This window comes from Theobroma cacao, chromosome 4 (genome assembly GCF_053813885.1).
Source record: "Theobroma cacao isolate CCN51 chromosome 4, ASM5381388v1, whole genome shotgun sequence".
Taxonomy (NCBI): Eukaryota; Viridiplantae; Streptophyta; class Magnoliopsida; order Malvales; family Malvaceae; genus Theobroma; species Theobroma cacao.
The window spans coordinates 33,746,735-33,972,427 of record NC_142642.1 but is presented as its reverse complement, the minus strand read 5'-3'; the positions used below and the strand labels follow the sequence as shown (position 1 = coordinate 33,972,427).

General features: G+C 33.6%; 23 protein-coding genes, 1 long non-coding RNA gene, 2 other non-coding genes and 2 pseudogenes across 46 annotated transcripts; 16 read left to right on the top strand and 12 right to left on the bottom strand.

The window, feature by feature from the left end:
- Positions 1 to 11,834: 11,834 nt before the first annotated feature.
- On the bottom strand, positions 11,835 to 13,242 carry LOC18602510 (uncharacterized). The gene is made up of 2 exons (XR_016025743.1): positions 12,521 to 13,242; positions 11,835 to 12,067 (listed from the first exon to the last, which is right to left on the bottom strand). It is a non-coding gene; the product is annotated as an uncharacterized LOC18602510 (long non-coding RNA).
- A 3,954-nt stretch (positions 13,243 to 17,196) lies between these two features.
- Positions 17,197 to 22,843, top strand: LOC18602509 (transcription factor bHLH128-like). Its single transcript, XM_018119728.2, has 6 exons — positions 17,197 to 17,626; positions 19,649 to 19,971; positions 20,243 to 20,374; positions 21,313 to 21,378; positions 21,560 to 21,628; positions 22,403 to 22,843. Exons 1-6 carry the CDS (start codon positions 17,293 to 17,295, stop codon positions 22,454 to 22,456), a joined length of 978 nt encoding a protein of 325 aa, XP_017975217.1. The 5' UTR covers positions 17,197 to 17,292; the 3' UTR covers positions 22,457 to 22,843.
- A 901-nt stretch (positions 22,844 to 23,744) lies between these two features.
- On the top strand, positions 23,745 to 28,607 carry ARA4 (P-loop containing nucleoside triphosphate hydrolases superfamily protein). Its single transcript, XM_018119729.2, has 2 exons — positions 23,745 to 24,213; positions 27,992 to 28,607. Exons 1-2 carry the CDS (start codon positions 23,880 to 23,882, stop codon positions 28,309 to 28,311), a joined length of 654 nt encoding a protein of 217 aa, XP_017975218.1. The 5' UTR covers positions 23,745 to 23,879; the 3' UTR covers positions 28,312 to 28,607.
- Positions 28,608 to 29,747: 1,140 nt separating this feature from the next.
- Positions 29,748 to 32,491, bottom strand: LOC18602507 (RmlC-like cupins superfamily protein). The gene is made up of 7 exons (XM_018120437.2): positions 32,086 to 32,491; positions 31,921 to 31,970; positions 31,776 to 31,814; positions 31,641 to 31,669; positions 31,460 to 31,522; positions 31,252 to 31,355; positions 29,748 to 30,632 (listed from the first exon to the last, which is right to left on the bottom strand). Exons 1-7 carry the CDS (start codon positions 32,310 to 32,312, stop codon positions 30,149 to 30,151), a joined length of 996 nt encoding a protein of 331 aa, XP_017975926.1. The 5' UTR covers positions 32,313 to 32,491; the 3' UTR covers positions 29,748 to 30,148.
- Positions 32,492 to 35,075: 2,584 nt separating this feature from the next.
- On the bottom strand, positions 35,076 to 40,595 carry LOC18602506 (U3 containing 90S pre-ribosomal complex subunit). Its single transcript, XM_007033929.3, has 6 exons — positions 40,223 to 40,595; positions 39,960 to 40,155; positions 39,514 to 39,586; positions 38,096 to 38,145; positions 35,599 to 35,712; positions 35,076 to 35,361 (listed from the first exon to the last, which is right to left on the bottom strand). Exons 1-6 carry the CDS (start codon positions 40,560 to 40,562, stop codon positions 35,226 to 35,228), a joined length of 909 nt encoding a protein of 302 aa, XP_007033991.3. The 5' UTR covers positions 40,563 to 40,595; the 3' UTR covers positions 35,076 to 35,225.
- A 4,028-nt stretch (positions 40,596 to 44,623) lies between these two features.
- On the top strand, positions 44,624 to 53,274 carry LOC18602505 (prolyl 4-hydroxylase 1). The gene is made up of 12 exons (XM_007033927.3): positions 44,624 to 44,880; positions 45,362 to 45,409; positions 45,532 to 45,597; positions 45,755 to 45,807; positions 46,729 to 46,794; positions 47,787 to 47,861; positions 48,756 to 48,830; positions 49,969 to 50,039; positions 50,133 to 50,184; positions 50,297 to 50,386; positions 52,506 to 52,598; positions 52,746 to 53,274. Exons 1-12 carry the CDS (start codon positions 44,817 to 44,819, stop codon positions 52,851 to 52,853), a joined length of 861 nt encoding a protein of 286 aa, XP_007033989.2. The 5' UTR covers positions 44,624 to 44,816; the 3' UTR covers positions 52,854 to 53,274.
- A 1,007-nt stretch (positions 53,275 to 54,281) lies between these two features.
- LOC18602504 (Eukaryotic aspartyl protease family protein) lies at positions 54,282 to 63,512 on the top strand. Of its 4 annotated transcripts, none has more exons than XM_018119848.2 (10): positions 54,282 to 54,699; positions 54,835 to 54,964; positions 55,379 to 55,626; positions 56,907 to 57,134; positions 58,276 to 58,429; positions 58,527 to 58,600; positions 59,187 to 59,274; positions 59,923 to 59,998; positions 61,508 to 61,579; positions 63,278 to 63,512. In XM_018119848.2, the coding sequence occupies exons 1-10, from the start codon at positions 54,461 to 54,463 to the stop codon at positions 63,424 to 63,426; spliced, it is 1,458 nt and encodes a 485-aa protein (XP_017975337.1). In that variant the 5' UTR covers positions 54,282 to 54,460; the 3' UTR covers positions 63,427 to 63,512. The 4 variants fall into 4 exon arrangements, with proteins under 4 accessions (XP_017975337.1, XP_088661641.1, XP_088661642.1 ...); XM_007033925.3 differs by having other exon boundaries at positions 54,284 to 54,699; positions 58,276 to 58,438; XM_088805515.1 differs by lacking the exons at positions 61,508 to 61,579; positions 63,278 to 63,512 and adding an exon at positions 59,420 to 59,466 and having other exon boundaries at positions 58,276 to 58,438.
- Positions 63,513 to 64,857: 1,345 nt separating this feature from the next.
- On the top strand, positions 64,858 to 68,215 carry LOC148763330 (putative disease resistance protein RGA3; annotated as a pseudogene). The gene is made up of 4 exons (XR_016025941.1): positions 64,858 to 66,429; positions 66,476 to 66,479; positions 66,559 to 67,028; positions 67,742 to 68,215. The product of XR_016025941.1 is annotated as a putative disease resistance protein RGA3 (transcript).
- Positions 68,216 to 70,065: 1,850 nt separating this feature from the next.
- ATX2 (trithorax-like protein 2) lies at positions 70,066 to 84,132 on the top strand. Of its 2 annotated transcripts, XM_018120025.2 has the most exons (25): positions 70,067 to 70,838; positions 71,318 to 71,369; positions 71,454 to 71,528; positions 71,669 to 71,888; positions 72,401 to 72,524; positions 72,634 to 72,738; positions 73,336 to 73,541; positions 73,954 to 74,046; positions 74,175 to 74,269; positions 75,684 to 75,848; positions 76,558 to 76,701; positions 77,512 to 77,559; positions 77,799 to 77,916; positions 77,992 to 78,057; positions 78,135 to 78,196; positions 78,402 to 78,458; positions 79,821 to 79,889; positions 80,034 to 80,232; positions 80,943 to 81,227; positions 81,752 to 81,813; positions 81,889 to 81,966; positions 82,088 to 82,183; positions 82,849 to 82,952; positions 83,024 to 83,170; positions 83,717 to 84,132. In XM_018120025.2, exons 1-24 carry the CDS (start codon positions 70,297 to 70,299, stop codon positions 83,163 to 83,165), a joined length of 3,207 nt encoding a protein of 1,068 aa, XP_017975514.2. In that variant the 5' UTR covers positions 70,067 to 70,296; the 3' UTR covers positions 83,166 to 83,170; positions 83,717 to 84,132. The 2 variants fall into 2 exon arrangements, with proteins under 2 accessions (XP_017975515.1, XP_017975514.2); XM_018120026.2 differs by lacking the exon at positions 75,684 to 75,848 and having other exon boundaries at positions 70,066 to 70,838.
- A 2,046-nt stretch (positions 84,133 to 86,178) lies between these two features.
- On the top strand, positions 86,179 to 96,678 carry LOC18602502 (importin beta-like SAD2). Of its 2 annotated transcripts, XM_007033920.3 has the most exons (22): positions 86,180 to 86,458; positions 86,550 to 86,685; positions 86,793 to 86,880; positions 87,009 to 87,158; positions 87,475 to 87,637; positions 88,222 to 88,406; positions 88,499 to 88,672; positions 89,312 to 89,457; positions 89,537 to 89,660; positions 89,780 to 89,960; positions 90,222 to 90,381; positions 90,587 to 90,628; positions 90,853 to 90,971; positions 91,056 to 91,254; positions 92,130 to 92,261; positions 92,976 to 93,079; positions 93,245 to 93,424; positions 93,929 to 94,068; positions 94,201 to 94,340; positions 94,501 to 94,661; positions 95,502 to 95,628; positions 95,749 to 96,678. In XM_007033920.3, exons 1-22 carry the CDS (start codon positions 86,369 to 86,371, stop codon positions 95,910 to 95,912), a joined length of 3,105 nt encoding a protein of 1,034 aa, XP_007033982.2. In that variant the 5' UTR covers positions 86,180 to 86,368; the 3' UTR covers positions 95,913 to 96,678. The 2 variants fall into 2 exon arrangements, with proteins under 2 accessions (XP_017975230.1, XP_007033982.2); XM_018119741.2 differs by lacking the exons at positions 94,501 to 94,661; positions 95,502 to 95,628; positions 95,749 to 96,678 and having other exon boundaries at positions 86,179 to 86,458; positions 94,179 to 94,339.
- A 499-nt stretch (positions 96,679 to 97,177) lies between these two features.
- Positions 97,178 to 98,894, top strand: LOC18602501 (UDP-glycosyltransferase 92A1-like). Its single transcript, XM_007033919.3, has 2 exons — positions 97,178 to 97,558; positions 97,661 to 98,894. The coding sequence occupies exons 1-2, from the start codon at positions 97,285 to 97,287 to the stop codon at positions 98,776 to 98,778; spliced, it is 1,392 nt and encodes a 463-aa protein (XP_007033981.3). The 5' UTR covers positions 97,178 to 97,284; the 3' UTR covers positions 98,779 to 98,894.
- A 783-nt stretch (positions 98,895 to 99,677) lies between these two features.
- SPPL3 (SIGNAL PEPTIDE PEPTIDASE-LIKE 3) lies at positions 99,678 to 111,799 on the bottom strand. 2 transcript variants are annotated; one of them, XM_088805531.1, is made up of 14 exons: positions 111,390 to 111,799; positions 110,112 to 110,270; positions 109,677 to 109,788; positions 109,424 to 109,540; positions 107,176 to 107,333; positions 105,806 to 105,979; positions 105,284 to 105,318; positions 105,024 to 105,180; positions 104,297 to 104,350; positions 104,129 to 104,221; positions 103,018 to 103,160; positions 101,212 to 101,282; positions 100,240 to 100,323; positions 99,678 to 100,105 (listed from the first exon to the last, which is right to left on the bottom strand). In XM_088805531.1, the coding sequence occupies exons 1-14, from the start codon at positions 111,540 to 111,542 to the stop codon at positions 100,005 to 100,007; spliced, it is 1,611 nt and encodes a 536-aa protein (XP_088661657.1). In that variant the 5' UTR covers positions 111,543 to 111,799; the 3' UTR covers positions 99,678 to 100,004. The 2 variants fall into 2 exon arrangements, with proteins under 2 accessions (XP_088661657.1, XP_007033978.2); XM_007033916.3 differs by having other exon boundaries at positions 105,806 to 105,982; positions 111,390 to 111,797.
- A 2,384-nt stretch (positions 111,800 to 114,183) lies between these two features.
- LOC18602498 (ARM repeat superfamily protein) lies at positions 114,184 to 133,646 on the bottom strand. Of its 5 annotated transcripts, none has more exons than XM_018119688.2 (21): positions 133,500 to 133,646; positions 133,258 to 133,336; positions 132,814 to 132,981; positions 132,138 to 132,212; positions 131,489 to 131,604; positions 130,496 to 130,610; positions 130,070 to 130,198; positions 124,308 to 124,355; positions 123,786 to 123,940; positions 123,492 to 123,688; positions 123,109 to 123,401; positions 122,821 to 122,970; positions 122,372 to 122,737; positions 122,138 to 122,287; positions 121,257 to 121,332; positions 120,081 to 120,208; positions 119,760 to 119,957; positions 118,918 to 119,058; positions 118,714 to 118,842; positions 115,462 to 115,662; positions 114,184 to 114,710 (listed from the first exon to the last, which is right to left on the bottom strand). In XM_018119688.2, exons 3-21 carry the CDS (start codon positions 132,946 to 132,948, stop codon positions 114,555 to 114,557), a joined length of 2,958 nt encoding a protein of 985 aa, XP_017975177.1. In that variant the 5' UTR covers positions 132,949 to 132,981; positions 133,258 to 133,336; positions 133,500 to 133,646; the 3' UTR covers positions 114,184 to 114,554. The 5 variants fall into 5 exon arrangements, with proteins under 5 accessions (XP_017975177.1, XP_017975181.1, XP_017975178.1 ...); XM_018119692.2 differs by having other exon boundaries at positions 122,138 to 122,284; XM_018119689.2 differs by having other exon boundaries at positions 133,263 to 133,336.
- Positions 133,647 to 137,033: 3,387 nt separating this feature from the next.
- Positions 137,034 to 139,384, bottom strand: LOC18602497 (uncharacterized). Its single transcript, XM_007033908.3, has one exon. It carries the CDS (start codon positions 139,382 to 139,384, stop codon positions 137,279 to 137,281), a length of 2,106 nt encoding a protein of 701 aa, XP_007033970.3. The 3' UTR covers positions 137,034 to 137,278.
- A 960-nt stretch (positions 139,385 to 140,344) lies between these two features.
- LOC18602496 (Ribosomal L18p/L5e family protein) lies at positions 140,345 to 141,053 on the bottom strand. Its single transcript, XM_007033907.3, has one exon. The coding sequence runs from the start codon at positions 140,955 to 140,957 to the stop codon at positions 140,565 to 140,567; it is 393 nt and encodes a 130-aa protein (XP_007033969.2). The 5' UTR covers positions 140,958 to 141,053; the 3' UTR covers positions 140,345 to 140,564.
- Positions 141,054 to 141,504: 451 nt separating this feature from the next.
- Positions 141,505 to 147,038, top strand: LOC18602495 (glycosyltransferase family protein). 2 transcript variants are annotated; one of them, XM_007033905.3, is made up of 12 exons: positions 141,505 to 141,734; positions 141,863 to 141,939; positions 142,643 to 142,718; positions 142,808 to 142,880; positions 142,978 to 143,029; positions 143,252 to 143,313; positions 143,595 to 143,658; positions 144,185 to 144,242; positions 144,346 to 144,432; positions 145,651 to 145,744; positions 146,051 to 146,155; positions 146,611 to 147,038. In XM_007033905.3, the coding sequence occupies exons 1-11, from the start codon at positions 141,646 to 141,648 to the stop codon at positions 146,141 to 146,143; spliced, it is 825 nt and encodes a 274-aa protein (XP_007033967.2). In that variant the 5' UTR covers positions 141,505 to 141,645; the 3' UTR covers positions 146,144 to 146,155; positions 146,611 to 147,038. The 2 variants fall into 2 exon arrangements, with proteins under 2 accessions (XP_007033967.2, XP_007033966.1); XM_007033904.3 differs by having other exon boundaries at positions 141,507 to 141,734; positions 146,634 to 147,038.
- Positions 147,039 to 148,431: 1,393 nt separating this feature from the next.
- On the bottom strand, positions 148,432 to 149,446 carry GUN4 (protein GENOMES UNCOUPLED 4). Its single transcript, XM_007033903.3, has one exon. It carries the CDS (start codon positions 149,328 to 149,330, stop codon positions 148,560 to 148,562), a length of 771 nt encoding a protein of 256 aa, XP_007033965.3. The 5' UTR covers positions 149,331 to 149,446; the 3' UTR covers positions 148,432 to 148,559.
- A 4,087-nt stretch (positions 149,447 to 153,533) lies between these two features.
- Positions 153,534 to 155,018, bottom strand: LOC18602493 (RNA-binding (RRM/RBD/RNP motifs) family protein). 2 transcript variants are annotated; one of them, XM_007033901.3, is made up of 3 exons: positions 154,900 to 155,018; positions 153,926 to 154,395; positions 153,534 to 153,828 (listed from the first exon to the last, which is right to left on the bottom strand). In XM_007033901.3, exons 2-3 carry the CDS (start codon positions 154,370 to 154,372, stop codon positions 153,655 to 153,657), a joined length of 621 nt encoding a protein of 206 aa, XP_007033963.3. In that variant the 5' UTR covers positions 154,373 to 154,395; positions 154,900 to 155,018; the 3' UTR covers positions 153,534 to 153,654. The 2 variants fall into 2 exon arrangements, with proteins under 2 accessions (XP_007033963.3, XP_007033964.3); XM_007033902.3 differs by having other exon boundaries at positions 153,926 to 154,400; positions 154,900 to 154,999.
- A 4,053-nt stretch (positions 155,019 to 159,071) lies between these two features.
- GCN2 (protein kinase family protein) lies at positions 159,072 to 178,768 on the top strand. Its single transcript, XM_018119960.2, has 30 exons — positions 159,072 to 159,220; positions 160,016 to 160,084; positions 160,174 to 160,233; positions 160,325 to 160,430; positions 160,712 to 160,816; positions 162,363 to 162,788; positions 164,265 to 164,390; positions 164,493 to 164,579; positions 164,705 to 164,791; positions 164,891 to 165,002; positions 165,635 to 165,752; positions 166,581 to 166,635; positions 166,890 to 167,056; positions 168,779 to 168,963; positions 169,673 to 169,821; positions 170,049 to 170,298; positions 171,426 to 171,708; positions 171,789 to 171,882; positions 173,044 to 173,124; positions 173,256 to 173,312; positions 174,035 to 174,166; positions 174,247 to 174,330; positions 175,968 to 176,076; positions 176,150 to 176,286; positions 177,021 to 177,128; positions 177,591 to 177,676; positions 177,771 to 177,873; positions 177,975 to 178,097; positions 178,206 to 178,338; positions 178,474 to 178,768. The coding sequence occupies exons 1-29, from the start codon at positions 159,072 to 159,074 to the stop codon at positions 178,314 to 178,316; spliced, it is 3,759 nt and encodes a 1,252-aa protein (XP_017975449.1). The 3' UTR covers positions 178,317 to 178,338; positions 178,474 to 178,768.
- Positions 178,769 to 179,921: 1,153 nt separating this feature from the next.
- Positions 179,922 to 183,734, bottom strand: CR4 (crinkly4). Of its 3 annotated transcripts, none has more exons than XM_088805931.1 (2): positions 183,327 to 183,733; positions 179,922 to 182,890 (listed from the first exon to the last, which is right to left on the bottom strand). In XM_088805931.1, the coding sequence occupies exon 2, from the start codon at positions 182,871 to 182,873 to the stop codon at positions 180,243 to 180,245; it is 2,631 nt and encodes an 876-aa protein (XP_088662057.1). In that variant the 5' UTR covers positions 182,874 to 182,890; positions 183,327 to 183,733; the 3' UTR covers positions 179,922 to 180,242. The 3 variants fall into 3 exon arrangements, with proteins under 3 accessions (XP_088662057.1, XP_088662058.1, XP_017975770.1); XM_088805932.1 differs by having other exon boundaries at positions 179,922 to 182,884; XM_018120281.2 differs by having other exon boundaries at positions 179,922 to 183,734.
- A 5,298-nt stretch (positions 183,735 to 189,032) lies between these two features.
- On the bottom strand, positions 189,033 to 197,044 carry LOC18602490 (uncharacterized). 4 transcript variants are annotated; one of them, XM_018120127.2, is made up of 9 exons: positions 196,604 to 197,044; positions 196,055 to 196,209; positions 194,269 to 194,398; positions 194,032 to 194,144; positions 192,476 to 193,594; positions 190,852 to 190,889; positions 190,574 to 190,769; positions 189,551 to 189,640; positions 189,033 to 189,399 (listed from the first exon to the last, which is right to left on the bottom strand). In XM_018120127.2, exons 2-8 carry the CDS (start codon positions 196,187 to 196,189, stop codon positions 189,638 to 189,640), a joined length of 1,734 nt encoding a protein of 577 aa, XP_017975616.1. In that variant the 5' UTR covers positions 196,190 to 196,209; positions 196,604 to 197,044; the 3' UTR covers positions 189,033 to 189,399; positions 189,551 to 189,637. The 4 variants fall into 4 exon arrangements, with proteins under 4 accessions (XP_017975616.1, XP_017975614.1, XP_017975615.1 ...); XM_018120125.2 differs by having other exon boundaries at positions 196,822 to 197,043; XM_018120126.2 differs by lacking the exon at positions 196,604 to 197,044 and adding an exon at positions 196,402 to 196,556.
- A 1,659-nt stretch (positions 197,045 to 198,703) lies between these two features.
- Positions 198,704 to 201,244, top strand: LOC18602489 (FT-interacting protein 3-like). The gene has a single exon (XM_018118850.2). The coding sequence runs from the start codon at positions 198,708 to 198,710 to the stop codon at positions 201,012 to 201,014; it is 2,307 nt and encodes a 768-aa protein (XP_017974339.1). The 5' UTR covers positions 198,704 to 198,707; the 3' UTR covers positions 201,015 to 201,244.
- A 928-nt stretch (positions 201,245 to 202,172) lies between these two features.
- On the top strand, positions 202,173 to 202,244 carry TRNAP-UGG (transfer RNA proline (anticodon UGG)). The gene has a single exon. It is a non-coding gene; the product is annotated as a tRNA-Pro (tRNA).
- Positions 202,245 to 203,760: 1,516 nt separating this feature from the next.
- Positions 203,761 to 203,832, top strand: TRNAP-UGG (transfer RNA proline (anticodon UGG)). Its single transcript has one exon. It is a non-coding gene; the product is annotated as a tRNA-Pro (tRNA).
- A 4,565-nt stretch (positions 203,833 to 208,397) lies between these two features.
- LOC18602486 (calmodulin-like protein 3 pseudogene) lies at positions 208,398 to 209,627 on the top strand (annotated as a pseudogene).
- Positions 209,628 to 210,639: 1,012 nt separating this feature from the next.
- Positions 210,640 to 216,199, bottom strand: LOC18602485 (protein FAR1-RELATED SEQUENCE 1-like). 2 transcript variants are annotated; one of them, XM_007033887.3, is made up of 3 exons: positions 216,018 to 216,199; positions 214,539 to 215,095; positions 210,640 to 211,096 (listed from the first exon to the last, which is right to left on the bottom strand). In XM_007033887.3, the coding sequence occupies exons 2-3, from the start codon at positions 215,088 to 215,090 to the stop codon at positions 210,911 to 210,913; spliced, it is 738 nt and encodes a 245-aa protein (XP_007033949.1). In that variant the 5' UTR covers positions 215,091 to 215,095; positions 216,018 to 216,199; the 3' UTR covers positions 210,640 to 210,910. The 2 variants fall into 2 exon arrangements, with proteins under 2 accessions (XP_007033949.1, XP_017974711.1); XM_018119222.2 differs by having other exon boundaries at positions 214,539 to 215,103; positions 216,018 to 216,198.
- A 643-nt stretch (positions 216,200 to 216,842) lies between these two features.
- Positions 216,843 to 220,236, top strand: LOC18602484 (Mitochondrial transcription termination factor family protein). Of its 2 annotated transcripts, none has more exons than XM_007033882.3 (3): positions 216,843 to 218,345; positions 218,447 to 218,589; positions 219,792 to 220,236. In XM_007033882.3, exon 1 carries the CDS (start codon positions 216,884 to 216,886, stop codon positions 218,201 to 218,203), a length of 1,320 nt encoding a protein of 439 aa, XP_007033944.2. In that variant the 5' UTR covers positions 216,843 to 216,883; the 3' UTR covers positions 218,204 to 218,345; positions 218,447 to 218,589; positions 219,792 to 220,236. The 2 variants fall into 2 exon arrangements, with proteins under 2 accessions (XP_007033944.2, XP_007033945.2); XM_007033883.3 differs by having other exon boundaries at positions 218,430 to 218,589.
- A 1,156-nt stretch (positions 220,237 to 221,392) lies between these two features.
- On the top strand, positions 221,393 to 225,349 carry LOC18602483 (protein FAR1-RELATED SEQUENCE 5-like). Its single transcript, XM_007033881.3, has 3 exons — positions 221,393 to 221,527; positions 222,294 to 222,724; positions 224,705 to 225,349. Coding segments are annotated over exons 1-3 (636 nt in total). The 5' UTR covers positions 221,393 to 221,526; the 3' UTR covers positions 224,909 to 225,349.
- The last annotated feature ends 344 nt before the right edge of the window (positions 225,350 to 225,693 follow it).

The window sequence follows — 225,693 nt, the reverse complement described above, 5'->3', positions numbered from 1 at the left end:
ACTATTCAAGACTGTTCTTTTCCTAAGTTGTGTGTGTATATATATATATATATATATATATATATATATATATATGGCATCATGATCGTGATTGTGTCTTGACTCTTGAGGAATATTATGATAGGCATTGACATAATTGGGACGACCAAAACGGATTCTCTTGCTCTCCTCCTATTACCTTTTTTTTTTCTTTTTTTTTTTGTGAAAAGTAATTCATATATAATTGGTCAAAGGAGGGAATGCTTTATTGAGTCCCACATTTATGCAACCCAACACAGCATTCAACCTCCCAAAAGCTGTACAATTAGGCCCCTCAAACAAGAAGGTAATCAGCCAACAGAAAGAACCCCTGTTCGAGCCATCCCAATACAAAAAAGAAGTACCCTCCTCTTACCTTTTTCGTGGAAAGGTAAACGAAAAAGAAGATGATAATTATGAAAGAAGAACAATTAAGATTTAAATAAAAAAAATGCTTCTAAACTTAATTAAATCAATCATATCAATCAATTGAGCTTTTATAAATTATTTACACCCAATTAAGTTGGATGGAAACATTGGTGTCATTAACTCCCTTTGGCAACTAGTTGGATGGAAATATTCCACATGGCATTGATGAATATTCTAATTCAAAATAAAGAATTTTTATATTCGTCTATTTTTTAATATAATTAATATAAAATTTTAAAATTATAATCAAATAAAATTCTTAAATAAATAAATAATATATAAGTCAGCTAACATGTGTCTCTGACATGGCTGACACATGTTAGACATGTGTTGTCAACTGACACTTAACACCAAATTTAACAAAAATGTAGACAAAAGAAGTGTTTCCATATAATGTTAAAAGCCAGGATTTTGATCCTATAAAATTCTCTTATTGAGTTTTTCTTTGTACCACCTTGCATATCAATTACAGTATATATGCAAGTAATTAACTAAGTGTCAAGTATCCATAAAGAAAAAAAAATCAAATGATACAGATTGATTCGTTACTCATTTTGATCACATCTCTATATATGAAATCCCTCGAATTCTTAAACACACACAAGGGGATAAAGAGATTGCTCCTTCGCAACAGTATTGGTGTGTGTGTTTATCCATAATGCCGGTGGGAAAAATTTTATTTTCTTTCTGTCAATTGCTTGGTAAAAGTTCGAAAGGGAAGAAAATAAAAATTACATTACTTTACAATTTATACCTTTTGTAATAGTGATGTAAGGGTAAAAAAATGATAAACAAAAGGAGATATTGACACCTTTGCTATTGAGCCTCACTCCATCCTCACCAGTGCCATCGTGATAATTGCGTTACAATTACGTGATAATTGATGATACTTCTTTTGTGTTGCACCATATTCTTTATATTACTTAATTATAATTTTAAAATGATTCGACACTCACCATAGTAAAACATATTCAAAATTAGCAAATAAGTTTAATATTTTTTTCATTTGTCTCTGGCCGTCGTGGCTGGACAATTTTAACACTTAAGATCATACACCCACACATTTTAACGTTATTCTCATTTTTTTCATTGTTGAAAACTAAAAGAACCAACGTGATCTAAACAGGTCAAGTACACGTCGGACCAAATATTTGGGAGAAAATGTGAGCATGAGGTGAATAAATACCTAAATAATCCTTCCCGTATCTCATAAACGCGTACAGCTCCAATTCTGCATGCAAATGAGAACCGACCAAATGAAACACGTGAAAATTGATTCCATCTTTACACATCTCACTGTCTCACAGTAGCCATTTTGCTGCTTTGCTATCCGTAAAGCCTTGGATTTGTTGACAACAAGAATAATAATAATTCTCAAAAGAAAGTCATATAGTTGAATAAGAAGTTTGTGGCTAAAAAACACAGTAATTATAATAATAAAATATATGGGTTTGTGGGCAGCATTGCAAGTTTACCAAATGTCGTGTCAAGTCACAGTGTTTCCGTAGCAAGAAAAAAACAAAGTGGGAGCTTGGCGTGTATTGAGTGCTTAAATTTTAACGTCAAACTGTTGCAATTGTTTGTTTGACTACGACACAGCGACGTTGAGCCACTTCCTGCCTTTTTGGAAATATATTCCGTTGGGAAATGTCAATTTACTAATCGTATAAACTGTTCACTAAATCGTATTATCTAATTTTCATGTTAAGTGATATTGACTGATATATTAATATATTAATATATTATAATAAATAATGATTGGATTTGTTTATATGATAAATAATATTATCATGTGATATTTTTTATACTTATAATAAATGATGATTGAACATTTTTATATGATATAATAACATGAGGTATTTTAAAAAATAGTCTTTAAACATAAAGATGTTTTTAAAAATGGTTTTTTTTATAATTTTAATTATTTTTAATCAAGTTAGATAAAATTACTCTTAATGAAGTTACACGCTATGATGTTACACGTTAGTGACAAGTTATGGTTAGCATGTTACACGACATGTACAAAAACTTATAACACGCCATGTACAAAAACCTGTGACAAGTCATCGTTAGCGTGTTACACGTCATGTACAAAAACCTGTGACACGTTATGTACAAAAACTTATGACAAGTCATGGTTAGCGTGTTACACGTCATGTACAAAAACTTGTGACAAGCCATGGTTAGCGTGTTACACGCCTTATACAAAAACCTATGACAAGTCATGATTAGCGTGTTACACGTTATGTACAAAAATATATAACAAGTCATGATTAGATTGTTACACGACATATTGAAAAAAATATTGTTGTTACATGCTATGTACAAAAACCTGTAACACGTCATGTACAAAAACCTGTGACAAGTCATGGTTAGCGTGTTACACGTCATGTACAAAAACCTGTGACACGCCATGTACAAAAACTTATGACAAGTCATGGTTATCGTGTTACACGTCATGTACAAAAACCTGTGACAAGCCATAGTTAGCGTGTTACACACTTTATACAAAAACCTATGACAAGCCATGGTTAGTGTGTTACACGTTATGTACAAAAATATACAACAAGCCATTGTTAGATTGTTACACGTCATATTGAAAAAAATACTGTTGTTACATGCTATATACAAAAACATGTTACACGCCATGATTAAAAAAAGTTATTACACACCGTGTTGAAAAAAAAATATTATTGTTACAATGCATGTTGAAAAAATATTGTTGTTACACGATATATTCAAAAACATTTTGTAACACTTTAATGCCTAAAATGTTGTTACTTACGAACCAAAATTTCAAATCCTATCAACTTTTTTCTTTTTTTTTATTTTTTTGACAATTTGACACAAATTAAAGTGTTTCTAACATGTTTTCATAAATCAAAATACAAATATTTTTTATCTAAAACACCTACTTTGACTAAAAAAAAAAAATCTTTGAAAACCTAAATTTTAAAATTTTAAAATTTTGAGTTTATTGGTATTTAGGTCCCGAATTAATTCAATTAAAAGTTATTTCATACATTTGTGAATATTTTTACTGTTTTAGTTTTATCCAAAATATCTAAAAATCGAATTTTCTAAACAGTCACCCACCCAAGCATGTCTAAATCATTACTTGGTGTCTTGAAAGTGTAAGAAAAAAAAATCTGAAAATGCAGGAGAGAGAAATCGGAAGCATAGCAAACAAATGCTGAACAGAGAAATCGATAAAATTTGAAAGACTAGGATGGTGAGAGAGAAATCCAAAGCACAAATGGAGAGAAATGAGGAGAAATTGTGATTAATGGTTTAATTTATTTGAAATAGTTTAAAGGGTATTTTCATCAAATCATGATTAATTATGGTTAAAAATAATTAAATTTATTTTGGTGGTTACTTTTAAAATATCTTTATCAAGAAAGATTATTTCTCACAGTTTTCTCTAATTAATAACATTATTGTATGATATTTTTCATATTTCATACAAACGCTACGTAACGTGACACTGACTAACATATTAACATATTATAATAGATAATGATATGACACGTTTATATGAGATAATAACATTATCACGTGATATTTTTCATATTTTACACAAATACTATGTAAACACTATGTTAACATGACGTGATCATAAAATGATAATTGATATTTGATTTAATGATAATTATTCAACTTTGAGACCATGTAAATGTTATATTAGCGTGACATAATCATAATATGATAAGTAATATTTGATTTAATGATAATTAGTCAACCTTGACACGATATAAATGCTATATTAGCGTAACGAGATCATAAAATGATAAATAATATTTTATTTAATAATAATTAGTCAACCCTGACATTATATAAACGTTATGTTACCCTGACGTAATCATAAAATGATAAATGATATTTTATTTAATAATAATTAATCAACCTTGAATTATAAGAGTTTATTTTTTTTATGTATTTAGGAAAAAAAAATTTGAACCCTACTCTTTTTGAAAAAGAGATCATATACCAACTAATGAATTAAATGCTCGAATATTATTTGACTCAAAATAAAAGTATAAAAACTTAATTTAAACGCAATAGAAGAATAAGAATTTATTTGAATATTTTTAAATTGTTGAAAAACTTTTTTTAATTATCATACTTTAAATTTTACATATTTTAACTAAAAAAATTTAAATATTCGATTATTCTTGATGATGTGTTGAACTGTTATTTATGGGCGTTGAACTACTTCACCCACCCATGGAGCTTGTAAAATGTGACTTCATTGACAATTTTCAGAGGTTTGTATATAAATAATTCATAGATATTAGTTTCAATGATATAATGTGATTAGTGTAAATATAGAGAGTAAACACAAAAATTCAATATTCACTAATTGCGATAGAAGAATACGAGGGGAATTTATATATGACGCTATAGAGGGGGCTATCTGAGTCATTTTCTCCATTTCTTTTTTCTTCTTCTTCTGGAACTACCAAATCAAGAAATCGGCCATTGACGGATGAAATATTTTCCAATGCCTATGACTTTCTAATTAATATAATTAAATCTAGTGTTCCCTAGCTATAATCTCATGACTAATTTTTTATAGTATCAAATTTTGGCGTCTGGCTCCGTTTCAGATTACTTCATTGATTTAACACAGCGATTGTATTGATTTTGCTTGAGTTGACCTTGGCAATTTGAAAGACACAAATGTGGTGGGAAACTGTAGAGATTTTTCCCATGATTTCACGACAGGAATTTCGATGACACTGTTCGTGTGGCGGCTAGCTGCTACTGAAACCAACTGGAAACAATTATATAGTCAGAAGATTAAAAATCAATACAATATGCTTTGATCATGGCCCTCCCTGTTAAGATTCCGACCATGAACATGATTATTTTCATACTAATGACTAATTAAACAAATGGATTTTGAAACTTTCAAAGCCGATATGTGGGGAACTTGTGTTAGACTTTGTACTGGGAAGTGGATGCTTCTGTTGAGTAAAATTCCTATCATTTTCAATGTGACTCCTTGTGATTCTGTTTCGGATTTCCTTTTAGAGTTTCAATCAAACGCAGACAAAAGTGGGGCTCTAAATGTTCATACAAATATAATATTGAGTTTGAATTTGTTGACTCGATTATATTAATCATTAAGTTTTTCATTTTCAAAATGCACGCATTTCGATAACTCAGAATGTAAAATTTTTTATTTAAAAGTTTCGGGGTTTAGATTTTGAAGACAAAAAAGCGGACTTTTGAAGATGGAAAAAGGCTACTTTCTTACATGATATCATATGCGTAGAAAAGAGATAATATGTACCAAATAAACCATTAGCTTTTATATATGTTCAAGTTCAATATTCTATGGGTGTTTCCTTTTGTTTCAATCTTATGTCGGGTTGGGTTTATTTGTTTATTGATTTCTTCTTCTTCTTGTTCTTGGATGTACTAATTAACTAAAGGTTTATTTATTAAACTAATCTATTTTACTTGTAATTTGTTTTTTTTTTTCTTACACATGACTACAATCCTTAGAATAAAAGAAAAATTAAGAAGAAAGCAAGGCTAGCAAGGTCTAGAATATTGCATGGTGGGGGGGTTTCGCAGCCATAAACTTTAGAATGGTTTCAGTGAGTTAATTAAGCATTTGCTTTGTGATTATTGTAATATATCCCCCATCTGGATTTCAGTTAAGAGGGCCACCTTTGCCTGATAAAGCCTAAGCAAAGAAAGGTGGGTCAAACAGGAAGCTTTTCACCGAATTAACTTTAAGGCAACTTTTGTCTTCAATATTAATGACCTTCGAAGGAAATACCTAGTCCCCTAGGGCTTGGTACTAGGCCAAGAAACACATGGTGCCTCCAATTTCTTAATCTTGTGCTAATTAAAATTATTTACCACATGATCAATTGTAACTTTTCTTCGTATTCACTGTGTAGTGTGTTAAAAATTAATTAGTTTTCTAAACACTCCATCTTCCGCAGCTAATTAAGACCAATAATTCGCCTTAAAAAATGACTGACACAATGCACCAAGGTAAGGCATTATGACAAATGATCATTGCTTTACAGGTTCAATGGCTTTGCGGCAAATGCTCAACCCAACTTGTTAATTATGTGTCCCTATAGTCAATCATTCTCTGTAAATTATTAGCTTGATGCATTGTGGTGCGGATTAATTTGAATTTGATTTCTGAACTGGCGTATGATTTGGGTTACAATCCTCAACAATTCTAGATACTAAAGCGCATTTCCTATCTTAGGGAGATAATCAATACTTAAATTCTATGAGTTTTGATTTTTTTTTTCTTTTTTATGGTAGATGAAACTTGGATAATTGAGTTGTTCAACTCCAAATTTTTTTTTTTTAATTTTATGGTATATGTCATATTTCTAAAACTCATACATTCAAGATTAACATCAATGATGGAGCCATGGTGATTAAGGTTAGAACACATGAGTTCAAATTATAGAAAACAGTTGTATCAATACTACTGTTTTTAAAGTTTTATTCATCTATGCTAGTGATAGTATGAAAAAGGGTTACAAATAATAAACTTCGAGAATACAATGAATCGGTGATTGATTGCGTTTTACATTGATGGAACCAATCTATTGAGCATCCACTTATATATGGTAAGATTACCAAAATTCTATAGAATTTTTTTACAGCAAAATAGTATAGAGAAAATCTAAAAAATATTGAGAAAGTAAAGAGAGGTTGTTGTTTATTGTCTTTATGTGTTTTTTAGAATCAATAGAGAGTTTATTTAAAGACATACATGTTTACAAATTGTCTATTTGTACAAACATCTACGTTGATAGTTAAAAAATTTAAAATAAGTATAATTTATTTTTTAATTAACTACAATTACTTGTGCAAATTGTTAAGTGCCTTTGTAATATGTTACTTATATATTATTAATTTAATTAAATTTCAAATTTAATCAAGGCTTAGAAAGCCTAATCATGGTCCAATTTGCACTTTAGAACTTATTCTCCTTTTTATTTAAAAAAAAACTTTTTTTTCTTTATTTCTCTCAATGTTAGACTGTGTCTTACATTATTATTGCTAAAAATGTTCACAAATCTTTTGCAATTTTCAAAATAATCTAAATTTTCAATCATTGCTTATGTAAAAGACTTCCAAGAATTTTTCACTAATTTCATATATGCTGGTTTCATTGAACCCATGATTACAAATTTTGAAAGATTATCTTTGAAAAAAAGAAGTGAAAGATTTTCAATCCCTAGTTAACATCATTCAAGTCTACAAAAATGGGATTATGGTCTGATAAAAGATCTTGATAGTTTACTCTACAAGATAGAATGAAACAACTTCAGAAAATTTCTCTACCAACAAAATTCTGTCCAACTCACTCATAAAAAGGTCTTCACAATTGATTTTGTTCAGTTGATTACTTTATCTATTTATTTATTTTTTATTAAATGTACTGTCTCAAATATATTAAAATTTATTGGATTGTGATTATAAATTCTTGCTTATAACTATAATTTCATTAAATAAAAAGTTTTGACTTAAAGTGGAATCTCAGAGAGAAGATAAATGAGTTAGAGATGTATAGTTTGAATTTCTCTCTCAAAGGTTAAACTTAATTTTCTCTGCATTGTTAAACTTGTAAAAGAAAGAAAGAAAGAAAGAAAGATTATGTTTGAATTCAACCTATGTTTTCTTTTTATGTCGTTAAATCTATTTTTACATATTAAGAGCCTAAGGTTGCACTCTTGGAAATGAACCAAGTTAGGCTATTGTCGTAACGTGCGGGTCCGGGAACCCGTCCGCCAAACGCGGGCAAAAATTAAATATGTGTGGGTGTGGGAGTCGCCACCAATCTTTTTTATCTAGGTGTGATTGGTCACCTATTAACCCGATTCTTAATCGACGAAGTCCTAAATTAATTTTAGGTCCGTCGAAAGAACGAGAACTGGTCCACGTTTTTTTTAGAGAAGAGTTCGGGAGTGCGGTTACGCACGGAGAAGGGTTAGCACATCCGTGACGCCCGTTCTACGAACGGTACCATTTAATCTTAAGTTATCTTAATATAGTCTTTTCTTAGTTTAATCCATATTTTATTAATTATATTTTTATTGAATTGCCAGACTGAGTTTTTCGTTTGATTTTACGTATGCACATGATGCAAGCGTAAAATGATGTTATGACTTGTTTATTTTAAATGATGGAGTCGGTAATCTTTTATTGGAAAATTATTCAAAGACCATCTCAACGCTTTGGTGAAGTCTCGAAATTCTCCTCACCTAGAGATATCCCCGGAAGAACTCGTCTCTACAAGCTCATCGGGGAAATCCCATCATCGAGATTCCCGCGCCATTTGCAAAATAAGAGTAGCATGCAATGACAGTATAAAATGATGGTATCTACATGCACGCGTTTATTGATTATTTAAAAATTTTGATTATTTGTTATTTTTTATTTATTTATTTATATATATACTTTATTTTTTGGTTTTCTATTTAAATCCATGTTTGTTGTTGGTCAATTTTTTTTACTTGATTACAAAGCTTATCTAATAATTAATTAATTTTTAAACGATTGGATTAACTTTATTTATTAATATTTATTTAAATTAACAAAAATTTCCTACATATATTGTTTTCTAACAATGACTATTTGACTTAATGGGTTTTGAAATCTAGAGTTTAGATTTATCCCGACGCTTCGGTGAAAATCCGTCTCGAAATTCACACCCGAAAAACATCCACCCGAAAGAGGCAACTCTTTGCCCCTTTTGGTGGTAATACTCAAATATTTGTTCCGATTATCTTTTATTTATTATTATTTATTTATTTTTCACTTATTATTATTATTTATTTTATTATTATTTTTTGTCTTTCATTATTTTTTATTTTTCTTTTTCTAAAAAAAAAATATTATAATATATACATATATATATATATATATACATTTGCATCATGCATTATTATTATTATTATTATTATTACTTTATTTTTTGCAAACCTCCAAATATATTTATAATATTAATATTTTTTATTATTATTTACATATTTTTATTAAAGATAAGCAAACAATTAAGATAAGCTAGGTAAGCCCAAAGCAATAAGCCCACATTCACAAGCAATGGGTAAGGCCTCACCTTGCTTGGGCTAGAAAGATGGCCCAAGTTGTGTGGGCTGCACGGAGGTCTCCCTGGCCCGCTTCCTTGGTCCGTTTGGCCCTCTCCTAAACGCACCGTTTTGGGGCTTTGGGGACTCCCTCAAACGACGTCGTTTTGGCGTCGACCTTTTGAATTCTTCCCTCTGCCGAAACGACGCCGTTTTAGGCCCTCAACTCGGGTATATAAATCCCGTTTTCGTCCTTTTCTCTCATTTTCAGCCTTTTAGTTTCTCTCTCTAGCCGCACCCTCTCCCTTCTCTCTAAAAAGTTTTCTTTCTTCTTTTCGCCGGCGCCGGCGTCTTCCCTTCTCTTCCCGTCTACTTCTCTCTCTCTTCTCTCTCTCCCGGCGGATCTCTTCGCCTTCTGTCGGCCGATCCCTCTCTTTCGTCAGCCTCTCTCTCTCTTCTCAGATCTCACCCCTTCTTCTTTTTGTTTTTTCTTTTGTTTCTTTCTTTTGTTTTTCTTTTTTGTGGCTAACTGCTGGTAGATCTGTTTTTGGTCCCCCCTTTCTTTTTGCAGGTTGCAGGGTCTTTAAAGAGCCGGGTTGTCCAAAAATTTGGACAACCCGACGAGGGGGTTTTGGCACCCCCTGGAGTTGGTGGCCAGAACCCCCATCACGCGTAGTGGGTGGGAGATGGGATGTACGCCCAGCCATCCCCATTTTTTATTATTATTATTTTTTTATTTATTTTATTTAATTTATTTAATTTAATTAAAATTTTTATTTAGGTGTCTACAGCTATTACTATTACACACGGTAAAATCAAACTCCAAAACCATGATAATTTTTTAAGTTGAAGATTGAAAGCGTTAGAGAGATTGTTCCTTGATTCATGAACCCGTAATATGGCCTTAGGGCTAGGTGGGAGACTAGTTTCTGTCCACCTAAACCATATCAGCTGCCTTACTTTTTCATTATTTTGGGCCCACAATGAATCCCACAAGTCATTTGTCAGTGATCCACCTCAACAATTGGGCTTATTGTGATCTTATTAAGGGTTAAACTTCTTAATACATTAACAGCACGTTTGGTTCGCGAAATAGATAGGAATAGAATAGAATAGTTATTACGTGGGAATAGAATGAGGTGAGAATAAAATAAAATAAGTATTATGTAATTTGGTATGATGAATGAAATAGAATAGGAATAATTATTATGACTTATTACAGTGTTTGATTGGTAACAATAACTTTAGAATAAGAAAGGAATAGAAAATAAAAAAACAAAAATACCCTTTATTATATATAATTATTTTTTTTATTTTTTAAATATTAATAATTTATAATTAATTAAAATATTAATAATTTAAATATCAATATTTTAATATAATTTAATTAATAATATTTTATGTATAATTTAATATTACTTTGATTAAAATATTAATAATTTTTATTTATACTCATTAAAAATTAAATATATTAATAATTTAATAAATAAAACATTAATAATTTAAAATATTAATATTTAATATTTTAATCATATTAATATTAATAATGTTTGAATTATATATAAAATATTAATATTTTAAATTTTACAAATAATTTATTCTTTTTTATTCTATTTTTGACTTTTTTTTTTCATGAGCCGATCGTCGGAAAGGCAACCGATATAACAAAACGCCGATCTGGCGCACCATCTGGCCGGATCTAGCCACTATGGTGCCAGATCGACGCTTCCCCACGGCTGGATCTGGCCGTGAAGTGCCAGATCCAACCGTGGAATCTGGTCGGGAAGCAGCAGATCCGGTGCTTCCCGCGACGAGATCTGGCCGTTGAGTGCCAGATCTGGCTGGATCTCGATTCAATATTGTCGGAAAGGACTAGATCGACGTTTTTCGATCATATTCGGTTGCTGCCGCCGTCGTCGCCGGTGTTGAGTTCCAGTTAGAGAGAGAATGAGAGAGGGAGAAGAGAGAGAAAGAAAAGGGAAAATGAGAGAAAAAAAATATTTATAGGTATAGGGTTGTAATATTTTTAAGTTATAAGGGTTATTTTGGTCATTATATATTTGAAAGCTATTCCATGAGCCATGGAATAGCTATTACTGGGAAGGAGAAAGGGAATAGCTATTACTGACTTTTAACCTATTTGACAGAATTTTTATTCCTGCGAAATTACTATTCAGTATTTCAATTTGGTACCAAACGAAAGAATAGGGAAATGACCGGGAATAGAGGGGCAATAGCATAGCTATTCCCGTACCAAACGTGCCATAAAAGAAAAAAAAATTAGAGTGAAAGAAAAGACCCTTCTCCTTTCAATTTCAAAGGCCTTGTTGGATTTAGCTTTGGTCCTGCTTTCTGGAGCTAACCAGCAAGCTTCTGCTTTTCTTTTTTCTGTAGGCAAAAAGGAAATGGATTATATAAACAGAACAAAAGCAAAAGCGGAAGAGAAGTAAGGCAGAGAGTTGCCCATCCTAGCCAGAGCATCAGCACTTCACTTGCTGCTCCTCTCCTTGGGACATTAGGAGCAGTGAACTACCTGGAATCTGGCAAACGACAACTTGGGTCAGCGCTCACCAGTCACTACTAAGGACCTCGAATGTCACTTAACAGGGATATATATTCAAGTCTTTTGCATTGACTCCAAACCATTCATACGATCTTCGCAAGGAAGCAAAGTGAAAGCCATTCGCAAAGTGAAAAGCCACTCCAGAAAAAAAAAAAAAAGTCTTTAGCTCCAATAATAATCCAAAAATGTGAAGCTACATAAAAAAATCTAGCACCACTAACACCTACTCTATCTAATCTAATTGCTTTACAATCACCGATGATCACCACCCATTAAAACTAAATTTGAAAGAATTAAATACAAAATAAATCAATTCCAGATTCAATTCAGAAAAAAAACTATATATTTTTCAGATCAATTATTGCAGAAGAAAGAAACATGATGAATTCATAAAGAATATATTAAATGAGAATTATTGAATTAAAATTACCTGATTTAATGGAATATTAAAGAGAGAAAATGACTTTTTTTTTGAGAGAGAGAGGTGGGTGAGATATGAACATGATAAATTTCGAGGCATTTACACTGTTTTAAGAGCGAAAGAGACCTTGCACCCTGAAATGAAGGACGGTGGCTAGGTTTTTTTTAGAAAGGATGGAAATTGGCAGCAGAAAGAAAAGGGAAGAGGGAGCCGCTGCCGTCGGAAAGGCCTAGGCTGACTAAGGCGACGGAGCCGGGGACCGAGGAAGGGAGAAAGGGTTTTAAAACAGATTTTGGGTTCCGGATCGGTTAGAGGGTTCCCAATGAAAACTGGCTTTTAGGGTTTCGGCTAAACCAATTTTGGACCGGTTTTAAGGTTTCGGCTAAGCTAAACCCTAAAATTTTGAACCTGTTCAAGGTTTCAGCTAAACCGGTTCTGGTTGTCTTTGACCGGTTTTAGGAAAAGAATTTTGGCAAAAGAAAAGAGGAGGGAACAAAACCACCACCAACGGCAAAACTAGCGCTACCGGCAACGGCAGCACACGAAAACAACAATGAAAGTGAAAAGAGAAAAAGAAAAGAATAAAGGGAGGAAGCAACAAAGAACCACCGACATCGAGAACAGTACTAGCGCCGGCGGTGAAGAGTCAGGAATGAGAGAGACGAGGCTACAGTGAGGGAAATGAAGGAGAGAAAATGAGGTTAGGGTTGGCGGCATTTGTGAGGGTAACAAGGGGGAAAAACTTAACCAAACGACATCGTTTTCAGTTAAGAAAATAGAAAAGGAAAAAGGGCAGGAGATGGGAGTAGGCTGTTGATGGACTTGGTTGGGCCAATTTCCTTTTTATTTAGTCACATAAGTTGATTCAAGTTCAAAACTCAAAATTCAATTAAAAAAAGTGTTTTTTATTTGTGAAATATAATGCTTTTTTGTTTAATTTTTTGTTATTTTTTAATTAAAATAAAATATATTGATTAATGGGTGAGGTAAATATAAGATAAAAGAATAAAAAATAATTGTTTGGAAATTTGTTAGCGATAGAAATTTCATGGAAATTTGTAATGATAAATTTGTCAAAAAAATCCTAAAATGATAAAGAATTGGGAGAACTCTAAAAAAGTATTTTTATATAAAGGTTAATTTTTCAAACAATCCTACTGATAAAAATAGTACCCAAAAAATTTATACCAAATGTAAAATTTTAAATTCAAGTTGCATTGATCATGTGAGTTTGATTTAATTTTATATTAATTAATATGGTTTTTTTTACTAATTATATTGTCCGTAAAAAAAAGGTTAGGTATCTTTAAAAAAAAAAGGTTAGGTATATGATTTGAACCCTCTCTGTAACTCTGTCATACATATATGGAAAAAAATAAATTAATTAAATATCTTTTTATTTCCCTAATACAAAAAAAAAAAAAAGACTGAAAAACTGGTTTGATAGCTCCCACTGGACTGAGTTAAGGCCAGGGTTTTCATTGGTGGAGAACTCTTTGGATGGCAGTGGACGCTTTGAAAGAAAGAAACCCACCGTTCATAACAGGAAAGTACCAAATTTCGTGTGAAGTATTGATTGGGTTAAAAGTTGAGAAAAATAATTGGCTTCTTTTTCGCATAAATGGCACATGCACTTGAATTTGATTGGTCTGTGACGTAGCCACCTTCGTTTTTCCAAACACATACAATATATTATTTATGGTAACAAATAATATGGCTCTATATGGTTTTGTCGTGAGTAAGGCACGGCCTAATCTGTCACTTGTCAGCCACGGCCAACAGCAAAAAGTAGTAGTCCACTTGCTATTAATAAAATGGATATGTGTACGTGTTGATCAAACAAATAACAATGCTAGGTTAACTGAACTTTCCTCAACAAGGTTGGTGAGGTTCAAATTCAATGTATGACCCAAATATGGTCCCATCTTTTTTTTGCTTGACTTCTTGGTTCGGAAACAAAGTTTTTCCTTTAATAATTCTATATATAGTGTAGCATTCAAATATTTGAGTTATCAGATGATATATGATTTTTTTTATTTAAAAAATATTATTTGAATTTTTTTTAATTTTAAAAAATAATATTTATGGTACAAGAAAAAAATATTTTGTTTGTTCTTATAATTGTGTATATTTTTTTATACTTATGAAGTAAAAATAAATAAAGGAAAGACTATTTTTTTTTCACAAATTAATGAAATAAAATTCAATTTAAAGTTTTTTATATTTTTTTTAATAAAAAAGTTTGTGTTTTAATTAGACTTGCAATTTTAATTGTCCAACGAAAAAATAGCTCAAAAACAAAAGAGTTTTGCAATGAAATATAAAGAAAAAGAATTTCTTGATTTCTCAAACGACTTAATTGAAATAATAAAAAAGGGCTTGTAAAATGTTGCCAATTTCACTCTGAATTATGAACTTACCTACAAATGGAATGAGATGGTTATTGTAATTTTGCAATGAAATTAATATGTCGATGATTTTTTTTTTACTCACGGTTTGAGTATTGGTGGATATTGTAGCTGAGTTGGTAAAAGAAATTGATGATTTTTAAACAAATTTAATGAAAGGATTTGCAAAGGTTTTTTTCCATTATTAATTCATGAATTTGGAGTGGAAGCACCATTTGATTATTTTTAAGAGAAAGTTAGTTAAAAAAAGTGAGTGTAACAGGATTATATTTTTTTAATAATAATTATAATTTCATTTCAAAACATACATAATATTCACGATGAAATACAAAAAAATAAAAAAAATTGTCGATTTGATTCCTCGATTTTTGTTCAAAATTTTGTATTTAATTATTTAAGTTACATATAGTCCAAAGTTTTATATTTAATTATTTAAATTACAAGTCCGTTGAGAGAAAATCATTGTACAAAATAAATTAAAAAAAATCTCTTACCTAATGACGAAAAGTTCAAGTCAAGATTTGGATTAAGGTAGTAGGGCATCAAATTTAACTATAGACATAGAAATTCCCAAAGTAGATCAACCTTACAAATTGATCTTTAATTATTCATAGATAAACAATAGAGACAACTTAATGAATTGAATCACGAAGCAAATCGTATCAATAATAGAGATTTGTGTAAAGTTTTGTTTCCATGACACGAGTTATTATCACATTTTCATTAACTTACTTGGAAGCACCCTTCTTGTTTCATCTAACACGTTGGTACTATCACATCAACTCTTAAAATGAAATAAAATAGATTCATTTTATTATATATTAAAAAATTGATACAAAATCATATTTATGTCAAAATTAGACAAATCGAAAATAAGTTTACTAATATCTCAAAATTAGATATTGTTTGAATACTTTACAAAACAAAACAGAATAAGAAAAATCACTTAACACCATGATCAAATTTAAATTACACTCGAACTAATAGCACCAAAGTTAGATTAAAGCAATTCAAAATAAAAAATAAAAAGTCATCAACATCAACTACCGCATCACACCCGAACATTTGGTTTATTAGTTGGCACATGATCTTCAAATTTAAAGAGCATAGTTCCAATGTCCTTTCCTTTAATTATATAAAAAAAAAACCATTAACTATCACACCAAATAAATACCAACAACATCGGTAGGATATCCAATATAACATAATTGTAAAAAAAAAAAGGCTTATTAAAGTAAAATTAATCATTTTTAAATAATTTTATGATTACATTTTTCTTTGATTGGTTCTTGTGAAATGTAAATTTCCTTGTGCCTTCTGTATGTTTTTCAATTTCCTCCATGTTCTTTCCTTTTTATCAAATACAATGTTAATGAACATATATCGACCATAGATTTAGTAATATTGACTGTTACTTTTAACTTGAAAGTTTAAATATACCAATTTAAGTGAACACTAAAATGACAGAAATAAAAGAAAGTTTTGTGTCATACTATGTTAAATGTTAATTTATCAATAAATAATATGACAAGAAAAAGAAACAAAAGAAGCACGTGACTGATTATGTTACCTAAGTTTGAAATCATGCTAAATTAATCCGATTATAATACAATTCCCACATCTGAAATTATTAAATTAATTAACTATACATATACTTGCAATTAATAGAATTATAATATAAATTAAGTGCTATAGTGCAATTAGTAATAAAAAAAGCATACACAGTAAATAATAGGTTGAATCTCGTGAACTAATATATTCTTTTAGTTTAATTCTCTTTATTTATATTTTTTAGGAATGTAGCATAAGTATGTTCATTTTATTTTTTAAATATTTAAAATTATTTTTCATGATTTTCTTATATATTTGGACATTAAAATTTGTGGAACATCAAATTTATAAAAATATAAACATTTAATACTAAATACATTAAAATCATTTTTTTAAAAATTTTTCGAAAGTCAAATAAAAAAATAATTTTAAAATTTAACTGATTCAATATATTAATGAACGAAAAAGAAAAAGAAAGAAACCAAAAGTTAGGTAAATCTGCTGGTGAGTGAATTAAAAATTAAAATAAAGAGTATGAGGAAAACACGTGAACATTGCCAACTCAGATAAAAAAACAAGGCAAAAAAAATATAATAATAAAAATCATTAATTGAAGTTTGAGTGGTGACGTAACAAAAATCACCCATGCGTGATGGAAGCAAAACCTCATAAGACATTTCCCCATCAAGGCATTCCTCCTTTCCTTACTCCCTGCGAGCTTTTGAACAAGCCTTTCAATTTTTTTTTCTCTTTTCAGCTTATTTTTTTCCTATCCTTTCTTTCTTTTTCCTCTCCTCTTTTCTTCCTTTCTGAGCTAGAGCCATGTATCCATCATCTTCATCGTCTTCGTCTCAAAAACCCATGGGCCACACCGGGCTAACCCGCTACGGCTCAGCTCCGGGTTCCCTTCTAACCACCACCGTCGATGCCGTCATCGGAGCTGATCCTAACCATGTCGGCCACTACTTCACAGCTGACTCATCGTCTTTAACATCAGAGTCAACTTGCAAAGTCAGCTCATCCAACGATCCACAGGAGCCCAAAGCTGCTGCTGCTGCTCCTCCTCATGGATCTTACCCTGGAACAAATTCTTCCTCTTTGCTCAGACAACGTAGCTCTCCTGCTGGTTTCCTTAGTCACGTCACAACCGAAAACGGTAATGCTTTTTTTTTTTTCTCTTTTTCTTAACGTTAGAGTTACCGTTTTGTCCTTATTCAATTTTATTTGTCATTATCCACTAAGGGGTAATTTCGCCTTTTAAACTTTCTTCCCTTGGATTGGTGGCTTTCATCTTTGCCTGAATAACTCACCGGCATTGGCTGTTTATGGTGTTGTAGTACTAAGATAGGCGTTGACCGAAATTTTCCATGGACAAAAATGTCACACTCTATTCAATTTAATTACAAAAATAACCCTATACTGCATAATCCGGTAGGATGATGACCCGGGGAAATTCTATGTAGCTTCCACTATAGGCTGATAATGAATCTCATCTGTAAATAATAGATTGGTTTAATTGATTTTGGTGTCTTCTATTATATCTGACTTATTTACTCTTCAATTTTGTTTTGTAGTTATTTTCAATTTTCAGGTGTTAATAGTAGTAGTTTTATTTGGTTGAGTATTTAATTTTCGTGTCTTGTTTTATATGTATTATTATATGTATATGTCATAAATAATGAAATAATATGTTATAGAATTTAAAGTCTTTGACCTTTTTTTTTTCTTGTTTTGTTTTTTTGGCAATACTATATTTTTTTATGTAGAAGAATGACATTTAAATGTTAAAGTGCCATATTTTACTATCTATTTTTAATTGATGATTAAATATTTTAGTGCTTGATTGAAGAAAAGTTGGGTTATTTCCAGTCTTTTTTTTTTTTTTATTAAACTAGTCTCTCAAGTCTCAAAGTACCTGTTAATTATATTGCATAATTATAAATGTCCTACTTGTTCTTAGAATTACCCTTTAGAAATCTACTTTTATTCTCATAAAATGTGGACTTTATGTTGGCACATCTTTAGATTGTATGGAAAAAGCTAAATGTGGCAAAAGACAATGACATTTGAAGTGAAAAAGTGCATCTTAATATGGGGTTCTGTAGTTACCCCTTTTTATTAATTTAAAAAAATCATGATTTGTATCATTTTAGTAACGAAATTTATGATTTTAAAAGAATAAAAATATATATGTTTGGTGCTACTTAAAAGAATACAAAGGGTAGATACCGAAAGAGAAAAAAAAATAATAAAAGAATAAAATTAATGGTAGACAAAGTTATAGATAGCTAATCCACGCAACCCACCACGTATTTTGCTGGCAGATGAGGTCTTACAGGGTATCTGTCACGTGCCTCACATGACCCCACCGATTTCTAAGGAACCCAACATTATGCTATTATTTTACTTTATCAATATTGATATAGATGTATAAAAGTTTATATGCTTTATGGGGTGAACATTTAATATAATGTGCAAGTTGGACAAGTTGGAATAAAGTAAGATGGATGAGCTCTTTTGTCCAATCTAACACAAAACCAGTGGTATAAGAGGGACCTGAGGGTTGCCTTGTTCATACTTTTTAACTCTTATATTTTGGAAAAATTTTAACATTTTAATTTCACAAACATGTTTATATATATTCATTAACTACAATTAAGAAAATTAATAAGTTACGGGTAATTACTTACATGAACATAGGTCACTTATGAAAACATGCTTCTGGAGTTTAAAGATTTAGCTGCCTGTGTATATTTTAATGATCTTATGTTTTAATGCATGTCTTACCGTAGATTACTATGTGGAATCACTAGATATGGTAAACATGTGGAATGACTGGGTAGAACCAGTACCAAAAAATAATAATATTGTATCTTATAACAATTGAAATTGCATTCATTTCATTTGAGGATTAAATTTACAACAAAAATTTGTTTATGCATTATCATATTTAAATGTTACAGTTTGCTAGAGTCTAGATTCTAAACAAATACAAGTTATGGGAATTAAATGAATTCCCAAAAAAATTATACATTTCATCTTTCCAAAAACTACCTAAATTACTTTTCTTAGTGAATGACCAAGTTGAGTTGGTCTAACACAAACACGGTTGAATATTACATTACCTAATTTTGCAATGCATTTGATTCATTATAAAATGTGTTTTGATTCATTGCAGGTTTTTCTGTTACAAGGGGCACCAGAAATTATAGCTCTCAAGGTGGTGCTAATGGTGGCCATAGAGTGTCAAGGTTGAAGTCTCAATTGAGCTTCACTAGACAAGATTCTCTTTCTCAGATCTCTGAAGTAAGTGAGAATCTTGTTGATGGTGTTAGCACTAGCAGTAACCACCAAAATGCTGCACATTCATTTGCTGCTGCTGGCTTTGGAATGGATTCATGGGATAATACCAATTCCATTGTGTTTTCTGCCCCACCAAGCAAGAGGGCTAAAAATATTGATGGTGATATTTATAACTGTCTAAATGCCTTGGAAACTCAGGTACATAGATTGCTCTCCCCTTCTTAAATGATATTGGAATCAAGGAAGAATAACTTATGGTACTTGTTCCTATATCTTATATGAAAATGAATTTTTTGGAGTTCATTATTTCTCATCCTCATGCTCTATGTGGTTGTTTGTCAAGTAAGAGTAAAATTTTGAGGCCATTGATTAGTTTGTCATCACCATGATGCATAACGATGTGCTTTACTGTAATGTCCTTAACTTCACACTATTGGCCTTACATACTTCCATTCAATCTTTATTTCAGTTTAGCCTGCCCCAAACAACACTTGAAATGGCCACGGTGGAAAAGCTGCTACATATTCCTGAAGATTCTGTGCCCTGCAAAATCCGAGCCAAGCGTGGCTGTGCCACTCACCCTCGAAGCATTGCTGAAAGAGTAAGTAAAAATTCAAGAGATAGAATTACTAGTTATAGATTGCTATTACTGCTTAGAATTCAAATTGCCTATTCATAGAAAAATCTGCAGATGTTACTGAAGATTCATAAGACCAACCTTTAGTCTTTTCAAGTGACCAGTTCTATCAAACTTTACATTCTGCCTCAGAAAGTTCAACTTCTTTCTTATATACCTTGCACATGTAGAACATTTGTAAGGGCTATTAACAATAGTTAGTATGACACTAAAGTTATATTGCTGTTTGCCATGCTCTTGTTGCATCCATAAATCTCATTGTTAATTCGTCTTTAGCATTGCTTCTCAAAATGAAACTTTTGACATTGTTAGGCATGATTCTATATGGAAGAACCACAATTAGATATTAATTGCCCCTCCTTTTTTTTTTCTCTTTTCTTGCCTTCTGGCTTGGAATTTTATGTGATGTGCACATGAAAAGTATTATTGTGGTCTTGAGGATTGATGGCAGCAATGTCAAAGTTGGAAGTAAAATGATATCCAAGAAAGAAAGAAAGCAAGCAATGCATCCACTGGACTGGAGCATTAAAGCCCTCATACCTGCACAAGCAGGTAATTTCTGCTCCTTTGTGGAGTAGGTCATAGGTGCCCGAGCATAAGACAGCAGCTAATGAGTGCAAGAATATGATCTGCGCTTCTAGTTATTTATTCTATAGGTACAAAGGACAGCTTGTGTAATAGAACATCTCATTGTGCCCTTGGATCATTGAAATGATGGTTTGATTAATTGATAATTCTTACTGCCACTTGCTCATATTTTTGTCTTGAAGAAGGTACATGCATAATACTCTATAAACTTACAGTTGGTTATTAAGATACATGAGCATATGATATACATGTTTTATTCCCCTAAAGAATGGTCAATCATACCGAGCATCATTAAACTTGTTATATACGTACAGGAGAGAAGAACTAGAATAAGTGGGAAGCTGAAGAAATTACAAGAGCTTGTTCCTAACATGGATAAGGTAATCACATTTTCAATACTGGACCTCAGGTCTTGAGTCTATATTTAGGTTGCTCCAAATCATTCAATACCTTAACAAGGATTCTGGACTTTCGTTATCCAAATTATTGTAAAAGGAATCCATTTACAATGTATATTGTTGTTTTCAATGAGTATAATGTATCTTTAAAATCTTCTTGCAGCAAACGAGCTACGCAGACATGCTGGACTTGGCTGTGGAGCATATTAAAGGCCTTCAAAATGAAGTTCAGGTTCGTAAATTTGTCATGCTGAGTTACAAACAGATTATATTATTTGTTTCTATGAAGACGCTCAAATTGGATTGCTATGATTCTGAACATGATAGGTGCTTGTACGATAGGCCACAATATGAAATCTATCTGATGACTGTGTGTGTGTGTGTGTGTACCCATGCATGCATGTGCACAATGTTATAGGACTGAAGTGTAATCCTGATGCATATAGCGCATCATAGAGTACATTTAATTGATTAACTTTCTTACTGTTATTCTGTATTGTATTTAAAGTAAATAAATTCTGTGAATTGGAATTCAGGTTTTCCTTGGAGACGCTCAAACATTAGGCATGTTCCATTACCAAGCACTTTCATCAGGCCCTCCTATAAGGATCATGATTCTTTTGCTATCATTAACATATTTACCTACAAGCTGGAGTATAGAAATTAAATTTACAATGGGGAATATTAATCACTTAACTACTTTAGAATTAGGGTGATCCAGACCAGAGAGCCTAACGTAGTCGACTTGGACAAGTGCCCTTTATGTAGTATAAGAGAGAGCTCTGATCTTATTCATTGTCACAAGCGACTTGGTCTGGCTCTGATCTTATTTATGGACTCGTCTTCTGTTTATATCATTGTGTAAAAAATGTTAAACATGAATACCCTTTTGTATCTTTCTGATAATCTTTTAAATTTGTTATAAATGGCTTAGAAGTCCAGCATTTTGGCAACCCTTCCTTTCTTGTAGTCTTTTTGGTTGATTTATCTACTTCCTCTCTTGCAGAAACTTCACAAAGAACTCGAAACTTGTACATGCGGATGCAAACAAGGCTCATGATATCCCCTAATCAGGCGTAATGAGCCAGCACTGGTCTGATTTCCAAATTTTGTTCAACGTGGGTGCTTAGTGGAGCCAAGACTAATTTTGTTGTCGTAGTTTGACATAATAATGCAAAGCAGAGGTATAGAACTCGAAACTGTATATAATGGAGTGACATTGTTCCCTAGTTACGAAGAGGTTGAGTTGGAAAAGGACAAAAGGGAATTGTTAAATGCAGAAGGTAGTTTCAGTTTCCCTTTTCTGGTAGATTCACTGTCTCTCCTGTAACATATGTGTCGGCTTTTGTATCTTAGATGGGCATGAAGAAGTCAGTTGATGTTTCGTGTATTTATTCATGCTATAACTTTATACAATGTCAATGTTATATGATTGATTTTTTTGTTCCTTTTGGGGTAGGAAATTGTTGATTATTGATATGTAACTATTGTTTCCAAATTGCTTCTTCTCTGTGATTTTTAACATAGTGATTTCTACAGTGGTCCACTTGTAGCTAGAGGTGGGTAGAATAGAATCTTCCATTCTCAAATCACTCATGCCAACTATAAAAAAAGCTTCAGTCTCTGACATTTGTCCATGATCCAACCTGGGGAGGTCTCATGAAATTGAAGAACTCTCCCGACTCCTGATCAGTCCCCACTAGAATTGGACCCGGCGAGTCTTGCCAATTCGTTTCTTGTTACTAAAATGAGAGCTTCTCATCAGCTGGTCCCCCTTCAAATACCCCTCTCTTCCTCTCAGTAGATAAACCACTCTGAATTTGATCATAATTCATGGTCTCAAAACGAAAGTAACAGTGAGAGCAGGACAAATAGATTTGGCTGGAAATCTAGTTGCTGCTTTACTCCATGTGTTAAATCATATACTAGTAGAAAAGCATTCCTTGACCCATGTCCAAAGTAACCAGCAAACGTATAAACCCATGCAAACTCATTAAAATTACTCTCAACGGTTATAGTCAAACATCACTGTTAACATCGTAATGATTATGCTTCTCCTTTTTCTCCTTATCCTTATTAAAAAATTTTCAAAAAGAATTTGCAAATAAACAATTAGTATTATTTTATAGATAGGTTGAGAGTTTTTAATTTTATAAAATTATTTATATGTTCATTTAGTAATTAGATCAATTTGTTAATTTATTAATTTTAATATAAGGCAATAGATGTAGGATAATTTTCTTATATAAAGTAATGAAGTCATGTGTAAGTAACAATAGTTATAGTTAGTAATTAATAATAAAAATAATTAAATAACGGATCCCATAAAAATCAATGATGAACCCACTTCATGCGCAGTATGTCTTTGCCAGCTTAGCTTCGGACAGAACTCCCCCCACATCCCATTCCCCTGTCTCTCTCGTCCTTTTTGCCCTTTCTGTCTTAACGCCAGAATCCCACCGCAAAAACCCAAAGCCAAAGCCATGTCAGACGACGAAGGAGGAGGAGAAGAGTACCTTTTTAAGATAGTTATAATTGGAGACTCGGCAGTTGGCAAATCCAACCTCCTTTCACGCTATGCTCGAAATGAATTCAACCCAAATTCCAAAGCCACCATAGGGGTTGAGTTTCAGACCCAAAGCATGGAGATCGATGGCAAAGAAGTTAAAGCTCAGATTTGGGACACGGCTGGTCAAGAAAGGTTTCGTGCTGTCACTTCTGCTTATTACAGAGGCGCTGTTGGTGCTCTTATTGTTTATGATATCAGTAGGAGAACGACCTTCGACAGTGTCGGTCGGTGGCTTGATGAACTCAAGAGTAAGTTTGGTTTAACTTGTTTGCTGGTTTTATAACTGCCCTTTTTTTGGTTTTGATTTTCCTTTCCGGGTTTTTGATGTTGGGTAGATTGAGTGACTTCATATGGATTTTTAAGATGTTTTATGGTTTTGCTGTGGGATTGGAGGATTTGGTGGTTTTTAGTTGTTGGTTTGATGAGAACTGGGGATACCTTTTCGGTAATATTGACAGTTCACCTTGACTGGATTTTATTTTTTTTTGGGTGGTTGGATTGGATTTTAACATTTGCTGTTGGTAGATTTGGCACTAAAAGGACTGCTATAAGAAGATCCATGAAAATTTTGAGATTGGTTGTTTGGTCGGTAATTTTTACTTTCTTTCTTTGCCTTTTTAGGATTCTATCTTGATTTGTTCATTTGGTTGGTTATTGTGGGTTGGATTATTAGATCTGATATTGTAATGATTGTAGTTTAAGGCTTAAGCTAGAAGAAAGCTGAAAAACAGCAATAACATTTGTTCCCTAGAAGAAAGTTGTAAACTAATAGTTACCTAGGGATTGGCTTGCTGATGCTTTTTACTTTCAACCTCCTAGAGTGGATTTTATCTGTTAATGTAGCACTTTTTCATACTGAATAATTGTTTACTTGCGTGTGGCAACTTCTTACCTTGTGATGCATATTGCTAGATAGTGCTCCTTTTCAGGTGGAACTATTATGTGTGAATTTCCAATTTATGTAAATCTGTAGATATCAAGATCTTATTTGTGGAACAAATTATAATCGGGAATTTAGTTGTTCAGCTTGTTTTACGGTTTATTGTTCTAGAAAGCAGATACAGTGTGAATCCTTGGTGATATTCAATTTCTCCTTTTCCCACCCTTGTTTTGTGGTGATGTTCACTCTTTTGTTTTGTAGACATCATTCACGTGAACCAACTCTGTCAAAATTAGAGTTTGTCCTGAGATTTTTAGGATAATTGGGGCACATCCTGGCTGAGATCAACAGAGAATACTAATAAATAACACAAGCGGCCAGTATTCTCTGTAGTGTACTGGAATCTGCTTACATTCACAAAGGAAGAATTAATTACTATAATTTATATTAAAAAAAATCCTAAGGGCACAATAACACTATAAATGATAGTTAAATACTCAATCCCCAAAACCACTCTTTATTTGTTGTTGTTCCCTGAAATCTGAAGCTGTGTGACAATCCCTATGCTTCTCAGTGTCTTCTGCATTCTTCTTTCAATTTGTTAACCCTGTAATAACTTCATTAGCACCCATATATCATCTTGTATCAGCCTCACAAAACCTGAATCAATACAATCTTGAAGCCATGTGGGTGGTTGTACTGCCAACCAAGTCAATTATACCTATTACTTTCGCCAAAAAATCCTTGGGAAGAATTGTCCCTTAACTGTGAATGCACTTGGAGTCTTACCAGTGTTTTCCATTGAAATTTTTTTTCTTTTATTTCCATCATGAGAATAGATTATGAGAAGAGTTTCAATTCCTTTATAGTAATAAGAATTTTAAGGCATTTAATATCATTTTCTCTTAAACCAAGATTTGCACCTACTACCTTTAGGTCTTTCATCGTATCATAATATTTCAAATTCTCATCCAGATCCAAAATTCATTGGTAAACCATTGGATCAACTAAGAATTATACCACTTGCAACCAAAATCTCATTGCAGTTCATTTTCATAAGTATTCTATATCTTATGGGCATAACCTACATTAAGCAAACTTCCTAACTGAAAATTTCTAGCTCTGATACCTTTCCTTGGGCAGATAAGAATTGAACAACATTTTGACCCAAAACTTAATCTCTTAGGTCATAGACAAATCTATTTACACAAGATCTATTATATTTAGTTTTGATGCACAAGAACATTCAGATATGAACCCTTAAAACTGTTCTAATTATGGCTCATACTTTTCTGTTGTTCGGCTTGTATTTATGCATCTCTTCTGAGTAAGAAATAGGTAAGTATGGAATCATTTGCAGGATAATGCTTTGTATGCATAGTTGATTTTTAGTTGGCATCTAGAGCTTGTTCCAGCTAGTGGAGGCATGTAACCAATAGAGAGTGTCATTTAGCTGGTAATAGGATTGCAAAGATGTGTTTAGAAAAAAAAAAAAAAAAAAAACCCACAAGAATGGAAATCTTTTCATTGTGCGAGATGTTGGAAGGCGAAAAACATGTATAGTTTCAGGGCTCAAGTTTTTAAGTGCACTAGCAGATTTTTATATTTCATATTCTTGTAATCCTTCATAACTGTGGTAGATTTATCTCTCATTCATGGATGTGGGCTAATTTTGTTCAATCCTATTAAACAGTAGTCTCTATTGTCTGTGATTTTGTTATTTGACTGGACCTTAGTATCGGACACTTTTTCTAACCTTGACAAGGATGGTAAGAGCTGAGGGCTTGGCCTTTATGGTTTGGTGTAGTATCAATTTTGTTGATGCAAAATCTCTGATGTATCAAGAGCCTGACATATGGGTGGTATGGAGGTGAGTGGCTCTTGGATAGTTTAGTGAAATGAGAACACTCCGTTTTGTTGGACTTGTTAAAATCTCAAATTTAGCCTAGTCTATTAGGGTTAAATAGTTAGCTTTGGCAAAGAAGTAAATGACTTATATATATAAGGAATGATGGATCTATGGCCTAACAACTTAAGCTTTTGGGTCAAAATGAGCTGTCATTCCACATCAAGCGTTGGTATTTTCACTTCAAGGGTATCTCACCAACAATAATCATTAAGGGCTCTTTAGGTTCAAGTAGTAGGGTTGGGTTTTTAGTTATACCTATAAACTATATGAGAATGAAAATGCATCAAAAAATTCTACAAACTTCTATTCTAACCATATAAAAGTATTAAATTACCTTGTTATCATTAAATGTGAACATTTTATTCCCTTGATGTTATGGAATGTGTCTTCTAAAGTTCAATAGAAATAAACTCTTAACACAGTGTGTGGCAACACAATTGATAAGCTAGATTGGGTAAATTTTTATTTTTTTGTACGTACTTGATTTTGAAGAGGAAAAAGGACAGTAATTAACCAAAGAATGAAGAAAGTAGCTAGGGAGAGCAGACAAGGAAGACCAAGGAATGGAAGAAGGACTTTGAAGGAAGCATTGGGTTAGAGATTGTAAGAAGCAAAAGAAGAGAAAGATGAAGAACCTATTGTCATATTATGAGGTTTATCTGTCAGACACTTTGTGTCTGTTTCAGTGTTCAATGCTTGTATGTGTTTTCAATTCATAGCATTCCAGTAATTGCCCCAGCGAATGGTAAAGATTGACTTTGTCAAGTTTTCCATATAGTGTTAATACACACAATCGCCCCCCAATGCAGACAAGATTGATGAGAAGGAATAGTCATAGAGAATATATATATTTAAAATGCAAATTCTTACATTTAGAAGTCGGCAGATGACTTGGAGAAAAATTCCCTTTCTAATGGTTGAGGCTGGCTACAAGAGTATCAGGAGAAAACTCCAAGATTCTCGAAGCTAGCCAATTTATTACATATCAATTAGGTCTCTTTTATCAGAGACCTTGGTACTCAAATGATCCTAAAGTCCAAAGGAAATTTACTGTTGGGCCACAGGTGCCCTTGATATTCTTCCTCCTTTTTTTTGTTTCCACCTCAAGTATTTCCAAGATTCAACATGACACTTATTTACTTGCCCAAAACATTTCTTTGATTTTATCTTTTCTTCTTAGCTTATCTATTTGCTTCTGAAGATGTCAAGGCTTGTGCTTACTTAAAAGTTTATGCAGCTCATTCTGATACAACAGTAGCAAGGATGTTGGTTGGCAACAAATGCGACTTGGAAACTATCAGGGATGTGAGTGTTGAAGAAGGCAAAAGCCTCGCTGAAGCGGAAGGGTTGTTCTTCATGGAGACATCTGCTTTAGATTCAACAAATGTTAAGAAGGCTTTCGAGATTGTTATAAGAGAGATTTACAACAATGTCAGCAGGAAGGTCCTGAACTCAGATACTTACAAAGCTGAGTTAACTGTCAATCGGGTAACCCTTACTAAAAGTGAAACTGATGGATCAAAGCAAACCCAAAATTTTTCTTGCTGTTCAAGGTGATCTCCTACATTCAAAAAGTGTACAAGTTGAGGTCTTCCCCCGGTTTGTTAATTCCCTTTGGTTGATTGATTTGTTTGTTTGCTTGTTTTCTCAATGGATATGTCTTCAGGGATTCTTTTTTACCGAATAATCATTATTATATAGTTAAATTATTTTCTTCTGGTTAAAGAAAATACGAGCTGGGATTTTTTTGTTTCTGGATACAGCTGTACCTGCAGAGAATGATGCAGGCAGCAATCTTTATTTCACATTGGATTATTGACTTTGAATTTGATATCTAGCTATCAGATTCCTTATTTTCTCATAGCCATCAATAGCATCTAGTTTAACTAGGGTCTTGGCGGTTGAGTCTTGCAAATATATATTCCTTTGATAACTTGTTTCGGGAGGTTCTTGAGTTATTTCTGTGCCTGATTGAGGAGACATGCCTGCTTTAAAGAGGGACTATCAATTGCTAAACAACCTCAAGTGATGCCTCATCCCTTGTCATTGTCGGAACTGGAAAAAAGACAAAGGGACAAGAGAAGAATGAAAACTCTCCATGAATGTGATTCTTGGGTAGCTGAACTGTTATTATCTATTAAATGGGTGGATAATGATTCATTTAAGGCTATTGGTATAGCATTATGGTCCAAACTTTAAGAGCTTTTTTGTTAAAAGAAATTATCAGTTAAGATCTTTATCTAAAAGTTAAAACCCCTGGCGGATTGATAGATTCTCAATACAGTGGCTATGTTGGCTCCCTAACATGCAGGATTTTAGCAGTGATTGAGTGTATCTTATAAGGGGGCACTTTGCTGTGGTAATATTGCTTTTGCCTTCAAAAATTTGGCCTAAAGTCTTGCAACCTTTAAATAATATAGATTCCATAATTCACATTTTTGAGCTGACCAAAACTGTAACATTGAATTGGCAGTGTGACTTCAACCCATGGTCATGGAAACCACCACTAGCCTGGCGGTTGGGTAAATTTAAGGCAGTTTAGATGATGCTTGTAGTTAATGCCCTAGTTGCACCCGGGCCCATAGTTAAACCAATAAAGTGGGACTTGGTTACCAACCAAGGTTGCAACCATGCCCACAACAAATCAATAAAGTTTAAAACAAGTTCTTTTTTATCTTTATAGGAGTAAAGGCAATTCAAACCCAATTTTTTAAAGTACTCCAATGCTACCATTAAATTGTTAAACAGGACAAAACACAGCTACCATTAAACAAGGCACTTGTCACTCCAGCCCCTAACCCTTGCATTTTAATTTAATTAAAGTCATGACCAAAATCAATCCCTCTCTCCCTTCCTTCGGCTACTAAGTGGATCTTGGAATTGGGTTGTAGGTGGAGGGTCAATTGTGGGTGCAGTAGATATGATTAAGAAACCCAATTCAAAAAATAAAAAAGGGTAATCCCTACCACAGTTTCCACCACCATACACACAGGTTAAAAAAAGAAGCCATAAGAAATAAACCAAAAGGGTCAGAAAAATAATACATATAAAACAAAATTCTTAAATTAAATCTCCCAACAGAAAAAAGGTTATGAAAAAAAGAGAAAAACTTAACCAAGATAAGCTGACCCCATCAAATCATCATGATGACTTAAGTGATAAACTATACATACTCTCCTCCAGCTGCACTTTGAACTTCTAGATGCTTTTTGTTCCAATGAGTCGGAAATCTTTCCTTTTCAGCTCCTATCTAACTGCTCTCTTGCGGATGGAGATAGTGAGTGATGGAGATAGAGAAATGATGGTGCCCTTTTATTTTTAACTTTCTTCCCCCCTCTAGCTTTTACAATTTCTTTAATGCTGTCATTGTTGGTAAAGCCCTTTTCAACCCCAATCAATGAGATCTCCAGTGCTTAGCCATTTCAAAACCATTTTTGCTATAGTGATAGTCTTCAATAGTTTGATCAATCTCAGCCTGTGTGTTCATCACAAAAGGCCCATACTGAACCACTGGCTCATTGAGTGGCTGCCCAGCAATGAGCACAAATCTCAATGGCTTTGAGGACTTGTTCCACACACTCACACCATCTCCAGGACCCAAAACAAGTACATGGTTAGCTGATATGGGTGTTTTGTTTTGGTAGCCAAAGACTCCTTCACCTTCAAGTATGTATGCAAAGGCATTCCATGATTCTGGGACGTGTTGATGAACTTGAGCTCTTGGCCTCAAACTAAAATCTAGGTACATTGTTGGGGTTCTGGTGTATACTGGAGATCGAACTCCCATTGATTCCCCAGCTATAACTCTGACTTCTGCCCCATCTTGCTCTGCACTTGGAATGTCCTCACTCAAAAGCTCCTGATACCTCGGTTCAATCCTGCATCAGGATTTTGGACAAGTATTTGTCATCTTTCTTGGATATGTCAAATGCAATCAAATTAGATTAACTTGTTGTGAACTAGTATTAGAAATAGTCTGGGTTTGCTAAACGGGAAATATTCTAGAAGATCTCATGAATTTACATGATTATGACAGACAGATACAGGTTAACAACAGTGCAGTCTTTCAAAAACTTTTCTGTTTTCAACAAAAAAACAAAAAAAAAAAAAAAAGAACTCATCCTTCTTATCTCTTGTTTTTAGCCCCATATATTATTTTAATATCCATTGCTCCACAAACTACGTGGATAAAATACAATTATTAGTATTATTATATTATAGCAATTAATACAATATCTTACTGGTGAAAAAAAGGATAACTTTGTAATGAGTCAAAGCCTATATGAATGGAAGACAAAACAAAATACTAATACAGATTAATTAGCTAAAAATAGTTGACATAAATCTAAAAGGTTATTCATATGAAGTATGACCAAAAGTTTTCAAAGTCAACGAGTAATTTGTTGCTTGAAATATGGTGAATTGCTCACAGGGTGGCTCCCAGAATTCAGAATTGAGTATGAAAAGAAACAGAAGAGTAAACTAAAAGTTTCTTACATTTTGTCTTGAGAAGACAGATTGATCCAAAGCTGCAAACCCTTATGGACACCTTCTCCAGCAGGCATTTCAGAGTGGATTATACCCTTTCCGGCTGTCATCCACTGCTCAAAAGAAAGAAAGCAAAACCCAAAAGAGAATGAAAACCCAGAAATAGGATCCGATCTGTCATGTAGATTTTAAATCATTCAAAGAAGGAAACTTTTACCTGTACATCACCAGTGTGAATTGTACCCTTATGCCCAGCAAAGTCTTGATGGGTGATACCCCCCTGAAATCCATAAAAGCCCCAAATTTGAGTTCATTCTCCTTAAACCTTTAAAAGCTCCGAGGATCAAACTGTGATCAGGAATATGTCTTTTACCAAAGTAATGAAACAAGAATTGTACCTGTGTCATGTATGTAACAGTTTCAAAACCTGTAAAAACAAAAACTTTACATCAGTAGAATATAACAAACATTGAAAGATAATCCCTTTTTTTGTATTTTTCCCTCAAGACATCTGTTCTAAGAAATTCAACAACCTCTGTGAGGATGATCAGGAAATCCAGCAGGTGGAGACACTGCAAAAATCATTAATATAACAATTAGAAATGGTCAATCAATTCATAGAAAGAAAAAGAAAATGAAGTCCAAGAATGAGGGCCAGGCTATGGTAATTAACCATACCTGAAAAATCATCCATCATAAGAAAAGGATCCAAAGACTTCAATTCACTCCTGAAATCAAATGCAAACCAATAAAAAATTAAATCAAACTGTAAAAGGAAAAAGAAAACATCCCAGAAAGACAAAGACAAAGAAATGAAGAAAGGAAAAGAAAAGAAGAGAAAACCTTCCAATGCATCTCCTGACAATAGCACCGTCCCCTTCACGTTGATGCTTGGCAAGAACCTTTTTGGTCACCAATCTTGGTCTAGCGAAAGAGGTTGGATCCATTTCAGACATGATGTTTCTGACAATGGTTCTGTTTCTGTTAGTTGTAATTGATGTCTGGAACGATTGTAACACTGGCAGCAACAACCTCCTATGACTTGCTATTGCAGTGACAGCAGCTCTCATATAAAAACTGGAAGCAGTCTTCTTTTTCTTTTGGGGTGCTATATCTTTGTGCTTTGTAACAAGTATTTCTTTTTGATGGTATGTATGTTTGTGATCCTGATGTTGGGTTTATATAAGTACGGAGACCAAAAAAAAAAAGTTAACAAATAGGACGAGAAAAAGGAGAAGAAGAGTTTTTCCAAGGGGGTGTTTGGTTGGAGGCTCTGACGTAAGGGGAAGCTGGAGAGAGGCGTGGGGAAGTACTTGAGAGGGGACCCATTATTCCTTTCCTTGGACCAATCATCATGATGATGTCAAGCGTTTGTCATCCTGATGGGGGCCTCTCTCTCTCTCTTTCTCTGGTCAAGAAAGGCCTGGGACGTTCATCATTTTTCCTAAATAGTAGTATTATTCACATTTTTACACCATTATTAGGACAAGAAAAGGCACGTGCATCTCAGCTGATAGATTGCTGTTGGTCTCAGACTCCTCCTATTTCCATTGTCAAATTTCTTGTTTCTGGAAAAAAGGGTGCAATTATTAGATGTCCAAATTTGATTATGAATCTTATTTAGGTTGATAAACAATAAAATATAATGTCATTTTCTTCAAAAATTATACATTCAAGATCAACACTAACAACTAATCATGAAAATGTCGAAACTAAGATCAGTTGATGTTGAAGTTGAAGGGACCTTAATCATTGAACCAATTCCCCATCGTCACATGGAAAATTGTTTGCTCTTCAAGTGGGAAGAGGGGGCATTTGGGTGTTTGATGCGTGATGAATCAGGCATGCTGCTTTCTTCTGCTTTTGTTTTGTTATCATGCGTTATTTTCTGAAGCTCTCTCTCCCAACAATGGAAGGTCAATTCCTTTGGGATTTTCATGTTGGATTCCCAAATTTTCAGAAAACGCATAAGCCGAAAAAGGGGAACCCGCTTTTGTTTTCGACTTTAATCATAATGTTAAAAATGACATCTGCCATACCTAAGCATGGCGTTTGCATATTCATTTCAAAAGAACAAAAGGGGTCTGATCTTGACTCCTTCCCCAACTTGTTCGTTTTTTGTTTTAAAGTATTAAACCGCCAATGCTTATCTACATTACACGTATGGAACAGTATGGTCCTCCGATTTGTTTGACAACAGCGTCCTTTTTTTCTGCCAGCTGGCTCTTCCGGGCGATCGCCATGTGGCATTACATGTGCACATGGGGAGACCTGTCAGCATCACAGAAATATCAAATGGATTCATACTATCACATGTCTGCAGATGGCTTCAAGCCCTTGACCTTGCCACAATGCCACTTCCCAATTTTTAATCCCATTTATGTACTAGCAATCGTCAACTTCTCTGCATTGTCTACTTTCTTTATTGTATGGTCATGAGAAGAAATGCTTCCGGTTTCTATATAGAACTCTCTTCATATATAATGAATGTTGAATACTTCAAAGTTCAATTCATTATGCCATGGCCGGCGGCTATGCTGTTGAAAGCAAATTATAACAAAACAAACAAACAAAGAAGCCATCAGCTTTGGACAGGTTTCGTCACCGAAGGGTATCTCAACCCTCAATATTGGAGGTTTGGTCAGCAAAATGATAACTGATGACTTGGTGGCCATGTAATTCTGCTAGCCCGGACGTGGGGAAGGGAAATGGTTGCTCCTTATCCAAACTATTCTCTACTTAGTCGCAACTAGTTCCTATCTAACCTAACCTGATTGCCTACATCTCAACCTCTTACTGACCTATAATCTTAACATGTTGCCAACATTAAGACATCTCTCTGATTTACAGAGCAAGTTCAAGAGTTCTATGATCTCTGTCTCATCAACTTTACTCTTAAAACTTACTAAACAATAAGCTTAAGTTTCTCCAACATCCACCTTCTGTGCTTGTTTCAAGATATTACACTATCGTAACAAAAGTTTTCATAATGACTGAGGATAGACACCACTAGAAAGTTAATGCAATCAATTGGGAAGTGTAAAGAGAAAGGATTTGTATTTCAAGGGCAATCATTCATTATTCTTAAGGCCTTGATTCTAGCCTTGATTTGGCAGTCTATCAGTGTCAACCCATTAACTCGAAGATGTGGTGGAGAAAACTCCACAATATCTATGCATTGATGCTTTGAAAGGGCTTCTAATGGGATTGACATCAGCAACTATAGAATTTCATGAGCAATTTAGTACACAATCTACCACATAATCATTACCACCAAATCTGGCATCTGGTTTTTATTCACTAAGCATACATAAAATCCAATAACATATAGTCAAGAAGTAGACACATTCTACTCTTTTTCTTGTTTCTAATGAATAAATAGATTAGAATATCTTTCCATTTATACATTACAAACACTTCATCTGACATAATGATCTTTGAAACTGAATATACCGCAATTGAAAAAAGAACACATGAATCTCCCCTTAGCATTAATTTTGGAGAAAAAAAAGAACTAAGCATGGGCTGAACCAATGGTCACCCAGGTCAACTTCTAGAAGAATTTGGTGGTAATTCCACTGAGGGCGATAGTGGGAGCTGTTGACTTCTCTACTAGGACATAGTAACGTGCAAAGGTTCATTCATGGAACTCTTTTGCATTCTTGAATTGGTAGGATATCCATTATTGGGCTACCAGGCGGATGATACAGCCCTGAGTTGCCCCAGGCCTGATTTCGATCTAAATCCTTGTGAATTATGATTTATGATTAGAGACTTCGACGCTTGAGAAAGAACACAAAAATGAATCTAACAGACTTCCAAAGCAAAATCGATGAAGGAAAAACCATTATAGACTAAATTTGCATTAAGCAAAGGATTACAAGGAAAAATGATGTTAACTTAGCCTATTCTTTTCTTTTTTAACAAAAATGCAGGATACATTCACAACAAAGATCAAAATTTTTGAAGAATCTGACTGTTCTCTATCCATCAGCCAATTCTAAACTTTTGACCTTAAACTCATTGCCATTTGGTATTGGACCATAAAGACAGATGCGCAGATCACCTTGCACTACTTGTTGGTGAAAGTAGTTCTTATACAAATCCCAGAACTCATCTCTGCCATTTCAACAAAACATAAATGAATCAAGCACGGCTCAAATTTCTCAAGTCCATGTACAGACTTGGCATCAAAATGTAGCATGAACGTTGAGGGTACGGAAACAAACTCGTGCTGTGCCCAGATACACCATTTACAAAAGAAAAGTGATAACAGTAACTAGACAAACACAAATCACAATGAAACAAAAAAGTGGGGAAGATGATGATGACTTAAAAATGAGCTCATTAACATACCTGACTTGAGGAAGGGTAAGCAAGGAATAGCCCTTGACATCAGTGTGAATATCAAGCAGAATCAGTGATAAACGTGAAAGTCCCAATGCCTCAATGTCAATTAACTTTTTAATTCTGCAATTTAGATTACAAGAGAACAGGAAAACCATGATTCAATTAGTAATGATGAAAAACAAACACAAGAATATTGCCACATCACACCGCCAACCAAAATAAAAAATAAATAACCATGATAGAAGTCTGTAATTAACTAGTGATTACCCTTTTGTTTAGCCTGTGATAAATAAAGATATGTAGCTTTATCTTTATCATGTAGTTCACAATCTTACATATGGGCAATCAATAAAACATTTTCTACTTAATCAATGCTATTAAAAATATGGCTTAGTCAATGAGAAACTTTTATGAAAATAAAAGTACATTTTCACGTTTCTCCAGTTTATTTTGATTAAATTTATCAAAAGTTACCTATTTTATGCTTTATTCACGAAATATATGAATTTTTAATGGTTGAAGATCTATTCTTTTTCTGTTTATTTTATGTAGACGATATTAATAGCATTAAATGAATAAAATTTTGGACTACAATAACAACTTTACACTATTTTACAATAAATTAGACCTATTTCGCATTCCAGTTAAAACAAACAAATTCAGAGACAGTAGTATTATTTCTTTAATCACTAAGTAGATAACATCTCGTTTATTCACTTTTACATGTAAATTACTGATTAAGATAAAACTATTTAGCTTTCCATAACCATTCCCTCGCAAGATACATGATGAAACACCTAAATGCAACAGACTGATAAAGGGCATTCTGTGCGGGAGTTCTAGGAGCTAATTTATCTAAGTTCTACAATGAAATTAATTGAATAAGTAAAATTTTATTGAGGAGGTACGTCATCTAAACCCAAGTAAAAGTACCATGTTCTATAACTTGCAAAACAACAAGTTTAAGGGAAAAAATTACTATCCAAACACAACAGTTTGGAAATTGAATTCAAAATTCAAAAAATCAAGCCCACTAATTAATTTGAACATATTTAGCATTCATCTTCTGTGCAACTTTCTTTATATTGTTGGCCAAGTTAATTTAATCCAACAAAAAAAACATCAGACAACAAATAATGCCTGTTCCACTATGTAAGTCAACTACAAGGATGATTTATTCCATTTAGGATCATATCTTGTGTAAATCAATATGAGGTTCCTTTTGAGAATTCCATCCACATCTTCTTGTCCCCCCCTCCCATTTTGACATTGTCATCCTCCATTACATCAGATCTTCTTAAAAGATCATTTGCAGGCATGCATCTCACATGTCCAAACCAACTTAATTCTATCTCCTTCATTCTGCTCTCGGTTAGCACTAAGCCAACCTTTTCCTAGATGCACTTGTATCTAATGTTAACTTACTATTACCACATCCACCACAATATTCACATTTTAACCACGCCAATTTTTTGGATGTGTTAAAACTTAACTGCACAACACTCAATGCCACGAAGCATCGCTACTCTTATCCTTGCTCTGTGAAATTTCCTCTTATGATTACTGGTAATTTGGCAATCATACAAGATCCTGAAAACGTTTTTCTAGCTTATCTAATTAGCTTGAATCTCATAAATACATATCCATCAATTTCACCATCCTAAATGGTAGAAACAAACACTTGCTATTTAAGTACTCCATAACTCCACATACAGATCACTACACCATACATGAGCTTGAATATATGCAAACCCTATTACACACTCCTTTCTTCTAATGGCCATCCAAAGGACTTCCAGGAGGACCTTGACATAAGCTTTTTCCAGATAAATAAACACCACATGTAGGTCTCTTCATTTACCGGTATAAAATCCATCAAAGTCCTTAACAAATAAATAACTTAAATGATATTAAATCAAATTAATTTTCTGGTGCACTACAGCCTTCTAAGTCAACGTTTGCTTGATTTGCTCTTTCCCATGATTATATCTATAACTCATATAGATCACTGCTCCACCATACATGCCTTCAATAGCTTGAATATATGCAATGTCCAATTACACACCCCTTTCATCTCAGGCCCATCCAAAGGACTTTGGATTTTAACATAAGCTTTTTCCAGGTCAATAAACATGATATGTAAATCTCTTTATTTGGTAAATATATTAACAAAAACCCTTAAGAAATAAACAACTTCCATAACATAAAACCAAATTGATTTTCTGATGCTCTACAGTCTTATAACTCAACTTTCACTTGATCACTCTTTCCAATGATTTTATCTGTAACTCATCAATTTGATACCTCTATAGTTGGCATAATTATCCCTCATTCTTATGTATAGATAATTGATCTTTCTCCACCAATTTAAATTTAATCTGATTCACTTAAATTCTATGATTACCCAAAAAGACTGTCATGTTCAACTTTCATCTTGAGACAACAAAGTTGGCTTTGCTAAACTGGTAGTTAGTTAGTTTGATGGCAAGATTCGATGACTAACCTACTTGGTGTACCACTAGCAATGTTAACTCGGTTCTTCAGTAAAGATACCTGCAACAACCAAAAATGAAGGAAGATAAGCACAAGCATAAATTAACCAAGAGATAGGGCCTTGATCAACTACCTATCAACTAACCAGAGGCCTGATATAACAGTTCATTAACATGATATGCAAAAGCAATTTGCACACACAAAAATTGTTTAATTTCAGTAAGCCATCATAGGTAAGCAACATAACGCAACTAAATAGCATCTGCAACAAGTCTATACCATATTCAGATGACCTTTCCTAGCACACCACTTAGTGAGACCATAACTGCATAATAACCAATAACTTTTAGCATTAAGTGTCCTTTCTCATAATTAATCAATCATGGGGAGTCACAGACTTAACATCTACTATTGTCCAAATTGGATTCCATCAAGCTAAGCTGTCTCCAAAAATATTTTCAGGAAACAACATATTCCAGTAAAATGAAGATGACATTAGATTCAGAACATGCAGCATTCAAGTCTCAGAAACAGAAAATTGAAATGATGAAAATTCATCCTTGTTCAATTTTTTGACACCCAGAATGAGGCCTAGATGTGAAATTAAAATTTCAAATGATTTCCAGCCACACACGAATATCATACCCATACCAATGTGATGCCAAGTCAAAACAGGTGCTTCAGCCAAAAGTGTGAAAATTGTGTGACGAAGATTAATGGTATTGTGGTAATTTCCATGTAAAGTCTTCTTATGTCTTCAAACTTTTACATTACTTTAGAAATTTTTTTTTTAAAGTAAACTTGGGTACCTTATTATCAAGTCCTAGGGTATAAGCATGTAACTTCTTTCTTCTTTCTCTAATTTTAACTCTGTTTCAAATTAGAAATCAACCCTAAATCAAACCCTTTAAACACTATAATAGAAATTTATCTAATCTTAATCAATCTCTTGCTAAAGTAAACATCCAACCAACCCTCAAGACTCCATCTTTTCCAACCTATACCAACCATCATACTAATAAAACCCGGAATCAGCCATTTTTTCTTAACTATAACCAATTCCTCTTAGTTTGTGCAAGCCCCTGGTTCTTTATCAGATTTCAATACAAGGACCACAATTTGCAATTGCAATGCTCTTATGAATTCACAAAATCAAATCTCAATTCTGATCCACTTGCACAAATCTAAACCTTCAATATGATTACACTATATTTGTCTGAAGTTGCTCTCTTATCAATAACTATCTACTCCACCCATTGTCAAATACATTCTAAGTGATAAAAGAACATTACATTTTAGGCATAGCAGAATCACAAAAAATACAAGCCTCTCAACAACATAGATTCTACCCCATAAGAGTACAAGTGACGTAACTAACAACAAACAAGTAGCATTCAAAAATTGAGGATCAAAGTATAGAAAAACTACCTGTTCATCAATTTTCATGTGCTTTGAAAATAACTTTACAGCACGACATTCTTTAGTAAATGAGCGCATGCCCCTAGAGGAAAATAACGAAATTTTCAGTTCCCTTCTGGCTACAGTTTAAAAATAAATCAAACTAAAAAAAATCATTAACATGTACTCCTAGAAATTGGGAAACAAAAAGCTCTTTAAATTCATCTATTGAATCAAAATTTGCAAGTGCTAATTACTTTTCTCTTCTTTTCACTTCTGAGTTCTGCCCATTTTGCTATCCAAACAAAAGAAATCGTTAATTTTCTTCTCTCCAACTCTCAATCTAAAACAATGTTAAGCAATGGCTATATCTAACATAACAGTTATTTAGCTCCTTTTATCTATTTTATTTTTTCTCTCTTTCCAAAACAAAATGAAAAGTAACAAAAGTAACAACGAGTAGGAGCCTAACGAACCTCAAAAGTTCAATAGATCTTAATGCTGAAGTAGCAACAACAAGAACAGCAGGACTTCCTGCTTCAGTTTTCCCTTCAATGAGCTTCCCTTCACAAAGTTCTTCTTTCCATTTTGCCCCAAAAGCTTCCTTTATATATTTCTCTAGCCTCATTACATCTTGACCCGACTCCTGAGAAACATCCAAAATACAACTATCTACACACAAAAAAAAAATCAATGACTCTTTTTAAGTTTTCATGTCAGAGTAGTAATTTAATTTTACCTTTAATAGACTCCATTTCTAGAGAAGAGAGTTGGACCCCATTGGCGGATTGAAACTGACTAAGAAAGTAACTGAGTTGCTGCCTCGGTGTCGCGGGTGGTGGCCGTGGGTTGTTGCTGTTGTTGCCGGTAACAACTGTCGTTTTGTTTTTGGTTTCGATTGGGTCGGTGTCGTTTTGGTGGTTGTTGTTGTTCTTCGTCTTCTTCTTCTTCTTGGACTTAGATTTGGGTATGTCGGACTTGGGGCCGAGAGGTTTCCGGTTGTTTCTAGGGTTTTGGCGAGCTTTCTGTTTTTTCTCCACTTTCCCGCTCCCCATTGCTGCTGCGGTGCGGCTTTTCATGGAAACAAAACGCTTGTACTAGGTTTTTAAACGTTAACTAACAACCGGTACAGTGTTACTGTTATTTGTATTTTTGTTTTATTTAGGATTAAATACTTGTTATTTTTTATAATAAAAATTGATGGAAATATCCACTAAAATCTTATATTCATGTATTTTATTTAATTATTAACTCAAAATTGAAGTAATTTAATTTTTTAATTTTAAAAATTAATTCAATTTAATCCCTCTTATTAATGATATTTAATTTTACCATTCAAATAATGATGTCAACATTAACATCAGTATTGATATGACATCCGTATAATGATGTAGATGTCATGTGGCACCAACTTAATAACGTGATAATGTCATGTGATCTTGGTATGTTGATGTGGCATTGACATGCAATATGTCAATGCCATATGGCAAATAAAAAAATTTTCAAAAATTTCTTTTTGCTATATTATTAGAATTAAATTGTATAAAAATATATAATATAAGAATTAAATTGAACAAAATTGAGATGTTAAATGACTAGATTGAAAAATATTTAAAAAATGTAAATCCTTAAGTTTATGGTAAATATACTTATTAATAAACTAAATATTTAAGTGTAAAAGATTTATAGTGTTAAAAATATAGATAGATATTTTTATACTTGATTATTTGATTGTAAAATATGTACATTAATTTATTTTCTTTTCAAAAATTAAATTTGAATTCTCGTTCTATTAAAAATATTTGAAATTTTTTTTTTTACTAAAGTTAAATTCAGATAAATAACTTGCATTATGTTAGATAAAGAAAAGAGATATAGAGTTAACGATAATTATAAAAATAATTCTTTATTTTTACTTGCTTAATTTGGGTATGACCTCTTATTACAATTACAAAATCTGAGTTATTTCACCTCTTTAATTTTTTATTTATTTTTATATTTTTATTTATTTAATATTTCAAGTTATATTTTTTAGGTTGAAATTTTTTTGATTAAAAGCTACACTTATGGTTAATAGAATTGAATATAATTGTAAATATTTATACAATTTTATTTTGTATTTACAAATTTTTTATAGATCTAAATTAATAATGTAAATTTAAATTTGACAGAATTTGATTGTGGTATTTGAACTTAAATAAAATCATTTTTTAAGAAATTTTGAATAAATTTAAATAAAAGGTAAATTGAGTAAAGGTTAAATAATTTCAAAAGAATTGATATTTGTAAATTGTAAAAATTGCAACTAAATCAACCTATTTTGTTTATTTGAATTCAGCTCAAGTTAAAAATTAAGTCAAATAAATTTTAAATTTTTATACTATTATAAATAGAAAAAATTTTATTTAGTTTTTTTATATTATTTTATTTCAACATAATGCAAGTTATTCATATAAATTTGATTTTAGGTATGAATTTTTTTCAAAATTTTTTTATAGAAAGATAATTCAAACATAATTTTTGCTGAACAAATAAATTAATGTACATTGTTTAGAATCATTTAATCAAGTATAAAAATATTTATATATATTTTTAATATTATAAATCTTTTGCACTTAAATAGTTGACTTATTAATAAGTATATCTATCATCTACTTAAATATTTATATTTTTTAAATATTTTTTTCAATTTAGTGACTCTTCATCTCAATTTTGTTCAATTTAATCTCTGTATTATAAATTTTTATTCAATTTAGTCTCTATGATGTGGCACAAAAAAAAAATTTAATTTTTTTATCCGTCACATGGCACTAACACATCAGCATATTAATGCCATGTCATCATATATAGAGCCACATGGTACTACCATGTCATCAAGTTGGTGTCACATGACATGCCACATCATCATGTGGATGCCACATTATCAAAATATGCCATCGCTGATTTCATCCTTTTAATAGGCACAATTGGATGCTGTTAGTGAGAGAGACTAAAAAGTAATTTCGAAAATCAATGAACTAAATTATTTTGATTTTGAGTACATTTACTAAATTGAACAAAATGTACGTGTACAAAAACTTAGTGAGTATTTTGACCAATAAAAATTATGCTGTGAAAATTTTAAACAAATTTGCTTCATAAACATATAATTTGGTTAATAGATGGCATAATATTTAAACAACTCTTAAACTATTCAGAAAAATTCAAATAATTCCTTTTACTTTGATTACACTAAATTAGGTTTTTATATTTTTATTTTAAATCAAATAAGTTTTATATTTTTATTTATAGTCAAATAAATATTATGATTAATTATTGACTTAATCAAAAAATTACTTATCATTGTATGTCATTGTCATGTGATGCTAACGTAACATGTTAACATGTCATAATAAATAATGATATGGTATATTCATGTGACATGTGACATAGCTATATCGTTTTTTTCACCATTTATATTAACGTCGTATCGACACATATATATAAAATGATAATAAATATTTTAATTAAAATAATTAATCAACCATTAATTATAAGAGTTTATTTAATTCAAAATAAAATGATCAGAACTTTATTAAATATTATAAAATAATAAGAATTTATTCAAAATTTCTTAAATAATTTAAAGATTTTTTGAATACTATACCTAAATAAATTAATATTTCATATTTGGTGTATATGATAATTTATCACAATGTTTTCTTTACTCTTTTATATAATATATTAAGTAATAGATTAATAAAAATATGTAACGTAAAACAAAAAAGCCACAAAACTTTCTTATTAAGACAAATTGTTATTTGTTATAATTTTCGTTATTATTTAATATAATAAATTAAAAATATACAGATAAAAGTATGAAATATCAAACAAAATTGATACAAATTTTTGTCATACCATGCAACTTTTAATTGCTTCTCGTTACAAATTTTGATTATGTGTAACATTTTTTTTATTCCTTAATACAACTTTTTATTATTTTTGTTACAATTTTTTATTATTTATTACAAATTTTTTGTTGCTAATTTTTGTAAAAAAGTTTTTGTTACTGGAAGTATATCGACAAATAATGTCACAGCTTTCTTTTTTTAATAAAAAGCAATAACGTTACTACTTAGTTATAACAAATTTGCTATAACAAACTAAATGTGAAAACAAATACTTATTAAAGTCAAATACTCTATCACTTCTAATTTTTAATTATAATTACACATAAATTTACTATTTTATAAAATATACATTTCACCTCAAATAATTAAAAAATGTTAATATTTAAATTAAAATATCTAAAATACTTATTTATTTATTTATTCTCGTTTAATCACTTTGTGACCAGATTGACTCATATTCAACTAAATTTCACATGGAGCACCAAATCTAGACCACTAAGATTGGTGCTCCTCAATAAAGGCTTTCTAGCCCCTTTCCTCCGCCTCTGCTTTAAATGTAATTTTCATGATGCTTGGACTCCTAAATTCAAAGTCGAATTGACTTATGATGAAGATTGTGAATCAAAGTAGGTGAACCTACCTAAACTGTGCATTATGATTTTCTATTTTTATTTTATGTTTTATTTTTATGGTTTTACAATTTTAATGACAAATAAATTTGTTTGCCCTGCATCTACATCAAAGGTACCCATTACCAAGTCCTCGCATGGACAACTAAAAGTCAATAGTCAATTTAGAGAAAAAAAAATAACTTAGTCAATATTTTTGTAATATTCATTTAATATGAATATAATTATTAGAATTTTATATGGAATCAGAATTAATTATTATTAATTTAAATTTAAACTTTCAAAGTTTTTGTAATTTAAGTCGGACTAATGATACTTGGATTCGATTTATTATAACTTAATAATTATTTTTTAAATTAAAAATTAAATCTAAAAAAAAACGTACATCTATTTGATAATTAATTAACAAGTGAAACAGTTGCTGTAAAAAAAAAAATTGAAACAGTCAATTACTATGAACAATTGAAGAAAAAGTTAAATGCTGGCTGTAACGAACTGTTACATTTCTTTTATAATAATTGGTTAAAAGTTAAAAATATGAAATTACTTTGAAAAGAAGTGAACAGAAATATAAGAAAAAAGAAATGGAAAACACCATAATAAGATAAATAAATAAATAAATAAAGTAGTAGCAGTTTTCATTTCAAAACAGAAGAAACAGGCAACGAAATCCAAGGGGCGTTGAAAGCGGATTGTTGCTCGTTTTTTTTTTTCCTCTGATTTTTGATTTACTTTGCTTTGCCCCCAGCAAAGTAAAAATAACTCATTTGTTACTGTTCAAACTCAGTATCTGTGAAACCAACTTCCGTAGGCTATGGCCCCTGGTATGAAGATCGTTTTTGGATTGTTAACATTTGTCACTGTGGGAATGATTATCGGTAAGTATTTTTCCACTCGATCCAAAGCTTTCTTCTAAAGACTTTCTTGTGTCACTCTTTTAAGTTTTAACTCTCAAACACCTTGTTGGGTATCTCTTGTTCTTTTCTGTTTAATTGATGTTGTCTGCTTTTCCCACTTTCTTTATGGTTTTAACATAATGGGTTTTCTTTTTTCTTCCTTGAAATATATAATCGAAAAGCATGAAAAGAGATTTAGCTGAATAGATAGATGGATTTAGTTAAGATGAGAATTGGGTTTTTGTTTCCTTTTGCTGGTTTTGAATTTTTAGCGAATTGGGTTCAAATAATTCAATCATATTTGTTTCAGAATGAGTAACATGTGAAGTTTTCTTCTAATTATCAACGTGTATGTCATACTTGGAGAGAGTCTTTCTACTGACATGGACAATTATAGTAGCCCTGGAGCATGGATTGAATTTTTCAGTTGTTTTGCTGAGTGTTATGATTATGGGAAATGCAGGTGCTTTGTTCCAGCTAGCTTTTATACGCGGATTAGAAGATTCATACGGTATTATGATATTATATATGTAGTAGAACTTTTTAATGTTGCAGGCTCCATGTTCAATATATATTCCAATTTTCCTTCTTTGTTTTTTTTTGTTTTTTAATTTCTCTTAACATGTTTAATAGGTAGTGACTTTCCAACTGCAAAATTGCGTGTAAGTCAGAGTGATGGCTATCCTAAGTTGCCAAGAGGTTGGTATGATTCTTATTGGTTCTCAGACAACAAAGTAATGGAAATTTATTTAACATAATCAAACTTTGGATAAAGAATCTTTAGTTTTAGCCAAATTGTATATTTTGCTGGAAGTTCATTGATGTATTTTGTCTTTTTACTTTTTTATATTTTCAGGTATGAGTCATTGGCATGGTGACAAAGAAGCAGAAATTTTGCGTCTTGGATATGTATGTTTCTTATTTTTTTTTACCTTCATCTTTTTTTCTTTTTAATTTTTCAATTATTAAAGTTCTAGTGATATTTACGAGCCGGAATTTTTTATAAAATTAATAAAGTTTTGAATTTGCAGTGGAAAAGGGAAACAAAGAACAAAATTAGAAAATTTTCCATGACAACTGGTGGTGTTGCCCTTTGGCTAGTGTTGTTTTAAAATATACTAGTACTTAGTCTGTGCTTTGCAGCAGGTGCAAAACTTTTTTATTTTCTTTGTTTCTCTTAAAATTAATCCAAAGTTTGTATTGTGCTTACATTAATGCTTTTGAAACCTTGATTCATGTTTTTTATAAATTTCTTTTTCCAATTTGAGTGGAGGAATATGTTGTTTTTTTCTATTTTCTAACAAGCCCCCTCTCAAACCAGCCCCATGGGCTTGGTGGTGTGGACTAAGCACAACCCACCACATTTTTGGTGCACATCTCTACTGTAACTAGCCATTTGCAGTAGTAATCATACTTAGATTTGCATGGCTTAATCATAGAGAATGATGACAGCTCATTCTTGTTGCCTCACCTAATATTTTAAGCTTTTAAGTGGAGTTTTTACCCTCACAAATTATAATGGAATAAAATAATAGAGCAGGATTTGATGTAAAGGGATTGATGGACGAAAAGTGAGGAAAGGGGTGGGGGGGAGCAGACTTTGAAGCGAAGGAAATCGGGTGGATGGAAGGGGGGTTGGGGGGTGGTGGACAGCCTCTCTATGCATATTAAAGCATGACAGAGTATAAATTTAACCATTGATGGAAATGAATAATTTACCCTATATTTTTTTATACTTACGTGAAATTGATCCAGAAGATGATTCTCCTTGCATCTTTCAGATTTTCAACGAAAGAAAAAGTTTGACTTTCCTTTGTTGTGATGATGTAGGTCAAACCTGAAATAATCAGCTGGTCACCTCGAATTATTGTACTTCATAATTTCCTTAGCAACGAGGTATGTATGTCATCAATGACTGAGAACTAATTGTGGTACTACAAATTATGACATTGTAAATTCTGATTCATATAATGACTAACTGATGTAGGACAGCTATGTGATTAGGGCTTTTGGCAGCTTTAAGGTTTAAATTTTTTAGAAATTGGGGGAAATTGAATAATGCAGAAGAAGAAATTTGCAAGCTACACATCGTTGGTTGATTGCATTGTGCAATCATGAGAACAATAATGCTGAAAATTCTCTAATAAGAATTCTATCTCTCAATAAAAAGATTACATTGATATATGGACTCCTAGCATTCCTTATCCAGTAAGAACTAGCAGTCGTAGTTAAAAAAATCCTTAGATTCCACCTAGGAAACTTGCAAACTTGACTTAAAACACTAAAACTTGAAACATAGAATTATCCTGAAAAAGTAAAAATAAAAATCCAATAACATAAGGAAAACCCAATTAAGACTTAATTAGACTCAAAATTTTCAATTTCTAGCAAGCCTACCAGATCAGCCTTGATTATAACTTTTCTACCAGAAATTTGCAATTTCTAGCAATCCAATAATATAAGCATTCAATCATACTTTTCTAGCCTAATATTTAGTTATGTAGCAAGAAAAAGAATAAACTCATTATGATTAAATGCTAGGTAGACAAGTATTAATAGGCTGGAAAAGAAATTTGTAAGCAAAGGCAATCTCTGCTAGGATAGAATAGGCTAGTATGTGTCTTTTCCGTTTGTCGTCAAGGAAGTAGGGTTAGAAGATTGACCTTGTTTCTAGTGACGTAAATAGCTCCTTTTAAAATATCAGTGCTCTCCCACTTATGGCTGACTGCATCCATCATATGCTTAATGGTACTGAAGTATTGTTTTATTTTAAGCACTAATTTTTTAAAACAACCTCATTTGCCCTAAGTTTAGTGGTTTGGAAATGCTATATCCCCAAGTAATTCAGCACAACAGAGTTTTAAATTATAGCGTTATAACCTCTGCAGGAATGTGACTACCTTAGAGCCGTTGCCCACCCTCGACTTCAAATTTCTACTGTGGTGGATGCAAGAACTGGGAAGGTATATCTAACAACTTTTTCAATTCCTTGAATTTCATTTTGATGGGGTAACAGATTTTTTTGCATGTTAGTTGCTTTCTAATAAAAAAATGTCTTCTTTTTATAGATCTTCTATTAAGTATCTAGGTTATTTATATTCGTTGAGGTGATATATCGACTTATGCATATATATGCATGTAAAGTATCACCTTTTTTGTCTATTTGATGCGTAAAGTATCCACCTTTTAAAGTTTGCTGGAAGTTAGTGACTGGAGATCTTGTCTTTTTTTGAATTCAAGATTTCTTGATTAATAGCCTATCAACCTTTATAACTGTATGAAGCCTTTTAAATTTATAAATGAAGCAAACGAGTCCTTATTTCGCATTTATTGATTGGGTTTGACTTGAGAACTTAATTAGGTAGCTGCTTGTGTTTCTTTATCGTTGCACTTTTCTCACTTTCAGTGGTTAATTTACTACGTAGGTGCTTGTTTGACCAATCAGACTTTTGTATTACTTTAAGGGTGTCTAAAGAAGAAGGACCCTCTTTCTTATTACTTTACCGTAAAGGATACTTAAGCATGAAGAACCTAACTATTATGATTTGTAGAGGTGGCAATTGGGTGAATTGACTTACCTTAATTAGCTGCATCTACTTCACATACAGTGTATATAGTAAAATGGAATATCTTCTTACATATTACCGCAAGCCTAACTCTAGAAGGACTCGTCCTCTTCTTGTGTTGTTAAGTTTTAATACTTTCAGTAATGATGCTGTGCTGAATGATGACAGTTATGGTCATAAGTTTAATCACAGCACAAAACATGTGTTTCCTATCTTTGGCCTGTTACTTTTACTTACAGTAACGTATTTGTCAAGGCAAGTGTTGATCTAATGATGGCTTCTGTTTCTCAGGGAATTAAGAGTAATGTCAGGACAAGCTCTGGTATGTTCCTGAGTCCAACAGACAGAAAGTATCCAATGATAAAGGTTAGTTTTCAAGTCACTTCTCTCCAACATAAATGTCTATGCCATCAGTCCATTCTTTTATGAGCTGATCAATTGCATAAGGAAGCATAGAAAATGATTTTAATCCCCATTGTAGATGGTTTAGATTTTACTGATGCATAATGCATCTATTAACAGCCAGAGATAAAAAAAAAAAAAAATCACAAGCACTGGTCCAAATTGCCATATGAATGACGTAATCAGATATATATACTATAGCTGGTTTGATGGGAATGTCGATGGGAATTGTTGCCAGAATTGTGTATTTAGTGAAGGGTCAAAAATGGCATTATGACTACACCTGTAGGGAGAGACCTTAGAGGAGACACTGACCTTTGGTATTGAAATTGGAAATTCGAAAACAGATGATGTGCTGTTTTGGTATGATCACATTGCTTTTAGCAGAAGATGCCTTACACCCATTGTTTACTAAATAAACTGAGTTGCTATTCATTCCCTGTCTGGTGAAAGCAGAATTGTATATTTTTACATGAAGTGATTGTGGATCAAGTACAGATATTAATCTTGTGCATCAAAATTAAGTGACTGCTAAGTAATTGGGATATGGTCATGATATGCACAGATTCATGCCATGAACTGATTACAATAATTTAAAAAAGGTCTAAAACTCTGCTGCCACTGGAGTGGCAATGAATAGAGAGAGGATCCACTGGTTATTCGACTTACTCAAATTGTTCATGGTGGCTTATATAATTTCCCTGTTACTAAGCTCTGTATATTCTTTTGCTGGGCAAAGAGATAGTTTGTAAAACTGCCCACTCACAAAGGCTTTTCAAAATAGTTTGTAACGGTCTTGTTCTCATTGACCCAAAGGAACTCTGCACTCGGTTCTGTGTTATGTTTATAAGATTTATCGTTTTTTCTTTTTTTGACAAGTAGTAAGTAGTCTTCTATGGGTTTATCTATTTTTACTAAGGGTTTACACTTAAAAGCATGGTTTTGCAAATATTGGCACTTGATATGCTGGCTGCAATTCTTGGAATCCAGAAACATATGTTGTTTCTAGCATTACAACTGTTGCTTACATCTATCTTCTTCAATTGCCCAATAAAGTGCGTAATTGAGTGTTTCCTCCATTTCTTTTTCCTTGGAACCTTAGGCAATTGAAAAGCGGATTTCTGTCTTTTCTCAAATACCAGCTGAAAATGGGGAGCTTATCCAAGTTTTAAGGTGGGTGTCTGTCTTAAATTTCTGTAAAATATTGCTCAAAAGCAGGAAAACTGATATGTCGTGTCATCAAGGCTAACATATAATGCAGCACAGGTATGAAAAGGATCAGTTTTACAAGCCCCACCATGATTACTTTTCTGATACTGTAAGTTATCTGCCCTTATCAAAATTGACATTGTGCATCTATTGATTGTGTAAGTTATATCTATTCTTGTGATATGGAGGAATTCCGATCCATTTCTTTGCGACTCTTGCAGTTTAACTTGAAGCGTGGTGGTCAACGAATAGCAACAATGCTTATGTATCTAAGCGATGATGTTGAAGGAGGAGAAACATATTTCCCTATGGTAATTACCTTTTTATCAAAAAAAGAAAAAAAACCCTGAATTTGATGCGTAACTTTTGTTAATCATATTATGCAGATGTGCTTCTACTGCATATAAAGAGATGTTCATCTTATTCATCTTTTTTATGGGTATTCTGAGAATAACTGTCAAGATGCCTTTGGTTTGTGGCACTTTTCTTAACTTGCGTATGCAATTTGGTAGCTGCTTTCCAAACTAATAAAGTTCATTGAGTAGTTCTTTGATACTGTGCTAGAAAGAGTAAGGCACAGAAGTTTTGTGAAGTCTGTTTATGGGTGTTAAGGGTAAGCATTGAACATTGGGGTTTTTAAGGTTTAAAGTTGCAAAGACAGCTGATTAGCTTTAACAGATGGAAATTGGGTTTAATTGGCTGAGTTATGATGGCAAAGTGGTTTTTGGAAGTGTGGATATGACTAGAATTTTGGGGCAATAAGAAGACAACAGAATTTAATGTTTTAGAGGAAAGTGGTGGAGTTGGAGAATCATGGTGATGTAACACTCCAATGGACAAGACAGGATTCAAATCCTATATAACATCCAATATTTCTTTCACTGTCTTCGCGCGAGTCTTGATGTACTCTCAATTAAAAATCCATTATATGAGAAGATCCGTAATATTGCAATGGTGAATAAATGCTACAGGAAAAGAGCTTTAAGAATCTACTCTTATGGAAAACTGTTAGGAACAGAATGAGGAAGTAGGGTCCAGGATAATGAATGGTTAGCAATATTGCTGAATTGCTTTTGGTACAGAGTAGGTGGGAAGAAGTTGAATCATATTACTGAAGTTTGAAGTAGTTGTGGTTGGTATTCTTTCAAAACTCAAAATGAAAACTCAATTACCCTTCTTCATCTTCATCTTCATCTTCTGCTTTTCTTTTTTTTTTTTTCCTGGGTTTTAAAAGTTTTCATATAGAGTCCAAAGTAACTGTAGCAAAAGGCTGATTAAACCCAATTGAAATGGCTGGTTTAGTTTGATTTGCTTTTTTCATTTGTCCTTTTTCAAACTTCTAGTGATGGTGTTGGCAACTACATACTGTAGCAATTTTGTAATTTTGTCGCATTATGAATGGTAGACGATGTCAATTTCTTGGGCTGACATTCATACATCACTTCTTAAATGTGATTTTATTCAGCAAGAATATTTGTTTAAGTTTTAAATTAGATGAGTATTATCATTCTGTACGAGGATGTATGCTCATTGTAAATTGCAGGATTGCTCACACAATATATTGAATTACTCAAAATATAAGTACTGTTAACTCAATCTCATGTGGCTAATATTTGAGATCCATCATATATGGCAGTTAACAAATACTTTTTCTGCTCATCTGTAGTTCTTATTTTTCTTGGTGAAATCACCGTAACCCTGGATATGTTCTATCAGACATATAATACTCTTCTTTCATATTTTTGACCATATGGTCGAATGGCTTGGCTACAATGAAGTGCAGGAAAATTGTTATTTGCATTCATGGTGGGTTGGTGTTTGTGTTTTTTGAAAACTGTTCAAGTTGTGCACTGAGGCATGCTTGACACAAGGCAATAACCTATCACTATCAAGCATAAAGTGTAAAGTAGTTTAAGTATTAAGTGATCCTGATTGCTGTGAGCTCATATATCTTTTATTCTAGCATGCAAGTGGACAGCCTACTTCACAATCTTATCAGGTTTTAATATGATTTGGCTAGTGAATCATTAATGGAGAAAAGTGAAGTGTATGCACTGTAGGAAGCAATTAGGCCCACTTCTCTTGTAATTCTCAAGAGTACTGGCAGCTTGTCTTCAATTTCTCAACTTCTTATAATATTAAGATATTAATTCTATTGCGAAGTATACAATTTACTTTTTTATGTCTTTTTTATCACTAGTTACTCCAAGTCTTTTTGAATTTTCTTCAAGATACTTGCACCTTTTATTTATGAAAAGCCTTATACTTTTCCTTGCATAACTGCGGGCCACTCAATTTAAGTATTATCTTGTCATGCATCCCCTTGTTTGATTTTCTCAAATGTTTTTTCTTTTCAACCTTGTCTTTGGCAATTATTAGATGTTATACCTTTTATTGCATTGGTTTGTTAAACATGTGATGTAATCTCAGGCTGGTACGGGTGATTGTAGCTGTGGTGGGAAGATTGTGAAAGGGCTGTCTGTAAAACCAGTCAAAGGAGATGCAGTGCTTTTCTGGAGCATGGTTTGTTTCCTTGCTCTTCATGATAAATTTAAATTGTTTCCTTTCTCAAAAGAAGGTATCTTGTATGATACCTCAGATTTAGATTGGTTTAAAAAGATTGCTCTGATTTCATTAGCTTTGTTGTTTGCATTGCTATGCTTCTCTCAGGGGCTAGATGGACAGTCGGATCCAAATAGCATACATGGAGGATGTGAAGTTTTGTCAGGAGAGAAGTGGTCAGCAACAAAATGGATGAGGCAAAAGCCTACTTTCTGATATTAAGTCCTTGTCCATCTTTTAGATATATTTATGGATAGGGGGGTAGCCTTTCACTATGTCTGGAAATTCACATCTAATGTTTTAGCCAATGAGTAATAATTTAACTCTTAAAAGTAGGAAGTTAGTATTGCCTATATACCAACATTGAGTTCGGCACTTGCACCATCAAAATACCATATAAGAATAGTGTACAGCTTGAGACAGGAAGAATTTGATTTAGTAGCATCAGTCATTTTTTTGCACCTATTTTAGGAGTTTACTTTGATGCCCTTCATGGTTACCCCCATCCCCAACCCAAGGACAAAGTTTCTGTATGTTGTTTTCGGACATTATTGTCCTTGCATAGTCATAATGGTGAATTTAGAACCCTTTGTAGCAAACATTTGTTGTAATGAGTTGTAAGTATCAATTTCCATCTTGCCTGCTTTTAGTCCTTTAATTTCCATACCTGTCTCCTCTTGGACTCCTTCTGCCATTGGTATCTGTGGAAGTAAGAGCATTAACCATGCAAGAGGCAACTATTCTTGTACCTCTTCCATTTGCACCTACTGTTTTCCTTGGTCTCTCACAAACTCAGCAAAAACCAGCTTCCCTTTTGTCAAGTTACGATTTACCAAACCATGCAGCTATCTTCATAACAATCTTCATCTAGTAGGTTGGTTTCCCAATTCTTTCTCATAAGCCTCCTTCACCAATTTCTTCAAACCTATGCCATAGATGAAAGTATTTGCTAGAATGAATTTCCATCATCCTTTCTTTCACATATTAGTATTAATATGCTAGAGTTAGGAATGAGCATTATGACCTTTGACAATGGAGGATCACCAATGATGTTACCACCAAATATTATATGTAAATAGTGGATTAGGATTGACCCTTGACATAATGACTCAAATCAAATGTCATCAAAATTAACAAAAATTGTCATTTTTTTGAATGTATTAGAAAACCCTTCTTTTAATATTTTATTTTTTCATAAAAATATAAAATATTATCAAAATCTTTATTTTTAAATTTAACTTTTATTTTTTTAAAATAAGGATGTAAGTGGTAAGTGCGTTATCATTGTTTAAGAGCAGAGTCAGAATTATTTTGTTCTTTTTAAACCACAAAAAAGAAATTGAGGATGCAAAAATTTTAATTTTATCCGTTTAATGGATAATAAAAAAGTCAATTAAAATTAATGTTTACAATCGTCAGGTGTTGGGATAATCCTAAATAATTATAGATTTGCACCCAATTCTATTAAGGAAAAAGGGATAAAATCCGTAGAAATTTGAGTAATACTAGAACACTATTATTAATCAATCACTCTTAAAAACAAAAGATTAATTAATTAATTAATTAATTTGACTAGAGGAAAATGAAGGAATGCGCGGGCCCCACCACTCCAAACGCAAAATCGTCCCAGCTCTGGTAGACTTGACAATGGACACTTTCTTCTTTTCCTTCTGTTAAAAGGCGAATTCCACTTCCTTTCTGTCTTTCTTTTCCAATATGAAAATTCCAACGACTGGACCCATAAAGAAAAACAAAGAAATCGAGAGACAAGTAGAGAATAAGAAGAAGAAGAAGAAGAAGATTTTCCACTAAAAGTATTAATTATGTTTCGTGGGATCACCTCTCATGATTATTATTATTCTCTCCTACTAATTTCCTTTCTCCTAGTTTCCTCAGCGATAAGCAGCGCTTATAGTTGGGGCGTTCTTAACGTCAACTACAAATACGCCGGCCGTCAACGTTCTTTTTCTGACTTGATAGAGCACGACAGCCACCGTCAACTCCGAATTCTCGCAGGCGTCGATCTCCCCTTGGGCGGTTCCGGTCGGCCTGATGGAGTTGGGTTAGTATTTCATGGTTCTTGTTCTTTTTGTTTTAATTAGTATTATTTTGAAAGTTTTGAACTTGCTAAGCTTTTACAATTCAATTTTAAACAAAAGTATGTGTTTTTTTTTTGTTTTAAATTTTTTGTGTGTAGGCTTTATTATGCTAAAATAGGGATAGGAACACCTCCGAAAGACTACTATGTGCAAGTAGATACAGGAAGTGATATAATGTGGGTTAATTGTATTCAATGTAAAGAATGCCCCAAAAGAAGCTCTCTTGGTGTAAGTTTTCCCTTTTTCCTTTTCTCTCTCTCTTTTTTCATAACTTTTACTACTTGTTCTTATTTGCTTATTTTTCCTTTGGTTGTTTATTAACTAAAAGGTAAAATTGTAATTGATTAAAATTAAACAGATAATTAAAACATAACGTGGATTTTAATGTAAATTTTCTATGCAAAAGTAAAATAATAGTATTATCTTGTTATCCAAATTAATTCTTCAAAAAAAGTTACTTGCTTTTGCATCCAAAATCTCTTTTTCGTAGTTTGCTTCAGGAAGCAAAGAGCAGGTACTTAAAATGACAACCAAATGGTTCCTTAAAAATTTGGGTTTCCTTCATCAAATTTAACCTTGCATATTTTATTTTCAATGCTATAGGAGTTAGTCATTAATTTATTTTTTTGGGGGGGCATACAGATAGATCTTACTTTGTACGATATTAAGGACTCTGCCACTGGCAAGTTGGTTTCATGTGATCAAGAGTTTTGTTATGCCATAAATGGAGGTCCGTTGGCTGGTTGTACAGCTAATATGTCCTGTCCGTATCTTGAGATATATGGAGATGGGAGCTCCACTGCAGGATATTTTGTAAAAGACATTGTGTTATATGATCGAGTGTCTGGCAATCTTGAAACCTCCTCTGCAAATGGAAGTGTTATATTTGGGTTAGTTGTCAATCCTGCTGTTACTCTTGTTTAATTCATACTTGTGATATTTGTGGCACTGTGTTAGCTTTTAAATTCTAAACTTGTAACTGTCCAGGATGCAGTATGTTTTTTTTTTTTTTTCATAAAAAGATATAATCAGCTATTGACATCATATAACCAGGATTTACAAGCTGCTATTGCCTTAGCCTAAGGCAATTTCTTGCTAAATATTCTAACTTGCATTTGTAAGTACTGCTGATGTTATTGCAACTAATCTGTTAACTGTTTGAAGTTCAGAAGTGCTCAGTTTTCCTCTGTAGACTGGCACAACATGATAGTCATCTAGATTGTAGGAATTGTTTGCAACTTATTCCAAAAGTAGAAAAAGTATTTAAGAAATTTCAACCTAAGTTCTTTAATTGCTTCATGTACTTTCCTTGTTAGTTTGTTTAATGAGATTTTCTTTGCGCTGTAATTTTGAATGTCATTGTGAAGTTGGTGTCTAGCTCATCATTTGATACATGCAAGCATATCTTTTGTTCCTGGCCTTCTCTTCTTCTATCTTCCCCTTCCCTTCCTTTTTAATAAGACCCATGATGAGTTATGAGTGAACACAAAGCCAGTCCCCGATAAACAAGAAGATATACGCAAGATATCTCAGAAGCATCAGAATTTTCAAGGCTTCACCGTGTTTTAGAGATTATAAATCTTGGAGGAAATAATAGTGTCCAGTCTTTGTACTTGTGCCACAGTGGTTATGAGTTGGTTCTCAAGTAAACTGAAGGGGACAAAGTTTTGAGATGATACATCCTTTCTTATAAAGACACAAGTTCTTAGAAGTTAAAATGTCTGCCATCTCCTAGATATAACAACATGCCACCATTTTTATTGCTAAGATGCATCATCTGATACATTGTTTTTTTAGTGAAAAATGTGCTTCATATAGATCAATTTTAAGTAGTTGATATGATTTGAGATGATATATTTGTGATGAGAAGGTATTATCTAGGGTTTCTATTGCTCGTATTGTTTAGTTTTAACAGAACTGATTAAAGATCCTATTTTTGACCATTATATGTTGTAGTTTGTGGGAACATTTTGAAGTTGCATCAATATCGCTTTTAGGGTTATTTGGAATTATGTCATGATGGGCTTAATGAATGTTTGCTTTTGCATATGTAACATGTGCATGCAGGAGCATGTAAAAATATGTGCTCAAAACAAGTGTGTGGATTTTCTGTTTGCTTGTGCTTCTTTTGGTAGTATTATATGGTTATTCTAGCATTCTTTTTTCATAGGTGTGGTGCTACACAATCAGGGAATCTAGATTCATCTAATGAAGAAGCACTTGATGGAATACTTGGTTTTGGAAAATCTAATTCATCAATGATTTCCCAGCTTGCTTCATCTGGAAATGTGAAAAAGATGTTTGCTCACTGCTTAGATGGAGTTAATGGAGGTGGTATCTTTGCTATTGGGCACGTTGTGCAACCAAAAGTCAACATGACTCCGTTGGTACCAAATCAGTATGTAACATCTTTGGTGAATATCATTACTTGTTTTTAAGTATAACAGTTTCCACTTATTACTTTCTCACATTTTATTTCCTATTAATCTGGTTTATTTTAACATTATGTGTTATAAAATACATTATTTGGATCAAACAATCACACGGAAAATTTGATTGTTGTCTGGAAGGACTGAATGAGAATCATGTGCTGATAATCATATTTCTGTTTTGTCTCATGCATTATCTGTGTCTTGAGTTTTACAGCTTTGAAGGACAAGCTGAAGGCTTAAGGGTTAACTTGCTAGAAATGATTTGATGACTAATGATCAATGGTAGTTGTTTGACTTAGGTTAATCTGTTGGGTTAGCAGCCATTGGAAAAGAGGAGAGTGACAACTGATCAAAAAACTGTATTTGTAAATGTAATCATGGCTCTTAGGCCTTGTTCGATTTGTTGTGAAGTTATTTTGTGGTTTGCTTCCCTTCATTGTTACACAGGGTGAACATGATTAAGCTGATGTTATAGTTTATGGCAAGCTCCACTGGTATATTATGGTGAATCACTGAGAATGAAAAATAAAGGAATACTCTTATAGTTGTTTTGCTAATCCATTCATGATGATTCATTATGATAATAGGAGCTTCGAGAGGGATGTCTTTCCAAGTGGTCATTTGAAAATTTGATTTGCAAGTTAAGCAAAGTTTGAAAATTTTGTAGTAGCTGGATTATGTGTAGTGCCTTCTAGAGTTATGTGATGACAGATTAGGAAGAGAAATATTGGAGAAAGGGTAAGGAAAAGTTGGCAAGATGTGATGAACAGATACCAAATAAAGGTATTGTGCATAACATAATTGAAGTGATCACAATCTGGAAATATTCTCTTGTGAAATGCCTGGGGAAATTGTGCACCCATTACATTTTCTTTGTCTTCATGCCAAGAAATTTCTTTCTGGCTTAAAACCAATGTTTTGCTCATGATTGGTAGCAACACATTACTACTGACTGCATCAGAGACTAACCTCTTTATGATAGGTTATTTACCAACTTATGTTCATGATTTTGATTTTCAATGTTTAAAGTTTATCTTCTAACTCACTTTTAGTATATGGATCTGCAATTCCATGTATTGAACTCCATCTTGTCATATAAAATTTCAGGCCACATTACAATGTCAATATGACAGCAGTTCAAGTTGGTCATGATTTCCTAAATCTTACGACAGATATATTTGAGGCAGGAGATCGAAAAGGGACAATAATAGACAGTGGAACAACCTTGGCATATCTCCCAGATATGGTTTACGAGCCATTAGTAAGTAAGGTATGTGATACAAAATTGTTTAATCTCCCAGAAAATTTCATTTCAGCTTGCTAAATTTATTGTTTTTTTTTTTTTTATCTTTGTTTAGATACTTTCTCAGCAGCCTTCGTTGAAGCTTCAAACTGTTCACGATGAGTATACATGTTTTCAGTACTCTGCAAGGTATGAAGCATGGGATATATCAATTGTGACTTTTGAGCACTTATGTAAATTCCCTTCTTGTCATGCATTGAAACTGCTGATCATGTTTACATTTGAATATTTTTTTGATTTTTTATATCTTAAATTCCTCTATTTATTGCAATTTTATCTGGCATCATAACTCTTTCTGGGGATAATTTTTATCAGTTTTTTTTTCCTTTTTGCTTTCTATTTTGCTTTGTGGTTCAGTTTAAAATAATTTTTCTCTTAATATTTGTTTGTGCTGCTTCTTTTGTCCTAGAGCTGAACCTTCTTTAAGGTGCTTTTAATAAAATTTTCTCTTCAAAGAAATTGTATGCCATTAGTACATGTCTTATGTTATAAGAATGCCTGTTGATTTAATTTTTCATTCTAACTGTATAGTTCTTGATGATGATGGTGGTATGTGTGGCTTGATTCCTTTTGTCACAACAGTTCTCCGCTTCTTTGGCTTGATTATTTCACTAAACGATTGCTATATTTAGTTTTATATGCTACATCTTATTTTGATATTGTTTCATATTGTGTCAAGAAATAATTTTATTTGGTTTATATGTCTTTATTGCAGTCTTGATGAGGGATTTCCAAATATCACTTTCCATTTTGAAAATTCAGTCATCCTGAAGGTTTATCCACATGAGTACCTATTCCCCTTTGTAAGTATGCTTAACTACACAAATTGAAAATCTGGTGTAATATTTATTTTGCTTGAAAGATTCATTTAGCTTCCTTGTTCACAGTTCCCTATATCTTTACAGTAAGCTTGTCAGTTCACCTATGAAAATTGTTTGCCTTTTTTAGAGATGATTCAGGTCCATCCTTGGTGCTGTGCAGGGACATGCCCCTTTGTAAGTCCTCAGTTCAAACCCAGGCCAACAGCAAAAAACAGCTGTCCCCCCTCCCCTCTGTGTTGAAAAAAAAATGTCTACATAGACCACACAATTTTCATAATAAATTGTGACAATCTCTTTATGTGCTGATGAAATAAACATTTGTATTTCCGTTCTGTTTGGTCAATACATAATACTTGACTGACAAAGTCCTTAAAGAACACCCATTAATCTTCCAGGTCTAATTTTAGTTTTGGGAGGTGAAGTTGTTTTTATTATTGTTATTATCATTGTTATTGCTATTCTTTATGGGCCCGTTGTGTAACATTGGCCTTGTCTGAGTCTTGCATGATTTTGCACAGTATTAGGATTGTTTGTCATGTAGTTGAGTCTACAGTATCTTACAGGTTGTTTAGAGTGTTATAAGCAAGTCATGTTTGCGTCAATTGATATTTACAAGGGTAAGATTTGCAGAATGGTTTGTGGTGCGTTGGATGGCAAAACAGTGGAATGCAATCCAGGGATCGAAAGAATATGACCCTCTTGGGAGGTACGGCTTCAGACTATGCTTTTTGTTAATTCTGAATTGAAGACCTATCCTTCCAAGTATAATTGCCATACAGCTTCATACAATTTTCCACTCTTGTGTTTAAATATTTGCAGTACTATAACTCATGATTTATTCTGATGTGTTGAGCATATTCCAACTTATAAATTATCAAGTTATTTTGCATTGGTAAAAAAAATTGTGGATTTTTTTATTTTTTAAATATTTTTCACTTATAATATTTGGTTTTGCTTTATATATATAAATATATTTTGAAAAGTAGGTTTTGCTTTATGTTGGTGGACAATTTGATATAATGCTTTGTGTTTTGATTGGTAACTTGCCAAAAACAAAACTAAGGTCTCAGTTGCTTAAAAGCATGCTCTACAATGAGTTTATGTAGATTTAGTCCTTGTTGCTTCAGTTCATGACATGAAGTTCATTACTTCATCTGGCTTAATGTTACAGTCAGTAAGTATTTCTTTTTTTTATATTTGGGGGAAAGGGGATTCGAATCTTACTTTTTTTGAGAGAAAGATCATGCACTAACCAATGAGCCAAATGCTCGAGTGCTATAGTCAGTAAGTATTGGTTGCGTTAAATTAAGGAAAGTACATAGAGCTCGCTAGAAATTTTCGTTTAGGTTTTAAATGGATGAGCATAATATTAGGGTTCGATGGTTGATTTAGGATGGAAATAATTGAATTTTACAGGCTGCAAGAAATTAAAAAGGAAATAAATTTTGTACCTGATTTGTGTCTGTGAGCAATGCAACAGTACCTGAAAATGGTAATTCATTGTTAGCTGTTAGGGCTGTTAGGGTTGAGTATGCTTTATACCTCTATTTGGTTATGCTTCAAACTGAAGGCCCCAAAGTCTTAACGCATGGGTTAGGGTTGCTTCACTCAACCCTCAGTGAGCATAATAAAATATTCAAAACTTGCCGTCTATTTAAAATCATTACATGCATAGACTTTCAATACTTTTAATCATTCATAGTATTGAGATCCAAGATAGAAAGCTATCAAGATTTACTAAAAACAATGCTTAACAAAAACCTGATAACATATTAAACCTAAAATAACATTCTAAGAGTTTAACTCTGGAATTTCCAGTGAATCTGGAACTCATCATGATACCCATACCCTAAAGAAACATATACCCCTAGCATTAGGTGGCCTTTAACCTGCACTATAAAAAAATTTCATTGCTTATTCTCATTATATTTCATGAAACACCTTTTTGCTGCATCTTAGCATGAAATATCTTAGGTTGCCCTGGATGATTGGTTCTCTATGAATAGAATTTCCCAAATGATTATATAGAAGAATAAAAGGATGCTATCATAAATTGGATTAAAAAGGAATTAAGTCTTTAAATTCAAGTGACTGACTAAATGGAGTTTTTGAGCATTTAGTGTTTAATATTTGTTTTGTTAGACCTTAAGTTGTAACGAATTTGTACAAATAAGTAATTTGATATTTCCCCTGAATCCTGTTGTGTTCCCTACAGATTTAGTGCTTTCAAACAAGCTTGTTTTGTATGATTTGGAAAATCAGAGCATTGGATGGACAGAGTACAATTGTGAGTATCATGTTACTTTCCCTTTCCTCAAAAAAGTTTTGTTTGCATTATAACTCTTAGTATTCACTTTTTGGCTATTGTTTTACTCATTGTGTCTGATTTATAAGACATGTTTCTGCTCTCCTTTTCTCACTTGATTGCGTCTGGATTCTGAAGTATTATCATCATTTAATGTTTTAGATAGGTTGGCCTTTGTCTTTCTTTCTTTAAAGCACGTACCTAAAGATATTTAAAGTTTCCATCTATATTGTTAACTAGACAAAATATTCCCTCTCTCTCTCTTTTGAAGTGTAAAAGGATTTCCTTGCTTTCATTAAGTTCTATAAAGCAAAAAAAGAGAGAACCGTAGACAATATTATTTGACCAGCAACACCACCAATGTTTTATGCACAAAACCTTCAATACCTACCTCTCTGTGACTACAACCTTACAAATACTGTTCCATCGATAATGAAATCTTTGTATGCCAGTTAGCCAGCAAGAGGATAACTTGATGCAGCATGGGAGTAGACATAGTAGGGAAGAGTGGAAAAAGAGAGAATACATAGAAGTACAAGAAACTAAGGAGAGGAGTGAGGAAGTAGAGAGAAAAGGAGAACAATAAATGTTATTATTGTGTTCGATTGCCTGCTTTTTGGTGCACATAGATGAAAATGGGGAAATGTCTACAGTACCTGGGTTGAATCAGATACAGTTGAAGGATTTTGTGGGTTCATGGATCAGGGCTTAACAGAAAACTTTATAAGTTCCCAAAAATTGAAGATACAGATGAAATTGAATTTCAATTATTTGTGGAAACATATCTATTGGTGGAACAGTTGATAATAGATAGGGATGCTGTATATGAATCACTCACATATTCTTCTGAATTATATGTATATGCGGGGATTAATTTGGAAAACCAGTGAGGATATGCAAGAACCAACAATTTTATTGGAAACATTCCTTTAATGAGCTGCCCTGGAACTTCTATAGGATATGTAATATACATAATTGTGATCAATTAAATATTGCAAAGCCCCGGTATCTATTATCAATCAGAATTGGATCATAATGGAATTTTAGTCTAGACTGGTACCATCTTATCAGATTAGGGGGGCCTTGATGATGTTATTGCATTTGATTATTTTAGGTTTCTGCAGAAAGATTTCTCTGTAAATAAAAACTGTATTGTGTTTATATTATGATGGTCTTTTATTGAGTTCAAACTATAGTATACAAGTATGCTAACCCAATAAATGCCTAAGTATTTCCCTGAAGAATAGCTATAAATTAACAGATGGAGCTAGGAATTGGAGGTGGGGGGAAAAAATTCGATGTGCATTATTCCTTGACTAGAAATTGATAGATAATATGTTCCTATGAAACCTTTGGCTTGACTGCTTCTATCACTAATTTCTAATACGTTAAAAATCCTAGATGTCATTTTTTATTTGGAAGGTAAAGGATGTCATATGGTTTTATGTACTCAAGAACATACTCCCAACTAGCTGCCCATACACATTCAAAAAGGAAAGAGGAAAAAAAAAAGATATTTTTGGATGTATATCTCTTTTTGACTTTCAAGTGAAGATGATAAAACTTTGGATAGTACAACAATGAAGTATCAATTCTAGCTAGAAAGCACTAAATGATCTGCAATAGAAACATAGAGTTTTTTGTTTTCGATTTTGTTGACCTCTTTACGATTGATTTCAGGTTCTTCAAGCATACAAGTACTGGATGAACGGACTGGAACAGTGCATTTAATAGGTTACCACTATATTTCTTCTGCTTGCCATTTGAATGCCCAGCTTATAATAATTTTGATTTTGTTAGTGACATTACTACATTATCTGGACAACTGATATTCAATAGACAATACAAAATATACTAACAGTTAATTAAGATAAAGAAAGCAAATATAAAAACGAAATCAAGAGATTCATCTTGATATAGTTTGTTGAATGATTAACATGACTGATGGAATACTTAACAATACTTGTACATCTATCTTCTTAACAAGCACAGCAACAAACTGGAATAAAGACCTTGTAGTAAGACATTCACTATGGTTCCCTATTGCTTCCCGTAGTGAATGTTTTGAAATTCAGGAAAACTTACCAGGTTCATTTACATTTTGATTTATGGCATAACTTAGGTAGTGGTGAAAGTTTGATAAGTTTGTGGCATGGTTTGTTCTGAGTTTATGCAAGGTGTAGAAGCCGCAACATTTTATTTGAGTGATTCTAAGGCCGAACCACTAGTCCACTATGATGTACTGGTAGTTTGGTCCTTTTTTGCTGAAAATTATAAACCACAAGGAAATCTGAGTACATCTTATGGTGAGTGTCCATTGTTGGACAATTTATAAACACACACTCTCAGGGACACAGTCAGAGAGTTAAGGACAGACACATCACATATGGGGTGATCATGGTAGTAGGAAATAAAATCTACACAAAGGCGAGCACACTTGCAAATGAAACAAAGGTTTCATGCTTTAAGCATTGTTGGTAAACTGCACAAAAATTCCACCATTGGTGTGGAGAAAGGTCAAGCAAATGCAAGTGAAGCTTGAATGGATGCTTAGTTGTAAATATATAACGAGGAATGGTGATCCAAAGTTCATTCTTCAGTTTCTGTTCTCTGTTGGGACAGCCTAGGTGTACAATTTTCTGGCCGAGAAAAAGAAAAGGGATTGCTAGGAGTGGTTTCAGGCTGTCGGCAGATGCAGGCCCACCGTTCCCAAATTTCAAGTGAAAATATTTTTTTCATTTCATTTCATTTTCAAAAGGTAATAAAAATGGAAATAAACAATAAAAGGTTGTATTTAATTAATATATCTTGTAAGCTGTAAATAAAACGATTCTCAATGGTTCTCTTTGTCTATAAACGAATAACACTCATCTTACTGCTTCGCATCTCTTTGATATAAAACTTAAGGATTCCCTTCTTTATCTTCTTTTTTAGTTCACAATTTCCTGTTTTCGTTTAGAAACTCGAATTAGAACATCGTCATAAACCCTAGCCTCGAAGCCTTTTTTACTTGATAGCAAAGTTTAATACTAATGCCAATTCAGTTATATTGAAATTTAAAAATAAAAAAAATTAAATGAATTAAAAGAAGATTTCTTTGTACCGTATGGCCTATAGGGGAGATAACATATACGAAATGCAAGATTTCCCAAAAAAAAGAAAAACCTTGCATCCATTACTTCCCACCAAAAAAGAAAAAATCCTTTCCATTACCATCCATTGTCGCTAATTTACCATCTCTTCCTTCAATTTCCCTTCAAGCCATCATCCCAGTTGGTGAAGAAATGGCGGCGGCACTTGTTTCTGCAATTTTGCGGCAATTGACAACATGTACCGTTCAAAATGCAGAGCAAGAGTTGAGGTCGCTGAGACATCAGAAAGCTTGACGGAAATCTCAGATGCTGAAGAAAAGCAAATGAAGGAAAAAAGTGTCAAACTTTGGCTCAATAAAGTCAAAGAGGAGTCTTATGACTTGGAGGACATATTGGATGAGTGGAACACTCCATTCTTGAAATGGGAAACAACTCTGAAGAGGAAGGTACTTTCCTTCATCTCATGCTGTTGTTTTCCTCAAGTAAAGTAGGCGTCATAACATTGCTTTCAAAAGAAAAAAAGTTAATCAAGAGTTGGATAAGATTGCTGAAAATAAAGATAGGTATCAGTTGATGAGAAGGGAAGTTAAGCAACCTAGAAGATTCGAGAGCACGTCTTTTGTTGATGTGTCAAAATTACATGGTCGAGATGAAGTTAAGAAAGAGATAGTAACCTTATTGTTGAGTGAGGATAGCATGCAAACCATCTCCATTGTTGGGATGGGAGGAATCGGAAAAACAGCTCTTGCTCAATTGATCTATAATGATGTTCAAGTTCAGGCACCCTTTTCCAAAATAATTTGGGTGTATGTTTCGGACTTTTTTTATCAACACAAGATTGCCAGAGCAATTTTGGAAAGTCTTGACCCAAGCTTAAAAACCTTACCAAATTCAATATCGTTGCAAAGTGTTTTAAACGAAATTTCTGAAAAAAAAAAACAGAAATGAAAAATTCTTTCTGGGTTTAGATGATGTGTGGACAGTTCAAGATGAGAATTGGGAACCATTTAAAACTATTCTTCAACAGGGCATGTCGGGAAGTAAGATTTTACTAACTAATCGTAAAGATTCAGTTGCAGTAGGGATGGAGTCGTTTCGTAAGTTTTATTTGGAAGAATTGTCTGATGAAGTTTGTTGGTTGATACTTAGCCCAAAAGCATTTGTTGGAAAGGACTAGGAACCGTGTGAAAGCTTGGAGGATGTTGGAAAGGAAATAACAAAGAAGTGTAAAGGTTTGCCACTTGCCGCAAAGACTTTAGGAGGTTTGTTACGAGGGAAAACCAAGTAAAATTGAGTGGCAAAATGTACTGAACAGTGAGTTATGGAACTTAAATATTGCACAAGAATATGTATTCACACCTTTATTGCCAAGTTATTATGATTTGCCTTTGTCAATAAGATGATGCTTTTTGTATTGTGTGATCTTTCCCAAAGATTATGAGATGAGAAAATACGAATTAATCAGACATTGGATGGCTCAAGGCTACTTAAACTCTGATGGAAATGAAAAGATGGAATTACTTGGTGAAGAGTACCTTAACTGCTTAGCATCTCGCTCTTATTTCAAGGTTTTAAGTGGGATTATATTCATAGGAGGAGCATTTGTCAGATGCACGACATAGTGCATGACTTTGTCAGGTTTTTGGTTAAAGATGAAATTTTAGAAAAGGACAATGAATCTGGGTTGCTTGATTTATCTTCGGTGAAGCCCCATCATCTGATTTTATCAAATTCGAACAAGTCATAATTTTCACATTGCTGTCTATGGTCTAGAAAAATTACGGAGCCTCGTAAGTATGGATCATATTGGTGATGCAGCTTATGAATTCTTGCGTAACTTGTTCAATTGCGCAAAAGTTCTAAGATTAGTGGATTTTTTGTAGATGGACTGATAGGGCTCCAAAAGAAATAGGAAAATTGATTCATTTGAGATTCCTTAAGTTGTCTTCACGTTCCCCAAAAAGATTGCCTGAAGAAGTGTGTGAATTGCGTAATTTGCAGTTCTTGAGTGTGTTGGGTTGTGTTTTTCTTGAGAAACTACCGGATGGTATAGGGAAACTGATCAACTTGAGGTATCTTATTACTTCGAATTGTGGGAACCTAAAGCACTATCCAAAAGGGGTTGCCAGATTAAATTGTCTTCGGGAATTAGATTGTATCATCGCTCAAGGAAGCAAGGACCCTAAAAAATTCAGTGTTGGAGATTTGGAAAACTTGGGCCTCCTTCGTGAAGAACTCAAGGTGAAGCTGGTGGGAAATACTTTCCATGTGGAAGAGGCCAAGGGAGCAAAACTTCACAACAAGATACATCTCCAGAATTTGACTATTTTGAATGCAAGGTTAGCATCATCAGCATTCCTTGATGCCTTAAACCCACATCCCAACACCAGATTTTTGTGAAACTATAACGCATTGCAGATGGCACTCTCTGTCTTTCTATACTTATTTTCAACTTTGTGTTTTCCAAAATTTTAATTCTAATCTAATTTGGTTGGTTGATGCTTTGTTACATTCTTCTTAATTTTCGAAGCAAACATGTAAAATTCTCATTTGAATGTAAAAATAAATTAAATAACATTTAGTTTTAACGGATTATAGATAAAATAAGTAATAATTTTAAACATCAGAATTTATGATTTTATTTTAAGCAACTTTTTTAAAAAAATAAAAAAAAATAAATAGCAAAAAGTGAGTAAGTATCAATAAAACGGGAGTTTAAATTTTTTAATTTCATCCCAATTATGGCCTAGCCCGTGGAATATACTTCAATCTTGCCCCATGATTTTTTTCCAAAATTTTTCATCATTAGAATTCAAAGCTCATAATTTGGCTTTCCTGCACGAAATTTTATAGTAATTCCATGATAATTTGAATATAGTCTGCTCCTTGCTACTTTCACCAAGGCATTCCAACAAAAGCTATACTACTTTCTAGCTCCTTAATTTTTTTTTTTGGTTTCCTTTTTTAATCAAACTTGCTCTATCTTCAAAGCTCAAAAGTTTTATGTTTTGTTTTAACAATATGCATGCATGGATGATCTTGATGTTTCCAGGGAATATAACAGAAAGGTGAATCAAAGGAGCTGCTGTCTGTCTATGGCCAAAAAAAAACAAAAAAGAGTTGTTGTCTGTGGCAAGAAGAAAAGATATGCTATCCTTCTCCTTTTTTTTATGCTAGGAATAATAATATGTAAACACATTCTCAATTAACCTAGACAATTCTGCTGAGCAAAAGAACAAAAAATTAACTTAGACAAAAACAGAATTATGGGAATGAAGGTAACCAATTTTCACCACCTTTGTAATATGGGTTTTCAAAGCTTTAACATGAAATTGTATGTGAAGCTGGGTTTTCCTGTTCAGAAAGAAGCTTTCCATGCTATGTTCTATGAGAGCAGTTCAATAGCTTGATTACCTCTGCTGTGTGTTTTAATTTGAAGTTGGTTCCTAAGATACATGTACATCTCAAGATGCCAACAAAATTTCAAATGAAGAAGAGTTTGAAGCTCAAACGCTTAAGGAGAAAACGTAAGCTGATCTTCTGAAATGATGCAGCATCACTGCTAATACTTGGTTCTCTGCTTTATGTTTTCAGTTTGAGTTCTTTTCCTCCCAAACAAGTATATATCGAGCCTTTATTTCATTCCTTGTACAGGAAAAAGCAAGAGTTCTAAGCAAGCCATTGAAGCGTCAGTAGATGCCATGGTAGACTAGGTCGTCATGAAAAAACCGTAAGTTCAATTTGCTTCAATTCAAAATTTTATGATATTTGGTTTGGCTTCTGTTATCGGATCCACATATCATTGGTTTAAATTGAATCGTGTTGAAATTAATATGAATTTATACATTTTTCTTGTATAAAGTTTTATAAAGTTTCAAAAGGTCAAGCCAAAAGAGTCTACGATTTAAGTTTCAAAACTTGGATTGAAGTTTTTGGTTCTTCTGCCAGAGACGTGGCTAAGCAGCTCAAGGAACAACAAATGGTGATGTCGGGATATAAGATATTCAAACCTACAAAAGGAACTTGACCACAACATACCAACTGCAGCTGCGTTTGGTGGGATGTGCACTGGTGCATTAACTATCTTAGCTGAATTCATCTTGGTATAGTTTGTTGAATGATTAACATGACTGATGGAATACTACATCTATCTCCAGAGCAAGCACAGCAACAAGCTGGAATAAAGACCTTGTAGTAACACATTCACTATGGTTCCCTATTGCTTCCCAGTTGCCATGGTGAATGTTTGGAAATTCAGGACAACTAACCAGGTTCGTTCTTTTACATTATGATTCATGGCATAACTTAGGTAGGGATGAAAGGTTGATATATTTGTATTTATGATAATGTTTTGTAGCCCTCGCCACTTGTCATGTTAAGAAGTGAAAGGTTTCATCAGCACATTTACTCCATATTTACCAAATTTCTTTAAAAAGAGGCAAGCACCCTTTAGGTCTAGTTGTAATTCTTACTATATCTTTTGCATTTATTAAATCTATAGTTTCCACCTTCCTTCCGATTGGAATAGACTCCATTGTTGGTAAACTGCACAAACAGTTGGTGTGGGCAAAGTAAGACTCTTTTTATCAAACTATCAAAAGGATTTGATATATTTGACAAAAGTCCAGCAAATTAATGCAAGTGAAGCTTGAATGCAATTTTGCCTGGCTGACGCAATTGACTAAAAGCTCTCTTTTATCTCAACATGACTCAGGGAACTTTTAGTTCTGAGTTGAATTTGAATCTTTCTTTTTTTGTTTTAAAATAAAACAAAAATCTAAATTGGGATATTTATAGAAAGAAGAGTGAAGAAATAAAACAAAATTAAACTACGTGCTATAGGAGGAACAGATTCGAAACACGTGTCATTACTTGTAAGAAATTCGAAACAGAGGTGGAGCAGGTTGTTGGCGACTGATGATGGAAGCTGAGGAAGAAATTCAGGAGATTTTTGGCTTTGGTAACTGTCACAGAGACTGCTAGTTGCCAAGTTTCTAATATTGGCACGGAAATAACGGGTTGATGTAGGTAAAATGGCAATTACGAAACGAATCCCTTCAATTTTCCTTTTTGTTTTTATCTCCTTAACATCGTTTGGAAAAATTTGAATAATTTAGAATCGAATTAAAAAAAAAAAAAGGTAAGGAATCGAGATATATGAGATTTGCAGCAAAAGATTTATATTATGTATAGAGATGGAAGTTCTTCAAAAAAAACTATCAATGTTTGAAATCTTTTATACAAGACAATTTACACTAAAAGTGCGAAATTATGCTTAATATTGTTTTTCAATCTATTTATTGTGAAAGACAAAAGAAGGCATTTGCATTAGAGCAGAAAAGCAAACGGTTTTATTTATTAATTTATAAGTATAGTTAGATAATGATTAATGAGGAGAAGAACAGTAAGTAAGTATAAAATTGTAGTGTTTAAGTAAATTGATGAGAGGATAATTTTGGGGGGAAAAACAGAAAGCCCACCCCGCTCCCTCCAAAACCCTCCGATTTCCCCCCAATCTCAATCCCGTTTAAAACCCTAAAAAAGCTCTTTCCCCCCTCTTTTCTCTTCCCCTCCAAAATCCCTCCCTTCCAACCGTCTCTCCCAGCGATGGCATTTCTCGAAAAAGGAGGCGGAGGAGATGAGGAGGATGCCGACACCCCGATTCGCTACGTTTCCTTAGACCGCGTGTACTCCGCCGCTTCTCTTTGCGTCAGCGCTACTAACTCCTCCAACGTTATGTCCAAAAAGGTTAAAGCTCGTAAACTCATCATCGACAACCACCACCATCACCACCTTAAACCCCACAATCCCCCGCTCTTGCATGTCTACGCTCGCCGCCCTAAACGGCCCCGCCAATGCGTCTCCTTCTACGACTCTTTGCTCGAAGATGAGAGCGAAACGGTGGTCAAAAGTGAAGTTGATGAGAGTGTGAGGAAAAAGAGGAGGGTTGGGAAAAGTGAGTTGGCGAAATTAGGGGTTGATTCGAGTGTTTTGAGTGAGTTGGATCGCCCGCGTTTGAGGGATTCTAGAAATAATAATAGTGTTAATAATAATGTTAATAATAATTCTGTTAAGAAAAGGAGGCATAATTCCACTCCGAGTTCGCAGCGGGCTGTCACTGGTTCTGCAACTGCTAGGAAATGGGTCAGGTTAGTTTTTCTTATTATTTACTGAAATTTGTTTCGTTCTCATTCTTATGTTTCTGAGTAGTGGTTGGGGACTCTGCTTATTTTAATTGTTGATTTATATTTTTCGTTAAGTTTGATATGGTTTTTACATTAGCTACAAAAGCAAAAAGTGCGTTTGGATACAATGCAAATATTTATTTGGATAAAAAATGCATGGTTATATGTGAAACTATTCATCTAGAATGGCGTTGCCTTTATGTTGTTTTTGTTTAGTTTTAATCGATCATGATTTTGCTTTCTGACTGTTTTTTTCTTGGAAGCAAAACGTAAGTAGCTAAAGCAACAACCAAAAGGGGTCCTAGTTAATTCGGTTCAGATGGTTGCAATCTTGATGTAAAAGGCCTTTGTTCAGTTTTCTTTTCTTCTATAAATTTTTAAATATATATTATTTTTATTGATATTATGGTTATACTAATGGGTTAAAATTGTAACTTGAGCAGGTTGAGTTTTGATGCTGTACATCCGAAAGCATTTGTTGGATTGCAATGCAAGGCAAGCATTTTGGTGGCTTTTTGAAGTTTCAATTTATAAACATTGAATTTACATACTTCTTGAGAACAATCTTGTTGAATACAGGTTTTTTGGCCATTGGATGCTGATTGGTATTCTGGCCGAGTTGTTGGATACAATGCGGAGACTAATAGACATCATGTATGTCTCTCACATCTTTTCAGTTGTTTTTTTATCTGATTATACAAATTGTTTTGGCATTTAATCGTGTAAAAGATACACTACTTCATTGGTGATTTTCCTGGGCCAGTTTGTTCATTACTTGACAAGTTGAAATGCAGGTTGAATATGAGGATGGAGATGAAGAAGATTTGATTCTTTCTATTGAGAAACTGAAATTTCATGTTTCTCATGAGGAGATGGAGTGCCTGAACCTGAGTTTCAGTGTTAATAGTACAGATGATGATGGTTATGATTATGATGAGATGGTTGCGTTGGCTGCCAGTCTAGATGATTGTCAAGAACTTGAACCTGGGGATATTATATGGGCAAAACTTACTGGTTTGTGCTAAACCTATTTGCTTCATTTATTATTAGTCAAAGATGATTACAACTTACTATAGAAAGCCTTTTAATGTCATGACACGAGATATTGAGGATTGTCCGTCTGTTGTTGGTTATTGGTTGTGATACATTTTGGAATAATTTGTTTAAGGTGAACCTCGGACGTATTTGTAAGGACTGATTATTTTTATTCTCTAATGATCATATTTTTGTTGAATCTTAGTTTTTCTTAGCAGTTTATTTATATATACCTATGAATTTTCTGTTTTGTTATTGTAGCTTTTGTAAACAAAAGCCAAGTAATGCATCTAGTGAAGCATCATAGCTGTTCATTTTCTTGCATAAGGTTTTGCAAGGTTCTTGAAGAATTGATGACAGCTCTTATTATGTGTCCTGTAAATATCTTCATGTGGTTTAATGCTGAATTAGTTTTCTTTTAGGTCAATTATGAATCTATGTATGTATTTCCTGCTTTTCCACCAGCTTATCTTTTGATCTTTGTAGTGCAGGTCATGCTATGTGGCCGGCAATCGTGGTAGATGAATCACTTGTTGGTGATCGTAAAGGTTTAAGCAAGGTTTCTGGTGGAAGATCAGTTCCAGTGCAATTTTTCGGCACCCATGATTTTGCAAGGTTTCTATTTATTTTTAGTTTGCTTGACATGTAATGTTCTTGTTTTGCGTTGATGCTATGCTTATATCTCTTGAGGATTGATATCATTGGTTTCTTTTATAATTTTCAGAATAAAAATTAAACAGGTGATCTCATTTCTCAAAGGACTTCTTTCTTCATTCCATCGGAAGTGCAAGAAACCTCGATTTACAAGGGGCTTGGAAGAAGCAAAACTGTAAGTTATTTTTCTTTTTTGGTCTTTTTGCTAAAAGTTTATTTAGTACAAGTTACAAAAGGAATATGATAAAGAAAAACTTTTTTCTTTGAATTTATTTATTTATTCTAATTGCAATGAGATTAACATGCCCATTTCAATTGTTTCTGCTTTGTGGTTGCACATAGTCCATTGTTAAGCATAGCCGAGGCTAACATTGAGAATGAATTGAAACTGATGCTTTTCTGAGGTTTTTGCATATGGCTCCTTATTATCCTTTCTCCCTATTTTTAGCTTTTATGCTTTTGCATATGGCCTGGGGACTGTTATTGTATTTTGTTATTCTTTGACTTGTTTATTGTGACTGTCTTGTTAAAATTAAATGATTAGGGCTGTTGGCATTTATGCTTCCTTGGTTTGGTTTTAAGGAATCAATCTTTGTATTTTCCCATGCGTTACCCTCCCCCCTTTCTTTTTAATTAGTTGCACTTCTTTCTCACAACATTAGTTTCAACGAGTATGCCTTTGATGGTGACTATGATGGACTGTTGTTTTCACTCATGCAATTGCTTGTAAGAGCTAATGTTGTCTATGTTTAATTCTTTTGGTTCAAAATAGGTATCTGAGTGAACAGAAGCTTCCAAGAAGAATGCTACAGCTACAAAATGGAATTGATGTAGATGATGGTGAATGTGCAAGTAGTGAGGATGAAGGAAGTATAGATTCAGTTGAAGATCACATAAAACATCAGGGGATTCAGATAACTCCTGGTGGACTTGGAGATTCTCCATATGTAATAGGAGATTTGCAAATAATTAGCCTCGGTAATTTCTAGTGGCTTTGAATTGCTTTGTATATCTATAAGTTGAGACATCATGCAGTTTTGAATCTGGTTGACAGGTTGATTAGGCTTCTTTGGCTATTCACATTCTTTCATTCTTCTTTTTGCGTTTTGGACTTTGATTTTTTGGCAAATTGTTAAGTACTGCTAAAATAGATTTGTGTTGTATGTGTGGGTCAGATGTAAGCAGGAAGTTATGCTAGTTGAAGTAGTTAGTAGAGAATTGATTCGAAAACATCTTTCCTAGAGTAAGTGCCGATCCAGTTGGACTGAGATTAAGGCTTAGCTGGGTTGAACTTTGTGGCCCTTTAATTTACTTCTGATTATTCAGTACTGTTTGTCAAAAAGGTAGAAACCTCAATTATTGCTCATGGGTTATTGGACTCCTCGTTCAGGAAAAATTGTCAAGGACTCGGAATATTTCCAAGGTGATGGGATCATCTGGCCTGAAGGGTACACTGCTGTGAGGAAATTTACTTCATTAATAGGTAAGGCATTTTCTCTTTTATACATGTCATCTTTTTTTTTTTTTTTCAATTACTTGTGATCATCCTATTTTATTGGCATTCTGTGACATTTCTTTTTTTGTTCCATGTTTTTACTCTTTGGCTGTTAGATCCAAGTGTTTGTACCTTGTATAGGATGGAAGTGTTGCGAGATCCTCAGTCAAAGAGTCATCCTTTATTCAGGGTGGCAAATGATGGAGAGAAGGTTAGTCGTGTAATGTGATGAAATGATCTTAAATTTGCTGGGTTATGCTGTCCTGCTTGTTTTGTGCATTTGCTGATCTTGGTGCAATTATGCACTTCTCTTTTTCTATTTTTTCGAGTTTTTTTTTCTTGTTGTCTGATTTTGTTCATGATGCATCATTGGGCTGCTTTTGAGATGCTAGTAAACGGTTTTTTTTATAATTATTTTACATTCTGTTAAAGCTAATAGAATGATTAGCTGTCATTGTGTCATCTGTTCTTGGTTTAGGAAACATGCTTCCCAAGAATTAGCACATGTGAGCAGCCTTGGGAGATATCTAGATAAATGACTCTTTTTCCGTGTTGTTATCTGGAGTAACTCATAAGAATGGTTGGGATTTCAAATAATCATTGCTGAAGTCAATGAACTCTCTTTGGAGACTTGTTAAGCACTACTTCAGGTTCCTAGATGTGAATACTTGGTTATGAATTTGAAGCTTTCTTGCTCATGCTGTGAAACGTATGGTCATTATTTTTTGTTCCCTATCCTTACTTTGTTATGGATGGTTCATTTTGGAGAATATCACACCATTCAGGAGCCTCAGTGCTCCATTCCTCCTGTACATTCTTGCTTTCAGGCATTGCTCTTCTCTCATAGTATGGCATCAAATTGTCTGCCCATGTATGTCATTATTGAATAATAATATTGGAGGGCCTGTTTGGTGGTTGCGAAATGGGGAATATAGGGATGAAAGGGGTTTCTAGGTCTTTAAGGAACTTGTACACTAATGGCAGGTCTAAGGAAAGTCCTTGTAGTTGCAGCCCTGTTGAGTCTCAGAAAAAAAAAAAAAAAGATGAGAAAAAGGAAGTGAATGACCATTGAGTAAGCTGAATCCCAAAGTAAAAAAAGTTTATTACCAGTTGTGCAAAATGAATATCCTGTAATACCATGCAACAGTTTCCTTGCATCTTCCTCGCTAGTCATGCAGTTCCTGCTGGTCATCTGAGTAGATTCCACAAATATATCAAAAGGTTAGTTGTAGAGGTTGCAGGGTAGGTTTTTATATTTTTGTATTAATGGAAAAAAAGGCCTATTACAGTGGTATTGAGTGCAATCTGCCAGCACCTTGAAGCATGTTAGTCAGATATTAGAAAGGGATAGAAGTGATAATTGAAGTATTTGAATATTTTAAGGAATTGTAAAAGTGGCAGTTTATTCAAATTTCAAAATACAATTTGCACTCCTTTGTTGTTTCAATTTTTTATCCTTATCCACGGTAGATTTTTCATCAGTTAATTTACTTCTTATTTGACCTATATTCCTTTCCTTTTTGGACTGGTTAATCATACTATATTATCTCTTTTTTTGTTTTAAATAGTACATATTGTCAAAATTATTGAATGCAATAACTAATTTAGGCTGAGTATTTGTTCAGTTTGAAGGACCTGATCCATCTGCTTGTTGGAATAAGATATATAAAAGGATAAGAAAAAGACAAAACGATTCTTCTTATGATTCGAAGGTTGGAATAAAAAGAGTCTTCGAATCTGGCTCTGACATGTTTGGTTTCTCCAATCCTGAAGTTATAAAATTAATACAGGTATACTATTACATTATTTTTCCCTTCAATTTTGAAGTTGCACCAAGTGTCATATGGGATTTTGATTTTCATTGTTCAGTACTAGGTTATGGATTTATTCTGACTGGATATCTACTTTTTTGTCAATTTCCATAACTAGCGTGTGATTTAGCCTCAAAGGTGTCCTTTATAAGGTGATATAGAAAAAAAGTTTGCTTACGCTCTTCATTCTTTAACTATGATATTCTTCATGAAATTTAAAAAAAAAAAACTATGATATTCCAAAAACCGTAGACTAATGCCTTTATATCAGGATAAAATTTGCAAACCCTTATTGACATCATGTCAAAACCTCACATATAGCAATTATGTCTTCTATTCAGCCCTGCCTAAGTGACCAGGTTGAGTGTTCAAGCAGGGACTGTTATCTCATTGGGATTAATTGTTTAACTAACAACTGAGTTAGGATCTCTATGTGGTTATAATTTTTCAAGACATAGAATTTTGTTTTTTTCCCCAAACTGCAAGCGCTTACGGCTTTCAAACATCTTTTGTAATCTTTTTGTTGTTTAATTAGCACATGTCCTGTGGTATTCCTTATTTTCTTGTTATTCTCTTTGTTGGTTGTTTGACTGCAAGTGTTGAGACCTTTAAATATGTGTTGTTATCGTATAATTGCATAAATCAATTATTATTCTTAGGCTATAATGAGTTCCTATCGTACTGACAGGGGTTGTCGAAATCCAGACTTTCTTCAAAGTTCTCGGCATTCAAGGTAGCGTCTGGAAGATATCGAGATCTGCCTGCTGGCTATAGACCTGTTCGTGTGGACTGGAAAGACCTAGATAAGTGTAGTGTCTGCCACATGGATGAGGTAAAAGGCAGTTTACCGCCTGATATGCTACAGTGGCACTATCTTCTTTTTATGTTGTCCATTTTTCATGTATTAGTTGTTTTATTTCATCCCTCATTGGTTGAGTTTTAGATTAGATGCTTTGAGTCATAGTGTTTTAGTACAATTTTGTGATTAGGGATTATGTCTATTCTTCTCTTAAAACTATCAACAAAGGATCTTGGCTTTCATGATAAGCACAGGCAGGTTAATGTTTTGTTGTTTTAGCATTTTATTGACATGTGAATAAGAAGCATTGAATCAAAACATATTCTTCTCAAATCTAAACTTATGGGTTGAAACAGAGAAGTTAAAGTGAAAAGAAAGGACCAAATAATTGTATGCCAAAAAGGATTCATAATCACTAAATAAGCTTTAAAGCAAACCTTATCAGAACAAGACTTACTAGTCAAGAAATAGGGCACCTAGGAGGGCTACCAGATTACCCTTTTATTGTTAAAATTAGTCAAATGTTCCTGGAAATAAAATTTTGGCATATCGTAGGGCTAATTGCAGTCAAAATACTCTGTATAGCACATATGACAACACACGGATACAGACCCAATTTAACTGGTCAATCTTTGGTTTCTTTCACTGTCATTTCTTTATCTATTTTCTTTTTACATCTTTTACTTTGAGGGTTTTTTCCCCGTGAAACACTGTGCTTAGTGATTCTTCTTTTTTAGGTGTCTGTCTTTCTACTTTTCCCTTTGTTACCAGTTGAATCCCATTGTTGATTTATGATTTTGACGCTTGACTTTGTTTTGCTGACTGAGGTTCCTTTGCTTTTAGGAGTATGAGAACAATCTGTTCCTCCAGTGTGACAAATGCAGAATGATGGTAAATGCTCCTTTACAAGTTTTTTCATATCAATAGCATGTCATATATGTCATCATTAGTCATACAACTGTATCTTTGTCAAGTTTTTACATGCAAACTTAATGCTATAAAATTTCTTTCAAAATGATTGTTTATTCTATATTACACTTGTACACCATGTAGGTATGCATGAACGTGGGCACAGTTTTTTTTTTTTTTTGAATTTTCTAGTTGTTCCATCTTAATTAATGATTGTCCAGGTCCATGCCAGATGCTATGGTGAACTTGAACCTGTTGATGGTGTTCTGTGGTTGTGCAACTTATGCCGCCCAGGGGCACCCCAGTCTCCTCCAGCTTGCTGTCTTTGCCCTGTTATAGGTATATTGACTTCTTAAATTCCTTTTGAAAGCTATGAATTATGCATCACTGAATCCATAAATTGATCTTTTTTAGGAGGTGCCATGAAGCCTACAACTGATGGCCGATGGGCTCATCTGGCTTGTGCCATTTGGATTCCTGGTTTGTGACACTATTATTTAACTTTCTTTTTTCTTACATTGAATATGTAATGCATTGACTAAACGTTTATGCTCCAGAAACATGTTTATCTGATGTCAAGAGAATGGAACCCATTGATGGGCTAAATAGAATCAACAAGGTACATCTGTTACTGTTATTTTGCATATATTTTATGTTCCCAGGACATGCTTATGCAGTGCTTTTTAATATTATCTAGTGAGGATCATGGGGCCACTTTTACAAAGCTAAATTTCATATGCCCTTGATTTCCATGTAAATAAGGCTTGTAAAAATAAAACAATGTTAGTTTCTTTTCTTTCTTATCTTTTTGTTGCATATAACAGGACCGTTGGAAGCTGTTATGTAGCATCTGTGGCGTATCTTATGGTGCTTGTATCCAAGTAAGCTTATAATAATAACCTGGTTTTCCTTATTCAGCCTATTTTTATATTTAATGTGATGATTATTTCTTCTCTGCTGTAGTTTCTCGTTGTAACTTATCCAATATCATTTTGTTAGTTTCTATGTGATAGTGATGTTTAATTGAATTTTGAAAGTATGAGTGTGTTTGTTGATATCAGAACTTTTTGTGTACGTAAAAATTGCCTTATTTGTACTTTAGCATTTGAAATTTAAGCATGTGTCAATAGTCTATGTTGCCTGAACTGGTAAAAATTTGAGAAGTTCTTGTAATGACATGTCATGGATCTTGTACTTGGTCAGATCTCTCTGACACGGTAGAATACCCACGGCCATGTCTTCCTGGCATGACAATAACCTCATTGGCAGCAAACAAGCTATCATATTGACGATGTCCTCATGGGTCGGGAGAGATTAAAGGTGTGAGTATCATGCAAAAACTGTTGAGAGTGAAAGGGGAGAAATATGTAAAATATAAAAGAAAAGCTAAAATAAATTTAGAGAAAGAAAGGAAAGAGGCTTGATTAATGGTGTCATTTTGGTGGCAATGTTTGTGCTGTGAGAGAAGCTATTATACTTGTGTGTGACTGGAGGGGAGAGGGGAAAGGAAATATGATTAACATGATACCTGTGTTTTGGGCCTTAAGCTCAAACCAATAAGTTGGTTCCTATTTGGTTATTTGGGTTTTCTTTTTCTTCTTCCTAGCCTTTAACACTGTTGCTATTTTTTTGGCTTCTAATGGAAATAGCAAGTACTCTTTGATTTCAACTTCTAAAGGCTATGAGCATTATTCAAATAAAATTGACTAGTCTAACATGATTCTGTTAAACAAATCTAGCTTTTCCAATTTGTTCCCTAGCCAACAACCATTAAATTCTGAACTTTTAAAAGTGTGCTAGTTTGTGTTGGCCACATTGGATAAGCAGATTAATATTCCTATCACAGATAATCATCACAACAGGGAAATGAATGCTTATAATGAGGTAAATGAATATTATACTGGAACTAAATGTATAATACATAAGTGAATGTTTATCAAGTCTCCATGTCCCATCTTTCTTTTGGGCCCTCTTACGGCATTTTCCTTGGTCTTTTAATTTAAGACAATCAAGTTGGACACTCGGATAAATATCAACACCTAACACACATAGTTGAGTTCATGCAGCATGCAGTATGTCAAATTTCTGCTTCAAGTTGACTTTTTACTTCTGCTTGACATTCTCTTTAACCTAGAATAGTATGTTGGAGCTGTCATTTATTTTGTTAATCTACTGTGCATACCTGTCCTCCCGCTTTCTATGCTGATTAAATGTGTTTTGGCAATGCCTATTATTGTCTTCAGTGTTCAAACACTACGTGTCGGGTAGCATATCATCCACTGTGTGCACGTGCTGCAGGTCTTTGTGTTGAGGTAGTTTCACTCTTTTTGTAACATTATTTTAATATATTTTTTACAGTTATATTTGTCCCCTTTTTTTGAGTAGTTGTAATTATTGTCACTGATGGATAACATGGATCATATGCTTCCAATTTGCTTTGTTTTATGGTTGCATAGCTTGAGGATGAGGACAGGCTCTTTCTCCTCTCTGTAGATGAAGATGATGAAGATCAGTGTATTCGTTTGCTTTCTTTTTGCAAGAAGCATAGGCAGCCATCTAATGATCGATTAACATCTGATGAACGAGTTGGCAGAACAGTACGTCAATGTTCTGAGTACACTCCACCCCTTAATCTGTCTGGTTGTGCTCGTACTGGTATGCTATTGGTCATTGCATTTTCTCCATTAGTAGTATTTTTGACATTTTTGCTCCCTTGCCTTTTGATTTTGTTTATGTCCCTTGCTCTCAATGTTCTAGAATTCTTTTAGTTTTGGCCATTTGCTTCTACATGAACCAATTTTAATCAGTGATTTATGCATATTGCTTTTGATATTTATTGTTATAGTTATTTCATATTCTGTATTTTTAATTTTTGCTCATGGGTTGTGTATATGTTGGTTCTATGGGTGGCTATATGATGGGATACTAGCAGAAACTGAAGGGGTTTTACTGGCACAGATACTAGCAGTTTTAGGTTGCTTATAGATAGGATTTAATTGGGTTGATGAGTAAATATTGCCTTTATTTTATCTGACTTCTGGTATCTCTATGAGTGAATTGTTTTTAGCTTATACATAATCCTATCAATGTAGATTAATACAACCCTTCTCCAATCCATAGGATTGCATATTTCCTTCCATAAAGGAGATAAAGGAGTTTAGTCCAATGAAGTTTCCGACCCTCCTCCTAAATGGCTAGAAGAAATGACAATAAAACATTGGGTAAAAAGTTATCCTATCCAACCCTATCCTAAGCAGCAATTGTGGCCTCAACATATTATTATATTTTCATGTCTAGTTTCTTGAAATTGTTAGATCAAAGCTGCATGCTGTTTTGGCTTGAATGTTTCTTTTTGCTCGGTGCAGAGCCTTACAATCATTTTGGAAGAAGAGGCCGCAAAGAACCTGAAGCCCTTGCTGCTGCATCCTTAAAGCGCTTGTTTGTAGAGAATCAACCCTACTTGGTTGGTGGCTGTTGCCAACATGGACTGTCAAGCAGCACATTACCTAACAATGGAGTGAATGGTGTCAAATTCTCTTTCAGTCTTAACAAGCTTAAAGCCCCCCAGCTCGATGCTCCTAACAACATTCTTTCTGTGGCTGAGAAGTATAATTACATGAGGCAGACCTTTCGAAAGAGACTGGCATTTGGTAAGTGATTTCATTTTGTCTTTTATGTGTGTGTTTGTGGGTGGAAGAAGGCAGAAGTAAATAGGTTTGGCCGGGGATATAACCTGTTCCATTGAGTTGAAATTGAATGACACCCTTTTAACGAAGTTGAGCTTTTGCCTTTACTATTTCTGGCTTTGGATATATGAGAGAAGTAAATCTGCTGCCATATAGAGTGTCTTCTAGTTCAGTCAGTCTTTCTTTTTCGTGTTTGCATTTATCCATTTTAATATAATAATATACTATTATATTTAAAATTTCATCAGTCTTACAAGGGATTTTGCATATGCTTATAGTTTCAACACTTCTGGGTATATGTTTATGAATATTTTGTGTTCTTTTTTTCTGCTTGATCACATAGTTTATCATTGCAATCTATGTTTAGTTTTTTTTTTTCTTTGAAGAATCATACTAAAGTATAAAACGGTCACTTGCTCTTTTTATTGTTTTTATTTGTTTTTTCCCAGTTTTTCTTTCTAAATAACTGGAATTGCATTTGGCTCTAGGGAAATCAGGAATTCATGGGTTTGGAATCTTTGCAAAGCATCCACATAGGGCAGGAGACATGGTAAAATAATCTGCACTTTACAATATTGTATTTTTTTTTTCCCGAGTATGTGAAAGTAACTTGTATTATCTGTAGGTGATTGAATATACTGGTGAACTTGTTAGACCTTCTATAGCTGATAGGAGGGAACATTTCATATACAATTCATTAGTGGTATGTACTCTATTAAGTATCTTATATATTTGTCTATTTTATGTTTGTGTTATCGTCCTATGGCTATCCCAGACAGCAGGCATAGTCAACTTTGAAAATTGCTAAGTACTTTATCTCACAGGGTGCTGGGACTTACATGTTTCGAATTGATAATGAACGAGTGATCGATGCCACTAGGGCAGGAAGCATAGCTCATCTGATCAATCACTCATGTGAAGTAAGTGCTTTTCAACCTTGCTTTTGGTAATTTAATTTGCTTTATTACCTTCTGTTTCTAATGGTTTGGCTACACAGGATATTTGCTTATCCTTTTAATTCTTGTCATACATGTTTATGTTTATTCCACTTTTACCATGCATGGATCCTTATGAGTTGATGGAATGATGTATGAAGAGATGGTAATGTTACAACCTTAGCTTTGGTAATTTTAATTGGCTTGATACCCTTCTCACAATTTGTTTGGCTACATCTGATTTTTGTGTAGTTCTTATTATTCTTGTCATACATGTTTAAGTTCATTCCACTTTTGCACTTGTATGGATCTTTATGAGTCCATTAAATGGTTTATTAAGAGATGGTAATAATGAAAAGTTAATGTTTTTTCTGGGAAGTTAATGAAGATTATTGTTTGCCTCTCAGACATGGAATACGTTTGAGATTTTCTAAAAGGGGTGAAAGACAATGGGGGCAGGGGGGGTAGAAAAGTTCCTTTCACTTAATGAAGTTCTTCTAGTATAACACCAGAATTGTAGGTAATCTGCCAAAAATACTTGTTGTAGTCTAGTAGAATCCTCGTGTTGGCATTATGACACTTCATTTTCTGGTGCATTAAATGCTAGTGGTAAATATGTGCATTATTGTTCTTTCCTGCCTTTCGTGCAGCCGAATTGCTACTCAAGAGTTATCAGTATTCATGGTGATGACCATATTATTATATTTGCAAAGAGAGATATTAAACGATGGGAAGAGCTGACATATGATTACAGGTTCTCCTCTAGTCCTCTGCGTAGATTTATTCCTTAGTTATCTTAGACACTGACTTGCTTTTGTCTTACAGGTTCTTTTCCATTGACGAGCATTTGGCATGCTTCTGTGGCTTTCCAAGATGCCGGGGCGTTGTTAATGATACTGAAGCTGAGGAACAAGTGTCAAAGATATTTGTACCCCGGAGTGAATTGTTAGATTGGACAGGAGAATGACATAGGTAATTACCCACAGATATACTCTTAACTTAAATTTCTTTTTGGTTTATTGCATTCAGATTGGCTTGTTATTGCTTGACACTTGAATTTGAATGGCAGTGCACCTCTTCTTTTTCAGATGAAGAACTATCTGTCAAATTCGGAAACTAAAACCAACTGTATTTTGATGTAATAGCATGTGAAACCATGTCAACAATACTAACAAAACTAGAAAAATAAATGACTGAATCCTTGCTTCACCCAATATGGAACTACAGCATCTATTTGTTGTGACATCCAAAACAAAATTTAATGAGCACTATATACTGATATGAAATGAATCTAAAAAATATTAAATCTTAATCTGTAATAATTCACTACAAACATCAACTATCATCTTCTGCCTAATCATTTTGAAGTTTTTTCCTTGATTAAATTGTGCAGGCCCCACTTCAAATATATCTACTTGTAGTTCTATTCTTTTCTGTTCATGTTGTCAATAATTTGTTTATGTGGGATTCTTATTATACTATTGGGGATTGATCTTTCTTCCATTTTTGTTTTCGCAGAAGTTTCTATTCTGATGAAATCCTTCAAACTCATCTTGAAATGCCAATTTACGTGGACAGAAACACGGACCTCTGGTTCTTATCTCACCTTGTACCTTTATTTTTCATTACCTCGTATTCTTACCTCCCAAAGCCAAGTGGTTCAGCTTCTTATTTTTCTTCTTCAAGCTGGTTCTTCTTGGATCGGATTTACTAATTCTAAGAGATGTTATCTAAATTCTTTGAACTTCAAGTTGAACAGGGAAGGATACTTTGGCTGGGCGTGACTTTAGCTCATTTTCCGTCTATATGTAACATGGTATTTCTAGGTATGCATATGTACGTAATTACATTAACCATTTGTAAAAAGAAAAAAAAAAAAGAAATAACATTTTCAGTATTGCTAATGAAATGTGAGTCTCAATTGTATCTTAAAACATTCTTTGTATGTTCCCACCAGCTCTCATGAATTCGAATGTCCATTTCTCATTCAAAACTATTCTCCAATAATTTGAGCTTGATTTGCTTCAAAATGGAATGTTTAGATTCCTCATTTTGTGATGCATTAATGTGAGAGTAGTCTTGATTTTATTGAATGTATATCTAATTTTTCAGACATTTATGGTCGTGGTTTTTGCTCAATTGGAATTACAACTTGATGATCGTAGTCTTGCTTTTATTGAATTTTCTTTGATCCGTATTGAAGACAAAGATGATAAGAGTACTTTAAGGAAGTCTTGTTGGTGCCTTTGTTTCATTGAGTAAGCTTAGAGCCCAGGCTGAGCTCTCGTTTGAGTCTTTGTTTTGCAAGAAAAGCCTGACAATAAAAACATTGGTGCAATTGTTTCCCTTCATTATGCTACAAACAAAATATCATTGTCAATTGTTTGAAGAAAAGCCATGACCAAGGCTTGGTTATCATTGTCAATTGTCATATTTTTCTCAACCCTCCAACCGAATAAATGGCTTGCCCTTGCATTAACCTGTGGCTGGCTGGCTGGCTAGCTCATTGTCTCTTACCAAACAAAACCAAATTTGCAACACATTTTCACAAACCCAAACCACCAACCAATTAGTGATTTATAGAAATGGAGAAGCCAAATTCCCTCAAGTCAAGACACCCAATTTCCCCTGTAAATCATCCCAAGAATCTCCGCCCTCTAAGGACATTTTGTCCATCAACATATCTTGGTTGATCATTATGACCAGGGAATTATTGAGTCCAGGCGAGCTGACTCAGTGGTTGAGCTCTATTTTTTTTTTTTTTTTGGTAGAGCTCGGTACAAAATCAAGCTATTCGACTTTAACTTAATTATCATTAATTTATATAAGAAATTCAAAACTTAATTCAAGTTCGAGCTCAAATTCATAATGAAAACTTAAATTTTTAAAATATATAACTGAATGTCAGTATATTTTATTTTTATCTTTAATATTAAAAAAATAAAAAAATAAAAAAAAATGAATAAGACTCGGGAATCATGTAAATCAAATATTACAAAATTCAAACTTAATTTCGAGTTGATTTTGGATAACAAATTGAGTAGATTTCCAAAATCTAATAATCATGAACTTGAGTCAGAATAATTAAGGTGCAGCTCGACTTAGTTATAAAGACACATAATAATGACGCAAAGGCATTGCATTACTATGTTTGGTGCAACAAATTAGCACGGGGTGCAGGTGGGTACAAATGTTATGTTCCTATAAATAGATCTTGGGATTATTTATTTATAGGCTTTTTAAAGCCTTTTTCTGCTCATTAGCTCTCACCTGGGCTGTCCGTTTGGTTACGTCTACATTTCATCCGTCTAGATGATCCAAATTGATCCCAAAAAAAAAAAAACTATAATTTAATTATTTAGATTAAAATGTACTTAAATAAAATTAAATCTAATTTTCTCGAATCTAAATCTCTCTTCTCCTAATAAAAATATATGTAAAAAAAAAAATAAAACCGCCTATCATTTAGATTTAGAAACAAAGGGAAAAGAGACATGCTTGAAAGCGAGCCTTCGTATTTAGAAAGGGCACAAAAATAAAGCTTTAGAGGAATAAAGCAAATGCCTGTTGCTATGAAGTGAAATAAAGCATTCTGCCTTTGCCCCCGCCCTTCTTTAACTAAGCTAACCCAACCACTCAATGCATCAAAACCCATATTTAATTATTCTAAACAAATTTATTATTGATTGTTAATTGATTATTACACTGCCATTTATTTTTTGCTGATAATACAAGTAATCATTTTTTTACGTGAAAAGTACGGCCGATGCTAGCATGTGCGGCTGCTATCTTCCTCCTCTTCAGTAAAAAAATGAACGACGTCGTTTACGGGTTCACGTAACTCTTTTTTTAATGTTTTGGGTTAGTTTTCTTAAAGGGGGATGGTGGAAACTGGGAAGCTGGAGTTGACCGCGCGTGTGGGTGAGTAAAGTGGTTTTAGTTAAACAACCGTAAACCCTAATCATTTAAATACCCTTTCTCTTCTCTAGCTCTAGCTGTCTCTCTCTCTCTCTCTCTCTCTCACTCCTTTTATTTTCATTTTTGTAGTTTTGTTGCCTCTCTTTCTCTAAACCCTAGACTCTCATCTCATACCTGAATTTGAGCAGCTAGGGTTTAGAATTTTAGTTTTTTTAATTTCTTATTGTTCATCGTCGGATAAAAAAAATAATAATGGATCTTCCGAGTCTCGCTGTTGTTCTTCAAGCTGCTCTCAGTCCCAATCCTGCTGAACGCAAAGCTGCTGAACAAAGTCTCAATCAGGTATTCTTTATATATATAATTACTAGTAATCGTTTTTTATTGCTTTTTTTAAGGATCAAAAGATTGAATTTTGGATTTTCGTTTGTTGCAGTTTCAGTATACGCCTCAGCATCTGGTGAGACTGTTACAGATCATCGTGGATAATAATTGCGATATGGCGGTTCGTCAAGTTGCTTCTATTCATTTTAAGAACTTCATTGCTAAGAATTGGGCTCCTCTTGATCCAAGTAACCTCTCACCTGTCTCTCCTTTATTCGAAAATTTCAATTTCTTTTTTGCCAAATTTATGTTTTATGAATTTGAATATATGTTTTGTTTGCTTTAATAAATGTAGATGAGCAGCAGCAAATTTTGCAAGGTGATAAAGATATGGTTCGCGATCATATTCTTGTATTTGTAGCTCAAGTTCCTCCTTTGTTGAGGTGAAGTTATTTGTTGTCCCCATATTTTTTTATAGTTTGTTTGGAATTTTTTACTGTTTTATTGGTATTGTGCAGAAATTACATTACATGCTTAAGTTGCTCTATGCATCATATCTGTTTTGTTGCAGGGTTCAATTGGGTGAGTGTCTCAAGACCATTATCCATGCTGATTATCCTGAGCAGTGGCCACGACTTCTGGACTGGGTGAAGCATAACCTACAAGATCAGCAGGTTTATGGAGCTTTGTTTGTCTTACGGATTCTTGCTAGAAAATATGAGTAAGTATATACCATATTTTTCTATATTTGACTGAATATTTTTCTTTATTTCCATTTGTCAATTATTATCTTTGTATCAGTGCAATCTTTATTTTTTTTGCAAGTTATTTTCTGAAGAGATGGAAAGCATTTGTTTAATTTAACTAGCATCTTTCTGTGTCCTTAATGCTTGATTGCAATACCTGCAAGCTTCAGAAGTGTTGCCCTGTATTAATTCAAATAATGACTTATTGTTTCTCTTAATTTGGTGCATCCTCGCGTTGTTTTGTATTATCTCATGAGCTGCTAATCCATTCTCAAAATTTTATCATTCTAGGTTCAAGTCAGAGGAGGAGAGAACTCCAGTTCACCGCATTGTTGAGGAGACATTTCCCCATCTTCTCAATATATTCAACAGACTTGTCCAGATCGACAAACCAGCACTGGAAGTAGCAGATCTGATCAAGCTTATTTGTAAAATTTTCTGGTCATCTATCTATGTAAGTTTTAAATTTCTGGTTTTATAGCGCATCTTCATTGCCTTTTTTGCCTTATCTGTTACAGGGGTACTAAAGGGGAGCTTCTGACATTCATTTAAACGTTTTGTATATTCTCTTTTTTTTTTTTTCAATTCTCTGTTTGTCTTTTTTATTTTGTTTTCAGATGAACCTTTTGGCATATTTATGATAATATTTTGTTCTTATTTAAATTACACCCATTCACATTCTCTTGTTTGTAAAAAAAGGGTTTTTATGTGGATTTGATGATCTTATATAATGCTCTTTGATATGAACTCTTGATCTCTCCTTTTGTTCTTTATCACCAAAAAAAAAAAAAGCAGTCTTACTTTTCTTGTTATTTTGGATGTCCAAATTTTTTAATCTGATCACTAGCATGCCAACAATTTTAGTGCATTTTTATTATTTTTTGAGCTTGAGGAAGAATTATGTGCCAAATATCTTGACCATAACTTGTTGTACTACGGGGGTTTTTATGTCTACCGCAACTAGTTTCCTGTGCATTGTTTTTATGGGATTTGTATGATTTACAATGCCATCTTTGGGTTGTTTTCTCTTCTTCTCAGTTGGAGATTCCAAAGCAGTTACTTGATCCAAATGTGTTCAATGCTTGGATGATTCTTTTCTTAAATGTTTTGGAGAGGCCTGTACCTCTGGAAGGCCAACCTGTGGATCCTGAGCTCAGGAAATCATGGGGTTGGTGGAAGGTGAAAAAATGGACAGTTCATATTTTAAATAGGCTATATACTCGGTAAGTTTTAAAAATTTCTACATGTTTTGAGTAATTGTTGCTAGCGTAAAGTTTGCTAAGCTTGTTTGTGGTTTTTGGTGGCTGTTTTACAGGTTTGGAGATTTAAAGCTCCGGAATCCTGAAAACAGGGCTTTTGCCCAAATGTTTCAGAAGAGTTATGCTGGAAAAATTCTGGCATGCCACTTAAACTTATTGGGTGTGATTCGTGTTGGTGGCTATCTCCCTGACAGAGTTACCAACCTTATTCTTCAGTATCTAAGCAGCAGGTTTGCAATGTCATTTTTCATAAATCTTATCATGTACTGATGCTTTAGTCAGTGTAAGATGTTGGGCTATGCTTTTGTCAGAGCTGCTCATTCTTTCAGAATCAATGCTGGGATGTCCTTTTTCTTGAGGCTAAAGGGTGCTCTGCATATAATTGAAAGAATTGGATTATTTTTAATTTTTCTTTCTGGTGTTCCTTATTACTTTCTTTCTACTGCTCAGAGAGATAGAGCAAGGCTTCTTGATGTATATATGATTACCCATGAAGTGCTTAACATGTTAACATGAAAACTATGAAAGTTTTGTGTAGCAGTTTTAATTAGAATAATTTCTTCTGTATAATGTGTACTTTATCCCTTAATATAAGCAAATAAAGTGTACCATGCTTGATCTTACTTTTCTGGCATATATTTACGATGGTTAAGATAGATTTGGTCATTTCTTGATAAAAATCATGATTTTAATCATAATTTTATACTGATTCTGGCAGCCTTTGTTGTTGTACCAAAATGATTGATGATATTACATCTTTAAGTGATGCATTATCCTCTTCTAGTCCTATGCTTGTGTATTGCAAATTGTATTGAATTTAGAGATGTTAATAATGGATTCTGACCTGAAAAACATTTATTTTTATGCAGTATCTCGAAAAATAGCATGTATACTTTGTTGCAGCCACAGCTTGATGTTCTTCTTTTTGAGATAGTCTTCCCCCTCATGTGCTTCAATGATAATGATCAAAAGCTTTGGGAGGAAGATCCACATGAGTATGTAAGGAAGGGTTATGGTGAGCTACGAAACCTGGTGTGCCTGTTGTAAACCTTGAATGAGCCACACTGGTTCATACATTTATTGTTGTACTGCAGATATTATTGAAGATTTATATAGTCCAAGGACTGCTTCCATGGACTTTGTCAGTGAGTTAGTCAGAAAACGTGGAAAAGAGAACCTTCAAAAGTTTATTCAATTCATTGTGGAAATTTTCAAAAGGTATTCTTTTACTTTTGAAGCTTTATACAGACTGGGAATAATGGGATTCTTTGATGTTGGCTTGATTTTCTTTTCTTTCTCTTGTATGGTATTTTTATGGAAAATCTCTCTCATTCCAGATATGATGAAGCACCAATAGAATATAAGCCCTACCGACAGAAGGATGGTGCTCTTCTTGCTGTTGGAGCACTTTGTGATAAACTGAAACAAACTGAGCCCTATAAATCTGAACTGGAACATATGTTAATGCAACATGTTTTCCCAGAGTTCCGCAGTCCTGTTGGTCATCTTAGAGCCAAGGTTTGTTTCCTGTCAACTTTCTTTTTTATGCTTTTCTATTTCATTTTCTTTATCACATTATTCTGCAATTTATCAAGTTTAATCTGGAATTGTCCATGGATATTGAAATGATCTTTTCAGAGTTCATTCTATATCTTTGTTTTGGTGGCATTTTTTATCATCCTTACTTGTGCTCTTTGTCAAGGTTTCTGAGAGATATATATACATACTGTTTCACGTGTAAGAATTTTCTCAGTTATCCTTTTGTGATCTGGGTATTAGGCGGCTTGGGTAGCAGGACAGTATGCCCATATAAACTTCTCTGACCAGAATAATTTCCGCCAAGCACTGCATAGTGTTGTTTCTGGGTTGCGTGATCCGGAACTTCCTGTTCGTGTTGATTCAGTTTTTGCATTGAGATCATTTGTTGAAGCTTGCAGAGGTAAATAGCTGATACTTCCTCGTTGAACTTTATTTTATATACCGTATGAGTTGGGTTTGGATTGAGCAAGCTTGGGGCCAATCTACATTTATAGTTGATTGCCATCACTGTTGCTGCTTATGTTTATCTATTTGCACCTCTTTTTCTCCATTTTCTTAAGTTGAGAGTTGAGTGCTTAACAGAAAATAAATTGCTTAATGTGCAGATTTAAATGAGATTCGTCCAATTCTGCCTCAACTGCTTGATGGTAAGTGGTATTTGAAACTTGGTTGTGTCTTATTAACAGTTTCTGCTTACATGATGGTTGTCTCAATATTAACTCAGCTCTTGGCAGCACCACTGTTGTTTTCTTTTCTTCCTTCTTTTCTCAACTTCTAGATCATGATTTGATTGAACATTTGCATGATACACCAGTTGCTTTTCATTATTCAAGCAACTTAGTCAATTAATTGCATTGTTCTTTTCCTCCAGAGATTTTTAAACTTATGAATGAGGTTGAGAATGAGGACCTTGTTTTTACACTGGAGACTATAGTAGACAAATTTGGGGAGGAGATGGCACCTTATGCTCTTGGATTATGTCAGAACTTGGTAATGCATGTTTCCATTTTTTTTTTGAAGTACTGCTTTTCTGCTTGTCTATATCTGAAACTATCATCGTGTCTCTGCGTTCAGGCAGCTGCATTTTGGAGGTGTATGAACACTGCAGAAGCTGATGATGAAGCCGATGATCCTGGTGCTCTGGCTGCAGTTGGCTGTTTGCGTGCCATAAGCACAATACTGGAATCAGTTAGCAGGCTTCCGCATCTTTTTGTTCAGATTGAGCCAACTTTGCTTCCAATCATGCGAAGAATGTTGACAACTGATGGTCAAGGTAAGTACAATATTTTTTCCCTGTCCTAATGATGCTTTTTAATTGTTTTATTTTCTTAGTAGTGATACATACTTCGATCCAACCAGAGATGAGAAGTGACACTTAAAGCAAGACCGGATTGGGTTGATTAAAGAATTCTAATGTTTGAATGTGAAATGACAAGCTTGCTATACGTTAGATGCTGCTTTTTCTTAAATATTACAAGTGTTTATATAGGTTAATGATTTGGATAGTGAGCCGCTTGAAGAGAAAGGAAAGCTAAATAATGCATTTAGGAGCATGTTTGATCTCTTCCTAAGTGATTTTTAGACATAGTGTACATATGTTATTAGCTTTTGTTCTATCACTACTGGCATATGATGCTTAACTTCATCCCTGGATATTAACTCTTAAATTAGATTCAAACTTTTGTTAGATTGTAGATCAAAGATTATCCTTGTGGCATTAGCCATTGCATCTTGATTTAGAATTGTATCATTAATGGCAGCAAATATAGTTATATCCTGAAGGTGTTTGTGTATAGAATTGGATATGCTCATGAACACAATAAACATTTACCAAAATAACCAGAAAAAAAAAAAAAACTGACAATAAGCATTTGCCTTTTTGATATGTAAATAGCAGGCATGCTCTAGGAAAGCCCATGCTGTGTTGTAACCTTCAAATTTTAACTTTATGGTTAGAACTTGTTCAAGAGGACTTGACTATTAAATTTGTTCTGAACAAAATGTAAAAGTGACTTGATAGCATATATTATCTAATAGTTTATTTGCTGTTATGTTACAATCATGCCAGATTTGGCTTATATAAGATGATGTTTGGGCTTTATCATTGTGTAGGGTCTATTTCATTAATTTTTTTGTATTCTTCTGCAGAGGTTTTTGAAGAAGTCTTGGAGATTGTTTCATATATGACCTTCTTTTCTCCGACTATATCCTTGGATATGTGGAGCCTTTGGCCTTTGATGATTGAAGCATTGGCTGATTGGGCTATAGACTTCTTTCCAAGTATAGTTCTATTTACACTTTCTGCTTATCTTAGTTCCTTTATTGTTTCCATCTCTGAATGTTTTAGGAGTTGTTAACTAGAACTTTTCCTTTTATACTACTCATCAGCTTAATCATTTTTCTCCTCATTTAGTTATTAACTGGAAATTGTACTTGGGAAAAGGATTGTAAATTATCCTGGGAAGAATAATGCATCTTATTCATGGTCAACAGCATGATAAGTTACTTATACTTTTTTGCTCTTTGAAAAACATTATGCCAGACATTACTAATCTGAAACTTGTGTTTTATGCATGTGTGTCCGAGATCCACCTTTGCAAATATTTTTGTGCCTAACTTGTTTGTAGAATTCATTGTGTTTGTTAACTACTTGTTAAAGCATATGTTGTTCATGGAAATCCTAGAGTTACATGTTTGCACAAAACAATCCTCATTGGTTTAAGTGTTAGTAACTGAAACAGTTTCTAAGACCACCGTCCTTATTTTTGGGATCAGATTGCCACTTCAAAGTGGATGTCCATATTTGTTTACAATATAATGAGGAAATATTTTAACTGCTGGTTCTAGGAGGTCCACATAAATATGTTACATCGTAACAACAGAAACTGGAAGTTTCATTCTTTTTTTTGTCATCCAGTTTCAATTTGTTATTATTTATTTTTGAAGTCATCTGTACTTTTTTGTTGTTTCTAAGTAGTAGCTGTTTACATGCAGATATTTTGGTTCCTTTGGACAACTATATATCCAGGGGAACTGCACATTTTCTTACTTGCAAGGAACCAGACTACCAGCAAAGTCTTTGGAATATGATTTCATCTGTGAGTTGATTTGTAGTGATAAAGTTGCTTGTAGATTGACAACTGTCAGGGCAAAATAAAATGAACTATATATTCTTTAGTTTCTGATCTTGCAATTTTCTAGCTTCCTTTATGTCAGCAACCCTTTGGTTTATAAAGTCTTATGTTATTTGCTTTCTTTGACAGATAATGGCAGATAAAAATTTAGAGGACAATGATATTGAGCCAGCTCCAAAGTTGATAGAAGTAGTGTTTCAAAACTGTAGAGGACAGGTGGATCATTGGGCTGAGCCATATCTGAGAATCACAGTTGATCGATTGCGTCGAACGGAGAAATCACGCTTGAAATGTCTTCTTGTACAAGTGGTAAGGTGTCAGGACCTAGCTGCAGTTTTCTGCAATATGATGTCATGCCTTTATATGCTTCACATGTCTTATAATTATCAGAATTTGATGTTCCTCTATTATCTTACCGATTCAAGGTGACTTACGCATCAAATATTCTATACAACACAATTAGAAAGCGCTAGTTGAAGATTCATATATTGCCAATTTAAGTCAATTGGATATCTTTTATCTGTTCAAATTTTCTTTGTTGGATTTATGCTACTAGTTTGAAGTTAATGGTATATGCTATCTTGGAATGTTCTTGTTAGAATCAAGATTTGTTTCTTATATGTTAAAATATGGTGTGAAACAGCTTTTAGCGCAACAGCTTATACTGATTTAAATGTTAATTGACTCTTCAGGGCATAAACACTACTATAATTTTGCAAGTTGCTTTGGTTTTACTTTTAGAATTACTTTTCATTCCGGGAAACAGCTTAGTCCTGTGATTTTCTGACACAATGTTGGTCTTTCTCAACCCAGATTGCAAATGCGGTTTATTACAATGCAGCATTGACAATCAGCATATTGAATAAGCTTTGTGTTACAACGGAAGTGTTCAACCTTTGGTTCCAGTTGTTGCAACAAGTTAGAAAGAGTGGTCTACGGGCTAATTTTAAGCGGTAGGTAGTCTGTATTTGCTTTAATCTGTTTCTGTCTCACTCCGTACAAACCTTAAGTGTAATATCATTTCTTTTATAATTTCACCTTGGGTATTGTTGGGCTGTGACAGTATAGTGCTCTGGGTGCTGCAGGGAACATGATAAGAAAGTGTGCTGCTTGGGCCTTGCATCACTACTTGCACTTCCTGGTGAACAGTTAGCTGGGGAGGCTCTTGGGCGAGTGTTCAGGGCCACCCTTGATCTCCTAGTTGCATACAAGGATCAAGTTGCAGGTTTCTTTCTCTCTCTTTCTCTCCTTTTCTCTCTCAAACTGTGAGAATTGCAACCGTTTCCGTGTTCATTTTGCTTGGCTTGCTGTCTTTTGGGGGTTTTATCTTTCCTTCTTTTCCCCTAATACGTGGATTATTTCATGTATTATTTATGTGTGAGCAGAAGCTGCAAAGGAGGAAGAGGCTGAAGATGATGATGATATGGATGGTTTCCAGACTGATGATGACGATGACGATGTTGATGGTTCTGACAAGGAAATGGGAGTCGATGCAGAGGATGGGGATGAAGCTGATAGCATCAGGCTTCAAAAATTAGCTGCCCAGGTATGCGTATTAGGTTGATCCGTGAGGTGCATAATTTGGTACTTTGCTTGTGGTTCTATCTTTAAATATCATGACTTGGCAAAAAACGGAAAGCTCCCTTGTAGACTGGCAAATAAAGTAGAGTATGGCAATTTTGTGACTGCATATTCTGTCTAGCATATGTGACAAAGTCCTGAGAACCAGCATATGCCCATGGTGGAATGTCTAGCTACTGTATAGACAGGATGAAGGCATCCTGATCTTATTCTTGTAAGCTGTTTTGATGTTTGTGCCCAGAAATTCATAAAGCTGAAGTGTTAGAACTCAAGTGGATAATGCCAGTCTTTCATGGTATGCCTTCATACAAAAAAAAGAAGAAGAAGAAGAAGACAAATGAATAGAATTGTTTAGTTGCCCTTGCCCCTTTTCACTCACAATAAAGGACCTTACAGATTTGGTCTTATCGTTGAAAAATATGAGATAAGCAATTAATAGGAGCTTTACAAGAGTACTTGAGAGGTGCAATAGCAAAGGTATTTAGACAATTGTATGTTTGCTGGTTGGACACTCTTGGTGACATACACTTGCTATGCTGCCAAAAATTTCTCAATTGAGGAAATGTTTTAGCAATTTCTTTAGTGTGTTTTGATAAATTGCAGTTGTCTTCAGAACAAATATGTAGGTACTGATGACTTTTTTGGTAATGAGTTAGAACAGAGAACTTTGAAAATTAATAATAATGCTGTGACCTTTTAATGATTAGGACATATCTGTTGTAAGTTACCCTAGATATCCTTTCAGTAATGGATTCCTGGAATTTCTAATCTTTTATTTGACACCACCCGACTTTGTTTTTAATAGGCAAAGGCTTTCCGTGCAAATGATGATGACGATGATGACTCAGATGATGACTTTAGTGATGATGAAGAGTTACAGTCACCAATTGATGAAGTAGACCCTTTTGTTTTCTTTGTGGATACTGTCAAAGGTAAATGTGTTTATTCAGCCATCTAAGTTTGTTTATATGCATCTTCTATTTTTGTTGAGCTTCTGTGGCATTGTCTGAAATGTCGAATTTTATCTTGCCTTCCCTAATTTTTGAATCTAGGTTTGCAAGCATCAGATCCTATGAGGTTTCAGAACTTTACACAGACACTGGATTTCCATTATCAAGCTCTTGCAAATGGTGTTGCTCAGCATGCTGAACAGAGGAGAGCAGAGATTGAAAAGGAGAAAATGGAGAAGGCATCTGCTACTGCTGCTCCATCATGAGTTAAGTTTTGGATTGAATTTTTGGTTTGCAGGATGAGTTCATTGATAATTCCATTCATTTAGAAATGGTATAATGAAACCAAGAGTCGATTCTGGTCCATTCAAAGCATTCATTGGTTCATATGGTCATGAAGGTGATTGAGCTTCAAAAGGTTTTGAGGTTCGAGTGCGTGGAGCTTTGTGTGTACAAGTTCTCAATCGTAAGCAGAACGCAGGATTAGGGAACTCGGAGTTTGCTACTGTCACTTGTCAGGTTTTGAATTAGGTTAGGCTGGTGAGCTGGCCATTCTTTGGCAGAAGATGGCCGTCTCAAACAGTTTGTGTTGTTTCCTTGTAGTCCCTTCTTTTGCTATTTTTTATTCCGCTTCCCACTTATTCCATCATTTCTTTTTGGGTCGTCATATGTTTGGTCACTCTATTGGTTGACCGGGACTCTGATCTTATCTCCTGGCAGTCACCAGGGAGGGTCCATTGCATACGTAGTAGTCTACGAGATGTCTTGCCATGTTGTAATCAGATGGCTAAATATATAGGATTGTATTGATGATTTTGGTGAAGTGGTCGTCCAAAAAATTTTCCCTGTCAGGTATAGTGTACCAATATTGCGGAATATTTGTTTTTGTTTGGGTTATGGAGATTTTTGGTATCAGGGGGGTTGTTGGCCTTGGGTGGTAGGTAACTTGGTTGCCGATTTGTAAGAAAAGATATCTTGACAATTATTATTCTTTATATAATGTGGATTAATGAAAGCAAATTATTCTTGGGATCTTTGTCAGTAACCCTACTCTTCTTCAAACCTCCCGACTCCTGTCTCTAGTGTATTTGTGAATACCATACAACAAAGGAATATTCTAGACAGAGGTGAATGTCGATCCCTCCGACTAATTTGTTTTCTCTTCCCAATTCCAGGACTACTTGTCAGTAACGAATTCATGTTCGTGTGCCCTTATTATTGTATTGGGTTTAAACAGGTATGATTGTATAATAAATCAATGCTTTAGGTGGGAATGGATCCACCTTTACATATTGTATAAAGCTTATGTATGGTACCTTTTTGGTGAAAAAAGACGGTAAAAGTATGATCCACCTTGGATCATCTGACTCAACGGCCTAAAAGTGTACCAAGTTCTAGGCCTTTACATCTCAGAGCAGTGGAGCTCCAATGTCCACGTTAACCAGTTCCACACCAAGACGCGACATTGGGTGCTGATGGGTTCGGGGTTTAGATCGAATCAAGAATTAAATGCCCCAACCACCATGGGATGTTACACTCACTCGACATTTTCAATGGACCCTTGTCCCTCTACAAAAGCAAATTAATAGTAAGCAGAACTTTCTGCACAGTGTAAAAGCCAAACACACCAAAAGAACCATGGGTTCTGATCAGCACATAGACATAGTAATGCTTCCTTTTATGGCTCATGGCCATCTTATTCCATTTCTAGCTTTTGCAAGACAAATCCACCACCGCACAGGCTTCAACATCGCCATTGCCAACACCCCTCTCAACATCCAATATCTACGTTCCACTCTTCACCAAGATCCCACTTCCGGAATCATCTTGTCCGAGCTCCAGTTCAACAGTGCTGATCATGGCTTGCCACCTAACATAGAGAACACCGAGAACTTGCCTTTGGATCAAATGGGTAAGTTCCTCGCCTCATCTGTATCACTCAAAACCCCATTCCATCACTTGTTATTAGATATCATTGAGAAACAGGGCAAGCCACCTCTTTGTATTATATCAGATCCTTTCTTCGGATGGACAGTGGATGTTGCAAAGAGTACAGGCACCATAAACATTACCTTTACTACAGGTGGTGCTTACGGTACAATGGCTTATATTTCCTTGTGGTTGAATCTTCCACATCGTCAAACAGATTCTGAAGAATTCAGTTTGCCAGGATTCCCTGAAAGGTGTCGATTTCATGTTTCTCAACTGCATAAATTTTTAAGAAACGCTGATGGTACTGATCAGTGGTCCAGGTTTATGCAGTCTCAGATTTCAGGTTCTTTGCAGTCTTTTGGGTGGCTGTGTAACACAGTTGAAGTGATTGAGCCTCTTGGATTGGAGTTGCTGAGAAATTATATCAAGTATCCTGTTTGGACTATCGGGCCTCTTCTACCTAAACCCTTGTTAAATAAGTCAGCATCATCCTCATCAAATCGTACTAGTTTATACAGACAACATGCAGGAAAAGAGCCCGGAGTATCTCCTGAAAAATGCATCCAGTTCCTTGATCTGCATAATCCTGATTCGGTTCTATACATTTCTTTTGGTTCTCAAAATACTATTAGTCCGTCACAGATGACGGAATTAGCCATTGGTTTGGAAGAGAGTGGGAATCCATTCATTTGGGTTATAAGGCCTCCTATTGGTTTCGACTTAAGTACTGAGTTTAGAGCAGAATGGTTACCAGAAAGATTTGAAGATCGAATGAGTAGCAGTAAACAAGGCTTGCTGGTGAAAAACTGGGCACCGCAATTGGAGATATTGTCACACAAATCTACAGGAGCGTTCGTAAGCCACTGTGGGTGGAATTCAACATTGGAGAGCTTAAGCCAAGGCGTGAAAATGATAGGGTGGCCAATGGCAGCAGAGCAAGCATACAATTCCAAAATGCTGGTGGAGGAAATGGGTGTTTCTGTGGAGCTGACAAGAGGAGTGCAGAGTAGTATTTCAGGGGAAGGGGTTAAAAGGTTGATACAACTGGTAATGGACAAGGAAGGGAAAGGAGGGGATATGAAGAAGAAAGCTGAAGAAATTGCAGAACGTATGAGGGCAGCTGTGAGAGAGGAAGGAAACGAAAAGGGGTCTTCCATTAAAGCATTAGATGATTTTGTTTCAGCCATTATATCAAGCTAGCTGTTGCTTCAGCGTGTAATAACAAAGGTCTGTAGCTTTGTACAATAGATCATTATCGTATCAACTATTTTTGTAGTTTTCCTTTATTTTTTAATAAATGGTATTAATTAAATTAATCGATTCTTTATACCCAGTTTAGCATTAAACAAAAAAGAGAAAAGATTTCGCATCCTACCACGGTGCACAGAATCATATATAGCTTGTATATTAAATTATTAATTGAAGTTAATTTTTCTTTTCTTTTTTTTTCTGTCGTGATGTAATAAATAAATGGTCTTGTGGATTATGGACAAATTTTACAAGGAGTTTCAGATATTACAAAGAACATATAACCAATATAGTTAATAAGGAAAATATGGTAAAAGAAAAATATTAAATAACAATTATAAGTCCAGAGATTTACATTCAACGAGTAAATCGAAATAAGAAAATTCAAGTTTCCTAACTCATTCAACTCTTCTTTGGCACCTCTGTATGCAGGTTGATAAGAAGTTCTCACAATTAATAAAAATGATAAATTCCAGCTCTGCTAGAGCTTCTCAACCAGCATCTATACCGCTAAATCAAGTGCTCAGTTAGGTGAAGGAAGCGTAACTGCATTACCAATAGTTGAAACCCAGTCGGGGAGACATTTGGCATGTTGTACAAAGTTGTGAGAAGAGAAGATTATTGTTATGCTATTTTGAGTTCCATTATTTCAATTAATCAGCAAAGGCTTCTAATTCGGCGAATTGGGTCAATTCCAATTTTGATTTACCAGTGACTTGTTTCAGAGCTTTAATTTGAGCCCCCACATTAATAGTAGGTCTGATTCCAGCATTGAATAGATCGGCAGATAAGAATATTTGCTCATCTGTAATGAAAATCACATTAATAGGTTCCATTGGCATCAGTTAATATATGAATAATAAGATCAACACAATTACCTTGAAAGGTTGAAAGTTGTATCTGCCTGCCTACAATTTTTGCACAAGCAAAAAATGACACGTCTGTATAACATTCCAGATTATTACAACATTAGCAGCAATGGGGGGTGTTAGGCTTCGAGCCGTGGTATCAATAGATAGATACAATTGAAGAGACAGGAATATAAGTTTGAATGGCAAGTTGCCTCCAAAAACTCAAACCCTGCCTTTTCTTAAACCCTGTACTCAAATAACACCAAACCCTCTCTTTACACCTTCAGCTTCTGACGATCATTGCCATTTTCATAAGAACTGCCTGCCTCAAGCTTCTCCAGAGGGATTTGTCATGGAAGATGACTCAGGGCTGTAATTCCAGAGTCCTTTCAGCTCTCCTCTCACCAAACCTAATATGACAGCAACTCCTGAAGGAAAACAAAAACCAGAAAGTGAGAAAGGTAAACGGACAAAGAGAGTTAAAATGAGACAGCATGTGCGACCCTTTCTGACAAGCCAGCCAGAAGTGGCCTGGACTAATGGAATATTTAACCGGTGTTACCTAGTGTACAAGGAACGAGATAGAGGAGTGCAGGTTGACCGTGCCCATTCATTAAATACAACCCTAGGTATGTAAAGAAGAGGCCTGCAATATGTGAAATTGAAACATATAAGTATCATCTTGGCTTCACAATAGTTATTTTGTTGTTATCCAACTCTTTTTCATAGTTTTTCAACCGACTAAATACAAGAATACACCTCTGATATTCATTCATTTTCCCAAATCTAACATCAAGGTTATTCCGTACTTTCAACTAAACAAAAAGTACCATGCTCAGCAACCTACATGATGTGCAAAAGGGTAGAACTTGTTTTCCAAGATTAACAACTGCATTTCAGAAACTAGAACCTAATGGCAATAGTACATGTTTGTGTCAACCAAATAGCTTCTTTTCCCTTTAAGAGGAAATCTCAAGAGCATATATCTCTATGTATTACAGTAAAAATCAACCTGAAACAATAAAGCTGGTAATTCCACAGGCCATTTATATCCAAAATTTAATTTGTGTCATTTTGAAACAATTAAAAGGTAAACCTGATGCTTTGGATATTTACATGCCCATGAATCACAAATTTTCTCTTTGAAGTTGAAGTAATGACCAGATATGATGACTTTCATTAAATATAAGTACATAACTAAGCAGATACTGGTCTCAACACTTGCATTTGCGCTAGAAAAAATTTGCTACAATTTGAGACCACAGAACATGTAAGCCAGTTAAAACATTCATTGAAATCATTACTGAGTTAAATAAACATCTGTAAGGAAGTTAGGTAAGGAAGTTAGACAAGGAACAGAAACATCAATCAACGAAACTCAGTTCAAACTTATGAGTAAAGCCTGATGAAACTGTTGAATTTCACAGAGAATATATTACTCTGACCTAAGGTGGGAAAGAAGTCTTAGAGACATAATAAAGAAAGGAAGAAAAAAAAACAATAGCTAATCAAACTATAATGCATACACACTCACCAAACCCATAGCCAATTATCAACCACACAAAATATCCATTGGCCAGATGCTTCTTGTTTTCCTTATCATATCTGAGACAAACAACCAAACAGGGAAATTAATCATGAATCCATCTATAACACAAAGATGAAAGCCCTTCAAAAAAAGGGCAAAAGGAAATCTAAAGACCTGAATCAATCCCAAACTTGTTGGATCTACAACAAGAGTCCTTTCCAAGTTCCTCTTGCAAAAGTAAGAACAATTCAGACAACATCTACTCCTTTCATTCTGCTTGTATAAACATTTTTTACACTCACACATACATACAAAATGTTTCGATATTAAAAGTGGTCCAGTAAATATACTGTGTGCTTGGAATTAAAAATTTATTTATGGCATAGTCCTTTGTCAAGCTCTAGTCAAGCAAGAGCATAATTATTTCAGAGAATTCTAGAGGTGGTTAATATTAACAAATCCAAAACGATACAACAAAATCTTGCCTATTCTGACCCACTGAAACCTGATTTAACTCTAAAAGTCAACAATGTGAACAGGAATCCAAAAACAACCTACACTCAACCTGTCTGTTTGCTTAACATGGTAGAGGGAACATAGCTCGACCTGCTTGAAACTTGACTGCCAATATAAATTGACTCAAAAAATCAGTGATTCAAACTTAATGTAACCCAACCCAACTGATGCAATTAATACTTGTAAGTTCCACAGGTTTTAGAATAAAACAATGAGCCACCTGTAACCCTTTAGCTTTATGTCTCCTTATTGGATTAATCCATGCCATTTGAAACAGAAAATACAAGTTAATACAAGGTATAATCGACCTTCATTTTTGATTTTCCAAGTGCAAAGAAAACAACAAAAGTTAATGCCTTCTAACAACTATAAAAATTTCAAAGTTGCTCCTAAAGTTAACTAGCTAATTCAAATAAAGCAAAATTGCAAAATGGAATAAGCATGGCTTCTAGGACTGATTTACATTGCAATTAATACCTAATGTGATTTTACAGAATAAAAAAATCAATCCATGGTTACAAAAATTATCACTGACTGCTTTAGAGATTATTCTGTTGATAAAGGGACTTTCAAACAATGAATTTAACAAGATTCCTGCCCACTAGAGCAAAGTTCAGCTAGAAATCGGGTAAAACAAAGGTCCTGGTGCTGTGATCTTTCAGTTTCTAAAATTACATGTACATCATTATCCCAGTTATGAAAAACCCAATTTCCATATGCTATGCTGAAGGCAAATATAAGACATTCGGTGCGAAACATTTGACCCCACAAGGGCAATTTTAGCTTCATCCAACTATCTGGGGATTATAACTGAAGTTATTACTGTTGAAGCCTATTGCAAATTGGTCTTATTTCCAATATCTAGCTTAAAAGTAACATCCACCAACTTTTAAAGCAGCTTTTCCTTAGCTTGAAAGCAAATTGTAGCATAAAAGGGGACTCGCGTATAACCAAACCAAGGAAAAAGGTTAATGCCTTGCTAAATCACCATTATATGATCCCATAAAGTACATATGATCCAACAAAGTACAAAGGGGAACACTAAAACTAAGACATTAAATATACACTACAATGGTGTCTGACAAGTTTTTTCTGCTTTCTGTCTGTTTTTTACCCCTTCCATTTTTTTTGGGTCAAATTTACCCTACCATTTCAGAGAGGGCGTTACCACAAACTAAAAAAATTAAGCCTTTTCATATCCTGAACTACAAAAAGAATAACAAAAAAGCAAATTACTGAAATATATGCATCTTGGTATCAGATGATAGTGGCCAACAGGATACAAGAAAGTAGTACCTGAAAGCAAATGCAACAAGCAAACCAGGAAAGAGAATGTCCCCAAATCCAATCATATCGTAGCCACCCCATGGATCAAAAACTCTAGGAACTCTCAAGAGCATGGGAATTGATTCTCCACCACTATTGTCACCTCGAGCAACCTATTAATAGGATCAAAATGTTAGAGATCAAAGCTCATCCTAGGAACGTCACCTTATGTTTAAGTTCTTAAGTTGACTGGTTCTTAATGTTTACTAAAAATTAAAAACAAAAAACAAAAACGAAAGAGGGGCTGGCTGACTTTATCTCATTGAATCAGGAACTTGCCCTGTGCTGAGACCACTCTATTTAAGTGGCAAGGTTTTGGCAAGGAGCAGGATTTTACATTTTTTCTATAAGTATACATTTTTGTCAAGTTCTAGCATATTCAAAATATATTTGAAATAAGCAACTCAAGCATTTAGCCCAGCATTTAGTGCATAACCCATGTTCAAAAAGCAGGTTCAAATCCCCATTTTCCCAAATCACAAAATACAGGAAGAAATGAAAAAATTATGCAGCTAGATTCACCTACCAATTACCCAGTTGACTTAGGAACTAACCCTCAAACACATTGACGTCAAGGCTGGTTAAAAACACTATTGATTCCTTTATGTGGTATCAAAGCCTCCTTGACCTAGCAGTTTAGAGTTTAAATTCAAATTGAGCTTCTTCTAACAAACAAATCTCAGCATGAGTAAGCGATGGGCCAGCATGGCTTATACTTCATAGGGTTGTCCATAAGTATGGTATCATACCATGAGAAGCACATGACAAAAATTCTTAGCTCCAACCAAACCAAACATGCAAACCATCCTTTATTCCATTAGCATATATTTGATTGTGTTATTATCTATGTTCATCAGCACTACTGCACTGGCTAATCACAAGGAAATCATGACACCTTGACTTTCCTAGATATAATTTTGACACTTTGATGGCATTGAATAAAGTAAGAGAGTACTGCTCCATCAGACACAAATATTCAATACTTTCAATGGAGTCAAACCCAAAGACTAGTCAATGCTTTACAATAATTAACACGAGCCAAAGTAAATTCCATGCAACAACCAAAAGGATAAGAACTTACTGCAATCATCACACTCTGATGGAATATAAGTGGTGATAGGAAGACCCAGAAGATGTCATAGACAAATGCACAACAGAGAAGCACTGTAGCAACCTGAGTCATCAAGAACAATCAGGGCAAGGAGTGAAACATAATTCATAAATACATAATAAACTACAACCATAGTACCTTGATATTAGGCAGTCGAGCCAACTGCAAGACTGTTATCATCAAACAGATACCCTATTAAACAAAAAAACAAAAATCAATTTTCACGTAGTCAACAAACGCCAAGCCAAAGGCATCTGAACAATGTTCGAACCTCTAAACAGAAACAACAGCAATCAAACTTCATACTTACCTCAAGTTACTTAAAACAACAGAAAATGAGTAGGCGAAACAGCAGCAATAACAATAAAAAGGAATAATGATCGCTATCACCAAGAATTCAAATATGAGATCAATTTAGATTGCAATCGTAGGATTCTAAGTACCAGTTCTTTTTAACCCCAATTACACCTACCTAAATCAACAATCTAAATTCTGCTGTGTTCTAGTACCATTCACAGTACTAGAACAGCTTCTAAACAACTAACTCTATAATTTCCTGACCTAGATCTTGATCCAATTCCAAACTTTGTAATACTCTGGCAATTTCCAATCCTCTTAACATCAACTAATCCTAAAATTTAATCTCAAAACCTACTTGTTTCCCTGCAATAGCACCAACTTATTGCCAATTTTATACAACCCTCTTTCCTGTCCTACAATTGACTTTCACATACTCAACATATTATTAAGTCAAGATATTACCATTACAGAGAGTGCTGCGCATTTGCCTCATAGAAAGTACGACCAATTCCCAAAAAACAAAAATAATCAATCTAGAATACAAGTGGGGATATGGGCGACTTACAAGAATATCTTGGCCCACCCATGAATATGATGCTTGCCTATGGACAGCCCAGACAACAGCGAATGTCACACAGAATAGCGCAACCACAAGTGAGAGGATAGAAACCTCCCCAAAAAGAGGCAAATTCAGTGTCTTCTGTGGACAATTCCTGCATTTTCTGCTTTTACACTTTTATTAGGAGCAGGAACAAAAAGAAACTAGATCTTATAAAACAGCTATTATCCGGTTTAGCAGCAAAGACAAGCAAATCCCAAGCATACCTTAATATCGGCGTCATAATGCAATTATGCATCCCCTGAAAAACAAAACAAAGAAACAAAAAAGAAAATATCTCAACAGATATCCAACATAGAGGTTGATAAGAGATTATACCACTGTGAAGAAAAAGAAAAAGCAAATAACAAGAAACAGAGAAGTAGGGGAAAATAGCTGCTTCAATAGTGTTCATATGCATGTTGCAGAAACAAGATTTCACAAAAAGATGGTCTTTTCTTCCTACATAACATATGCAGAAAGACAGCATCAAAAAGCAACCCACTCATGCATTTCTAATCAGGATTCATAAATAATATATCTGCCATGGTTACATATTTGGAGGAACAAACACACTTCATTTTATTTCCATTTGACATACAACCATCTACAAATATAACACAGAAAAAAACCAATAACTTAAAAGTGTCATTTATTTTTAACATGCCCTGTCTAAGCATTAGCTAATTCAAACAGGCATATTTACATACATGACAAATAACACAAAACACAAAAAATAACTATGTTACCTGAACACCGCCTAAGCAGAAGAGTACAATCAGCAACCAGACAAACCAAGAGGACATGAAGAAGTAGAGTAGCACCAGAAAAGTGGATGCTGTTATCACAAAAACTACGGCACCCTTTGCACTGATATCAAGGATTTCCTTTTCATCATCATTGCTTATTCCAGCATTGGAAGACTCCTAGTCAAAAGCAGCAAAAAAAAAATCACTTAAATTTCCTTTTGGTAATCAAGGACATCATGTTATAATGATAAAATCAGAAAGAAAACTAAGAATTCAAAGATGCATGAAGAAAAGGAAGAGAGAAAGGAATGCAAAATATGATATGCTTTCCCACACGGCATATCCAAGTAGCAATAAAACCAGTCTTCTCTTACAACCATCTAAGGTCTTTAGATATGATTCCTGAGTAACATGTTTAGTCCAGCAGTATCAGGGTTAGTCACTTTCTTATGAAGAGACCAATTAAGAAATCATCTACAATATATGGGTATAATATAAACCTATATATATATATATATATATGTCATAAATAAAAATTACAAATTAAGTTCACAAGTACTTAGTTATTGAGTTAAAAATGAGTCCTATCAAAATTGAATTTCAATGTTATAACTTATAATATCCCTAATTCCATCAATATCTACAGTTCTCCAGTTCTAACATGAACTAATCACATACAAATTAAATGTTAAAAACTTTTACTTATGCTTCAAGATTTATAATATAAAAATTTGTGTGGAAAACTTCAATATATAATTTTAAAACATATTAATAACAAAAATATTTATGAAAAACTCTAATAAAGTTACTCGTTTTATGTTGAAGAAAAACCGTGACTTCATCACTTCATATTCTAACAGAAATCCCGTTGCAGTGACATGTGCCAATATAAAACATCATAATTTTATCACAATAATCAAACAATACTACCCATCAAACTGGCATTTTAGAGATATGAGAAAAACTATAGAGATGCTAATCATCTACCAACTCACTGGAAAATAATAAAATATCTAAGAAGAAAAAATTAACTGCATACAGCCTACCAGGCCCACCCACCAATTAGAGAACAGTCAATAAGAACTGCCATAAACTTAATTTGAGAGGAAAATATAACTTCAAAAATAGCATGGGCTGATTATGAGCACGAATCAACTTTCTTAAAAGATGCAATTTCCATCAGAGTCATTAATAAGGCTACAATAATAGGTGCTCAAAAGTTTAGGATAACCTAATACGTTATTCATTTACATCACATGCAAATATTCCTTATAACAGGTTAACAAATTTCTTTCTATAAGACGCACATCAGTATAAAGGATGAAACTGTAAACTTCATAATAACGGATAGAGAATAGAAAGTGATAAACCTTTGGTGATAATTCATTATAGCGTTCATTAGTATGCTCAGAAGTACCAAACTCTTGCCAAAGTGAAGCAGTGACAATTGTGCCAACAGCCATTGCCCACAAAAATAACACCGAGAAATCCACAACAGGACGGGTTGGTGCATATAATAAGAATTCCACTGCATTGGAAATTAAGATGAGTAGAAGTAAATGAATCTTCATATGAAAATAAGCTTGAAAGATTAGAAAGAATGTATGCGTCAGGAATGTACATGAACATATAACCCAAGCTAAGAATTACACATGTAAACAAACAATAGCTTAGAGAAGATAAAATAAACCATTATTTCTTTAAGTAACATACCAAATAACATTTAGCAGACAACAAAGAAAAACTTTCTAACTGATTTCTTGCAATTTAAAATCTCTAGAAGCACCGTATCAAATGCCAAATCACTCTTCTCAAAATTGTGAGGAACATTTAGCATTTATTTTGGTCAATATGTGCAAAGTTTCTATAAACTTGATCAATATGTTGGTAATAAAATTTTCAAATCTTAATAACAATTAGACATCATACATCTCACTTTTAGAATCAGTTCAGATAACAAAATTCATAGATGAAGTATTCATCGTTGACAATATAAAAATAATTAAGTCAGTTCAAATCATTGGCAGGGTGAGAGTTGAGAGTTGTAATCAAGATGAACCAAACTGAAGTAATTCATAAACTTATAGTAATGAATTCATAATCTGTTTCAAAGCAAAGGATCCTTTAGCAATGAGTAGGGTTACACAGAAGCAAATTCATAATCGTTAACCTAATATTCTGTGCGCTTCGATGAGTTGATATCTCTAAGGCCCCAGTATGGTATCAAATATTAATTAATGCAATCGAACTATTGTATTCTAGAACCTTATCTAGATTTGAAAGAGAGAAGGCTCCAACAATGAAGTATGAGCAAACTCTATATATTAGTATTTTTATGTAAAATATATAAATAAAATCTTTATTCTTTTTTAAATATTCAAGTGTTGGAAAACTATTGTCCAATAAAAGAAATGAACAATTTACTTTAATAGCAAAAGTGCGAACCTTAAGTAAAACCAGGGCAAAAGCTTGAACCTCATGTGGAGAACCAAAGCAAAAGTGTGAACCTCAATTAAAGTACTAGCACTTATTATAGCAACCAGGTTCGAACTCAGCTGGGAATTGCTGGGTAAGTTTTGGTCTCAAGACATTAGGCTTAATTTGGGATTTCGGGGTTTAAAAAAGAGAATGGAAATATAGACATGAAAACATGAACCTTGTTGGGAATAGATGTTGCAAACTGAAGTAGATTGAAGTGGAACCTGCAATAGCTATTTCAGACATATGATTCTTTCTATCACTATTTTACTTCTGTTCTTAACTTTCAATGGATTAATTTTTAGCCTGCATAACATTCCATCCCCTCAAAGCTTCTGCCAGAAAAGTGCCACACTCAACTCAGATAAGACATTCTAATCTTAAATTCCAAATTGCATATATATAGTTTTTTGCTTGACAATTCAAAAGAAAAAGAACTAATTTAGTGGAAGTTCAGATCATCCCAATGTCGAAAAGCAGAAAGCCACAAATTCTTATATTTAAAGTTCATCGATGAGGGAAATGACATCAAAGATTTTGTTTAATAATATAAAAAATTTTCCTATCTTTTAAAACTGAAAAATAAACAATTAAATAGCTTAAAGTTTGCTCACACTGACACATGTATATGCATGCATGCATCAACACACAAAACCTACACATTGTGAAACACACATATATATAACCCCAAAATGACAATCCTTATATTCATTAATGGCATTAGACAATTTCTTCATTTAGACTTGAACCATTCAAAATCATTACTTCAATAACCAATGATGGTCAAGTTTTTTGGGAAAACGTTAGCACATTCTCTCTAAAGCTGTGCCAAACAATAGGTTAGACATGTTTCTACAATCAACTCAATCAAGTAAGCCTTAATCAAAAGCTAGTTGTGTTTGGCAGGTCTACTATTTTCCTGTATGAAGTAGCCCCGCCCCTGATAAGATCTAGAGACGTAAGTGTATTTAATCCATCATTAACACTTTCTTGACAAGAGGTCCATGTTTCTAACAATCTAGGAAATAGCTAATACATTCTTTTTTTGAAAAGGAAATAGCTAATACATATCTTAAGAATAAAAATAAAAGTAGAAAAAAAAAAGATATATCATGTGAGCTCATGATATCAAGTGATTACCATGTTTGTCTGCCATAGATTTGTTAACCACATCTCCTGCTGATTTTGGAATCATCACAACAGGTATCGAAATATTTAGAGAAGTATCGTTCTCAGAACAAACCATCTTGTAAAGCTCTGGAGAAATTACGAAAAATGGAAGCTTATGTAAGAGGCTGATAAACCATTGCATTCGTTTAATCAATCATCCAAATTGAACTTCAAAACAAATTTAATTACAAATAGCACATGCCAGCAAACAAAAACATATAACCTTCTTTGTCATTTATCACCAGCAAGGCTGCAGCACCTCCTGACTGTGCAACTTTTGCCTTAGTTGTGAAGTCACAATCACCACGTGTAGACAAGGCTACAGAGCCAGAGAGCTGAAAACAGAAAATTCTAACCATGATGCTTCAAAACTTTTCATTTCGCTTACATCAGATAATAGTGCCTATGCAACTATTAAATTTTATTCTAAATTTTAATAAAGTATTATCTCAAATCTTCAAAGTTCTTCCCAAACTTCATAGGTTCCCGTGGTCCTCCCAGAACTTAGAGAAGTTTAGAGCATATGCTTTATAAAGTTCACTATATTTAACTTAATCTAACAAAAATGTGCTCCAACTAATTACAAAAAAGCCAAACAATTCTTGGAAAGGCAAGTTGACCAAAGATTTTGTGAGAGCATGATAAATAGAGACAGAACCTCTGAAGAAGATTTAGAACAGCCATTTAGGGGATTTGAGAAAACAGCAGGCAATTTGGGACTTTTGCTGGCCTCCTCAGGCAATGAAGCTCCAAAGCTTGCAGTTAAACCAGCTAAATCTTCGCCTTCAACGCCGTCAACCCAGACCTTCACCTTAACCTGGATGATTAGAACTCAATTTATTAAGGAATTAGGGTAAACATATATTAATCTTTTGAACTGTATTACTCTAGCATATGAAATTCAGAAGAGCCTACCATGGCAAAAATCACACTCACTACTTCTAATTTATCTATCTTTCTCTAAAATGTGTTTTAACAACCACCGATAAAGTAATCAGCTTCTTTCATAATATTGTGGAACTACCAAATAACAGTACCAAACCTTCAGATCACAAACAAAAACTCAAAATTTTCTATATCACTAAAACAACAGGTAGACAACATTGTTTTCCACCTATAACCATTATATAACCACACCAATTTCCTGCATCCTAAGAACCCACATTTTCAAGGTTGGTCCTTGCCTTCCCAAATAATTATCTTTCAGTACTTTTTACCTAACAGCACTGGTTTGCAGCAGCCTTAATGTTCCAAATGAAAACCTCTCTTCATATACATTTTTGCACTCTTCAGCACTCCCTTGTTTCAAATTAATAGCAACTAGTTCAATTTTTCCTTTATAAAGTAAAAAATAACCTTCAACTACCAACCACCTTCCACTTTATAACAATCCTAAACCCCTTTTTGTACTAATGCAAATCCCAGAAGCCCCCTACTAGTTCGACTCTCTATCTTGTTACAAAATCCCAATCAAGCAGATTATTCGAATTCTTTTTTCCAGAATCATGTTTACTATAATTTGCCTACGGAATTTGCCACCTGCGGGCATGTTGGCTGCAGCCAATATCCCAACTTCTTTATTTCTTTGGATAAATCAATATCCCAATATACCCAACTTCAATTCTATTGTCAGTGAAAAATCCTACAGAAATCAAAACTCAATCTATCCAAACCAACATTTCTTTCCATTGGTTTCTCCAATTAAAGAAAAAGGCAATAATTTTATTCTCTCTATTTATCTCTATCTCCTTCACTCAGACCCTTAAAATTCAAAAAAAAAAAAAACCTTAATGGAGCAAATTAAATTTGGAACTATTCCGAATTATTTCGAAATCCAGATCGAAAATTAACCAATTATATATAGAACAAACACAATGCCAAAGCATTTAGAAATGTCGTAAATAATAATGAAAAAATGAAATTGATTCAAAATTACCAATTTGAACGGATTGTTACAGGAAGGTAACTGGGGGCCATCGTCCTGGGAGGCACCGTCGGCGGTGGCGGCACCAGCAAATGACAGAGCCAAGAGAAACAACAAAGGAAGAGCCGCCGAAAAGCGGCGTCGGCTTCCCGGAGGAAACGACATGATGGTGGGGTGGAGCGAAAGAGAAAGAGAAAGAAAAAATTGAAAATAAAATTTTTTTTTCTTTCTCTTTCCTGAAGGAAGGAAAGGTTGATGAGAAATGGAGAGGGGAAATTTTGATCTTTTTCTTTAGTAGTTGGATTTCTTTTTCAATATTCTCTCTGACCACGTTGGCGGAAAACACGTTCCGTTTGTAAGTAAACCGACAGGTTCGGTGTTTGGGACTGCGAAGGGCGGTTTACGTGTAATTTTTAACGATGGATTGGCATAACCTTTTCATTTTCCCTTTGTTTTATTATTTGGTTAAAAAAAAAGCAATAACTTGGTTTGCTGGGTGTTTGCTTCAAAAGGGAGGGGACAACAAAGCTCTTTACCTCACATTTCACACTTGTTTAGTACCTTGCCTATGTTTTTATCACTTGCATGTCCACCCTTAAGTAATTTATCTATAATTTAAAGAAAAAATAAGTCGGTTTCTATTTATATACTTAAAGATATATATACATATATTGATAATTTTATTTTATAGAATTATTTTACTCTAATTTTGTTATTAAATATTAATTAAGTTCTCAATTTTTAATTATAATTTATTTATTTTTAATTATTTTTATAATAAAGTTACTTTTAAGTTAGTTATTTTAATTTTATGTTATTTCTTTTAATTTGTTTATTATTGATTAGTTTTTATATTTTTTGTAAGATTAAAATTAATTAAACTTAATTTTAAAAAGTAAGGTGTTAAAAGAACGAGAATTTGCTTGTATATGATTTAGTATTTTGGCCATATATCGAGCTACAGAACTTTAAATGATGCAATTCTTAGACTATTAGAAAGCTAAGAGACAGAGCTACAACTTTGATGAATATCACTTTGTCCAGTTCTACTTTGAAGATAGAGAAAATCGCATCGGAAAATGACTGGATGTACTGTATCGAAAATAAAAATTTGTAAAGATTAGTAATTGATTTTTGGACCTTTTATTACACTTTTTAGCCCAATTAAATCTTAGGTCAGCTTAAGAAACTTTAGGTTTAGTCTATTAGTATAAATAAGATATGTTTAACAACATTAGACGCACAACTTTTGAGAGATTCAATAAGTTACAAGTTGAGGCTGAAACTTAGATATTAAGACGGCAAATATTGTTTTGTTTTATTCCTTAGCTTTTATCTTTCTTTATACTTTAAATGGTTGAATTTTATTCAATGTTATTTATTTTATAAATCATGAGTAGCTAAATTTCTTTTTTTAGTATTGTAATTAAACTCACATGTAGTCTAAATTTTTAATCTCTTTCTTACTTATTTATAATGAGATTTGAATTGTTTATTTCAATTTGTTCTTAATGCATTTAATTGCTTGGTCACCAATTAAATTAATCTAGGAACCTAAATAAACTTGGAAAAAAAAGTTTAGAGTAGACTAAAATTGAGATAGTGTATGATCATATTAATTGATTTGCGTATAGGATAAGAATATACCTATAGGTCATATGTAGCCAGATTAGAGCCTGAACTTAATGAGTCTGTTTTAATTTCAATTCACTAGGGATATAGTATTTTGATTAAAATAGATATTTTTATAGGACGAGTCGAGAGACCTTTATAAATAATAGAGGACTCTAAATTAGCAATTCAATCCATTAAAATAAGTTAAAAAATAGATGTAAGATTTAGATGAAATGTGAGGAATATTGTAATCTTAAGCTTGTTTGATTTGACATTTTCTAAAGTTATTATTATTTTGATTTTTTTTTGTTGGTTTTAATTTTAATTAATTAATTTTAGTTAATTAATTAATTTTGATTATTTGAATAAGATTAAATTGTTCTAATTTTAATACTTAGTAAAGTTTTAGATCAATTCCTTGTGAGATCGATATCCTGCTTGCTAATATACTATCTATTCGATACGTATACTTGCGTAGCAAGATTTTAACTGACATATATAATATTTGAAACGTATATAAAATATTCAATTTTTAAGAACAAATTATATTTATTTGATGAAAATTATGTATTTTCATATTAAATGAAAGAGATGAATAATATTAACAAAAAAATATAATACTAAAAAATATTTAAATAAAATTAAATCAATTTTTATATCTTTATTTTAAATTAAATAAAATATTATAATTAATAAATAAATAATTATTATTAATCAAAATATCATTAATATTAACGTAATATATTTACATATCATAATTGATAAAAATATAACATATTGATTTAATATGATAATATAATTATATAACACTTTTCATATTAACGTTAATGTCACATAAATATAAAATAATAAATTACTTAATTATTAAAATTTATTTAATTCAAAATAAAAATATAAAAATTTATTAAACATAATAAAAATAAAAATTTATTTAAATTTTCTTGTAGAGTTAAATGACATTTTGAACGATTATGTTTAAAAAAAAAAAAAACTCACTAATGAGTCTCATCTACTTGACGTTCGCCCATAATTCAGCATTTTCCACACTTTGCTGATTGATTGCACATTGATGCATTCTTTCCATAAAAAAATAATAATAATAATAGAAAAAGAACAGAAAAATCATCCACCAATCTCTACATACAACTTCAAAGGAAAAGAAAAATAAAGAGATAATTAGGGCACATACAACTTTAAATGGACACACCTTTCTTGGTTCATCAACTGCTAAATGTTTGAATTTACACAAAGGGAGGGGAAGCCAAAACTTGCAAAGGATAAAATTACATTAAGTCATACAAAGAATCTGAGTCCTAGATTGCTCTTCTTGTACAATATGCTGCAGTGAAGTACGTGCTTTAAACATTAAGAAATATTTTTGTTCAAGCAACACTATATTATGCCCATCCTACCTCTCTTCTTCCATTTTGGGGTGACAAGGTAGAAAATGCCTAGAATGAGCTTCCATGGTAACAAAAAAATGAAAAGAATTGAACGTAAAATATATAGACTGTTACATATATATATATATATATATTCATGTATAAAACACACCCAACCTCTTTAGCATCCAGCTGCTTTCAAGAACTTGTCATAGGGGCTTGATGGTGGTAATCTGAAAGAATGTTGCCCAAATTCTTGTGAACAGAGAGCAAGCTGTCCCCTTACATGACCTTGCTCCCTGATTATTAACTTCCGATCTTCAGAAAACTCCATTTTCTGAAATAGAAGATAACCATCCACAAAAAAATTACTATTATTGGTTGCATCAACATCATTTAATTGATTAAACTCACGCTGTTAGTGCACGCCAATTCCTTAACATATAATTTGACAAAGATTCCCATATCTTGAACTCTTCAAAAGCACAAGTGAAAAAAAGTCTTTTACAATCCTATGCAGTCTAATAGACAAACCCAATTTAAAATCAAGGACATAAAATATGTATCCAAATCATGTAATTCCTTTCTTCCTCTCAGATTTTGGGCAAATGACAAATTACCAGACAGGTTAATGAATTTTGAAAGAAGGGTTACCATCTTAATCAGGATGAATTTGCATTTAGCTTCCATAAACCAAATACATATGGCCATTATTTTGCTAAAGGAACCACAAGCTATGCAAACATCATAACAACAGAAACTGCTGTTTTGAAACTACTAAGAGATCATTTTAGTAGGAAATTGAAAGAATTTTCTGGAATTTAACCTAGAACAGAAACCACTATAAATTGAAAAAATATCAGAAAAAATTATTGTTGTTATTGTTTTTTATTTTCTTCTAATTCATACTATTAACTATCACCAATTATACTACTATTATTTTTTATGTATAACATTATCAATGGTACTGAAACGTGATGATTACGGATTATGCTTTTGCTTAGGGAAGAAAGTGGCAATAATTAAAGGATAATTAAAGATTCCATTCAAAAAATTACGATATTTGACATGTGTGTAGACCAACTTACCACACTTGGTAAATAGAGGACTTCCTTTTCAGTTTTCTCCAAGGTTGCCTTGGCATCCTGTTGATGCTTGAAGCTATGAAGCACTGACATCTTCTGCTGTTTACCCGTTACAAGAGCCTCACACTGACTCTTCATTTGGTCATAAGGAATGGGTGTAGGGGAAACTGAAAAGCTTGCAACTTGTCGGGCTGTTTCCAGAACCTATTGGAGTAACAAACGATATACTTTGTCAGAAAATGAAAGTTTGATAAATATCCCGAGACATAATGGGGGTTAAAATATAATGAATGTGAAAACTGATTCTCTGGACCCACAGCCAGAAATAGATATAATCATACCAACCCCTAGTAATAACAAATTTTGGTCTTTTGATTAAGATATGAGCAGTAAATACATTTGACAGAACATGTATACACTTAAAGGATAAATCCACTCATATCAGTCCCACATACTCCTGTCTTGTTTTCTGTTTCCTTCCAAGTTCAATTATCTAAATGGGAACAGACCACTCTTACTTGTTAAATTCTGCCCTTCCTCAAACTTAATATCAAAACTCTAATTCAAGACCATCTTATCCGCACTCCAAAAAGTCTCACAGAAAACAACAGTGGGGAGGGGGGGGGGGGGGGGGGGGGGGGGGGGGGGATTATGCATGAGTTCGTATGTTTTTCAATTTTGAGAAAAAAAAAATCTCAAGTTCCCAACCAAATCAAATTAGGGACATTCAAAAGAGTTATAAACAGAACCAAACATATTGCACAGCAAAACATAAATAAGTATAGTAACACTAAAAACCATTTGATCTGACTCAACTCAATTTACCAGTTTGTCAAAATATGGCTTAAAGTTTATATTATTTATTATCCTGTCTAGCATGCTCTATAATACGTGTTTATATGTTGTATGTAAATCTATACATGCACTTTGCTTTTCAGACAAAGCCTACACAGCAAGGGAAAAGGAAGTTGTCTGACAAGATTTTTAGGTAAAAGCTCCATTTCATAACCTTGAATATGGTTCTGGAAGCCAATTTCCTCATTTTTCAGTGTTTGGAAAGGGGAAAATAGCTTGGTCAACTGAAAATAATTTCCAGGCAATGAAAAACTTGAAGCAAAAGACAGGAAATTATCTTCCATTTTTTCACAATGTAAGACAATTTCAAAAAGACTTCACCACACTTTTGCTCTTATCTCCCTCAACAAACCCACAAACTACTCCAAACCTATCTCCATCACCAACCACCATGATATTCATAGATCTCCCATGATTCTTCCCTCTCTTTTTTTTTTTGCTCTTCCCTCTTCCTTCGTTATTTCATAGATTTTTACTTTTGCTTTGTTGCCAGGTATCTTTTGCTTCAGCTTTAGTCCAGTTTCAAATCACTCTTTTGCTTCTTCTTTCCACAAATCTTCACTTTAGCTTCAACTTCAGCATCAAATCTCTCTCTTTTTCAAAGTTCTGATTTTCAGATCCTCAATGTTTAAATGCATTTTCAGTTATTTTTAATTGATTAATCCATTTCCTTTTTGGATAATTGAATATTGAAATTTTTATAGTGTTAACAACAGTTGTACTTGTTCCTGTCATTTTTGAACTGATTTTTTCTTTTTCTTTTACTTTTTTTGCTTTTTTTTTTTTTTGTGGATTTTCTGTTGGTTTTTGAGGTTGGAGTTTCAGGCTTCATTGGTTGTGATTACTTTTTATACTTTATGGAAATGATTTTGGATATTGGAGTTATGGTTTTTTTTTTTGGGGGTTGATTTTCTAGTGTTTTGATGGGTTTCAATGGTTGGAAATTGATAAATGTTGATGTTTCATGGTGTCGTGGAAATTTTTTGAAGATAAGTCATGGTGGAAAATATTTTTTACAGGGTGATTCAAACAACAGAAAATATTTCCCCCAGTTTATCCACAGAAAAGAAAATATTGGATTTTCCAGTAAAATGCTTTTCACAGAAAAAATTTTCCCTTAAGTTAATTTCAGTTACCAAACAGAGCCTTAAGTAAAAGCAAAAGTTCAATAATCCTACAACAAAATAAAGACACCAAAACTGCACTATCATTTAGCAACAGTAATTACTTTGAACAAGATGCAATTGTTAAATCCCCACATTATCCCACAATCACAAAGTAGTCTGTATCCATTTAATATTTTGTAAGTATAACTACTCCTCCTCAGATGAAGAAAGGCAAGCCTCTCAACAGCCAAGATACTTTAGGAACTCAAAATCACTCTATAGCAATCAAGGGGAATGCTTCAGCAATATCTTTGTAACTCTTATACATATCAATAGAAATATATTTCACCTATTCTTTAATCAGTCTTTTCAAGTACTTTTTTCTTATTTATATTTTTTGTCAGCATCTACATAATACTGGTGCGATAAAAATAAATGTCTTACTATTAAATAGTTTTTATATTTCAATCTAACCAAATTAATGTTAATAGAGAGCAGAGTGAAATAGAAAAGAAATAGGTTTTTAATGCACAACTTTTAACTCACTTTAACCATTTAATAAAGAGTCAGCATGTTGGAGTGATACAAACCCATCCAACCACTTTACATATGTGATTGCACATACAAGTGCATAAAAGTTTCAATTTGGTTTTAATTTGCTATTTTTTGTAAGTTAATTATGACAGCATCATATTCTGTACTGTGACTCTACACATAATATGTTCCATATCCCTTTTGGCCATGTATTAAAATGAAAATCTAAAATCTCAACTATTTCATAGTTGTCTAAATTTACCTTTTAGTTTCAACAACTTCTGCATGGTGAAGCTTGAGAATATGTGCTAGATAGTTGAGAAATACATTGGAAATTTAGAATCTTTGGCCAAAATTGAAAACCCTTCAAGGTTTAGTTTCGTAGGTTTTCATCTCTACACAAAAAATCATCCATGCATGAGCATAATGGTTCAGGAGCAGACATTTTTGTAACTTATATTTTTTTGCTAACACCACACCTTTCTAGAAGCACACAACATAAGGTACCAACACAAAGTAACCTATTCATAATGTGACTCCCAAACCTAGTTTATTATCCCATCCCAAATTTATGTTCTAAAATGTCCAAAATGATTCATGCACTCTCTGAAAACCAAGATGAAGGATCAAAAGCATAAGTAGCTTGGTCAACAATGGTGTTGAATAAAGGCATACCACCCATTTATATTGTTTCCCAATTCATTTACAAATTATAATCAAAATATAAAAACTAATAAAAACATATTAATACTCATCTTACCGAATCCAAAAGCTCGTTGACACTTAAAACATCTAGCGTACTGATAGACAATGATGTTTTGCGATCTGACTGACTTCCATTGGCTTCAGGGAAGGCTTCTTCATCTGTCATTGCAGCTAAAGGCAAAATCTGAAAGCAAATCATCAAGTCAACCAAACTATGTCACAGCGTTGAGGTAGAGAATGTAATCTGAACAAGATCTACCTCTTCAAATGCCTGAAACCCCATCTGCGCAAGAGGGGAACATGGTCTTGGTGTCTCCATAAATAATGGAGCACCTAATGGATATGCATCATCTGGTGAAAAGCCCTGCAGAAGTTGTTTCTTTATACTTGATAATTCATCCTGGAAGAAACACACAAGGGATAATTTGAATCCTGTTGCAAACAAGCTCCCATAAATGCTATTAATTCCTTTCATGTGAAAAATGGAACAACTTAATTACATGCAACAACTAATCATAGAACACTAAATCAACCTCATTACCATAGCAATCTAAGAGCATTGGTAATGTCGTTATTACCCTTTTACAAGCGACGCGCCAGAAAGGTGGGGGGCAGGGGGGAGGAACAATAACTCAGTGATGATAAGCATTTTGCAAGTTAAGATTATATTCCCTCATTTTATCCAGATCTTTTCTTGTCTTCAGACCCGTTCATCTTATATCTCATCAAATGCGGCAGCTGCCAGCATTCGAAGTAACATTACTCCTAACACTTTCTGTTTTCAGATAATTTTTCCTATTAGTTAACAACAGTAGCTGCTCACAGCCAAAACCTTTCTTATAAAATGTTTATTAAATGAAGAATCCTTAATCACCCAGTCCAAAGCACCTATGTTCAACACTGTCATTAATTACTACAAAAAAGAAATTCTACATCAATGTCACATTATCAAAACCAAAGGAACCACCCCCTCACTCCACCTCTGATGGTGTAACAGTTTGTCATTTCCAGTTGTAGATACTTCTAAACTTCAATAGAGCTAGGGAAGCTGACACACTATAAACCTCAAATAAAGTAATAATCAAGAAACTGATAAATCACCTCTGACAATTTCTCAAATCTTGTCATTAAATGGGAGATGACAGTCTCCTTCAAATGAGGATCTGGCTCTATTGACAAGAGGGATTTTGATGCAGCAAGATCATCTTCCTTTGATCCATATGCAACGCCATCCACATCAGATTTCACACAAACAGCCTGAAGTTGGATATCTTCAACTAACTTGAGATAAGGATCAACCTATGAAAAGGATGATAAACTCAAATATCAGCCTGTGGACTCAAAAAAAAAAAAAAGTGATTGTAACAAGTGCTATAACAATAGAAATGGCATTCTCCTATAGATTAAGGATAAGAAAATGACCGTTTTATCTGTCAGAGATGCTTTGACAATAGGAATTAACTCTGGGAGATTGCCTGCCCTAGCTGAGAAAATAAGCATGTAGGATGCCAAAGTAAAGAGAGACCTTCTGCGAGATGGTTGCAAACCTCCTTCAACAAGCATGCAAGACATAAATGTCAGGAGCAGTTTTTACCAAATTTAACAAGCCTACAGAAGTTAAGCAACAAGCCCCACATCCTAAGGATAAACATTGTGGAGATTAATTTTTTCTCCTAACCACAGACTAGAAAAAAGGGTATTCAGGGGTAACCATCTTTCGGTACTACCATTTTTAGCATTACGTGCATGATCTTACACACTCCTTTAACTAGCCCTTTCTGCACCCAGTAGGCATGATAAAAATAAAAAGCAATCATTTTATTTATTTAATATAAAAGTATTAAAATAAATTATCAGAGAAAACAAAGCTAGTAAAGTTATGTAAATGTTATAAAATATGGATTGCTGTTTGATGATATGAGGGAGAAAAAGAGGAAAATGAAGTTTGAATTCAGTAAAAGCCCAAAAGATCAACTCAGATTAAATTCTTTGAAAGCAGACCAAATTGGTTTGACACCATCTTTAGCCAGTGGCATTAAATGCTAAAATAGATACGATTTCCTCAATAAAAATGGAGTGAAGAAAAGAATCATAAATTATAAACCTAAGCTTCTATTTCACTTTTCCTTTTATGTTGATTGCCAGAAACATTAAGAGAGCATTTTTTATACAAAATCAGCTAGGATATACAAGTTAAGGTAAGTTTATGGAATAATCCTTGACGTTAACATGCAAGCATGTCAATGCATGTGCTACAAGACTTCTAATTGACAGCACAGCTGTACAGGGATAGCATCATATATTATTAATATAAGTTATTTAGTAAATATCTAGGGCAATAAAAGGAATAAACTTTGCTGAGCCAGAGTTTTCATTAGTTGCTTGAGATGGCTGTGAGCAATATTAAAGTGGCATCTCTAAGACAAAACCAACAAGGATAAATAAGATTGCAGAAGTGTATGTGATAATCCAGTATATGAGGCTTCCAATTGACTAAACAGACAAGGAGCATAGTGCTACTGCATGTACATATGTATAACATTGTGCTCTTTCACTCTATAAAAAATATAACTACAAATAATGATAGATGCAACAAACCTTCTTGATCCAGAGAGATGCCCCTAAGGGAGAATGCGAGCTGAAAACTCCGAACTAGGGCCATGTGACTGGAGGTCTGTCATCAGCAAAATTTATCAACAGACCAAGTTCAGGAATAGACACCAAAATGGAAAGAGAGAAGCTCTAATAGCATTAAACATATGTCACATCTAATAGCATTAGAGATATGTCACAAGTTTCCTAGGCAAAATGCAAAAGATAAAGAAGGAATCTTCTTTCACAGAAGATCAGGGACATCCCTCTTAGAATCTCAAGGTAAAACCCACATTCTATCACAACCCAATTCATGGCCCATGCCACACCTCATAGCAGAAACAAGTTGAAAAATACTTGATAAATCTAACTTGGGTGCTTGCAACGACAAGGTTGACAATTGCTATCTTACTTTGAGTTTTCTAGTTGTTATACAGAAATGGTAGATTGTGCTGATGACTAGAAAGAGAGTGCAGGGAGACTGAGCATTTTTCTTTTTGTGCTTTTCTACACTCATGGAAAGCATCCATGGTGAGATCTAAGAACTTGTATAATATTTGAAAAGGACATTTCCAAAATCAAATTGAACACAACTAGCAGTAGCAGATACTCTCTCTGCAAAAAATAAAAAATAAAAAAAAGTTGTCCATTCTTCTAATTTGTGTTGTTTCAAAATGTTTGTTCATTACCAAAGGTAACAATCACTTGTTGTCAGTTTCACTATTCTACCCTTTACTGTATCATACATCATCACCAAAAACAAAACAAAATAAAATCAATCATCAAGAGTAGGGTAATATAATAAAAATCAACTACATTTCTCAAACCTTGTGCATTAATAAAGGAGACTAATATTTTGAAACAAAGGCAGTAAAATTATGGCTAACCTTGGATCGGGTAAACAAGACAGCAATGTTGTAGGTAAGGACCATAGCCTCAAAATTTGCAGGGGTATTTTCAGCCGAATTCGCCTGGACCCATATTGATGAAAGCAGAAGACTCACTTGATGGCTACTTAATCGAAGGTGACTGAGCTGCTGAAAAATTAAGATATGTAAGAGAACTAAATTGTATCAGAATTGGTAATAACACTAAGCAACAGAGAGACAGCACTTTCACACCATTTTTCCATCACCCAGAGCATCCTTAAAGCTATATGAGCGCACATGGGACTGATACATTATTGATTTTTTCACAGCCATATCTGATGCTTGATTTCCATTTTCTTTTAGTCTCCCATCAATGTGTTCTGCTTGGTCTTTACTTTCATCCTGAAAGGCGAAGCTTTGACTCCTTACCTTTTTGGATGCAGCAGATGATAAGTCACAAGAAACAGCTTCAGAAGTAATTTTATCTTGATCAGACCAAGATGAAAGCAACGATGGCATAAGCACAATGGAGAAAATGTTATTTGCCCCAACTCGAGTTTCATGGTCTGGGTGGGCCATCGCGAGGAGCAACTGGTGAAATAGAGCATCAGGGAAAGCCTACAACAGATTACAATGTCAGAACTTAGATGCACATACAAGATAAGAACAAATATAACAGTATATTGTACAAGAACACTCACCTTCTTGTGATATGATATGTTTGGGATAGAAGAGATAATCTGTGCTGTTCGATGAACGGCAGAGATAGTTGTCCTGGCAACAATACTGTTGGTCGAAATATTCTCTAGTACCACAGCCATCATATCAAGAATTGGTCCCACATCCCCAACCTGTTAAATACATATAGATAATAAGTTTCAACTAAATGGTAGAACATTTGAAAAACATGCTAAAACTAGCTTCAGTAAGCATCTTATAATAATCATATTCAAGTAAAATCTGGATGATCACAAGAACATATTCCCAACCTTATTTGAGAGCTGTGAGATACACTTTTCCAAGCCCAATTGAAGATCAGTGTTACATTTATCAATATCATCCCCAGAACTTGATAATTCAGATGAATTTTGCAGGCATTTTCGTAGATGCTTCATCAAATCAGTTATTGCACCAATGATTGCTACTGAGGGCTGAGGCTTTGCATTTTGTGCAAGTTGTGTGATGACATTGACAATGTTAACTTGTATATCAGGTTGCTTGGCTACATTCTTATGCTCCATGTGCTTCACCAAGATAGCCAATAATAGGTGGGACTTCTCTCCTGGCATTAAAAAAACACTATTATATCTACAGAGAGTTATCAGAAAAAAGATCTTTAATAAAGAATGCATGTTAAAACTCCCAAATTAACCTGTTTCTTCTAAAAGCAACTGCAAGGACATTAGAACTGAAGAAGCAACTCCCTTCTCTTGGGACCAGTGATTTTCAGCATCAAAGTTATGAAAAAGAGGTTCAAGCACACGCCGGACAGTTGTAGCTTCTTTTGCCAATCTGGCAATATTACGTAAGATAACCCTTGCCCAGTAAGAGGGACTCTTCGAAGTATCCCTGTTAAAGAGCCAAATGAAGCATGGATGATATTTGAACTTTAAATTTTTCCTAATGCATGGAATGCAGCAAGAGAAATACTGAAATAGAGCCTTACATGGTTGGATCTAAGTCAGAGTTAATCAAAAGGTTTGGTGCGGAGGAGCCCTTCTCATTGGTATCAGGGAAGGAAGAGCCATTTTCTTCCACTTTACTGGCATTGACTGGGGTCATTTGGACATCCATGTAGTTTTCTAAGGTCACTGATATGATCTATACAAGATGGAAAAAGAATTTAAGATGAAAAAAAGTGCCAATACATACTGCATATATGTCTGTGTAGTGTGTGCTTTAGTTTCCACTATTGAAAAGAAGTTCAAGAGGCTAAAAGCTGAAACTCCACAATGGAACTTCTAGCTGAACTAAGAAGCTGATAGAGAGATTAATCAAAATTTTGGATGGACAAAAATAAAACTTCGTTATTTGTAATCATTTCAAAAATCTATTTCAATAGTATTTTTATTGAAGCTCTAGCGAGGCCAAAGAGACTCCAACTATAATAACAAGCACCAAATTTGCACAGTTAAATCGCATCAGATCAGGAATGCATCTAACATCACCATAAGAAATGATAACTTACACTATCAAAGTCCATTGATATATGAGAGTGCTCACCCATGAAGCAGACCTAGGCACAAGAAATGGGAAAGAGCAAGTAGTAACTGACCAGAAATGGAAGTGAAAGAAAACAAGATACAAGTACAAAGAATACTAAATGAGAAAAAAAGCACAGGAAATGAATGATAATAATTGTTATAGAAAATGAAATGTGTAAATATTCTTTTATTAATAAACGTGATTATAGGAATTAGAAATCACCATAATTATAGGGATTGGGAATCATCATAATTATAGGAATTTTATTTTCTTTATTCTAGGGATTTTATTTTCTTTATTCTTTTCCTATTTTAGAGATGTTTAGGCTGTATATATTGATGATGTATTATGAATGAAATATGCTAAGTTTTCTTTTCCTAAATAACATGGCATCAGAGCTGTTTTGGCAGATCTGTTTCCTTTGAAACAGACTTCTTAGTTTCTGGTTCAGTTCCACACGCCGGCCATCTATCGGAGATTCACTCTGGTCTTCTCTTCTAGTCTTCACGCTGGAAGGTTTCAACAAGAGAGTTTCGTATTCTTGTTGGGTTTCTTACTGGGTTTTCAAGATGGCAGAGTTTGTGCCAGAGAAAAAATCAATGGTAGTGGTTGATGTGATTCTCGTGATGACAAAGATCACAGAGCATAAACTTAATGGTTCCAATTATTTGGATTGGAGTTCGGGTCTATTTAAGAAGCATTGATAAGGATGATCATATTACTAATGATCCTCCTACTGATAATACAAGGCAAACCTGGATGAGGGAAGACGCACGGCTGTTCCTACAGATTCGAAATTCCATTAATAGTGAGATTATTAGCCTGATTAATCATTGCGAGTTTGTTAAAGAGTTCATGGATTATTTAGATTTTTTATATTCTGGTAAAAGGAATATCTCTCGTATTTATGAGGTATGTAAAGTTTTATATCGTGCAAAGAAACAAGATAAGTCTCTCAGCCTATTTTATGGATTTTAAAAGAATTTATGAGGAGCTTAATGTTTTGTTGCCTTTTAGTCTAGATGTGAAGATTCAACAGGCTCAACTGTAGCAAATGGCAGTTATGAGTTTTCTTGCGGGTCTCCCTTCAAAGCTTGAGACTGTCAAATCTCAGATTCTTTCTAGTTCCGAGATCTCCTCTCTGCATGACACCTTTACAAGAGTACTTCATACAGAAAGCTCTAACTTCACATTGGCTCAGACTAATAATAGTGCTCTTGTAAGTCGTCGGTATAATAGAAGTGGTAACAGAGAAGGAGGAACGGGCAATCGTAACCGAGATGTTGATAGTCGTAGTCAAGAGTCAGGAGGAATTGCGTGCTATTACTATCATGAGCCGGGCCATATAAAGCGTTTTTGTAGGAAACTCCAAAATAAGTTTTATCAAGGTCAATCAGCAAATGTTGCAGCTTCTAATACTTCATCTTCTAATAAGACTATTCTAGTTTCTGCAGATGAATTTGCTCAATTCTCTTAGTACCAGGAATCATTAAAATCCACTACTTCTCCTATCACAGCTATTGCCGAGTTAGGTAACTCCACTACATGTCTTATTTCCTCATCATCCAATGGGTCATTGATTTTGGTGCCTCAGATCATATGACAGGTAATTCGAATCTATTTTTCACTTTCCAATCACATACAACCTCCACTAATGTTACTTTAGTCGATGGATCAACCTCTTGTGTTCTTGGTTCTAGAACTATTAATCCAGCTCCATCAATTTCATTGTCCAATGTCTTAAATCTACCTAAGTTTTCTTTTAATCATATCTCCATCAACTCACTCGTGCCTTGAATTGTTGTATCTCATTTTTTCCCGATTTTTGTCTATTTCAGGATCTTATGACGAAGTGGATTATTGGTAAAGGTCGTGAGTCTGGAGGTCTCTACTACCTTGACACACAGGTGCCGAGATCCATTACTTGTTCAAGTGTATTGACCCCCTTTAAGGTGCATTGTCGGTTGGGACATCCTTCTCTGTCTTCCTTAAAAAAATTATGTTCTCAATTTCAAAATATATCTTCATTGGATTGTGAGTCATATCAGTTTGCCAAACATCATCGTCTCCCTTCAGTGTCTAGAGTCAATAAAAGGGCTATGTCCACTTTTGAGTTAGTCCATTTTGATGTTTGGGATCCTTGTCCTATTATGTCTAAATCTGGTTTTAAATACTTTGTTACTTTTGTTGATGACTATTCTCGTGTCACTTGGTTATACTTAATGAAAAATTGTTCTGAATTATTCTCTATTTTTTGTGCCTTTTGTGTTGAAATAAAAACACAATTTAATGTTTCTGTGCGCACATTGCGAAGTGATAATGCCAAAGAATATTTTTCCGATAAATTCAGTCCTATATGATTCAGAATGGCATTCTCCATCAATCTTCTTGTATTGATACACCCTCTCAAAATGGAGTTGCCGAGAGAAAGAATGGACATCTCCTTGAGGTAGCCCGAGCATTTCTTTTTCAAATGAAAGTTCCTAAATAGTTTTGGGCTGATGTTGTCTCCACAGCTTGTTTTCTGATTAATCGGATGCCTTCCTCTGTCCTTCATGGTGATATTCTCTATACTGTCCTTTTTCCTTCAAGTCTTTGTTTCCTATTGAACCTAGGATATTTGGTAGTACATGTTTTGTACGTGATGTTCGTCCCCAAGTCACCAAATTAGATCCAAAATCTCTCAAGTGTGTTTTCCTTGGGTATTCTCGTCTTCAGAAAGGTTACAGATGTTATTCTCCTACTCTTAACCGATATCTTGTCTCTGCAGATATCACTTTCCTTGAAAATAGTCCTTTCTTTTCCTCATCTTCTAGTTATGATAGTCAAGGGAAGGAAGATGATCTACTAGTTTATACTGTAACCCATTCTGTCAGTACCATAGATATTCTTGCACCTGATCCTACACCTGCTCAACCACCTATTGTCCAAGTCTATTCCAGAAGACCAAAGGCTCAGACCACATGCCCTTTACCAATCCCTTCGCCGTCAGATCCAGTCTCTAGTGATCCTGATCCTAGTCTTCATCTCCCTATTGCTCTTCCCAAAGGTAAACATTAGCGTACTTATCTTATTTCATCCTTTGTTTCTTATGATCACTTGTCTTCTTCTAGTTCGTTTGTTGCATCCTTGGATTCTGTTCAATTCCTAAAACTGTTCATGAAGCCTTGTCCCATCCTGGTTGGCGTGCTGCTATAGTAGAGGAGATGATGGCTTTAGATGGTAATGGTACTTGGGATTCGGTAGATTTGCTTGCTGGGAAGAAAGTTATTGGGTGCAAATGGGCGTTTGCTGTAAAGGTAAATCCTGATGGATCAATGGCTCGCCTTAAAGCCCGTCTTGTTGCTAAAGGGTATGCCCAGACTTATGGTGTTGATTATTCTAATACTTTCTCTCTAGTAGCTAAACTTACCTCTATTTGTTTATTCATCTCTATGGCGGCTACCTGTGATTGGCCTTTACATCAATTAGATATCAAGAATGCTTTTTTACATGGTGACCTCCAGGAGGAAGTGTATATGGAGCAACCACCTAGGTTTGTTGCTCAGGGGGAGTATGGAAAAGTCTGTCATCTTCGAAAATCCTTGTATGGCCTAAAACAAAGCCCTCGTGCTTGGTTTGGCAAATTCAATGAGGCAGTTCAGGAGTTTGGGATGAAGAAGAGTAAGTGTGATCACTCAGTGTTTTGTAGACACTCCGAGGTAGGTATAATCTTACTAATAGTGTATGTTGATGATATTGTCATTACTGGGAGTGACACTGCAGGTATTTCATCTCTCAAATCCTTTCTTCATACCCAGTTTCAGACAAAAGATTTGGGGTTGTTGAAGTATTTTTTGGGTGTTGAGGTGACAAGGAGTAAGAAAGGTATATTCTTGTCTCAAAGAAAATATGTTCTTGACTTGTTTACTGAGACAAGAAAATTGGGTGCTAAGCCGTGAAATGCACCAATGACTCCAATTTGCAACTTACAAAAGAAGATGGTGAATTGTTTGAAGACCCTGAAAAGTATAAAAGGCTGGTTGGAAAATTGAATTATCTTACAGTGACTCGTCCTGATATTGCATACTCTATTAGCATTGTTAGTTAGTTTATGTCTCCTCCAACAATTAACCCTTGAGCAGCTTTGGAACAAATCCTATGTTATTTGAAGGGGGCTCCAGGATGTGGTCTATTTTACGGAAATCATGGACACACTAATATTGAATGTTTTTCAGATGCAGATTGGGCAGGTTCCAAGAGTGATAGGAGATCCACTACGGAATATTGTGTTTTTATTGGAGGAAATCTAGTCTCATGGAAAAGTACGAAGCAGAATGTAGTATCTCGGTCTAGTGTAGAATCAGAATACAGAGCTATGGCACAAACTTTTGTGGGAGGTAGTATGGATGTATCAGCTATTAAATGAAGTTGGTCTTAAGTCTTCTTTGCCGGCAAAGCTGTGGTGTGATAATCAAGCTGCTCTCCATATTGCCTCTAATCCCGTGTTTCATAAACGAACTAAGCATATTGAAATTGATTATCATTTTGTTCGTGAAAAGATTCAGCAGAAATTCATTTCTACAGGATACGTTAAAACTGAAGACCAACTAGGAGATATCTTTACAAAAGCGTTAAATGGACCTCGAGTTGATTATATTCGTAGCAAGCTGGGCATGATTAACATCTATGCTCTAGCTTAAGGGGGAGTGTTATAGAATAGGAAATGTGTAAATATTCTTTTATTAATAAACGTGATAATAGGAATTAGAAATCACCATAATTATAGGGATTAGGAGTCATCATAATTATAGGGATTTTATTTTCTTTATTCTTTTCCTATTTTAGAGATGTTTAGGCTGTATATATAAATGATATATTATGAATGAAATATGCTGAGTTTTCTCTTCCTAAATAACAATAATGAATACAATCTCCGAATAAGAAATTATTTTAAAAGGAAAACTTGACAAGAAAAATTCAGGAAGTATTCTCCTATTTATTCTGACTTGTAAAGGTTTACAACTCAACTCAACTCAACATTTACAACATAAGGCTATTCACAGGTTAATTAAAGCTGTAATTCAACCCGAAACACCTGATCAACTTACCCCTTCGATAACAAATTTTAGACTAGTTTAGTCCTAAAACCTCAACCTTCCCTTCACTCGACAAAAATATAGGACCGCTTTCCTTCAAATCTAGAAAGGTCAATCTAAAACTTCAATCATTATAACTGTTAACTAATTGTTAAGCCTTCATCCTCAACCTAGTTTTATGAAACACAACCCCACAAAAATCAAAGCCCCTTCCCAGTAATATACATTGTACAAGCCAGCCTCAATTTAGATGATGTCTTTCGTCAGAGGAATTAGATTGTGCACAAAGGTAGAAGAGTGCAGAGGCTACTTGACAATATTTAAATCAACCTGCTGTATCATAATCTTACAAAGCCATACTTTTATATACTGGTAAACAGTAGTCATTGCCAGTAATTAAACAACTAAAATCCCTGGAAACAAGTCTAAATCAACAGAGTAGATAAATTGCCAATAAGGACAAGACTGGAAAGACATGCACACAATTCCAACAAGTATTAGATACCAAAAAAAAAAAAAACCAAGTGATGGTTTGCATATCCATCTATGCGTCCTAAAGAAGAAAAGTTATGACTACAAAGTTAGCTTGAACTAATGAAAGTGCATGTATTCAGCCAAAAGAGTTTTCTTATGTAAAATGTTTCAAGATATAAAGAGACAACATTACCATGGAAGCCAATACTTGCAATCCTGCTGAACGTAAACGCAAAGCTCTATCATCATCTCCATCTTCTTGAGCCAATTGACAAAGTTTAGGAATAAGGCCTTCTAAGTTGAACATGTATGTACCGTCCACCTAGTTTCAAATCCCATACAATTAGAATAGCTTTGCTAGTTACAGCTAATATAAGTATCCAGTCTATAGTCAGTTTGCAATAAGCCTTTGAAGATCTCCGTCCACTCATCAGATCAGTGAAGAGCTCCTTCACCAGAAGTTGTCTACTTTAAAAACTTAAAGCCCAATGATGGAAAGCTTAAAGTTCTAAGGGCAAATTAGCAACTGTTACCCAGTGCCACAATATACGTACTACTGGCATATTCATACTACAGATAGAACCAAACAGATCAGAGCTTTGTTTTACATCATACACACCTGACTATTTATGAACTCTACAAGAGCATTGCAACCCAGAATTTGCATTTCATCCTGTCGAGTTTGCTCCAAAAGAGTCCGAATGATCCCTAATAAACTGCTAGCAAAAAGTGGACTGCAAGAATGAAGTGCTCCCATGAATATCACATATAAAAAGTATAGAAACGTAGCTCATATTTATACTTAAAGTCTACCTCCTAAATTAACATATATATGAAACAATGAATATTACCCTAAATGCCCTATTAATTCCCTAACTACTAAATTAACATTGAACCCATGAAAATAGATAAAATTACTAAAACAGTTTTTAAAAAACAATTCAATCCTTCAATAAGCATGATCTTGTCCACATCATAAACCCAGTTTATTTTTTATGAAAAATATGGTTATTAACTTTTAAAAATAACAAAACCCTCAAAAAGTTTAGTTAAAAACTTAATATATAAAAGAAAGAACTTATTCTATAAAGACATCTGCACCTAAGTACTATAATAGCACAACAAAAATATAACAAGCATTAAATCATTACTTATCAAACAAATGTAACTCTATAATTATAAAACCAAAAAAACTAAAAGAATAATTGTAGACATTCTTTACATTACCAAAGCTTATATCGATCTTTATGGTATTTGGTAGAGAATTAATCACAGTTAGTTAACTGGGCGTAATTGCCATGCTACCAAACACGAGGCAAAACTTCATACAATAACAAAAGAAAGTTAATTATATAGACTATAAATTAATAAGTAGCTATCTTCTAATGTTTAAACCATACTAGGATTTGGTCCCCGGACACAAGCCGCAATGATGTGCAATAACAAGCCAAATCTAATGCTCTACCCAACAATTTGTTATCCAAATTCAGTGGTTCATTCTTTGAAACTCCCCTCTCCGAGCTCCTCACCCCAGAAAAAAGTTCGCCGGAAAAATGATGCCAGAAAGTATTTAGATCAATTAAATGTTCAAATTTCTACACTTCAAACTTACATCTGCTCCTTACATGCCGATAGCAGTTTCCTATAAATGCACAGTACGACTTTTACAGATCCAAAGTTCTCATTACGTAAATCCTTGTAACATCTTTGCTCTAGCTGACCTGTAATCTGTGCAGACAAATTATTTAGAGATGTGAGAAAAAAATCAACAGACAATTCAGTAAAGTCATATATATTATGGGATACAGAAAATTTCAAACATCTCAAGGATAAATCTATTAATTCGAATTGTGCCAAGATTAATACCATTTCAAAATTTTCAATCAGTTTTAAATATTTCTTGACAAAATTACCAACATTTCAGGAAAAAAAAATTGCAAACCACCTTAATTTAGAAAAAATATATATATATATATATATATAATAATCATTTAAAAACCAAGATTTAAATCCTAAACTACTAGAAAATATCATACGTAACTAACCTTCGTAAAATTGAAACCAAGATTATGAAAAACAGTTCGCCACATTCTCACTTATAAGTTTCATATTTTTATCCAAATTAATAGATATAAGAACTTGCCTACAAAATTGTCAAACCAACATTTCAAATAGATAAAAATTAAAATATTTAGAAATTCCATACTAGAATCAATCTCCACCAGGAATTGATACTAAATGAACCAAAAGAAAAGCCATACCTTTGGTATTCGTAAAGGGTTCCTCAAAGCATATTCACAAAGCTTCCCAATTTTCCTATCATTCGGTTCAGCATCCTGTCAAATGTAATTGGAAAAATGGTAAGCATATCAAACACTGTTTTTCTTTCTTTATTTTTTTTTCATTTTTTCCTTTCTCCCTTATTCTGCCCAGCGTCTGGGATTATATGAGGGGGTACAGTAGCTTTCAAGAGCTGAAAAGACCATGCAAGCAGCACATAAATGCCTTATTTTCAAATTTTCAGAAGACGCTACTAGCAATATTGCCTCTTCTTCCTCGATGTTGGTTTCATTCAACAATGTATAAAATTTCTACCGCCATCAATAGAAATTTATGCAGCCATTAACCAGAATAGCAGCAGCAGTTGTGATAGATACAAATTATACTTCTGTAAACTTTCAGTCTTTCACAATAGATTATTAACTACTAATATTTTGAAGTCATCGCTTTATACATAAGGACAATATTATTATCATAGTACACTTAACTGAAGTTAACAGACCAATGATCATCAATCAATCAGTACAAAACTATGAACAAGCTACAGTAAATATCCAGACGCAATATTTCCTCGAGGAACCAAACACGAAAGAAAAAACTAGTCCGGAATGCCCAAAATTCAAGTACAAATTGTAAAAAGATGAGCTGAAACAATACCTGATTACGGGGGAAAATGTCAGCTAATAACTTCTTGTATCTTTTAACAGGCTGTCTTGACCTTGCACGCATCGAAGGGCAGAAGAAACAGAGGTTACCGCAGACGGGCACAACCCGTCTTGACATTACCCCCATTGTTTTTCAATGGGAACTCAAACACACAATTCTCTGCAAATCCAAATTTAACACCCCAAAAAAAATTAAACTAAGAATACTATACCAAAAATTATAAAACATGAATAAAATTTGCCAATTCACTCATTGATCAAACTCAAAACAACGCAAAAAAAAAAATCAACTATATTTTTATCATAGTGTCCTTCTTATAATCATGGTAAAATTAAGGTTCATCAAACTTTAAAAAAATATTTTATTTCAAAAAAGAAATGAGACTTCAATTGCAAAAAATGAAAGCAGAATTATTGAAAATTAAGAAAAACCCACCCAACTGCTCGAAATTCTTAATTTACCAAAAAATAAAGAACTAGCTCAACAGATCGGCGATCTGGATTAGCCCTGAAAGCTGAAAATGAATTACGAGAAAAACGGTTCAACGAATAAGTTCCAGAAAATAAAAGTCTAATTCATTCTACTTTATGTAATAATAAGCAGAAGAAATAATTATAAAATTTATCATCAAATTAAATTTTGCACTGTAATTTTATTCTAATCAAAATCCTTTTTACCTCAAGAAACCGCCAGTTGGGGGAAGAGAAGAAGCTTCTGACGTCTCCCCCCAAACCGTGATTTTCCATTTTCATTCCAGCATTAATGTTTTAGAAAATGAATTCATTAAATTTTTTTTTATTTTTACTTGTGTTAAAAAACCTATGGAGATAAACTTACAGAGCGGTTGGTTTTCAAAACGGAATGATGGCCCACGTGTGACGCTCTCATTTATATAGTGCGGTCCGTTTGATGATTTGGACAGTAACTCTAGCGTCTCTTCGTGAACATATAAACTGCAAAATTGAAAATCAAAAATGCCCCCAGCCGAATGATGACAAAACCCCAAGGGTTCCGAAAATTAAGGGATCTAACTGTTACTTTTATATATTTTCTTTTTTGATTTTTAAAGAGATGATTATTACATAAAAATATAAGAAAAAGAGAAACAAAATAGCTTTTATGACAAAATTACTGCTCAGGAAAAAAATAAATTTATAAAACAATAATTCTTTACAATATTTTTCAAAGTTAATAAATGCAAAATAATTTTTGTCACAATTTAATTAAAATAAATACAATGTCACAAAATTTGTTAAAATTTCTAACATTTCTTTAAAGGCATAATGTATTAAAATTGTCAAAGTGTCTAATTAAAAATTTTTTAAGTGTAATACTAAAAAAAATTACACTTGTTCAAAAATAAATTTTATAAAATAAAAAAAATAAACAAACTATCCTTAGATAATATTTTGATCAATCCTTCATATACTACAATAACAAGTTTCCATTAATAGATGTGTTGCATAGTCATGACTTTTTACAGTGATAAATAATGTTTATAAAATACATTTGTAGTAGATGAAATACTTTAAATAAATTAGAAGGAAGACTTATATATGATCATTTATTATTTATATTAATATATTAATCCAAAATTATTTTTTTATGAAAATCAATTTATTGATGTGTTAATTGTATATGTGTCATCTTACTATTTACTTTTATCTTCAACTTTATGTTATTTGAACATCTTACCTTTAATTATTGTCCCTTTCTCACTCTCCAAGGAATATTCCAAATACTCATGTCTTTGTCTACACATGCACATATGTCATGTCATAACTCTATAATGATGATTGAGTAACAACAAATCCAATGGACCCACTACCATAAATTAAACTTTAATAGTTTGATTGATCTTTATTATCCAAAAAACAAAAGTATTACTTTAAAATTTCCCCAAAAATATTGTATCAATCTAAGCACATTATTTACCAAAATACTTAGGTTAGGTGAGGTTTTGATCACAAACATAATTAGTCAACTTTTGCCAAGTAATTGTCCCTCCAAGCCCATCTTAATTTCCTTGTTGAATTAAGAAAAAAATCATAGGCATATATATTTTTGAATTATATAGTTTTTGACATGATAATAAAGAGTAATATGATTATATTAAGGATTAATTATCACTTTATCATTTTTATATTACGTGAAGTTAACGTAATGGTGAAAATGTCATATGATTATGTTATTATATTATATAAACATATCACGTTATTATTATTTATAACATATCTATATTTAACATTAATATCACATGATATAAAATTATAAGTGATTTTTTGACTAATAATAATTATTAATAAAAACTTATTGATATAAAATAAAAATATAAAAAATTAATTAAATATAATAAAAAAATTAATTTAAAATTTACTAAATAGTTCAAAAAAAAATTAGATATTATGTTTTATCTTGTTAAATTGATTCAATAATTTTATTAATTCAATTATTATTGATTACATAAATTAAATTAAAAAAAAAAGAAACAGAGGTTGATTTGGGAAAAGACATGTCCAAAATCCATCCTAGAAAACGTGTATTGTTGTCGCAGAGCTGTTTACCTCTAAATGCCCGACCCTTTTGTTTGACTTAATAATAATAAATGTGGTGCAAAAAAAAACAGGTTGGCTTTGTGTAAAGAAGAAAGAAACGGATTGAAAGCAAAGGCCGAAATGAAGGGCACATGCTTCATTCATCTTTTTCTCTTCTTTTTTTCAAATTTCTACCTTTATGTTATTGATGATATGATTGACCACAAGCAGTTGGATGCCTCTAAACACAGCCGAATCCATGGCCCACAGCTAGGGGTTATCACAACTCTTTTTTTTTTTAATTAAATATAATTAGGGGTGTAATAATTAATTAGGAGCGTTCATTGTTTGGCTTAAGTTGACAAAATCATATCCACTTTATTAGTTTGGTTTGATCCACTTTGATTGCATTTTAACTTTTTAAAAAATTTACATGAAAACGAAATCCAATTAATTTCTATCTTTTTCAAATGAATACATGTTGAGTTCTCATCATTATCTTTAATTATGTCGTAACTCATATTTTTATTTATATATTGATGAGGATGTTTTCAGTCAACAATTATGATGGTTTTGAATTAATGGTAAAATGTCTAATTTCTTAATAATAGAATTTTTTTATTATTCGGTTTGATTTGTTATGATGGTTTTGAAGGTAAAATGTCTAGTTTTTATTAATATAAATTTTTTTATCATTTAGTTGGTTTGATAATTAAAAATTAACCTTTTGAAAAAAAATAATGAAAACACTTTTTTTAATAGCTTATGAAAAATACTTTGAAATCTATTTTTTTTAATGGCATTGAAAAACACTTTGAAATCTAATATTTTTTATTTTTTGAATAAATTGAAAATTTTTCTATAATTTGAACCATCCCGTCAAAAAATATTTTTCATTATAGCCTATTTTTAAAATTATTTTATTATTAAAAAGTTTTTCACAATAACATATTAAAATTTATCAATTATGCAAACCATCGTCTTTTTTTGAGTTTTACAAATTTAAAAGCATAGAAAATTTCTTCCGTCAACAAGTTTAATTAGTTGACTTGTAAATAATTTTTACATTAAAGTGTTTTCTCCTTATGCTACTGATAAAAATGCATCAAACCTCACAATTCATAAAAATGAGTTCGTCAAAGGAGGCCAACTTTTACTATAAGCTCTTCGCTGTATTTTGGGTAGCACTATCTCTAGATGGATAAATCGGAAGACTCTTCGTGGTTTCCTTTTGTATTGTAAAGTTGAAGATTAAGTTCGATTTGAAGGGTGATCAGCGGCAGTGAAACTTGTGACATATTTTTTGTTTTAATTAAAAAAATGAATATAATTTTTTTGAATAGAAAAATAGATGCATTTATTACAAAATTAAATAGTTGAGTGCAATTTATAACATTTTTAATCCATTAAGGAACTAATTAATCAAAATGCATTTATTTTTGTTGTTCTCATAGAGTGGCAACTAAAGGAGTACTGGGTTGTCCTTACTCTTTGGTTAGATCAAACACAATAAATTTCTTCCAGATTAACATACAGAATATATATAAATTCTTTTCATTTTTGGTTAAATTTGAAATCACATTCATGGAAAATGGAAATTATTTTTACTAAAAATAAAAAATGACAATAACATACATACTTTGCCCAACAATGTACGGAATTGAATTTATTCTCTTCCTTAAATTTTCTCAAATGTCTAAAAAATACAGGAGAAAAGATTACAAGTATTTACATGACTTTTTTTTTTTCCTGAGAAATTAGCCAAAAACAAATAGCTAAATATGTATGTTCCAAGTCATTTTGCTTATTTGAATCATTTGATATTTTGATTAGGCTGGTGAGAGAGGATATCCACCGTTTTATTCTTAACATTAATTAAAATACTTATCTTGCATACTAGGCAATTGAGAATATAAGTTATTTCAAGGCCTAGTTTTGGTAGATGGTGGCGGAAGGAATGGGAAAGAGATTTTCGTTGGGATTGACGGTAGCGTTGTGCTTGCATTTGTTGGCGTAGTGGGGTTCATGCCAGAAAGTGGAGGCAAGGAAGCTCCACGCAAAGGTGTCTCAGATGTCCTTGGCGGCGCCATCGCGGGTTGTTTTAACCCTGACGTTGTATTAGACGAAGATGGATGAGCAGTAGGAGAAGGCGCAACTGCTGATTGTGTCGAGCTTGGAGTCGTGTTTGGTAAAGATGGTTGCGAGGAAGCCTTCGGTGCAATATTAGACGGAGATGTATGATTTGGTGAAGCCGTAGGTGTCATTGAGGATTGGGGCGAAGCTTGATGAGCTGAAGGTGATATTGCAGGTTGTGTCAAGCTTGGGGTTGAGTTGGATAATGATGGATTAATATTGTTAGGCAACGACGGTTGGGTGGTATTAGAAGGTGAATTTGAAGGCAATGCCAAGCTTGGGATTTTATCAGGCGAAGATGGTTGAGAGGAAGCTATAGGTGCCATTCCAGGTTGTGTCAAGCTTGACGTTGAGTTGGAGAACGATGGGCTATTTGTAGGCAAAGATGGTTGGCTGGTAGCAGAAGGCGACATTGAAGGCAGTCCCAAGCTTGGAGTTGAATTTGACAATGATGGTTGAGACGAAGCCATTGGTGCCATACCAGGTTGTGTCAAGCTCGGCGTTGAGTTTGGTAATGATGGTTGCGAGGAAGACATAGGTGGCATTCCAGGTTGTGCCAAGCTTGGTGTTGAGTTGGAGAACGATGGAATATTTGTGGGCAAAGATGGTTGGCTGGTAGCAGAAGGCGACATCGAAGGCAGTCCCAAGCTTGGCGTTGAGTTTGACAATGATGGTTGAGAGGAAGCCATAGGTGCCATTCCAGGTTGTGCCAAGCTTGGTGTTGAGTTGGAGAACGATGGAATATTTGCAGGTAAAGATGGTTGGCTGGTAGCAGAAGGCGACATTGAAGGCAGTCCCAAGCTCGGCGTTGAGTTTGACAATGATGGTTGAGAGGAAGCCATAGGTGCCATTCCAGGTTGTGCCAAGCTTGGCGTTGAATTGGAGAATGATGGACTATTAGTAGGCAAAGATGGTTGGCTGGTAGCAGAAGGTGATGTTGCAGGCAGTGTCAAGCTTGGCATCTTATCTGGTGAAGATGGCAGAGAGGAAGCCATAGGTGCCATTCCATGTTGTGTCAAGCCTGATGTTGAGTTGGACGAAGATGGATTAGGCAACGATGGTTGGGTAGTTTCTGAAGGAGACGTTGCAGGCAGTGCCAAGCTTGGCACTTTACCTGGTGCAGATGGATGAGTAGAATCCATAGGTGCCATAGCAGGCTGTGCCAAGCCTGGCATTGAATTGGACGAAGGTGAATTATTAGTAGGCAACGATGGTTGGGTAGTAGCTGAAGGCGAGGTAGCAGGCACTGCCAAACTTGGTAGTTTATCTGGAGAAGACGGATGAGTAGAAGCCATAGGTGCCACAGCAGGCTGTGCCAAGTTGTTTGTTGAATTGGACAGAGATGGATTATTAGTAGACGAAGATGGTGGGGCATTAGCTAAAGGTGACATTGCGGGTTGTGTCAAGCTTGGCTCTGTATTAGACAAGGACGGATGAGAGGAACCCATTGGAGCCATTGTTGGTTCTCTCGAGCCAGGGATTGAATTACGGGAAGCTTGCTGAGAGGGTGTGGGCTGTGTTGAGCTTGGGATTGTTTTAGATAAAGATGGCTGAGTAGAAGCTTTAGGCGCTGCTGCGGGCTGTGTCAAGCTTGGCGTAGAATTAGGCAGAGATGGTTTATCTGAAGCTGAGGATGGTGTCGTTGATTCTGATGAACTGGGCATGGAACTAGAAACGGATGGTTGAGAGCCGGCCAAAGGAGGCTCTGCAGGTGCTGTGAAACTTGATTTTGAACTGTGCGGAGGCAGTGATGATTGTGGAGCAGACACGGACAGCACAGATGGAGCTGGAGACCGTGTCTTGTCAAGCAGATAGCGAGCTGCCAAGTTTGTATCAATGCCTGAAAGCATGACAACAATAGAGAAAGCCAATAAGAAACAACTGGTGAAGGCCATTGCTGTCTAGATTTATGTTCTTTCCAAGAATATGAGCTATAGGATCAGCAAACAGAGGACTTCCCCATGGTTTCTTGAGGGGAAAGCCATGCCAGAATTTCAGTTTTATAGTTCAAATGTGATCATTGATAGTTGGTGAGTAGTCATCATGTGGGATTTAGAAAATCCCAAAATCCTTCTTAAATTCGTATCTTTGCTTTACTTTCTCCTTCCCCTCTGCATTGAGAAAAACATAAACCATTCTGTGATTGGCTAAATGAGTTTACTATAACAAAACCAACATCATCAAAGACATGAAGTCAAATTTTTTTCCTTCAAGGTCCACTGATTCCCTATCCCCCTTTGGATTCATATCAGAGCTAGTAAGCTTTAACCTAAGGCATTAAAGGCGCCTTTTATTCACTAATTTCGACATTGTGGAAATCCTCCCAACTTTCTTGATTATTCTTCAAGCTGGCCTAACTTCTGCTACCAAGCCAAACCCACAATAGCTTAGTTCCAACTTTCTGACTTGCTATTTCTCTATTTCCACTTAATTTCAATTTTTCCAATTAAAATACTAAATCAAAAGAACTCTCTGCAATATATCTCAGGTTAAAACAGGCTGATTTAGTTAAAGAATCATCAGCTAAGTTGTGTACTGTGATGTGTCAAATTAATTATTGGTCACATTTCTCATTCAAAGAAGAAATAGATATGGTTGAATGTTGTTGTACTTTCTGGTTTTTCAATATTGTAAGTCAATCTTTAATCTGATTGAACTCTTTTTCAAAGTAATGATAGCTTGGACTTGTACTGAACTCCACTGCAAACTAGAGTTGACAAATTTCGTTTCAACAGAAAATAAAAGGTAATTCAGCTAGTTTCTCATGAATGAATATCCTGTGAACTTATCCTACCAGTTCGTATTGTTACAAAAATGGCTACCAGCACTTCCCAGAAGAAGATACCAAAGCAATGTAAAGCACTGTATTGAAATTTTCATTAGAAAATAATAATAATTCTCAATTACTCAAAATTCCTTTTGGTATATCTGAAGAGAAAAAAATATAACAATTCTGAATTACAGAAAATATAATTCAGAGGCCGAATCTCTGTAATTAAAAGCATCCTAAAGAATTAAGGGCGAAGATTATTAAGGAAATGTCTCTTGGCGTTTGTTGAATTTCGAAATGAAAGCCTAACCCATGCTAGGCCCGATTTCCGCCAACCTATCGGCACCATCGATCTCAACACCGACGCGGCGTAACGAGTCAAAGAGCGGCAAAACCAATCTCCGGCGGTGAATGGGTCTGGAGATCTCTTCATTAACATCGACGGCGATGTTGCTGACGCCGATCGCCTTCAAGCGGAACCCGAGTTTCTCGCCGACTCTGGAAGCGACTTTGGCGTCCCAGTAGTGGTGGGATCGAGGGAAATGGTCGAGCTTGGAGCGGTATTGGATGAGGAATTCTTGCTCGGCGGAGGAGGCCATGGCGACGATGTAGGAGGTCCCTGGCTGAGTCACGTGCGCGGTAATGTTGCGGCATGAGAGGACCAAGCGGAGCACGTGCTGACTCTGAGTTGCACACATTGTGACCCGGGCTCCAACAATGTTCGACTTGGAGGGGTACGCTGCGTTTCATGCTCATGGGGCGTGGGGGAGAACCAAAATAGTTACCTTCCCTTGTTTTCCGCTGCATTATTTTATCCACATCACCCTTAATTTATGTATAACCTAATCAAAGAGGATGAAAAGAAGAATGCTGACGTGGAATCTAATCGGACAAATTACCTTATTTAGGAATATAGTTTAAAGAACTCTAATTTGGTAAACAAAATTACAAACAACCTTATTTTGATAAAAAAATTATGATATAATTTTTTTAAAAAAACCCTTTAATTATTTAAAAAGTTTAAATAAATTTTTATATTTTTTATTTTAAATTAAATATTATTTATTATTATACTACGTGACATAAATTATAATTAATAATAATTTGATATATTCAAAATTTTTAAATAATTTAAAATTTTATTTAAACATTATCTTAAAATTCTTAATAATAAACAAATGAATATCCTTTTGTTTATAAAATGTAAAAACCAAAAAAGGGAAAGCTATTTTTTATTTTTTAAATTCAGGTGTACTTGATGGGCTTGGGCAGTTGGGCTGTCCTTCAAACGATAACTTGCATTCTCGGGTGTCGGGGCTCGAGGGAGACATCAGAGTAGAAGGAAGAATAAGAAATTTTTGATCGGTGCTAAAATCAAAGACAAGTATGTCGAAATCCAAATCCAGGTTAATTTTATCCTGGGTTTTCTTTCAACAACTCCTTGTTCAATTCTCATTCACCATTTCGGCTAACAGGTATATTACAATCAGAGAGAAAGTACTTTCTACGAATTTTTAATGTCGAAAGACTTTTGGGTCCTTTTGTTTCTGCTTTTTAATTCTTTTCTTTTAAAAAAAAAATAATGGGATTGACGGAATTGTAGGAAGGAGATTGGATTTCCAGAGAGGCGCATTTGCAGAACAACAGTTCAAGGAAGATATTTATTATCTGATGATAATGGTGAGTACTCGCTTCATCAATTCTCTTTTGGGCTGCCATAATTCAAGCTTTAGAGCTTGTAAATTTTGAAAAATCACTGGTTTTATTGGTCAACGGAATTAGATGTTGGAAAAAATAGGTATGAAAAACTGAATGGGAAGTATTTAAAGCTGTTTCCTTTCTCGTATGACTTGTGATTCCGGGGTTGCACATAGTTTCTTCCGCATGATCATTGAAGCAAAAGATTCTCTTTTATGGAACTGATTCGAAAACATTATTACCACAATATATAAAGGACACTTTTTTTTTTGTTAAATCAATATCAGTAAATCAAGAAACTTTATTAAATATTGGTACTTCAAAGATATACACCTGTGGTTCAGACTCTTTCATCTTTCGTTCTATCCTCAGATTGCTCAGAGTTTGGCAAACAAAAGGGAAAGTAAAAATTGTGATATGGAATGGAAAGGGAAAAGGAAGAAGTTTAATCTGATCTGTTTAGGGCTTCATTTGTACTTAAGACTTCATTTTCCCTCTCGTTTTTCTTTAATTTGTGTTCACGTTTCTACTTACTTGTTAATGCATACCATCACTACTTGAGAGTCTGTGTAACTCTTGTTGCAATTCTAACTTTGGCTATTGTATTACCTATTGCATCTAATAAGTCTGGCATTTCATCTTATCTTTTAGTTTCATTAGCTTCACACTGGTATTTACATTGTAGGTTATGTGTGTGATGCTCTCTCATTGGATCCAGAGTCCCGTTGCTGTCCTGAAAGAGGAGACAAATTCTCTTGTCAGTGAGTTTATTTTTTCTAAGGTCCCCAAGATGCTGACTTTAATAACAGTCTTTATGGTAGCTTGTAACACCTTTTGTTCTCATTTGCAGCGGATGCAACATTCTTTCACAGTGTTGTAACTCCTATGAATTTTGTGTTTCATGCTGCCTACACCCTGCTCAAGTATCTTCTTTAGCACTCCTTTTTTTCCCGTTTCTTTTGGCTAATTATCATTTATATGATAGCGAAACTTAAATTTATACTGATATTTATTTTGCAGATACAAAAAGAACAAGTACTGAAACTGAAAATAGCTAAGCCAGCTACAGCAGGTAAGTTTATAGTTTTGGAAGCCACAATTATTCTAAGTAATCACTGGCACTTCTTGGGTTCTTGGTGTGGTAATTTGTCCAACTGAAGATATATTTAATTTTCAAAATTGTGATACTTTTCTTTCGTTTTTAAACATGGCATAGCTATCATTTAAGGGATTGTCTATGAGGTACCAGGTCATCATAATTTTTTTCTCTTTTTTGTTTGGCCTTCTTTTCCAGGGGCTTATCTCAGCGTCTTTGATTTTTGTGCTGGGAGGTGCCGTCACAGTTCTGAAAGTGTGGTAAGTGATATTCTATTGATATAGGAATTTATTTATGGTGTTCTAGATCATTTCTTTTATTAAATGAAAAAGAACTATCTAGATACAATTTCCTGGAAACCATTGGTAGTGAAGACAGTTATGCAATGCTGTAAATCACAAACCATGATAATGGTTCGTTAATTTTAATAACCTGTGTCATTTTCTTCAATAGTGACATTTCTTTAGGCAATATATGTGATTCATATAACAGTATTTTTATGTTTTGAGACTCCAATACTGGTGGTTAAATTATGTTTCAGGTTCACGAAAATGCTTATGTTAGTGATTTTCATCATTGCTTCTCACTCCCATCAAATTCTACTGGTATGTTGAGACAGGATTTTCTTTTCATTATTATTATGTCATTGGCTCATCCCAATAGTTATTTTACATTTTCATATTTTATATTTTCCTCTTAAATTCTGCTCCACTGGTGCGGTGTATAGGAAAAGATAGAAAATAGAGAACAGAGAGAAATCAGAAAGAAATGAATGTGACAGAGGAAATTGAAAGCATAATAGATGACCCAGGGAAAGGAAATAGAGGGGATCTTAATTGTCCAAAAGCTTGTAGAAGGTGAAACAATAGAAGTGTTTATAAGCTACTCCATATTACTTGTGAAATAAGCATAGATTAATTAATTTAATAACCCCAAAACCTTGAAATTTCTATTGAGCCCATAAATATAACCAAGTAATAGCAGAAGGTTTTGCAGCTCGTGTAAGATATTGACACCCTTTCTATTGATATATTTTTAACTTGCATAACTATGCTGTTTGAAATCAACAGTTATCTTTCTGGTTGAGTATTTAAGCATTGAATTATATGGATTGAATTTTCCTTGCAACAGGGTCCTCTGTCACACCTGTAGAAGCCAGACTACATGGAATTAATGTTATCATTGGAAGGTGAATCTCCATTGTGATTGGCTGATTTGGTTCTGTTTCTTTACTCTTAACATGTAATTTTTTGTCAAGCTAACACTTTTTCTCTTTTTTCCATGAAACATAGGCAAGGAGAGTCTTGTGATTCAGTTTGCAGGTCAAATGGACAATCATGCGTATTAAATAAGCTTTTGGTACTTAACCAGTGTGACATGTAAGTTCTTCATGGTCTTTTTAACCTTTTTCTTCTAATATTTGGTTTTCTTGTTCATTATTTTTCTAAGTACATGGCTAAAAATTTTTTGGAGTGGCTTTTTCTGTTTGGTTGATCTGCCTGCAATGACAATAAACCTGCCACTCAGAAGAGCACAAAACAAACATTGACACATGCACATACCTTAATTGATGCATAAATTGAGACATGCTGTAGGAGTTGGGATTATCAGCACTAGCTCTCTTGCAGATTCTTTTATTTATATTTTTATAAATCTATATAGCTTCCTCTTAAGAGACAAGCTTTTCTTTCATTTATACACACACAAAGAACAGACTAGCTTTTATTTTCTTTTTGTCACCTTCTTTCTCCTTACCCCAATGTGTGTGGCCAAAGGTGTGAGGATGAGCTTCACTATGCTCCTCCAGCTTAATTTGGCTTCTTACTAGTTAAAAGGCCAAATACTTGACATTTTTTTTCCATGTACATGTAACTTTAGTTTTTGTCTAATCACATGTAGTATTTCAAATAAGGAAATCTTTTAGACTTTGTGTGAATGTAGCATTTGAAAATTCCCATTGAATTTTGAACTGAAGCAATTCAAAATAAAGCAATTTGAAATTACAGAATCTAATTGTGCTTCAAATTGAAATTGTGGCTTTCTGGGCTTTTCCAAAAACCATGCCACTTTGTAATTCAACAAACTATTAGTTGCTGTTACAGATACCTAATCAAAGACAAATAAAACCAGTTTCAAGATGTCAATACAAATGTGAGAGAGAAAGAGAGAGCAAAACAACCTCATGTAAAAACTGCCTCACTTTCTACTACATCTTGTGGTGATTTCTCTGCTTTTTCATTATCATTTCACATTTGTATCTTGCATTCTCAAAAATGTTGCTGATAATTATGTTCCATCAAATGCTAGGAGAATGCCTTAGAATGCTAGGTGGTTTTGTTGAAGTTACAGTTCTTGTTATTACACTTATCCCCATTGTCTTTTGATAACCTGAATTGTGCCAATCTTCTTGCACTTCCTATCATCCATATATATTATCCTTGGCTTATAACATCCAAGGAGGAAAGTGTAGGTGTAATATTAAACAGGGAGGTTCTTTTTGATTTGTGCTTGAAATCATTTTCTAAATTAATGTTTCATGCGCTTTCAATATCTTCTTTGCTTCTTGGATTTTGGTTTGAGTTCTTCTTTCTAAACAGTATCCAGAAATATATGAGCTGCAAAGGAGCATGCTTGGCAAGTGTTGGTGCAGATCAACCTGCAGAAGTCGTTTATGATGCTCCCAAACATTTGGTATATTGCCCCTTTTTTATAAAACTTTATATTTGCAAGAATTGTGTATTACCAGATAACTTAGTGATTACTTGGAAGTGTTTGGACATCAAAACTTTCATGCTCAGTTTCTCACCTTGCCATGGAAGTAAAATTAAACTATGTGTGCTAAACTGGTTGTTTATACTCATAATTGAAATAATTTCATTCTAGTTAGTTTTTCATTTTTATGAAAATGCAAATCATGTAATAAAAAATGAAACCCTATCAATACACTAAAAATTTAATTCTAAAACTTTAGTATTACATATTTTCTCTATCTTTCAGAATCCAGGAGCATGCTTGTATACTCGAACACAATCAATGCTGTCATGTGATGGTTCACATCTGCATACCAAGAGACTTTGCCCTTGTGCGTAGTGCATTATTTTGGTAAGTTTGGTTTCTCTGTGAGTTGACTGTAGGATTAATTTTCCCTGTCAGAAGTTCACTGCAATGTTAGTGTGATCTTATTGGAATATTGGTTCGGCCTTATGCTATACTTTGCTAAACAGTCCATTCCTTCATTGTTTATCCTCGATCGTTTGGGAAAGATATGAAATTAAAACATAGTGTACTCTTCTAAGTTAAAATGAGTTGTTAGAAAAGGAGTATAGTTAAAATAAGTTGTAAGAGTACATCCTTGGATTCTCGGTTATTTCACTCTGTACAACTAAGCAGATGCATTGAAGCCATTGGACCTGCTTTCATCTTTAATTTGTTTAACCATTAACAACCCTACTATTTCTCATGAAACTGGTTTGGGTACCTCTAAATCAAGTTGCAAAAGTTGTAGGTGAGCAGAACCTTGCTTAGATAATTGTTTACCTTTAATTGTTATTTTGAAGGAGATTGTTGTGACAATTTTTAGGTATGAAGCATGTCTCAAATCTGTTCTCAGCTGTATGTTCCGAAGAACTTTACAAAGGCTCCGATGTTCAGAGGATAAATTTTTTCAGAGGACCAATACATCCATCTGTTTGTGTTTTCGCATGTTCCCATTACAGCAAGTTAACGGTACACGGTTGCATGTTGTAGCATTATTGTACAAATTAGAAAGCAAGCTGCCATTGACATGCTAATTTATGTTGAAGCACTCATGCAACTAAATCAGATTGTGGAGATGGGATATTTTTGTAATTTTGAGTTGGTTAAATCAGGGGGTGAAGTCAAGGGAAAAGTTGTAATCTTCCAAGCTAAGCATTAAATTGACTTTGCTTCCAAGTAAGCTGACAGCATTCAGCTTATAATATGCTTTACAGAACTGTTATTATTATTCTTTTTAAAACTTCTATACTCTATACTGATAAGAGTGATGACAGGATTTCTAACAAGGTTAACCATTTTTTTGTAATTCTTAAAGTACACTGTTCAAACCCTCAAGCAAAAAAGTAATGTTTGGATGAGTAAACTAACTATATAATATTGAAGCTGCTAACTTAATGGAACTAAGCTTTGAAATTTTCTCTTGAGAATTAGTAGCATAAATCATTCCAAACATATCAAGTTTATATTCTTTCATTTAATCAAAGAAGTGTATTCAACGTTGGTAAATGCAAAAACTTAATTCCTTAAATTATGTATTAATAAGTTTGGGGGTAAGAGTGGGGAACAAATCCTCAACAGGCAAAAAGCCTATTACAGAATGTCTAATTATCTGGTGACTTTGGGGTGAGCTGGATTGTAGTTCATAGTTTTTAACCGAAGAAAAAATTTTGGGGCATTTTGAGTGCATGAATGAGTCAAAATTGTGGAGAAAAATAGCCCTGAAATGTCAAGAGACGTGGCAATTCTTTTATACAAAGAAAAGAGGGCTTAATGCTTCCATTCCATCCTTGGCTCTGCTCTTACCACCAAGCACTATGTGGGCCACTGCAAATTTGCAAAACCCAGATGAAGGAAAAAAGGACAGGTCCAAATCTTGCAGGGTTTCGTCTCTCTGTATGTCCACAAATAAAGATATTTGTAATGTGTTGTGCCATAAATTTCTGGAAGAGAACTGCCGAGGATAGTGCAGAGCCATGAATATTGTTCTCCCCCCTCAACTCCTTCCACTTTTTCTTTATCAGTCGATGTCTAAGTTAATGCTAAGATTAAGAAAAAAGGGTTTATTTTTAGTACATCTTTATATTGAAATTTTGTCATTATGTTGATATTCAATAGTGTATGCATGTGTTATTTATTCATCATAGTAATGATTTTGATTCCAAAAGCTTCACCGAACCTTTAACATCTACTTTTTCCCTTTACGCTATGGCCTCCATGATGGAATTACAATTTGGCATACTTGCATTTCCTTCACCAAACCTAACCATTTCTTTTCCTATTATTTTAATCTTTGAAAGGCACAATGCAGACCATAGTTTGTCAATGGGGTAGTTTCTTTCTTTCTCAACAAGTACCCTTGATCAAATCAAAAGAAAAAGGTCACAATCAAGAACAGGCAAAAAAACAAACAAGTCAGTCTTTTGTTTGTCATCATCCTTCTCTCAGAATTGCATTGAAGATCAAATACCAATGACTGCTTTTAACTCCAACGCCCGCATTTAATATTTCAAACAGAAAAGGTAACTGAGCCATTGTGCCTCTTGGAAATTATGTGAGGCAAGCTTTCGAGGGAAAAAAAACAAGCAAGAAATACAGTGGTGTGGACAACAAGAAAGACAAAATTTCATCCCTGTAAAAAGAAGCAATAATTATATACCACCTATGATCATTACAGACATTGATTAATTTATTTTGAAATTCCAATTCAAGTTTTACAGTGTTTTTTGCTAAAACATTGGGCAAAAACTGATCAAAAGCTATAGTCTGGTTTGAAAAATTTGTTGCTGAGTGGCTTTGCTCCATCTCTCAAACCTTTGACAGCCCCATCTTCTCCACCAACTTCACCTTCTTCTTCGTCATCCTCCTGACCCTCAAAAGCTGGATGGCTAAGAATACTGTTAAGCAGCTGTGTTCCCCTTAGAGCATTTGTCAATGGCAAGTGACCCTCGGGTGTTTCATCATTTAGTTCCCACATAAACTCATTCGGGAAAGCCCTGTAGTTGTATTGCTCAACCTCGGTGTCAAGCTTCTTCATCCACCCAACTTTGAGAAAGAACTTGGTGAAGTCCTTGTCAACTTTCTGCCACAATCTTTTTTGAACACTGTATCCGAACCTGTTGCTGCTGTACTGCTTCCAGAGGTCATCGATAGCTATGAGGTCGGCTTCAGAGATGAACTGGACCTCAGAGAAGAAGACATAGCCACGTTTCTCAGCTGCTTCCCCAGCTAGGACTATGAGGAGACGGCGTGTCTCTTCATCAGCCTGGCGGAAGTTCTGAGTGGAAAGGTGGTGCTGGAGGGCGTCGAAGGAGATAGGCTGGGAAGTGGAGGTGGTAGAGGAAGTGGAAGAGGTGGTAGAAGAGAGAGAGAAGGTGGTGGTGGAGGAAAGATTGTTAGTGGAGGAGGAGGAGGGTCTGATGAAGAGGGAGGAAGGAGGAGGAGGGATGGATTCTGAGGTGGAGAGGCGTTTGAGGGAAGAGTATTGGGGATGATGGAGGTACCTTAGAGAGTTTGTGGTCATATTTTGGTTTGATAAGGATGGATGGATGGGGGAAGAGAGGGAAATTTAAGAGTGTGGTGGGATTGCCAAAAAGGGGTGGTAGAGAGGAATGTGATGGGCTTACAGTACCTACGAACCCTATTTGATGGAAGATAAGATATGAGTGAGGAGGGAACAGAAACAGCCCATCAGGATTCTGGAGTAATACAATGCAGCATTCTGATTGGCCAGCTCAGGGTGAGGCTATATCCCCCCCCCCCCCCCCCCCCCCCCCCCTCTCTCTCTCTCTCTCTCTCCTTCAATTTGATTATGCTAACTTTCATTGATGATGGCAAGGAATGGACCCAAACAAATTTTGTTGACCCTATGTCTATGTGAGATTAATAGGCAATAGATATTGATATATATATATCATCACATTGACTCATTTTTTGTTAACTGTAGAATTCAACTAAAGTGTATAGAATTCCTTTATTTGCTTATGCCAATCATTCAAGAATGGAACTCAATTTTTTTTTTTTTTTATAATTGAGAGAGAGAGAATTCGAATCCTATTCTTTAAATAGAGAGATTATGCACCAACTAATAAGACAAATACTCAGGTGCAGAATGGAACTCAATTTGATCTAATTATTTAAAGGAAATTTTAAGTTATTTTTTTCTTTCTAACGAAAGAAAAATATTACAGTTCAAATTTAAAATTTTATTCAAATCTCACAATAAACAAATTTATTCCTCTATCCCACGTAACATTTTAATCTAAATTTTGATATGAACCTATTAATATTTGTTCATAAAATAAATTTGAAAGTTAATAGCCATAATGATTCAAATTGTCATAAAATTTTGGGTATAAGTCTAATCTCCAAGGTGCAGCTAATTAACTCCAAAAAAGGAAGTCAAAACATCTGGACCTGTTCCCTCCAAGGAATTAGCCATTTCGGTATAGAGCGGTTGGGCCTTGGGACACATAGGCTTGGCCGTTGGCCTTCACATAATTAATGCTTTCTTACATAATAGAAGTGTATAAATCTTTAAAAAAAAAAAAGATTGATTCAATTAATTCGGTAACAGTTTTCAAAACAAGAACTTTATCAATAGTGCAACGTTTCAATTTCTAGGTTTTAGGCTGTTATTTTAAAGACACAATACCTTATTTTTATTTCTTGTTTGTTGTGCCCTTCGTAATTCTACAATAATGAGAACAGAAAGAGCAATGAAAATCACTTTTCTTTACCCGAATATTAATTTGTTGTAAAAAATAAAAAAAAAATAATACCTGTAACTGATCAACAATGTGTATTTATAGATTTCGGATAATTTATTTACGCATTAAAATACTTATAAGCCGTATTTTCTTTATTTACTAGCAATGGCTAAATTTTATCAATTTAAATCTTATTTCCTTTAACAAATTGTTTTTTATTTATTTTTTAAGATTTCAAATCCGAAAAATCTTTATAAACTTATAATTAAATTGAATACTTAAATACTCTTTAACATAATACTATTCCAGAAAGAGCAAAAATGTGATATTTATTGTCCGAAGATTATCTAAATGCAATTGCTAACAAATAAAGCTAGGCCTACCGGTTGTTAACTCTTCTTAGGAGGGATAAGGTCTAAATTTAGAATCCCCACTCCCTTAAGCTACCTAAAAGAACTTGGGGAAAAAGGAGAAAATGGAGTGTAAGGAGCATTCATGGAGTTATCCATTTTTGGAAGGGCTAGTCTTTTCTACACACACCTACTACTCTGTAGTCGCCGCTGATGGGTGGCTCATTACTTCAATTTTGAAGGAGTTCTTTTTAGGCTGAAAGTTTCAAACAGAATCTCAAGTAAACTTTAACAATTTTGAATATGACATGATAATACAATATAAAAAAATATATGAGATTAAACAAATTTAGATTTAATTTTAACATGTTTCGTGTAAGACACAAGTAATATGTTTAATTAATCGTATTATTGTATTTAAATGTGCATGCGTGACACGTTCATCAACTTATTAAAAATTAATAATAAAAAATTATTTTAACTTTATTTAAATAATTTTAAATAATTATTTTAATAAAATTTTTAAATTTTATGCAAATAATAATATAATTATATCATGCTCAAATCCTAATTTTGAACTTTTGCTTTGTTATCATTTTAAATCTTTTGATCTACTTTTATTCATATATTGTTTTCATTTCATTATTAGATTTTGTGACATTAAAATGATATGACATTGACAAATGAGTTTTCGATTTTGATTGGAGTGTTTGGAATTAATCATAGTTCATCATATGATTAATGATATTTATTTAATTATAGATAATTTTAGATATTATTAATATTTTAAAGTTCAATGTTAATAATGGATTTTATCATATTATATGATAATGAATTTTATATATGTTAAATTTTATTATATTTGATGTTATTATTATTTTTTTATCATAATTGTTTCTATAATTATTGATTTTAAATTTAAATAATAAAATTAAATTCAATTATAAATATTTTTATTTAATCGTATTAAACGTGTTAATTGTGTTATTAATCATGTCGTGCCATATATTAATACGTTTAATAAACGTGTTTATTTTATTGTATCGTGTTATACAATTATTAAACATATATATATACATTATTCAAATTTAAGACACGAATATTATTTGTATCGTGATTGTGTTTAACGTTAAAAGAACCAAATTAAACACAGGCAAAATTTCTTCACGAGTTCTTAAAGCATTAATATACAAATATAGTACAAATGTAAGCTTCACAACTATAATATATCAAGGGATAAAGCATCAAAAGGCCGTCACAAGTGGCCAAAATGTACATTATTTGGTTCAATCATACTCATGAACAAATTAAATACAAACAGAGAGAATTACAGCAAAGCAACTAATTAAATTTTGAAGTAAACACTCATTTGCAGATAAAACATCTTGAGAGAATCAAATTACAGATTAAGTACCTGGCCAAGTATCATCCCACCAGACAGACACAAAAACCCAACCAAAACTCATAAAAGCCGTCAAATCTTTACTTATGCTCAAACTATCTACAAATCTTTACCAAATCAACCACAATTTCAATTCAAAAAGCCAAAACTTTTCAATGATAATGCACACTTGTTTCTGTTTGATGATATATGTGCATGAGTATCACAGAAATGAGGATTTTAATTTTGACAAGATTTGAAATAAAGGAGATCAGGCTAAAGAAAGGGTGAACAATGATTGACACTCACTGGGGTTGTCTTTGAAATTTGTTGCTTTCCGGAGCTATTTACATATTGAAAAAGTTAATAAGTTTTTTTGTCTTCCTTCTAAAAAGAAATCTACTTTAACAAAATATTCACAATAACCAACACAATAGCCTATCAGCAACCATGCTTTTAAAAAGGAGATATCAAGGTCAAATTCCCCCCCTCAATCCAAAGAAAGATAAATATAAAACATTAATCAAAGTCAATAAGAATCAGTTTAATTGAACACCATCCAACATTCTCCAAACACCTAAGAATTTTCAATCCCATATAGGTTAGCAACCTTTGTAGACATCAACCATTAATTGCATCAAAGGTAAAACCCCATTCCAAGATGAGTGCTTTCTTTTGCTAACTTTTTCATCAGAATCCCTGATGGCACACTACAAATTTCTATCCAAGAGTAGCTATTCAAAGAAGCTCAAATACTCAAAGTCATTGCATGCATTAACTAATAGTAGTAATTGTTTTTGAAAATTTAAAGAATCATGATGACACCGTCACTTATAACCGTTATGATATATGCCAATATCATATGCTAATAAATTAGTAAAGTTAAACCTTGTTTCTACATCAGCTAATCAAATTGAATAGGCACTTGCCACCTGTTTCCCTTAATCAAATTTTTGACAAGATGAAAGTATCCTTACCTATGCTTTAAGGATACAGGTAAGGGGGGGGAAAGGTTAAATGAAGGAGTTTTACACTGCATTGCCTCTTCAAAGGATGAGAGAGAGCATACACAGCCCTGATTCTGGCAAATCATCAATCAAGAATGAGAACTATCTATGCTTTTTATGTATCACAATTTTTGGATCAACTCAAACTCATGGCATTGGTTTGATGACAATATTACCTACATAGGACATACTCATGAGTATATTATAGTTGTGATTTTGTGCTTATCTAGCATGAAAATTTTCAGGAATTTGACAATCAGATGATATGAAAAGATCACATGAACAAAATCTAATTGCACCTAAAATTAGGGGAAAAGAAAAGATATCCACATGTTTCAAAGTATTTAACACATGCCCAAAGAGCACAGCTACTTACATTAGTGCATATATTGGTTACTTGTCAATGAAAGGTAGAAGGGCCTGAGTCATCTGAAACTCTCAAATCATAACGCCGTGCCAAACGTCGAGCAGTTCCATCAGCCATCAAACTATCTATCATCTCATACTTCTTGTAATTTGCTTTCAGAACCTCTCCTTGCTGCTTCGCAAGCTTCTCCTCTTTCTCCAGTTGGTGCTAAAGAGCAACAAATTAACATGTTCACTAGGAAAGAAACAATATTTATACACCTTAATTTAAATAGAACAGCTATTGAATAAGAAGGCAATTTTACCTTGAGCATCACTGCAGTTTCAGTAGCATGTCTTTTTGCAAGATGCTTCAGCTTGTTTGCTACCTCAAAATCAGGATCAGCAGGATCCAACCAGCGGAAATGTATCCTTCTGCCAGGCTGTCTAGGGCGATCAGAAAACATCTCCACTTTAGCAGCATGTGCCCTCACAGGCCTTGGCATTCCAGACATCATGAAAGGGAATTGAGATATTGTTGAGATGACAACTTCAACTTGCTTTTCTGTTTCCATCTCCACCAAAGCACATTGGGGGATGTTCTGTGGCTCTAGATAGTTCGGAATGAAGTGAACACTCTTGACAGTTCCATACTGATCAAGGGCAGTTCTCACCACAGATTCAGTAACATTCGGTGACAGGTTGTCCATGTAAACAGTCCGCCTTACTTTCTCTTCAAAGGCAGCATACTCACCTTGCTCTGCCGACCCCATTCACGGATCGAAAACTTAGAAACCTGACCTTTTAAATTCCAAAATTAGTTAGCCAAACCAATTCCCTTCCTCAACTTCCCAAGAAAAGAAAACTAGCCACAGAATTCATTCCAACAACAAAAATGTGATGTTCCTAAACCCTAATTTAATTACGACTCAGATAAATTGTTATTTATTTTATTTACCTTTTGCTTCCTCGAAATTTTTTAGAAAGCACAACCATTATTTGTTGAAAGATAAACAAATAATCAAAACGACAAAGCCAATTCTAACATATTTGTTTCATCTATTAATACTAAAGTCATGCATTTTGATTTCTAACCAACAATTAATCGTTCAAGACATTGTTTCCTTTGCATAAAATTTAAATTCAACAGAAAAGAACCTTTCGGATTGCTCTTGAACCCTAGCGGGATACAGGAAAAATGAAGAAAATTACATGAAACGGCTGAAATTTGAAAGGGAAAAGAAAAAACAAATGCAAAGACGAGATTACTTAGCGAAACAGTAAATAATGAAAACGATACCTGAGTTGATGGGTGAGGACTGAGGAGAGAAGAAAGCGGGAAAGTTTAATGTACACCGGCAAGCACTGAAGCAAGTTTTTGTTGTTAGCGCCGAGCGGCAACTTTTTGTTTGTTCTTAATTAAATATTGATTACTTCCGGAAAAAAAAACATAATACTTAAAAATTTTAATCAAATACATTTTTATTATTACTTGTTGATTAATTATAATTAATCAAAACAACATTTTTCATTTTTCACTTATCTGTCAAATTGATTTATTATAATTAACAATGATTTGATGCGCTGATATTAATATACGATAATTTCGTTATTTTTATTAATAATAATAATTAATTATTAATTATAAAAAATATATTTAATTTATAATAAAAATCTATAAATTTAATTGAACGTTTAAATTTATTTAAAATTTTTTAAATATTTCAATAGTTATTTCAACCATTATGCTATAAAAAATATAAGATGATTTTTCCTCATGAACTCAGCTTAGTATTGAAGGTTTTTTTAATTATTATTATTGTTATTATTTTATTTTACATTTTCAAAGAATTCGTTATGACAATTTTTTTCCAATAATTATTTTACTGCATAAAATAACATCACTAAGTAAATACTCAAACAAAAATAAAATTATACTATTTGACTACAAATTTTTGCAAAATACACTGACAACTTAGAACTATTAATTTATAATTTTGAAATAAAATTATTATTTTATATATCAACAATAAAATTTTTAAATTTTACAAATAAAACTATTATTATATATTTAATAATTAATTATTTTATTATAAGTTAATAAACATGTGACATTTTAATAAATTTACTTATTTATATACCATCCAAAATTCCAGGACAAAATTATAACAAAGGACCAAAATATCTTTCAAATCATTTAAAATCTCACTCACATTCTTTATATATAGTTTACTGGTTTTTATATGTGATAGAAAATATTTAAGTAAAAATGAGCATAGACTAAAATAAAGTATTCAGTTCTTCATGGAAATTAACTTTCTCAAAAGTTTTTTTTTTTATGAAAAATTATACTTTCTATGTATTTATTTTTATATGTATAAAATATACTGAAAAAGTAATAAGAATCATAAAAAAAGTCATTATTAAATTATTTTAAATGATTTTATTGAAATTATTACATATTTTGTCACTCTTTTCTCTAAAGAATATTTACAATAATACTACAGTGATGGCTAGTATGGGATTATTACAGGATCTTCCAAAATTAAAATAATTTAACCTAATGATATTATATCATGGTAATTTAAATACTCTCTTGAACACAAAAAAAAAATTGAAAAGCTTATTAATAGGAAAAAAATTTATCATAGTAGTGAAATTACGAAAATTACCATATTATTATGATTATTCCAAAATAAAACCTATTAATTCTTTATAACAAAATTGTTGGGATTTAATTTTCCAAATTTGGAATAGACTTGGATAAAACCGAATAAATTTGTAATTTTGTTGTTTCTTTTAAAGAAATTTGCAAGTTGAGCATAAAGTTTTATGTATTTTTATTTTTGATTTATGATTTCTTATCTTACATAAGATGTATACGCAATTATAAATATTTATATAAACATTTTAAGTCAATAACTATTAATAACTTAAATTTAAGTTTTTGAGAATTGTGATTTAAGATTAAAAATTTACTAACAAATAGTGTTTAAATATGATTATTACTATTGATATCAAAACATATGTGGATCTATTTTTTTTTTTTGTCAAAATAACTATAAAGTCTCTATACTCATGCGTTTTGTTCAACTTAATATATGTATTCAAAATCAAAGCAATTTAATCTCTTAATTTTGAAAATTGTTTCAATTTAATCACTTTCACTAACTGATCCAATTTTGCAGTTAAACAGATTACATTAACGCTGACATGAGTATTGACATAACATATTTTGATAATGTGGCACTCACACGATGATGTGGCATGCCATGTGATACCAATTTGATGGCGTTGCAATGTTGACTTGGCATTGATATGTTGATATGTCAGTGCCATGTGGCAGATAGAAAAATTTCAATTTTTTTTTATGTCACGTCATATGAACTAAATTGAATAAAAATATATAGTATAAAGACTAAATTAAACAAAATTAAAATATTGAGGCATTAAATTAAAAAAATATTTAAAAAATATAATATTTAAGTAGATGATAGGTATTCTTATTAATAAACTAAATATTTAAGGGTAAAGATTTATATTATTAAAAAATATAGATAAATATTTTCATACTTGATTATTTGATTTTAAAATATGTACATTAATTTATATTTTTCGCAAAAATTAAGTTTGAATTTTCTTTCCATAAAAAAGTTTGAAAAAAATTTTATATCTAAAGTCAATGAATAAGTTACATTATATTGGAATAAAATAATATAAAAATATTATTATTTTTATTTATAATAGTATAGAAATTTAAAATTTATTTAACTAAGTTTTTAACTTGAGCTGAATTCATATAAACAAAATAGATTGATTTCGTTACAATTTTCACAATTTACAAATATCCACTCTTTTGAAATTATTTAACCCTTACCTAATTTACTTTTTATTCAAATTTACTCAATATTTCTTATAAAATAATTTTATTTAAGTTTAAATACCACAATCAAATTATGTTAAACTTACATTTATATGATTAATTTGGATCTACAAAAAAAATTGTAAATACAAAATAAAATTGTGTAAATATTTACAATTATATTTAACTCTATCAACAATAAATGCAATTTTTAATCCAAGAAATTTCAACCTAAAGAATATAACTTGAAATATTAAACAAAATAAAAATATAAAAAATAACTAAAAAATTTAAAGGGGTGGAGTAACTTAGGTTCTATGGTTGTAATAAGAAGTTTATCATACTTAAATTAAACAAGTCAGAACGAAAAATTATTTTTATAATTATTACTAACTTCATATCTCATTTTTCATCTAACATAATGTAAGTTATTCATTTAAATTTAATTTTAAGTATACATTTTTTTTTTCAATTTTTTTATAAAAGGAGAATTCAAATTTAATTTTTGCAAAGAAAATAAATTAATGTACATATTTGACAATCAAATAATCAAGTATGAAAATATTTTTTTATATTTTTTAATGATATAAATATTTTACACTTAAATATTTAATTTATTAATAAGTACATCTACTATCTATTTAAAGAGTTGTATTTTTAATTTTTTTTTGATTTAGTCTATTGACATCTCAATTTTATTCAATTTAATTCATGTACTATATATTTTTATTTAATTTAATCCTTATAACTTGGTACAAAAATTTCTTTTTAGAAATTTTTTTATCTATCATGTCATATTGACATGTCAGCATGTCAGTGCCACGTCAACATTGTCATGTTATCAAGTTGACGCAATGTGACATGCCATGTCATTGAGTGGATACCACGTTATCAAAATATGTCACGTCAGTACTAATGTTATATTTTTAATTGTAAAATTAAATGTCGTTAGTATGAGGGATTAAATTGAAATAATTTTTAAAATAAAAGATTTAAATTGTTTCGATTTTGAATATAACGATTAAATTGAACAAAAGCATTAATATAGGGACTTGGTTGGTATTTTGATTACTTTTTTTATATTTTTAAAGTGAGCCTTAAGATATGTAACCCTTTCATTACTTGGCTTATATAAAAAATGATAAAATAAATATGAAATAAATTACTAATCGAATCATTTGATGATTTTTTTAAATAGATTATGTTGATGTTTTTGATAAATTTGTGTTTTACTTTTATCAATTTTATTAAAAAAATTATGAAAATTTTATTTTCACATTATATTTTGATATAAATATATTATTTAAAAAAAAAAAAGAGTTTATGCCAGAGCTAAAACATTTTATAAATATTTTTTTGTACTAGTCGAGGTGAGGAAGTTGTCGTCTAACATCTTTCTGCATACGTCTCTCTGTTCAAAACCGGGACTTCAGCGCCCAGCCACCATTTCCACGGAATCTCTCCCTTCTTCCGTACATTTCTTCTCTTATTACGAACTTTTTCCTCCCCTAAACTTCAAATAAATAAAACCCATCATCATCCAGGGTTTTATCAAAGATCCATATAGGAATTAAGGCCGTGTTTGGCTTCTGGATGATTAGATGTGAGAAATGGGTTCAAAAAAGAAAAAGAAACGAGGAGGAGGTGGAGGAGGAGGAGGAGGAGGAGGGAGGAGGAGTAAAGGAAGGGCTTCTCTGAAAGATCATAATTCTCATGATGGAGATGATAATGAGCTTCTTTCTGAAGAGATCACTGCTCTGTATGTTCTCAATAAATTTTTACCCTCTCAATCCTTTTTCTCATTGCGCCTTTTTAATCTTTGCATTCAAACTATATAACAAAAATACATCGTTTGTGCTAAACTTACTGAGGATAATGGATATGATCTTAAATAGGGCATAGTGACCGATGATATTTTGATTTGATAGTTAAATTTTGGAGGACTACTGGTAGAATTTGGGAATGGTTAGCCGAGGTTGAGAAAAGATTAAGGGTCTTATTGAGCTTATGTTGGTTGAAGGTTTTTAAGTGGTGATACTTGTATATCCCGGGTCGATTAAATTTTCAGTATTCTGGATACTCAAACACGGGAAAGGCCTCTCACCTATTGCCAGTATGATTATAGATTGGAGGCCTATTATAAATTTTCACAAAATGATTATAGAACTTAAGAAATTTGGATAGATTTGTGCTTAAGGTTAAAGTTCTTTACACTAAATTTAGTATTGTTTGATTTTGATATCTTAAATAATATATACATTTATATATATTTATTTATATATTGATTTAGCTGTTTTTGTTTTCCCTAAAACTGCATTATTAATTTATGATGCACTGAATTTTGCATTAACATGTTGAACTCTTATAGTATTTCCAGTAAAAGAATAACCCACTTTTATTGACATATCCCTCCATCATAAATTGAGGGGCTCTTTTGAAATTTTTTTTACTCTTACTTTAGCATGTTTGCAATTATTCTTTGTTTTAGGAATTTGAAGTAGCGAATTTTTTGGCACATAGAATTGCATTTTATTTCAAATTTCTGTATTTTTAGGTGTGCAATATTTCAGGAAGACTGCAAAGTTGTCTCCGGGTCACCTCTGCAAATCAGTATTCAGCTCAGGTTTTTGCTATTTTTGTGTTGTATCGAACTTGTTAGGTGAGCTCTTACTTTTCCTAATCTTAGTTTTGCAAATTATGAAATTTGAACAGGCCTTACTCGAAGGATATGGGTTATGAGGACCTTGATGTTTCTGCTCTCCTCTTAGTTAGGTAAGTTAAAATTATTGATGAATATTGTTTTATGTTTCATTTTACATCAACATATGTATTCTTTTCATTTTTTCTTTTCCTTGTTTATCAGGTGCTTGCCGGGTTATCCTTACAAGTGCCCAAAGTTGCAGATCACTCCAGAGAAAGGCCTGACAAAAAGCGAGGCTGATAATCTTTTGTCTCTGCTTAATGATCAGGTTTGGATTGACTTGTATTGTTATCTATTTCATAAAAGCTTTGCTGGTGACAGCAATAAATAATGCTGATAATCTCTGATAATAAATGGTAGCATGTTGTCTTTATCATTCTAGAAGCTTGGGTTAGTGCAGATTATTTTCCACTAAGAGCATGTTGCGTATTTATCAAAAATAGAAATTCAGAATTTATGTTGTACAAGCATAACCATTTTGTGCTCTGCTTTTTGCTTGGCATGTTGTAAACTTAGTGACTACTATTTTCTCTACTTGCTTTTTTCCAGGCAAATGCTAATGCACGAGAAGGACGAGTAATGATTTTTAATTTGGTGGAAGCTGCTCAAGAGTTCCTGTCAGAAATTGTTCCGGTGGCTCAGTCACATGAATCTGTATGCTTTTGTCCTCTATAATAATTAGTGTTTCATTTTTTCTTCTTGCCATTTATTTTTATTGATCCAAATTCATTCCTTTAGTTTGATTTCATGAGCAGTTCCTGGTATCCCTTGCTCAAGTTGTCACAGTTACTATCCATGTTGTGCTTAATGATGTCTTCTATATACTTGATAATTTTATGTGATTTTGTCTCTTTTTAACATATTGAACTTTAATTTTTTATCTAGTTTTCATTTATTGATTTTGTTTGAGGTATTGCTCTAAATTAACATGTAAATACCTTCGTGGACCATAAGTTGGTTATATAAGATGTTTTCTTTGCTTGTCTGAATGGCTTTCAAAATATAAGTTTGTTGTTTATGGAGATCTCTATATGAATTTTCTTTTTCTTGTTGCCAAGAGGGACGTGGGGATCTTTTCTCTCTGAAATATATATCTATTCCTTTTTTTTTTTTCATTTAATAATATCTACTCCTTTGGTTTGAGAAATATGGAGTATGAGTGAAGATAAAGATATGTATAAGGAAGTAGTTTCAATTCTAACAACCAGTGAGGTGATGGTAGTGACTTCCTATTACAGTGCTATAATCTGTCTAAACTCTTATCTCTTTTCTTTATTGATGGATGAACTTTCTTGGAATATTCAAGCTGATATTTCTTGGTTCATACTATTTTCAGATGATATTTTAGTAGATGTGAGTAAGGTGGGAGGAGTAGTTTAGATTTTGAACATTTTATGTTAAGGAGGACCAAAACTGAATATAAAGTATAAGTTTTCTAAAACTAAAACTAGAGAGGAAGATAAAGTTAAAATAAATAAGTAGGAAGTTCCTCAGAGTGATTGTTTCAGTATTTATGTTTGATTTTTGATGACCCTAGGCCCTAAGGAAGAACCTTAAGGCGATATTTCAGCATAGGATTAGAGCAGGAAAATGGAGAAGTGCTGCATGGATATCGTCCGACTATGAGTGATTGCCTAGGTTGGAGGAAAATTTGGTGAAATAGCCATCATGTACAGCTTTATAATAGGTACTGGATGTTGGGTGGTAAAATGGCATCTCCACAAATAATTTGATTGAAATGAGGATGTTAAGATAGATTCCTAGCCCTACCAAATAAGATATTAGTTATAAGAAGATAGAGGTGGTGCCTATTTAGGATTAATTAAGGGAGAGGCAACTTAGATCATATGCAACTTAGACCTAGGGATACTCTGTTATGTGAGATCGATTTGTGCCAAGTTGGATAAACTAAAAGAGGTACGGATAGACTAAAAATAACATGAGTTGAGGTCATTTAAAAAGAAAAATAGAAGACTTAGCTTCCTTTGATCCTTCATGGGTTGTAACCTTTAATTGAATGGAACAGACAAAATGGCTTAATGAAGCCAAGTGCAACCTTTGGAATTAAGACGTAGTTGACTTGGGCTTTTTGTTCATTCTTTTATAAGATAAAGCATGTTAACTTTTGGTATTTTTTCCTTCTATTTTTTCTGCTTGTTTATTTACGTATCCTGTCTTGATTTATCCTTCTTCTTTGAAGCTTTTATATTCAACCACAGGAAGCAGTGGCCAGTTGCTCCAGAAGGATGTTGCAATTTCAAGTAACAAGAGTTGCTCTTCTAGGGGGCCTTTTGTTTATGGTTTTATAGATCTTTTCAGTGGATCTGGAGAGTCATGGAATTGGCCTATGGATATGGACAAAAACAGAGGTATAGTTTCTGCAGTACAGTCACATCTATCAGATGGTTCAAAACTGGGATATAATGTTCGAGAAAAGAAACTTGAGAAGAATCCAATGTCATTGGCAATGCAAGAAAAAAAGCAAGTTCTGTCACCTTTACCTGTTGCAAAATTGGATAACCTTAAAGAAGAAAGTGAAGATGACAGTAAGAGCATATCTACTGCTGATTCAAGCAATTTTTTAATGGAGGACTTGGGTAGAAATGGCATGAAAGGTGAGAAAGAGGTAAGTCATACTGGCTTGGTTTTTGATATTTTAAAGCATCTTTATCTCTAGCATTCTTATTTTACTTTTATTTCTGCTGCCTAACATTGCTATAGTAGAAAACATTCCTTGAAGTTTTTACATGCTCACAAAAATATAATTTCTCATAACTATATGCTGAAATTGGATTACAGAGATACTTATTGTTCAGTATGATTGCTTTTGCTCCATGGTTTAAATACATGACTTTTAAAAAATCCTAGCTGATGGGTGGGGGAGGTGAGAACATCCCCCTCAGTCTATAGATGAAAAAAAATTCTCTCTCTCTCTCTTTCTCTCTCTTCCGGTCCTTTTTTGCATCCTGTTAAAATTAGAAGGAAGAAAAATGATCATTTCAATCTGAGTGAAGAATGTATATTTATAATTTATTGCTTTCAATTGAATGAATAGATCTTGAAGTAATGCAGACCATTTTTATTTCCTGCTTTATATGTCTTCTTAAAATTCACATACTTTTGAAAATTTGTGCACAAAATAATTCTTTTTTCTTGTAAATGCTTTCCTATTTATAATGTCACAGCTTGTCTAAACCTGATAATAACTCATCTTACTTGAATATATCCTTATCTTGTTTCATAACCTGGGTGTTGTCTTCATCCACCCTTTTACCTGTATTGTATCGAACACTGGGTCACGAGAATATGAGAAGCATAAGTTACTTGTGAAACAAGTATGAGGGGGGAGTAAATATCCATAAAATATTGAAACAAGTATGATGGGGGAGTAAATATATATGTACAATTGAGACCAAAGATCAAGAAATTGGAGAGAAGCTCCAATCATAGCAAACTGTATCAGCATCACGAGTAGGTGACTGTGTAAAAGTCACAGGACTCTGTGTCTAAGAAGCCTGTACAAGTTGAGTGGGATCCTTAGTGAAGTGACTAATATGGGCTTTGTAAAGTGTTTTATATATTTTATGACAAAGTAACTTGTCAAAGCTGTTCTGATTTACTAGCATCACTGTGTGGAATCTCTATTCTTGTCCTTCTTTTGCAAGTGAATGGATAACTATTTCTGGACAAGAGGGCTTAAAACCAAGCAGGCTGGAACAATGCTATTGTTTCTATCCTGATGTAAAATTAAATGTGAACCTTGTTAGTCTGAAGACATGAGATAAGTAACTGCAAGAATTCTAGGGCTTCTCGCTCTTCAAAAGGCAAAAATGAAGGGTTGGAAATGTTTGCACAAAGTACAATAAAGAAAAGTTGTTTTTAAAAGAAGATGGAACAAGAATGGAGATACATTGATTTAGAAATTGTAAAACTAAATTAATTTATGGTGTTAGTTCTTAAATTTGGCACCTAAAGAAAGTTCAAATTGACAAGATTAAAGAATGGGCGACCATTAAACACTAAATTGTAATAATCAAAATCATTTTTATTTCATGGCTTAATTCTATGTGGAACATTACATAGGCATTAGTTAATTTTGTAGGATATTGTTCTTGAGGAAACAGAGGATGATGATGGTGATCTTGAAAGTGACCCTTGGGAGTCCTTATCTTCTGCATCCTTAGCTGATGATCGTGCATCAGAAGCCATTGAAAAAGATCTAATGATGGTAACTTTTTCACATTTTCTCAATTCTCTTATTTTTCAACATGTAAACTTAATTTGCTTTAAGGGACAACTTTGTCTAATACATTTTCATTTACAAGTATAGGTTCATCTGCTTCGCCTTGCTTGTGCTTCTAAAGGACCATTAAATGATTCGCTGCCACAGATTATAACAGAGCTGTACAACCTAGGTGTATGTCATTAATACCATTCTGCTTGTTGGAAAAAGGAAAACAAAAGTATGACTGTCTTTAGATTTAAAATATTTGAAATCTGCTTGCTTTATTAAATGGTGATTCTCTGATGATTTGAATTCAGATGTTCTCAGAATGGGTGCGGGATTTAGCTTTTAAATCATCTTCAACATTCAATAAAACCTTTGATCACACTTTCTGTCAGCATATGGTTGTCACTTATTGTTCCTTGTCCTTTATTGTTGTCCTTATTTTTTGGCAATGAGCCCCAATTCTGATTCTCATTATAATTTTTTATACATTTATTCAGGTTTCATCCAAAGTTTCTGCATTTTGGAAACCTGCTTCTGATTTGGGAGGGGAAAGTGCATCTCTCCCAAGCTCTCGATATCTCAATGACTTTGAGGAGCTACAATCCCTTGGTATTACATTTCTTCCATTATACCTTTTCATATGCATCTATTTCTCCAGTTGAAGAAGTATATTGGTGATCCTGATTTGATCTTAGAACTAAATTGTAGAGCTGTAATGGCTTTGCTTTGGATATTGGATAGTTGATCAGGTTAACATATTCATGTTTCAAACGATGAAAGTTCTTGAAGTTTTCACATTCACCTGCACAGGAACAGTGGTAATGTTGTATTTGTACACAATGAAAATGGCCTCCACAAATAGTGGACCTTACTTGCTTGGAATCCTTGTTATTGCAATGCTGGATTCTGGATGCTACTTCTCTGTTTATCTTTCTGTGTTTTGTTTTTTTTTTGGTACAACATCTTGAACCAAGGATTTCTACTGTAAACCCCTTTCACCTTACCGCCTGAGTGAAGCCCAAGTGGCATTCAACTTTGCTATGTAATTCAATATTTCAATCTCTCCTTGTCAATATTTTAGTTTTACCAACCTCACCTGATATAATGCTTATTTTATGGACTTCTTTGTTCTGTTTTGTTTTTGTTTTCTTTTAAGCCGTGTGTAGCATTTCATTTACAAGATTATCCTAATTTTCTGTAAACTTTAAGACTACTTAGACTTCTTCTTTTGATGGTAATAGGCCATGGTGGTTTTGGCCATGTTGTATTGTGCAAAAATAAGCTAGATGGAAGACAGTATGCTGTGAAGAAAATTTGCCTTAAGGACAAAAACCTGCCTGTTAATGATCGAATCTTGAGGTAACTTTGTTTCTCATACTATCACTTTAAATAGAGGGATACAGTTATGTACTTCTAAAGATGCTAAATGTTGTAATTATCACTTATTAAACGAACTCATAATTAAGGTGCTTCCAAATTGCTGATGTTTATGTTTCTAGCAAACGGGTTTATGCTTTGAGTATTTGTCAGTTGGATTTTGTCTTGGCTTTTAGTTTCTTAATCTGCTGTAGTTGCAACCTCCATTTACACCTTAGGTTTACCGTTGTGTCGGTTTCTTTAATACTGCCATGGTACTCAATATAAACAAGCTATATAATGGAGATGTTGGCAATGTTGGTGCGATTTGGTGCATAGGAGTACTCAAGTCTTCTTAACTCTTGTTTTTGTTGTCAGCTTCAGACTTAGGATTTGGTCAACTTGTGTTGCATTTATTTAGAAGATTAATCATGGACTGGTATAGATCTCTCTGGTGTAGCCTTTTTCTTTTTTCTTCTTCCTTTCTCAAAATGTAATCAGCATGATCTTGCATGTTTAACGAATGCTTCACTTCTGACTTTTTTTTTTTTTTGGTTATCCTTCTTGCTTCCAATTGGCATTATCTTCCAACATTATATCTGTAGTTAAATCACCTTTTTCATTAAGACATTGCTTTATGGCATCGAATTTTGATACAATTGTTTAATGCTTTACTTGAAAACCATATTTTGTTTACTTTCTCAGTATCTGAATTTTTGCTCTAATCTGTATTATATTTTCTTTAAGTGCAATACCTTCCATCTTTTACCATGCTTGATACCTTCTCATTTGTGCTAATGCATCAATAATGTTGACTGGTGAGGTACTTAGGGAGGTAGCTACACTTTCCCGTTTACAGCATCAGCATGTTGTCCGTTACTATCAGGTAAGGCTGAAGAGCTTTTTACCATTTTGTTTCTCTCTGCAACTTTTGAAATTGTTGATTCTTTACCAACAATCTTTAACCATTCTTTCTTAAGTAGGTCTTATAGAAAGGTAATAAATTGACAGCCTAATTTGCGTTAACCATGGGAAAGATATTAGGAAAATAAAGAAAAGAAATATTTTTGCTTCAAAATTAGGAAACTAATTGCACCCACTTGGTCTTCTATGAAGTTCTAAATATTTGTAAACTTCCAGGCATGGTTGGAAACAGGAGCTGCTAGTTCTTCTGGTGATACTGCATGGGGTTCAGGGACTGCAACAAGCTCCACCTTCAGTAAGGGCACAGGCTTGACTGATGTCCCTGTACAGGAGAACAAACTTGAGTCAACATATCTATATATTCAGATGGAATATTGCCCTAGGTATCACGTTTATTTTTCTTTTATTTATTTATTTGGTTGTCCTAAATTCTTATTCTGAATAATCTACTTCTTACCCTTTACATTTTTTTTATACTTTCTTTTTCTTGTTTTAAATAAGAATAAAAGAAGTGAACTAATGTGAAGCTGTAGATAATCATTGAACATCATTCTTGATACTATGGTTATTTTCTTTTAATGTCACCATGTGGTTGATTGTACCATCAATTATTGGTAATTATATTTGCTTTAGTCTTCATCCTTGTGAAGTAATGCAAGAGTGTAATTTATGTTCTCACAAAGGATAGTTAAAAGAAACTCCTTGGGAAAATTATTTGAATAGGATTTCTTGAATGTGTCTGCTTGAAGCATGTTATTGACTTGAGGTGTTTCTGTTCAACATCCTTTTTCTTTCCTTTTAAAGTTTCATAGAAAATTATGTGAAGTCTTCTGCTGCATGTTAGACTGCTTTTCTTGAACTGATATCCACACACACACACACACACACACACACACACACACATATATAAAAGGAATGCTGACATGGATGCTTATGTGGACAACCTATCTTCTTGATATGTAGGATAATATCTAAATTATGCTATTCATCAAATAACTCTATTCAAAAAATTATTCAAATTCAAAAATAAAAATCTACCAGAGATAGGAAATTTCACATAAATTTTGAATTCAAACATATCAAATTCATAGTTTATCTTTCCTTTCTGAATTTAACCATAGCCAAAAGGTATGTATGCATAGGAATTTTTGAATGTTTTTTTTTTATTAGAATCGATTAGATTTGCCTCTTTCTATTTTGAATTTGAAAGACAAATTTAATTTTTAAAATCTCTAATGGCCTTTATTCAATATTTAGAAAAGGTTGTTTAATCTGGTTAATATCTTATCATTATAATTTTAACAGGTAACTATAATGTTAAGATATTAACCCGATTAACCAGATTAAACAATCTGGTTAGTTTTCTTGATCAGATTCTTGTTCAGTTTCTGGGGAATTTTCTGGAAGAGTCTTTGAGTGTTTGAAAGATTGTATTTGTTTTCTTATTTCATTTTGGTCTTGCTGAAGTTTTCTAATTTCAATTTTGATTTGTTTGATTTCTGCATGTAATTTTTCATTCTTGATTTGCTTTGGTTTTGAAGATTTATTTTTTCAAAGATGATATGTTTTATGTTGTAAATTTGTGGTGTTGGCACTATTGATTTTCCAATTTTTCTGGTTAGATATTTTAAATTATAATTATAAGATATTAACCTGGTTAAACAATCTTTTCTATAATATTGAATACAGGCCAGTAGATATTTTACTGAAAAACCCGTCATTGAAACTTGAGATATAAACAACTTTACTAATAAAAACATAAATATTTGTTCCACTAATTATTCATTACGTAAAACATATATGTATATTTATTAAGCACTACAGAAATTATATTCAGGATTCTCAAACTCAAAATTGAAATGTCACATTTTTTCCAATTAATAATATTAATACAAAACCATCAACTGGTTTATCGCACGGAACTAAAGCTATGTATATTTGCATTTATGTTGTTTATGCTCATCATATATATATGTTCATGTGCTTTTCTATGATTTCATTACTCTATTGCTAACTCATATTTTATTAAAGTAGTTGGGAAATTCCTTGTTCTTTTGTTCTTATCAGTCCTAACTCCCCTAATTCATTTCTTTTATGGTCTGAAGGACTCTTCGTGAAGTCTTTGAATCGTATAATCATTTTGACAAGGAATTAGCGTGGCATTTGTTTCGCCAAATTGTGGAAGGCTTGGCACACATACATGGACAAGGAATTATCCATCGGGACTTAACTCCAAACAATATCTTTTTTGATGCCCGCAACGATATTAAAATCGGAGATTTTGGTCTTGGTAAGATACATATTTGCTATTAGGAAATCACCTTTTGGCTTCCTTTATGCTTTAAAGGGAGAGATTTTTTATCTATTTTACATATTAGTTATGGAACCAAACAAAAGTGGAACTCATTTCATTTGAAAGAATGTTATAGTAAATCTTCATTTACATATTAATATAATGTTTATAGTCATGATTTGTTAAATTCCAAATAAAGCAGATTACACATTTTAAATGAATTTCATTAATGCTTTTTTGGCTTGTTGAATATACAATAAGCCAAAAGAGAACCAAAGTGAATTAAAGGTTCATAAGTTATGCTTTACAATGGCTTGATGACTACGTGCTGTCAAAAATTACCATTATTCCTTGTTGGAAGCTTCTATAAGCAATAAGGCAATTAAATCATATATCATGTTCCAAAGGCAAGTGCTAGCATGTGTACAAAATATAAGTGAATGTTTGATCTTTTGAAAGAGATTCTCTTAATCACCAATTTTTTTTTTTTGAAGAGAATATTGTTCTATTCTTTCAACTTATTACTGCTTATTTGTTTAATTTTACTCTTTTGAAAGGGGCAGGTCTAGGGCCTTTTTTTGTGTGATTTAGTAGTTAGTGTTACTAGTCAGTGAAGAAATTATGTGATGGCCATATTAGTTAAATATTAGGAGCCCAAAATTGAAAATTACATATAAAATTTGTTTTTTCATTCCTCTGGCTTCAGCAAAATTCTTGAGGTTCGAGCAGGTGGACCAGGATGGTGGTTTCCCAATAGATACACCTGGAGTTTCAGTTGATGGTACTGGTCAAGTTGGTACCTATTTTTACACTGCACCTGAAATTGAGCAGGAATGGCCAAGGATTGATGAGAAGGTGAATGATGTTACCTTCTTTGGTTTTATTATTTAGTTCAAGCAGTATGCGTTTTCTTTTTTCTCTTTTGTTGGGAGAGGGGGTAAGGGGAAGTGGGATTCAAATCCAGCTCTGTGAGCAGGAATGCATGCACCTAGCATTGAGTCAAATACCTTATTAGTAGATTATTTGCACTTTACTGTTTCATAGCTTATGATACAACTTTTGTTAGTTGTTTTATCTTCCAGGTTGACATGTTCAGTTTAGGAGTTGTGTTCTTTGAGCTTTGGCATCCGTTTGGGACAGCAATGGAGAGAAACATTGTTTTATCTGATTTGAAACTGAAAGGAGAACTTCCTGCTGCATGGGTAGCTGATTTTCCAGAACAGGCATCATTATTACGATGCTTAATGTCTCAAAGTCCTTCTGGTCGCCCATCTGCCACGGAACTTTTGCAAAATGCTTTTCCTCCACGAATGGAATATGAGCTGTTGGATGGTAAGTAACTAAGTTCTAGACAACATTTTTTCTGGGTCTTCATGCGAGCATATTTTACCTATCATATGTTCGTAAGTGAATTCTTATTGAAGGTTGAATTTATGAGTGATTGGTACATTAGTTTTCGAATGATTAGGAAAAAGAGGGAGAAGGAAAGGAAAGCATATTACAAATTATTGATACATACATGGACATACAACTCTGAGTAGCTTTTCTTATTTCAAACATCCTTTAAGCGATGAACATCTTTGAATGAATATTTGAGCAATATTGAGTATGTAATTTAAACACAAAGCAGTGTTAAAATGAGTTTCTTACTAAGCAAGAAGTGGAAATATTAAAATTAGTAGTTAGAAGGTTTTGCTCCAATGTTTAGCTCAACATAGTACTTTTTTTTTCTGGCTAAAGAAGGATATTAGAAAAGATGGGAGAATGTTTTAGGGAATATTGCTTATGAAGTGCAATTAAAGGGGGAAGGATAGTTTAATGTAAAACTGCCTGGTGTGCTAAGGGGGCATTGAATGATAGTTTTTTTTTTTTTTTAAATGCCTGTCTTGTACCCTTCCTGCGCACAAGGGAGGCACCCCTTTTGGTGTCAGTTAGCATGTATTTTTTTTCTGATTAATGACAACCACATGCATACTTGTTAACCAGAATAATATTCTTTCTCAATTTAACTCATAAAAGACCTCTTAGATAAACTTTTATCCAAGTTAGACTCAAGTGTGCTAATAGGAATTTTGTGAAATCATCTGTCATGCTCTTGTTTCAGTGGGCAAAAACTGAATCTTTCTCTCACTTTGAAAGGGGGAGAAGGGGGAGCGGGTTAGTTTATTAAAAGGATTCTTATGATTTACCTAAAACTGGAAATAGTACATAATTGTAAGCTCTCTAATCAGTTTAAGTAATTTTTTAATGTAATATTGATGCATAACTAGCCTGTAAGTTGTAATATAGTCAAAATATGAAGATGAACTGCCATTGCTCTCTGTTTGTCTGCTGTTTAAGCTCTGGCAGAATTCTCAACATGTCGTAATAGAATAAATGAGCTTTTAGTTTGGCATAATCAAAATTTAGCCACTTGATTCAATCACCAGTTGGCTAATTTCTTTCCCTTCTATATTCAGATATTCTACGTACAATGCAGACTTCCGAGGACACAAGTGTTTATGACAAAGTTGTGCATGCCATTTTTGATGAAGAAATGTTAGGGATGAAAAACAATCACCAGAATGCTGGTAGATTGAGAATGGTTCAACATGATACTTCTTCTATCCAGTTTGCAGATTTAGACACAGAACTTCGTGATTATGTTGCTGAAATCTCCAGGGAAGTGTTCAAACAGCATTGTGCTAAGCATCTTGAAATAATACCCATGTGCTTGCTGGATGATTGTCCACAGTTCTATAGGTACCCCTCCTAGTCAAAATCCTCATTTTTTTTTGTTAAAACGTACTGCTGGCTAATTTTATTTGGTTTTGTACGGTAAGGAATACTGTCAAACTTCTGACTCATGGAGGAGATATGCTTGAACTCTGTCATGAGCTGCGTCTACCATTTGTTAGTTGGATAGTAGCAAACCAGGTATTGTGTACAAACTTCTCTCAAAAGTTGGACCCGTGTTTTCATTTTATCATCTTTCTGTTTTTGTTCCTCTTTGTTGGGACATTGCAAACGTAAACCAGTTACTCTCTCCATTTCAAAATTACTATTGCATTGACTTTTTCAAGCCATATTTGTCTTTATATTTTATAAAGTTGATTCATTGACATATAATTGTTTATTGACAATATAAATTCTTGAAGCCGATCTCAACTAGTTTGGCTCTAAGGCTTGGTTGAGTTGCTTTGAGTTGTTTTCATCAAAATTATCTTTTATTTTCATATATTCCCTTTTAGACTCATTAAGTTTTCAAGGGATTTTTAACTGTTTAGTTTTAAATAAATTTGTCATAACTTTTTGAAAAGGTCAACTATGGCAATACTTTTGGAACAGAGGTACTATTTAATGTACAAGCTTGGTGAATACCACGTTCTCCATTTATGTGGTCCCAATTTAGACCAGCTTTGTAAAGTTTCTGTTATCTTAAATCATATCACAATATTTTGCATTTCTTAACTTAGGATAGGTTATAAACTTCCACTGTTGCTTGTTTGGCTGCTAGTTCATATGATTAACAGAAATGCATTTTAATGTTTGAGTTGCGAAGCTGTTGATGTTAGTAAAAAATGATTTCAATTGGTTTAAGATTCAGAAGAAATTCTTGAATTCAAGAGATATGTTGCTGTATTTTTCTTATTAGAAGTAAATTGTGTTTCCTTTCCATTATCTGTTCTTGCGATATAATGACTGTATGGAATTCACAAGATTTTTCTTGCAATTGAGCTTCACTTACAATATAGTATCCAAGTATTGAAAATATAGTATCCAAGTATTGAAATAAAGATGTTAGAAGGACTTCTAGGTAGCAAATTGGTTATTAGCTAAGTATTAGATTTTCTTGAAAGTCTCTAGAAACAGAATTGAGGAGATAATTCAGTGGCTTGTACTTCTTTTTATACTGATATTTATCTATATATTTAGTTTTGTTGAAGCTGAACTGTTTTGCAAAATAAGATAACTGCTTTTTCCTCATTGGTTTTTTCACATACATGCTTATCTTTTTGTCTCTGATCTGCTCTTGTTATTAGATAATTGAATGAGATCTGTTTTAAATAATTTAACTTTCCATTTTGTCTTTCTTAGAAATTTTCATTCAAGCGATATGAGATATCATCTGTTTATAGAAGAGCAATTGGTCATTCACCTCCAAACCGCTATCTTCAGGTATAAAAATTGTAAAACTTATGCTGTGATGCACCTTTTTTCCTACAATGTTTTGAGTTAGTAACATTTATAGTGCTTTCTTGTCAAAACTTATGTTAATTTTTTACAATACGACTGTTGATTCCCAATAGGGTGATTTTGACATTATTGGAGGTGCGTCAGCTTTGACAGAGGCAGAGGCTCTCAAGGTACTGTGTTCTTTGTTTTTTATATTCTCTACTTCTCTATTTATCTATCTATGTTTCCCTGGTTATATAATGTTGTTCTATCTTATACCTGGTTGAGTTTTTAGCTCAACCTTGACTGTTATTCACCTTGAAACTAAAATGAAGACCTAGCCATTCCTCTCTCTCTCTCTCTCTCTCTCTCTCTCTCTCTCTCTCTCAGTGATGTGCTTGGGACCAAATTGTATCATAGTTAGTCCTACTGGGATGCTGATGAAATAACTTCTGGATTGTCTTGTAAAATGTTGGCATGGCTACTTTCCTTTTACAACTGAGAATTGATGTTATGTTACCTACGTTTGTGATATTATGCTTTGAAGATGTTGTAATTACTTTAAAGGTCGCTGCATTTAAATTGTGATTTTCCAGTGACTTGGATACTTTACTTCCTAGACATGTCACCATTCATGAGGAAGGTTTTGGGGCTTCAATTAAAAGCAGGATCTGTTATTCATTTTTCCCAGAGAAATTAAAAAGCACTGTTTATATCAACCTGAAAAGGGACTAGGGCCAAAATGTTAATTTTTATAGCTTTTTTATTCATTATGAATATAATTCTTCAGGACTACTGGATCTGTATTACCATGTCATGCCTGCACTGAGCTTGAGTAATCTGTTATGTGGTTATGTGCTGCCATGTTCTAGTATTAGATTCATTATAGGACTCATCTTGCACTCAATTGCAGGTGACAATGGACATATTAACTCGATTTTTTAACTCAGAATTGTGTGATATTCATCTTAATCATGGGGACCTGCTTGAGGCAATTTGGTCTTGGGCAGGAATCAATGCAGAGCACCGACAGAAAGTAGCTGAGGTATGTTGCTGATTTATAAGATGCATTTTGTTGAGTGTGTGAAGTTTTGATCTGACAATTGCTTCCTTAATTGAATGAAGCTTCTCTCGATGATGGCTTCTTTGCGTCCTCAATCATCTGAATGGAAGTTAAAGTGGGTTGTGATAAGGCGTCAGCTTTTGCAGGTTTGAGGAAACTATGGAACACACACTTAATGCATGTGCCTGTCCTTATGTTAAGTAGCCGTAAAAGTTGCCATTGGAATAATGGTTTTACTGACCTTGTACTACTCAAGAGTCTTATAAAGTTGCAGTGACTGTTGTCATTTGTGTCTATTGAGTATTTGCTTACATGATTACAATTAAATAAGCAGATATACATGCAGTTGGTGGTTTTTATGATAAGGCCTATATTTCCAAGAACAACCAGGTCCTCATTTAAAGTCACGATTTTAGCCAGAGAAGGTTGTTAAGACTTCAAGGATTGTTGTGCTTACTGTACTTGTAAGTTTAGAAGCACACCATGTTGGTTGATAGTGCGTCTGAAATGTGTCAAAAAGTGTATCATTTTGAATTTTTATTTGATTTGAAAAATATTTTGGATGAAGAACCCAGCTTGGGCAGTATATGGTTCCTGCTTAGTTAATGTTCTAACTTTCTGGAGGTGGCAACCCATGTTGCTTGGACTTGACAATTTAGGGGTCACTGCCAGTGTTGGCATGATATGACACAGCTGAGGGTTGAGGATGCATGCTTGACATGTCCTAGGGAATTTTGGATGTGAAACCTCATTTAGCAGATTGCTAGGGCTTCATGTCCCTTTTGGGGATTTTTAATGTATATGACCTGCCAAATTGGGATAGCTTGGCGGCATATATATATATGTACCTGTCCTCCTGACAGTCTTGTGAGCAGTTTCATTAGAATGATCTCTTATGTTGAATTTGCATTTCGATGGTCTATGACAAACTAATGCTATTGATTAGGGTCATGGGGTTTGGACTTCATACAAGATAATTTTAGCTGCCTTAAAGAAGACAAAATTCTTTTACACCAAAATCAGAAACAATTATTTATCTGGTCAGGACATTTTTCTTATAGTTGATGCATAATAAAGTGCAAGGTTCACTTTGATTGTGTTGGTTAACTGCCAAGTTCTTTACTTCTCTTATATGACATGATTCATAAGACCTTGATATGTTGTTCTAGAACCAATGATTCATGATATGATGCTCGAAAGCCCTGTCTTGTAAATTCCCTTCTTTTATGTTTGGTTTAAAAGGGCTGAGCTATGTTGCTGAATGATGAGAATTTTGTAAAATGTAATGCAATATTTTGGCTGTTATTTAATACGTTCTTAAAAAATTATTTACTTTTTGCTTCTTATTCTCATTAGCACATGTAAATGCATGAAGTTACTTTAGAACAAAGAGAAAGTAGGGTAAGAATATTTGTCTCCTAATTATTCAATCGTGATAAAAAGCCACTTTTTAGTATGTGTGCGTTGATAGAAGAATCCAGATTCCAAGTGAACAAATTCTGACTTAAAAATGAATCTTTCTGATTCATGTAGGATGATTCATAATTCTTTGGATGTTATGAGTCAACTGTTCAGGAGAGAAGTAACTTTCGATTGTGCATGCAGTAATAGATACTGTTTTGGCAGTAGTCATATAATTAATGTGTTTCCGGTCACTAGAGCCTGATCATTGTCAAATGCAATTGTGTAGAACTCGTGAAGTGAATTATAGGAAAATCCTGTGTTATTGATGTAACTTAATTCAATGGTTTATGTGTTCTTTTCTAAATTTCATTTTTTCCAGGAACTCAAGTTAGCAGAAGCTACCGTAAATAGATTGCAGACTGTTGGTTTAAGATTCTGTGGAGCTGCAGACCAGGCCCTTCCTCGATTGAGGGGAGCTTTACCAGCTGGTATGGTCTTTATTATTGATCTGAGGAATCATTGAGAGGTATTATACTTATTTCAAGCTCCACTGTCCTGCAGATAAACCTACCCGCAAAGCGCTGGATGAGTTGTCAGACCTCTTTAGTTACTTGAGGGTCTGGAGGATTGAAAAACATGTTTATATAGATGCACTTATGCCACCAACTGAGAGCTATCATAGAGATTTGTTTTTTCAGGTATAGCGATCCACCTTTATGTGTGTATGTTTGTTTATGTCCTTTGTAGTCGAATGTGAATGCTCATTTGCATATGTTTATATAACCTTTACCATACCATTGTGTCACAGTAGTGATTGTTGATCATAGTTACCATAGGCATCGATCTTTGAGACAGTAATTGCTAACTTTCTGATATGCATATTCATGACTCCAAATTATGTTACTCTTTAGTTTTTTTTCCCCTTCTTAAAGTGGCTCATCTTGGACACTTGAACTCATTATCTTGCACTTAGATGCTCATGAAATGTGCCCAAAATTTTTAATCCCAATGCTTTATTCAACCCCATCATCTCAAGATTCTTGGATTTGATTTGTTTGAATTGCATTGGAAATAGCCCAGGCAGGGGCTTGTACAAAGTGAAGAAAATTTGGACAATTGGTCTGATTTTTATAGTGCGACCCATTTATGTATGAGAAACACTGACAATTGTTGTTTTAGTTACTGTTTGACACTCTCTCTTATCTGCAGTCACTTAATTTTATAGGAGAAACTGCTAACCTGATGCGGCCATTATCACTAACTAAAAAATGTGCGTTTGCAAAACCCATTTGTAACTTGCTATCACTGGTTGGAATTGAGGTTGACATTGCCATACAAATGAAAGTGTTGAACTCAACAGTCAAAGTGACTCTCTACCAGTATTCACGACTGCCAGTATTCTAGATAACTAATATTCTAAGTTGTTGCCCAGATATACTTAGGAAAGGAGAACCATCCTGGATCACTTACTGAAGGTGCATTGCTTGCTGTTGGTGGTCGCTATGACTATCTGCTTCATCAAATGTGGGATCATGAATATGTAGGTTATGCACCTGTGATTCCTTTCCTGCTTTTCATTTTTTTCATACATTTGTATATGCGTAAGCACTTGACCATGCAACATAAATGTGTAATGAACACACAGTTACTCATCTAGGTAAGAGTGGTTTCAATACGTAATAAAAGTCAATTTATGAGGTGCTGTCTTATGTCTAAGGAACTATCAAATAAAAGTTATATAACCACTTTACTTCCATTTCTCATTTAATTTAATACTTACTATAAATAGTGGATTAGTATTCCAGCAATCTTGATTACTATCCATGACAATGTTCCCAGTCTTAACTGCATTTGTAATTCATAATCAAATAACCAGGGTTGCTTAATTTTACTAGTATTTGTTTGCTAGTACCCTGGTATAGTTACATAATTTCAAGCATAATAGCACATCTCGGATATTTAGTTAGCGATAAATGTTCTTTTTTTTTCTGGCTCCATCCAGAAAACGAATCCTCCAGGTACTGTTGGTACCAGCCTTGCACTTGAGACTATAATCCAGCATTGTCCTGTAGATTTCAAGCCTATTAGGTGCAGTTTCTTCCTATTGGTTATCTTCGTCTTTTATGTCTTAAATTTTATTCTTTGACCATACTCTTGGGCCATCAACTTTGTGTTGCTGCAGAAATGAAGCTACCACCAGCGTCCTTGTTTGTTCAAGAGGAGGAGGTGGTCTGTTAATTGAACGCATGGAACTTGTCGCTGAATTGTGGAAGGAGAATATCAAGGTTGGATATAGTACCTTTTTTTTAACCTGAATGTACGATGCAATATTGTTGTTTGAACTATCTTGGTTGCTTCATACTCATTTGTCATTCTTATACATCAGGCTGAGCTTGTTCCTATACCTGATCCAAGCCTCACAGAGCAATATGAATATGCAAGTGAACATGAGATAAAATGTCTTGTTATCATAACAGACATGGGTGTATCTCAAACTGGCTTTGTTAAGGTAATTCTAATTTGGGAGGCTATTTTTTATTTTCGTTTTAAATTTTTTGCTGCTGCAATCGTTTTAATCAAATCAAAATTTGTTACATATCTATGATAATATCTTTAGGTTCGTCATCTTGATCTTAAGAAGGAGAAAGAGGTGCAGAGAAAAGATCTTGTCAGGTTTCTCTTGAATGCGATGGGGACACAATTTAGAAACCCTTTAGTTTGGAGCTAGTTCTGTCTTCATCAAATATCAGGTTCTTATTGGCCCTAGTCATGATTCATCCCTACTAGCTATGATTTTCAGAATATAATCATGATGCTTTAAGAGGAGATTTCTTTTCTCATTTTATTGTGAATTGAATGCATGTTATTGACCCTTCAAACAATAGGTATATGACAAGGATTTCTTATCTGCTGTCTCCTGTTGCCCCAGATGAAGCAAACCGTGTACATCGATTTGCGTGAATTTGCTGCTGAGAAGTTTTTTGCAGTTTTAGGTTTTTGTTGTACTATGAGTGAAATTATATTACATGCTACATAATTCAGTCGAAACTAGTGTAACTATGTAAGCTCTCACAGGTCAATGTATTCAATAGAATAGGAAAAAACATAAATGAATTATCAATGATATAGTTATCACGGAGGAAAATCACAATAATACATCATATTTGTTGGTTTGGGTAAGACCTTGTTCGCTCCAATCTCTCTCTGCATGTGTGTGTGTGTGTGTGTACGCACATAATACAGATTGCATGGATTCCAATAAGAATCCGACACATCACACCGGTGGTTCCCCAGTTCGCTTTCCATTTGCAACCGCTGTTGAAAATGGAGTTAAAGAATTAGTTTGTGTAGTTGTCCTGTCTGGTAAGAGTTTGAGGTCCTTTCCAAGTTTTGATTAAGTGCTTGTAATATTACAAAAAATAGTGCTCTGTTTACGCTTTGTGATGATATGGGTCCTGAATAATCAGGATCCCTCATATTTTAATGGATCTGTTCTCTATGATTCTACTCTGAGGTGGATATGAAGTCTGTAGAAACTTAACCAAGCGAGCTGGTACATTTTGTTGTGTGGTGTTTTGCTTTGTTTTACTGCTGTTTAATTCTTCACATTTGCCTTTTCTAGTAATTCTTTAGTGGTTAAATGCATTGGTGGTCTTTAACATTTTAGCTGAGTTTCACTCTGATTCCTAACTTGTCATTGATCTATTTATGTCCCAAACCCATCTGTGAATATCTTTACAAATTAACCTTTCCATCAGAAAGTTTCAATGGAGTCGATGAAAATTGTTTATGTAGGTGACGACCTTTTAGACATCTAAGTATAACTGTTTCTATTAAAATTGTTTATAGATATCTGCTTATTGAGTCTATCAAAATTATCACAAAAATTTGAATGACATCATCCTAATCACAAATTTTGAATATAATAAATAAATATTTACGAAATTGATATTATTCTCGAATTATTGATAAAAGTAATTTATGATTTTAAATGATGATCCATTAAATTTTTATGATAATCCTCGATTACAGGATGGACAATGGAGGTTATAGGGCACCTTTGTTGTCTCTATTTACCACCAATCTGAACATTGTAAAATGTTTTTTTGTGGTATCTTATATATCATATCATATCATATCAATTGTAAATATAATTGTTAAGATTTATATAAAGATTTACATCAATCGTTTTTTATTGTACTATACTAGAATAAGGAAGGGGAAAGAAGTAAAGGAAATGGAGAAATTCAAGGGAATTTTTCATTGACATTTGATACTAACACGAAAAGGGCATTCTTTAATTTGCTAGATAAAAAAAATGGTCAGCTACTGATTATTGAGCAAGTGAAGAGCAAACAGGAGTTTCATCCATTAGCTGTTAAAAGAGACATTGAGCAAAGAAGTTACCATGATCCGTACAATTGTCACAAGAAAGAATTCAAAGTAACAATTAAGGGATAAATCTAGTTTTCCTAGCAAAAAGAAACACCAAGTTGTCAGAACAGAATCACTCAAAATTAAGCAGTTGCAAGTTACAAAAACAAGATGCGGTAGTCATGGCCGTGGTAGTGGTACGAGAAATCCATGCAAGTTACATCCTTCCCTTCTCCTTTTTTACATTTCCATTACCTTCAACAACACACAGACTACAAATTCAGAAATTGTGCTGCAAGAACAAGCTTTCTTGAGGGGATGCAGGCCCTATCTCTTCCTCCAAGCTTCTCAAAGCATCCCCAACACTCCCCACATTGCCCATGTTCCTTCCTTCTAAGTTCTTTCCATCAACATCTGCATCCGATACTGAGGATTTTCTCCTCTGAGAGGAAGTTACACTGGGGAAAGTAATCCATGAAGGAGCTCTAAACTCAAACCTTTGATCCTCAGGTTCTGCTACCTCAGTTTCCGAGGCTGACCTATTCGAAGATCGTTGGGAGGACTTCTTGTGCAATCTGTTACTTCCCAAGATCACCTCAGTTGGCAAAATTGGTTGTTCACTACATGGACTGCCCATCAACTGTGCAAGAGCCCGCTCCAAAGCTGTGGTCACTTTATCCATTGATGGCCTTTCCTTTCCTCTCATTCTCACACACTTGCAAGCCACATTTGCAATCTTTCTTAACGCTTCGAGGTCAGCTGGACGTTTCAAGAGTGGATCAAGAACGGCAGATATGTCTCCTGATTTAATCAGAGGAACGGCCCACTCCACTATATTCCCTTCTTCATATTGCATGTCAATAGCTTTTCGTCCACTTAGGATTTCCAAAAGTAACACTCCAAAGCTATAGACATCGGATTTAGTTGTGAGGTAGTGAAGCCTATAGTACTCCGGATCAAGATAACCAAGTGTTCCAGCAGGTAGCTCAGCTAATGGGCAGCTACTATCAGCAGGTCCTAGCAAAGAGAGACCAAAATCAGCCACTCGAGCATTGTGTTCTTCATCGATGAGAATATTTGAGGACTTGATGTCCCTATGGATCACTGGTGGGCAAGCGTAACCATGCAAGTATTCAATTCCACGAGCAGCTTGGACTGCGATTGTGACCCTTCGGACCCAATCCAATTGCTCTTTCAAGGCTTTGTTCTTTCCATGAAGATGCTGATGCAAAGATCCATGAGCCATGAACTCATAAACAAGAAGCCTTTCGCCACCTTCTTCACAATAGCCAAGCAGATTCAATAGATGGGCATGGTTCAGTCTTGACAGTAGATCTAGCTCTGTATGGAACTCCTTTGAATTCTTCTGCTTATCTGAGGACATTATAGCCTTTTTGACTGCAACAACAGTTCCATCCTTCAATACCCCCTTGTAAACACAAGAGAAACTTCCTTTTCCCACCACAGATTCTTCTTTGAACCCACCTGTGGCCCTCACAAGTTCTTCATAAGTGAACATATGAGCTCTCCTAATCTTAAGTTCATCCAAGTCTGGACGAATTTTCCCGTTATCTTTTTGGTAAGAAGTACTCCCGTTAGCTTTCTTGGACTTTGACTCTTTTGATGAGCAGTGACAGTTCTGTAACCTGTAGCGAACATATAAAACTGCAGTTAAAGACACAATAATCACCAGTAAAACAGCAAAGGCAATCTCCACGACGATGATTGGCAATTGCAGTGACCAGAACCTTTCATTCTTTCTTCCATTAGCAGCATCAGAATAAGAAGAAGAACAATTTGAGAAGCATTCCACTGAATTACAACTAGAGCAATTATACTCACACATTCGATCAGATTTCAAAGTACATTCAGTTTTTTGGTACATTTCAGCAGGGCAGCCATTGCCGCAGGGCATACAAATATGAAAGCTAGGAGACTTGCAAGGTGCATCCTCATGACTAACTTCATAGGAACCAGGTGCACAAGGAGTGTCCTTGCAAAGGCCAGGTGAGACAGCCAGAGGGAGAGAGGTAGGGAACCCATCACCCCAACAAACTGGGAGAAAGGATTTCTCGGCTATAACACCACAAGTGAAGTAATTTCCAGCTGCAATTCCATAGACTTTAACGCCTGTAGGAGCTGGGGTACTTGGTTTGACAATAAAACCCCAGCAAACCACTTCATGATCATAGCTCTTGATTCCACAAGCATGGAACCTCCCTCCAACAACCATAAGCATGGGATCTTTTGGTGGCAAATCAACATTTCCGGGACGAGAATATGCCACTGAGAGTTCTTCTTCAAGGTTCAAGCTCCTTCCCCAGCAAAAGGCTCTAGAATTCAACCCCTCCAAAATTCCACAAACATGATAACCACCAGCTGCAACCTTTTGAAACCTCATTTCCTTTGGAATCAGGCTAATGACACGGCTACTGGTCTCATCACCCCAACAAAAAACAGTCCTGTTCTGAGAAAACAATCCACAGTTAAACTCAGAACCTGCAGAGATTGATTGGATCTGCCCATCAAATACATAGTTCTTGGTCATATTATACCCCCAACAATCAACCAAAGCATAATTTCTACGCTTTCCTGTTAAAGGCTTTCTCAAACCACATAAATGGTAATCGCCTGCACTGATTTCTAAGTACTCAGCTCCCTTGATCATTGGCTGAGGAACTCCCATTTGGATATAGCCACTGCTTCCCCAACAATAAGGTTGGCTGGAATCCATCAACAGTCCACAAACAAAGCCATCACCGGCACTTAGACCCGCAAACGGGAAATGAGAAGGAGTCCCGTAGATTATCGCAGAGTTTGATCCATAGCAGGTCACAAGATGAGAACCATCAGATTTCAAACCACAGAAAACAGGACCATTCTCACCATAAGAAATGGCAATGGTAGACATTGAGCCCAAACCTGAAACTACCCACCACAAATTTAATAAAGCCACAAGTTGTACAAGAAATTCAACTTTCCACTTTAAGACCCAGAGAGAGGAATCTCTCAGCACTAAGCTGACAACTCCCATCGCACAGCACGAACCTAACTATTCAAAGATTATGATATCCACACCCACATCAACACTATATTTAGATAATTGGCCACCAGAACTAGAATTTGAATAAGACTTTAATGCTTTTAAGTTGCATTCTCCCAGAATGCGTATAATAAATCAGTAAAGAAAACAGTCAAATGCCTATGCAAAAGCTAAATTCTACATTGAAACCTCATACTGCACCATTTGCATCCATGCTTCAAGAGAGCAAAAAGTAAGCAGCAGTATAAATAATGATTTCCATCAAGAAAATACCAATGGAGTAGAAAATGTGACCAAAACCAAATATCAGAAGCTCCTTACCGAAAACCCAGATCAAGACACTCCTTATTTATGCAAGTCTTGAATGGAAACCAAACCACTTTCACCGTTCTTCTCAGGAAGCATAATTATCAGGTAAGTTTGTGTCTCGTTTATTGTCTAGAAAGACTTACCCCCGGAAAGATTTCTGCAACTTGAGATCAAAAAATCTTTCAGTAGATCACATTTGGAGCCACAAACTAGCTTAGCAGATATGAACTTCCTGGCTGGCAAAAACCCTGGCTACTAGCTCATACGTTTGCTTTGCTTTGCATGTATTTACTTTTACAAAGAGTGCAAGTGGGAGAAAAAAAAATGAACAAATCTAGTGCAGACGGATTGTTGATGATGGTTGCTGTTGTTGCAGCTAAGAATGTAGCGAGAAAGAGAAAGGGAAAGAGCATTAAATGTGGATGAAACTGCAGCTTCTCAAAATGGGCAATGTTGGTGAGTGCAATAAATGAGAAGTTAATGCCATTGGATCTTTTTCATGCCTGGATTACTACTTACTTCTGCACCTATTTCGTTCTGTTTTCCTTTTTCTTTCTTTTTTTTTTGTTCCTTTTCCTTCTCATCTTTGCTTTTAGCATCCATTGAGTTTCAAACTTTACAAGCATTTGATATTCTGATTACAACTTTACATGCATATCTCTTTCAAACTTCCCCACCCTTTACTTTTTCTTCCTTTAATTAACCATGTGAGATTGCATATCTTCTCCACTATTATAATAATAATTAACACACTAAAGTTTGACTTCTAACCCTGATCCGCAGCCCTAATTCTTTTCATCTCAGCAAAGAACTGGGTTTTTTTTATTATTATAACATAAGTGTATTTATAGATATAGGTTTTTTTTTTAAAAAAAAAAAACTTTTGAATCATAGGTAATAAGATAGTATATATAATAAACATATAATTTATTAATATAATATTACTTATTATTTTATATCAAGTGACGTAAATATGATACATTAGCATATCACAATAAACGATTACACGATCACATGATATTTTTTACCTTTCATATTAATTTCATATGATATAAAAAATAATAAAAGATATTTTAATTAATAATAATTAATCAATCATTAATTATAAACATTTAGAATTTATGATTTAAAGTTTAGGTTAAATGTAATAAAAGATTAAATTTTTTTTCAAATATTATACCAATTAAATTTAAGTAATATAATTTTATTGACACGGTGTCATTAATAATTTCCTATAATCATATATTTTTTTTAATTGTCCCTAATATCTAATATGGGCAACAGTAAAAGGTTACTGCAATCCTTCAATGATTGTCCCAATATATTTCTATTAAGGTAATGGATAGGGGGGGTAGGTATATAAGTAGAAAATTTTTTTCCCTATAGTACTTTTAACACTGGATTAATTTGCTAATTTGGAGTGAAAGAGATTAATGACATATATATTTCATTATTTCAGTGACAATGTTAATGACTCATTTAAGTCCCTAAAAATGCCTTGAAAAAAATTAGGGAAGAGTAGGATTTGACTTCACTGATTTAATCCATATAGAGTTATATGTAAAAAATCTTAATATATAATTTTCAACACTATTAAAGATTTACTGTAATTAAGTACAAGAGGAGCACATAAAGATCACAATGTATGCATGTGGCTATGTATGCATTCATGTTAAAGAAAAGATAGGTGATTAGCAACCACAAAAGAAAGGGACCATGCATGCATAAATAAATGCATTCCCATTGTTAAGTAGTTTTACTCTCACGTAATGTAGAGGGTCACCCCATGCATATTACTGACCTTTCACATTAATTAATTCATATCTTTGTTCAAAATTTGTCTTCTGCTTTTAGTTATTTAATGTATTATCATATGTATATATATGGTATCCCTTTACCGACATTTGTATGCTCCCTATATACTTCTTGGGATACTTTTATAATGCTCACAAGAGCCTTGATTAAGACTTTTAAGGACCACATATAAGGCTTATAATTTCCATACAACGACGTAACAAAATCTTTCGAATTTTTTGTTTCTTTCTTGGTGCCAAGCCTACTTCTGCTTACATTTTGATAGAATGAAAGGCCAAAACTAAAAAAAAATAAAAAAATCAATAATTTATTCCAATTGTAAAAAAAAAAACACGAGTAATAATATTTAAATTTGACATACTATTTTTATATATTAAATTTTTTATTTTCTTATAGTAATTATGATTCGGTTCTCCTCTATTATTTTTTGATACATTTTTAATTAACATTAACATATGAACGGATTTCAACTTAAAAATGTCCATCTTATATAAGATTCCTTTGACAAATGATCGTAACATATTTTAATTATGGAATTGAACAATAGCAAGTGTCCTCTCTACGAAAGAAATGAACGAAATTCTTAAACACTATGTAATTATATCAACATAATTTTCATTAAGAAATTGTAATATTTAAGTATTATTATTATTCTATACACTGATGATATAAGTCTTTTGGTGAATATTTAAATTTCAAATAATACATTTAAATAAGGTCCTATTTTTTCCAATAAAGAATTATTTTTTTTCTCTAAATTTAAAAGGAGAGACAATTCACACACTACATTGATTGTCGAATTACATTCTCCACGGTCCTCCCTTGTCTTGAGTGATGCAATCACCGTTTTTGTTGGCTAATTTTGAGTTGTTTTTTTTTTTTTAATTTTAATGAAGGTGTTAATTTATGTTTATTTATTATGTTTCCACTAAAATAAAGTTCATAATGTTAGGTGGCACAGGAATATTACTCCAAAAAAAAATGTAAATTAAAAGCAAGAAATTGTTGTCTAAAGAAGAAAATTCATTAAATTGGGTCAGCCAGCCATGTTTGTTCTACTTATAACTAATGACTATAATCAAGACTCATCAAGTAGGCTTTAGATCCTTAATTAGGTCTGAATATATATCAAAATGGGAATTACGTAACATGCTTTTAGGCAGCAAATTCAACCAAAAATATTCTTACATATATTAGGGTATTTCCAACTATACTAACAATGATAACCCTACTTCAAACACTTGGAGGGAAAGCCAAGTTTGGAAGAGCTTCAATTCTTCTTTGGGTTTTCATTTTCCCATATTACCCTTGGAGGGAGTTGAAGCACTTCAATATTTGCATCCTCTCTTGGATTTTAAATGCAGTAACTTGGGGCAAATCTTGTCTCAATTGGATATTGATATTGATAAAATATATTTTTTTATAAGATTTTAATCTATTTTTTTGAATAAAAAAATATTTGTTTATTATTAAATCAAATTTATACATTGAAAAGAAAAAAAAAAGACAACAAATTAAATTTCCCAAACACAAGAATTGTGACTTGGGAGTGACCTTAGTATGGCTAAATCAGAGACAATAGATATAAATGGGCAGAAACCACACCAGCCACGTGCCACATTTATAAGGAATTGTGACTTAGGATAAGAACCCCGAGATGTAAGCTAGTTCTAGTTAATAATTGTATCTACCTTCCAAACAAACAAGATGGGACACAAAGTTTACATCATCATCCTTGGGAAATTAAATATCCCCCACGAAACCTGTTTGATTTTATAATAATTGCTAATCACATCACTAGCATTTCACAGGAAAACTTGGAATCATCTCCTGCGGACCATATGTTAGTTTGGAGGAAGGTAATGGATATGGAACTTTGTGAAATATTTTATGTGGTAAAACCAATCAAGGACCTTGAGCCCCTCAAGGCACAAATGCATATGATAACAAGCTTGTCCAAGGAGGGTTTAGTGCATGGGATTGGGGTTTCTTTTTGCTCATGATATCGTACGCAATGCTCCTTCAATTCTGGAAATATGTTTCTAGTTTTCTGGAGAGAAATTATTCCTGAAATCTACAAAGATCAAGAAAAATCTGATAAAAATAAATCAAGGAATAAAGGTTAAATATGTCATTTTTTTTTTGAAAAGAACATGAACGGGTTGAAGAAAGGATATTGAACACGTTTATTTTACTTTAGGAATTATAGACATTGATAATGATATTCTTTCATGTTCAATGACTGAGCTATACAACACATAATAATCTCCTCCTCCTCCTCCTATATTTAATCTCCGTTCTTAATATACTACACCGAAAAACAATTTAATCAATAGTTTAGTTACTATATTTTTTTTCTTTTTCTTATTTTCGAGTAAAAATGTTTCGCTTGTAAGGTTTTAATTTAAATGCTCAAGCTTAGAACAGTATACATGAAATTTTGACAATGTCGTTTGGTCCAAATATCATTAACCTAGTAATTTTTTGAACTTAAATTATATTATTTTAAAAAATTTAATTTTAAATTATTAATAATGATTGACTCAAACCTTATATAAATCTTAACAATCACATTTATATCTGTATAATAAAATGATGTGAAATTATTAGATCAAAATAGCAACTTTGTGGTCCTATTTGGAATAATATATGTGATGAAATTTCTTGAATGACTACATTTAATGAGCATAAACATAACCTGTCTTTTCTAATGCCATGAGCATAAAAAGCATGTATGTATTTCAGTTTTTAAAAAAAAAAAATTAAAATTTGATTATATGAGTAACTTTGGCCTAGCTAGCACATAAAATATTTGTACTAATAATTCAATTCTAGTTTGGTTTTCATTAGCTTTTTTTAGAAACGACCTCAACTTGACCTAGTCAAGAACTAGGTGCAACTCTCCTAGTTCTCCCCTTAGCTTTGCTCAAATGAACAAAAAGAATCGATTTTGTCCATGACATTTTATATTTTTCTCGAATTAATACTATTTTATTTGATAGTTGAATAATCTAACTATTTACAAATGATAAAGTTCTATCCAACACTTTAACATTTCTCAATTAATAATTAGAGAGACAAATAAATACAAATACAACATACGAAAGAGAATCAATGTATAATCGAATGAAAAAAAGATTCGACATAAAATTTTTTTTAAAAAAAAGGAAAACTCTATGTAAACTCGGAGATAGACTATTAGATCTCAAAGTCACTAATTTAATATTAGAACAATAACTGAGTAATTAGTTGACTAAGATCACATCTTTGTTGTGTAATGATCCCTAACTCAATAACTCAATAAGGTCATCTACATTTTTCAGGTGATAAATTCATTGTCTAAACCAAAAGGAGAAGATTTTAGCGAATGCGGGCCTGAACTCATGCCAACCACATTTCCTCGAAAATGAAAGGAACATGTTCTAACCGTCTTTTCCCTAAATTTACAAACTGACAGCAAAAGGAGAAAATTATAGGTAAGTCCAACTTGAGTGGATGGCAGATGTTTGCCTCGAAAAAGGTTTCCTTGAATTCTAAGGCTCACATCCAAGGTTTCTATCTTAGGATTAAACGAAATTCAAACCCAAAGGTTCTAATCTGTCATTTATCTTGTTGAATTAGACTCAAATAAAAGTATTATGTGAATTCATGTACTATTGGTAGCGAATTCAAGATTTTGAATAAAAAGTGATTAAAAAGTAATTATAAGAGTAATAATACTATACATATATATATATATATATAATTTTATACCTATAATAATAAAATAAAAATAAAAATTGAGGGGTGACCGCTGCCACCACACGCCACCCCCTTGCTCCATCCCTGTGTACTGCTGTGTACTCAAAAGTTGCAAAGGAAAAGAAAACCAAGTCTTTTTTATTTTAGTCAATGGACAGAGAATTAAAACATGAAATCATGCTGTGCATAAGATTTCAACTTGTTCTCAAACTGAAGCAAACTAAACACATCAAATTCACAAGACTAACAAAGTTAATGTCACCGCCAAAATATTGAAAAAATCTGGAGGTTTAACAAATATACAAATAAAGAGGTTTAACAAATGAATCTGGAGAATATATTTGACTACAACAACGACAACAATGGCAGCAACAGATAAACTTTATTTATGTATCAATTTTTAAAAATTTCAGTTTGCTTTGGAAATTGCTGAAAGAGAACAAAATTAGAAGGCACCAAACAACTTGAATGATACCTTGCCACTTTATTATGTCTGTGGGAGAAACTGTTCTCCAAAGAATGAAGCAACCTGCAGGAAATGCACATCATGAATAAAAGGATGCTGCATTTTAAATTTCGGCTACTTTGTTCAAAGTAGGAGTTGGCTACTTAGCTCTAGATAACTTTGTTGTCATTGGACATGGTTTAGAAGAGAGAAGGAGAAAGCACTTCACACTTACTATAAACAGTACTTGGCTTTGCAATAATGAATTCTAATGTGAACTGAAACCAATACTTTGAATTTCACCCGCACAGACTTCATAAACTCACTGAGGCAAAAAGAAAGTATGGAACATATTTAGACAAACTGCGAAGAAAAGCTAAAACGCACATGCAACTTCAATATTTCACCACAGCATAGTAAAGGAAAGCTGCCAAATAAAGTAATGGATACTTTCCAAGTATCAAAGAGGTTTTATTTGATTTGTTCATAGCAACAAACATATTACTAGTTCTGCCACTAATGGACCTCAATTTGGATAAGAAACTATCTCAGTCCCCACAGAAGAATAAAGGAAAAAAATTCTTAAAGAGCTCATTCTAAAGTTAAATTATTATTCTAGTCTCATTTTTTGTCTAAAAGTCCAAGTACTCAAGGGTGGCTTTAAAACCTACTTGATTTGTCCTTACTGGGAAATCAACTAGTCACCAGTTTTAGTCAAACGCCAGGAGATCAACTAATTGCATTCTCTTTCCTGATAAGTATAAGGACCTTCATTTAAGCAAGCCCAAGACTAATAGACTTTGCAGACAATGATGATGGCACGATAGAAAAGATATATCCCAGCGAAGAAAATGTTTTCTTAAATTGAAAAAGGGTCCAAAATCAGTTTTAAACACAATTCCTACATTTCAAATTCAATATTATCTTCAAAAAAAAAAAAAATGCAATCAAGCATTTGTGGTGAGCAATCACATAATTATCAGAATAAATTCACCACATACAATCTAACATCTTATCACATGCTTACTAGTGACAAAAATATAATATAATACTCTACGTCAAAAACAGCACATCTAGAATCCCATTCTTGTGCAACAAATCCTTTTCTCATATTAACAAATGAATGTTTTTCTAGTTCCGTATGGGGCAGGGTGGTGTGGGTTTGTTCTAAATCAATATCTGTGATTGTATTTTGATGAGTGGGCAGGTGGCAAATGCCATAATTAATTGCACAGACAAAGGAAAGCAAAAACAGAACCTTGGAAACCAGCCGCATAGATCTTCTTGGAAGGACCTTTCTAATCAGATGCTTTGTGCTTCTTAAAATCTTGGCATCAAGCATGCTACAATCATTTTGATCACCATCTATATATGTCCTCTTTTTGCCAAGTCCATTAGATTCAACTTTATCAAGCCCTCCACAAATCTTTTCAAATAACTCATCTTGTGAGCATCTGGAAAGGGCAATTATGCAATCAAATCAACACATAAAATAAATATTCTCTATCATATAATTTAATTAAGAAGGATAATTACTCCGAACTCTCTCCCCCATTAATAATTTTGCTCCTACCCTGCAAACAGTTTCATACAGTAAAATTTTAGTTGTTTCATTGAGTATACTGAGAGAAAACAGATATGTATTTAGATCTTCAATTGTTCAGATTATTATTTCGAAAACCTTGAAGTCTTGATAATTCTCTTTTTGTCAGTGACGATTTTGTTCATGCTGCAGCGGAGGGTGTACGAAAGGAAGGAAAAAATTTAATCTAAAAGAGACGGAAAACCAAAGAAGATTTTTCTACCCATAGGACAAACCCACTAGAGATACCATAGTAAGATATAGTAAGATTTTTCTACCCATAAGATGAACCCACTAGAGATACCATAGTTTTAAAAGAATGCTCAAATGGCTTATCAATCTACAAATTTAAATGTCACAAACAATACCTTAAAAATAATAGCTAACTAGTAACTTGACATTCGTATTAATAGAAGAGTAACACTGTGGAAAACAGAATGAGAAGAGAACAAAATTAGGAAGGGAAAGGGTCGAAACATCATGTAAACCACAAATTTGGGGAAAAACCACCATGTAATTAACATGTCAAAAGTTAAACTACGATGAGAGAAATTAACATCCACAAAAAAGATACATGATGAACTAAGGTCTTGGTTCACCAAAATAAAAGTGATCACCAAAATAGAATACAAGATATTGCAGCTTTTGAAACTAATAACATTTATAATACTTACTAAAATAACTGTTGTTTATTTGCTCATAGGTAGTTCAATTTAGAGAACAGGAGAGAAAAAAAGCTCATAATCCATCTATTAAAGGAAAAAAAAAACTCACATAAAAAGAGCAAAATAGATTGATGTCTCTTACAGCACACAACTAACTGAAGGCTCCTTACAAAAGGGAGAATCATAACCACTAATAATCAAAAAAAGAAAGGACATTGCCATTGTGCAAGTCTAAAACTAAAGTTACCATAAAGATGAAATCACATTGAATTCTAGTTTAACTTTATAGTACAAGTTTAAGAGGTCACTGATCTTATTTCCATATTAGGGTCTTTTATCATTCAAGTAATGAGATATCCACATCACTCAGTAGGGTATTCTTATAGTACTAATCCTCTTTAAGCTCTTTTAACTATGCTCTTAATCGACGGTTATTTTAAGGGCAAGCTTGCTTTTATTATGAGTTCCAATAAATAGGCTTATAAGCCCTAGTTCTAGTTTCGGCAAAACCTTAGTTCTAGTTACAACACTAATTCTTCCAACCATCAAGAACCTTTTTTGGTTAACAATAGAGCACAAAAGTCAACTTGTGTTATTTACTCACTTTATGTTGAGAATTACTTCATAAACTAAAACACATTATTTTTGCTTTGAAAGAAGTGAAAAGCACTCTTTTTCTCTTTTTGGCATGAATACATTTTTCTTGGTACAAAATGAATAATTTTCTTGGTACATTTTTCATTTTGGCATGACTGGCATTCACCATATATGGCAACAAAGACTGCAACATATTGACAAATTACCAAGAACAAATGAAAATGGGGGCAAAACATCAACCAAATATGGCTACATAGTGACAATAGTTTGCTTATAGTACTACTGAAGTTGGAAGCTAGAGGAGGTGAATTATTACCTGTTCTTCAACTAATGTAGGCAGTCGGTTCCTATATGTCTTTGGATCAAGCTCAGTTGAGCCTGCAAGTCCACCTTGTTCTGCATAGATATTGTGCTCTAAATTAACCATACCCACAAATTCACCATTTTCAGAAGGTGAATGTAACGCATCGTTGTGGTGAACCACATCCTGGGGCATCGGTATCTGCAATGAACCATCCGCCAGGCATCTAGGAATTATTCCACTAGGACTGACAAGATTACAACCATTTTGCAGGCTAGAATTCTCACATAGTTTGTTTTCAAGTTTAGAATTCTGTTGCTCTGTTGTGAGAAGATTTAGTGGACTATCCGATATATTTAATACAGCATCACTGGCTAACTTCTCCCTATGAGAATTAATATTTGAATCTGGAGTTATCAAACACCCATCTTTGGCACCACCAGAAATTATTTGGTCCTGAGAATCAGGATGAGCTTTAATTAAGGTCAGTCCTTGATCTCCTTCTAAATGCTCTGACACATCTACAGCTCTGCCAGATGGTGTCATTACAGTTGAGCCCAAGGATCCATCATCTCCATCTGGATGATCAAGCTGCAATTGATTATTTTCTTTTATGATCAAACTTGGGGATAATCCAGTGTGTTCATGGCCATCCTTAATTTTCCCAGCATCTACATTCAACTGAAAAGAACTTTTCATCTGTTTACTACTCTCTCCAAAGCGCCCAAGCTCCCTATGAAAAGTCCGAGACTTGCCATGGGACATGTTCTGGCATATAGAAACCTCACTTTTCATTTTCTCAACCCACTCTGAAGGGTTTGAATTTAAATCAACGTAAAGATTGATCCCCTCCTCTGAACTGACATGAAACTGAAATGTAGCGGGGAAAACAGTTGTAGGAGTTTTTATGGAGGAAGGAAAGGCAATCTCATTAGAACATGCACCAGCATTCGAGTCTCTGGGTTCAATTTGGGGCAGCATATTGTTCATCCTTCCATCTCTCATGAGACTCAAACAATTTCTATTGAAGCATATTGTCGGGAACTCATTATTCTTAAAACCATTGTCATCATACTGAGAAACAAACTGAGATTGGGGTGTTTGCTGGAAAAAAATAGAGCCACCATAGTCATCCTGCATTGACACATATCATTAGAGACAACTTTTTGATTCTTGAAAGCAAACAATTAAGCATTGAAGGTTAAAATATCTACATCTTTCTGCCAGCAGACATTTACTTAAAAGCTGGTCTCAAGTTAGTATTTTCATCTTCCATAGAATTAATGAAAAAAGCGACAGCCAGTATACTACAGAGTGCACCATTGTATTTTCCTTTCTTTTTTTTTCCTTTTTTGTAAAGGGGGGTGTTCATGAGAAAATCTTCTCACTTCTAGATAGATAAAAGGTCTACATCTTTCATCAGGAACAACTCCATTAACATAACGCATGGCCGATGGGAGATTGAGAGATAGGGAAGAAGAAGAGAGGAATCATATGGGATTTTAGTGGCTGCATCAGAAGTCAACAAATATCCATGCAGAAAACATACACATCCATGGAAAGAAGCAAACCTTGTCACAAAATTTATTCCCTGTGCAACAACCCAATTCATTGCTTTTAACAGCTTGAGAATAATTCCCTCCATTACACCTGTCTAGGGGACAAGAGATGAGTCCATAGCAATCTGCAGAAGCAACAATATGTTATTCATAATATAATGCATTTATTATAGTAAGGAAATCATAGTAATAAATTAATTTGAGAAAACTAAGCACAAACTTATTAGGCAAGCAGTAATTAGTGTACACCTTTTCCAGCATCCCTGGAAGAGTTTAACGACGCTCCAGGCTGCACTTGTAGTTTCAGGGACAAAGGAAGTCCAGCCTCTTGAGTTCCATATAACCTTTCCCCCGCAGTTATTGAACTCAATCTCTGGTTCTGCATATTTTTTTCCAAGATATTTTATGATGGGATAAACAAGATCTTCACATTCATGTATATTGAGGAACTTGCTTTTAGCAAATGAACAAGTCATGCGAAGAATAAAGAAATATCAAAGCTTGTTTAGCATGTGGTAGGCTGGAACAATTTACATCCAAATTTGCAACTGTAAGAAAATAATGTAGACTCCAGATGCAAATTACTAAAGATGGTAATTCCGCAAATACATGAATGAGGTGAAGAAAAGACAAGGAAACCTAGTAGATGTGATACTGCATAGAAATATCAACTACATGGACGCATGCCTTTAACATGCAACGAATAAGCAGTCAAAACATCATTAGTCTGTGTGTGTGGGTGTGGATACATATGAGAACCATGATTGAGATGAGAGATGCTAAGAGAGTTGTCTATTAGCAAAGACAAACAATTTCACCAGAAGCCAAAAACTTCCTCAACAAACAATAAGAAAAAACATAAACGGCCATGAATTAAGACAAATAAAGCCTAATATAAAGACTATGATCATCCAAAAATAGGATGACACAAACCTAATCTTTTTTTCTTGGCGTCTGACAGATATAGTTACTTCATAGGGGCTGCAAGATATTGTCGTTTGGTAGGGGCCACTATACTTAACCTTAAAGATGGAATCATTGAAATCCCTCAAATAGACCCTAAGATACTTATCAGCACTTTCATTCAGTAGAAATAACAAGGCAATACTGTTAGAGATGTCAATTTCAATAGAATCTTGTTGTAAAATCTTCATTTTGGTACATGAACTAAAATTTCATCAAAAAGATATTCTTCCACATTGGCATGTTATTTCATCATCATAACTTTTCTTTTCTCGCATCAGATCACCACTTTCCATAGTTAAAGAAACACCTGTCACTTATTATGAATGATGTGTCTAATTATAAATGGAATGTAATACCACATCAGCTAGAGCCATTGCTTCATAATATACTTTCTCATTCATTAATGGTGATGGCAACTTATGCCACAGAGATACCCTTTGCTATCTAATTAAATTAGACATTAGCTGAATTCGTCCTTTACTGAGCTAGCTAGCATCATATTTATCTTAGTTGAGCTTTTTAAAAAATTTTAAGCATGCCAATTCTACGATTTTTCTTGCATTATTAAAATACAAAAACAAAACAGGAATAAAAAATAACAAGTGTAGAATTTAAAATGCTTTCCTGGGCATATCTTAATTACGAATTCTTATATATTCTTTTCTATTTTCCCCTTTTTTCCTATCTCCTTTTCCCATTTGGACCCAATTTTAGTAGTGGTAATATAAGTATTCTTAACCTTCCATAAGGACATATTCAATAGAAAAATTATTGCAATCCTTTTTTATCCATTTTTCCTTGCTTTCCTCTTTGAAACTCGAAACTTCCTTTTCCCCCTGCTATAGTAGGTCATATTACAAAAGTTCTAAAACTACAGCAAATCAATTATAAATATAATATGCCATAAACACTTACCAGATCAAATACAATATAGTGAGGTACATAAGTATAACAGAACAAAACTACAAACTTATGTATGTTGACATATCTAATAGCTGCTTAACAGCAAAAAGCAGTATGATATGCGTCAGATCAATAACTCTTAGTTACCAATTTTCCAATACATTACCTCTAGAAACGAGGTCAGTGATTTAGCCATTTCAGAACTTGACCTATTAGCAGGTAAACCATACTTCTTACACAAACTTTGAAGCTCTTTCCTTGAAAGGCTATGACAAAAACCCTCATCTTCCTTATTTGCCATCCGTTTTGGACTAATTAAATCTACAAAGAACAACAGCTTATAAATTAATTTTGATTCATTCAATTCACTTAACAAATGAAACTTCTTGCTCTAACTAGTTACATAAATTTAAATTTCAAACATCAATAAACGCAAATAAAAAGTATATGTCGAGAAAGAATATAAAAAAATGATGATAAAATTTTCAAATATCAAATTCAATATCCTCTTACCTTAAAACTATTTCACTTTACGAATCAAACAAACACCAAACAAACACCAAAGATTTTGTTAAGAAGAAAGAAATAAAGTTACGTTTTCTCACGAACCCTATGTGGTTGCTCAGAAACCGTCGGAAAATAGAAGAAAAGAAAGCAAAACCTCGAATTTAAAGAAATGAAAAAGAAATAATTCAGCTTAAGCGGAAAGTTTTACCTAACAAAGCCAAAATATCAAAATATTAGAAAGGAAACGAGTTTCGATAAGACAGAGCGTGACTTTTTATTTTTTATTTTCCAACATTTTCGGAGTATGAAAACTGATGAAAAAGACCTCAGTATGTATTTTATTGTTTGGTTGATTTTCTATTCCATTAGACAAGAAAGAAGAAGAGGATAAGGACTAAGGACGAAACGGAGGGCAGATAATTTTACCTGATCCGGAGGATTTTCCCGGAAAGTGGTGAAAAATGAAGGAAAAGAAAACTTTACTTAGGAGCTAAGGAGAGAGAAAGAGAGACGGCTACAGTCTGCAACGGGCTTTGAAAATCTGATTTCGTTTCGCTCTTTGCAGCAGATTCAGACAGCATAGAAATGGCAGTCCCGTAAGTAACAGATTATTTTTGTCTGAATTTGTTCTGCTTGGACTTTTTTTACTCTCTTTTTTTTCCTAATTTACGTTGAAAAAATATTTTTTGGCCGTTTTTAAATGTGTGTTGTTTACCTTCGCACGCTTTGCACGTTTGGTTTTCTTATTTAACAATGTTTAAAACTCTTGCAATTTGATTTAATGATTTAGTTTTGTGATTAAAAAATTATATTAATTTGTATTTAAATATTTGATTGATATAATATTTAAAAAACTGTTTAATTCTTTAAAAAAATTAAATAAATTATTATTGTTTACTATATTTGATTAAATTTTTATATTTTTATTTTAAATTAAATAAAACTTTATGATTAATTGTGAATCAATCGTTTTAACATAATAACATTATATCTCGTGATAATAAAATATCATGGTAGATAATGACATGAAATAATCATGTGGCATAATATCATAATTTTGAAGTATTTTTTATCTTCATATCAGCACTATGTGATTTTTCAAACAAAATATAAACACTATTTAAATATGAAAAATGATAGATGATGTTTTAATTAATAATAATCAATTAACTCTTAATTACAAAAATCTATTTAATTCAAAATAAAAATATAAATACTTGTTAAAAAATAATGACTTATTTAAATTTTATTTTAAATACTTTAATTTTTTTAAAAATATATTATAACTATTTGATTCAATAATTAATTGATGTAATATTTCTCACCTTGAATTCTTTATTTTTAAATCTAAAAAAATAAAATAAATTCAAATTTGATATATATATATATATATACATATATATTAAAATGTTTATTTTATTTTGAATAAAAGTATAAATTAATTTCTCAAAATCCAAATAAAAAAATTCAATGAATCAATTCAATTGTAATTTATTAAAACTCAAAACCAATGGAATTAAATTGACTCCTATCGTATTAAAGATAAAAGAAAGAGTGAAATCGGATTATTTTCCTCTACTTTCCCATTTAATGAATGATAATAGTTACTTTGCATAAAAAGAAAAAAATCAACCAAATATGTAAGAGGGTTGTGCCGATTCTGATTTATGAATCCAGCTAATAATGTGTATTAAAGAAATTATTATCAATCAAAATGAATAGACTCTTATTGTACTATTTCCATAGGAAAAAAAAATCATTTTAAATGTAATATAATGTATATCAAAGGAAAAAAGAAAAGTAACATAAATGGTAATAATTTATATTCCGTTTAAAGTCATTCAAATTCGAAATCAAGCAATAATGTAATCGAGATTATTTACCAAATTTTAATATGAACACTGAAATTTTGGCATTAAATAGGATATTAATCTGTTACCATCTCTTGATTTCCCCTCTGTCTCTTCCCTTCTGTTTTCCCTTGAAAGTTTTCCTTGTTACCCTCTTCTAGCACTCCTAACCAGAACAGAAACATAGTAGTTTTCATTTCATTCTTCAAGTCTCAATCAGGCAAGCAATAGTCTCATTTTTTTTTTAATTTATATAATATTTGATCAGTTTTTAGCATACATTTGGAAAATGAATTTGTATATGCACCATACAGTGTACGAGAATGAATGTAATGATGTATTATAATTGTGATTTGCATGTGGTTTTTGCTGTGCTCGCTAGCATTTACAAATGTTTTCTTTTAACATTAATTTTATTTATTTTTCAATTGTATGAAACATTTCATGCAGATAATCTGCACAATGCCACAAGCAAACGTAGACTTTTCATTGAAGGAGACTGCACCAAATATTGGTGGAGGAAGAGTCTCCGGCAGTGAAAAGCTCACATCATCATTCGACCTTGTTGAGCAAATGCATTTTTTTTATGTAAGAGTGGTAAGGGTCAGAGATTTGCCAAGGACACGTAACCCTTTTGTTGAAGTAAAGATTGGTAATTATAAAGGCACAACAAAGTACTTTAAGATGGATCATGACCCTGAGTGGAATCAAGTTTTCGCTTTCGCAAAAGAACGTATTCAGGCTGTAACTGTGGAGGTAACTGTGAGGAACAAGGAGACTATCAATGATGAAGTTGTTGGGAAACTCGCTTTTGATATAGCAGATGTTCCGACCCGTGTTCCCCCAGATAGTCCCCTGGCGCCCCAGTGGTATAGTTTGGAGGATGAGAGTGGAAGGAAGGGTGGAAGAGGACAATTGATGTTAGCTATGTGGATGGGTACTCAAGCTGATGAGGTGTTTCCCGATGCTTGGCACTCAGATGCAGCAACTGTTAGTGGTGAAAGCATTGCAAATACTCGTTCAAAGGTGTATATTTCACCAAGACTTTGGTATCTTAGAGTTAATATAATTCAAGCGCAGGACTTGGTGCCTATAAGTAGGAATAGGAACCCCCAAGTTTATGTCCAGGCTATGCTTGGGAATATGGTTTTGAGGAGCAGATTTTCGCCTGATAAGAATATCAACCCTACCTGGAATGAGGATTTGATGTTTGTAGTAGCAGAACCTTTTGATGATCCCTTGATCTTGAGTGTGGTGGATAAGTTGGGTAATAATAAGGAGCATATTCTTGGAATGTGCACGATTCATTTATCAAAAGTGGAGAAGAGGTTCCTGCCCATACCTGTTGGTGCTAACTGGTATAATCTTGAGAAGGTTGTACAGGATAATCAAAACAACATGGAGGTAAAGTTTGCTAGCAGGCTGCATTTGAGGGTCTGTTTGGATGGCGGATATCATGTTCTCGATGAGTCCATTTACTACAGTAGTGATTTCAGGGCCACTTCCAAATTGTTGTGGCCTCCTACCATTGGTGTCTTGGAGTTAGGAATCTTGAATGCAACTGGTTTGCTGCCAATGAAGTCCAAAGATGGACGTGGAACTACTGATGCTTATTGTGTGGCCAAATATGGGCCTAAGTGGGTAAGAACAAGGACAATTGTTGATAGTTTTGCTCCAAAGTGGAATGAACAGTATACTTGGGAAGTTTATGATCCCTATACAGTCATTACAATTGGAGTTTTCGATAACTGTCACTTGCAAGAAGGCAGTGATGCTGGAGGTTCAAAGGATCCAAGAATTGGGAAGGTTAGGATTCGACTGTCTACACTTAATGCTGATAGGATTTATACACATTCTTATCCACTAATAGTTTTACAACCCAATGGAGTGAAGAAGATGGGTGAAATTCAATTGGCAGTGCGATTTACTTGCTCGTCTACATGGAATTTGTTTCAATCTTATACGCACCCTTTGTTCCCCCAAATGCATTATCTTCTCCCATTATCAGTGTATCAAGTTGAGAGTTTAAGGCACCAAGCCACGCAGACTCTGTCCTTGAGGTTGAGCCGCGCTGAACCACCATTAAGGAGAGAAGTTGTGGAGTATATGCTGGATGTGGGCTCCAATGTATGGAGCTTACGACGGGGCAGAGCTAATCTTGAAAGACTCCTGGCTACTTTTAATTTACTTGTTGAGGCTTGGAAATGGTTTGATCACATATGCAAATGGAAGAATCCCATTTCTACAATGGTGGTTCACTTTGTGTATATGATCTTTGTTCTTTTCCCTAATCTGATTTTACCCCTAGTTTTTCTCATGTGTATTGTGTATGGAGCTTCTCAGTACAGGAAAAGGCCAAGACATCCTGCTCACATGGATACGAAATTGTCCCTAATAGATTCGGCCCACTCTGATGAATTAGATGAAGAGTTTGATACATTTCCAACTTCTAAGAATGGTGAAGTTCTTAAAAAGAGATATGATCGCTTGAGAAGCATTGCAGGGAGGATGATGACAATAATTGGGGACCTGGCAACTCAAGCAGAGAGGCTTAATTCTATGCTAAGCTGGAGAGATCCCAGAGCCACACCTATGTTTCTAGCTTTTTGTATATTGGCTAGTATAGGTTTCTATTTCATTCCTTGGCGCTTATTTGCACTTGGAGTAGGCTTTTTCGCTATGAGGCATCCAAAATTCCGAATCAGCATTCCATCACTGCCCCAAAACTTCTTCAGGAGGTTGCCTGCAAGAACAGAGAGCATGATATGAGAATGAATCATTAGCTGCAGCTGTAAGGCCAGTCCTTTTCTATTCCTTTTCCTTTGCATTCTACAGAAAAAGTGGGTGCAAATTCTAGTACCATGTAGCTTGTTAATTGGAATTCTTTCTTTCTCAAGTTTCCTGACTTCCCCTTTTGCATCTATTTTTATGGTCAATCTTCGTTGTGCTCTCTGTGTTTAATCAGACATAATTCTATCTTTCTGGACTTACATCTACCTTGTAATATAAATCTATGTTTGAAAATGTAAATATTTGAATTCCAAAAGGATACTGCCTGGTGAAATTTGCATATCAAAACAATTTACTTATATCCTTGATCAGCTCAACCTCCTTCATTACAGAGCTTAAACTGCATGGATTTAATGAGCATATGAAATCTAATGGCATAAAAAAATTAAGAGAGACAGATATTTGCTTGCCTATTTGGAGAATTACTTGTTATCAGTTTAGTAATTACAAGATGTAGGATAATCATTCAATATAATACCAAGAACAGTCAATTTCTATTTCGTATGACCATCAACTAAGGCCAGGTCTATATCTTGAGACTCTTAGGTAGTCAACTTTGGACCTGGTGTTATGTTTGCAAGTCTGGTGCCAAGCCTGAAATCCAGCAAAAACATTTTTCATGTAGCAAAGTGTGTATGGACAATTTTCATGAAAGCTCTGGCAGCAACTCGGCTAACAAGACATGTTACCTACATGTTGTCGAAGTCTTAACAAGATTTGAGTTAGGTTTGCCAGGTCAATACACAACAGCAATGATTGCTTCCTGCTAAGTGAAGCCTGACATGGTTATCTTACTGCATTTTATTCTCGCCAATTACACATCCGTAGTTTTCATCCATCAGTGCCCTCTTTGGTATTCTATAGTGCTGGAACAAGTGCAATCAAATTAGCTGTAATACATAAGACTTCAACTAGATACCAAGATTTAGTGGCATTCACATTAAATTTGAAAGAAAAAAGGACCTTGCTGGAACAAAATTAGTTACTTCTCTTCGACATTGGCACCTTCAACAGCACCAGTTAATATTTGACTGATAAAACTCAGATTGCTGAAATCTAGAACAGATTTCATGCTTATCTTGTGATATTAGATGTCTAGTCAGGGAGACCACTATAGTGCCAATATGAGAATAAAATGGGCATTTGGTCTAGTGGTATGATTCTCGCTTTGGGTGCGAGAGGTCCCGAGTTCGATTCTCGGAATGCCCCTTTTATATGAGGCTTTTGATATAATAATAATAAGACAATCCTGGCAAGAAGGATCTGGTAGAATGAATACGGGACATGTCTGTTCCTAATCTGTCTTTTTGCTTTATAATTGTCTTTCCTTTGTCCAGTGAAAGGTGTGTACACCCTCCTCTTTCTTGTATATGTTTCCCTCATTGCAATGTTCTTTTTTTCTTAAAACTAGAAATTTACTAATGGCCTGCTCCTTGGATGCAAGCAACTACACCTTTGTCTTGAGAGAGATGTATTTTATCACGAAAATCACATCCAAAGTTGTTAATTAGCATTTGGAATTCACACAAAGGGAAAACACACCATCTCATCACATCACATGTTAGTTAGGACCGTGACCAAAATCATCATGGATCACATGTTTGATGTTTTCATTCCTATCCATATCAATTTAAAACTAATCCTTCACATGTATTCTCTGACTTTCTATATTTAATACTTATGAACTTGAAACAAAAGGATTCAAGTGTAGCTAGTCTGTGCTGGGGCATATCCTGCTGGGTCCTGATTATAATGTGTATCTGCAGACCTCTCATGTGTTGTCATATTATACTTTTTATTGGCAGTTTATAGTTTTTTCCTGGCGAATGATTAAGTGTAACTTAAACTTGGATGTCAGATGCTTCTTTGGGAGCATGATGGCCTCTTTCATTGGCTTGTTTTCTCTCTAGTTTTCTTTCTTTGTTTTTCAGTCAGCTGATATGTTACCCCTTTTGAACTATGATCTAGCAATTGGGACAAAATCATCTTCAATACCCAAAATCAGTTGATAGTAATACACATGATATGAGAATCCATCTTTTTGTTTCATTTCATTGAGCATACAAAATCTAATGGTAGAAACAAAAATTTGGTCCTAAGCGTGGAAAGTTGATGGTTCAGCTGACAAAAATTTTCATGGAGAAAAATAAGTAAAAATGTTCCATTAGGACATCTTAGTATATTACCTACAATTTGCTTGTTGTCCAACAAGATTTGAGCTAAAATAGCAAAATCAGTAGTGATGCTTGGTGCCTGCCAAAATGATCTCAATCTTGCCAACTCTGCATTCTGACATGCCCTTAGTTTACTTCCATCGGTATCTTCTTTGGTACACCATAGCATTGAATCAAGTGCATTAGATAAAGTACCGAGGTTTAGGGACATACTCATAAAATTTTAAAGAAAAAGGGCCTTGCTGGAATAGAGTTAGCCATTTTTTCTGAAAGATTGTTCCATGTGAAAGCTAAGGACTATGAAGAGATCAGGCTGCAGATATTCACTGCATGACAAAAGAATGTTCTCAAAATGCCACTATGAGAAATAAGTGATGCTCCTTAACAAACTTTGTAGCTTGAAAAGATAAGTGCTGAGTGGCTAAACAGGTTTGATGCCCTATCTTGTGTTGTTAAAATGTTTGCAAGAGCCAAGAGAGTATCTCCAGATAAAGGTGACATAGTGATAGCCATTACTAACTTCTGCTAAGTATCGACAACTAGGTTGTAATGGGCATTTGGTCTAGTGGTATGATTCTCGCTTTGGGTGCGAGAGGTCCCGAGTTCGATTCTCGGAATGCCCCTTTTACAGTTTTATCCCTACTGAAGTTAGTATTAATCTCATTGAAAGAGATATGAGAGCAGTTGGTTCTTATTTTATTGGCCAAATTTGTCTTCCAGCACATATATCGAATTCTTTTTTATCTCAAGATATATAATAAGACAGACTTGACCAGAAGTATATGTTGGAATGAATATGGGGTGAAAGCCTATTCCTACTCTTTCATTTTGTTCTTTGATTGTCCTTTCCTTCTCCAGGGTGAGATTAATCTCATTGAAAGAGATATGAGAGCAGTTGGTTCTTGTTTTATTGGCCAAATTTGTCTTCCAGCACATATATCTAATTCTTTTTTATCTCAAGATATATAATAAGACAGACTTGACCCGAAGTATCTGTTGGAATGAATATGGAATCAAAGCCTATTCCTACTCTTTCATTTTGTTCTTTGATTGTCCTTTCCTTCTCCAGGGTGAGGTGTGTAACTCCTACTCTTTTCCTGTAATTTTCCTATTTTGTAAAAATTAGAACTTGACTGAAGCATATGACCTTCAGATTCAAGCAATTAAAAAATTTTCTTGATAAAGAGATGTAGTTTTTCACAAGTTAAAAATGTTGACATACCTGAAAGTCTAATGGATATTTTTCAAACCAATTTATGACCCAAGTTGTTAATTAGCAATCTGTTCACAACAGAAAACAAAACCAACTCTGATATGTTGGGCAGTATGGTGCTCATGTATGACATTGTTGTCAATACTAATCACTGTGATCAAATCATCATGGATCACATGTTTGATGTTTCTGTCCCCACATGTATCAATTTAGCTTTAACCATTCACATGTTTAGTCAGTTGATGTGGGAATCAAGGTCTTAAATATCCAAAACTGCTTGATGAATTTTAAAAATACAGCGAACTGTGCCTTTGTAAGTATGGCTGGCCTCATTTAACCCTAGGTTCATTTTTGAAATCTGATAGCAAATACAAAATAAGGAGCCATGGAATATGCTCTTGTTGTTGCTATTAAACTAGGCCTCAGAGTCCAGAACAGAAAATCAGTAGTAAGATATAAAACATCCGCTAGATACCAAAGTAAAGAGCAGTGCAAGAACATTGGCTTCTTTCTCCAAGATTGGTTCAAAAATCAAAATCACCCGTGTCAAATCTAAAGATTACAAGAAAGCATGCTGCAGATTGTTACTGCAGCCTGCAGGGGCAAAAGAATGTTGGTATTTCAGAATGCCAGGGATGAGAAATATAAAATGGTTTTTATCAAGTCTGGTGATTAGGTAGCTGCCTAAATTTGGCCACTGCTTTTGTAGTACAAATTTGTAGACATTAGATATAAACCCATTAGTTTATGTTCACAGATAAATGCAGTTAACTTAATTGCCAAAAATGGAATCTTGGGAATTCCTTGTCGCTCAGGAGAACTGGAAAGAGAATCAGCAAGAACTGATTAATAGAAGAAAATGAGTTATGCCAAATTATTTGGCAGCTAAATAGGTTTGAGGCCTTCTTTTGTTATGGGGCGAAGAGAGCTGTTCATTAAAGTTATTCAACTTTCATCAACTCATGCCAGATTAGAGAGGAATTACATTCCACACCGACCAAAGTGAGTCTCTCATCGCATGTTAGTCATGTTAAAGTTTAATTCCCACCTGCTCAGCTCAAGTATAATACTGCTCATGCTAATCATATTGATTGAATCATCATGGATCACGCGTTTTTATTTTTTGTTTTGTTCTTTGGGCCAAGCATTTGATCACACGTTTGATCCATATTCATCATATCTGTTAGTATTATCCATCTACAACAAAAACATTTCACATAGGATTGTGCTAATCGGTATACTAAGAGATACATCTACCAATTATTGAAACCCTCTCTATCATCTGGTTCGACAGAAGTTTAACTTTTCTTCTGATCCAATCATTTTTTCAACAATCAAACAAGGTCCCAGTCCCTGATACTCTGAACCAAGTCCCCTTCCAAAGCCTTGGCCTTAAGCAACATGGCAACATGTGTGGCTGATGCTACCCTTAGGCTTGCCGAAAGGTAGGCACAAAAGGGAATAATATGAAAGCTGGCCATTGACTTCTCTCAGTTCATTGCAGCGTGTGCAAAGGCATGATTGAAGGGGCTAGCTAGATCTAATGCAGTTTTTTTCTCAAGTATAAACCGGCACGCACCAGACACCAGCTCATAGACAGATAAGAGGGTTGCAGGCACACAGTGTTTCCTAAAGAAATGACTAGTTGTGATTAAAATGGCTGACAGCAAGTTTACTTGTCCCATTTGGATGGAGCATTTCAGTGGCTTAGTCAACTCTTCACTAACATAATCAATCATTTAGGATCTCCATTTTTATAATAAGGGCATTAATTATTCAGCACAACTTGCATAAGATGATACCATTGCAGTAGTGAATTATAAATCTACTACTGTTTGACTAACAGTACCTAGTCCAGCCAGGTCAAAAGTGAAAGTAACTCTTTTCTCTTCCTACTGAATCTGGCAATGAGGATCTATAAACAACTTTTAGGAGGTGATGGCATTTATTTTAATTATGATACCCAGGATTCAAGCAGCTAAAGTCTTGTGTGGATTAGTTTACTCTGACTCTGCTTTCTTTTCCCTTTTTTTTTTTTTTAAATTAACTATGTTGAATAAATATCGGATATACCTTAAAATATATATATATTTCTATTTAAAAAAATCAGTTGTATTGAGTCATGATTAATTTTTTATTGAAAAAAACTTATTTGATTCAGAATAAATTATAAAAATTTGTTCAAATATAATAAAAAATAAAAATTTTAGTTAAAGAAAAGAGTAAAATTAAAAAGTTATTTTAGGGTTTAAGTCAAAAGAAAAATTACCTTTTTCTACTAATATGAAAAGAAAAGAAAAGAAAAGATAGACGACTTATTACTCTCAAAGGGGCCTAAGACAAACATAATGAAGTTGAATTAGGAGGAAAATTTCAAAGATATATGAGCTGGCTGAAACTTGGTGAGCATCAAGTGGGATTCTATATGGTAGGTCAGACTTTGCAGCCTTCCTTTTTGGTGGTTTTCCATTAATTGAAGCTAGACTGGCACTGGCTACTTCACTGCTCATTTTTCCATCGTTTACAGCCTATAAGCCAGCCCAGGAATTAATGATGACAAGCATAAAACCAAATTTTTGGTAGGTTCCATACATTTTTATATGTAATTTCCATTCACTAAATTTATAGACCAAACCTCAGCCTTGGTATACCTTCTTGCAGCCTTTATCAGCAGTAATTCAGCTGTCTTCTGCAACACAATCTATTGCACCGATGAATAAGGTCATGCTCCAAACAAGCAATGCCCCAACTAGAAATTATGATCAAATGTAGGCCCTGAACCTTAGCTGGAGAAACTTTGGTGAAGTTTTTATGGAAACCCAACTGCCAATTCATTTCCATACACCAAAGCTTAATATAAAGATATAAGCCTGGCTTCACCTTTACTCCATAATTGTGAGAATCATGTACAACATAATTTTCAATTATGTACACACCTAGGGTTCCATGGTCCACATTTTGGTACTTTTTTTCCTTCTCCATTTTAATCCTTCATTGTTCTTTGGCTTCTCAATGTTATATTAGTTTAGAGGGTAAAGCTTAAAAAACCTGCTCACACCTTTGAAAATAATAAGATTATTGCAAGATCATAGGCTTTGTCTAGCAAATATAGTATTTAGCCTAATAAAATATTGAAATACAGTGAGGCATTATTTAGTTCATTTTTTTTATATATTATTCTTGGTAGGTAATTGTTTTATACCTGTTTTAAGTCAAAAAGAAATAGTTTAACTTGCTGTTGAGATATTCTTTCTAAATGTTTCTCAAAATCTTCACTCATTAGTCCTAATTATTCAGTTTATAAATTGTTAGTACATATTTAAATATTCACACCAAATTAAAACTATATGATTCTTATTTCTATTTATCATCTTATCAAAAATTTTATATATACTTATAAACAAACATACATTTAAAAGCAGATAAAAGTTTTACAGCAAAAATATTATATAATATTCTGAAAAATACTTATATTAAAGTGTTATTTGTATTATATTCGAATTAAATACAATAATATATAGGTAAAGTTTTAATATATTAGACATAATAAATTTTTATAGGAAATTTTTAGTTATAACCTAATAGTAAGTTGATATAATGATCTATGAAAATCAAGTTGACATGACGCCACCATGGATGACCAATTCCAGTCCATTTCAAATGCCGTCCGAGAAATCACCAAAACCTCCATACCTAAAATGTTTAAAATTAAAAAAACAATAAATGGCCACGTGTCGCCACCCCACCAATCACGCGAAAACAAACCCGTTGAGGAAACATTAAAGATCCAACGGTCAGAAATCATCAGCCGGCCCCTCCCTATCCTTTATTGTTGGCGCGTTCCAGTCCCCAACGTCTCTTAAATTTTTTTAAAGATCCGTTATCAACGGTCCGATTCTTTTAATTCACAAAAGACCAGGCAATTATAACAACGCGGTTTTGGTAACATTATAAGTATTAATTAATTTATTGTCACGCGTAAGTTTGATAGTCTCCACCCCCAACCTTACTCCTCTAAAAAGGGTTTCGGCTCCCCTCCCAAACTTTGCAACTGACTTCTCTCCAATTTTTGCTCCCAAATTTTCTCCCACACCACAAACATCTTTGTTCGGTGCCCTTTTTTCCTTCCGATGCCAACTGTTTTGTTAAGGATTTTCTTAGTATACAATCTTGTTTTAGACTATTTGGTCCCTAAGAAACTCAAAACCTTCCTGCCCTCCTCCTGGATTCCTACCCGCACCCTTGTTTCCACCAGCAGTGAGAGCAAAACACACACGTCTACTTCACCGGCACCGGAATCGGCATCTGCACCGGCATCCTCAGCTTGTTGCCCCCAAAGGATGGACGGAGCAGAGTTAAAGCGGGTTTTTCAAATGTTTGACAAGAATGGGGATGGAAGGATTACGAAGAAAGAGTTGAATGACTCCTTGGAGAACTTGGGAATCTTTATCCCTGATGGGGAGTTAACCCACATGATCGAAAAGATCGATGTCAACGGCGATAATTGTGTTGATATTGATGAGTTTGGGGAGTTGTATCATTCCATTATGGATGATAAGGATGAAGAGGAAGATATGAAGGAAGCTTTCAACGTTTTCGATCAGAACGGAGATGGTTACATTTCTGTTGATGAGTTGAGGTCTGTTCTGGTTTCTCTTGGCCTTAAACAAGGGAAAACCATTGAGGATTGCAAGAGGATGATAATGAAAGTTGACGTGGATGGTGATGGTAGGGTTAATTTTAAGGAATTCAAGCAAATGATGAAAGGTGGTGGTTTTAGTGCTCTGACTTAACTCGCAAGGCAAGATTTCTATTAAGGGTTTGTAGATATTTTTGGACAATCAATCTTAAGAGTTGTGATCAAGGTGAACTCAGCTTGGCCTCGTGGCTGCACTGCATTGGTTCTATCTTGTGTGTGCACCGCGGGTTACAAGCCGATGGATTGCTGCCAGTTGTCACACGGCACCAAAATCATTGGTATCACTAACTTGGAGAAGGGAGGGGAGAAAGGGGTGCAATGGGGAGGTAGGAACAATTTTTATCACCAAAGGATGAACATAGTTTGTCTTTTGCTGTTGGGTTTTTTTTATTTTGTTTGATTTCCAGGCTTGTAAGATTGGTTTGGGATAGGTGGTGTTATTGTTTCTGTCTCTGATATCCCCATTGTGATCATTTTCTAATGTGTCTTCATTTTTTTTCCTCTTCTTTCTTAGTGTATATTGAAATATGATTTGCTTAAATGATCTTAAAGAGAAGAATTTGCCTTTTTGCTAGTTGGTATATTGATGATACTACTATTTCAATATCTATGACCAACCAATTTTTTCCCCTTTTCTCACAGTAGACTTTGACCACAACATTGAGAATTCTAGGTTCAACCTTTCCCGATTCTAAAGTTTTTGCGGTCAAGGCGGGCGCAAAAGTCTTGTTTTCTGAATTCCTGGTCAAATTCTAAAAGAATAAGTAACAGAGTCAGCGGCTGCTCCTGAAACACGTTCACACCTTTTACCTATAATGGAACTCTAATATGTATAAGAAACAGAAGGCATTCAGGTTCCAAGGAGAGCATTCCACCCTGTTCAAGTAAGTAATTGCTTGAAATATGTTCTGATGAAATATGTTCTGAAGGCCAATCTAAGCACCAACCAAAGAGACCAACATCCCTAGTATTAACTAGAATCCCTCCATCTTTGAGAATTTCTTAACTATAACCAAAAAAAAATGTTGGTTTACCAGTTACTAATCAAAACTACAAGAAGAAATTGACAGAAGCAACCAATGAAAGGGTAATTTTAAAAATGAACCTTTGAAAGGGGTAGTCTTCTGATACATGGTTGAACACGCAGAGTTTGAACAGAAAAGAAAATATATTCAATCACGCATATTTGGACCTCACAAGACGATATAATACTTTCTCATGTTGCAGTCATGGAGGTCGTTGAATTCTCCCTGAAAATGTGAGGTCTTAATACGCTTATAAGTTAGGACACAAGGGTCTGTGAAGCGAGGATCTGTAGAGGTGCAGCAATAAAAGAAAGAAATTTCAAGAAATCAACATGTCAAGAGTCATCTTCATTTTCACTTGCAAGTATAGGGGCTGAATGCTTTATATGAGTGCATGCACACACCCAAAAACGGGGAGAGGAAAAGAAGCAGGGATAACAGGGGAGGTGGTTTTGCTCAGGTGAAAAGAACTCATCATTGAAATTTAAGGAAATTAACATGTTAAAACCGTTTTCATATTCTTCACTTGTTTGAATACAACAGAACTCACTGAGAGGAAAATGCCAAAGAAATCCCCAGCAAATATTTCTCTATCATGGTGGTTTTTAAGATACAGTGTTATGCTAATGAACTACAATGGCAGCCTCAGAACATTTAAAATGTTGAATCCAAGGATTGAATTTAGTAGTATCCTAGTGTTATAAAATTAGGTTTAGTTATGGCCCATCCTATGAAAAATTGCAGGCGAACAAGGCCAGTTAAAGCTATACATCATCAAGTTCAACCTTTTTCAGGCTGTCAACTATGTCTTCAACTCTTATTGACATAAATTCAGCATGTTCTTCGAGATCTTTGAGAATCTTCTGTAGTTGCTGCCGAAATGCTGCAGACCGTTCTTTTTCACGTTGTAGTTCACTGGTTAGATCCTGTATTTTCTTATCCTTCTCTTCCTGCAAAAGTATCAACCTGAAGTCAGCTGAAAAAGCATCGACTAAGTACTTTATTGTTGAGGACTAAGTAGCATCATATGCAAAATTAATAAGTAGAAAATTTCCTCAAAGAGAGGACTTAATATTGTGCTTCATCAAAATTAATTGATATAACTTCTTGTTGATCTGCCAAAATCTTTTAATTTAACAGCTTAATTGAAAAAGAACATTTGGCCTAGCCAGCAATGAGATCGAAAGTATAGACTATTTAAGTAACTTCCACTTCCAACAAGAAAATGTGAATTAACAAAAGGTATTGTTATTCCCATTTAAAACAAGAAAGTCACCAAAAATTAAAGAATAATGTCAATACATTGGTTTTTGAGCAGTCAAGAGCTCATTTTGCTAAGTTCACTTGTGGGAACTGGGAAGCATATGCATTGGGTTGACAAATAAAAGTTTTCGAACAGGACTCTGAGAGCTTTAGATGATAGAAGTTTATAGTGACATAGTATCAGGGCCACAAAGATGGTCTTTACACCAACTCGAAGTCTCAAAAGCATTTAATCAATCCCGTTGCCTGTCTTAAGCCACTAGCATTTTTTTTTTGTTTTCCTTGCTTCTCTTACTTTTGGAAACTACTTCTCAAGTTAAAGACAGAACATTTCCCATTTTCTAGAGCCCTTGCTCTCCCTACATTTATTTTATCTACCCAAATTGTTGACAAAAGAGTAGTCCAATATAACCATGAGCAGAACCCCTATATCTTATATAAGGACTGAAGTTATGCATCTTGTTATAATTGAAGCAAGTAATGTATGTGTATTAAGGACTAATCGATAAACTAAGTTTGACTAACACAAGCAACATTTGAGCTGAATTCTGCCCTTTAAAGAGGATAATGGACATTCCAGAGACAACACAACCTGCCATCAAGGCCCATACCTCCCACCTGATTTTGTTTAGTCTTGCCAAATAAGCTGTTATATTCTTTTCTTGCATGCCGCAGCATCAGATATCTCAGTCCAGGAGCAACTACAAAAGTACCTGTGAATTTGTAATGTTACCTACCCACTACCTAAAACACACAAATATTCATTACTTCTAGACAGTATGCAATCTGCTGTGAGGTTTTCTCTCACCTTCAATTATTTTGGATAGGCCAGGGGTTGACCAGAAAAAGTAGAGGTAATCTTACCTGACACCCATATCTTTGAAAGAAGAGTTTTTTCCACTATTCCCACTTTAAATTAAAAAAAATATTGATAATATTGTTTGTCTTAGAAATAGTCTTAAAAGAAAGTGTTCCCCCTCCCCCCCCCCCCCCCCCCACCCAAAAAAAAAAATTGGTGACATTTTAGGTTAAATGAAATCAAATTCACTTGATAAGGAATGTAATCTTACATGAGTAATAAATTTCAAAGGACATTAAATACTAACAACTAATAAGTGGTATTTCCTATTTAATCAGGTAGTAGATGTACATAAAAATGAAGTCTTGTATAGCAATAGCAATTACTGTATCTGAAGACAAGTATGAGATTATTCTTTGTAAATAAAACGGATAAACTTTGTAGGGATTTATGCATAATGTCCAATAGAAAGTTTCCCCCTCCTTTCACATTTGAATAACAAGTGTTTACAATAAAAATCAAATATTAATTGGACTAGTGCACACCCAAAAAAAGTAGGTGAATCAGAATAAATAATGAAAAACGAACATATAATAGAAGATGAAGATAAAAAAAAAAGCTTCATCTAAAATATCATATATATTTTCTCATATTGAGGAAGTGAAACAAACCTTGAATTCTTCATTTCTAACATCATTTAAATATCTTAATAACAATGTTTCAAACATGGTAAATATCTAAAAAAACTATTTGAAAAAACAAAATCCTTAAATGTGCCTAATAAAAATATTAAAATTAATGTCAAACAAAAGCATCAATATTAAGACAAGTTCACATTCACAAGTACAATAACAAGCAAATGAAGCGGCTAACAAGAAACAAAAGCATCTTAAAATTATATAAGTAGTATTCTTACTTCTATCACTTTTAAATAAGTTCATACAAAAGCTCATATAACAAGCCAATGAATGAGCTTATAAGCACATCTGACTGATCTCATAAGCAAATCTTAGGGGCTACACACAAGCTTTCTTAATAAGCTTAACAAGCCAAGCAATCTTATATTTAAACACAGTTATCTATTCAACAAGTTTAAAACTTATGCTCGAACCTCTTTATTAGTTAAATAAATGAGCTTAAACAAGCTCAAATAGAAAATTGCAAGCACAGTAGGGGTGTTAACACCACTTCTTCATCACTGAAAGTTAGAAAACACTAGTCGTTATAATTTTTTTTAAAGGTGGGGGGAAGAATATGAGATAGGATGTGCAAAAGATCTACCAAGAATTTAAGGTTAGACATCCAGATTCCAAAGGTGCATTTTGAAACACCATCAAAGCCCAAAATGGCAGAAAATGTTACATTAAGTAAATCAACTACAAAGTTTTAAAAGGTCTCCATAACTTCTCCACAAGGACCTACCCCAAAGGCTAGAGTAGGCAATTGCACTAACAACTGCAATAAGAGTCAGTAAAGTGTGAGCAAACGCCTAATTTAGTAAAACCATAGTAGAGGTCAAATGATTGTGCAACTAAATGCAGCAAAACTTAAGCAACTTGACAAACATCACGTTTCAATAGGTTCTTTCTTTTTTCACTTTTTAATATGAACTTCTCCATAATTGTTTGAACCCAAATGTAATGCATAAACAACAATGGGAAAAGATGAAGATTCAACTCTGGACTAGCATACGGGCTACCTTTGGGGAAACTTTTATACAGTTTGCAACTTTCCTGGGCACAGCTCAATGTATTGAACAAAAAAATCCCACTCTAGACAAACATTATAGGTATCAAGACCCATCTGCCATTACCCTAGCTAAAATGCAATATTGGAATGCTACCCTTTAATATGGCTAATGCCTAGGTCCACAAACCAAAGTATAAGAACCTGCATGTACAACAATGGTCAAAGAGTTCTTCACAAAACTTTTGAGAGGCAAACAGAGTTCCTCAGCTTAGAGTTTTGGTTCAAAACAGACTGAGGATTTGGTATTAAACTCTCATATTACAATTGTCTTTTGCATAAGCTTTCCAAGAATAAAAATGTTTCAAAGGGAAGAAAATTCAGGCATTAGCAAAAGCAACAAACAGACTGCCCTGTCAATCACCAAGTCATTAAATTAGTAGAGGATGCTATTTCAGAAATATGCTTCAGGGAAATCATAAGTCATGATAACAGGTACTGATGCTATATGAAACATCAACTTCAAATCAGACACCTCTGCATGTCTATAATTTTGTTCAACACCAAGATCTAAAGCCTAATTATGATAATAATGGTGGTAGTTAAATCAACCCAGTAGAGCACATCAAGTATCAGAGACTTACCTCACTAAGCATATTAATAGTTGGCAGTTCCCCCGGAAATTTGCAAAGTGTCATTAGCTTGTGGTTATGCTCTCGTACAAATTTGGTAACAATCCATTTACCTCCATCCCTTGCAGCCAACCTTATCATTGCTTTGCAACCTTCTCTTGTAATTGGCCTTGGAGGAAGAACCCTGTCTTTTCTATGTGTATGCTTTGCTGCTCGAAAACCTTCTCTAGAACAAACAAAATCCCGCCCAATTATAGCCATGTTCTTTAGTGAGTGTCGGATTCGATTCGTTCGTATGGTGAAACCAGTGCGCTTAGCATATTCAAAATAAAAATCCCTTGCATCATCTAGGGATTGGAAAGTCATCCCATTGTATGGCTCCAAGTTTCCTATATCCAAAGCTTTGCCAGATTGTTCTAACGCAATGAACTCATTATTCATTACATTATGCCCCTGCAATAGTTCTGGCCCCATCCCTTCATACTCAGCAGTGTTAACAGCAGTTTCATCCTCTGAGCTTCTATCACTATCTGAAAAATCATGTGGATCAGCAGCCCCTGCCATTACTCCTGCAAGTCTGAAAGATAGTAACAATTATATCTACTTCTCAAAGTATACACTATCCCATCAGTTCATCACATATTTTCTGGTAAGTTAATGCATATCCCCAATGTCACTTGGACTCTGACTGTCAGACATGACTATGTATCTGATACAGGTTCATTCAATTCTTTGAGGTGTCAATATGTGTCCAAAAAAGTTGTTAACACCATATTTGCAACAAAAATTAAATGGATTTTATCTACTATCAACTGGAAATACACCCAAAATTTTCTTCAAATTAAATTGGATTTTATCTCTCCGTTAAAAAAGTCAATAAACATCTGTAGACAAAAAATGAAGAGCAAGAGCAAAATAGTTTTTTCCCACTTTTTTGTCTTTCATAAAAAATCTAATTCCGCTCCATCATGCTGCCTCATAAGTTTCAAAATATAAATGAGAGATCAAGCAAGTTAAATAACCAAAAATAAATTAAAAAAAAAAACAGAAGGGAAAGGAAAAAGGCACAGGCCAAATTATGATTCCAACATAATACTAAAATGAAAGCTCCCTGTTCAAGGCCTCAAAAATCTCCTCTAGTACCCAGCTAAAAGTAGGGCCAATGAGGGGAAAATTTCCTCAACTTAGGACCGCCACTTCCTTTTTTTTTTTTTTTTTTCCATTTTTATGTTTGCCCATGTCAATTAAACATGTAAATGCATTTATTTTCAAGCTGAAAAGTCAAATTTTGTTTCACTTTCTCAAGAATTCAGATCAAACCCAGTTCACCAATTACTCAAAATATCCCGTCTAAAATTTCCCAACCATAAAAAATGTAGAGGAAAAAAAAGAAAAAAAACAAAAGAAGAAGCTCAAAGTTAAATGAATCAGTAACTGCCATAAGAAAGTATAACCCAGAAATGAAAAACAGGGAGAAGAAAAGAAGCTCACGGTTGTAGTAAAAATGGGAGTGGAGAACAGGGCTTGCTTTTATGATCTTTGAACTGCTTCTTTTCGTCTTTGAGAGTAACTTTTGAGTTTCTGTTTCTCAGACAGGGACAGACATTTTGAGAGAGTTGGAGAAAAGAGAGATTTTAGGTGGGTTAAGATCTGACGGTCGACATCAAATCCCATAAACACATACATTTTTTTTCATAAGAAATTTTTCCTTTACCAAAAAAAAAAAAAAACCTCACACTCTCCGTCCAATTGTTATTCTTATGGATTTACATTTTTAATTTAAAAAATATATTTATCAGATTAACAAAATTATTTATAAATTTAAGATTCATATTCGTGACATTATATTTAACTTCTTAAAAGTTATTATATTTTATTCATATATATATATATATATATATATATATGCATATATTTTTATATTTATATTTACATTAGTGTATGACTTAGAGGTGTGAATTTTTTGTGTTACAATTTGTTTATTTTTTATCAAATTTCATTTGTTTTATTTTTTTATTGCTGAAAAATGTTTTTATTGATTAAGAGAGAGTCCTCATTCTATTTTAATATAAAACAGCTTTTATTAAGGTGGTAAATCTTAAAAAATTATGTGCATAAAATTATGATAGAATATGATAATTAATTTTAAAAAGTAACAAATAATTATTTAAAAAACTATATATAAACATGTTTACTAGTGTTGATGATTACTAGAATAATAATTTTATTTGAGTAATTTATAAATAGAATTATTTTAATTAAATTAATTAATATAACATAACATGGTATAAGAAGAAAAGCTAGGTGTTCAAATATACTTGAAGGCTGAACATCAGAGTGTCCGGTGAAGGAAAACAATGGCCGTCACTTCCTTAACCAAAGCCACTACTCTCAAGTGTCGTCTCTCATCAACCCAATTCTTTTCCACAGTTCCTCCCAAAGTTCCCCAATACAGGTACCAGATTTCTCTTGCCAATCTCCTCCAAAGGTGCGGTTTCCCACCTTCTCAAGTCCACACTTTCCTTGCAAGAAACCATTCGTTGCTCAATCATTCCGATTTGCACGACATTCAAAACTCTCTAAACATTCTTTTATCTTTCAAAATTCCCCAGAATTCCCTTATTTCTTTACTCTCTGACTGTCCAGCAGTTTTGGACTCTAACTTTTTGAAGAAATGGCAAATTGGGATTTCCAAATTTGGAAACTTGGATATTTCCCCGTTGGTTATTAGCAATGTTTTGGCACTTTCAAGGAGATTTCAGATTGACCCGGATGGGTTTTTGAAGAGGATTGGTGCTTTGAAGGGTTTGGGGTTTAATGGTGGGGTTTTGACTAGGGTTTTAGAAGGGTTTCCGAGGGTAATCATGATGAAGGAAAATGAAATTTGTAGAAAGGTTGAATTTTTCGAAGGAATTGGGATTCCAAGATATGGGATTGAAAGGGTTTTTTATTTGTTTCCTGAGGTTTTAGGATTTGATATTGGAAATAGGTTGAAGCCATTGCTTGAGGAGTTTGTGGAATTGGGTTTTAGTGAAAATGAGTTTAGGAAGGAGATTGTAAGGGATCCAAGAGTTTTGAGCATGGCATTAGGGGAAATGTCAAGGTGTTTGGGATTGTTGAGGACTCTGAAATGTCGCGTTCCCATTAAGGACAGGATTGTTAGTGAAGGAGAATTTAGAGCTGGATTGGAAGTGAAGCTTAGAGTTGATTGCTTGTGCAAACATGGGTTGATTCATAGAGAAGCATTTAAGATCCTATGGAAAGAGCCAAGATTGGTTTTGTATGAGATTGAGGAGATTGAGAAGAAGATTGAGTTCTTGGTGAACAGAATGAAGTATGGTGTCGGTTGCTTGGTTGAGGTTCCAGAGTATCTGGGTGTGAATTTTGACAAACAGATTGTTCCTCGATACAATGTCATAGAGTATTTGAAATCAAATGGTGCACTGGGTCTTGAGATAGGGTTGAAGAGTTTGATAAAACCAAGTAGGCTTAGATTCTATAATTTGTATGTCAAGCCATATCCAGAATGTGAAAAGATGTTTGGGAGGTTTGTGGAAGATGCTGGCCATCAAAGGCGGCATCCAGTTGGGATGTGGAAGCTTTTTAAGCCACAAAAGTATACAGAATCAAAAGAAGATGTGAAAAATATGAAGTCTTTTATGGAACCACTAGTTTAGTTGACAAAGCCACTGACAGATGATTGGTTAATAACCCAAGCTGAAAGCAGAACTAAATGAAGCAACAAGAAAGCAGAACTAAACGCAGATTGTTCTTTGTATGGTGTCAGCTGGGTTAAGACTGGCTCATTCAGAACCAGAAGTGAGTTACTAGACTCTAGCAAGTTTTCATTTGTCTTTCTCTTTTAATTGAATGCCACTTAAAATGTGTTTTAAATTGATTCAGGCGGTTACATATTTTAGTCTCAAACCAGACTACTGCAAGAGCGAGTAAATGGACGAAGGAATGTAAAATGTCTATGGCCTTAGATAGAACATTGGACAAGGTCAGTCGCCTGGCAATAGCACCAAAAGTAGCTGTTTTCACTGATCCTTAATATGGAAAGGTGCCTGACATTTCTTCTTCATTCCTCCTCTCCCTGTGGATATATATATATATATATGTATGTATATATATATATGTATGTATGTATGTATGTATGTATGTATGTATGTATGTATGTGTATGTATGTATGTATGTGTGTGTGTGTGTATATATGTATATGTATATGTATGTGTATATATATATATATACATACATACATATATATATATATATGTATGTATATATTTATGTACCCATGCATTTGAAATTTTGAATCACTTTGCTTCTGTCTGAATATATTATTTTCCTCTTTTTTTTATTATTTTATTTTTTCTGTAAGTTCAAATTGGATACAGTCGAACCATGAATTGCTATTTTGCTTTTCTATGCAATTTAATAATATGGCATAGAATCTTTTGGCATGAATCTTGGTCTCAGAACAACCTATAACTTGGAATAGATTGGAAAACTTGCTTTACGACATGTACTTTTTAATCTGTGATTGGATGATTGACTTGGCAGAGATGCCTTTGGAGTGGGTAGTCCACTACTTTTGTTTTGTTACTCTTGTTTTTGAGCTTTATTTGGGTTTTAGGCCTCTTTAAAGTTTGCCATATCTCAAGTTGAATAAAAGCATCAGGCTGTTTGCAAAAGGATTATTGCTGACAAATTTAGAGCTGATGGGAGACATCTTGATGAATTTGGTCTATACATTGTGAAGCTGATAATTTACCTCATTGCGTTAATCATTACTTTTTAACCAAGGAGATACTCATTCGAAAACACATTTCCCCTTACCTCTACATCTTGATACAATTAACCTGGATTCTTTGGTTGGCCATGCGACCAACAAAGCCATTCATGCTTCATTAGAGTTTCTCATTTGTGTCAATCAAGTTGGTGAACAAGTTGGCCTGAGCAAGCATTAAACTGGGCATAGTAAATCAATATGCACTTTTCGTGATTTTATGTGTCAGAAAGTAAACCAAGTTGATGTTGGTTTGTTCAGTTGGATTGTTGAATCAGATATTTATACCGCATTTATGCATTCACTGCTCAAGTTCACAAAAACTCGTTTAAATCTGTTAAGTTGTGCAATATTTCTCTTAAAACTAAAACTTTGTTATGCCTAGCACCACCAGTTGCAAGATGATATGAATAATGATTCTTTTTGTGTAAGATTTGGCCATATTGAATTGCTTACACTGTCTGGTCGAATACAGTTTGTCTGAAACTAGTAGAAAGCCCCTTTGACCTTGGCCAGGAGTGGGAATTGTCTGCCTCAAGCCAATGCTTCAGTTTGGATCGAAAGGGTATCAAACAATGCCGGGCCCCAAAGTAAATTTTGATGCAAGGATTCCATGAACACCTGAGAGGTTTTCCATTCCTTCATTTTCGGCCAATGGAGGAAGAGCAGACTCAGTATTTGGTTGTGAACAGCTTAGGAAATTTAAATGAGCTTCATCTGATTGAGGGTCCTGCTTGTACCATTTTCCATTTCTTCCTCTGGATTAGATATGCTTGTTTACTGGGATTGAAAAAGGTTATACAATGTTAAAATTTCCATATGTGACAGATGGACAACTCGAAAGAATCTGAATTGTTTCAGCCTTACCTTGTGATTGCAACACAATCACTTATGCATAAAAAAGGTTCTCAAAAAGAAAAGTGAGATGGCAGTAATTTGTGCTCATCTGTTTCTTATTTGTTTATTTATTTTCGGCAATTGTTCATTCCCTATGGGGCATCCCATTCCCAGCTATTAAGACTATATTGAAACTTTAGGATTCAAATACTCGGATGGGATAGTGTTGGGGTTTTCAATTTAGTCGATTGAAACTGGTTGAATTTGGTTAATTTCGTTTAGTTTTTCACTATTGGTATTAATCAATTAGAAATGACTGTTTGTTTTGTTATTTTGATCAATTTTCATTGTCTAAAATTTATAACTGAATCGATCAATTATTATATTTAAATGTTTTATATATATATACATGTATATAGTATTAACATTTTAAATATATATAGATATATATGCAATTAATTAAACACATTTAGGTTTTATTAAAAAAATATTATTGAAACATTAAGCAAAAATTTTTAAATATATTTTATATATAAATATTATTAATAATTAGAATCAATAAAAATAATTTGATTTCCATTAGTTTTTTTTTTTTTTTGCTTTTTGCTTTTAAAGTATAATTCAGTCGATTTCAATTATTTTCTATGAGGGTTTGATTAATTCAGTTTTTGAAAATTTAAAATCAAAACCAATCAAATACTTATTCTTATCAATAAAGCCATGAGTAGAGTCCTAGATACTTATAATTTTATTTTACGGTATTTGAACTTGAACTCAATTAAAAATGCACTCTATAATACTTGAAATCAGCTGTAATTATTTATTAAAATTATTTAGTTAAAAATGATATGATTATCCACCAAACAGTAACTTGTTTGTTAAGGAAAAAAAAACATGGATATATATAAAAATATTTGATTCAGTGGTTGATTCATGTTGCTTTATTTGAAAAAAAAAAAAAAAGACATGAATATTTGATTAGATACAAACTTGAAATTAAATTTTGAATTAAAATAAAATTTGAAGTTCATTGTATTAATCAAAAATAAAAAATTTTAAAACTATGAAATAAAAGTGAAATACTAGAAAATTGTTTAATTTCAGTAAGTAAATTATTAAATATAAGTAACTTAAAAAAATGAAAAAGTTCCCAAATTCTTCTTTCCCTTCAATTTTATACACGTGGCATCAACTGATTCCACTTCCACTTCAAATTCCTTAAAAGTAAATCCCCTCAATTCCTTTAATACTTTGAACTTTCTCCAAAATTATCTTTAGCAACCCAGTTTAGTCGCCGTACTCCTTACTCGTCCTCTGGATAGAACAGACACGGAAGAAAGATCTTCGTTTCCCTTATTCCATCCTTTAAACCAAGTAAGTAGCAACTTCTTTCCCCATTTCCTTTTCTCCTCTGTTTCCGTTGACCCTTTTGTTAATTTGGCTTAATTTTCCATTCAAATATGCTGTGAATTAAGTATAAGGACGGATTTGATTTGACTTTAATGGGTTTGATTGTTTTTCCCCATGTGTCTAACTTATATTGGAATTTAATCGAAATTTCCAGTTTTTGATTGGTTTAGTTTCCAGTTTCTTATTTGAGGTTTAAAGGAAATCTGTTGTTTATTGAAGAGTCCTTAAATAATGTCTGCTCTTCCTTAGTCGATGAATTATTTAAAGGGATGACGTTGAAATAATATATGAGTTACACGATAGGAGATGGTACTTTCCCATCCCATAATCCCTGCCCTTCCCTAGTAGGATTCGAGCATGGAATTTCAAGTTAGAGCCTCACGTTCTAACAGTTGAAGTGTCTCGTTGAAGGCGTTCAATTTAGTTGTTTTGGTCCCTTAGAATTTTCTTTTTTTGATTTTGGACATTGGCACAGTGGTGCAATGTGACCCATATAGTAGTCAGTACATGGTAGGAAAAGCCTTAGTTTGTTGTTGTTGTTTTTTGTATTTAAGAACTTTTTGAACTGCTAAAAATGAATGTTTTGTAATGTACTTTTCTATCTTGAATTGCTGTTGTGAGCAACAGTTCTCACATTTTCCTCTTGTAGAGGATATAAATTTGTATTTTATATCTCCCCTTTTTTTTTTCAAAATTTTTATGAATAATGGTTAATCTTATTGTGTGGCAGTGGATTTGGATGAGGGTGCTGAAGCAATAGAGAGCTTTACAGGAGGGGAGACAGTGGCAGTTCCATGTGAAGGAGACTCAATTGTAGAACCACATGAAGGTATGGAGTTTGAATCTGAAGATGCTGCCAAGATATTTTATGACGAATATGCACGGCGGGTAGGCTTTGTTATGCGTGTGATGTCTTGCCGTCGATCTGAAAGAGATGGGAGGATTCTTGCTCGTCGGCTTGGATGTAATAAGGAGGGTTATTGTGTTAGTATTCGAGGTAAATTTGGCCCTGTCCGAAAGCCCCGGCCAAGCACGAGGGAAGGCTGTAAGGCAATGATTCATATTAAGTTCGATAAGTCTGGAAAGTGGGTGATAACGAGATTTGTAAAGGACCATAATCATCCACTTGTAGTCGCTCCACGTGAGGCTCGTCAAACAATGGTGAGTTGGTCACTTTGCTCCCCTCCTTTTCCTCTTCTTTGAAACTATAATCTTCTGTGTAGTTTCCATTCTGACTGTCCAAAACTTTGGTTAAATTTTCTAGTTTTATATTCTGTCTGGTTTATCTAATTTTCAAATTTTTATGGAGTAATGTTTTCTCTTCAGACTTAAATTTGCCTTTGTTTGTAGGAAAATAAGTTTTTCCCTGTAATCTTTATCTATATTCCAGTATCATGTTTTTCTATTTCTATGTAAATGATATCGTATAAATGCTCTTTAAGCAGAACAAAAACCATTGGATGAAGATGTAATTATATAATAAGGTGTTTAGGAACAAAGGAGTATCATGTTCCTTTAGAAGGCATGAAACCAATGTATTTTTGAAAAGTAGTTGGGATTAATATTAAAGTATTTTATGTCTCTACAAGAGTAGAATTTTTTTACTTTTAATAGTTTATTTAACTACTAGACTGAGAGCTGCTTAATTGAAGAAGGAAAGAGGGAAGTAGCCTGTGCGTTTGTTTACTTTAAAAGAGATTTTAGCCAAATGAAGATGTGTAGTTTGCATGTTCATGCGCTATGAGGACTATACCAGCTTTGGGTGAAAATAGAAACTGCACTCAAACATAATACTAATAACCACATTAATACGAGGACTATACCAACTTTGGGTGAAAAGGGTATGTCAGATATAACTTGTAGAAGAAACAAGAAAGCGCCTGCAGCCTCTTCTCAGCTGTACTGCAAGTTATAGGTGTTGTGGTTGTCTTATCGATGAGCTAGGAGTGGTATCAGTGAGGCCCTGGGTTGTTGGACTTTCTACTTCTTATTTTGATCTTGACTTGACAGGTGATAACCACATTAATATGGGGCAACGAAACATTCAATAAGTGTGAACTAGGAAAAAACCTAAGAACTACAGTTACTTTCAAGATTAGACTGGCAAAGCTCAACCAAGATTCATCCTTAGACCCAAATTCTCCATACTTCTCTTCTATGCATTTATGCTTGCCTTTAATATCTATTTGCATTTATTCCGAAATTCTATAAATGCTGCCAGACACTTGATTTTTTACTATGATGTCTTCTGAGGATAAAACTATGCCATGCATTTGTGCAATATTTCTGTTGAACATCTATATTTGGTATTAAATATTATGCAATTAGAAGACAACACATTCGCTGAATGAGTATAAGCTGAAGTGAGGCTATTGAGATAATGTCTACTCATATATGAAAAGATAGAATAAAAATGAAGTTGTTCATGAGAGGGTATAGGTGGCACTAGTTAAGGATAAACCTAGGAGTGATTAATTTAGATGGTTTATTCTTGTGCAGCATAGACCTAGCAATGCTTGGTTATGTAAGAGGAAATCGATCCCCATAGAAAAAATAAAAATTGGTTGAGGAATCCAAATATGTCATGGGTTGAAATCATAAATGATGATTTGGCTTCTTGAAATTTTTCGAATTATATGCCCTTGACTGAGTGGAATGGGAAAAACAAATTTGTGAAGCTTACCCCAATTTAGGCATATTTGAATTGAATACTTCCAAAGTAATCTTAGGTAGTAAAAGTACCCCATTTGGTTGTAGTTTCATCATTTTGAAGCTGAAAGCTTGAGCCACTTGATTTGTGACGCAATCAAATGAATTAATTGCTCATTCGTGCTATTCCTCAGTAATATAATATTTCATCTCATAAACAGTTTTTACTTTTTCCACTATTTTCCCTAATATGTCTTAACAAATTGAGCATTTTTAATGTTTTGGTATGCTTCATTTTCAGGCATCTACAGTAGTTTGCATACAAAGGCATGTTCGCGGGCACATTATTCCTTTTTTTTTTTTTATGGTTTGGTGCTCATTAGTATGATATTTTCCAAAAAATGTGATGTGAAATGATCCTATATCTATATGGAACAAATATTTGCTTTCCAAGTGTTTCTAACAATGTGCTTTCTGTATACAACTTTGAAGGATGAAAAGGATAAGAAAATTCAAGAACTAACTGCTGAGCTGCGGAATAAGAAACGACTATGTGCAGCATATCAAGAACAACTGACTGCATTTATGAAAATCGTTGAGGAGCATAGTAACCAACTATCAAAGAAAGTACAAAATGTAGTCAACAACTTGAAGGAATACGAATCTATAGAACTGGAGCTATTGCAACATAGATAGCCTCAGTCATTTGTGTGTGTATGCCATCACCCTTTTCTACTTAAAGCTCTGTCATCATATCTAGTTGATAAATATCATCTGATAGAAACTTCCGGATCAGTTGATCCGAATGTGTCATATAATTTGTTCATTTATAACTGTTAGATTTTCTTTTTATGTTTCATTTGTGGGTGTAGCAGAGCTGTGTAAACATAGGGCTTCCAAGTGCAAATACAGAGATGAGAAGAGCTGTTATTTAATTCAAAGTTAGTGAGGGTTAGGGTTGTATCTAGAGTGCCCCAGTGAAGGCATTGCAATTGGGGACAGACATTTTTCTTTTTTTGAGTAAGGGAACCAACAATTTTTGTGCGTAAAGAACATTCTTGAGTATTTGAAGGGAGGTCCTTTTACAGTTATGGTAATGTGATGAAGACAGTAAGAGGTATGCTTTTCCTCACAGCTTCCTCATGATGTGGTCCTGACTACATATGCTATTTTTCTGTTAAACTTTGAATAATGCTTTAGCCACAATGATTTAAAACCTGAATTACCTTTGGTACATTTTGATTCTCCAGCCAGATTGTGTTTAATCATGTAAAGTATTGGAAAATACTTATTTCTGGAATGATATATTGATCTTTTATTTGTATGTTCATTTACTCCTAAATGCACAAGCTATGCTGTTTTAATTTTTCTTTTGCCTGTTTGTAACAGAACAAGTGTGGGTTATTGAGGAGACTTGATTTGAGTGGCTTTGCTTATTTGGTGAATGAACAATAGGTAGTGCCTGGGTTTTGCATACCATG

What these genes read in the sequence shown, in the direction of transcription:
- LOC18602509 (XM_018119728.2), top strand. Translation starts at nt 17,293, where the DNA reads ATGTATCCATCATCTTCATCGTCTTCGTCTCAAAAACCCATGGGCCAC. An exon ending in TCACGTCACAACCGAAAACG is followed by an intron (nt 17,627 to 19,648) that starts GTAATGCTTTTT and finishes GATTCATTGCAG; the next exon opens with GTTTTTCTGTTACAAGGGGC. An exon ending in TAAATGCCTTGGAAACTCAG is followed by an intron (nt 19,972 to 20,242) that starts GTACATAGATTG and finishes TCTTTATTTCAG; the next exon opens with TTTAGCCTGCCCCAAACAAC.
- ARA4 (XM_018119729.2), top strand. Translation starts at nt 23,880, where the DNA reads ATGTCAGACGACGAAGGAGGAGGAGAAGAGTACCTTTTTAAGATAGTT. An exon ending in GTGGCTTGATGAACTCAAGA is followed by an intron (nt 24,214 to 27,991) that starts GTAAGTTTGGTT and finishes AAGTTTATGCAG; the next exon opens with CTCATTCTGATACAACAGTA.
- LOC18602507 (XM_018120437.2), bottom strand. Translation starts at nt 32,312, where the DNA reads ATGAGAGCTGCTGTCACTGCAATAGCAAGTCATAGGAGGTTGTTGCTG. An exon ending in GTCAGGAGATGCATTGGAAG is followed by an intron (nt 31,971 to 32,085) that starts GTTTTCTCTTCT and finishes ATTTGATTTCAG; the next exon opens with GAGTGAATTGAAGTCTTTGG. An exon ending in CTGTTACATACATGACACAG is followed by an intron (nt 31,523 to 31,640) that starts GTACAATTCTTG and finishes TATGGATTTCAG; the next exon opens with GGGGGTATCACCCATCAAGA.
- LOC18602506 (XM_007033929.3), bottom strand. Translation starts at nt 40,562, where the DNA reads ATGAAAAGCCGCACCGCAGCAGCAATGGGGAGCGGGAAAGTGGAGAAA. An exon ending in AGAAATGGAGTCTATTAAAG is followed by an intron (nt 40,156 to 40,222) that starts GTAAAATTAAAT and finishes TTTTGTGTGTAG; the next exon opens with ATAGTTGTATTTTGGATGTT. An exon ending in CTTACCCTTCCTCAAGTCAG is followed by an intron (nt 35,362 to 35,598) that starts GTATGTTAATGA and finishes TTGAAATGGCAG; the next exon opens with AGATGAGTTCTGGGATTTGT.
- LOC18602505 (XM_007033927.3), top strand. Translation starts at nt 44,817, where the DNA reads ATGGCCCCTGGTATGAAGATCGTTTTTGGATTGTTAACATTTGTCACT. An exon ending in CGGATTAGAAGATTCATACG is followed by an intron (nt 45,410 to 45,531) that starts GTATTATGATAT and finishes CATGTTTAATAG; the next exon opens with GTAGTGACTTTCCAACTGCA. An exon ending in CTATCCTAAGTTGCCAAGAG is followed by an intron (nt 45,598 to 45,754) that starts GTTGGTATGATT and finishes TTATATTTTCAG; the next exon opens with GTATGAGTCATTGGCATGGT.
- LOC18602504 (XM_007033925.3), top strand. Translation starts at nt 54,461, where the DNA reads ATGTTTCGTGGGATCACCTCTCATGATTATTATTATTCTCTCCTACTA. An exon ending in CCAAAAGAAGCTCTCTTGGT is followed by an intron (nt 54,965 to 55,378) that starts GTAAGTTTTCCC and finishes GGGGGCATACAG; the next exon opens with ATAGATCTTACTTTGTACGA. An exon ending in AATGGAAGTGTTATATTTGG is followed by an intron (nt 55,627 to 56,906) that starts GTTAGTTGTCAA and finishes CTTTTTTCATAG; the next exon opens with GTGTGGTGCTACACAATCAG.
- ATX2 (XM_018120025.2), top strand. Translation starts at nt 70,297, where the DNA reads ATGGCATTTCTCGAAAAAGGAGGCGGAGGAGATGAGGAGGATGCCGAC. An exon ending in TATATGGGCAAAACTTACTG is followed by an intron (nt 71,889 to 72,400) that starts GTTTGTGCTAAA and finishes TTTGTAGTGCAG; the next exon opens with GTCATGCTATGTGGCCGGCA. An exon ending in GGCTAAATAGAATCAACAAG is followed by an intron (nt 78,197 to 78,401) that starts GTACATCTGTTA and finishes TGCATATAACAG; the next exon opens with GACCGTTGGAAGCTGTTATG.
- LOC18602502 (XM_007033920.3), top strand. Translation starts at nt 86,369, where the DNA reads ATGGATCTTCCGAGTCTCGCTGTTGTTCTTCAAGCTGCTCTCAGTCCC. An exon ending in TTTTCTGGTCATCTATCTAT is followed by an intron (nt 87,638 to 88,221) that starts GTAAGTTTTAAA and finishes TCTTCTTCTCAG; the next exon opens with TTGGAGATTCCAAAGCAGTT. An exon ending in TTCAAAAATTAGCTGCCCAG is followed by an intron (nt 94,662 to 95,501) that starts GTATGCGTATTA and finishes TGTTTTTAATAG; the next exon opens with GCAAAGGCTTTCCGTGCAAA.
- LOC18602501 (XM_007033919.3), top strand. Translation starts at nt 97,285, where the DNA reads ATGGGTTCTGATCAGCACATAGACATAGTAATGCTTCCTTTTATGGCT. An exon ending in CTTGCCTTTGGATCAAATGG is followed by an intron (nt 97,559 to 97,660) that starts GTAAGTTCCTCG and finishes GTATTATATCAG; the next exon opens with ATCCTTTCTTCGGATGGACA.
- SPPL3 (XM_007033916.3), bottom strand. Translation starts at nt 111,542, where the DNA reads ATGTCGTTTCCTCCGGGAAGCCGACGCCGCTTTTCGGCGGCTCTTCCT. An exon ending in GATAATTGGCTATGGGTTTG is followed by an intron (nt 100,324 to 101,211) that starts GTGAGTGTGTAT and finishes CACATATTGCAG; the next exon opens with GCCTCTTCTTTACATACCTA. An exon ending in TCTCGTTCCTTGTACACTAG is followed by an intron (nt 100,106 to 100,239) that starts GTAACACCGGTT and finishes GTTTTCCTTCAG; the next exon opens with GAGTTGCTGTCATATTAGGT.
- LOC18602498 (XM_018119688.2), bottom strand. Translation starts at nt 132,948, where the DNA reads ATGGGGGTAATGTCAAGACGGGTTGTGCCCGTCTGCGGTAACCTCTGT. An exon ending in ACATATCATATCACAAGAAG is followed by an intron (nt 122,738 to 122,820) that starts GTGAGTGTTCTT and finishes AATCTGTTGTAG; the next exon opens with GCTTTCCCTGATGCTCTATT. An exon ending in CATCTCTCTGGATCAAGAAG is followed by an intron (nt 120,209 to 121,256) that starts GTTTGTTGCATC and finishes TGCTTGTTGAAG; the next exon opens with GAGGTTTGCAACCATCTCGC.
- LOC18602497 (XM_007033908.3), bottom strand. Translation starts at nt 139,384, where the DNA reads ATGGCCTTCACCAGTTGTTTCTTATTGGCTTTCTCTATTGTTGTCATG.
- LOC18602496 (XM_007033907.3), bottom strand. Translation starts at nt 140,957, where the DNA reads ATGTGTGCAACTCAGAGTCAGCACGTGCTCCGCTTGGTCCTCTCATGC.
- LOC18602495 (XM_007033905.3), top strand. Translation starts at nt 141,646, where the DNA reads ATGTCGAAATCCAAATCCAGGTTAATTTTATCCTGGGTTTTCTTTCAA. An exon ending in GCTGCCTACACCCTGCTCAA is followed by an intron (nt 142,881 to 142,977) that starts GTATCTTCTTTA and finishes TTTATTTTGCAG; the next exon opens with ATACAAAAAGAACAAGTACT. An exon ending in GTACTTAACCAGTGTGACAT is followed by an intron (nt 144,433 to 145,650) that starts GTAAGTTCTTCA and finishes CTTTCTAAACAG; the next exon opens with TATCCAGAAATATATGAGCT.
- GUN4 (XM_007033903.3), bottom strand. Translation starts at nt 149,330, where the DNA reads ATGACCACAAACTCTCTAAGGTACCTCCATCATCCCCAATACTCTTCC.
- LOC18602493 (XM_007033901.3), bottom strand. Translation starts at nt 154,372, where the DNA reads ATGGGGTCGGCAGAGCAAGGTGAGTATGCTGCCTTTGAAGAGAAAGTA. An exon ending in AAACTGCAGTGATGCTCAAG is followed by an intron (nt 153,829 to 153,925) that starts GTAAAATTGCCT and finishes GTTGCTCTTTAG; the next exon opens with CACCAACTGGAGAAAGAGGA.
- GCN2 (XM_018119960.2), top strand. Translation starts at nt 159,072, where the DNA reads ATGGGTTCAAAAAAGAAAAAGAAACGAGGAGGAGGTGGAGGAGGAGGA. An exon ending in ACACTTTCTGTCAGCATATG is followed by an intron (nt 164,792 to 164,890) that starts GTTGTCACTTAT and finishes ACATTTATTCAG; the next exon opens with GTTTCATCCAAAGTTTCTGC. An exon ending in GTTGGATAGTAGCAAACCAG is followed by an intron (nt 171,883 to 173,043) that starts GTATTGTGTACA and finishes TGTCTTTCTTAG; the next exon opens with AAATTTTCATTCAAGCGATA.
- CR4 (XM_018120281.2), bottom strand. Translation starts at nt 182,996, where the DNA reads ATGGGAGTTGTCAGCTTAGTGCTGAGAGATTCCTCTCTCTGGGTCTTA.
- LOC18602490 (XM_018120127.2), bottom strand. Translation starts at nt 196,189, where the DNA reads ATGGCAAATAAGGAAGATGAGGGTTTTTGTCATAGCCTTTCAAGGAAA. An exon ending in CACTGACCTCGTTTCTAGAG is followed by an intron (nt 194,399 to 196,054) that starts GTAATGTATTGG and finishes AAAAATATGCAG; the next exon opens with AACCAGAGATTGAGTTCAAT. An exon ending in TTCCAGGGATGCTGGAAAAG is followed by an intron (nt 194,145 to 194,268) that starts GTGTACACTAAT and finishes TTGCTTCTGCAG; the next exon opens with ATTGCTATGGACTCATCTCT.
- LOC18602489 (XM_018118850.2), top strand. Translation starts at nt 198,708, where the DNA reads ATGCCACAAGCAAACGTAGACTTTTCATTGAAGGAGACTGCACCAAAT.
- LOC18602485 (XM_007033887.3), bottom strand. Translation starts at nt 215,090, where the DNA reads ATGGCAGGGGCTGCTGATCCACATGATTTTTCAGATAGTGATAGAAGC. An exon ending in CTATTAATATGCTTAGTGAG is followed by an intron (nt 211,097 to 214,538) that starts GTAAGTCTCTGA and finishes ATACTTTTGCAG; the next exon opens with GAAGAGAAGGATAAGAAAAT.
- LOC18602484 (XM_007033882.3), top strand. Translation starts at nt 216,884, where the DNA reads ATGGCCGTCACTTCCTTAACCAAAGCCACTACTCTCAAGTGTCGTCTC.
- LOC18602483 (XM_007033881.3), top strand. An exon ending in GTGAGGCTCGTCAAACAATG is followed by an intron (nt 222,725 to 224,704) that starts GTGAGTTGGTCA and finishes ACAACTTTGAAG; the next exon opens with GATGAAAAGGATAAGAAAAT.